The sequence below is a fragment of the Thermobia domestica genome, chromosome 8, assembly GCF_964235325.1.
Source record: "Thermobia domestica chromosome 8, izTheDome1.hap1.1, whole genome shotgun sequence".
Taxonomy (NCBI): Eukaryota; Metazoa; Arthropoda; class Insecta; order Zygentoma; family Lepismatidae; genus Thermobia; species Thermobia domestica.
In genome coordinates, this window is record NC_137461.1 from 90,327,151 (window position 1) to 90,615,508 (window position 288,358).

At 36.1% G+C, this 288,358-nt stretch overlaps 3 protein-coding genes and 1 non-coding gene across 9 annotated transcripts; 2 read left to right on the forward strand and 2 right to left on the reverse strand.

Moving 5' to 3' along the window:
- Nucleotides 1-5,668: 5,668 nt before the first annotated feature.
- Nucleotides 5,669-87,213, reverse strand: LOC145693069 (spliceosome associated factor 3, U4/U6 recycling protein-like). The gene is made up of 16 exons (XM_081768741.1): nucleotides 87,046-87,213; nucleotides 69,040-69,166; nucleotides 63,928-64,032; nucleotides 56,819-57,003; nucleotides 52,539-52,772; nucleotides 50,349-50,643; nucleotides 41,340-41,513; nucleotides 40,893-41,061; nucleotides 36,276-36,434; nucleotides 33,701-33,839; nucleotides 32,652-32,787; nucleotides 20,212-20,426; nucleotides 17,883-18,030; nucleotides 14,763-14,896; nucleotides 12,198-12,367; nucleotides 5,669-5,893 (listed from the first exon to the last, which is right to left on the reverse strand). The coding sequence occupies exons 1-16, from the start codon at nucleotides 87,199-87,201 to the stop codon at nucleotides 5,728-5,730; spliced, it is 2,712 nt and encodes a 903-aa protein (XP_081624867.1). The 5' UTR covers nucleotides 87,202-87,213; the 3' UTR covers nucleotides 5,669-5,727.
- Nucleotides 87,214-87,366: 153 nt separating this feature from the next.
- Nucleotides 87,367-149,095, forward strand: LOC145693070 (trichoplein keratin filament-binding protein-like). 5 transcript variants are annotated; one of them, XM_081768743.1, is made up of 11 exons: nucleotides 87,545-87,582; nucleotides 94,448-94,702; nucleotides 106,319-106,607; nucleotides 114,942-115,168; nucleotides 116,437-116,565; nucleotides 118,241-118,480; nucleotides 123,837-123,942; nucleotides 131,877-132,038; nucleotides 137,351-137,491; nucleotides 139,785-139,858; nucleotides 148,959-149,095. In XM_081768743.1, the coding sequence occupies exons 1-10, from the start codon at nucleotides 87,560-87,562 to the stop codon at nucleotides 139,812-139,814; spliced, it is 1,602 nt and encodes a 533-aa protein (XP_081624869.1). In that variant the 5' UTR covers nucleotides 87,545-87,559; the 3' UTR covers nucleotides 139,815-139,858; nucleotides 148,959-149,095. The 5 variants fall into 5 exon arrangements, with proteins under 5 accessions (XP_081624870.1, XP_081624871.1, XP_081624869.1 ...); XM_081768744.1 differs by lacking the exons at nucleotides 87,545-87,582; nucleotides 148,959-149,095 and adding an exon at nucleotides 87,367-87,510 and having other exon boundaries at nucleotides 139,785-141,066; XM_081768745.1 differs by lacking the exon at nucleotides 148,959-149,095 and having other exon boundaries at nucleotides 87,527-87,644; nucleotides 139,785-141,066.
- LOC145693071 (uncharacterized) lies at nucleotides 144,345-199,721 on the reverse strand. Of its 2 annotated transcripts, none has more exons than XM_081768748.1 (10): nucleotides 199,337-199,721; nucleotides 183,509-183,697; nucleotides 179,587-179,677; nucleotides 177,447-177,611; nucleotides 170,959-171,038; nucleotides 163,405-163,462; nucleotides 160,087-160,181; nucleotides 153,208-153,297; nucleotides 150,795-150,960; nucleotides 144,345-144,559 (listed from the first exon to the last, which is right to left on the reverse strand). In XM_081768748.1, exons 2-9 carry the CDS (start codon nucleotides 183,685-183,687, stop codon nucleotides 150,798-150,800), a joined length of 921 nt encoding a protein of 306 aa, XP_081624874.1. In that variant the 5' UTR covers nucleotides 183,688-183,697; nucleotides 199,337-199,721; the 3' UTR covers nucleotides 144,345-144,559; nucleotides 150,795-150,797. The 2 variants fall into 2 exon arrangements, with proteins under 2 accessions (XP_081624874.1, XP_081624875.1); XM_081768749.1 differs by lacking the exon at nucleotides 199,337-199,721 and adding an exon at nucleotides 198,627-199,269.
- Nucleotides 199,722-227,246: 27,525 nt separating this feature from the next.
- On the forward strand, nucleotides 227,247-227,367 carry LOC145693756 (U5 spliceosomal RNA). Its single transcript, XR_014132833.1, has one exon. It is a non-coding gene; the product is annotated as a U5 spliceosomal RNA (small nuclear RNA).
- Nucleotides 227,368-288,358: the final 60,991 nt, after the last annotated feature.

Consider the following 288,358-nt stretch of genomic DNA (forward strand, 5'->3'; position numbering starts at 1 on the left):
CCTCGAGTACAAAGAATTTTATCTCGACCCAAGTCAGTCCTAACTTCGTAAAGAATCACAGATTACCTGTGATCAGAAAAAAGTGTCCCACTGGTTCCAGTCTTTATAGCTCCTTTTTTTTAGTTTGTCATTCCAACAAGAGCGTATGTTAATTTTGATACAGAGAAGTCTCAGATATTCTGCAACAGATATCTAGAACGATTGGGTAGCGCAGTGGTTCAAAATTGCGACATTTGGAAAACCAATCTGGGTCATTATATAAGTTTATTCAGCCTTTATTTTTAATTAAGAGTTCGTATACCGAGTTTCATACATTCTGATTAAATTAAGGAAAATTTGCGATATGACAGAAATTGCCTTCCTTTCCCCTTTATTAGCGGAATTTTTGAAAACACTGGAACACATATTTCCTTGTTTCTAATTAAGTCTGCACACCGAATTTCAGACCTTCGACTTAACCACCTAACTGTTACGAGATTTCGATAATTGTATATCGTAAATTCTGATATATTTATTTTTTGAAATTTAACTGCAATTTTTAATATTTATATTATTATTTTATATATATATGCACTTCTCCAAAATATAGGTTCGCGCCTGAATTTTTCTGAGTCCCTTAAAATTGTAAGTTTGAAGAATTGTATTGACGAGGTGTACCAGGGATTTCCCCCGATAGAAATGTATGCCCCCGTGAAAAAGATGGCACTGATAACTTCGACCGTCATCTAGATTTCTTTTTCTTATCTTTATGAGGATAGAAACAGGGAACAACTTTTATTTTGTAGACGAAAGTACTACAATTAGGAACAGATCTTGGTTTACCAAAGTTGTGATATATTTACCCTGTCCGTCCGTCCACAAAACGGAAACATTTCAAGGATTACTTGATGGATCACCACCAATTTTGTTCAGTATGTAGAGAGTCAAAAATTAGGAATTGAGTTCGATTACGGAGGCAATATTCAAACCGGCAGTAACAGAAATAAACAATTTCCTGTTTTTACGTTGATCAAAACAAGAGCAAAATCGATTAAGCACTCGAAGACAAAATTTCATCTATACTCTGTACTCAACTAAAACCGAAAGTCCACTACAACATTCGGTTTCAGTATTGATCTACACAGACCAAAAATGATGAGAGATTAAAGCGAGAAGCACTTTAAAAAAATGATTTAGCGTTCTAAGAATAGGAAATATCTTCTCTCTTAACCCCCTTTTCGAATCGGGAAGTTTGAGTTATAAATCACTTTCAGGTTTAACTTTATCACTGTAGAATAAAAGCCGTAATAGATATCGAAAAGCAGTTTCCTGTGGCAGATAATCAACCACTTTAGGTTTTAACTATGATCGCTATAGAATAAAAATGGTCATAAAAAGCGAAGAATTATTTCCTGCAATCAATTAAGCGTCTTCACTTACCGTATATTCATTCGAGCACAAGCTAGACAAAGACCTCTCCAACATTTGGTTAAGATACACGATCACTGCTCTCAGCCTCTTTTCTGCATCGGCTGTTGTTTGTTTGTGCGGAATATACAGGAAGAAGTACGTATTCAACGATAAACTGAATCAGTGAGACTTTCAAAAAGACACACACACACACACATTGTTCCTATTGCGGTGGTAGTATTCGGCGAAAAGTAGTTTTTGTTTCAGACTCAATGACAGCCATGTGCGTGTCTGCAGATGAGCAGGAAATTCCAACACGTTAGTGCGCGCCATATAGGACAATATTTTTTGAATTCTGGTATAGAAGGCAATAAGCTTCACTGCCGTTTGCTTCTGATCTTCATTCAGGGAAGCATGATTAGCGCGTCGTACGTTTCTGAAGTTAATCCGGTCTTCCGACCCTATCAGCACAGTTCGTGGGACTCCATCTTCCAACACGATACTGCGCCCACCCATACAGCAAGAGCAATCCAGTGTGTTATATTCAGCATATCCTTTCCATTTTGGTCTGCTCGGTTTCAAGACTTCAAGTTTTATCGAGCACGCGTGAATGGTAAGTTGGGTCCTATCACCAGGCCAAATTCAGCAATGTCCATTGTCCAATATGCCCAGATTTACAGGATTGTGGAATACCATGCTCCACACATACACTCATAATCTATATGAACGGCAACCTATTCGAATGATGTTTTTAAACACCCTGAATGTCATTTTGGGGATATTTCACGGATGCCATCGTGGGATCACTACCATCACCTTGTGTACGAACTTCGGGCTACATCCGCAAATTTCTATTGGGTTTACTTAAACTGTTTTTCCACCACTAGCACTCAAGGGCCTGCTAGGTTTCCGACTTAAGCTTTTTTGTTCTTTCTCTTTTTTTTTCTGGTTAATAAATTATAAGTTTCATAATTTAGTTTCGGTGATATTGTTTAAGTATATGTGCTTAGTAGAATCGATTTGTTGGCTAAAATGTTGTGTGTTTTATTTAATGTTCGTTATGAACTATTAATAAATATACGAATTCAGCGTAATTATTTATTTTCGTACCTAGAACAACCGAAAGCAAAAGCAGGATCGGCTCGAAATAATATCTCTAGGATAAAGACATTGGCCACTGTAAGGTTAGTCATGTCATTTAAAATATATTCAAGATCCGTAAATCAGACCGCATGTTAGGCAATATGCCTCTTCCTTAATGTTAGAGATATAATAAAAAGAACGTTCTAAAGTTCAGACGATGATGATAAACGAAATAGTGCGAGAATATTGGATTTGGCACAAGTTGGGATCGAACTACGGACTATCATCCCTCTGCCAGTCTACCACTGAGCCACCGCGGTAGCTCCTACATATATTGTTTCAATTTATTCAAAAGTGAAAAAGTACCGAAAAATCTGATTCACACATTCTTGCATGCTTTACGCCCCAATTACCTTCGTGGAAGTCAATACATCGTTTTTGGTTTGAAAAAACGTGTTGCATGATCGAAAATACGATATATCAATCGTGTTATCGTGCACAATCTCCAATTCCTTTTAACATACTCCGAAAATGCTTTTATAATTAAAGCATTATTGATAGTTTATCTACTTATTTGAAAGTAAACAATATTTTTGGATCAAAAGATCCAATATATTCCATGCAAAAATTTTCTTGTAGGTCTTATATCTCGAGAATTACATATAGTGTAGCCAAACCAAAACTAACAGTTTATTCAGTACGATGTACTTATTCCGTAAAAAAATACGAAAACTTGAGTTAGGGGCAATTCGACAATTTTGTGGCCTCTGATCCAAAAAATCCAATATATTTCATTCAATGAAACATTTTCTTGTACGCCTTATATCTGGATAACTACATATAGTGTAGCCAAACCCAAACTATCACTTAACTCAGTATGTGCTTATTGCGGAAGAAATACAAATACGAAAATTCGATTTAGGGTCCGTTCCAAACTTGTGGCCCCTGATCCAAAGCTAATTATTGATAAAGATCGCAATCTTTTGATGCATTTTTCGATCATTCCTAAAATTCTTGACCAAGATCGCAATCTTTTGATCCATTTTTGGATCATTTCTAAAATTATTGTTTCTCTAGACTGCTGTGTGTAAAGTGTTGAAGACTTTTGCACTGTTGTGAAAACGTACTGTAAAGTAATTCATTTATTAAATATAGAGTACATAGAAAAAAAAGCTTCTTTCTTCAAAATAATCTAAGCTCTCTGCTAACAAATATTAGGTACGTTTCTAAATAATCTGAATACTATTTATGACTTAATGTCAGTGTTTGTGTCATTGAATTTATCTTCGTTATTTCGACTTTAATGACTGTTTTACTGCTTTTGTTTTCTATTTTCTACGATTTCACTGACTAAACATCCGGTGACTGTTAAGATTTTAATGACTGTTTTACTGCTTTTGTTTTCTATTTTCTACGATTTCACTGACTAAACATCCGGTGTCAATTAATGATTATTGACAGCTACAGAAGGTTGTTCAAGATAAAGTGAAGTGATATTAAAGTACACACTTGGCTACCAGAATACCTTTCATCCACCACCGAATGTGTCCACAGGCTTGGATGGTAGCTCTGCACCGGAGTTTCCATTGAAGGAGACTTTGTCGGAGGACATGGGGAGGAACAGCCTGCCAAGTCGCGTTAGAGATTTCGTATGTGGACGGTGCTGAGCGAGGCCTTATTTCAAGAGCCCAAAGCCACAGAAATGAATGGATGATGTGCCCAAGGGATTGACAGGATCACATGAGAATGGCACCACCTTGAACCCTACTCCACCTCTTTCTAAGTATAGTAGGTTAAGAACGAGCAGTGTTACTGGACGCCTTATGTATATAGATTGAGACGTTTCTGCCCTCTTGGCCGTATAGTCGAACGAAGTGGGTCGCATAGAGGGGTCCGTAACATACTCCCTGAAGTAGGCGGCACTGACCACATTTGATAGCACCTGCACAAAAGTAAGTGCATCCCGACTGGAGTACCCGGCCACCACTATGAAACCACGTGGAAAGTTCTCCTTGCATTGGCGGACCCACTGCCCTTGGCTCGGTAGAAAATCCCTCGTTTCTTATTGGTGTCCAGGTACAGCCACCATCCATCCAGCATACTCGTCACCTGCGCGGTACCCTCATATAGTTTAGTGACGTTGGTGAAACTTTCCTGAATGTGTCAATCTGTCAGAGCATGTCCGCGTGGTTTATGTAGTACCTCCAGTCCCAGATTACGGTAAATTTTGAGGGACAGTGCCAATGGAAATGCCATGTTGCCTGGTCAGATTCCGTTGGGTTGGGGGGTTCTTCATCCCCTCACAGCGAACGGTAAGAATTGTGCCAGTAGAGCGCCTTCGTTCTTGTGGCGGTAGTGTGATATCAGTTAAACACATCACACGGTGACTTTCCTGATATCCAAACCAAGCTCCTTGCAATTGTTAACTATCGCTGGCAGACTCCAGTGCGCTTTGGAAATGCCGCAGATGTAGACCTCCCAGTAATTTGTGATATGCACAGTCATACCACCACTGATCGCACTCTCCTACTTACTGATCACCTTGCTTCACACACATACAGAGTGGCTCAGCCCTGTATGCATTTTACTCATCATTACGCCATGACAAACTTGTTTCATCGTATCTTGAACAGCCTTTTGTACAACTACGTAAAACGACACTCCGTCGAGGGGTCTCCTAGATCTATTTTCCGAATTCTCTGCAGAAGTTTCGTTTGCCAACCAAAACTTCTTTATATACAATATTTCCCCTTTCTATCCGGTGTCCGTCCGTCAGAAAAACGAAAAAAATCTTAAGACCTACTTGATGGATCAAAATCCACTTTGAATCAGAACGTAGAGCGTGAAAGTTAGAAATCTAGTTCGTTGACGGAGTGATATTCAAACCAAAAGTGGCAGAAATCAATCATTTCTGGTTTTAACGTTGATCACTATAGAGCAAAAACGGTAACAGATACCGACAAGTGGACTCCTGCAATCGATTAAGTATCCCAAGAATACATTTCATCACTAACTGTATAAAACCCGGAAGTGATAGAAATCTACTACCACTTCCGGCTTCATTATTAAGAAAATATCATGCCATACAAACCAAACTTTCACGTGATGCACACGTGAAACTCTCCTAGTTTTATAGTTGGACGTATTCCTTGTTTGTAGGGATGCTTTTGATTTTCAAATGAATAAAATATCAAACTCAATGATATACAATATTATTTTGATTTTAATACAAATACAAAATACACTTTGTGGCATTTACTTCTTTCCTCCAAGAAGCATTTGCCTGAAATCTGCATTGCTCATGGGTTTGCTGGTTTCTCCATTGTGTTTCTCCCCATTCGCATCAGGAGCAGAATCAGTCGTCTGCTTCAGTTGAACCGTTCGTGGGATTAGCGACAGCTGAGTTCTGCCTCGTCCACGGCTAGAAAAAACAAAAGTAATTAGTTTAATAAAGAGATAATCTACTTTTGGAAATCTCTATATTAACCATAGGTTAACTATAATTGTCTATACTAACTATAACTTGTTCTACAAATTAGATTTATTACCTCAAGTATTTTATTTCCATAAAAAATGAAGAGAACTTGATTGATAAATACTGAAACATAAACTTATAACAATGGAACAATTACCTCGTTATTTCAACAGCTGACAAGTACGTATGATAAGCATATTCCATTAAAAAGGTGTACTGAATAATGAAACGAGTGTACTACCGATTTGATTTTACATACGGGTTGTTTGCCAGAGCTTTCTTATGGTTAACATGTGCGCCTTTGGCACAAAAGTCTCGAGTTCGATTCCCGATAGCTCACTGGACTCGGATTTGATGTTAAGATATAGGTTTATTTTTCATATAGTCTTGATGCTGAAAAACTAAATTAACTAACGACGACCTCTTTGTCATGCTGTAATATTAATAAATGGCTTCTTTGCGAGAATAGTTAAATGAAACGAGATTTCCTGGCTTTAGAGCTGTATGTGAAATTCGAAGCACATTGTTGGGACATTGGCTGATAAAGAAATGTATCATGAGAGACATTCTAGAGGACATGGTGGCAGGAAAGACAGGGAGGAACGAAGGAAGCTACAGCTGATGGGCGGTATCAGAACAGAAAAATTGTATATAAAGACGAAGAGGTTAACTGAAGACTGTGGAGCATGGTAACTTCTCAGTTGCGGAAAATGACCTGCCAACAATGACAGAATACCTATGATGATGAATTCACATCGGGAATCGAACTCGGGTTTTCTAGACAGAAAACGTCAATCGTTTAGTTATGAAGGGGTTCTGCAAATACGAAACTGAAATTTACAATATACCGGCACATAAAGACGTATTTGTATTATGGAAATCAACATTATTGTTGACATTCGCAAATGGAATGTGACAAGCGACTTCCAGTTTGATGATCTGCCAACACTGAATTAACCTGAGTTCTCTGCTGCGGTAACTTTGAAGACCACACTGTTACTCTATACTCAGTTTAGACAACAGTATACAAACTTCATACTATCATACGTAACCACATACAGTCACGAAAGAAAGTATTCTTCAATTGACTAAATTTCTTTTCTAATAACTCAACAATAAATTAACCTATTAAAGTACAGATTTTGGCAAGTTATCAAATTATAAGTATTCTAAAGATAACAACAGAAAGATCATAATTAATTCAATTGTTTCCGAGTTATTGCAAAAGAAAACTTGTCAACTGCCAAATACTTTCTTTTTTGTGTGTACAAGCTGATAAACGCAGCAAATTAGGTAGATATAGTTTAAAGTATGATGGTTTGAGACCACAATGTTCTAACCTCGCCTGTTTGTTTCAGATGGAGTAGGTACAAGCGAAAATAAGATAAACGTTGTGGGTCTGCATACGGCAAGCAAAACCATAAGTGAAATATGGGAAGTAAAGTGTCAGGGCGAAAGAAATCAGACTGTAACCAGGGAACATGGTCCAGATACTGCGTGAGGATGCAGTTTCTAGCCTACAAGCGCTACAAAATACATTTTCCAACTCCGTAGATACGGCGGAACAGAACCATAGGAGCAAACCAGTTTCTTCAGCGGTTCACAAGTGATATGAACTGTAGTTAAAATACCAATATATATCACTTAATTATTAAACATTGAACGTAAGGCCTTGGACAGTTATTTATTTGGACGTACTATTTATTTAGACATTTATTTAGAGAAAAAAACACACTCGTTATCGTGCGCAAGCACTGAGCTATACTATGGAAGACGCAATATGTCAATCACGGCCAGGTGAATATGATTCTACCATCCTGTGGTGTAATCACATTGCGTTCCACTGCCCAATCGGCGCTGTGTACGATTCTCTTTTGATCATGGCTTGCACACAGCCATCCCTGTCGTGAGGTATGCCTTGTACGCAAATCAATTTCACGAAAAAAACGCTTTCCTGTAAATTGATTATTAGGCCCCGTTCGAATGAGCTGGGGAGCTCTTTGACGTCGACGAAGCTTAATGACTTCCCACACATTTGCTGTTTGAATATCCACTCTTCGATACCTACCTTCCTCTGTGGTGTAACACAAGGCACGGTCTCAAAAGTCATGACCGCATACACATTGTACGGTAAAACAGGATCGAAAACAGGCTGCAGGATAGGGATCAACAGGCATTGAAGCGTATTATCACGAGGTAGAAGAAAACAACGTCCACGAAAGTCACTACGGAACTTAATCAGCACCTAAACACACCAGTGACATCCAAACCAGTGAAGCGGAAACTGAATAAAATAAGTATCCATGGGTATGTTGCTAATGCCAACAAAAATTGGACGCTGGAAGACTGGCATAGTGTCGTTTCTTGAACAAGTCACCCATTACCGTTTTGTACGCCATTGTCGAACACACTCTGAAGCATACAAATTGGACTGGCTTCATCCGACTGTCAAACATGGTGGCAGCTCTATTATGATCCGTGGCACTATATCATGGTATTCGGTAGCTCCCTTGTCACACTGTGCGGTCGGGTCACAGAAGCCGTGTATAGAGAACTCTTAGCTAATCAGGTCCCAGTAGTACAAACTTTATTTCCAGACGGGAATGTTAAATTCCAGGATGATAATGCCCCCATAAATACCGTTGGCACTGTTCAACGGTTTCAAGAGCATGCTGATAAGGCTCAACATCTCTCTTGGCCCACTTATTTCCCCAAACCGGAGTATCAACAAGCCCTGTGAGATGTTTTGAAACACAGGGTTCAGATTTCCATCTTCTCCGTCTCTACCTGAACCGGTGGCTGTGCTGTAATGGTTTCGTATCGGTCTACTCCACCCAGAATTCAAGTTCTATTGCGTGCTAAAGGTGGACCAATACAGTATTAATACAAGGTGTTCCAATTTCTACGCGTGTTTCCACTATTTTGTCCAGTATCTATACATATACAGTATATTGCCTTGTTCTGATGCTTACTAAAGTTAACAGCTTGTACATCAACCTGGTTTAAAACAAATAATCTATATATTTCGTTAAGATGTTGGAAGACTTTTCCAACCAAAATTATTTTCATCGTCAGTCGTACTAAATGAATATCGAACCATATCCATGAAACTGATGTGTGGTTTCTTGTAGTAAGTCTACGTGAAAATTCCCGCTAATAGCAACATATGTAAGAACACTATAGGTAACGTGAAATAAGGAAAGAGAATTAGCATTCTGTTCGACACTTCAACAGTATTTACTACATTTGGCAGTAGACTTCTTGATCTAATTTGTCAATTTTATAACGAGATTAACCGAATGAATGTGTGATCGATTAATATGTAATGTCTTAAAATTAGAAATATACTGTTTATCTCACTCTATTCTTCCTGTTTTTCATCTTATCTACGCAGAAACTTTCCTTTATTTTAAGCAGAAGATATTATTCTCAACTTCCTTAAACAAGCTTACACAACATGCATGGTTATCTTTGCGCTACAGTATCACTCTACAATAACAAAAATGTAATCGAATCTTCATTTCTCTCCCACCTCTCTTATAGCTTCTATAGACGGAAAAGCTCTCTCTATATTTCGAAGACTTGTTGACTTGTTTTCTTTGACTAGAAACTATTATGAAAGTGATATTGCGAGATGATAGGGTGTTGCAATCTTTCTTGCTCACCATCAGCGTGATTAGTTTCTAATACTTCTTTTTTTCCTTTTCCCCTCTTATACAACTATTGTAACCTCACTAAAGTAATGAGAAAAACATTGAAAAGATGTAAAACACACATACATAGATTTAGAATCGTTCTTTATTGAAAATGGGAACCCGGAGTTACATCACGAATACAATCATTTGAATTAGAGAGAGAGAAAAAAAAAGGGACAACCTGTTGGACTAGTTCACTGATTTTGCTAATAGTTGTACAAAGATAAAAATGTTAAAAAAAAAAAAAAAAAAAATCGTTGGTGGTTGGATTGTATAGAGTGTCCCACTCGTAAGAGACCCCGGTAAAAATTTATAAATATTTTAATAGAAGAGGATATGAAAGCAAATATGTACATGACATACCTTTATGTTTGAGAAATGAAGGTACATTACAAGAGGTGCTGGAAGTGACCTCTCTCATTTATATTCACAGTTCAACACAGCGCTGCATGTTCGCGAACGTTGCTACCAGAATATTGGGCCGGACTGTCTGGGTTTCACGGCGGATATTCTCACGTAACTCGTCTACGTGGCATCATTGTAAATCTGTAAAATGTGGCAACTATGAGATTCCGCTCGCTATGTATCGGTCTCGTGTTTCAGTGTAGCCTGGCTTACTGTTCGTAGTGTTTCGTGCGACTTGCTTCTTCCGGAGCTATTTGATTCTGACGAGGTATTGATATTCTGTGGAAGAACACGTGTTTCTTGTGAAACAGTATTGGATAAGTGGTTCCTTTAAGATATGTCAGAATAAGTAAATTCACAAAACATACGTTTATGGAGTAGTGACAACCAGCATGCAGTCGTTGAAGAATCCCTTCATTTACAGACCAGCAAGATGGGGCAACACGCCACACATTTAAGACGAGTACGGCTGCAGTGGAATCATTTTCCCCCAAGAGTGATTTTCAAAGGATTACGGCCCCCAGGTCACCTGACTTAACCCCTGACCTTTTTCTGTGGGGTCACCTTAAAGGTAATGTGTACAAGAACAAACCACACACCATCCACGAGTTATGAGAGAACATCCACATGAAATCCAGGCAATCGCGCCTACTGCTTTGGCAGCAACATTCACTAACATGCAGCGCCTCTTCAACTGTGTATATAAGTGAGGGAGATCACTTCCAGGGCCTCTTGTAATGTACCTTCATTTCTCAATGATAAAGGTATGTCATCTACAAATTTGGTTTCATATCCTCTTTTATTAAAATTTTTATATACTTTTCCTGGGGCCTCTTACGAGTGGGATACCCTGTAGTTTAGGATGCTTACGCTTATATAAGACATGGACCTCCCAAACTTAATGAGGGAGCTGAACCACATGAGCTCCTGCTGGAAATTGAACCTGGGTTTCCAGCGTCGAAGACATGTACGCTAAGCGTATAGTTACGAGGACGCTTTAAAAGAAAGAAAGAAAGAAAAAAAAAAAAAAAGAGAAACAGAACATCTTTTGGAGCTGGGTAGACTACTGCTTTAGAAATTGATCTTAAACACAAACGATTATAACACACTGACCATCTCGTTTCAAGCCTGACAACGTCTAAGGAAAAGAGATTTTAAATATTATGAAATTAAAGTCGAAAATTAATAAAATGATCTTGAAATATAAGAAGAGAATTTTTCTGTTTAATTTGGTATCTGTTATGCAGAGAGGCTGAAATGTAACTTCCTATTTTAAAGTACTTATAATTTATTTATATATTGTAATATTTTTCTCAATTTTTTCGTGTATGCTTCCGCTTCAGACAGAGAGATACAGAGAAGCCCAAGAACCATGGCTGGATGCTTTACTCTGTAGAAGCATACCCAGCTAGCGGCATATTACGAAATTTGGACATTACTCAAGTGCAATGATGGTAAGAACTACTTAAAGAAGACATTCTCAAGTTGACGCAAAGATGTTGGTGAATGGCTGAATGCTATTGTTGTTCGTGAATAGCTGATTGCCCACTTCCCTAGGAAATGGATGAATCATCGTGGTCAGCCGGAAGCCCTGACGTACCACCCTGCGACTTTCGGATTGGATATGAATTTAGTATCCCTTTCAGCGGCGGGGATACGTAAGAAGTGGGCCTGTAATTTAACGTAGGATTCGAACCACATGAGCTCCCGTCGGGAATCAAATCTGTGACTTTTTGCTTTGGGGTAGGTTAGAAGCAAGTCTGCTCTACCAAACCAACGATTTTGGAAGAACTTGAAAGGCGAATTAAGAAATATTATGTCTTCCATCTCACAAGCTAGATTTCCCGGTGACATCAGTAGATGCAGCTTTAGCAGTTGGTGACAAACGCTGATCCCTATATCGAAGTTTAAATAAACTCCATGCTATACGCTCTCTTCGCATACTCATTTCTTGTAATAATTATAGTTAAAAAATAAATCGTAAGAAGATTAAAATAGGAAGATACTTTTCAATCAGCCAGTAGGCATGAAACTCAGGACCTTTTTTCTTCATTGTACATCTAAGATGATACAGTAGAGCATGGTTTCAAATAAAATAATAAAAAAGATTATTCTATTATTCTACAGATAAAAAATAATTTGTCTCTTACGGTCCAGTTTCCTTTGGTCCTCCTCCAAGAGAATTAACTGGCGTTGATTGGCTGCTTCTTTGTGACAGAGGTACTGTTTTCCTATCTGGAGGCTTACTTATGGCTACAGATATAATTTTATCCTTTAGTTGTAAACCATCAGTCTTTATTAGGGCATGAGCAGCGTTGGCCTAAAAATAGAAGAAACTGGTTATTTCACTCGGGAAAAAATAAATATAATTAAATATTGTGGCCAATGCACTTCTTTTACCCTACTTTTAAAAGTATGAATATTGTGACCCAAACAAAATTATAGATATTCTGAAATGACGTCAAAGACAAAGAGATTATACAAGAAGATGGTTGGAATCAACTGACTTCCTTTACACTTTATAATGAAACTTCACAAAGTGAAAAAGTGCTTAACTGAATCGGAAGTCGAATCCAGGTCTCCAGCTTACGGTTCACTAACCCAGTAGTTCTCAACCGTTGTTTCGCGACACACTGGTGTCACGCAGTCCCCTAAGGTGTATCGCGAAATTTCAGAATTTAAAAAATCATGGAAAATTTAATAATAATTAGTAAAAATCGAGAAAAACTGTAACAATCAATACCTCCTGCTGTAGCAACAATGCTCAGTGTTATATGGATTCGTCATAAAAACTAATTGGTTTCAGTATTATAACATATATTATTATTATTATTATTATTTATAATAAAAATATCAAGCAAGTGTGTCGCGATGTATTGACGTTCAGTAAAGTGTGTCATCAGTCAAAAAAGTTTGAGAACCACTGCACTAACCGATGCGCTACGAATTTAATGAGAGTTGCTGTACTTTCCACGTAGGCAGAAAAGTATGAGCACAAACCTCAAGAGTAATGGGTGTATAGTTGTTCTGAGGGCCGACTGGGTAACGTACTGGTTAGCATAACGAACGGTAGACCGTAGACCCAGGTTCGACTGACGCCTGTCAAGGTTCCTTTCACTGCTTGATTTATTTTTGTTTGCTAAAGTATAGCGTCCCTTTTCAGTAGCGTAGTTATATGAGACGAGAATCTACAGTTTCATAACCGAGCCACTGTAATGTTTGGATTTTATAATGTTTTCCCACAGGAAATAGAACTGGGGTCCACGTACACTAAAGGCCATGCGCTAGCCACTAAGATCTAAAACTTGGAATTTTCGTCGAAAGATCTGTTTTAGACATGTTTAGAAAGCAGCTAAACATGCAACATGAAAACCGAAAGTTTTTTTAATTGGTGGTGTGAAGGAAACAAAAATAAAATAAATATGCAAATAAATGAATAATGATGTCGATCTGTCGTACTCATTACAGATGGGGATAATTAGCAAAGTAGTGACCATACAAAATGTTGAATATAAAAAAAATCTCTTGTCTAATTACTACAGCTTAAAATTTTGTATGAGAAATGCTGCTTCATAAGTTATTACGATTAATACAGGGTGTCCGAGAAGTCCTTCCCTGATTACAGAAATTGATAACTCAGGCTAGAAATAAGATAGAAATATGAAACTGGTGTTGAATTGTTTACAAACTATAAAAGTTTTTGTCTGTGTTAGGTTTGTTCTGTTTTACCAAGTCTCAATTTTTTTTGTTTTAGGTTTGTAGTACGTAAGTAAGAAGCCCAAGAAGCCATGCCAACCAACCAGGAGAAGGCACAGTGTGTCCTGTGGTACCATGAGACACGATCACCAACCACGGTGCAGAGACAGTTCCAGACAACATTTGGGAGGACTCCACCTGATGTCAAGAGCATTAAAGCCTGGTATGAGAAGTTCAAGAACACAGGGTCGGTTGCTGACCTTCCGAGGTCTGGTCGACCAAGAACCTCAGCAGACACGGTGGAGGCTGTGCGGCAGTCTTTTCTGAGAAGTCCTAAGAAATCGGTGCGCAGGGCCTCACGTGAATTACAGATGCCAAAAAGCTCTATCCATGACATTTTACACAAACGTTTATTGTTTCGTGCTTACAAAGTGCAACTCGTTCAGGCCTTGTTGCCCGACGACGGTACACGTCGATATGACTTTGCGGTCGAAATGCTATCACGTATTGAGGACGATAATGGTTATCTCAGACGAATTGCCTTTTCCGACGAAGCGACATTCTTTGTCAGTGGAGTAGTGAATCGCCATAATGTACGCATTTGGGGTTCAGAACCCCCCAGGGAGGTCAGGGAGTTCACCAGAGGCAGTCCAAAGGTGAATGTTTGGTGCGCGTTATTGCACGATCGAATTATCGGGCCATTCTTCTTCGCTGAGGATACTCATGTGGAAGTGTACTGATGTGACCAAAACTTTTATAGTTTGTAAACAATTCAACACCAGTTTCATATTTCTATCTTATTTCTAGCCTGAGTTATCAATTTCTGTAATCAGGGAAGGACTTCTCGGACACCCTGTAAGTTATGTTGAAATAATTAATAAAAATTATACTGCTACCTCAATATGAACCGTTAAATTGAAAATAATACTTATTTGCTTCATTTGCTGTAGATCTATGAAGTCAGGAGTGATTACCTTAATCAGGTTTCCTACTATTACTATAATGAAATAATTGATTACCTCATCCTCGAAGTCCACATACGCTAAGCCTTTGGAATGTCCATTTCTATATGTCACAAGACGGACATCTTTTAGGGTACCATATTGCTTGAAAAGCTCTATGAGATCATCTTTCGTTGTAGAAAGCGGAAGGCCTAATAAAAAAGGAAGAAAACAATAGTAATAACATTAGATTCCCTTAAAAACTTTGTTAATATTCAGCTACCAGATTGACTGCATTTTAACAATAGTATTCACTGAAAAGCCATTGGTCGTGCCTCCTGAGACAAAATAAAATTATTAAGATTTCAACCTCACAAAAGAATAACAGTTAAGAAATTCACTATTTAATGAAAAATATGGAATTCCCCTCCTACCGGGGAAAAAATCGGACATATTATTTCTAACGGATAAAAGAAAAGAAAAAAGACTGTACCCACCAAAAAACACGAGTCTCATGGCGTACATCCAATATGAATTATTTCCGACTTTCACGACCAAACAAATGAGCATATAAAAGTAAATTTATCCATTTTACAAGAAGTGCTGGAGTACTTGATTTTTATTTCCCGTAGTCGGAAATATATATTCACAGCAGCAATTACAGGAATATTTACGTAATGAAGAGCAAAAGCGAAATTACAAACAAACCGTAACCGTATCACTCGTCAGACTGGTACGTATTTATATATCTAATTGGTATTTGTTTCTATTTAGAAAATGGTACACTTAACTTGTTTGTCTCTTCAAATTTCTATTACTGATTTTTATACCAGGGTTCGAATTCTTTAATACTCATATAAACTGCCAAACGAATAAGAATCTTACATGGCGATTTGTACTTAATTTTATGTCTATAAATAGAACAAGATTATAAACCTGACGGAGAGACTGGATGGTGGTGAAATAGTTGAAGGAATGAAATAGGAAAAAATGGAAATATTCGAAGGAAACTCCAAAGAACTAATATATGCAACAAACAATCGACCCCTGAAAACTCAAACATTTGATATCATAAGAGGTTTGTAAATTATTTAATTAAATAAAATTAGATTGTTCTATAAAAACATTGATCACAAATAGTAAAATATATACAAACGATAAAATGACACATTTTAAAATGTATAACGAGATGAGCAATTTTCTTCACTAAGTCTACACATTATATAACATCACATGCTTTTAAATAATAGATAATGCAAATTCGAAGACAAATAAAATTACACTGCTTTCGATACTATTGGTATTATTACAATTATCACCACAAATCCTCTATTACTAACGCCTATTTGCATCTCTCTACTTCATGTCTTTCTATAAACTACTGATGCTGTCCAGTATACAGTCACGAACATAAATAAGAGAGGTCTTTATTTCTTATGGCTCCAACCTCTACTTATTTATGTTTGAGGTTGTACAAGTGACCGAAAATGAGCTTTTTTTCTAAAGTATGTTTTATGTTTTAAACTAAATCAAGAGGGGCACAACAGCTTATCCCTGCTATGAACCGGATATATGGAAATCTTACTTATAATTACCACCTAGCATTTGTGCGAGTTTTTCACACGAATATATATATATATAATAAAACGACATATTTATAGCTACAAGGGTTGTGCCCTCTTATTCTGCACCAAGAATACACTATCACTTTTAAAACATTTTTGAAGGTACTAAGACTCAGTTATGTGTAAATATATATATATATATATATATATATATATATATAAGTTCTAGTGTGGCCCCTCTATTGTAATTTTGTACCATAAGTATTGCTTTTTCTTTTGAGCACCTAGCACAGGTTGGCATGACTTTTTCGCCACGAATAATTTTTTACTCAGCTTTATTTCTCTTACTTTCGCGTAAAATGGTGTATTTGTAGCGATAACGGTTATGTCCTCCTAAGGTTAACCTGCACCGAAGAATCACCTATAGAATACGATGTTTGAAGGTACTAAGATCAAAATAGGCTGAATGTATATATAATAGATTTCTGGTGTGACCGTTATTGTAAATCTGAAGCACATCCACGTCTGACAAGAATAAATATTCGACCACGGCGAACTAATTAATATTCGAGCACGCCACTAGTAAGACCACAAGTAATTAACGTAATACTTGATTATCTTAATTATATAGGTAACGATCAACTGCGATATAATCTATGCAGTATTATTTGCTTTACTGGAAACCTTCATAAATAAACTGAGAGAATCAGTTATTGACAGATCAACCGTAACATCCTCAATATCTCAACATTTTACGGTACAAACCTTTGCCAAGCTATCAATCTAACAGCATGCATATATACGTGCAAACTTGCAACATGGGGAGATTTTGTCTCCTTGTTCTTGATTCCAACTCCAAACAGTATGATTATTTCTGTAAATGGAAAGAAGGCACATACTGAATTTAACTAAATTCGAATAAGATTTATGTTATCGCGGAACAGATAGACGGACAGATTGACAGGCACACAAACGCCAATCGAGTCGAATGACAGCTTTGCTAACGCTTGCTTCAACTATGATTTTTTTTATTTTATTTAACTGTGCTAATTAATAGAAAAAAAGAGCATATATAACTAACTCCTTGCATAAACCCAAAGGAAACAAAACTGAACTTTGATTTGGATACTCTGGACAGAAGGTAAAATAATAGTATCATCGACACTCGCACGCGTAGAATATTTGTATTGTGCAAGTTATTAAGCACAAGAAGATAACCGCGAACAATAGCGTATACTGCGAGACGTATTGCTTATAATAATATATTTTACTTTATTTTATCTTATCCCCATACACTCTCCATGCTTTTATTTCGTTTTCGTAATGCTAAGATTGGAATTAGCGAAAATTCGATGTAGCTAGTTAAATCAATCAACTTGTTGCATAAAAGAATTTTTCGTTTTACTTACTAATTACACGCAAATTTATTTTGCATTACGATGGGAAAAGTCATGTCTTTTATGTGGAAATAATATCTCTTAGTGAGCAATATTCTAGGCATCAACACATCATTTTGTCCTCAACATCTTCTTCCTCTTCATAATAATAACAATAATCGTTGATTAATATCACAGTAACTATTACCATAATAACGCTTCACATGTATCATTAAGATAATTATTTATAATAATACCTTTCACAAAAAGTTTGTTTTTCTCCAAATCCGTACTGTACTTGAAACCAGGTTGCCTCGTCTTCCTATCTGGATCGCACCTGGAAACGAACATAGGTCTGCCACCTAGGATTTCCCGGTCCTTCTTCAATGCTTCCTCCACTTCTAACTGTCAACATATATGATAGGTACATTTACTGCAGACACTGAGCAAAAATGTTACAAAATTATTCAATACATTAACTGTTCAAAACAGCTTCGAAAATCTACAGCATTATTCGTGAAATTAATGTGTGTGTGCCAATATCCTCTCATTAATATACTTCAATTGCGGATTCACAATTGGACACCAAAGAAAGAAAGAAAAAAAAACTCATCGCATAGTAAACACTTTATCTGAAATTCAAGAGGTTTTCCCAATTCACCCCAAAATCATTTACTCAAGCCCTTCCCTCTTTTCCCTTCATAAAATCATTATAATTGGCTCTTTGAAACACTCGCCAAAGGATTGTCAGATGTCCAGATGAAAAATTCGTCCTATATTCACTACAAAATTAAATTCAGATTAAGAAAAATTTAGATAAAAAAAAAAATCATTTTTGAATGACTGCAATATACATAATAAAAATAAGCACAACTGTTGGAAACACCGAGTCTCTAACAGCCGATTTCTTAAATTAATACTTATCTAGACCACATCTACTACCTTTCAAAACTATCTCATCTATCTTTATGATTACGATTAATGATTTTCTGCTGATATATTGAGGGAATTACATTTTGAATAAATACATATGAATATATACAGAAGATAACACTGTTTTAAATATTACTTCGTTTTTATTTAGTTTTATACTCTACTATTATGACCTTCAGTATAATAGGCATCGGGATCCACATCAATGTATACCAAAAACTAGCAGTTAACCGCTCCCTGAGAGAGAAACTTTACTTCAGGAGAAACTATGTTAACATGAACTACAGAGTCGAGAAAAATGTATTTGAAATGAACTGTTTATCACCTACGAAACTATGAAATTATTACAAGCTGTATCATAACATTAACAACTACAACGAACCCATAACATAACGTATCGTTTACATCAATTAGCTACTGATAATTTACTTAATTGAGAACTGAATAACTATTAGTGCTAAGCGACTTACGGTCCAAGTTGTAGTTAATGTTTACATAGTTTCTTCTAAAGTTATCTTTACTACCGTATTTTTACGTTATCTTCACCATAAGAAATATATATTCTTACCGGGAAAGATTTCCTGCAAGTCTTTACTTGATGACTTTGGTGTTACTTAATTAGAAGAGAAACAGCACAATTTGCATTTCTCTATAAAACTGTTAAAGGCATTTTACACAATTCTGACTTTCTGGGTTCACTTTGTTTTAGTGTTAGGAAAGACTCTTTGCGCGTTAGGTTATCCTTTTATTATGGTAAATCGCGCAATAATTTGCATAAAAACTCGTCTCTTATAGGACTTAGCAAAAAGCATAACGAAATGATACTATGCAATACGGATATAGATTTCTCCATGCAGTTTAAAATATATTTATCTAGTGTTAAAGGAATTTTAATCTAAACTAATACTTGATGATACTATAAATTTCATACCCCATTTGATATATTTATTGCGTAAATAGAGCTTTATGTATCCATAAATGTACTGTGTATTATATATGTAAATATGTTTAATAGCTGATATGGAACGTGACGAGAGTTGCTATTACGTTTTACTTTTTATATCTACAGAAATATGTTGAAATAAATGTCGAAGTTTATATGTTTATACATGTATTTTCTAACAATTGTAAATAATATTGATATGAGCACTCATAAAGTTGAAAAAAAATGAAATCTTTGAGTTTTACGTCCCACGGTTATGCCGGTTAGGCTAAAGGAGACGGTGATGATGAGTGATGAATGAAATGGTGGAATGAAGAAAGTGGGAGGAAACGGGAGAACCCCGAGAAAACCCACGCACACGGTGTTTGTCCACCACAGAGTTCACTTGGTGGGGGCTGGGATCGAACCCGGGACCCCAAGCACCAGAGGTGAACGCTCTACCACTGAGCCACCGCGGCCCCCCACTCATAAAATTGTCAACTTTCTTCTTCTTCTCTCTTAACTGGAACTTGTATTGTATAAATGACGTCACGTATGCCTATTCTAATTGGAGAAACCCTGTTATAGGTAATATATGAATAATAATAAAAAAATATAATAATAAAGTAGTAACTTTTGTCTCTCTGGGTGTCTCAATAAGTTGAATATATTCATTGAATATATATTATTTATTGTTTTTAAAAGGAAGTTAATATTTCGTAATTTCTTACCTCTGATTCCAGTTCCACGTAACAGTATCCTTTAAATCTCCCTTTAAAATCCCTAACCATTCTCAGATCAGTTATCGTCCCAACTTTTGAAAATATTTCTCGAATTGCTTGCTCTTCGACACTATAATCGAGATTACTAACAAACACTGTGCGATTGTCCTTAGAAGAATCATGTTCTATAGTAACGCCATGAGCTGAATTACTGGTATCGACCACTGAAAAGACAATTCGACATACGAAATTAATACTTTTTTATATTACATGTATCAACCAAAAACTAGTAAAAATATTTCAAGTAATTTGCTTTTCATGCCCAATTCGATTTCCCTTTACTTCAGCCCTCTCTCTCTCCATAATAATATTTGGTCTAGGAATTAATTCGTGCGGTTTTTAATAAAATTGAAGCTTTATTTCAAAAACAAAGTAAATGAATACGTTAACAAAAATACTGTCCATCGCTAGTCACTACTTTCTCCCATCTTTCAGGCAATTTACGGATTCCGTGTCGAAAGAATTCCTCATCTTTTGACGCAATCTAATCAAAGATCCATTTTTCGATATTTTCTGAAGAAGTGAACCGCTGTCCAATCAAATCGTTATTCATGCAATCGATCAAGTAGTAGTTAGACGGAGCAGTGTCTGGTGAATATCGCGGGTGGAGTAACACTTTCCATCCGACATTTTCCAAATAGGTTTTGACCGGTTTTGCGACATGTGGTCGAGCGTTATCATCTTGATAAATAAGTTTATTATGCCTGTTATTCCATTCTGGTCGTTTTCAGGCCAGAGCTTGCTTCAAATGCATTAATTGTTGTCGATAGCGGTGTCCATTAATAGTTTCACCAAGTTTCAGAAGTTCATAGTACACCACACGTTTCAAATCCCACCATATATACAGCATAACCTTTGCACAATGAATATCTCGTTTCGGTTGTGAAGGACCTGGTTCACCTTGCTTCACCCAGGCCTTTTTTCGTTTAGGATTCTCGTAATGAATCCACTTCTCATCACCAGTTACAATTCGATGCAAAAATCCCTTCCTTTTCTGTCTTTGAAGCAGCAATTCGCAAACGGTTTTTCTTCTTTCAACGTCTTTCTTTTCAATTCATGTGAAACCCAATAAGACATCTTTTGAATCATTCCTATGGCTTTGAGACGTTTGGAAACTGTTGTTTTCTCAACTCCAAATGCTTCTGCAAGTTCGTCCTGCGTTTGACACGAATCCTGATCAAGCAATGCTCTCAATTCTTCATCTTCAAATTCTTTTGGCTGTCCAAATTGCTTTTGGTCTTCCAAGCTGAAATCACCACCTTTAAACCGTGCAAACCACTTCTGACACGTTCGCTCAGCTAGAGCATGGTCACCAAACACTTCCACTAAAATATGATGACTTGCGGTAGCACTTTTCTTCATGTTAAAGCAATGAAGAATAACTCCCCGCAAAAACACTTTATCAGGCACAAAATGCGCCATTTTCAGTTGAAGAAAAAATGTTGTTGTTTCCGCTTCAAGCAACTGACATATACTAAACAAGATGCTCAATGACAGTAGTTTTCAACGCATGTTTGGATCAACGAAACTATGGGACAATAAGCTAGTTACGCCATCTTTTGTAAAACCGCACGAATTAATTCCTAGACCAAATATATATATATATATATATATAATTTTCATATATACACGTTGAATATGTTCTATACAGGGTTTCCACAAAAAAAGTGAAGATCGATTTCCCTGATATAAATTCTTGAATATAAATGAGAAGATATGGGGTAAGTTCTATCATACACTTTTTTAACAGACTCCTTCATTCCCATACCCGTCCAACATACACCTTTAATTACCATTTACATATTAGTTATGTTCAATATGAGTAATTATTATTTATACAAAATTTAACATGTAAGTATATAATAATACATGTATGATACAGTAACACATACTTTGACATTGCAAATTAGACATTTCTTTTGCTTGAAGAAACAATAAAAAGCAGTCAAAAATATACTGTCAACTCTATCTAAGCCTAATACTATCAGTCCTAATATCACCAAATTTGAGACATTTACATTTTTAAATATAATTTTGTTTTGCTTTCAGTTCTTGAATTTGTTCTACGAGAGCGTCTTGTTCTTGTTTGTAACATAATTCCATTTGTTTCTTCCTTCTTCCAATTTCTTAACTTCAGCACTTAGTTTTCTTCTTTTCCCTTTTATTTTACTTTCCTCTGCACTTTGGATTAGTTTCTGTTTAAGGTATTCATCATAGCGTCTCCGAGCTTAACAAACTGAGAGAAGCATTTCCCAAGCCAAGAAAACTACTGCTTTCTCGGAAGCTACGTTAATTATCGTCAGCATGAAAAGGTCTTACGCAGTCCACAGGTTTTGGCACCTCTTCATGTGCTTGCATGTCCTGTCCTCGCATATATATATATATATATATATATATATATATATATATATATATATATATATATATATATATATATATTATCACGCGCTACCCTAGCCAACTGTTTTTAAGTTGGTCACAAGGAAGTGCCTGAGGTTCGATTCATATCAAAGTTGAACCACACGAGTGTGACGTAATGTCACGTGGTATTATCATGGGGGCAAATGGGGAATAAAACGAGCCCTGTGGGGCTTCTAACCCTCTTCGCTCGCTCAGCTATGTTTCGTAATGTAAGTAAATCACTTCAAGGAAGCGAATGCTTACCTTTCCCTTACTCCTGGTGCCTCCGGCACGTACAAGGGTAAATGAGTATTATTTTTACCTTATTTTAATGATAGAAGTGTTATAAAAATTAAATAAATAAAAATTTTCCTTGAGCCGGGTTTGGACCCACGCCAAAGGAGATCTTCATTACTACCCCGCTTGCTAGCATGCTCGGCTACGAGGACCGACAGCACCTGTCATTTGATTTGTGATATATGTATGCTACGTGGCGAGAAACGGATAACTCCAATAAGTCAGAATTGTGTATGGCTAGAGTCGAGCGTGATTAAAATATATGCCCTGGAACGCCTTATCTCGAGGTTCGGTGATACCATTGGCCACCCAGGTTCTCTTATCCAACTCCATTGGACTATTTTCTATGGGATTGTCTAAAGGAGAAGGAGTACGCCACAAAGCCCACTACCATCAATGAACTGGACAGCATCCGAAGGGAGATAGCAGCCATTCCTGCCGAAACCCTGTGTCAAGCTATACTGAATATGATTGTTCTGGCCGAAGAATGTTTTCGTCAAGACGCAATTTTCAAACTCTGTGCACAGTGCGAAACTCCGTCTTTTGGCAATGAGATCCACATAGTTGGTAATAAATGTCGTGTTCAACATGCTTCACAAATGCAATTTAAATGTATCACATCAATATGGCCCATCCAGTATAGTATTATTTTTTTTACCACGTTTGTTCTTAGCGGAATCACAATACTTACTCAATAATTATTTTGTATTTGTACAGTACTTAATTTAACGCTTCTTTGTTGTAATATCTGTAACTAGCTCAAATGTTCATTCTTCACACAGGGAAAATACGTTTATGGAAAATATTTGAACTCCTTTCCCCTTTGGATATGAATATCAATGAAAGTTTAATGATGAAAATTTATAAAACACTATATGTTATGGATAAATTTTGAACCCTTTTATTCCCTTAGGATGCGCGCTTTAATCAAAGTGACATGACAGAAACCCAGCTTGAGGCAGGTGCTAACTATGCTCCAAAATTAGTTTCAAACGACTGAGCTATTTTCCTATAATGCGATCACAACGTCCATTTCAATGTCGCAAAAAAATATACGTACCTCCTCCTCCTTTCTTAAAACGGAAATTTTCAATAACTCTGAGACAGGTATCCCTTATTTTTATTGAAGAATTTGTATACTGAATTTGACGTCCACAACTTGATGTTCTCGTGAGATACTGTAATTTTGGCATTAATTTGTAACCTCTTCTACCACCCTTATGACACGTCATTTAATCAAAGTAAAAAGACGAAAACATAGCACGAAGTAGGTACTATATTCCAAAATTTACTACAATTGTTCAACTATTTCCCACTCCCTAAAATGGAAAATTTCAAAAACCGGAGGCACGTTTCCCCTTATTTTTAATGAAGAATTTATATGCGAGTTTAATTTTCCTAACTTGAGAGCTTTTGAGATACTGTACTTTTGGCATATGAGCCCCCGCTAACCCTTTTAGGTTACACTCTTCAAAGTAACATGATAAAAATTTAGATACAGGTAGGTATTAATTATGTTCCAAATTTCATTTTAAACTATTCAACCGTTTTCCCGGGATGCAATCATAAACAAAAAAAAAAACATCGATTTTATTATAAAGAAAGTATTTATAAAAAATGACCCCCTAGACTACCTTAAAACGACAATTTTCAAAAACCCTAGGATATGGTCCGTTTATTTTCAATGAAGAGTTTACGTACCAAGTTTCACCTTCCTAACTTGACAAGCTCGTGGGATGCTCAATTTCTCGCATAAATTAGACCCCTCCACATCTCTCCTCAGAACATGCATTTTAATCCACGTAACATAATAAAATCCAGTTCGAGGTGGTTCATAACTATATCCAAAAATCAGGGTTGGCTGGTTTAAACCAAAAAGCGAAAAATGTTCGTAAAAGTGTGTGTTCGTAAAATCTTGATGGACGCACATTTGTGGGTTATCACGTTTCACTCCCATATATTATTCGTATTATATTCAGATCTAAATTCCCCATTCATTACTCAAAGGGATTATACCACAAAAGCAACTTTTGTTTTTTGTACAAGTTTATGAATGTTTCTTATGTGATTTTTTTATAGTTTATTATTATATACTACAAAAGCAACTTTTGTGTTTTGTATAAGTTTACGAATGTTTCTTATGTGATTTTTTTATAGTTTATTATTATTATTATTATTATACACTTGCAATCAAAGAAAAAAATCTAAATATTGTTTCGTTCTAATAATGTTCACTATTGATAAAATACATCGAAATGCCGTACTTTTTTTGGGAGGGGGGGGGGGATGTCATACAAACCGCACGAGAGACATTTATTGAAATAAGAAGTATCTTTAATATCTATTTATGTATAAATGGGTCAAAGTGGACTCAAATAATTCGCATCTTTATTCACTTTTCGTACTGATACGCCAATTAAGTCGCTGTATTTCTTTAACTTGGACTAATAAAAGTCGTAGCGAACTAACTTGGACTAAATTAGTTCTTCTGTACTCTGCAGTATTTTGAAATTGTCCATGTGTAAATCTGTATAATGGTTTCACTTGTTCAACTATTTATCTTTTCGTCCTTCTGAAATGACTCTTGACAATTATATTAACAAGTATATAAAGATCAGTACAACGTATTATTATCAGGAGTCCTTCGTGAGTGAGTCGGCAGACGTATCGCAGTTGTGGTCAATTAGTCCCGGTTTCGAGTCCAAATGATGGACAATTTCCCTCGGATGTAAGGCGAGAAGCGGTTGGATTCTGCTTTAAGCGTTATGTAACCCCTTCCAACATAACCCGGTTGTTGCATAGTAACATCAAGGCGAAACAAACTTATTTCTGTCCATATGTGATATAAATACATAGAGCAAATTATTTAAACCAAAAAAAAAACTGGTTTAAACAAACAAACAAACAAAAACGGGTTTAAACAAAAAAAACATGTTTTTTTGGTTTTTTCAATAAAAACCATGGTTTTTGCCAACCCTGCCAAAAATTAATTTCAAACGTTTCAGTCGTCTTCCCGTGACTGGATCACCTACAAAATCACTTTCAGTTTTATTTATATAGATTACTAATGTAGTTTATTTGTCAGTAGCTTGCCTCCTCCTCCCCCAAAGCCAGCGCTCCCAAAATGGGAACCACTGTTTTAGACAATGCTCTATGCCTGTAAATATTCTGTAGGAAGCCATGGATTTCCATGGCAGATTTTCTCAAATTAACACAAAACTTGATTGCAACTCTCTGTTCTACACTGAAAAGACGACCAAGTTACTGCTCCGCGTGTAGCACAGTTAAACTCCACTGCTCGAATGTTGGTCGCAGCATATCACTTGATATACATATACGATCGCCATACTGGAGACGTTCCTATGATGGGGCGCTTCTTCTGGTTGCAAAAAATGCAATTCGGGAACTAGTATTGCTGCACTGTGGTTTATATAGAAACCAGAAGTGCGCATTAACATACGGATGACATTCCGACGCACTATTTCGTGTGTCTAATCAATGAAAGAATTATTTCCAAAACTACAAATGGTATAGACTATTATTAAAATTATGTTTGTACATGACAAAATTATTCTCAACAGACATTTTTTTAAACATGTTAATAGTAAATCGAAACCGCTAGTGAAATATATATATATATATATATATATATATATATATATATATATATATATATATATATATATATATATATATAGACCCAATATTCTAATGACTAATGTTCTTGCCCCTTGCAGGGTTTGATTCCTGGTGCGAATACTTTCGGTTTGGATTTTACATTAAATTATATATCCACATATCATATATGTAGTCTTACTACTGAGAACAAGGCATATTAAACACTGAACCAACCAACCCATACTACGATTCACGAATTGCTCACAGAATTATTAAAATCTTACGACCTCTACATCTTATCTTAACAGTCATAAGAATGTCTTCGAGTACTTTCTTTCTAACAGTGACAGGACATACTATTGTGCGTACAAAATTGTTGGGGATGCTCCACGAACGCCATATTAGAATGAGTAGCGAGGAACGGACATCGTCGTTCTATTAGGACTTTCTAAACTCATGCATACCAATATAGGAAGCGACGTGAGAGTAGTGAGGTAGGGTACTATAGACAGTTAAAATCAAAGAGGTGGTTTGCGGATGTCTTCCCACTCCTTTCTGAGAGACATGGAAGAATCTAGAGGTAACTTACAAGGAAGATGTGGTCAAAGGATGAGTTCTATATTTTGAGATACGTAGATGGGGAATTACAGCGTTCCAGGGGTACCTTTGAATGCTGACGCGAATTTAAAGAGAATTTAATGTTTTGTTAATATTGAAAGTTGGTGGAAAGTGTGTCTTATTCTCATGACGGGGCGTGTTAGAAGCTTAAATTGGTATGCATGAGAATAGAATAGAACGAGTTATGCAACTGGATTTTTTTTTTTTTTTTTTTTTTTTTTTGGTGTGGTGGTGATGGTGGTGGTGGTGGTGGTGTAGTGCGGGATCTTTCTACAGACTTGTTCTCGTAACAAGAGTATGGAGGCTGGGAGATTTTGGGGTGGAAGGTGGTGAGTACGACATAAGCAAAATTCTTTAGTTTCTGCTACGAATATGGAGACTGGGAATTGGGTTATATATTCGGAGATACTTTTTTCTTGGTGGGGCTCTATAAATACAACTGAATAATCTGCTAAGGTTGGAGATTGCTGACAAAATATTTTGAAGTAGTTGCTGAGGGACGATGTCGTCGAACAAAAAAAGATTTTCCGAATAGTCAAGACACAGAGTAAAGAACGTTTGATGTAGGGGAAGGTGGGAGTTAACCACTTTAGCTGCTACTAAGTTATATTAGTAACCCACTTAGAAAAATTAAACTTTGAAATACTAAACGAAATCTCATCATACACTAGATATCGTCAAGATTCCATAAAAATCATCAATATTTTATTCCAGAGCAGCAAAATTATCTTCTTCTCAGTCAAGATACTTGTGTTGTTCAAAATCGAATCGAGTGGCTATTAAAATAACTAATGACGAAATAATCACTTTTATTTTGCTCCAACTTTTTCTAGAACTTAATATTTATTAAAGCCATGAAGGGCTATGTTGGGACATACAGCTTTTAGTTCCGTAATGGGTAGTCAGGGCATTAACTCCCGTAGCCATTATTCTTACCTTTCTAGGATCACAGTTCTTTACTTCTTAATTCATGTAGCCCTTCAAGTTTTATGAATACTGGGTCAACATTATGCCGTTAAGAGGATTCGAAACCGAGACTATATGAGGAGCGCTTTTTCAAAACTCGATAGAGCACAAAACATCATTTTTACAGGAATTGCATTTTTGTTATTATTACACATATCCTTTCATTACAGAAACGTAATTGTAGGTAATACTAGTTATTATCCTCGGACAAGTTCAGACAGTTAATCTCCTAGAGAATACAAATATTTGTCATAAAATTGGCCACTTAAAAAAATGCAGATTTTTTTTCAATACTCGACGGAAAACAAAGGAATGTGAATGACCCATAATTTGCTGCTATTATTATTGTTTTTATTACTATTGCGATTTTATGTTTATTTCGTCATGATGTATTCTTTATTAAGTTTTCATTAGTATTTTATTTTATCGAGTTAGTTTTTGTATAGTGTAATGGGTTACATCTACATCGTTACATGATTGAGAAAATACTAGACATTATGAAAAATTTAAAAGGTAACACCAAAATGTAAGAATACAAAGTGAGTACAGTAATACGTAATGAAGCATACATTTAAGTTGTAGTTAGGAGTCTTTGAGAACATCTTAATAAAATCCTTTTGTTTCTTCTGGCATTTCAAAAAAGTACATGAGTTTCTTTATGTCCTTCTTCTCACTGGACACCATGCTCATCTTTTGTACGCATGGGGACCTCGACATTTCTTTGTGGCATGCTTTAATTCAAGATTTGAAAACAGAAACCTCCACAGGTATATCCTGACCAGCGAACGAGTGCGGGCGGCCGGTTTTGGAACTAAGATACAAACAACAGTGTTTCTAACCGGATTACTTGTAATTAATCTATCACAGTTGTTTTTGCCCTGTTCATAATAAACCACTTCGCGCATATGTTCAAGTTAAGATAAACACAATTTCAAAAGTTATGTAAGTTATTTTCAGAACATTTTAAGGGACTGCAAAAAAAAAGTACATACACCCTCCATATTAATTTGGCAATAACTTGCAAATAAACTAACCTCAGTGTTGTACAAAGGAACACTGAGAACTTCGTAGAATTAGAGTGTAAGGAATTCCTACTTCATCTGTTAACAAAACCTCGAAGTTCATCTTTGTGAATCAAAGTTATCTTTGGCAACTGCGTTTTCATTGTTTAAAGCAAGTTTTATTGTGTATTTTTGAGATAAGGCGTTTTCGAAATTGCTACCAATTTGGACCATGTGATCGACTGACAGACAGTACCTTCAGTAAGAAATTTACATTGAGATCATTTTCGGATGTGCTGCAAAAGACTGGTGACAGAGAAACTGATAATTAACCGCCTCCGAAGGAGATTTGGATCCGCCCCTAATTAAGATGGTAGATAAAGATAACTTTCTCTGATATCTAACCTGTCATTATTTAGCATGGTTTGGTAATTTAAACATCCAGTATTTCTACCATATTTTGAAAAAATTATTTAAAAGAAATAAACCCAATGTTACATTGGGGGCGGTAGGTGAGCGATTAAAATTTAAAGCGGGGAGCCTGACAATTGATTTCTTATAGCTCCAGTGAAATTCAGAAAAAAACGAATTTCATATTAAAAAAGAAAAAAATGAAATGAAATCTTTCAGTTTTACGTCCCACGGTTATGCCGGTTAGGCTAAAGGAGACGGTGATGATGAGTAATGAATGAAATGGTGGAATGAAGAAAGTGGGAGAAAACGGGAGAACCCCGAGTTCACTTGGCGGGGGCTGGGATCGAACCCGGGACCCCAAGCACCAGAGGTGCATATTAAAAAAGAAATACAAAATACATTTTCGTGGTAACTCTTACATTCATTATGTTATTATAAAGTTAATGGTACTTTTGAAATTGATTAGAGTGAATAGATATGTATTTAAGTAACAAAACCACTTGCGTAAGCTTTTCAAAATATCAAGTTAGAAGAACGAAGTTTGTCTTCCATTGCCATCTCATTGCTCAAAGACACTGGCGATGAAACAATTGGCCGGAAATCATGCGGCCGCTTCTTACATCAAGTCGTGAAGAAGAAGATGAGTGCCAATGTTAAGTACGTAAGTTTTTTTTTTTTTTTTTTTTTTTTTAATCCTCTTTTGGAATTATACGTAGCACATTCTAGTACTTACACTTGAAATAAAAATACAGCTGTTTAAAGACGATTGATTGCCTTTGTCTTTGAATTTCATATGTGCACACAGGATTTGTTAAACAAGACCGTACATCTGATATGTTTGAACTATATGCAACTTATGCTCACGGGCTAAACTCAGTCTTCTGAAGTCAATCGACAAATGATTATGTATTACGGACACAAAGACAACACTAGGCTCCCAAGTTTCAAAATTATATTGTGTATGAAAACAGATAGTAGAATTAATTCTTTGTCACAAGAGACCCAGGGTCTGAAAGAAATTCAGAGGAAGTTCAAAGGGAATTTCTATACTCATAAATAAAAGTTGTGAATTTATTGTGTTTTGAACCAATGATATTTATGCTTACATTACCCATGTTTTATCGATACTTTTATTTCACATTTACCAAAAGGCTGGATTACGATAATAATCCTAAAAGAAAGATGCATTGTAATCAGGTTTTACAAGGCAATCCCGAAAGACAAGCTATCCAATCCCGTAGCCCTTTAAAAAATTAAGGAAAATTTCTTCTTCACTTCCTTTTCTCCCAAAGGGTTCACATTCATCGAAAAAATGAAATGAAATTTCTTTAGTTTAACGTCCCATGATTATGCTCTTTATGCTAGAGGAGACAGATGATTAATGAAAGTTAAATATTGTAAAATTAATTGTTGGGCTCTCACAGAACCACGTACAACAAAGACACATGCGCTAGCCAATAGACCAACGAAGAGAACTTCACAGTTCTCGAGTGGAAACGTATCGGAATTCTTTCTTGGCTACAACTTAAGAAAATAATTTAGTTGTCAATCGATAAACATACATTAAAACAAATACAAGCATCGCGAGCCTTAACTTGATTTAAACTTACAGTTACAAGATATTGCGCAAGTATCTAAGCTACCAACCCATAATTAATCTTTTAGTCATTAACATCTTATTACTGAGTTTTACAGGTTTCTACTGTTTTATAATGAAATCAAATAAAACGTAATCATTTTTTATATATATAATCTGCTTAATACACGGTAGAAATTCACTTGTGTGCTATCTTGTTCTTAAATTGTTAATTTCCATGCATATGCCATTATCCACAATACATCTGCATTACTGCAGGAATAACAATTACTGCATTCAATAACAACTATACAATTTATGGAGTTCTTTATTAAGCGAAACAGATTGGGCTACTTATAACATGTAAACTGCAACTTTTGAAAATCGTTGGATACACTGCAGAGTGACGCTCTCCGTTCCCCTGTCCCACCGCGCTTACCAAGAAACTGATGTAAACACAACACTAGCGCCCTCCACGAAAAACCGCACTAATATCCTGGTCAGGTAATAATTCAGTGTAAGTGTTCGGTACACTTACAGAAACAGCACATACTTCTGTAGAAGACTTTTATGTACGATATGACACGTTGTATCCCTATGATAAATGGGAACTCTGCTTTCAAGATCTTGTGAGAAGTCTCCTTCAGTGTTTTGATTTGCTAGTCCTTGTTGAGAAGTTTGACAACTTCATGGGGTTGCAGAATTTGGTAGTATTCATTGGGTGACAAAATAACTTCCTTTCTCCTGTACTCCTCATCCCTACCAAACACATGATCGGGACCCGGGAAAGAAATGACGTATAGACGTAAATTTTGTACTTTCCAAGAAGGCAATGAGCATGGTCACTACTACGCTGTTCTTATTTTGACCTGAACATGAATCTAAGAAATGATGAACAGTGGATGGACACGTTCCCATTTTTCTTTCAAGCTCTAGCAGAAAATACAGCAAAGCAGATTCAACCGTATACGTTCATCCATGACTTTGGTTGTGCTTGCGAGAGACTCATTTATTCTATATAACACTAGTGACATAGACGTAGACGTGAAGCGAGACCTTGTCGGATCGGTGTTTCGGCTATGTGCTGTATCGAGTTTTGAGAAATCGCTGTACATTCGCTTTATCGAGTTCTGACAAAACGCTCACTACGCTATACACACAGCACATATTGAGATTTGCCAACTCTGATTTCACAATTCGATTGCTAGCATAAAAAGCATACCTATCCCACATATACCTCCGTTTCTCAAACTTTGTGCTCTATCGAGTTTTGAAAAAACGCTTCTCATATGTACCAAAAGTTCGCCATACCCAATCGACACACTGGGGCATACAGTAATAGGCGTATCTTACCTATCAACGATATTACATGAGTAAAATATGCATGTTGAAATTGAAGGACGGTTAATAAGTGATGTGAAGTGGCTTTGAAAAGGAGATGATATGGGTTTTAGAAAAGTTCCGAAATAAATACTAAATGAATAATAAGAAATAGTTACCTTTAGGTTTTTTGGGCAAAGGTTCGTCTTCTGTTTCAGGTTTGTATCCAGGAGGTGGTGGCACCTTAAAGCCTTCATTATCAACGGAAGATGGCACAGCTATGTCCACTTCTTCTTTCAAATCATTTTCAACTTGCTATTGAAAAAAGAAAGAAAAAAGTTTTGTAGCACTGAATTCTCTTTACAGCAAAGTAAGCTTTACTGATTAGATCTGATTTCATTGACATTCAATAAAAGAATGGAATTAGACTTTTATGACACATTTGGTACCTTGACTTTGCTTAAATTTATCACACTCACCTCCATGTTTCCTGCTGCTATATTTCGGTAACAAGTCGGTTTCTTCTTCTCCCGACAATAAAAATTAATACTTCTTCCACATGATCGTATTTATTACATATTTTATTTCTGAGATATCTTAGCGAGAAATTTGATGTAGCTAAAACTATAAAATTAACTTTCAAGGTTTGTATTGGTATTAACTTAATAGTATTTAAACCTCAACTTTTTTTTTTTTTTTTTTTTTTTTGCCTTTTAGGTTCATTTTCTTTGTTTATTAGTTAGCGCAAGAAAAAAATAACGACTGTGTGTGTCGAATTAAACTAACTTTATTGTTTGCCATTCGCTTATTACATACAAAAGTATAATTTGTTCATGTGATCACTATTAGTTTTGTTTGTCAATGCTCACCAAATAAGTAAAGGAATCTATTCCTTACATCTCTGCTGCAAAATAAAACTCCAGCCTTATTTTTACTTTTTCAAATTTCCACACAACCACCATATAGTATTGTTAATCTTGTCAACAGTTAGCTGAATGAAAGATTATCTTAATTCTGACAAGGTGTTTTGAACGATAAATGTGATATATGAAAGAGAGACCACATTACACGATAGCTTTGCGCAAATTTGAAAAGGTAAGAAAAAGTTTATATATAGGGTGTTTTAACTGTCATGATCATCCTACGCAGACGAGGAAACTATTGCATACAATTGCAAGCAAGAAGATGCTAGTTAAAAGGCTCTTTTACCTAAAGGAATTCAGCTTACCTTTCTTTTTTTGGCAGCAGTCTCTTTTTTCTTTTGAAGTTTCTTCTGCTTCATATCCTCTCTGCGTTTATCTTCCTTCTCTTTCTCAGCCGCTTCTTTCGCTGCCACCTTTTCTCTTGCTTCTTGTACTTTCTTCAACCTATACATGGAAATATTCATTAATTGAGTTTGCAAATGCTATACAAGTTCGACGGAGTTACAAACAAAACTACGTCCACCTGATTTGTTGCAACAGAACCTTGTTCTTCCGCTTCTCGGGAGGTTGCTTTGCCAATGCTCACCGTTATTGGGTTACTTCTAAATTGTCAGAATAGAATTGGTCAGAGAAATGGCCAAATTACAGTAAAGTGTTTCTATTTTATTTCCTAATTAAGAATTTCAGCAAGTGCCCTCAAGAATCTATTCAGCACCCATGCTATTTAGCATATTTGTTGATAATATGCTCTACTTTGAACCAAATACAAAATATGCGAAATATAACGAATCTAAAATTAAGCAGTATTTAATTTTCAATAAATTAAAGATGAAATATAATCCAATCACTAAATATCTTTTTCATTCACTAAATTCCAGTACTTTCAAGGACCTTTTCTAGGATTTTTTTTCAAGAACTAGTTCGCGAACGAATACTGAATGAGCACAACAGATACAGAAGTGTACACATCATACGTATCAAAATAATCATAGCTATCAACAACGTATTACTTCGGAAACAAATATAGATACAGATGTGTGAAAACAATATTAAAGACAAAGGTTTCGAGGGCTCTCACTGTCACATATGTTCCTATCTATTTTCATACGATATTATTTTACTTTGTTGGATTTCGATTTGCGTACATAGTACTTTTTACGGTAGTTTCTCCCATCAAATTTTGGTTCTCTTACAACAATTAACACAGAAAGTTGATCAATTTACATTTGACTGGTTTGACACTACTGCTGTTATCTATGTTGTTACGCCAGAACCATGAAACTATCGCTATCAGTAGGCGGCGGGAGAATCATGTTGGTGCTAGTGAAATATCGCCGAGTTAACCGTTATTGGGAAGGATATATTATACCTCTTTTCCACGTATATTTTACATACAACTGAAGGATGAAGCAACTGTCAGAAAATTGGTTTAACCATTGGAGTAATATCCTGACCAGGCAAATACAAGTGAGGGCCATGTAGAAACATTCAACAACAAAAGGGGCCTGTCTGAAGCTACCAGCGAAAATGTCGTCTTAATTGCTTCATTACAATCGACGATGGCAGGCCAAAAGAATACACTATCTCAACGTGCCATGAGAAAAAGGTTAAATCTGACACAGTTCATTATTAGCTGTACACTATTCGTACAGCGGACAAACAACCACACAAACATATATTCAGCTTTATATATAATAAGATTATTTGAACTGTTGGCGATTCATGAACTAGGACATTCCTACTTAAGATATTCTTGCAACTTTTATGGCTCCAAATAAAGAGCCTACTATGACAACACCATGAATCACTTGTATTATTATTATTACCATTATTACTGCACTGATGACGTACTCGCTAAGGTATCCAAATACGAAGAGTCTACCTTCGACCCCCAAATACAAGCAGGGCGGGATTTATTTCCTCTTTTATCCTCCTTCCAAGCATCTCAGATATTAACCCAACCTCTGTAAAATAGGTACCTGGAGAAACCAGGGCTGAGGGCGGACGAGGTGTTGTTCTGACTGGATTATCTCCTGTACGTGCAGAATGCCAAAGAAGTGTGGAACCTTATCTCCACATATCACTAGGGATCATCTCGGACTATCACTAATGAGGCAGACACTTTGTCCTCACCTCCACCTTATGTTTTATTATTGTTAGCAGCAGCAGGAGGATCAGCAATTATACAATATAGAGAGAATATTTTCTTCATTGTATCCTACTTAAAACTTGACCCAAAGCCGTCCAATATATGATAAAAACATTCAGACCTAATAATGGGACTTTAACGAAGTACCTGAAAAGTACTTGAACAACTTTCTATGAATCTATTTCTAGATACAAACTCGTTCAGAAAGGTTTGGTTGCCTCTCTTTCCTTAAACACCTTATACCTGTAACAGTGGTCAAAATATTTTATTAATGAGGCTTGTAACAAAGGCCTAAAAGAGCAAAAAAGCCCTCGTTTGGTATATGAACAAGAGTAGAGCTCGATAAAAGTGAAGCAGATACCAAAGTTTCTTCTTACTTTTTTCTTTTTCTTTAATAATAAGATTTTACATTTCAAGTGATGTATCTCAATACCTACAACTAAGTAAGCTTTGAACAGTACCCATATCTCTACTTAGGTACAAAAATGAACTGTGGTGATCACGTTAACGAGAATTCTATTGAAAATTAAATGCGTTTCTATACAACACTATGCCTTATCTTTATTGTTTTGTCAGGTTAAGTATCTGCTCCGTCAAATAACTCTTAAGTTAATTTGAAAATATTGTACATGATGCATCAACTGTTCTCTTAATAAATAACATCATTAAGAATATTATGGTTGCCAACGTGTATTAAATTATTATTATTATTATTATTTACTTTTACATACTTTGCTTTATATTTCTCCAAACAAATCTCCAAAGTTTCAAGAGTTCCTTCATCTCTTTCATAGTTTATCCAAGCATTTCCAATGCTCTCTGGCCAATCCTGCACTGCATTCAAAGCTCGTGGGAAAAGTTTTCTTACATGCTTTGAATCACCAAATGCCCTAAGAAATAAACAAAACTTATATTAATATTCATCGAAAATTAATGAAATATATTATGTAAGTACACGTATTATGAATTAAATCACTTTTCTTCATATTTATTAGCGATCTGCTCAATCTCAACCACCTTTCATAATTTAGAAGGAAGTTAATTTATGTTCTATAGGCTTTCAAATTCGATTCAAAGTAAACTGCAATAGGTAGATTGTGACGCACGTCCGGTCGCCGTCCATTTTTCTATTATTTATGTGTTCCAGTAAGCTGCTAAAGTATGACATGTTAGATGGTTTGAAATCCCAATGTTTCAAACGTCCCTGTTTATTTAAGATGAAGTTGGGTTCAAACGAGAATAAAATGACCGTTGTGTATATGCATAATGTAGATAAGACTGCAAGTGAGATATCCGACCTGTTGCAGCCTTTCGGAATTACTTACGTATTTACCTACTTACAATTCTAATTGTATAAGATACATGTAGTATAGGTGAACTGGCAGTGCCGAAACGCCGAAAACTGTAAGGAGGTCGAAATTACGGTCTGAGCGAAGCCCCAAAAAAGCATTTCAACGTGCAATTGACGAAAATTTCGAGTATTGTTACGTATGTATAGTAAGACCAGGCAACAATTTCAAAAAGAACTAAACTAAGAAAAAAATCACAAGCTTAAGCCAAAAAATATAAGGAAACTCGTATAATATTAATATAAAATATAAAGAGGAGGTGTAATTACTATTATTTCTTGACTCCATAAGGTACAGATGTTGGAATACCACTTCTCAAATCCAAGTTTTTTATTCCAGTATAATATGCAGAGATTCAATAATATGTAAGGAAAGTACCTAATGATTCTCATGAAATTAAATGAAATCTTTCAGTTTAGCGTCTCATGATTATATCCCTTAGGCTAAGGGAGACGTATGATTAAGAGAAGTGAATGGTGATGGAAGAATTGGTGGAATGAAATGATTCTCACGATCCCCAATAACGAAACAGTTTATTAACACACACTTTCATAATCCTTTCTCGTCTGTCACATTACAGATATCGTTAGTGGCATGTTGTTCAAAAAGATCCACTCGAGAAAGTAGTTTAAGAAAAATAAGTAATTGAAGAAAAACAGCGAAGCTATTTACAGGCAACTTAACGTTTAATTGACGGGCAACGCATAACATATGACACTGGATACAAATTATTGATAATACTAAAAAAATTTGACTGCAACAAATGAAAAGAAACTTCTCTGAACACCAAAGGTAAAAAGTACTTGTAAAGAAAAAAAATGAAATAAGATTACAAAAATGAAAAAGCAGGCAATATACATTTTAAGTAGTTTTAACAGTTATTCACTCTCATAAGTCTTCTTAAATAATATCTCATTCATATCCGTAAAATAACTAACTAAAATTTTTGGTCATTCGTGAAAATACACCGTAATCTGTATGATCTGAGCTTAAAGTTCCTTTTCCAGCACCGACACTATTCGTTATTGAGAATCATTGAGGATTCTTATACTATACTGAAGTTATTTGTATGTTCAGAAGAAAGACATTTAATAGTATAGGCAGATAATTTCTCGATTTTTTTAACCAGTAAAAAAGTGAAATACTGAGGCTTAAGGAAAGAATAACGTATACTTTTGAAGTGAAAAGTTGAATCATAACAACAAAAAAAAAAAAAAAAAAAAAAAAAAAAAAGATGGTTCAATTTAAAAATCATTATTGACTACTACGTGTAATATTATGACTAGAATTGTAGTAATTAACATTACCAAACGTGCGTGTGCATTAGCTCATCTGAATGACAAGTACTACTTTCTCAGAACAATTATCATTTACTACCGGTATTTACCATATATATTCCCATAATGGAACAAAGCCTTTGGTAACATATGTACAAAGATAATCTCGACGTTCCACGGTTATGCCGGCTAGGCCGAAGGAGATGGTGATAATGAGCAATGAAGGAAATGGTGAATAAAGACAGTGGGAGGAAAGGGGAGAACCCCGAGAAAATCAACGCACATGGTGTTTGTTCACCACAAAGTTCACTTGGTGCGAGCTGGGATCGAACCAAGGACCCCATGCATCAGAGGTGAACGCTCTACCACTGAACCACCGCGGCCCTAAAGATCATCTCGAAATCAAATCAGGGTTCCTACTGATCTGGAGAAATCTATTTCCTTGACTTCCCTGACCTTCGGCAGGAAACTTCCTAATTTTCATAACAGGTGTTGGATGACGTTGACATATAAATAAGGAATAAATAACGGTCAATATTTATATATGAGAACATTTATTCTATAGAGACAAATAGTAATCAATTGCTAATACGTACATTCCATTTACCTTCCATAGAAATCTGAACAACGTCCATTATAATGCTTGGCTAAGCTGAAATTGGTATACAATTAATGTTAGAAAACATATATTTTATAAAATTTCCTTGATTTCCAGTCTTTTCCCTGAACTTTCCTGACCTGCACCATTTTCCCTGACCAGTAGGAACCCTATAATTCCTTCACCGTAATGACTCTCCATATTTTTATTGCGCTGTAATAACATTACATACACATATAATATACTTTAATAATGCGCACATTCTTCTCATTTGCACATAAATAAATAAATAAATAAACATGAACAGCAAAGGACAGCCAAGAGCTGTGATCGAATTCTTGCAAACAAAGGTTGCCAAGCACCGGAGATTCATAGGAGACTGGAAGAGGCATAAACAGAGTGCAATTCATATTAGTAACGTTAGAAGATGGATCAAAAAGCTCCAGGAGAAAATCTCTATGCCAGATAAACATGAAAGTAGCAGGCCTGTAACCACAGTGACTAATGAAAACCATAAAGAGCGCGAGCGCTTATTACAGAGAGAACCAAGGATGTTATAAAATAGAGGATCTGCCCTTACTACAAAATCTTGAAGCCATACGTCACAGTTTCGCCGCCCCTACTCTGTCCACACCGCCCAATAGGATCGCAATGTTTTGAGCCAACAAGCATGGCGGAAACGAAAGTAGCCAATTAGACGATGGCAGAAACGAGACTAGCCAAAAAGATGTGCCGATGCTCGGTTGCTTGTTGGCTTCACCGATTTAATAGGATGAAGATACATATGGGCAGATCCTGTATTTACAACATCCTTGGAGAGAACCGTTGTGTGATTCTACGTGAGTTAAGATATAGAAAAGCAAATGCGAAATTGATTCTGAGACACAACTCAAACGTGGATGTATACACAAATCTATTGAAGTGTTTCAAGGAAGGAAGACGCGTTTTTTAGGATTGTAGTTATAGAGGATGAAACATGGATTTTCTTCCTATGATATGCATCAAAGAAAATCATACCATCAGCACGAAAGGTAAGGATATTTTGGGACAGAGATGGTATATATATCATATGCCAATGTCAAAATGGGCTACTCAGTAATGTCCCAACCCCTCTTAAGTCCTGACTTTTTCCACATCTGACTTCTATTTATTTAACCCTTTCAAAACTGTTTGTAGACAGCATTTCAAGGGCGTAGAAGACATTACAATCGCTGTGAATGTATGGGCTCTAAAAAAAAACTCTCCAGAAAAAGATTTCAGCATTAGACTGAATGGTGGCAGAAACAATAATTTAAATAGACTTAATACGTACCCAACATATCTCTCTATTTACATAAACTCTCCAATACCAAAGGAGTTATTGCTTTTGGGATGATCTCTAATCAAAATATACGAAGCACAAATGGATCAGATGATCTAGTACACAACGAATTAATTTGCAAAATTATGTGCCCTTAACAACAAAAGCATAAAAAAAGAAAGAAGTACGTAGTTACAATAAAAGGAAACACTTATATTCGGAATGAATAATAGGGGTTAGGAGCCAAAATATGATCCGGTATAGCAACTGATTTACCACGCGTGGTCTCAGATTTGATTTCCAGTGGGGCACAAAATTTTCGGTGTTGTCCTGGTGTCGTGAGTTAATTGAGGAAGATACTGAACAAAGAAGTAGCGAACACTAGAAAGAGAAAAACACGGCGATGGGAATCAATAGGCGAAGCACAGATTCGCTATTACAAGTTTTCTTGCCAGTCATTGCCCTTCGCAAGTTGTAACGCCAGGGGATTTTTTTTTTTTTTTTTTAATAGCCCAAAATTAACCACTTTTATAAAAACGAAGAAATCCACAACACTGTTTCCCTCTACACACACAGCAAATACATATTGTTTGAAAATGTTCATATCTTAGTATATACGCATGAATTGCTACTCTATATGATATTTTTATAAGTGATAGGCTATGAACAATGTATCGTTTGCAGGTGGAGGTGGCACGCTTTAGTTTTCAATCTTTCATTTTGTGGAAAAGAAAAAATTCAAAAATAAATACTAAGACAAATATATACTTTTCAAGTCCCTAATGCGTGGAAATTACGTGAGAAAATCGTCTGACTCTACTGACCTCTCAAGTTGTATATATTCCAGCCACATATGTGCACTTTTCTCATGTCCTTGGCTAAGAATGTCATTCCAAAGAAGTCGGAATTTCTCCATGTTTTTACAATGAATTGCTTCAATTCTTGCCCAAAACTGAAGAAGTTCACACTGAACATCTCCTTCCAGGCCAAAATCTGAGAAGGAAACGAGTGTAGTGTTATCCCATGCTATTAAAACACAACTTAAATAAAGCAATGCAAGACGTCAAAACGTAATTTATTAAATACTTAAATAAAAGAGATGAAGAAAGGTTATATTCATTATAATGTAAGCCGCTGAAGAGCAGTTTTGATGGTTACACAAACTTCAAAGGATATCGTTTGTTAAATTTTAAGTGCTCACTGAACAAACAAAATAATATCAAACAAATAGCATCAACCAAATTATTTTTAGGGATGATCTTAATACTTACATTGAGCAAGATGTTCACATGCTTTATTAAAAGTGTTCCTCAATTCTTCCACTTCTGTTTCATGATTTCCGCTCCAGTCTATTCTTCTTTTAAGGTACTCCAAATAGCACATCCAAATACTGCGAAAATCGTCAGCTGAACTAACACAAGAGCCAAGTGCTTGTTCTACAAGTTCTGTAAGGGAAAAATACACTTTTATATTAATATACACAAAAAAACGTAGACCAGCACAACAGGAGGTTGATCAGGATATATGCGAACAATTTCGGAAGGGTATTTACTGTAAAAACAGCCATTATGTCACCAACGATTGTTAGATTACGTTACCAGCATTGCTGACAAGTACTTTACTGCGTAATTTCATTATCGCAGAAGAGCATACTAAAAGATGGAGTACAGGCATTTCCTTCAATAAGCTTTCGTATAAGATGATGTCTCAGGAGTCGTTTGGGGAGTCCAAAACAAAAACTGGATCGGATTGGAATCAGATCTCTTTACAAGTATGGTTCCAAATGATACAAGATTGCTGTTTTCTGTTCTCTTTTGTAATGTAAACTGAGGTATGACTTTGTGCGTGGCTGAATGCCTTATCTACGTTAATGTGAACCAATGAGATGTTATGTCCATAGAAATGTAGCATAACTTCTTGAAAAACGGGGTTTATAATGTTCATAAGGAAGTATGCGGCATCCACCTTTATATTTTAGAAAAAAACATTAATCACGAACTTCCAGCATAACCAAATTCTTAAAAACACAACATTTGAAGTAAGATTTGAAGCTTTCCTGGCGGCGTATATTATAAAGTTCTTCTCGGGCAATCAGCCAGGTGAAAACTGGTGGATAAGCCAACGTTTCGAGAGCTGTCATCGTTCTCGTCATCAGGGCAATTATGTAGAGATCAGCGGATATAAGTAATATATACTCTGGGCTGGAGAAAATGCTGGTTCCTGATTGGCTGAAAATGCTGGTTCCTGATTGGCTGGTTCAATCTGAAAAACTGGAGCTGTGATTGGCTGGCTAAGTTCCGTAGTCCGTGCTATTGATTGGCTGAGGGTTATCTGAATGTTTGTGTGTCGTTTTCTTTGCTGTGGTACTGATGACCGGGTTCCACAGGGGGCTGAGTTGAAATCCAGTGTCTCTATTAACGTTGTCCGGTTCATGAACTATGGCGAGAGATTCGGCTACTATCCTGGTCCAGTAACTGGTGCTCTTGGTAATGATGGATGTGTCCTTAAATAAAACTTTATGGCCTTCTGATAAACTGTGTTCAGCTAAACCTGATTTTTCTGGATGGAATAATCTAATGTAATTTTCATGTTCTCTGCAACGTTGTTCAATGGTGCGTCCTGTTTGTCCTATATAAGCCTTTCCGCATTCACAGGGTATACGATACACGCCTGGTGTCTTTAAGCCCAAGTCATCTTTGATCGGGCGAAGTAAGTTCCTGATTTTTGGTGGCGGCTTGTGTATGGTCTTAATGTTGTGTTTTTTCAGAATCCGGGAGATCTTTCCAGAAAGTTGTCCAGTGTATGGTAAAACTGCTATACTCAATGGTTCTTCAGTTTCTTCTTTGGATTTCCTCTGTTCAGAAAAGGTCCTTTTCAGGGCCAAACTGATATCATGCTTCTTGTAATTATTCTGGAGTAGCGTCTTCTTGAGATGATCCAGTTCCCGAGGGAGGGATTCTTCGTCTGAGATGTCTTTCGCTCTATGTGCTAGTGTGCTGATGACGGTGTTTCGCTGTGACTTATGATGAAAACTGTTGCCATTGAGATAGAGGTCAGTGTGAGTAGGTTTCCTGTAGACGCTATGGCCGAGACTACCATCGGGCTTCCGGCGGATGAGAATGTCCAGGAATGGCAAGCATCCGTCCTTTTCAATCTCCATTGTGAACTTGATATTACTATGTTGTTTATTAAGAAATTCGAGGAACAAATGCAGTGTCTTCTCCCCGTGAGGCCAGATGACAAACGTATCATCTACGAATCTATAAAAACATGACGGCTTGAAAGGTGTCAGTTCTAATGCTTTTTGCTCAAAATCTTCCATAAAGAAATTCGCAACTGCTGGTGAAAGTGGTGATCCCATGGCGACTCCATCCGTTTGTTCATAGTACTGTCCATCATATAGAAAGTATGTTGAAGTTAAGGTGATTCTGAATAATTCCACAATTTCCGGTGTGAAGTGTTCACTAAGTAGGAGTAACGTATCTTGAACTGGAACCTTGGTGAACAATGAAACCACATCGAAGCTGACTAGAAGGTCTCCTGGAGCTGTGCGTATTGTTTTTAGTGTATTCACGAAGTCGGATGAATTTTTCACATGATGCTCACACTGTCCTACTAATGGCTGAAGCAGAGAGGTGAGATACCTGGCTAGGCGGTAAGTTGGACCCCCAATGGCACTGACGATGGGTCTCATCGGGATGTCAGGCTTATGTATTTTTGGCAGGCCATAAAGTCGGGGTGGCTGACTACCGTGTGGCTTGATTTCCTTGCGGGTTTCATCTGGTAAACTGGCTTTTCTCAAAAGAGCTGCTACTTTCCGTTCGACTGCAGGTGTAGGGTCCCTCTTAAGGCGTCTGTAGGCCGTGTCATTGAGTAGCTCCAACATCTTGTTCTTGTAGACTTCTGTAGGCATAAGTACAGTTGCATTGCCTTTGTCTGCTGGTAATATGGTGGTGTTGGTGTCTTGGCGAAGATTTTTGAGAGCTGTTCTTTCTTCTTTGGAAATATTAGGTTTTGGTATTCTGGCCCTTTTCAGGGCCAAACTTACTTCATGGCGAATTTCATCTGCTTCTGCTGTTGGAAGAGAGTGTATAGCTTGTTCAATGCTGGAAATTATTTCTGTAGACGGAATGAACTTAGGCGCTGGAGCGAAGTTCAGACCTTTTTGTAGCAGTGAAGAAGTGGCTTCATCTAGTTGATTGTCTGTAAGATTGATGATGACTCTGTCTGGATTTCGCTCTGATGTATCCTGTATCGGTCTCTGTAGTCGTGAAAATTTCTTACTTTGTTTCCTTGTAGTTATGAGGAGAAGTGATTCTGCCTGTGCCGTGGAACTGGTGTCAACCCAATCCCAGTCTGCCGTAGTCAAGTGTCCAGTGAGGAAGAGCTGAGTTGATAGAAGTTTGCGATCTAATCTGTCGAGTTTCCAGCGGGTGAAACTAATGCGTTCCTTCACAAGAGCTAAACTGGTACGATGTATAATCTTGCTAATTCGAAGCGAGTGAAGCGGGTAACGTATTTGTGCGAAGACAGGAATGACGTGCTGATCTCTGCATCTCAAAAGGAAGGCAAGATTACAAAGCGTTCGAGCCTTCTTCTTACGCAGGTCTTGAAGTTGTAATATGCTGCGTAGGATTTCCTCCCCGTAGAGGTGTTTGAAGTAAGATTTGAAGCTTTCCTGGCGGCGTATATTATAAAAGCCAGTTTACCAGATGAAACCCGCAAGGAAATCAAGCCACACGGTAGTCAGCCACCCCGACTTTATGGCCTGCCAAAAATACATAAGCCTGACATCCCGATGAGACCCATCGTCAGTGCCATTGGGGGTCCAACTTACCGCCTAGCCAGGTATCTCACCTCTCTGCTTCAGCCATTAGTAGGACAGTGTGAGCATCACGTGAAAAATTCATCCGACTTCGTGAATACACTAAAAACAATACGCACAGCTCCAGGAGACCTTCTAGTCAGCTTCGATGTGGTTTCATTGTTCACCAAGGTTCCAGTTCAAGATACGTTACTCCTACTTAGTGAACACTTCACACCGGAAATTGTGGAATTATTCAGAATCACCTTAACTTCAACATACTTTCTATATGATGGACAGTACTATGAACAAACGGATGGAGTCGCCATGGGATCACCACTTTCACCAGCAGTTGCGAATTTCTTTATGGAAGATTTTGAGCAAAAAGCATTAGAACTGACACCTTTCAAGCCGTCATGTTTTTATAGATTCGTAGATGATACGTTTGTCATCTGGCCTCACGGGGAGAAGACACTGCATTTGTTCCTCGAATTTCTTAATAAACAACATAGTAATATCAAGTTCACAATGGAGATTGAAAAGGACGGATGCTTGCCATTCCTGGACATTCTCATCCGCCGGAAGCCCGATGGTAGTCTCGGCCATAGCGTCTACAGGAAACCTACTCACACTGACCTCTATCTCAATGGCAACAGTTTTCATCATAAGTCACAGCGAAACACCGTCATCAGCACACTAGCACATAGAGCGAAAGACATCTCAGACGAAGAATCCCTCCCTCGGGAACTGGATCATCTCAAGAAGACGCTACTCCAGAATAATTACAAGAAGCATGATATCAGTTTGGCCCTGAAAAGGACCTTTTCTGAACAGAGGAAATCCAAAGAAGAAACTGAAGAACCATTGAGTATAGCAGTTTTACCATACACTGGACAACTTTCTGGAAAGATCTCCCGGATTCTGAAAAAACACAACATTAAGACCATACACAAGCCGCCACCAAAAATCAGGAACTTACTTCGCCCGATCAAAGATGACTTGGGCTTAAAGACACCAGGCGTGTATCGTATACCCTGTGAATGCGGAAAGGCTTATATAGGACAAACAGGACGCACCATTGAACAACGTTGCAGAGAACATGAAAATTACATTAGATTATTCCATCCAGAAAAATCAGGTTTAGCTGAACACAGTTTATCAGAAGGCCATAAAGTTTTATTTAAGGACACATCCATCATTACCAAGAGCACCAGTTACTGGACCAGGATAGTAGCCGAATCTCTCGCCATAGTTCATGAACCGGACAACGTTAATAGAGACACTGGATTTCAACTCAGCCCCCTGTGGAACCCGGTCATCAGTACCACAGCAAAGAAAACGACACACAAACATTCAGATAACCCTCAGCCAATCAATAGCACGGACTACGGAACTTAGCCAGCCAATCACAGCTCCAGTTTTTCAGATTGAACCAGCCAATCAGGAACCAGCATTTTCAGCCAATCAGGAACCAGCATTTTCTCCAGCCCAGAGTATATATTACTTATATCCGCTGATCTCTACATAATTGCCCTGATGACGAGAACGATGACAGCTCTCGAAACGTTGGCTTATCCACCAGTTTTCACCTGGCTGATTGCCCGAGAAGAACTTTATAACACAACATTTGTCAAGAAACTTTCCTATAGTGGTGAAAGAAGGCGCCACATCCCCTTACATTGATATTGTGGTACGCAGTGGAAGGAGATCGTTATCAATCTACAATATAATTTTATACTTCATTCAATGCCATTACAGATCTCACCTTTCATTCGCTAGTTGGCGCTCGTACAGTATTAATATTCCACGGATGGTCATGTACACAGGCTTTATCACTGCATTTTATCCGCAAATGCTGACGGTGTTGACAATCGATTAAGCCATATATTCTGCTCGCCATCTTCAATTGTATTAATGAGTTTTCTTGTCAGTCGGCAGACGCATTTCGAGCGGCACAGAATTTGCCCCTTTGATCTGGATCTTATTCCGGCTACATATTACGGCCGACTATTTAGCCATTGGCTTTTGTAGTGTTGTAACACTTGAGGATGGATGTATACATGTCTTTCCGATAGTGCATTTATTATTCTGGCACTGTTCTAGAATTCTTGTAGAACTTGCACACAAGTCTTTATACGTCGGCAAAGATTTGGCGTCATTTCACTGCTTCATGAATTCACTCTGGCGTTTGCTGGGCTTCAGATAAGCTAACATGCCAGATGTGGAATTTTGATACAGCTCGCGCGCATATATTCTGATCAATTTTTTGTATCATAACTTAAAATGCCTCATGTATTACTTATCTACTAAGAAAAATTGGTAATTTAAAATTTGCTAACTTCTAATACTTCTGAACTGTATGACAAGCAGTCACAATACAACATAGACAATCAATCTAATGATCCTTAATGAAAATTATTCCGTTATTTCCGTATATTATGCTTATTAATTGCATTTAGATGTTATGTGTATGCATACCTGTCAGTATGTGTAGTATATTATCAAGACAACTACGAGTCACCTACTAGATTCTCGCGTCGTATGAATGAGAAGCGGTTCATAGTCTTTATACCTATTCAGTGCGTTTCAGTATTCTTCAGGAAAGATTCAGCATACTTTTTTGCGTACTCAAGTGGCCCGAGTGTTCAGACACATCAATATGATACTCACACAGAAATACTAAATATGCACGATTTGGTTTGAGAAATTTCAATGTTATGCCAAAATGCTAGCTGTCAAGCAGGTCTTATAAAGCTGTCAAGCCAAATGAAGAAAAAATTAACATTAGTATGTTCCACGAGGCCCAGGTTTTATTCGTGGTGGGAATTCATGTGGTTTGGATTTCATGTTAAGCTATAGATCCACGTTTCATATACCTTGATGTTAACTAAATTCCAATTCAACCAACAAATTATGCTTCACAGTACCTCACTAACCGATTTAAAGAGTTAATCTCTTGGCCACTAAACTTAACTCATTTTCCAGAGAAAGTATATTTCCTTATTTATAAGAAAGTAGTTTATTTGTTTTATTTTCGAAGAACAAAAATAGGATTTCCAGCCGCTACAACGTAGATGGGTTATAGTCGATCAGATGGTTTATTTTTAGTTAGGGTGGTATGTATGGTCATAACGTTAGGCTCATTGCATTATTTCTGGCGTTTTATACCGAAGCTGGCTACCTCTTAACTAAATTCCCGACTACTTTACGATGCTGAGTCTAAGAATTAACAATTTTCGACCTCACAATAAAATAATAATAATAATAATAATAATAATAATAATAATAATAATAATAATAATAATAATAAATAAATAAATAAATAAATAAATAAAATAGCGAGATTCATCGTGGCAATGAGCATTCTGTATGTGTCTTTGACGGGAAGACCCACGTTTGATTCTCGGCGGATGCCCATGTGGTTCCGATCCCACATTAACCTATAGGTTCACATCTCATAAAGCCTCGATGCTGAAAGGGATCTAATCTTAAATCAAACAAATAATAATGATATATTTACATTTAATCTTCTGCTGTGACGTGCTGCCCTGTAAGATACATTAAACAAAGAGCGCTAAATGATGATAATAGAGTTGATGGAATGAAAAGAGTGGAAAGAAATAAGAAACCAGTAAGTTTTCCTATCATGTAAAACAATTCGTCCTTCACTGACTTTTAGCAAATTTTATTACAGACCCACACTACATACACTTACTTAACATTAAACCGGTTGTTAAATCCAAATTCGAACTTTGACTATAATTCGAGAGCCAAAGCCCTTTACTTGAAAATTGGAATGATAGTAGACCGTAATGAGTTCAGTAAGTATGAAAAATATTGTTCGCAGTTTTGATTCCCGCGTTACTGTGCATCAAATTAGGGATTTGGGGTTAGTGAAAAAAAAAAAAAAAAAATCCCACTTTGATGGCCCATAACTTGAGAACTAAAGACCTACACACTATAATGCTTCAAATGTATACTGAGTCCTCAACATTACCACGATGACCAATTTGGTTAATATTGGATGAGTTCCATTTTTCGTATCTAAATAACAATTAGTGATTATAAAAAGGATAAATATTGTTACCTTTGATTCCACTTATTCATCAGAAAATAAATCCACATATTTAAATTGATGTCCAATAGTTAGGAACCAAAGGTTTGCAACTATAATATTTCATGTGCTTACTAAACTTGGATGGTCTAACACCATTTCAAATTTGATCAAAGTTGGGTAAGTTTCAGAAATCGTATACAATATACAACACTATCCTTGTGACTAATAAAGTCATTTACTTATTTATTTAAGTGTAATGAAGAAAATTAATGGAAATTAATGCACATGATGATGGTATCAATCACAGGTCACATAGCTTAGGATGACGAACCCTTTTCACCAAAAATGAAGGATCAACCAACAATCCATCACCGTGATCCTCTGGATATATGAGTAATTATCAGGATTAATGAAGTACAGTATGCGGCAAAAGATACAGTACTGAAATTTGAGTACGGATGGCGAGCACGTGCAAGTGGTATGAGCTGTGAGTGCCACGTGTGTGCTCAGTTGTGTGTCGACTAGCGCAGTGTGCAGTTGGCGCAAAGATAGTATTACTTACAACAGAGGAGAAGGGATTTATTGTCGAGTGTTTTATCCGCTCATAAGGTGTACGGCAGCGTCTCACTGCAGAAGATGAGCAAGCATGTCTACTGTATTCCTCTAGAGTGTAATTATGGTATATGAAGATGAAGATTTCATAAGCAACATACGGTTCAGTGATGAAAGCCGTGTATTTTGATCGCTACATCAACCGACAATTGATTATTGACCCATTGCTGCATGATTTGCGTTGTTTTTACCACACTAAAAAAATGTCGTAGTAACATCAATGGATGAAACAAGACGGGGCTACTGCCTACACTGCAAGTGAGTCACTTGTCCTTCTGCCCACAAAGGTTTGAACATCGCTTGATCAAGTGGAACGATTTTCCATATCCTTCTCTCTACCCTAATCTCACGGCTCTAGATGCCTACATATGGGGTATGCTAAAAGGAGCAATTTTCCGAACAGAAACCCCCTACCATTATACGGGAGTTAAGTTAGAAGAATCGGTCATTTGTTTTGTTGTTCCAGTAATTCGTGTTCACTAACATGTTCATCGATCTACAGGACAGCTATGAAGAATGTGTGCGATGTAATGGTCAATATTTTGAACACTTGATGTACAGGCGCGAGTCCTCTTAAATTTACAATATATGCTGAGTAACACTTAGTTCATCCATTTGACATTTCTTATGTTTCATTGGATTGTACAATAAATAAATAAATGACAATAATGTTATTTCAGTACTGTTTGTTTTGCCGCATTCTGACTGCTGTAAATGTGACTAACTCATGAGCGCTATAGCATAAAGAAGTGAGGATTATTATAAAAATAATAAAAAAAGAAGTACACGAAAGAAAATATCAGTTACCTTTAATTTTTTCGTGTGGCTTCTCATATCTCTCTAAAGCTCTTAAGTAATGTTGCCATAAAGATGAATTCCATGGACAATTTCTTACAGCTCGTTCAAACACAGGCAAAACAACGACGTCTATCTTCAGCTGAGAATCTACAAATTCTATATAATCCTGCCACAAAGTTGCTTCCAAACAATGATCAGCAACCGCACGCTCATATAGAATTTGAACGCGAGCTGGATCACCTTCTTTCTTTTCATACGCTATGTAGTCAAGGTAAGTTTTCAACTTATTCTCCTCATCGCTGAGCTGTAAGTGTAAAGTAAGATAAACTTCGTAAATAATTACTTCATTTCACTGATTTTACGTATATGGTGCTCGAAAAGATTTGCATAATGGGCTATAATATTTTATGATTAGCACTAGGACCTTTTTTTTTTTTTTTTTTTTATGTACTTGTGGCCTTCACGCTTAAGTTGTATAATAATTTTTTCCCTCTATTTACAGTTAGACTCACAATAGAGAAAGAAATAGATAGCCACACTTGGCAACGGTCGATCATTGAATTCCTGGACAAGATTAGCGATCACTCAGCCACATTCTTTTGACGCAACTTGCTTCCTGTGTATGGACATTGGACCGCAACAATGTCCAGCCAATGGATACAACGGTTCCATAGTGGTGATTTCAGCTTGCTGGACCAACCACGATCCAGGACATCATCAAATGCAGTGAAGACGTTAACCAAGACGGCATTGATCAGGAATGATACAGAGTAAACACATGACAGCTTGTTAAAACGAATGGGTTATCTGTGCGTTATATTGTTTGTCACTGGCACAGCTATGACGTGCTTTAAAGACAAAGACACCGGAACTCTAACATAATCATCAAAATGTACCACGAAAATGCGAGTCCCTACTCTGCCAACCACACACAGCAGCAAATCAGAAGTATGGAAATGACAAGTGGTCCTCAACTTCCCTATAATCCGGACTGGCCCTGTCCGATTTCTTTCTGTTTGATTGCCTGAAGAGTCACCTTCGTGGTAGACAATTTGCTAGTGACCACAAACTCCTTGTATGTGTGAAACAGTAGAGAAATAGTCAGCGTCCGGGGTTTTACCAAAGTGCATTTACGGCATGGAGAAAAGAATGATGGGCTAAATGCATCACAGCGATGGAGGATACATTGAGTTACATGCGTACGTACATCATGCGTAAGGGCACAATTACATATACATAAAATTTCATGACCTTAGTGCTACCATTAAAAAATTATGAGCCATTGGCCATATATATTTGACCCTTGGTAAACTTACATAGGAACACTCTAATTTTTCGTATTTATTTTTCTCTTTGCAACACAAATAAATATTTGTTAAAAAAAAAAAAAAAACTTTATTTCCTACGTGAGTTCTTAAAAAGAACAATACGCAGAGGAGAAACTACCTGAGCATCTACACAGTGGAAGTATTAAAAAACATTCACCCATTGACAACTATATGTTTTGTATTGTTGTTTCTACCTTTCTTTTTAATATACATATGCAAGATCTAAATGGAATAAGCATTGGAGCAGTTAAAATCTGAATGAGGAATTCTTACGGATATATTTAATTATGGGAAAAAATGAATTATGGATTTGAAACAAGCTTACAAAGTTAGAACGTTTTTTAATACCATCAAGGGAAAAATGATTTAGCACCAAACCTAACCTTCTGAACGTTAGATATATAAATATATTAAAAAAGTCAACAAAATTGACACAAGAAAAGAAAAAAACATTTTATATATATGCTGAATTAATGAATATGGATGAATACCAATTACAAAATAAGTTAAAAATAACACTATATGGTTTTAAAACTGATAATTAATCACTACTTATTTATTTAGCAGTAACCACCAAGTCAATATCATTTAATATAATTTCTATTATAAATACAACTTGGAAGCAGATAAATGTTCTAAGTATATATTTCTATACAGATAATAAACAGAAACAAAATTGACACCTGATTTTTCTTTAGATCACATTAAACTACATTTTAATCGAAATATTCATCTTTGTGGGGAAAAGTGAAGCTATTGATATTTGTAGTATATGTATAAAACTAGAAATACGATCATCTTGTGCGAAATCAATGGTATGTTATAAAAATCAGCTATCTATGATCCCTGACCACAACCTATATATGCTTACCAATAATTCCTCAAACGGTGCTATTTTTTCTAGTTTTGAAAGAGCCCTATTGTAACCAGCCACAATATTGTTATCTATTTCCTCATTGTTCATCCAATCTTGGAATTCTTCAAATGTTTTTTCCATATCCAACAGGGGGCAACTCAGTTGACGTCGAAATAGATTTAGTATACGCTTTCTCTGTTTACAGTAGTCTTCATTCTCTTCTTTCGTCGTCACAGCCCCCAATTTTGGCTGAAAAGATTGGAACAAACTAACCACTATTTTCTATAATATACACACAATAAAATACAGAAATTCCAGCATGGGCATACGAAAATAAAAATAAAAAAGTACCTGCATGATAGTTATAAACAAAGCATGGGACACAATGAAGGCACAAAATACAAATATCCAGCTCTCGAAACTGGAAAAGTTTGTACATGGAATGTAAAGATAAATGATCTAAACAAGAAAAGAAACAGAAATGAAAGAAGTTTTGTATGTGTGTCGTTCTCAGTCATATTAAATGTTATCATTTGGAAACATTTCAACCACACTGAACCAGACAGAACTTTTAAATTGGCTGGCAGCGACACACATGTCCCTGAAAAAACTCTCCTATTTTCGCTAATGATACATCCAAGGCTTTAAGCCTAAGTGTCTGTAAGGTAAGGTAAAGATCTAGTTACATCCTTCTTATATTTTAAAAATGGCTTGAAGGAATGGAACCGTGCCTTAAGTAGGGACAATAGAAATAGGGCGGTACCTGACAGGTGTAAAACAACCATGGTGGCCGAAACGATATTTCACACGACCCTCTCTTATTTAAAGTTTTGACCTGAGTACAAGATAGCCAGCCGAATTTAATATAGCCGTTATGATGGTATTATTCTAAAAGTTATCCTATCTCCGTTACCCCTACTCAAAATATGGTCGCTTTAAACAGGGGTGTGTCCAGATTCTTGTTTCCCCTTGTACATTTAGTACCTTATATTGTTATTGTTCAAAAATATCATGTAAGCACTTTTTACTTTGTGTTTTCCACACTCGTGCATATGAATATATATAAATCACAAAGGTGTGAACATTAAGTACAAAATTCCAGTGACGAAATTACATGTAGACACTTAACTGTCCAGTCCCGAACCATTTGCGAAAGGAGTACAAGAAAAGAAAGGAATACTAGAGATAAAATGTCACTATCGGCTACAATCAGTGTTGTGCCTGAACGTTATGACGAAGAAGCGTGTGGGCAGTTCAAAATTGCAGTAGATTATCAAAACAGAGAGAGAATGTAAAGTATTAGGAAAAAAAGACCATGTTCCGAAGAAATCACTTAGGGAAACTTCTGGATATAGAAACTGTAACGTAAAATGGTAGAGAACACGGAAATAGAAGATCAAAAAACGTTAAGATGTGAAAATCGTAAAGCAAAAAAGTGAGGTGAGAAAATTAATCTTGATTTTAACGTCCCATATTTATAAAAAGACAAATGATTATGAAATAGTTGGTGAAATCATGATGTAAGAGTAATCAAAATTTACGAATTTTGAGGATATTTATTTTATTTTATGCACTGGACTTAAAGAAATGCATTTTGTTTCATTTTACGTTACAATGCACTCTTTGTTCACCTTTGAACCTCATGCGTGGAACTATTGTGATAACGTACTCTCACATACATTTCTTGTTCCAGCCAATGAGAGTACAAGCAAAGACGAAATGAATAAAAGTTCGTATGATATGAGGGTTCCGAGATTTCATTTTACGCCTGGGTTTTAGACCCATGAATGAGGCTTCGTCTGAGAAATGAGAAGGATGACGTAGCAGTGTTCAAGATGGACACTACCCAGTGAAACCTGCGTTACTTCTGTGCTTAAATATTTACGAACATTTTTTTTTTCATATTTTTCTTTTTTTAACCATTGTGTAAGTATGTAGAATCTTACATATAAAAGTATACAGGGTGACTATTAAAATTCCAAAATGAAATTTCGTGACTTTTTCGTGACCTTTTCTTTACCATACCACGAAATTTTATAACTTTCTCACGAGCGAATTTGGGTGCGAATTAGGCCGGATTTTCATGCATACGATAGAAGTGTGTTGCGATTTGGTAGCGTCTAAAGCTGATCATAGACATTTTTGGTGGTGAATTTTGACGTTTTATAGAACAAAATTTTCCATTGTAATGAATGAAAAAAAAAAAAAAAAAAAAATCGTGACCCAAAAAATAAATTTCGTGACTTTTTCATGACTTTCGTGACCGATAGACACCTTGGTATACAATACACTGAACTGAATCATATACGTAATTTCTTTTCAATATTTTCCTCGGGATTGTAATGTGCATGGTTCACCTATATTAGATTTTATACTATGTTCTCTATAGTACAATCGAACTGCTGAAGTATATTGCCTTGAATATAACTCCTATATTGTGGTCTGTTGCAGTTGTTCGTGCTGAGGTTGGAACAAAACTTCGTTTTGTTTGAATCAATCACAATTTGCATTTGTAACATCGTTTGTGTGCAGATAGCTTTGTATGCATTCGGGTTGTTATTGGCGAAACTGTCAATGCACGACCGCTGAACGGATTCCAAGTTCTATTCCCGACCTTGGTTATTACGTTGGTATCCTTTGCTCTCTGCAGTAATCATAGGAGAACTTGAGAAAACCTGTGAACATGATGAAGTCCACTACAAACTCACGTACACAGAGTCGAACCAAAGAACCTTCGCAGCAGAGGTGACAGGCTTGACCACTGAGCCATCATGTCTTTCCACAGAAACTGTAATGTACAATAATGGAGAGTAAGGATATCGCAAGATCAAAATAAAAGCTAGGATAGCAGAATGGAAAAGCGAGTAGAAACAGAGTGAATAAAGGTAAACTATAATAATGAAAAAAGTTACTTTTATTTTGCCTAAAATGCTTATCTCGACGTTTTCCCCTACTACGTACTTCACTCAAAAGAAGTTGTATTAGATTTTGATCCTACACAAAGAAAAATAACATGAACTAATAAGTATCCCAAATCAAACATTGTTTCCATCAGTGGCAATAACCTGTATTCAACGATCAGGAACACTATGATAAAACTCAGTGGAAAGTTGAATCAAACAAATCTCCCCCGGTACGTGGGTTACCTCTTTGAAGGTTTGGAACTGTCGTCCCTATTACTTGCTGTTGGAGGAGTAATGGTTTTGGTTGTTTGAAAGTGGATTCACGTGAAGACAAAGAACGATGGCGGCGCGTATTGCTAAGAACCCACTTCTCATCTCATGTCAGCACTCTTTTCAGAAACAGAATTTTCCTTTCACGAAACAACGAAGTAACAGGCATTTGCTAATTTACCTTTCTAAGCCGAAGTAACAGACATTTTTTAATGTAGCTTTCTAAGCTGAAGACACAGGCATTTGCTTAAGTAGCTTTCTAAACCAATGTCAATAATGTGAGACTCATCATCCCTCCCAAAATCTTACATCTTCTGCAATTATCGGTCTCAATAGCTATCTTGTGTGATTAACTTCTTATAAATGTCTTATGCCTGGTGCATCTTAGCTATTTTTCGTTGTTGATATTTATCGTCGCTCATTTACCATGCCCCTACAAAGTGCCTGGAATAATTTTCTTCCTATTTCACTGACGTTTGTTTCCAGTTTACACTCGTACATCATAAAGGCCTCGCAGCACGTATCCTTTATGTAGGGAGCAATAATATTAACAGTAACTGAATCAACTTCAAAAGATGAGTATTCAAACTTTGTCCAAAGAGAAATTGAACCAATAATTATATAACAATCTGTGCACCTTTCGAATATTTTGTTTTATTCATTGTTCAGAGTACTTAATCCCTCTCTTTAGAAGCGCACTTCCAACAATAAAAGTACGTGAACAATGCATGAAAGAAAATATCAAAAATGCACGGATTATTTTCTAAATATTGACTCAACCTGTCTGTAGACAAAGTTTGAATACATATTTCATGAAGTTAATTCAATTATTGTGAATGATAGCACTTTGTTTCCTACAAAATTCCTTTTTCGCGATCAGAAATACGTGCTGCCATCTGTTAGTAACTAGCGCTCATTTAAACACACCTTAAATACAGCTTCTTAATAACTTTAGCACGGTATTGGATTCTTTTTTTCATTCATCCTTTGAACAGCAGAAGACTTTGCCCATTTAAAAATAATATTTCTTACTTTCAGGTTTCGCCTTCAACTGAACTTAACACTCCTTCACTTAACGTTTATTTCTACTTTCTTATTTTTGCTTTACTGTGTAATACATACCTCTAATAAACTGAGCATAGCATTCTCAAACTCTCTGTAGCCTTCCCACAGAAGAGCTCCCCTTGGAACATGTAATCCAGCAGCTGTAATTGCCCTTTCAAAAATATTTCGAACTTTATCTACACCATCTTGTAAATTCATATTTCCTATACTAAACTGAGCATACTCTAACCATACGTCCACCGCTGGAAAACGAATAAGGAATAAATATTAACTACAGTTTTTACAGCAATATATAACAGTAATAATACAGTTCACTTATAATGGCTTCACTCACATAATACATTAATGTAATTCCTCACCGGTCACTGGGTAGTAATACTTTATTTAAACCTATGTGGGGTGTTCATTAAACATTACCCCTGACCAACTTACCACTTAAATAGTGACTGGTTGACTGAGATACACGAAATTTGGTACAAGCATTAGTCCTTCTCTATAATAGAAACCTCCAATGGCCACCCACACATTTTTCTTGTCTCTTTATGCACTTGCAGAGACTATTTGCTGAAGTCCGCAGAATGTTCCAGATGCCATGATTCGACCCCAGAAATCGGCATTTCAAGGCCTAGGAAATGCTTTCCCTTCAAAAATAGGTGAAATTAGATGGTAGAAATGTCACGAGAGTATGGGGATAGAAAAGAATTTCATACCCGCAGGATCGTGCTTCTGTCTGGTCAACAAGCAAATTGCGATCTGGAGTGTTGTCTTGAAGGATATGAACATCTTTGATCAGTATTTCATGCCTCTTGGTTCTGAAGGAATCCCGTAATTTCTGCAGCAGTGAAGTATAGTATTGGTAAATATGACCATGGCATGACGAATTTTTAATAAATAGAAACGAAGTTACAAGAAGTTAAAAGATGCCTTCCATTTCAACTCAGGCAAAAAAATATAAAATTGTACCATCACCATCTCAGATATTGTTGAAACTTTTTTTTATAGACATGTTTTTAAGAGACCCATATTTTTTCGTTTTGTCGAAAAAAATTTTCCCGCCAAGTAATGGGCCATCAAAGACGGGGAGTACAATTTATGAATTGTAGAAGACATGGAAAATGGTCAACTTCGGAGCCTCACCATTCGGCTATGGAGACAGGTAGAGTTATAATTCTTGTTGTGGTATGTACATAGGGATATAAATAAACTATATTTTATTATAGTTTGGTTTGCGCATGCGTATCTTTTTGTACATAAATTAACAAATGAACGTCAATTTATCTGAAAAGTCGAAGTTTGCGAATTTTTTTCGAGCACTTCCGGTTCGAATTTTAAAATTCTGTTTTCACGGTTGGTAAGACCTGGTTACCCGCTTTCCGAAAAAAAAAAATTGTATCGCTTCTGTGTGCAACCGTTTTGTCGCAAAAAATTGGAGAAATTGTAAAATTTTCAAAAATCGCCATTTTTGGGCGCCATTTTCTCGAAAACACCATCTTTTAAAATTCTGAAATTTTGTCAGATGGTTCAACTTTACATGAATAATAAACACACCAAATACCATTCTCGACCAATGCTTCATGAATTAACTGCAGCCTTTTAAAGTTAACGAAGTTTCGTTAACTTTGATGTCACAGTTAGCAACACTGGGAACAATAAAAGTGCAATGATTTGATGATGTTTGTGGTTCACATTCATTAAATGAAAAATAAAAGGTTTTCTTGACTGTTTTTTTCATTATTTTGATCAAGAAGGCTCTCTGAAATAGTAAAATGAGCCTCTCCCCCTACTCTTCCGTTTTCTTAAACCGTAATAATCTGAGGTGGAAATTACGATTACGAAACACACACATTTCAAGTTCACTTACTTAAGATGGTCTTCGGAAACAAATTTCACTGATTTTTTTTTTTATTTTTTACATGGACCAATCATTTGCTTGATTGGTGTCTAATAGCATGTAACCATGCAGGTGCTCCAATAGGTGTTGGCTCACTCACAACTTGTCCAGGAGTGGATCTAGGGGGAAGAAACTTTTTTATTTTATATATAAATAAAACCGATCTCAGAGTTTAGAGCTCGTAGCTCTAAGTAGCAGTATACCCCCCCCCCCCTTCCAGAAGTCCGTCCTGGATCCGCCCCTGCGTAGCACATTGTCTATAGTCACAAATGCTGAACGTCCATGTGGAACCATAAACAGCACTTCAACTTCACGTAATTCATGATTTATTCATAATATTTCTGCTACGCACCACTGGTTATCATACATATATGTATGTAACAAAAGTTCCTTTTTGCAGATTTCTTAAATCTACACTTTGAATTGCAGAAGTTCGATGTTGGGGGAAGCATGAAGTTAGTTCATGGTGACCCGTTACTGCAATAAAAACTTTGCCATTTTCCGAAAGCCAAAGATGACTTCGTTGAATACCAGTTACCGGTCGCATACTTTACCTTTTTTTCTTCCGGAAGTCGTCGAATTCAGTTCCAGGCAACAAAACGAGAGTAATACCCGGAGTTTGTACTTGCACTATACTCACGAATTCTTCTGCGGTTTTAGTGGGGGCGCGGTGGCTCAGTGGTAGAGCGTTCACCTCCGGTGCTTGGGATCCCTGGTTCGATCCCATATCGCGCCGTGTGGGCTTTGTGGTGGACAAACACCGTGCTCGTGGGTTTTCTCGAGGTTATCCCGTTTCCTCCCACTTTCTGCATTTCATTCATTTCTCATAATCACAGTCTCCTTCAGCCTAACCGGCATAATCGTGGGACGTAAAACTTAAAGATTTCATTTCATTTTTTTCTTCTGCGGTTTTAATACTGTGTATCTGTATTTGCCTAAGGTTATGCCGCGTTGCCACATTCTTTACACCTCCCTCCCCCTCAATACCGTAGCAGAGACCATGCATGGTCGGTTTCACTGCAAAACCACTGCTTTATTGGACCTGTCTGCATCTCGAACATCTTATATCGATTTTTAAAGTGGGATGCAGCGCCATCAGAAATCACTGACACGGTTTGGGAAACTGTAGACACTTATTTTCTCGTATTCAAACCTTTTTCTATAAAGTATATTTTCGCTTTTCTTCGAGTATTTTTAGAATCTTGTCTATGGCTATGAGTACATGAGCCGAATCGTGTGTTTTATCGTCCTTTATTACAACAAAACTGTCAGTTGTTTTATATTCCGGTGATAACTCTGAATTTCACTTTGCAGAATAACAGTCCAGTTTTCAGCGAAGTCCACATGAAGTAAAATAGAATTTGTATCTTGAAATTTTATACGGTGTTTTTCGGTAGCAATTAATTCTTGATGTAGTCATGAATTACAATTCTTACAGTTAAACAAGCAATGTACGATACGAAAACAGAAAGGGTCAGTTTTTTTAACGAGATTATTGTTTTCCCATATGGCATACGTAACACTTTCATTTTCATCAGGATCAATAATTAAAAACTCCACACTTATTCCTTCCACTCCAGGACATTCACCACATTCTTAAAGAAGACAGTTGTCATTTTCTACGGATCATACTACTAAAGGAAATAGGTCACTCATGACAGCTTCAATACAGGCTGCACCTTTGATTTGTAGCAACGCAGTAGCAGCTAACTTAAAATTTGCACAATACACACACACACACACATACACACTTCCCTCGCAGGTTGCGGACTGACCCACTTTAGTCGAATACTGTAAAATTACGAGTGACCCATTCTTATGTTGGGATTGTTCTGTTTAAAAAGTCAGTAAATTTCTTTGGAACGCGTAAGAAAACATTTCGATTTTTTTAACTTTTTGTCCTTTTTCGATCACTGTAATGACATCGCACTTAATTGAGACTTTATTTGGAGCATTCCAAATTATCATTGAGGTAATAGTTCAGGCTTTTTGTAGATTATCAGAATTTATTAGATGAGCATTTCAAGTAAACTTAAAATTTGTGTGTATCGTAATCATAATTTCCACCTCAGATTATTTCGGTTTAAGAAAACGTAGGAGTAGGGGGAGGCCCATTTTACTATTTCAGAGAGTCTTCTTGATCAAAATAATGAAAAAAACAGTCAAGAAAACCTTTTATTTTTCATTTAATGAATGTGAACCACAAACATCATCAAATCATTGCACTTTTATTGTTCCCAGTGTTGCTAACTGTGACATCAAAGTTAACGAAACTTCGCTAACTTTAAAAGGCTGCAGTTAATTCATGAAGCATTGGTCGAGAATGGTATTTGGTGTGTTTGTTACTCATGTAAAGTTGAACCATCTGACAAAATTTCAGAATTTTAAAAGATGGTTTTCGAGAAAATGGCGCCCAAAAATGGCGATTTTTGAAAATTTTACAATTTCTCGAATTTTTTGCGACAAAACGGTTGCACACAGAAGCGATACAATTTTTTTTTTTCGGAAAGCGGGTAACCAGGTCTTACCAACCGTGAAAACAGAATTTTAAAATTCGAACCGGAAGTGCTCGAAAAAAATTCGCAAACTTCGACTTTTCAGATAAATTGACGTTCATTTGTTAATTTATGTACAAAAAGATACGCATGCGCAAACCAAACTATAATAAAATATAGTTTATTTATATCCCTATGTACATACCACAACAAGAATTATAACTCTACCTGTCTCCATAGCCGAATGGTGAGGCTCCGAAGTTGACCATTTTCCATGTCTTCTACAATTCATAAATTGTACTCCCCGTCTTTGATGGCCCATTACTTGGCGGGAAAATTTTTTTCGACAAAACGAAAAAATATGGGTCTCTTAAAAACATGTCTATAAAAAAAAGTTTCAACAATATCTGAGATGGTGATGGTACATGCTCTGCTTGAATTGAAATGGAAGGCACCAAAAAACTGTGTTTCAAAGACTTTTTAGTTCGAAAAAGTGCTAAATTTAAATAGGACATTCAATCTCATAGATGGTTTTCAAGAAAAATAAAGATCATATTGCCGTTTACAGCAATTTGATATCTCAAACCATTTCGGAGGTAGGACGAACATTTTAAAAGCTGCAACAGTGCTCAAAATTATGTAATCTCAGAAAATGTTGTACCGAAAACTATTGCTGCGATGTTTCAGAACAAAAAAATGTTTTAAACAATTTTCACAAATACGCCATTTTATGTAGCATAGAGATCTCTACTATTGCAGTAAACGGTTTTCTTTATCTTTATATAAACCACTACTGATAACCTAACCACTTGTGTGATTTGATTGATATTTATGTAGGCACTTTTTCGAAATAAAATCCTTTGAAAAAGAAAAATCAAATTCTCGATTCTCCCTAACTCCCTTCCTACTTATTGGAAACACATCATTACATGACCATACTATTCGACATATTACTTCGACCGCGAATTACACCGCACATCTCACTTGCGTTATTACTGTTCCAAAAGTTTCTGAAATTTGATTTAGGATTTAGGATTTAGATTTCTGGGCTTTCGGCATCTGAGGCCATTTAGCCCGTCACGTTTTGAGGGATGACGTCCCTCGGCGAGCACACAATCCGGAGAAAGAGAAGGAAGAAAGGAGTGGAGAAGGAAGGAAGCGGCCTGGGACCTATAAGTTAGGTACCACCCCGGCATTTGCCTGGTGTGAATGAGGAAAACACAGAAAAACCTAATTCAGGGTGGCTGGCCTGAAAAAGCGTGTTACACTTTTTCGACAGAGTGACTCCACCGCGAACTGAACCCGAGACCGCTCGCACCGAAGGCGAGAGCGTTAGCGAGTCTCTGAAATTTGAATATTTATGATACTGTAGCGCTCTTACTCTGTAGCACTGAATAATTAATGTGGCATGAGTATTATAAGTCTTCGCTTAGCATGTTGATTTCGAATATGTAATAATCTGACGTAGTAATATTTGAAAAAAATACAACTTTATGTTGGGTTGGAAACATAATCTAATGGTATTAAAGAGTATGTCAAACAATGTCCCGTTGTCAATATTTGCATCCTGGAAAGCGTTTTCTGTCTATTAGTTAACAAAGTACCGTACAAAGGCGTTTAAGGCAAGATAAACGGTCCACTCTCTATATGTATAGTTTTTGACATATATAAGCAATGAATAAATATAATTTTCACTTTGATGGAACAGCAAAGTACGTACAATGTAATTTTTATAATGTATTTCGTACGTTTTATCTCTAATTAAATAAAGGGGACCGCGGTGGCTGTGCGTAGAGCGTTCACCTCTGATACATGGGGTCTTAGTACGATCCCAGCTCGCGCCAATGGACTTTGTGGTGGACAAACACTGTGTACGTGGGTTTTACTCGGGTTCTCCCATTTCCTCCTACTTGATTCATTCCACCATTGCATTCGTTTCTCATCATCACCGTCTTCTTTAGCCTAGCATGCATAACTATGGGAAGTAAAACTTAAAAGCTTCATTTCATTTAATTTTTAATTCTAAATAAATACAATTGAAGACCTCGGTGCAAAAAGGGGACTGCTCCAAATGTATATTTGGTCCAAGATTGAAAAAAAAAAAAAAAAAAAAACCCTCAATTTATTTCATTTTAGCCTCCAAAGGTTTTGCAAAGAAAAGTGCTATTATAGGGGTAAAACCTTTTTTTTTTTTTTTTTTCAAAAAGTTTCGAAGCTAAAGTACAAGTATTGATTTTTAACATTCTTTTTTCAATCCTGGACCAAATATACAACTGAAGCTGTCCCATTCTTCCACCGATGTCTTTAATTATACGATTTTATCCATGACCTATGAGAACACACACACACACGTAATTAAAAAAAAGAAGAAAAAAAGAAAAAAAAACACTGTGAGTTACTTAAGTGGTATCATTCAACAAGCAGTCTTCGATTCAAAATTCTCTTGAGTAAAGATATACCATTTGCAAAATTTAATGTTTAACAATGATTTTTTACTTTTCAACCCTGTGAACTGAAATAGTTATCTACGTCATTTATCGCTATTTGCGAAGCAAAATTACGCAGATCTATTACACTTGCTTGGTCCATTATTAAGAGCTCAAAGTAAACAAAATAAAAAGGAAAACTAGGAAACTAGAAACTGTAATGAGTTTCTCTGTTTACAAAATGAAAAATTTGAAATTTTCCAAGCCTTTTATTCAATATGCCATCTGTAAAATTCTTCCTAGAAAAATAAAAGAAACTAGCAACTAATAATATTAATTATTAAAAATACTTACACAAATAATCTTTAACTGCCCTCTCAAACAACTGAATTACTTTATCTCGCTCCTGGGAGGACGCTGCCAGTTTTACTTCATCTTGCAACCATGCCATCCATAACTCTGTAAAATATTTATAAAATATTAGGTAACAACTATTATGTACACTATTAAAACCATTTTTTTTTTAATGTAAGTGATTATCTCTGACTTTATTGCAAACATTATATTATTTTAATTTAGAAGGTGTTAGCATGCATTCTTCCAACATTTTATGAAATAACTTCGTATCTTCCGTAGGAGCAAAATAATGCGAAGTAGAGACAATACAATACCAAAAACACTCGTAATATATACATTTATGATAATTTTTTGGTGTTGTTAAAATTTAGGGCTTGAAATGAAAACATGAGGTCCCATTTAAAATATAATTTATTATGCTGAATTGCAAAAAAATGAGAATAAAATTTATAAAAATTGACTTGTGCAGTGGGTTGCGTGTCACCAGGAGACTTGTACCCACAATGATAAATGACTTTTTTACTTATACATGCCAGAGTTTTCCCAAAAGTGGAGAAGGGATATTATAGGAAAAAAAAGGTACTTACAAAGCAAGCGTCCCAAACTCCATGGCGATTATTAAAAATTTAATTTAGTATGTATAATATTACGGAGAGGTTAATTGTGATGCTTCATGCGTTTTGCCCGTGCTTTTTATACTATTTAACCTTTTGATGTAACATGCAGAAAAAAATCCAAAAATTTGTTTTGCTTTTTTTTGGAGGGGGGGGGGAGTTTATGCATTTGTTTTCTATATCACGTCACTAGATCTGTTTATATTTTGTAAAAGCAACGGGCCGAGAGGTTAATTGGCTGTTGTTGGTTTTGATGGGAAAGTTTGTTTTTTTTATTTACACAACTAACCTTAACCAAAATTATTGCTTTCTATTAACTATTTTTTTACTTCCGTGTACGAAAATGTACACTAAAAATATGATTTTAATTTTAAGTTTAAAAAAAAAAATTATGTATTATCATGTGCCAATTTATTATATAACACTATACACAAAAAACGAAAGGAAAGAAACGAATCGTTTATATTATGAAAATTCTAGAAACTTGTACAGATCAACATCTCACTCTCTTTAAATTCGGTTTCCTAAACATTTCTTATATTTGCAAACTTTGGGTTCCCCACTGTGCGCTGTTCATGGAGAAGGGAAAGAAGAATAAAAGAAACAAACATATCAAGGAAATACAAAGGAATTGACTCACCGAGGAAGAGAGTGAAGACACGGCTTGTCAACAGCTATTTATTACACGCCAAGTGGCAGTGCGGCACGTTGTGGCGTAAAATGTATTGAAAAGTTTTTGACTTTCTATTGTAGGTACACTGAATGCTTCAAATTAATACTAGAAAACCTGTCATTAATAACAGGCCATTGTCGTAACTCAACCCTTTCCTACAGAGTCAAATTTAATCAACACACTCGCAAAATAGGTGATTTTTTTCCTTCTAAATAAAGAGTTAATAATGTCCCTTTCCAGCGCTGAAACTATATCAAACATAACCTACAGTTTACTCTTAATTCCGAACCACAAGTTCCTATCGGAAATTGAAGCCGTGCTTCCTGTACTAAAAGTGAAAATGATAACCTTTTAACCACGCTGAAGTATAACAAATTAGTTAAAAATACATAATTTAATCTCATTTTTCCTATATTCAAATGCAATGTAATTTATTTTTATTGTTAACTCTTTAAAAAAATCTTCATTGTTAAGATAATCCATGGATAAATGTTTGCTTGAAACCATCTGCCATTTATACAGTTGCAACGAAAATAATTCATCAGTGTATGCATTGACGAACGTAAGTACAAGTATATACAGTATAGTTGCTGTTTAAGTGTTACACCCTTTTGAATTTAATAATAATAATAAAAAGCAACTTATTAGGCTGCGAAAGGTTGGTTTCAAATCTTCATAACAGCAAATTTTGGTAGCATGCATACAGACTTAGCAGACATCTTACAACTTAGATATGGTGCATTATCGGCTGAATTTCTCGAACTGGAACCTTCCACCAATAGGACAATGAGTGTCAAATCACCAAATTGCGAGAGAAATTGCATGCTGACCGACAATGATCGGAACTATGTCTGTTGTATTTGTTTATTAAAGTTTAGTGACACTTTTCAGTACCGAGGCAATGTAAGACGTGGATCCAACGTTAAAGGTCGAATCCGAATAAACGTAATGCGTTCTATTCTCTCACACTCCGGTCTATTGTTGAAAATTAGCTGAAAGAGAACTCTTCAGACCATACAGTTTCCATTTATCGTCGATCTACTTTTCATGTTCTTGCACTGTTGACGGTGACGAGAGGTTTGGAAAATGAAACATGACCGTGGATGTACAAGTAATGCAACTCATGTCGGACTGCTATTTTCGTAATAGGCTGTTTCGGGTATTTCTTTTTCCTCGTAAGAATGGGTTGCTCCTTGATGGTTGATTTCATGGTCAAAGGTTTTCGTACCTTAGTAAATCTTTGCTATCGATGCATTACTCTTCCTCGTAGAGTAATGAGGCACAGTGACGGATATCCTACCGGGAGAGAAAAGATTCATCTGACTCTCTTACGGTGAACGGTGAGTGGCCTACGCAAGTCACTGGGTCCAGTACTGCATGTGATACCTCAACCGTCATTTGAGAGGGCAGGGCTGGTATTGTAGTCTCTTGGCTTCCAGAGGCTCCTAGAAATGGGTTGGATTCTACCGGGTTGTGTCATACTGTGGGATTCGGTACCTTGCAGCAGTGTGCGAATTGAATATTTTTCCCAGAGTGGAATGAGTTTCACCTAATATTGCCAATCATATATATATATATATATATACAGCCCAAAAGTAGGTATACACCCTTGCATTCCTTGCATTGATCTGTATAACATTCTAGTTTATGGGTTTATTTGATTCGGCTGTTCCGAGCTTAAGGTATAAGTAAAAGGGCTTTAAGAACAAATAATAAAGAGACTGATGGATAACAATAAGAAATGATATGAAATACAGTGAGCTGATTATATATATATATATATATATATATATATATATATATATATATATATATATATATACTCTCTCGCCAGCGGAGGATACACTTTTGTCAAACGTCGTTTGTACACTGCCTTGCACTGTCTAGATACCAAAAAAGGATGAGTTGAGTTGATTTTGAGTTTAACGTCTTTTTCAGCAGCGAGATTATATGAGACGGAACCTACTAGTTAACGTGGAATCCGAACCACATGAGCTCTCGCCGGGAATCAAACCCGGGTCTCCCACGCCAAAGGCATGTACGCTAACCGCTTAGCCACGAAGAAGCTCTTCAAAACAAGATGTGGTGAGCTTACCTTACCACACCGGCGCTGATATTAGAAGGGCCGCGGTCCATCGCATTAATAGCCGTACCCCATTCCTCTTCTTCGGATGAGATCCTTATGTTTTGCGTGCACTTTAGAACAAGCACTCACTGCATGTCGTGTAAACATCGGTCAGTTTTAAGTGTCTAGAATCAGCCTTGAAGGAGGGCACCTGCCCATCCATTCCGGAAAAAATGAAATACAGTAAACACTTCCTCATACATATTCTAGGTGCTAACTGAGTTTTAGTCATTTATGTCGAATTCGCTCTAGTTGTTGATGATGATTCTCTTCAATATTCGGCGGTCCCAGTCATTGAGGTTTCTCTTCCGTCCACTATAACTCTTCCCCTATGTTGATTTGTTATGAGCTCCGTAGGCCGCCGCCATCCTGGACATTATTTCTCGCAATACAAGTAACACACTGCCTACCTTAGATACAATCACTCCAATCAACCGCTTACTCACAATTTGGTCTCTCTGAAACTCAGAAAAATCTCCAATTTCCATTACTATCGTGTGGTCGCTTCAACACATGCCTAAGTTCTATCCTGCCTCACATACTACAGATGATCACCTAACACATCAGGTGTATGTGGTCCTGTTTTCGATTTTCGGTGGCAGAGTCTAACACATTATCGGGTTCGGATTCCGCCTTAGGCGCTGCACATACATCTCATTATTATTATCTCACATACTGTAAATTAGGTGTTTTCATTATTTTGATGACCCTCTGAATGTCACAAAGCAAATGGACAATTTGCTGTTTTTTTCCAATAATGTTCAACAACTTATAGTGTTAATCAATATTGTGAAATAGTAAACGAAAGTATAACGCTAACTTTGAACTCCACTTAAGCAAATGTATTTTTAACACATTGAAGTTCCCATATTGTTTACGCAAATTATATATAAGACAAAAATTTCATGTACGTTGTGCAAATGTTTTGATTTTATTTTTCTTCTTTCCTAGATTTCACTTGCTCCAGGTTTTGCATGTTTTATCGGGTATCTCACTTTAAGAACATTGAAAAATGCCTACTTTTCTTATTCACCAATCGGAGCAAATGAGATATAGCAAAGGGCAAACATCAAACAATATTTGCACAATGTACGTGAAATTTTTATTTTTGTCATTATATACGCATTATCAATTTATCCATATACGTTTCAATGACTGCTTGTCGCCTAATATATGAAACAGACAAGGCATAACTTCTGTAGCCCTTTCCATTTGTCTACTGGTTAACCCAAGCTCCCTCGTGGCTAAGCGGTTAGCGTACGCGCCTTTGGAGTGGGAGACCCGGGTTCAATTTCCGGCGAGAGCTCATGTGGTTCGGATTCCATGTTAATCAGTAGGGGGTCCACGTCTCATATAGCATCGCCGCTGAAAGGGACGCTAAACTAAAATCACCTCTACTGGCTAACCCATGTCTATGGTCTCCGTGGTCCCTGGTTCGATTCCCGATGGGAAATACGAAAAGATTTAATTTTACAATCAATCACTTTCATTAGTCAACCGCCTCCTTCAGCCATAACCGTGTAACCGTAAACAAAATAAAATAATAATAAAAACTTCAGTACTTACTGCAAGTTCCTTGTGTGACTTTCAAATTTTTATAGTAAGTTCATAATAAAATAATAATAATATTATTGTAATTATTTGTCACTACTATTAAAGTAGGATAAAACTTTCATAAAATTTCTACAATGGATTACCTGGTGTTAGAGGAAAGGTTTGACTCATCCTTTCTCTCGCACGGCGAAGTCTGTCCAATTCTCCCATACTTCGCAACAGGTTAATAAGTTCAACATGTGGGTCATAATTGTATACATTTTCCAATATCTGCAAATAAATACATAAATACCCTAATCATTATTACTATTACTGAGAGAAATTAAAAATCTATAGCTCTTTGTACATTTACTGAGAAATAGTAACTGCCAACACTGCATTTTCCATACTCTCCTTCTGTTCTAGTGCTCTGCCTTTCCTATCCCTTATTTTGAACATATAAGACACACACACACGTCAATAGCTACAGAGAACGAGAAGGTCGCACAATGTTACAAATAGATAAATCAGCATGATGAACAGGGTCATTGAACTAGCAAAGATTTTCATCGTTAAATTAGCAGATATCACAACCTGTATCTTGATATATAGTTAAACACATAGTTTTAAGTATAGAAATAATGCTTTTCTAAAGTTAAGAGTATCTACAAACCGGAACAGTGTAAAACGGGTACTCATCTAGGAGGCCCAGGTGGGCAGGTCATGTAGCCAGAATGGAAGAAAGTAGGAACACTTTCAGTTTTAACTGGAAATCCAATCGGAAAACGACCATTAGAAAGACCCAGGCGCAGATGGGAGAACAATATCAAGATGGATCTTGCAGAAACAGGAATCCAAAGTAGAAATCGGATCCAGTTGGCTAAGGATAGAAGTCAATGGAGAGCTTTTGTGAACGCGGCATTGAAACTCCGGGTTATATAGGGCTCATTCTACGTCAAATCACCCAGGCCATGTCACCCACCAATTCGGATTTTAATGAAACTTCGTGTATTTGTTAACACTACTAATATATGACGACCTGTAAAATTTTTATTCCGAAATTCTAATAGTTTGTGAGAAATACGAAACCAAAGTTTCAGAGTTTCAGACATCCCGGTCGTTCTCGAAGCCATCTAATCAGGGTTTGCCCACCTGGGTCCACTTGAAAACCCACCTGGGTTTTTGACCTTTCTGTTACTATATTATTGGTACAACTAAGGTGATTACATTTAAAGTGATTTTTATCAGATCTTGGACTTTCCTTGGGTGAATTAGATGCTTTCATGTTAAAGTACCGGTATACAACAACATTCAACGTTAGACCTATATAAAGTTTTGAATGCACTGAACGGATAAAAAGCTTACTTTAGCTTGAGATAATTATAGAACAAATTAATGTATGGATTGTGTTTATAGCCTAATTGAAGTAAAATATGCAATTTTATATTTTATAAAATACTTTCCGTGAATAGTGTGTTCGCCGACTCGGTGACGTCGGGGGACTTATCCCCCATACATTTGACGAGCTTAAGGCCATAGGTGCATGTACCAGCAGTATATATGTAAATACATTTGTATTATTTCATACATTTGATGGTAACACAAGTATTCTTACGTAAAACTTCGTTTTCCAACAACAGTAGTGTAGTTTCGTCATTAGTTGCTACTCTTCAAATAAGCATCCCATAGAATCAACACCAGCAATAGCGTAAAAATTCTTGTCAGATTTAAGAAGCTTAATGCTCGAAGACTACAGGGTCGTATCCAGAAGTAGTAGGACTGATTAAATATATATTGAACATTTTGGTACATCGACTTAATACTCTTCAAAATAGGCCCCTTGGGCATTCACATACTTCTGATAGCGAGCCTTCCAGGTCGCGAAGGCCTTTTGGAAGTCGTCAACCGGGATGCCGTACAGCGCCCTCGTCGTCGCTGCTTGGACCGCTTCTACCGAGTCGAAACGATGCCCCTTGAGCTGCCCCTTGATACGGGGTGCCACATCAGGGCTTTAGGGGGGTGAGACAACGTGGAAACGCCGAATTTGGTCAGGAGATCCCTCACAATCCATGAGCCGTGGCACGGCGCGTTGTCATAGTGGAGCTTCCATTTCCCCACCAGGTCTGGTCGCACGCATGAGATCCGATTTCGCAGCCGTGTGAGCACTTCCACGTAAAATCTTGCATTTACACCCTGTCCAGGAGGTACAAACTCCTTACCTCCAATGCCACGATGCCACGACGGTCAAAAGATGCAATCAACATCAATTTCACTTTCGATTTCAACATTCTGGCTTTCTTTTTACGGGGTGATTGTGCGGCTCATGATATCCTCCTTGTAGGCCTGCGTAAGCATGTCCTTGGTTTCGGTCGCTGATTTTCCCAGTTTGACGCAAAACTTGATGGCGAACCGCTGCTCCAAATTTCGCTCCATCGCAACTGACGACGAGGCGTCACAACAGGAGGTCACTAACACAGTGGGCCACACTCAACTAACGCACGCAGGCGACTACCGCCGGTCGACACCTGTTTCCAAGGACGCAGGAAAAAAAATCAGTCCTACTACTTCTGGATACGACCCTGTATGTAACTACTATTTCGAGTGCTGAATTCAAGTGTCGATGTACAGTAAAGAAAGCTACATTTTCGGGGAAAACACGTCGTGAAAGAAGTACTCGGAAAATTTCCGCAATTGAATGCAGAAAGCATCGGAACTGAATATTTCAACAAAAACTATTTATTTTAAGCTGAAAGATATTTAATTTCATTTAAGGCAGTTTGAAACCCTTTTATAAAATGGGAATGACACTAGGGATGCGCACGAGACGAGTCGAGACGGAATTTTCCTGACAAAATTCGAGTCGAGACATCACTTTTACAGCACATTTTCGAGAGGAGACAGTCTCAAATCTTGTCTCGTGCGCATCCCTAGTGAATTATCTCTTTGTTAATAATTTTAAATACGTTTTCAGGAAAAAACCGCTTGCTAGTGCTAGAAAAATTCCCGTAATTGAACGCGCAAAGTATCGGAAGTGAACTTCAAAAACAAAATGATTTATTTTACGCTGTAAAGTATGTGCCATGAATATTTTTGTTTTAAATTAATGTATTTGGTATTCATATTTGGCGAACGTTACTAAGGCTCCTGGGATGACTTAATCTATACTTGTTCGTTTGTCTGCCTGTACTACCATGAGCAAAATAAATGACGCGTCTCTTTATTTTGAAGTTTTTTGAAAATATCTCCGTTTTCTTTATATGTTCGAAATCTCGGAAGGTTTCCCCAGCAGGACAGGTTAATAACAAACCCGTTTTTAATATTTGTGTTAGATATTAGCTTAAAATAAAGAAATTAGAAGCAAAAAACATTAAATCGACAGAAATCTCGAGAATTACCAACTCTGCTAAAGTGGGAAATTTTCAAGAACGCGAGGGAATTCTGCAGTTCAACACGAAGCAGCGACATCTATGTCAGTGAGAGAAGCGTGGATTAGATCTACAAACGAAAATTTTAACGAAATATTTCTAGTATGTCTTATTATATGCATTATCAGCGAACTCCAAATATATGAATCTATGCTAAGTATGAACGTATAGATAGTGCAAATAGTGGAAATTACCTATGGAAAAAGACGAATTGTTAGCCCAATCGTAATGAAAAATCGTCTTTACTGTAGAACAGATTCAGCTTACGTAAGAAAGCAAATAGCTCAGTTAGATAAAGCAACGAGTTTGTATACCGAAGGTAGACGGTTCGAATCCCGTGAAGGACTGTTGTCATTTTTATCACTAAGGTTATTTTATTTATTTTTTATTTGGGAAAGAATCAAATTGTAACATATGTGTAAAACTCATGACGATACCAATAAAAAAAAAAAAAAAAAAAAAAAAAGAGAAAAAATCGTCGCATTTGCATTAGTGTCTCTAATTTTTGTTTGCAAACAGATTCGTAATTATTTCCCCTGTGCTCACTGATGCATAACGAATGTTTTCCAGTAAATGTTAATTCTAATTTGGAGAATTTTATAGTTTCACAATTCCTCACTACATAGTCTTCTATCTACGTGTTTGGATATTTTGATAACAGATTTCCCTATTAAATGTTTAATTTTCTCTATAAATATTTGTCTTAAATTGAAATTGTTTTGAATTTACTACATAAGCAAAGTTGCCCGAAGGAGGAGAGCTCAAGTAACAGATATTCTACGTAAAAGCAACCTATTGTAGAATGATGATGCTTCTTACCTTCAGCACATAATCTTAACGTTAGAGAGTCAGAGAGAGAAAAATCCTGTTTTTCCTCCCCTATGACCACTCATCTTAAAGCTCTACCTATAATGATTCGTGTCACATACTTTCGGCTCTCCAAAGACATTCATATTTATTATTATTATTATTATTATTATTATTATTATTATTATTATTATTATTATTATTCCTGTGACTTTTTGGCGCCCTTCCCCTAGTAGTAGCCTATATTTTACATTTTATCATAGTGTTTTTAATAGTTTAAACCAGGAGCGTCATTTCAGATTTTGCTTTGGGGGGGGCAAGACCTCTTGATATAAGTAAAATTTCGCGTTTTTCACTGATTTACTACTATTCTAATGATAAACTCTATATACATCTCAAACTCAGGGGGGGGGGCAAATGCCCCTCCCTGCCCTCCCTAAATGACGCCCCTGTTTTAAACCCATTTTCAAAAAGAAATCCTTACCTAGGAAAACTTCACAAAGAATATGGCCCGCTATAAACAATACCAACTCCACCCCCCCTTGTCTAGTGGCTAGCACGCCTGCCTTCTGTGGTACCGGGTCCAATTCCCGGTGGATTACTGTTGAACGATAAAAGTGGTTCGGATTCCACTATAATTAGTATCCACATCTCCCTTGCCCATTAAGGCATAACCGTGGAACGCTAAACTCAAGCAAACAAACAAACAATACTTAATTCCCGGCACTCTTTATTCTACATGCCATCTCTCAATTTTTCGATACAGCCCCCTTAGTACTATGAAACTCTCTTCTTCCATAGTGAAATGGAAAAAGATCATATAATTGCCACTACTTTACAAGAATATAAACCAAAAACGTCAGTAGAAAGCACATTATAAAATTTACTTTTTGAGGCTCGTTTTGGTGCCCCTCTTTCTCTGGCGCCCTGGGCAGTCGCCCGGCCCTTAGTCCGCCCTTGAAAGTACGGACGCATAACTAAGGACTGCGGAGGAGAGATTAACCTTCATGTTATGCCACTGGTTTGACGTGTTTGAAATGTTCAGTAAGTGATCGGTTAGTGAAATAATTTCGACAGTTACTGATGTTTAAAGTTTAGCTAAGACAAAGCTACCTAATCAAATACATTTGATATCGGGATGTCACAATTTGATTTTTCCTCACATAAAAAAGATAAAAACAATAGTAATAAAAACCCTTACTCGTACTGGGCTCCTAACTAACTAACAACCTAATTCTTACAGACTAGTTGCTCTGACCAACTGAGTTTCGATTTCTTACGCGAAAGAAGTCTGTTATATTAAGAGGCATGCTTTTCATTATCAAAACTGTTCGAAGTAATACGAACATGGCTTAAGAACAGAGACGGAACTGAATTACCACTCGATTGACCTTGAGGGCAAATCACCAAAGCGTAAAGACGTAAGTTCAGCATGCATTTCTCTGGAGTTGTGTTCAGTATTCCTATCTGCCAGTCATGCTTGTTCGTAGGAGTAATATGTTACAAACCTGACCTTTCGATACAGCACAATAGCAAAAGAATAAAAGGGAAGGAATTCTTGCCCTTGTGAACGTTGGATACCACCATGTGCAATAAAACTGTCGCGTCTCCTTGAAGTGATATTTTATCGAAAATAACTCGTTTTCCTTTATATAGTCTATCCGAAGTTTTTGAGGGTTTCAAAATGAGGAAATGTTACTGACAAACAAGGACGCATTCAGGGGTGGGTCCAGGGGGTCCGGACCCCCTCTGAAACCCCAACTTTTCTGTAAATTTAGCCTAATTTTGGGGATTATCTTTTAAAATTTTATTATAATTTATCCTAATATTGAAGTCGGACCCCTCCCGAAATAAATTACTGCATACGTGTCTCTGACAATTTTCAATATATTCGTTAAATAATAAAGTAAAATAACTAAATTAGGAGCAAAAAGCTTTAATAATAATAATAATAATAATAATAATAATAATAATAATAATAATAATAATAATAATAATAATAATTGAAGCGAGCTTAACGAGTTTCAACCGTACGACTCAACCAACGTTTGGGTGCCTGTTCGTTCGTCTGCTCCTCTCATAAAAGACATTTCATTTTAATGAAACTAGTAAGTGCCTTCTTTTAGCTCTGCGGAGTAACTATTGCTTGGAATATGAATCTGCAAAACATAAGAGGTAAAATTAACCAAATGGTGCAAGTTTCCACTTATATATATAAAACAATTTTGCAATATCAACTACGTGAATCTTGTCCCATAAAGAAGCCGAAACCCCTACACCGAAGAGCCCTCCGAGATTTGATCATTGTCCACACGGACTGAAATTGTCATTTGAAGCCAAGACTTTAATATGAAGCCAATAATTTCTTTAAAATAGACGGAAAATTCGGAAGTTATAAGCATTTTCATATTTTTGCCTTTTCCCATAAGGGAGCCGTAGCCCCCTATACTGAAGAGCCCCCCCGGAGATTTGATCATTGTCCACTCGGACTGAATTTGTCATTTGGAACCAACACTTTAATACGAAGCAAAATATTTCTTTAAAATGGACGAAAAATTCGAAAGTTATAAACATGTTAACAATTTTGCCTTTTCTCATAAGGGGGCCGTATTAGCCTACACTGAAGAGCCCCACGAGATTTGATCATTGACCACTTGGACTGAAACTCTCATTTGAAACCAAAACTTTAATATGAAGCCAAAAATTAAACTTTTACATCAATTTAAACTGACTGGGTTCCGGTTCCCCCCACTATTGTTTAGTTTAGTTAAGTGGTAATTTGTGACAGCTTCACATCATCAAAAGAATGTTTCACTTCCCCTCCCCTCCCCCAGGAGTTCGTGCTGGATCCACCACTGGAATCAATAGACACTCTTCCTATTCTTTTTGTCACCCTTGATTGTGTAGGGGCTCCTTCGTACAAATAAAGAAGCGGCAATATTACAATCAAGGGGCGCTATATATTAGGTATTCTTTTAGTTACCTACCCCTAACCGCACAGGGCCATCTTTCGTAGAATAAAAAATATTACGTGATATTCCAATCATGAAAGGGGAGAGGATGCTGTAAATATATTTCTTATTCATTTTGTCTGTCCTGCTTATCAAAAATTACTTTCTGTTGGAAGGCTACTGAAATGAGAGGGGCAAAATAAAAAGTCGTACCCCCTCCTACATGGTTGCTCAAATAAGTACTAAAGAAAGCATTTTAAACTAAGATATTTAAGATTTAAACTAGGAAACTAAGATATCCTTACATTATGTAAGGATGGCATATTCAGGATTATTATTATTATTATTATTATTATTATTATTATTATTATTTGAATGTTTTTGGAGCACCGAAATTTTGTGAGACGAACAACGATATGTAGAGGTTTAAGATGGGTGGTCATAGAGGAGGAAAAACAGGATTTTTCTCTGTCTGACTCTCTAACGTAAAGATTATGTGCTGAAGGTAAGAAGCATCATCATTCTACAATAGGTTGCTTTTACGTAGAATATCAATTACTTGAGTTCTCCTCCTTGGGTCTACTTACCTTATGTAGTAAATTCAAAACAATTTCAATTCAATACAAATACATTGTAAAACTTTTCCGTAATTAAACATCTAGGGAAAATAAAACATTTAATAGGGACATATGTTATCAAAATATCCAAACACGTAGATAGAAGACTATCTAGTGAGAAATATTGTGAAACTTTATAAAATTCTCCAAATTAGAATTAACATTTACTGGGAAACATTCGTTATGCGCCAGCGAGCATATGGTGAGCAGTGAGCACAGGGGAAATAATTACGAAACTGTTTGCAAACAAAATTAGGGACGCTAGTGAAAGTGCGACAACAGCATTTTTTCTTTTTTTGGTATCGTCATGAGTTTTACACATACGTTACAATTTGATTCTTTCCCACATAAAAAAATAAATAAAATAACCGTAGTGTAGTGATAAAAATGACAACGGCATTTCCAGGGGATCGAACCCGCTACCTTCAGCATACAGACTCGTTGCTTTAACTAACTGAGCTATTTGCTTTTTACGTGAATTGAGTCTGTTCCGGTAAAGACGATATTTCATTACGATTGTCCTACCAATTCGTCCTTTTCCATAGATAATTTCCACTATTTGCTCTATCTTTATGTTAATACTTAGCATATATTCATATATTTGGAGTTTGCAGATAATGCATATAATAAGACATACTAGAAATATTCGTTAAAAGTTTAGTTTGTAGATTTAATCCACATTTCTCTCAATGACATAGATGTCGCTGCTTCGTGTTGAAATGCAGAATTCCCTCGTGTTCTTGAAAATTTCCCACTTTAGCAGAGTTGGTAATTCTCGAGATTTCTGTCGATTTAATGTTTTTTGCTTCTAATTTCTTTATTTTAAGCTAATATCTAACACAAATATTAAAAACGGGTTTGTTATTAACCTGTCCTGCTGGGGAAACCTTCCGAAATTTCGAACATATAAAGAAAACGGAGATATTTTCAAAAAACTTCAAAATAAAGAGACGCGTCATTTATTTTGCTCATGGTAGTACCACACACACATTACCGGGTACAACTTTCGGTCTTAAATTTTCAGGGTACTAGCACGAGACACACTTAATTTCCTGTATAGATTTTGGCGGCATACCAACGTAAAATTTCAAAATGGCGGCATTTTTTTTTTTCAAAATAGCGGGTATCCACACAAGGCGCAATTTTGGGTCTTTTGAATAGAAATTTTCAGAGTAGAAGCACGAGACACACTAAATTAGCTATATATATATATATTTTGGCGGCCATCCAACGTAAAATTTCAAAATGGCGGCCATTTTTCAACTAGAGGGTATCCACGCTACAGGGTGCAATTTTCGGACTTTTAAGTTTAAATTTTGAGGATAGAAGCAAGACGTTCTAAATTTGCCATGTAGGTTTTCTCGGCGATTCAGTGTAAAATTTCAAAATGGCGGTCATTTTTTTTCAAAACAGTAGTGAACAGAATATTGTTGCAAGTTGCGACAATGACAATCTTGAAATATAAATCAAATTTGAACACTTTTACCCCAAAGACATTGAAATATTTCGAAAAAAACCCAATTAAACCCGAAAATACCCGAAAAACCCATATGGGCCCAGGTGGGTTGGGCTTTTTCAAAAATACCCGGTTTTTTTCAAACCCTGCATCTAATATTTGCCATCTGTAGAGCTTAATACAAAAATTCATTTCTCAGTATCTACACCATGTATCACTTGGAAATTTCTACCCGAAGTTTATTAAGCCTGTAGAGCTAATGAATGAAAAAAAAAAAAAATCAAGATTGTTGTACATTAAGGGAGAAAAATGGATCCTTGCACTTCAAAATAGTTATTCCTTTGTGTAAATTTCTAATTTTACGTCATGCGCATCATCGCTGTGAGGCGCACCAAGTACCTTGCTGCTCTTTTTTTAAATTGAACCTTAAGGTACCGGTATGTTCTGTAAAATAAAATACATGTTTTTTCTGAATGCTTCGCTTAGTAAGTCTCGTTTAACCTTTTAAGGACAACGCGCCAGCTTCTCGTGTTATCTCTAAAGTGTTACTGTCATTGATGCGAGCAAGGTATTAGCACATTATTACTCTCGAGCATTCAAAATTATCATTGAATCGAGTTGCCATTAATCGAGATTTAGTCATATAGGTCTCACGTAATCACTAAGTATACGTGTTGTGTGTGTTGAAGTGTGTGTGGGGTGGGGTGGGGTGGGGGGTTCAGAGAAGCAGAATAACCAGGCTAGAAACATTCATTTTCGAAATTTTATAATATTGTTTCTTCTGCTTGCCGAACTATTATATAATCAAAGTGAATTTAATGTTAAAATTGAATTAATTTTCCAAATCTACAGTCCATTATCTTATAAATAACGTAGAAATAAAGGTTATATAACAGTCAAGGGGAAGCCAGTGCCAGATATAAGTTCTGCCAACCAAACTTAACCTAACAGCACAAACTAAAGTGTCATAATGCAAAGTTTTGTGTGACTTGAAGAGTATACACTTATTTAATATATTTGTTGATGTATGTATCTATAGTGTCAAAATGTCATTCCTTCATCTCAGAACTTTTATCTGTGAATGTACACGATGCACCATAAACTATCAAATCTAATGCAGGACTAGTTACGAATTGAAAATCGTTTAATTAACGCGAATATGCAAGTTGCGTCTTGAACTACCAAGCTGACGTGAAAAATCTTGTCTGATCAATCCGAGTAGGAACATGTCTAATCTTGCCTGATCCTACACTGTGGCCATATAGTAATATTTATTTCGGTTTCAGCTGTGTTTCTGTGTAGATGTTTATATCGTACTGAGTGCTTATGACTGAATACTTATTGGGGTGGCTGCAAGATAGTGTTGTTCGTGCTGTCAAGTGATAATTTAGCCGACAACGAAGTCGCGAAGTGAAGTACAACAGTGCAATGTAGGAAAGGAAACTTAAAGTAAATGCGGGGCCGCGGTGGCTCAGTGGTAGAGCGTTCACCTCTGGTGCTTGGGGTCCCGGGTTCGATCCCAGGCCTCGCCAAGTGAACTTTGTGGTGGACAAACACCGTGTGTGTGGGTTTTCTCGGGGTTCTCCCGTTTCCTCCCACTTTCTTCATTCCACCATTTCATTCATTCCTCATCATCACCGTCTCCTTTAGCCTAACCGGCATAACCGCGGGACGTAAAACTTAAAGATTTCATTCTTTTAAAAGTGAATGCCACAAAAACAGCTAAACACGGGTGGTCAAATTACATTGTATTACCACTATCAGTGCATCAGAGTAAGAATTGTTATCCCAAAGGAGTGGAATCAGTTGTGGATTTGTTAACTAGTGTTTATGAACAAAACATTTACTTGAAAAAGTATGAACATTATCAGACAAGTTGTTTTGACACATTTAATTGCCACAAAAGAACAATCACTAAAGCTTTTTGAAAAGTAAGTGTTGACTTTGCTACTGAAATTAATAAAAACATTGACTTTGTAGAGGATATTACTGGACAAAAGATATGCGGTAATTGCAGAAACAAACTTGGGATTTTCTTTGAATGCAAAGACTTAGCTGGATGTAGTAAACACGATGTATCAGTATTAGAAGAATCTGTAGCGAAAAACGAAACTGTAGAGTATCTTAATGTTTCAATTACAGCATTAGGAGAGTCACCTCTAAAATTCTATGTCATTCCGTCACACAGCAAGCCTGCATATGTTAAAAGAAAGATTGACTCAGCAAGTTCTGCTCTGAAAAGTAAAATAAGCAAAGTGGAAGGTGGATTAGATACGAAAGGGAAACTCGTCCTTGTGTGTAGTAGTTGCAATATGGCAGCTTGAAGCGGAAAGGTGTGGCAGATGTGCTCTGCATGCCAATTACGGTTTACGGCAGGGTTGGACCCACCTGGGCTTTTGAGATTTTTGTTAGTATATTATTGTTACCACTAATGTGATCACATAGAAAGTGATTTTTATTAGATTTTGGACTTTCCTTGGGTGAATTAGATGCTTTCAAGTTAAGGTATACAACAAGATTCAACGTAAGTTCTTTTCAAAGTTCTGAATGTACTGAATGAACAAAAAAAAAAAAAAAAAAAAAAAAAAAAAAAAAAAACCTTAGTTTGAGATAATTATAGAACAAATTAACGCCGTGTCTAACGTTTTGAGCCCAGATCATCAGTCCCTATATAATAACATGGTGAACTTCTTTCCAAAATATTATGAAAACTATTTGTCTTATGCAGTTTACACTTTCCCCAGATGTTAACCTACCCCAATACTACATGTTCACTTTTTTTTATTTTTAAACTAGCTCTTATAATTCATTAATATTACTTTTTACAAGGAAATGTGACAACGCTGGAAACAACATTTAGGTATTGCACAATCAGCAGGGTTTGATTTCCTACTCGTGGAGGAGAAGAAATAAACACGCTCTCCTGATCCATTCACACCATTGTTCCCCACTGATCTTCAGAAGGTTGGTAGGGGAGGGAAACAAGTTACGAAATGAGAAAAGATCGTTCATCTAATAATGTGGAGAATGGATATCTTAAAAGTTATGTTAGTCGAAAATCTGATTATATGATTCGGAAAAAGAAAACGTTGCGGGAGGCAAGACTGGTCGCTGTCACAAATGAGAGAACGTTATCTGCCTACACACCTTTTTACTTTATTTTATAACAAGACTTGTCAAACAGGGTGAACTTTCCCTATTTTCATTTTTCAACCATTTCTGATCCTAAATCTAGATTTTTGCGAGGTGAAAAAAGGAAACACGACAGAAGGAATACAAAATTCTTGTAAAACCATTATCATCAATATTTTGCATTCCAAAATAAATGTTACTTTAAAAAATAAAAAAAAACTTTAAAAGAAATATCTGGGAAGATGAAAGAACAAATCATGGCATTTCAGGCGTGTGCGTAACAGTAATATACAAAATAAATAAATATTACAATACTTTTGAGGATCTAGATCATTTGGACCAGATATCGGTATTCCAAAGGTAAACAAATGAAATATTTTTTACTTGATTTTTGACTGGAAACGTGATTTACAGAATTATATATATACAGGGTGAGTCAAAAGTCATTGGACACCTGCATAAGTTCCAAAATCGACGGGAAAAGTAAAAAGTGATGATGGGAACAGAGGTTTGATGAGGGGCCGCAACTTTTGTGAGTGTATGTCATTCATGGCCGCAATCTTGAAATCTGCCATTTTGGATTCGTCACTTTTTTTTTAAATGGGAAGGGAGGTGTATGACACACCAAACAGCACTAGCTTGAGCTCAGGAATTTAGTGGTGTAATTTTTTTTTTCTATCTTGTACAGTTTAGAAGTTATTAATGTTCAAAGGTGGGAAATTAAATTGATACTGAATGTCACATGTTCTACGTGTTGTCCATCCCGTGCAATGCACAACTGTAGTCGCCGAAACCACTCTGACTGCACACGGACGAAAATGTCTCCAGAAATTTGGTCACAAGCTTGTTGGATGCGTTCCTCCAGGTGTCCCAAATCATGGATTGTCTCAGTATACACTATCTGCTAAGATATCCCCATAGATAAAAATCAAGGGGCGTTAAGTCAGGGGATCTGAGCGGCCACTCCAAGTGACCACGGCGACCAATCCACTTCCCTGGCAGTTGTTCATCCAACCATTCACGGACACCAAGTCCATAGTGTGGAGGGGCTCCATCGTGCTGAAAATAAGATGGGAAAATACCGTCAGCGTTCAGTGTGGCAGGAAACACAAGGTCCTGCAGCAGCATCAGATACTGTGGTGCAGTTAAGGTGTTGTAAATGGAAAATGGTCCAATGATGCGGGTGTCCCATATGCCACACCACACCATCACCTTCGCTGGACTCGGGTCAACCCAGTTCGGATTTGCGTCACACCAGTATCGACAATTATGTCGATTAACCTCCCCGTTCAAAGTGAAATACGCCTCGTCGCTGAACAGTAAGCCCTTGGCAAACGCAGGATCCAATTCGTGTTGTTCAGTAGCCCACATGCAGAACTCCAACCAGCGATCAGGGTTATCCTCGTTCAGTTTATGTTGCATGTACAGCTTCTAAGAATGCCACTGATTGGCGTGCAATATCCGGACAACGGAGGATTGGCTTATTGCACATGCTAGGGACACAAGACGGGTACTTCGTTTAGGACTTTTTACAAACGTCGCAACCGCCGTTGCAGTTTCCTCATTGGTGGCAGTCTTTGGTCACCCACTACGTGCCCTATCTTGAACAGAGCCCGTCTCCCGGAATTTGGTGATCACGTGAGCCACCGTGCTGTGCGATACCGGTTCTCTGTCTGGGTGCCGTCTGTTGTAGTCAGCTGCTATTGTTCGGTAGATGCGTTCCCCTGATATAAGGATGATTTCGATCTTCTGTTCACGTGTCAGACCCATTTTAGATCACCTTGAACAAAGAGAGAACTGGGTCTGTATCAAGGTACTTTCCCACCTTTGAACATTAATAACTTCTAAACTGTATAAGATAGAAAAAAACAAATTACACCACTAAATTCCTGAACTCAAGCTAGTGTTTTTTGATGTCATACACACCCCTTCCCATTTAAAAAAAAAATGAACTTGAATCCAAAATAGCGGATTTCAAGATGGCGGCCATGAATGACATACACTCCAAAGTTTGCGGCCCCTCATCAAACCTCTGTTCCCATCATCACTTTTTACTTTTCCCGTCGATTTTCAAACTTATGCAGGTGTCCAAGGACTTTTGACTCACCCTATATATATACATATATATATATATAATGTATGTGTGTGTGTCATATAGTATTTTGGCTCAGTTTCCTTACCAACGTTACGGTTACTTCTTAGGAATCTACAATTGCGTCACTTTTGAACAAAGAGACGTTTATTCTTGTTTTCCCTAAGTAGTTCATAACACATCATAATTTTAGAGAAAAGTACCTGGTAATGTGTATCACTTCTGCTCTCCTGATGTATATAAAGAACCAATTACAGGTTGGTCGCAAACTGGAATTATTATTTTCCGCTGAGGAATCTTATCAAACTCTCAATCAAATTTGGGACACATGAAAAGTAATGGCCTTGTCGCAAAGTGGAATGATCACAAATTGCATGGAATCAATAAAAATATATCCACAGTAAGGTATATTGGTCCATATATCCACATTCGTGCATACTTCTATTTTGTAGCTGACCATCCAATACAACAGATTTGTTGATGATTTGCGGATGAAACATCGCAACCAAAATCTCACGGCCCACAATCTCGCCTGGCAAAAATCTCACATAAAAAAAATCTTGTCGGGTGAAATCTAGCCTGGCCAGATCCTCGTGGGATAAAACTTAGCTATCCAAAATCTCGCGGGGACCAAACCTTGCAGTAGCGATTTCTTCTATAGAATGTTTAAAATATTCACTGTAAACTTGGAAAATAATAATAATTATTATAAATAAATTACAAGACAGAAAAGTGATTTCATCAATTTTTCAAAGAGGAAAAGAAAGATAGATAAGTAGTTAGTTCCCGGCTTATTAACACTTGTGTCGAAAATAGATCTTCACATTTCACGCTCACTATATATTAAAGTAAATAGAGACAGAACAAGAATGAGGTGGCCACTTTTTGGAAAATTTACGGATAAAACCTGTTAACTGAGAAACGAAGAACTTATTTATGTAGGGGGATAACTTGTAACTCATGTAACTGAGATACAGCACTAAAAAGTTTGTTCCATCACCATGATATTGTTCTATATGAACAATCAATGAACATACGTATTTAGTAAAATTATGAAGGGTAACTTGCATTTATGGACTAAAAATTATGAAAAATATGTTTTGATCAGTGGCGTATTTAGGAGCTATCCGGCTAATACCCCCAGAAATAAATTCATTATTACGTTTTCGCATCATACGTACAACACAAATGATTGTACGAAAGCAATGAAGAGCATATATCTACGTTTAAAATATCCAAGTCATCATACAATTTACTCCAATAATAAATGTGGATTAAATGTTCTTATATCACACTATTCGTGGAACAATCGTGACGCGGAACGGTTGTGAAAACTTCTAGCTGAAATTAAGAAAAATAAGACATTTTTTAAACATAAATTAACAAAACGGAGCAATAAAATTTCGAGAGAAGAGCGAAAAAAGCCTTCATGGGTCGAGACGAGACGAGACCTATTAAACTTAGGAGACGAGACGAAAAAACTTTACTTCTCGTCTCGTCTCATATCATGAGGAACATTATCTGAACGAAGCAGATATCATTCTTGCTTGTAGTGACTAGCTGGCAGATGTTGGTACATTTTTTTTTCATGAATAATCTATTTTATGGCATATCAATCTCCAAGCATATAATCAATCTGTACACTATTATTGGGTATTAGCCAAGAATAGAACGCTGTAGAATGCATTAGGTTATTATTTAGAAATGAAATGAAATCTTCCAATTTTACGTCCCCAGGTATACCGGATACGAAATGCTGTAATGAAGAAAGTGGGAGAAACGTGAGAACTCCAAGAAAACCCATGCACATGGCGTTTGTTCATCATAAAGCTCACTTTATGCGAGCTGAAATCAAACGGGACCCGATACACCAGCACTCTGCCACTGAACCACCGTGGTCCCAGTTATTCTTCAGGGCATAATAACTGATGTAAAACAATTCTTGAAATTCCCATACTCTTAATCTGCACGAAAATAGTTTTGATGAAGAATATTCCTTATATCTAGGTTTACTATACTTCCAAACTATGTTATGCATACGTATCGGAAGTCTAACAGAACCAGGATTGTTTGATTTAAATCACATGATTTGAAAAAAAAAATCAATGATTTAAATCAAATTTATTTTTCCTTGAACTGAAACAAAATGCAGTACTTTTGAGCATTCTGAAACTCTAATCCAATTTAAATAAATAAATAAAAAAAAAAAAAAACTTAATTCGTACTCTGTAGCGGCAGTGATGCCAGCTAATAGGATAATTAGAAAGAATGTTTTTCATGGATCACTTGGTTTATGTGTAGTGATGAAAGTTAGTTTATGATTCAAGTAAGATACATACTGAACTATTAAGATCAGATTTCCGTACTTCTTGGAATGGGATATTATTGATCATTAAATAATGTGACGAATTATAATCACTAATCGTGTTTGTTTCCTTATTAGTAGATAGCTCTTAGACGATACCATATAAGGAATCTAAAATTAACATTTAGCCAACCTCGTCACTGTTGTTCCGTTTATTAGTTCGTAGCTCATATATTTTAAGATCAGGTAGGATGCAAGTTTAAACCGGATACTTTTTTTAAGATTAAAATTACTGGGTCAAGATTTTTGACAATGTAGAATTCATTGTCAATGACAATCGATAATTTAGAATTTAATATTCACAATTTTCAGTTCAGATATGTATAATTTTTTTCTACCGTAACTGCAAAATTATTACCCGAAAAATGTAAATATTGAAAGAAATGTAGGACACGTGGTCCAAACTCTCAAGCCGATCTCTGTTGCATTGGACAGAATTCAAAGAAATGAAACAATAATATCGGACGCTGTAGGAATATGGAAGTGTCTAAATGTGTTACGAAAGCAACTAACTGAAGGCAACCTATACTTTTAGCGACATCCTCGCTTACGCACACGAGCAGTTTTATTATACGGATCCATAGTATAAGTAGCAGTAGTAGTAGGAACGGGTTAGAAGCACCGCAGAGGTTGGTTGAGTTCTGTTCTCTAATATGAAATGGGCAAATTAAAGATTTGCCCAAATTTTTCTGTGCATTTTACAATCTATGCATCCATATAGTAAAACTGCACCTACGCACATATCCATCATCGCTGGCGCACCTGCTCCCTACGGACGCACCCCCTCGCTTCCGCTCGGACCTCCCTACTGCGCTACTGCTTTCACTCTATTACATAGCATGTTGATTTGTTTTTCACACTATCGTTTTTGTGGCATGGTCCCTGACGCATTATTTACACGCAAAACGATGTATTCGTAGGAATCCTAAAATAAATACTTTCTAAAGTAATGACGATGAATTTCCTGATAAATCGCAAAATCTTCGTTTTGAAGCCTGAAAATACTGGACCTATTCTGGGATACAAAGGCCCTATGTTATATTGTAATTGGAAAGATAGAACTTGCCTAGTGCTTTTGTTGATATACTCCTCATTTCGCTTCAAGGCGAGTGTTTTTTCTTACCCTCATTTTGAAGTATGGTCTATTACACCTCAATGTTGGGCATCTCTAAATTAATACGCTTTTGCTTTCTAACTAAAACATAAAAACTCAATCATGAACATAAAGAATTCTATCACAGTTGTTAAAATAACATTAGAATTTGGTACGTACATCTACTACCGCAGTGCAAATTAACATTGAATTAACGTATTAGGATTATTACCTTTGCTTCCAATTCTTCTGCTTGTTTCTCCTTTATTTCTTCATTGCCTGAGTCTTCCTCTGATGACGAACTACTACTCTCTTCTTCCTCATTACCTTCTGCGGAATCAGCTTCCATCGGCTCGCTATCCTTATCGGACGCCATGTTTGTATTCATTTTGCTCGTACTTGTTTATGTTCGAATTGAACTTCATGTTCATTTAAGATTCTTCTTCTCAGAGATCTTTTGTTATCATTAAAATAATTGTGATTTTAGAGCAATTCATTCAAATGAAATGAGATTTTTTTATTCTTGTTCTTAATTCTGTTGTTATAAATTTTATACCTTAATTTACTTCACTTTCCATAGAAGCTTAGTGTATTGTTTTCATTAGGCACTTAGTGAATTTCCTTTATGTCGATATGTAAAAGTTTTCAACGTGATCTGACAACCTTGAAACGAGCAAAGTGGCTGATTTGACAAGTGGTAAAGTTTTTGTAAATTATATATTTTATTTTCGTTTATAAGGAAAGTAATGATCTTCATGAAACGTTATTAGTAAGAAAGACATATTGAAGTTAAACATATGTGACAAATTCAAATTGCGAGTAATCATAAGTGTAGGTTAAATTTAAAGGCACCAGATAAAACAGTGTTCTGCAGCAAAAGGCATATTTATTTATTAAGAAATGTCTGCAGACGATATCAATGAATATTAACTAATAAGGAGAGGGTTCTAGAATGCTGATCCACACATATAGATAAGATAGGTTCCTCAGATTTGTACCTTTGTTTATAAATTCTAAATGCACATAGTAATGCCAAGCGAGCAATAGCGAGTGTAGGCGGGTTACTAACCAAGGTGATACTTATTAGAATTGGAATGCAGACCAGGATTCTGGAACCAGTGCTAGTGTAGTTTCGGCGAACCACATTTTGGAAGATATACAGGTGTAATTAAATACTTTGTATGATAAGTTATATTCATAAGAAACATATTTCTGCAGGCGACACAATTTTATACAAAGTAATTCAGGTTTACAAGTGTAGAGTTACTAGTGTAAAATCATTACTGGTACAAGTGCTTTACGGTGTATAAAATAAGTGAGGGCAAATTTTTACTTTGACTCCAACTGTGACTTCAACCGATTCATGTGATCCGGTTCCCGGAGCAGTTTAGGAATCATTCCTAAACTGCTCCCGGAACCGGATCACATGAATCGATTACAATTACTAACACAGTGAAAGTAATGTACGATGTTAAGAATTATACTATAAGTACAAGGGCCACAATGTTACTATACGATGTTAAGAATTATACTATAAGTACAAGGGCCACAATGTTACTATACGAAGTTAAGAATTATACTATAAGTACAAGGGCCACAATGTTACTAAACATCAATTCAGGTGAAGCGGTGACTATGAATTTTGAGATCTAAATGGGGGGCTACCGCCCCCCAACCCTCCCGCTCAAGTACCATAAAAACATCCAAAATAATAATAAATAATCACACCACTACTATAAAGCTAAGATAAGAAGGGAAAAATTAAAAAAAAACACTCGTCTCTAATCATAAATCAGTGCATGACAAAGAAAAAAAAATACATCTCAACAAGACAATAGGACAAGCAGTAGCAAACCAAATACTTTGCCTAATACTCAAATGCAAAACAAATCAAGAATAAAAATAATATGAATTAAAAAAAGAAAACACTCACCATTTCGCCATAGGAGAAATCTCATGAATAATGAACTCATAACTGCTGATTCCACACACGAAAAAATAAGATACCAAGAACACATGCACAATACTCAACATTACTGAAAAATGTTCCTTTCCGCACACACGTCGTTTTATTAAACCGAGCACACTTGCTATTATTACAAACAAGAAACCAATAAACGCCCACTTTTAGAATACGTCGAAAATATCTTCAGTTTAAACCACAACTATGATAGGTTTTCTCTAACTCAATTCAACCAATTCAATTACGCGCTCCCGCATGCCACAAACAGCAGCACACACATACATGCACACAGAACATGTGACTACTAACCAACTACCATATGACTACACAGACACCTAGTGGGAAAAATATGAACTAAGCCGTCACACCAAAGGCACGAACAGTTCTAACAAGTGACTCACGCACAAACAGTTCCAGGAAGTAACTGAACCTATAAGAACCGATTAAAGTCACAGTTGGAGTCAAAGTAAAGACTTACCTAAGTGAGTGCATATGAAAGATGACTATATTAAATGTTATTTTCCGCCGGCTGTGTATTTCTGCGCTTTGTACAGAAGCTCTTTTTTTATGTTTACAAGTGGAACGTTACTGGTGTAAAGCCATAAGAAGTGCCATTGAAACTCGCATACTAGCCAAAATCCACTTCTTTTTTACTGTCCTCACTTACGCGTATACCCAGCATCGCTGAAGCGCCTGCTCCCTTCGGACGCACCAGGATCGCCCTACCCTACCTCTGTTAGATAACATTTGTGCTTTTAGTGGCCACCTATCACAGATTGCTTTGCGGTCACTTTAGTTCTTATGCCGTACATCCGGATACCGTATTTATACGCAAATCGAAAAACAAGTGTTATTTTTCAACAATAATCTATGTTGGCCCCATTGAATTTTATCTATGCTAAGTGAGATGTTTTCATGTCGCACAGCGCAAATAGACAATAAGAAGTAAAGGCTAGAGTGCAGTTTATGCCGAACAAGTGATTTTGTCACTGAAAGTGGCATTGGAGGAACAGAACCTGTCAGCGGAACAGGTACGGAATCGGTGATTTGTTTCTTCTGTTGAGAATGTTGTTTTGGTGTTTTAGCGGTTGATGGCACTGATGTCTGCTGTGCTGTGGTTGGCTGGTTGTGTTGAAGTCGCTAATTGGTTATTATGTATTTCTGACTGATTTCTATGCTCTATTTTCGCTGTTCTGATGTGAAGTGAGTTTCAGTGTTCGGATATTAATTATTATTACTTTTTTTTTCTAATAGGTTTGTGATACTGAAGTGAATTCCTATCGTTTCGCGATATTGTGTCGACTGATTAATATTGAGAATCGTAGTAAGAGTTTAGGTGGACGAGAGTTTGTTCTATATAATAAAAACAGAAATTTCTTATGTCAACAATTAGTAAAACATATGAAAATTTTGCCAGTCAACATTAACATGATATATTAACATGATTAACACTTAAAAGGACATGATATATTAAGTAATCTTATTCAGTTCATGATTCAGAGCAATCTAAATTTATATATATATATAAAGGAGGATAAAGCATCAAATAGATTCTTCAACTATATGTTATACAATTGTGAATACTGGATAATGAACAAAGGTATAAATGGAAACACTTGAATAATCATAAATAAATAAATAAAAACAAAAAATAAATAAAACTGACACATCCAGTATTCAACTTTAACAGAAAAAAATTTAAAAAACCTATTTAATACTAAACATTATAATTCAATTTCATGATATAGGCAGTCAAGGATTACATACAAATGCGGACATTACTTATTACGCACATAAAAGCAGCAGCTCAAGGTCTCATATTATGTGCCATTGGGAAAATCCTGTTATTACTTTAAATGTATTTGTATGTAAAATTTTAAGGTCAATGTATCATAATCACTACGCTAAAACTGAGGTATTAAATTGCACATTTGGTATGTAGATATCATTCAATAAAATTAAAACCAAGTCAAATCCAAGCTGATGTTGGAAGCTACGTAGGCAGTTGATAAATTTGGCAATTTCTATCAATATATTTAAGCAACCTTGGCTCTTTATAAAACAACAGGCATTTACTCAAGTATAAATATATAATTTGATTTTATTTCGTATGTTTAGGCTTAACATCCTTATGAAATACCAAGGTTATCACGGAGAAGACTTTCGCTTAGAGAGACACCTCGAATCGGTACTTGGTTTACACTTGAAAGATGGGTTGTGGTTCGACCGATAATTAAACACGAGACCCCTTGATTAAAAGGTGAAAAGTAGATAAATGTAATGCGGATGGTTTGATACGTGGAAACGTCACCATAAAGTTCACACGATTTAAAGCTTTTGAAAAACGAGCTGGTTTAAACCAGCCAACTCTGTGGGTACAAATTGACTGTAGGAGATCTGAGTACTAAAAAGTGAGCTAGGTGAGCACTAAAAAGTACTAATGCTTTCTTATCGAGTCACGGCAAGTTCCATAGAGCATAAAAACATGTCTTGTGTTAATCATTGTGTATATTGCGTTCACAAAGCAATTCACTTCATTTGTCCGAGTATGAAATACTACGTGCGAAAGAGCACATTTCGTATTTCATACTTCTACTTTATTATACATAAGGTAGAAGTTAAGATCCTGATATATTTTGATTATTTATTACAGCCCTATAATTGTGAAATCAAATAACATATTTCTTCCGTAGATTTACAAATTTATGTCCCCCTAAAATAGGATCCCGCCGCAATATCAGTTAGTGTTGAAGATATTAAACTTCTCTCACTACTTACCTCTGGACTCTTTTGGTAAAGCTTTTTAAGTGTCCTTAGTGTGATGAAGTTCCGTGACCACAAAAAACAAGTCCGTTTTTTTTTTTTCCTCAAAAGAAAACACCGTCCCGTTATACTTTCAAATTCATGTTCTGTTAGCATTTTATTGTTAAATGGTTACGTAAATGGTCAATGGTTGGTCACGGAATTAAACACTGACTCAATATGAAAGTTTTATTGAAGTGTGTAAATTTAAAAATTTGCAGCTTTACTTCAGCTATAGTGAGCAGTAACCAACAAGAATTGTAAATTGAGAATAGCCCTGCACAAATTCAGTGTTTCCAGTGAAAAGGAAAATTCAGTGCTAAATTATTATTTTACTAAAAGAATCTTGAGCACCAAATTGATACAAATTTCTAACTATATTATAGTAGCAATAATGTGAGCTTGATTATCATATATACCTCCATATGAATATATATATATATATATATATATATATATATATATATATATATATATATATATATATATATATATATATATATATATATATATATATACTTGCTGAAGTATTATGTAACATTTTAAAAAATGCAAAAGAAATCCATTTAAAACAAATAGATTTGATAGTTAAACCGAGTTTTTTGAAAGTTAGGCTATGCTGTATACCTTAAACCTTTTTAAATTTTGAGTATGGTTAGTATTAGTGCCTTCAAATGAGAACTAGAGATTTTCTCAAAACATATAATTTAACCCTCGAGAACTCGCAGCGCGGTCTTTTCGACCGCACCTATAAATATTCTTTGATTTTGTTTAGTGACTTTGAGCAAACTTCCCCTCACCCCCCTCTAATCCTTCCCCAGACTGTATTGTTGCAACACACCACCGCTTTTGGCAAATATACAATTCATTTAAAATTATGTAATTCATTCCTTAACGTCAAATTTTACAGCGTGGTCGTTTCGACCGCGTGCGAGTTCTCGCGTGACGGCCTGTGCGCGAGTGCTGAAGGGTTAATGGAGAAGCAAATAGTAAATTGTAATAATTTATGTTTTTTTTTTTTTCCTTTTTATATAATTTAATCTCTTAACGTATTACGCAAAAGAATCCTAAAAATTATTTTTTGATAAGTATTTCTCTTGCTGCTATTTTACTTTTTATTTTTTTGAAAAGTTGTGCGTTTGTTTTTTATATTACGTTGCCAAATGTGTTTATGTTTGGTAAAAGCAACAGGCTAAAAAGTGTACGTAAAGGTTAATTAGCTGTTATGTTGTTGCTTTTAATGGGAAAGTTTGTTTTCCCATTCACACAACTAACCTTAACCATATGTTGTTGTTGCATTTTATTTACTATTTCTCACCTTCCATGTAGGAAAATGCATACACTAAAAATATAATTTTAACTAACCATTTATTGCAGTTTTATATATATATATATATATATATATATATATAAAACACTTATGCATTATTATGTGCCAATTTAATATATAACATATGAGGTTCGCCAACTTTAGATAGCTACCACATTGCTACTTTAGCGCTCTAATCGTGTGTGCTACTCGCCTGCTATAGCATTGTCAGTTCTCAGTAAATTTGAAACAAATACTTATGCTCAAACATAATTAGAAAAAATGGAAATTTGTTACTAGAATACGAGTTTTTCAGACGTTAAAACGATTTATGTTAAGAAACAGTTTGTTTTTTTAATTATTATACGGATTTTGGCACCTGCAGTTTTTAACTTTGCATTCGTTGATAGCATAAAAATTTTAAAGTATTACCTGTCAGTCTTGTCCAAGAAAAGTATATTTGTATATTAGCAGCACTGTTTTTAATTTGAAAGATATGCTAAATCATAATATTTTAGTAGGCAAATAAGCTATGCCCATCGTACTCAAAGCATTCAATTTGGCGTTACAGCGTAATTTGTTTTACGATTAACTAATCTTATTTCGAAACGGCTGCATTTTATAACTACGGTTCAATATTGTGTTTTGGTGGTCCAATTCATGTGATCAGAATACGTAAATTATTTTGTAAACGATCAGACAATGGAATGGATATTGAATTATTCCTATCAGCAGTATTCAAGGTTGTTACAAATGATTGACCCGATTTCATACAGTCACTGTAGCTGTATTATTGAACATGTCACAAAACTTTGCAGACGTATTGAGAAACTCAAAAAGTTTTTTTATAATTACACTCGCAAAAAATGTTACTTTACCACCGAAGATGAGTTTCTCACAAAGCCTATATTCTTCCATAAGCAGTTGCAATTGTGCCGAAAATTCAAAGAGTCTAACTTTGTCGTCTGGCATCAGGACTTATAGCGAGTACAAACGCTAAGGCTTCTGCTTCAGTCGTTTCAGCTCTCTATTTGTTCTATTAGTCGACTTGTGTGTGCTTCGTGCTCGCACGCACTCAACCGTTTGTAACTAAAGGCCGACTACTTGATTTCCACTTGGGGAAGCATCGTGAAGCTGTAAACTGTGCATACCGTCGTCGAATTGACTTGACGGTTGGTGGATCTTTCTTGAATAAATGCTTACTGCACTCTCGTGGCAGAAGTCAGAAGCGAACTCTTGTATCAACCTTTAAACATTGAGAAATCAACAATGGTGATAATAGAGATACTTTTGTATTCAAAAAATTACAGTGTACAGCATTAGGAATTCAAAAACTTGTTAGTACAGAGTTTCAAGAGTGCTATTGTACACACAAGTTCAGAGTGCTAATTTTTCAGCTTTTTTGAGATCGCCTAAATCCGGAAGTTAAACACAGTAAATGGATATATGTATATGTTTTCAGCAGAATAGAGGAAAATAGTCAGGTATATGTAATAGTTAAAGAGTCTATAAGGAAGAAGGTATTCTTTGAAATTTATTTCTGTCCGTTTTGTTTTGCAGTTCAAAATCTATTTCTGGTATTATGCCGCCACCCCATCCACCGTCGTTAGTCATGCCTGATAATGGTCTTGTCACAAGACCACGTTCTTCTGTTGCTTCGAAACGTGCAAGACCAGAAGAGGTTTTAGCTAGACGACGTAATGCCGAATTTCGACAGAGAGAAATGTGGAAAAACACGACAGATTATTATCACATTTGGGATGTGCAGGCGAATAAGTACAATGCTTGGTGTTCACCTGAAAGCTACAACGAGAGGTATGTATAAATTTAAGAAAATATCTAAAGTTCCGACAGGTGCAACTTATATCTGACCGATGAAAAGTCGTAGCTTGTAACACAAATTTTTGTAATTCAATCAGACAATTTCAATATTCCCTAACATTTTTATCGATTACATGTAAAAGCTACTAATCTGAACACATGTGTTAAAATAGAAACTTCTGAAAGAAAAATAGATATCATCATGTCTCAAAGCTACTACAAAATTTACTTGTCCGAAAACGTGTTGTACAGTTTATAGGATTATTACTATCCTTTCCGTGAGTGCTAGTCAACTGATAATCACTTTCCATAATAGAAAGTTTGATTTCAATTTTTAAAATTTAACGTCCCTTTCAGCAACAGACGTGGACCTACAGTTTTGACATGGAATCCGAATCTCATGAGCTTCCGTCGGGAAATTAAATCAGCTTCTTGGAATAAGTATGATGCAAAGTTAAATTTAAATATTTGTTCTTCCAGTGCGTGGAAATTGGAATGAGAAATCCTATAAACTGTGTAACATAACATTTTTCGGAAAGCTAATTTTGTTATAAAAATAAAATGAAATTTAGTTCTACGTCTCATAGCCATCTCCTTTGTGTTAAAGGAGGCGGATAATTAATGAAAGTAAATGATAACGAAATAATTAGTGGAATGATAGTGTGGAAGGAAACGGGAAAATCCCTAAAAACTCACAAATATGATGTTGCGCACCCCAAACTCACTTGGTCTGAGATTAAACCAGGGATTCCTCATACAAAATGTGAGCGCTTTTACCACTGAACTACCGTGCTCCCAAATTTTGTTATAGTTTTGAGAAGAATGGAACAACTGAAATATATGCTTCCAATGTAGCAACTTCTAGATGTATGTAATCGGTGAAAGTGTCATGGTACACAAAAAACTGATTCGAGTATAAAATTCGTGGTACATACTAAGACTGTTCATAGTAGAAGAAATTAAATAACATGCTTGCGTATTTTCTGTATTTAATAGAACTATGGCTCTGTTTACAAACAACCAAATGCGCTTATACTTACACATGCGTTCCTACTACGAGCTACTACAGTGGCAAACGACAAGAACACCAGCGACGCCAGTAGTTGCGTGACGAAGAATGACTACCACCGCCATCGTCACACTGGAACAGTTATGAAATCAGGAGGACTTCCATATCTGACAATAGTCTCTGGCTGATCATCTCCACAGTCTGTGCTTGCCTAGAACTTTGAGAGGAAGCTAGCCTAAAGCCTTTAGTTTGCTCGGAATTCCGTGGGATTCCTTAACCTCAGTCTCCAGCTTCTATGGAGCTTTGTGGCTTTGTATATGAATGCGTATTATGCAAAAATGGAGACATTAACATTTGGGACTCTTCATGTTTGAGTTACAAGTCCAGTGGGTTCAGCAATTATATCTGGTCTAATTGTTAAGGAGATTTGGGTCTGTAAGAGATTTCCTGAACGGTTTCCCAAAAAAAATTTCAAACAAAATTTTGAAACGAAAAAATTTAACAAAAAAATTTCAAACAAAAATTTTGAAACGAAAAAAATTTCAAACAAATAATTTTACGTTTCACGGTTAACCGTCAAACTTTATCCGGTTTTTAACTATTCGATTAACAAATGAACGGTTTTGATCATATTTATCAGTGAGTGCAAAATGTTGAACGTGAATGTTCAAATCAAGATTTTTAAACAGTAATCGATAAATGTTAAACAAAACTTAAAACTGAATGCAGCATAGATTTGAAAATCATCAACCAATCAGATTGCGTTAAAGATAGTGATCAACCAATCAGATTTCACGAAAGATAGTGATCATCCAATCAGATTGCATCAACAATAACTTTGCCAGTGTCAGATTACATCACCTTGTGACTAAATTTCAGTGTTGTAGCATGTATTTGCCTTTAGACTATGAGTCATAAGATTCAATAAGGTTAGCTATCAGATTTCTGAAGCTTAAGAACAAATCAACCACCACCAATGATCTTAGACTATGAGCTGTGACTAAAGTTCAAAGTATTGTTTCAAATTTCGCGCCTTATGTTAAAGTTTTGTTTATCACAATTCCCAAATTTAAAGAATACTTCTTTTGATATACCTAAGTCTTAGAATTAATCATATCATTATATGTTCAATAAGGTCAATAATATCCGTCAATTGTTTACCTGAGTAGAACCAACTGTTTTCTACAAGTGTGTACTCAAACTTAAGAAGTACCACAACAAAGGAAATGAATCCCTGTACACTACCTCATCAAGGTCAATCACGTGGTACATCGTATTGCTTACGTTTATATTTGGTCCATAGGCGGGAAAAATCAAAACTAATGACGTAATTTCATTTTGACAATTCTCAAATTATCCTACAAAGTTTCAATGTACCAATGTCCTGGAATCCTAATCCCATCATAGGTCAGTAACTGACCACGTGATCATACTAATATTTGACAATGATTTACCCAAAGAATGAGATACCACCCAATTCTAAGAACAACTACCAATTATTGATTTAACAATAAGAAATGTACCCCTCCCAAAATTTAAGATTGGTACACAAATACACCTGTGTCTTATGATAAAGGTAATAAATCCTGTACTCATTCAATGATAAAGCCGTATCAAAGAAGATAAAATAGGTCAATTACCTTCGAAATTTGAATATTTGGCCATAAGAGAGACACCAACATTTTTTCAAAGGGTCCTAGAAAACGTTTACCGAATTTTGTTATTTGATAATTCCCAAATTTAAGGAATGGTTCTATGTACCCCAACAAAATTTAAAAGGGAACATAAAGATATAAAGGAAATGACTCCTGTACACATCCATCCTTATCAAAGGGTTCATTTACATTTTTGACAATATTTTACCCATGAAAGGGAACGAGATTTATAATGGTATTTATTAAGGCCAAATTAATCAATTTCCAAATTTTAAGGGGTGAGTCAATGTACCCCTCCTAAATTTTCAATGTACCTATATCTTAAGAAAGAAAATAGACCTCTGTACACGTCCATATAATCATATAAGGTAATAAGACTATCAAATGGGGTCAATAACCGAACACATGGTCGTACTAATTTTTATCAATTTTTTAACCGTAAAAGGAGACAAGATGGATCACCGAAGTTTATAAGTAGCAATACATATTAAAGTCCTATATCAAAGTTTAAATTGGACAATTTCCAAAATTTAAGGGTGGGCCAATGTACCTCTACCAAACTTTTAAGATGGAACCATCGATGTACCTATCCTATATCTTAAGAAATATAATAAACCCCTGTACATGCCCACATAATCACATAAGGTAATAAACGTCATCAAAGGGGTCAGTAATTAACCTCAGAAATTTGATTTTTGGTAGTTCTTTACTCATGAAAGGGAACAAGGTAAACCGTCCAAATTTATAGTGGTACATATTGAGGTCCTGTACTATGATACCAAATGCTTATATTGAACAATTTCTAAAATTGATGGGGTAAGCCAAGATACACCTTCCAAATTTTTAAAGGGGTGCATCAATATACCTTTATTCGTAACGTATATAACGTAATAGAATCTCATCAAAGGGGATAAAATGGGCCTAAAACCAAACACGTGGTTGTACTAAAATTTGGCAATTTTTTACCCCTAAAAGGGAACGAGGTGGACCACCCAAATTTATGGTGATCTATATTAGGGTCCTATACTATTATACCAAATGTTTAAATTGGGCAATTTCCGAACTTGAAGGGGTGGGCCAAGGTACCCCTCCCAAAAATGTAAAGGTGTGCATCAATATACCTTTATCTTATGAAAGGGAATGGGCCCCTGTATACGTCCATATAACTATATAAGGTAATTAAACCTCATCAAAGGGGTTAAATTAGGTCAAAAACCAAACACGTGGTACAACGTATTGCTTACGTTTATAATTTGGCAATTTTGTACCCCTAAAAGGGAACAAGGTGGACCACCGAAATTTATAGTGATCTATATTAGGGTCCTATACTATTATACCAAATGTTTAAATTGGGCAATTTCCGAACTTGAAGGGGTGGGCCAAGGTACCCCTCCCAAAAGTTTAAAGTTGTGCATCAATATACCCATATCTTATGAAAGGGAATGGACCCCTGTATACGCCCATATAACTATATAAGGTAATTAAACCTCATCAAAGGGGTTAAATTAGGTCAAAAAAAAAACAAACGAAATTTAACATTTTGGCAATTTTTTACCCATGAAAAGGAACGGGATGGACCCCCAATACTAATAGAGGTACATACCCTGGTCCTAGGCTACCAAATTTTTAGATTTGGCAATTTCCAAAATTTAAGGGGGGTCCCATGTACCCCTACCAAATTTTAGGGGGTGGGCCAAGGTACCCCAGCCAAAATCTAGAGGGGGTGGTCCTAAGTACCCCTAGGTCATTGACCCCGGTTTTACAAAAAAAAGTCATAAAATTAAAATATAAAATAAAATGAAAAAATAAATAAATACATTAAAATGATGATGATGCTATTGTGTTTTGTATGATGTTCACTTTCCTTAAGACTATGGCTGCGTGAATGTGTCACTGATTGCTGAACGCGAACCCACCGGGCCCAGACGGGTAAGCTGTCGACACTCACTGACCCATCCACTACACCAATCATCTCCGGAAAATAGAACTCAAATTGACCCAAAATGTGAAGATTTCTAAGCCTCTCATTCTCACTCGCAGTCCAGTATCCCGATCCGCAGGTCGTAGCCTGCATCCCATCACGAAATAGGTTGCAAACCACAATCCGACAAAACAAAACACTGACCCAAGAGTGAAACTGACGGTGAGTGCTTCGAAAATCTGAATGTTTGTATTTACTAACCCAGATTAAAAAAAAAAAAAAAAAAATCTCAAATCGAATCTAAAACGTGCAACGGGATGGAATTTCGAAAAGAAAACTGAATGCCAAAATGGATTTTGTTGATCTTATTAACGAAGTGAAATTTCCTGGCAGGTCTGTGATTCCAACCCCGGTCGCACTAAGTGAAATCGATTCTGTACGTTTTCAAGATGCTATAATTTACTTTCGTTACACTATTCACGTACTGCTTTTCAAAACTCTACATTCTAAGTACTAACAATACTACTGAAGTTAATTTACTACATAGTTTTAAGTAATTAGCTCTGCACTGGATAATAAAAGATTTTGTTTCGACTCGCATACTTTATTTACACTAACTTCCTGTAAGATATGAAACAAGCCAAACGAATCAGAAAAAAAAGTCGCAATGGTTATTCAATACGAATTGAATACTTTACATAGCTGAATGGGTAAGTCTATCATTGAATTACATATTCTCTTCACATCTCATGAACAATTTCTACATGCGTTTAGTTTAGTCGCTTAAAAAAAAACAATTTGAGTATAAGGATATTTACTACAATAATCACATAAGCCTTGTACTACACATATACTACTTATTAGGGCTGTGTGCTATATACTTTATTTTCTTTCCTTCGTATTTTCTCTCTTTAGTTACCGTTGTGCAAGTGGGACCAGTGCGGAGGATTTATACCAATAGGGTGACCTCCCTTGTATGAGCTCAGACCTATCCACTTTGATTTTCACAACAAAACATTTCTATTGAGACAATACATACGCTTAATAAATCCACATGGAAAGAAAAGTATACTTAACCTAAGTTCCTAACCTAACTATCTAAACTAGCTTAACCTAAGACATATAGAAATCACTTTTATCCAACAGATTCGTAATATAGCACACACACTGCCTATTACCGAGGACGTATTGGACGCCTACCATTCAGCTTTAATTTTCTATAATGTTAAAATAAAAAATAAAAAAAAAATCCTAAAATATGTTCTTAAATTTTTTAGCTTCTGTTCTCTGGTGAAAGGAATTCAAAATACAGAGCGAACATGTCACTGCTGATGAGCATCTCCCATTATCAATAGTTGTACTAGCACCTTTGTTATTGATGTGAGCCGAAACTTTGTAAACATTCGTCTCATCGTATTCAACCTAAAGTGAAGGTGAGCACAAAACCAGAGAATGGATTTAATTCTGTGATATAGCAGTACGGAAAAATAATAAATAAAAAAAAAAAGAATATACGAAATTACATATTCAAAATATAATTTTGGGGTGAAATGTATGTACTCGAAAGTACACACATTTCATGGACTGTTGGTAACAAACGTCCACACTGAAACTCCAAAAGAACAATTCCCCCCATTGAACGAGTGATTTATGTCACATTTCAAAGTTTATATATTGTATAACTTAGGGAAAACTATGCAGCGTTTAGCACATTATAAGGCATCGCAACACCAAAAGAATAAGCCATAACGAAATCCAATGACATAAGAATTTAGCAGGTTAGTTCGGCCGAAAACAACAACTTGGATTTTACTTCTTACACACTTATTTGTCGATATCCTCCATGGAAAATAGAATAATGGTTACTCTCCTACCTTGTCAGTCCTGATTGGGTTTTCTCAAAGAAGTATTCTGCACCACTACTCTGGCTGAGTAGTTTTACGGTGCGTTCAAAAAAATTGGCATTCTGCTTCAACTCCGGACGGCTAAGCTTCACCAACACAATGGCTTACGTCAACCACTCACGCCCTGACGTATGATTTTGCTCTCACAATCGTAACTTCATCGTCCATTGAGCACAGCAAACACACCCTGCATACATAGACTGTCCAAAGACATGAAAGGTATCAATTATTTCGTGTTGTTACTTTTAAATACTTCTATTTTTCCACGTTTTTTTATCGACGGAGATAATTGTACGTCCATCACTTAACACCGCTTCTGGTAAAAGACAAAGACAATGGGAAGAAGATCCCTAATTGGAGGTTCATTGTGACGTAACTATACGATGATAGGTGTATCTCTCAAGATCAAAGAAGCCGAAAAATCTCAACCACACCTGTGATTGCGGAAGATCCAATCACAGATAATTTAGATTAAACAAAGAGATGCTTCAAGAAGCTACTATGGCTAACTTTACAAATGTAAAATTTTAAAGAAGATTTTTGAGATAAAAATTTTGAATTCTTTTGAAGATCCTCTAAGCCAAAATATGAATGAAAATTGACTGGAAAGGGTTAAAAACGACCAGATACAACCTTATTTCCTAAAATTACATTATATTTTAGCTAAATATACGAATATTGTTCAATGTAAATATATTATCATATATTTCCCTCTAAATATACTAAAATCATTAGTTCAAGGAACTTAACGCAAATTTTGCGATCTACTTAAAATCGAGTCATCGATTAATTATATATTAAAAATAAAATTTTAATAAATATTAAATTCATATATATACTGGTTGCCCAAAACTTCGGGGCCATGTTACATTATACGATGTATAAGGTAACACCGGGTCAGGGACCATGGGTCCTGAGGCAGGGACCCAGGGACCGAAAGTGTCCTCAGGTGGGGCCATTACTACTCAGGCAACAAAGCCAAGGAAGCTGTTTTTTCTTTTCTTTTTTTCTTTCGGGTCATTGCATCTCTATTTTTACACCTAAAAACTCCTGTGTTCCTTTTCGGGACGGGAAAATTTTTAACATCTTTATAAATTCCCACCAAACTTCAACCGCAATCAAAAGAAATACGCACGCTCGTATGGGATTAACGCACCTGTACAACTCATGTAACCCGCAAAATTGTAGCAAGCCGTCCCCGGGCCGATGAAATAAAATGCAACCCAAAATATTTAATTATTAGTGATTGTAGTTGGTACCCACGCAATCGTGAGGGTACGTCCTGAAAGGGTTATACGAGAATCACGCCACCTATTAAGGTGAAACTGATACTGAACTATACCCTCGTGTTCTTCATAATAACACTAGCAAGATACAAGTATGTAGTATCGTTAATAGAATAATCCCTAAAATTGATACATGTGATTTTGAGTTTAGTATCCCTTTCAGCAACGAGGTTATATAAGACATGGAGGTGCAGAATATTGTGGGATCCGAGCCACATGAGCTCTTCGCCAGAAATCGAATCTGGGTCTCTTACACCGAAGGTCGTACGCTAACCGTTTAGCCATGAGGAAGCTCTAAAATTGATACATAAATCTGTCGATAAATGTCATTTGGCTGAACAAAATGATATGCTTGAGGGTAAATTCTTATCTATAGTTTTCGAGAAATTCGAAAAAAAAAACTAATTTTTATGGCTCTATAAGATATGGCGTTCGTTGTCAATAATAATCGACAGTTTTTTTAAATTTTTATTCTACTGGGAAAGATTGTTGTTTATGTGTTGTATATGTAAAAATATATGCTGTTAACTAGCAGAGTGTATGTATTGTTTGTGCTCTCCTAACTGTAATACATATATTCCTAACAGTTGCGCCGTTTCATTTTAGTTTCCAAGAAGAAGGAAAACTGAAACTAACCTGTGTCTATTTCTCAACAAACTCTCCCTCTTTATTGATTCACAGTTGTCATCGCTCTGTCCGTTTTATGTAACATATGGCTGCCATCCGTGGGGGTATGTGTTAGATATCGGAAAATAATGTTTTGCAGGAATGATCTACTGACGAAAAACGTCTACAAAGAAAATCCGTAAGGTTTGGGAAGAACCAGAAGCCACTCGGGATTAAGACTAGTGAGTAAGGTGGGTGTGGCAGAAGTTCAATACTGTGGTCAGCCAAGAACTAGGTCACAACATCAGCACGCTAGAGCGATGCATTGTTCATGTGGAGGATGGAAATGAATTTGCCATTTGTAGTCATTTCTCAATTAATTTTGGCAAACATGTATTCAAAAGTGTACGAAAATATTCGCTCATAATTGTATGACCGTTCGGAACAGGGTAAGACAATATCACTCCCTGGCAATTCCAGAAGATAGTGTATAGCACCTTCTCACTGAATGCTACTTGACGAAATTTTGAAGGGCATAGTGACGCTGTTTGTTTCCGCTGCATCGACTGCCTTTTTGGTTCTCGGTTGAATAATGAAATCTGTGATTCATCCATTGTCACAACACTTTCCAAGAAATTGCGTCCCTTTCTTCTGAAGCGTGGCAAATATGCAACACTTGATCGAATTCTTGCCTTCTTTTGATTGTCATTAAGCATTCATGGAACCCAGCGAGAAGTAACTTTCCTTAGGCCCAGTTCGTTTGTAATTCGTTCTACTCTTTCCATTGTTAGTTCTAATGTATCACAAATCTCCTGCATGATGATACGCCTATCTTCTATCAACACGGGCAATGTTAGCGTCAAATGTGCTTTTGAACATCCAGACCCTCTGCTCATTTTTCACACTCATTCGCCCTGCTTTGAACTTACGCACCCACCTCTTAACAGTGTTTTCTGCAAGAGCACTACCACTACAGACACCCTCGAATTGTGTTGAGTTGAGTTTGAGTTTAACGTCCCTTTCAGCAGTGAGGCTATATGAAACAGGACCTACTGATCAATGTGGAATCCGAAGCACATCAGCTCCCGCCAGGAATCGAACCCGACCTTCCAATTGGGGATGAATATCGGGTGCACAACGTTCAGCTGCGGTGAGGAATTTCACCATTACCCATTGCTCTTCAACCGAAAATTCCATGTCCCAGGGCAGTATCAGAAACACGTCTTACTCATTCAGTCAATGTGACAATTGCTGCCACCTAGCAAACAAAACCTACACGGCTTATAGAAGGATGGAAGTCTCCGACGTCACAGTTCCTTCTTGAAATGACAAAAAATGTAAACTTAGAACAAAACGGCAAGTACTTTTGGTGTGCTCCTCGTAAATAGCTAGTCTATCATCGTAATATTGTTATGGAATAAGACATTGATTTTAGGAAACTTATCTGCAGAAAGTCTTTCATCTCATGGGGAATTTTCACCTGGCTTGTATAACAATCGCTAGTCATTACACACGTTGATTGCACTTAGTAAACAGAAATTATTGAAAGGAAAACAAACGTCCACTGCTACTGACATAACTAAGCTGATCTATGTCTGCACTTATTCATTGCATAAAGAACTAGTGCCTAAAGAAGTTTACTGATTTGTCTAATTAATATATTCTTAAACTACTATTATTATGTATAATAATCCAAGTTCTGTTTCAGTAAGACTCCGACTGTGTTTGTTATAATCCATATTATATTATTATCCAACTTTATTACATTGTGTTTGAAGTGAATATTGCATAATAACTCTCAATTTTTTATTACCGTATTGTATATTGTGATAAATGTTTTCTGTTTTCTGGAATTTTGTTAATGAGAGATAATTTTAACTAATGAACTGTGTTGTAGTGCATGATATCCAATACTTTTATTTCATTTGTTAAATATGATGATAATACTCTATTGTATGTTATTGTTTAAGTATTGTCCCTACGTCGCACTCCTGGAGTATGGCTTTCGCTCTTAGAACCAGAAAAGTTTATTTTGTCTGGCGAACCTAAGGCCTACAGATGAATACCATCTTAAGTTTCATCGGTGGAAGTCTATAACATTTCGCTTGTCTGTTTTCACCAAACAACAATTCTAGAAGAGATGTCGCCGAAGAAGGCATGTGTTCAGTACATGTGTACATGTGTTTAGTGTCATACACAGTACACAGCCGAAAGGTTTCAGGTTCAATTCTGATGGATTTTCAGCATCATGAAACAATTTTGGAGCTATTTGAATAAAGTGGTATTGCACTGTGATCTAGAAAGTTAAAAATAGCAGTAACGAAATCCAATGTGCAAAGAGCACATTATTCAAATTAAATCCGTTTTGCAGATTTTCGTGAGCTGGGATTTTAATTTATGTGCCATATCGCTTGGGATTTATGTACCGTATTTACTCAGATGTAAGACATCGACCTTAATTTTTCACACCCTAGGAAAAAACATACAGTATTTTGGCAAATCAGAGATGGATACATTTGTTTTCTTCTTAGTCAGAGGACTCAGTTGATATCACGTCCGCAACCTTGTCCGGGTCATCACCTTCCGTCCAAGTTTCTCTTCCATCTTCTAAGATAATATCATCCTTGCTTCCATTTAATGCTTTAAAAATACAGTATGTCTTAAACGATCTTATCATTAGCGAGGCGGGAATATTTTTTTCTTACGGCAGAAAGCTAGTGTTCTGCTGCGTGGAATCCCACGTGTGTCTTTTCTGTGGCGGTTAACTCGTAGTTTGGATCGCTAATTTACTAGCTATACTTCTCTTATACCTTGGCTTTGAACGGCTTGTGCTTGCGTCCAGCGATTGTAGGGCTGACGTCATGCCAATGGAAGTCACAAGCTCAGTCTTCATTCGTCGTATTTTGTTCTTAACGTAGTCGGACAGATGTAACTGTCTGCGAAAGGAGTCCATACAGACCATCAATTTCGGATTTTATTTTCTTTTTTAAAAAAAAGAAAGTCGGCACCCCAACATATATTTTGGCCAGCCAATCATCAGTTCCTAAGTTCTGGGGTTGGCACCAGTTGCGATAGAAAATTATGGGGAAAAAAATTATACTGTTATTTGGTTCCTCTCTCTATTTTATATAAAAATGTCAAAATTGAATGTGGTGTTTCTTAATGTTTTTTTTTTTTTTTAATAAATAGAAACAAGTTTGGAGTAGTAATAGTGTTACTTCAATTTCAGTATGGCAGCCTACAAGAAGTCTGTGGAAAAAATGGAAAAACAGAAACAACTTGAAATTAGACAAGAAAAACTGCGAGATTTGCTATTGGATGATCTGAAGCAATATGAGAAAGAATTGAAATCATTATCCAGGAAACGAGTAGAACATAGAGGTTTGGGTTCGTATCCCACCGAACTTCTGGACGTTGCTCACCAAGAGATCAAGAGAAAAGAAGAGGAAGCAAGAAAGAGAGAGGCAGAGTTAAAGCAATATCAACAGTGGAGAATCAATAATCCAAGACTACGAGAAGTAAGTTTCATTTAGATCATAGTGAAATGCTTTTTTAATCTTTCTTATAAGGATTGTGCAGTAAAGTATATAAGCTGCTTAACGTTATTTTTTGTTCACATAACACAATGTTTTCTATTGTGCAATAGAAATGTATTTTAAAATCTTCTCGGTATTTATCTTCTACCTGTTTTGTTTACTGTTATTGATCTTCACGATATTTTCCATGTTAGATTTGCTTCTAAATTGGTTTACATATTAATCTGCTTTGATAATTGTAGCGAACATTAATAATCAGCGTTGGCAAAAACCACCGTTTTTATTGAAAAAAAAAAACAAAGAACCCGGTTTTATTTTTGTTTAAATCAGGTTTTTTGGTTTAAATAATTTCCTCTCTATATTTATATCACATGTGGACAGAAATAAGTTTGTTTCGCCTTGGTATTATTATGCAACAACCGGGGTGTGCTGGAAGGGGTCACATAAGCTTAAAGCGGAATCCAAACCGTTTCTGGGGTTACATCCGAGATAAATTATCCTCCATTTGATCTCGAAACCGGGACTAATTGGCCACAAATGGGATACGTCTGCCCACTCACTCACGAAGGATTCCTGATAACAATACGTTGTACTGATCTTTACATGCTTCTTAATATAATTGTCAACAGTCATTTCAGAAGGATAAAAAGATAAACAGTTGCACAAATGAAACTATTATACAGAATTACATATGGACAATTTCAAAATACTGCAGAGTACAGAAGAACTAATTTAGTCCAAATTAGTTCACTAAGACTTTTATTAGTCCAAGTTAAAGAAATAAAACGACTTAATTTGCATATCAACAAGAAAAATGAATAGAGATAAGAATTATTTGAGTCTACTTTGGCTCTGACCTATTTATACATAAATAGATACAAAAGATATTTCTGATTTCAATAAATGCCTCTCGTGGGGTTTGCACGGCCCCCTCCCAAAGAAAAGTACTGCATTTCGATGTATTTTATCAATAGTCAACATTATTAAAACGAAACAATATTTAGATTTTTTTTATTTATTTTTTTATATTTTTGTTTTGCAATTGCAAAACAATAATAACAAAATTTTAAAAAATCACAAAAGTTGCTTTTATAGTATAATCTCTTTGAGTAATGAATGGGGAATATAGTAATGATATGATAAGAATAATATACGGGAATGAAACGTGATAACCCACAAATGTGTGTTCATCAAGATTTTACGTACACTTACACTTTTACGAACATTTTTCGGTTTCTGGTTTAAACCAGTTTTTTTGAAAAAAATCAGTTGGTGTAAACCAAGATTTAAACCTTGGTTTTAAACCAGCCAATCCTGTTAATAATAGAAAGCAAGCAAGCAAGCTAAAAGATAAATATCTAGACGTTTTTAAAGTTCACCTTCTTTGAGTATTTTTGAAATTGAGTTTCAATCCAGAAGGTTCTTGCTCTCACCATAATAGAGATGAGCTGTGGATCTGTAATTTGGTCCACGGATGCGTCCTTCCCTACATATTCACCTCGTATTGCCCTACTTTACTCAAATTTATGGATCAGTCCATCAGTACCATCTGTATAAAAATTTACAGAGTAGGAGCCAAGCAAGGTTTCCACCGCGTTAATGATCTCAACATCCGTAAATATTGAGGTTCTTATCCGTATTAGCGCACAAAAGTAAGTGTTCCTACTGTTCCAGGCGTAAAATGCCTCCGCGGTACTTCTTGGTGCAGTTGAACGACAAGAGGTAGACAGGGTCGGGATCCAAGCTCCTCGTTCCCACACATACATACACGCATCCCGTGTAAGGGTTGGCTCTGTTTGGTGATGGTCATATCGTGGGATCAGTAACTTGGGAATTTGTTTCAAGGGGGAGATGAACATGCCTTATAACTAGGGTTTGGAAATTGATGAAATGTTATTTTCTTAAAGTTTTTTTCTTTTTCTTTTTCTTTCTTTCTTTTTTTTTTTTTTTTTGCGTATATCGTCAGTTTTCTGCTTTTAGGTAATTTTTTTGTCAATTTTCCTAAATTTCGGTGATTTTTTCGCAATTTTTCGTAAGCTTCAATAATTGTTGATTACTTTTAATTATTATTATTATTATTATTATTATTATTATTATTATTATTATTATTATTATTATTATTATTATTATTTCATTCCTTCAATTTTGGTAATGTGCTCGAGATTTTGCACCGAGATAAACACATTTTCTCATAAGATGACAATTTACAAACAAAAGTAGGAGGATCTGAACTACAGATAATAGTCTTTGTTCTACGTTGTCAAGCGGAAGGTACCAGGCGTCTTTGGCTGAAACTCAAATGTAAGACTAGAGGAAATATTGGAGCCAAAGTGGTCGCAGGGTGCCATGAAGCTTGACAGATCTACCTGTTTCACCAATAGAACGCAAGGGTATATTCCGATCGTCAACCCCTATCTATGAAATTTCTCATGTCGTCTCTCAAGCTGTACAGAGAATATCTCCAGAGGACAGTTTTGTCGAATTTCCGCTAAGTATCATTTTGTTAGTTGCTTTTTGTTGTTATATATTTTCCTTGTTATTATTATTACTTGTGCAGTGGCATCCAATACATGGAAACGCATCATAATACATAGTAGGCCAGGATACTTGAAATGAGTGCATTTTATGCTGAATAATTTACTGTAATTGTCTTATTCATTAAATTATTTAAGTTTTTATTTTATTAGGTTATTTTCATTTAAAATCAGACTTACATATTTCAGTTGAACAAGCTACGTCACTCATTTCAATTGAAGAAGTTAAGTAATTTTTTGTAGTATTCTTTTTAAAGTAACAGTTACTGATTTAATCGTGACTTTTCACAATTTTTAGGTTCATATTTTTCATTTTCCGTGTTTTTTTTGGATCATTTTATAAGTTATATCTAAATTTTTTAGGTCATGAACTTCCGTCCCCTACATACAACACTCGGGCCCATCACTGCAAATGATGATAGGCTCCTACTCGCTAGAGGAGCTGCAACAGCTCAAGAGCATACCACAGAGTAGCCTCCGCTCTGTGTAGAAATTTCAGTGCTTATTAGTGATTGACCGTAATGCTAAAAACAGTCAAAAAGAAGGTCACCCTATGGTGATGGTCGATTGTGAATAGACACTCAAACTATGTATTCATATTGGCACACAAAAGTGAGTGTTCCTACTGTTCGATGTGCTGGTGCATTGTGGCAGCAGTGACATACATATCTTTTGAGAGAGAACCTATCGTCTGCTTTGATAGCATCCCGTAACTTTTGCTGCAGCTTCATGTAACATGTTCCTGTGGTTGGTGATTGTAGTCCCTTGTTGTACGTAATCAGTCAAGATCAGACCTTCATGGTGCCAAGATATGGACATCATGACCTTGCAGGATAAATACTTGATGTACCCATGATTTGCTCATTTCTTTGGTTTCAGAACCAAATAGCATTCATCTATACTCTCTTATCCGTTTTTTAAAAGAACCGTTTTCTTTGTGGTATAAATCGAAGTGTTAACATTGCACACGTTGCTGTTTTTGAAAAGGTCTCATTCGAGGAACCATGCTACTACATTGCTCGTATGCCGAATGTCATGTAATATGAAGTGAACGGACCCCAAACTAATGTCATCTTCCCTGCTACACAATTAATAGTCACACTTCTATCATCAGGTACCTAGCCTTTGCCACCCACCACACTTAGGTCTATACCCTTTGAAGGATGATCTTCTCTTGGGTTATCCTCTAGACTTAAACGACCAATTTGAATTCTCTCTTCCAGCGTTTCACTGTTTCATATGATGGGCGTTCCTTACCATACACATCTGCCATCTCTTTATGTATCGTGTCTGCCGAATTATCATGAAGATGGAGGAACGTAATCACAGCCCCTTATTCAATTTTGTCCAACGTGCTGGCTCTACCTAGTTTTCTGGCTGTAATGTCAATTCCACAAGTCTTGTAAAGACAAATTAGCACACATATTAGTGAGATGCCAATCTGCCATTGTGCAGAATTTCAAATTACTAGCACATATCTGTCGTGGTGACGATAAGAACTTTCTGGCCTTCCCTCGTAATAATAATAAAGTAACTTCAGAAACATTAAACTAAACAATTCATACAATACGTTATTATTTGAACAACTTTGTTACCTGTAGTAACTGATTTTTTGCATATTTTCATTGTTAAATTTGAATAAATAACAGAAGTGATTCACTTTTCAATAAAACACATTTTGGTATTGGGGAGATGCAAGAATTTTGTGTATATAGCAACTCTAACGCTTTAGAACCACAATGAAATCCTTGCTATATAGGCTTAGTTATGTAACAAACTTATAAATATTTTATTTTTCTTTGTTGTCATATTCGCGTAAGATCTCACGTAAAATAGTGTGTAACTTGGTCGCTAACGCTCTTGCTTTTGGTGCGAGCGGTTCCGGGTTTGATTCTTGGTGGGAACACTCGGTCGAAAATGTGTAAAACCTTTCCAGGCCAGAGATCGTGAGTGAAGTTTTTCCTGGCAAAATTACACCACGCAAATGCGGGATAGTGCCTAACATGAAGGTCCAGTCCACTTCCTTTCTTACCCTTTCCTTTCTTCGTTTTCCAGTTTCCCTTATAGTGTGATCTCCGAGGGATGTTATCCATATAAACAGGTAATGGGATAAAATGGCCATAGATGCCGAAATCCCAGAAATATAAATACAATTCGTGTAAAATACAGAAAACTTCAAATCCTTTTTTGGGGCATTGTAGGATTCACTGTGAATATTATTTTTATCGATTGCACTCTGAACGAAGGGGTGATAGAAGGGCTATGATTTTTAAACATATTTTCGTCATTTTAAGAAACTAGAATGGCTTCTGTAGAAATACATACAAGGATATACGTATACAGATACATTAGATATTTTCCCCAAACGTATACGTGGGTATTCCCAGTAGAATGATATATAGATAGCGGTTCTTGTTCAAAAAACATCACTATAGTAGAAAGTACCAATTTTAGAAAGCTTAAGTTTGAAGCGCTACGTTGTTTAGTATTTGTTTGGCAGCCATTAACAGTGAATGCTCTCTATGAATGTATAACCAAAAAAAAAAAAGTTATCGTTATGTGATACAATACTTTCATTTGAAAAGTCTCAGTTCAGCTGCAAAGCCGAGCTAGATTCTATTCTGGGGGAGTCTGTTCCTTCATTTACAACAGTAAAATATTGGGTGACAGTGTTTAAATGAGGTCATATTCGAGCTCCAAGGACAAAATCGCAGTGGTCGACGAAATGAGGTGACCACGCCAAATATGGTGAGGAAAATCCACAAAATGGTATTGGATGACAATCAACTGAAAGTGCGCGAGCTAGCAGACATGTTAGGCACTTTAAAAAGTGCTGTACATCGCATGTTGACTGAAAATGAACATGAGAAATATGTGAGTGAGATGGGTGCCGCGTTTTCTCAGAATGGAACAAAAACAGCGTTGAGAGGGTGTTTTACAGCAATAAAACCAAGTTTTTGTGCAGATTCATAACCATGGATGAAACATGGGTCATCACCTGACACCTGAGACGAAGGAACAGTCAAAACAAAGGACTGAAAGGGGAGAATCGGCTCCAAAAAAAGGCAAAGAGAGTTCCATCTGTTGGCAAGCTCATAGCGTCAGTTGTCAGTTTTGGGATGCTCCTGAGATAATTTTCATTGATTATCTTCAAAATGGAAAACAATCAACGGCGCGTATTATGCAAACTTATTGCAGCATTTGAGTGATTAAAATCTAGAAAAAACGGCTGTAGTTGGCAAAAAAAAAAAAAAGCATTGTTTCATGAAGACAGTGCACTAGTTCACACATTGGTTATTGCGGTGACCAAAATCAATGAGTTAAAGTTTGAATTACTTCCTCACGCACCCTATTCGCCAGATTTAGGCCCCCGGGTTGTTTTATGTTTCCAAACTTGAAAAAAATGGCTAGGTGGTAAAAGATTTGCCAACAGTGAAGAGGCAGAGTCTGCGGTTAATGGCTATTTTGAGAATCTCGATGGTTTACACAATAAACAAAGTATGGAAGCTATTGAACATCGCTGGGAAAAGTGTATCGAGTTACGAGGAGACTATGCTCAGAAATAAAGGTAGTTTTTCCCAATGTTTTGTTTTTCTTTTATTTGTTAGGTTAGATACTTTTGGGACTACCCTCGGATATACAGTATATTTCATTAGATTTCACTTTCGTATATACATATACTTCATTTGATGATATTAATGTAATACATATCTAGTCTTGTATAGTTTGTGTGATTATGTTTGTATGAAATTAGTCAATATACGCGCGCACAAGAGTCAGTCACACAAATACACGACTCCTTTTGTCTAGCGACTAGCGTGCGCGCCTGTAGTGCACATGTTCTCGATTGGAGAACATTGAACGTATTACAGTGGCCCCACCTTAAACTGTAAGTCTGTCTCTCATATAACCTCGGTGCTGAAAAGGGATGTTAAAGTTCAACAAGAAAGAAAATAATAATAATAATAATAAAATCTTATTTTAAAATGCATGCACAAGATTGAAGCTTGCTCTCTAGTCTTATAAAAACACATGTACTGAGTTACATTTTGGGTGTTTAACATATGAAAGACTATGTGTATGTCGGCCTGCACTTTCACATGGCACTCCGGTGGCTCTTCTTCCTCCATGATAAACACGAACTGCTGGTAATTGGATGGCATCTATGAATTGCACATAAACCCATATTCCTAATCCTATAAAAGTTAAGGACTCGAAGGAGGAAGTAGTATAGAGTCTGTGTCAACGGAGTCCGTAATTTAATCTATAATCTCCACTTCACACGTAGGATATATGTCCTTGGTAGTGGGCTGCGAAGTCCATTTCCTTTTCTGTTTCATGGCCTGGTTGTGAACTTGAGAGTTAGACTCGGCTGTCCGATGTAACCCAGGTCTGCTATAACAATAAATATCAACCAGTTCTAAAGAGGGCTTGGCACATACCTCTTCTAGTATCGATCTAACAATTGAAGTAACGAGACAAGTTCAGCCACGTGGTTTGTTATACTCAGAGTTATCATAACAGAGCCGATTGACGAGTTAGAAAGAACCTGTGATATTTATATCCTGCAGTATCGACTGTTCTTAAAGTAATAGATAAAACTTAAGCTCCTTAGCACGGAGCGTCAAAGGGCTTAAGCCGACCAGTCGGCGATTTTATGGTGAAGGTTCTTTGGTTAACATAAAGCTAGTCCCGCTGCTGTTGTTGATAGTTTTCTTGACCGGAGTTCGTTACCTCTTTCAGGTAGTTTCCCAAGTATTCATGACGCTGCGTAAACCAACAGAATCTAGTTTTTCTCAATAGTCACATTCACTGCTTGACTTCAATGTTCTCACGGTAACTGTAAACTAGCGCCGCTAAGGCTTTGGCATAAGGTAATGGACTACAAATCATGTTCCCTCTAACGAAAGAATAATTCTCTTACTTTATTTCTATAAGACGAAATTCCAATATTGCCTTTGGAAACATTTAACACAATCGTCAACACTCAGTACAAGTTAAGCTGACTCACTTTTCGATACACTTACTAAAAAATAAACTCAGCAAACCTTCTGAGTAGTCATTTTACATTTCGTTATCTGTCAGGAGCTCGTTACGAGATCTCCAGAACCTCTGGAGCACGAATCAAACCGCACCATAGTATCACTATATAGACGCCAAGCTTACGACGATCTTTCAGATCCAATTTAAGCGTAGTTCCTTCGTAAGGCTGTGTGATCTTGCCGCTCCGGCTTCAGTTCTTTTATCCGGTATGATGCTTTTTTTTTTTTTTTTTTTTTTCAAATCAGTTACTGTCAACTAAATGATTTTCACAATGAGTCAATCCTGAGCTTCTCGCAGCTATATGGTTAGTGTACACGTCTGCTGCGGGAGACCCGGGTTCGATTCCGGGCGGGACCATATGTTCGGATTCTTCGTTGAACTGTAGATCCACATTTCATATAACCTTGCTGCTGAAAGTGGCGCTAAACTCTAATTCAACCAACCAGCGAGTTAGTTCTATAGAGCATGAAGAACTTAATAACCCCAACGGGCAACCCTGTTATCGGCATCCAAGCCGTTATAGTGGCCTCGTAACTGTTCTCGCTAGATAGACTATAAACTGTCTTCAGTCAGAACGCTCAAATAAAGTGGTACTGACAGTAGTGTCAAAAAGCTAGATTCTGAACAGAAGTCTCTTTTCTCATATAATAAATACACTTTTTAAAGAAAAGCTTGTATTAAAAGTGGCCTGTTTGCTTGCTTGTGATTATCTCTAGTAGCTGCTTGTAAACTTTTGTAGATCGAATCCCTGCAGAGGAATATGTTTGTGAAGAAGGCGTGGGTTGATCAGGTGTTGGAGAAGAAGAAAGAGAGAGAGCGAGAGGAGAAAGAGAGGGAAGAGTATGAGAAACAAATGGAGTTGGCCAGGAGAGAGGATGAACAGAGAGAGAAAGAAGAATTAGAAAAGAGGAGAGCACGAAATCTCCAGCTGAAACAACAGTTGGAGGAGCAAGTTAAAGAATTGAGGTGAGTTTGTGAAGAATGTCATGTTCTGTAAAATCTAAATGAATATTTGGGATAATTGACGATAGTCGCAGTTTTGGTAGCTATACAATTGCTAGCTAAAAAGACGACTCTCCTTCATCTTCATACATGTTCTTCTGTCATTAATTTTAGAATAAGCGGGCAAATATGGCACGGAGGCTAAGTGGTAGAGTGTTTATCTCTGGTCCGAGAGGTCTCTGTTTCGATCCCAGGCTATGTGAGTTTGTGGCAGTCGTGTCCGTTAATTTTCTCTGGGTTCTCCCGTTTCTTACCACATTCTCTCATTATACTAATTCTTTCATAATCATTCATTTCCTTTAATAGTCCATCTCTTTAGTGTAAAGGGCATAACTAGGAATTTGAGTTAAAATAATAATAATAATAATAATAATAATAATAATAATAATAATAATAATAATAATAATAATAATAATAATAATAATAATAATAATAATTTCCTAACCCTAGAGGGTGTTAGTAGCTGCAGCGATTAAGTGCCGATGGTAGATGATGGATTTTCAATTTGACGTCCTACATTTATGCTTTTTATTCTAAAAGAGACTGATAATTAATGAAAATGAATGCTTATGGCAGAGGTGGACTGGAATAAGAATATAACACCTGATGTTGTTCACTACATTTTACCCGGAAGTTTTCTTGGGGTTCTTCCGTTTCCTCCAACATTCTTTGATTCATCAATTTCTTTCATAATAATTCACTTTAATTAAACATCTGTCTTCTTAAGCCTGCAAAGCATACGTAAAACTGGAAGAGTTTATTTTTTTATTTTGTTTTCTTTTTTTATTACTATTTATTAATATGACTGCGGGTTTTGGTGCTTTAGAGAAAATGTTCTTCCATCTGTGTTAAGGATGAGAGTTTAATGAAGAAAAATATTTTGAAAGTAATATTCGGTGCAAAAATAGATTTTACAGACGAGTTAATGGAAAATTACACAATACTAACACACTCACTCTATGACGTATGAAACTCGAAGATTCAATGCTACATTCACAAAAGCTCTTCATTGACTTCAGTCTCTAGTGGTATAAAGTAAGGCAGCGACTGAGTTCTTATCTTTTATCTTCACAGTGTTAACAATGAAGTTAGCAAAAATTTTAACGTTTTTTTATAAAATCAGCTATCTCAATAGACAGAACGGAAGAATGGGTATGTTGTGTCTTTATTGAAATGTATCAGATTTCTTTTCATAAGTCTTAGAAATTGAATTTACTTTTTTCTTTATTTAGAGAGAAGGAGCTGAATGCGGAGGAATTAAAACGAGAAGAATCTCTATTTTTGGCGCAGCAAACAGAATTAGAAAAAATAGTAGAGCAACGACGACTGGCTGAAGAGAGGCGGAAAAATAATGAATTACGGTAAATCGTGAATTTATTATAGATATAGCATTTAGTAGATCGTCGTGAAGATCAGTGTGTTGTTTTGTATAAACTGTCAGGTATGGGTAGGCCCGTGGATATGAATAATCAGAGGATAAAGCAAATTTCTAGTGTTGAAATGTTTCTAATTAGAGTTTTCTTTCGTGTTGTTTTGACATGAAACAAAAAGTTTTAAACTAAACGTGGATCTTAACAAAGTTAGAAGATAGCTTGCTTCTTTATATATATATATATATATATATATATATATATATATATATATATATATATAATGTAAAGAGAGTTAACCAAGTGTATCAGGAATTATAATTGTTTTCAGTATTTTAACTAGGTTATATCCAACCAAGTATCTTGTTAGTAAAACAGTTGAATGCGTGAACTGTTGACAAGTATCTCGTAACCCGTTGAGTCAGTGTAAGTATTAGGTGTTGCAGTTTCTGTTTCGTGGAATATACTTTTATTGTACAACATTAAAGTATTTCATTGATATTTTGACTATATTAATTCAAAAATTTTAATGCAGATGTAATAAATACTGTGTACATGCTTTCCTCAAGTAACAGAGTTAAAGGAAGTAAAAACGCCAGAAATAAACACATTTCGAAAACTTGGCTTATATCAGAATTGTCTTCCGCATTTCATGTTGCATATAAGAGCAGATAGATATGCTATTAAGTAACGATTCTACCAACGCTTCTTACTGAACCGTTTCGGTTTAATCGTAGTCACAGCTAATGCATTGTCTCTTCAGCCCTTCATAAATATTTTTCGTCGACCTTGCGTTCACAGGTATATAGACTATACAGTCTAAATAGCTTTGAGAAAGGCACAGTATTAATAAATTGACCCCTGCAGCCTTGAACGTTTGACCTTGATATTTGAAATTAATTTGAGGAAAGAGTTACCGATAATTAAAAATAAAGAAAAGATATAAACATACACATCAAAAAGTTAAAAATACACTGGATGAAAAATAAAGTATGCCAAGAATAATGTAAGAATTAAAAATAAACTAACAACATGTAAAATATAAACAAAACAAAACCACGAAAATAACAATGATGAGATTGACTTGATATATAGGTATTGCATTCCTACGCAATGAACACTGGTAATCAATTATCTGAGATCATGATAATGGTTTCATCAAAGTCAAAAATACAAACCTTCCCCGGACTGATCTCTCTCTCTGCGTACAATTTCATAAAACCAGTTCAGTCATTTTAGTGTGATTAACAGAAAGTTAAACTTGTTTTTTATTTATATGAATATGTTGAGAGACAAGAAGGCAAGAAAAATCTCTTTAGTAAATGTGAATGCATAACTGTATTAAGAATACATGTCATGTTAAGTTATATTCAAATATTGAAAATGGCTTACTGTTTGATCGGAATAATTCCCGTTTTGTTGCAATGTTAGTTCGATTACTGCTTTTTAAACACTTTCAGCTTTTTCAGTGATCCTTATGATGTGTTGGTCAATAAATTATTGTGATATCTTGAAATTTTAGTTCGAAAGTAAGACCACGACATTTTGAAGTGCTTATTGGCTTGGTAGTCGTATATTTTAGGGGACAAGGTCAGTTTACTTCAAATAAATAAATAAATTTAGACTAGTATTTTTAGAAGCTAATACATTTTGTATTCTTTATTAGGCTGTTTTTGACTCGACAATACAATATAAAATTACGACAGAAGTTAGAAGAAGTAAAGAAGGAGTTGAAAGAAGATCAAGAGATGATTGAGCGGTTATTGAAACAGGAAGAGGAGAGTCAGCGGCAAATGAAAGTAAAGAAAGAGGAAACAAAGAGGGAGATGTTACAAATGAGGTCATTTCTTCAGAAGCAACTGGAGCAGGAGAGAGAAAGAGAAAAGGAAATGGAATTTCTCTTCCAGTAAGTAATTTCAACAGTGTTATTTCTTCTTTCTCAAATGTGACGTTTAGCTCATTTGAATGTTTTGACAAAGTCTTTTATACCAGTAAACCGTTCCCCAATTTGTTATGTCTTTGGTAATGCAATTAATGCTGCAACTAGGAATATGCAAAATTTTGGTAGCCAAACCTGTCAGTTTCCTAGTTTAAGAGATAAAAACATCATCTTGGACACAAAAAGGACACACAAAATTATTAATAATATTTTTATATTAGTAAGAGACAACTCAAAAAGTCTTGCTATATTAACTTGGGAGTAAAATATGCACATTGCTACTTAACATTTCAATAATCTCTTTAAGTCATTACCCACATTGCTGCTAAATGTTGCTTACAATATCACACAAATGTATTTTACGATTCTGATGCTTTTTTGTAATTCAGATGTAAGACTATTGGTTTCTTGGGCGTAGAAGAGGCTTCACGAAAGGGAATACTACTTGGGGTTAGATTATACGCTAATTCTAATCTTGGAGCTAATTCTAATCGCTCGAAATTTCTAATGGGATCTTGAGAACTTCTCCCACATTTATGTTTTTTTTTTTCCACAATAATAATGCGTTGTTCGTCCTTGTGGTGATCCACAACTACTAACCGCTGTGTATGTACATGGTAGCTGAAAGGGGATCGCGGTGGCTCAGTGGTAGAGCGTTCGCCCCTGGTGCATGGGATCTCTGGTTTGATCCCAGCTCGCTCCAGCTGAACTTTGTGGTGGACAAGCATTGAGTGCGTGGGTTTTCTCGCGGTTCTCTTGTTTCCTCCCACTTTCTTCATTCTACCATTTCATTCATTCCTCATCATCAGCGTCTTTAGCCTAGCTGGCATAAACGTGAGACGTAAAACTGAAAAATTTCATTGCATTTCGATTCATGATAGCTAAAGTTTACAGCACCGCCTTAAAAAAAAATCTTACGCTCACATTAAGTATGAGAAAATTAGGATAGATCTGTCCATTACTATGTTAGCCCAGTACTTTTCACTGATGCTATACATGAAAATTTATAAATAAAATATTAATTAGTGTAGAAATTCAGAATTTCTAGGTTCGTTCTACAGTTTCGAAAGTCTTAGTTGCATCTTTTGTGTTATACAAATTATAGCCAATAATTCTGATACAAAAGTTTATTGATAAGTTCTGATACTTAAATGAAATCTTTTGAGTTTTACGTCCCACGATTATGCCAGGTTGGCTAAAGAAGACGGTGATGATGGGAAATGAATGAAATGGTGGAATGAAGAAAGTGGGAGGAAACGGAAAAACTCCAGGAAACCGACACACACGGTGTTTGTCCACCGAAAGTTGGCTTGGCGCGAGCTGAGATCGAGCCAAAGACCACTTGCAGCAGAGGTAAACACTACCACTGAGCCACTGCGGCCCCTAAGAAAATGTTATGTGCATGTACTAATTGTGCTCAATATACCACACACAAAGCAAATACTTCTTATTAATAATATCCACCTTGTGCGCTACATAGGAATGCAAATATGTCTAATTATCAGTGGAAACATACAATATTGCAGAGATGTTCACCCTCGCGAGGGTGGCCCTCTCGAGGGCATCCTCACCCTCAAGTTCCCTCGCCCACAGTGACGCGACGGCGAGGACAAGTTTTGGCCGCGAGGGCGAGGGTGCGCGAGGGCGAGTACAAGCTTCGATGGCGAGGGTGAGGGTGCGCGAGGGCGAGGACAAGTTTCGGCAGCAAGGGTGAGGGTGCGCGAGGGCGAGGACAAGTTTCGGCAGCGAGGGTAAGGATGTGCGAGGGCGAGGACAAGCTTCGACGAAGAGGGCGAGGGTGAACGAGGGTGAGGGCCAAGTGTTACTGCGGGAGCGAGGGTGCACGATGACTAGAGACAACTTCCTTCAGGAGAACGAGGGCACGCGAGGGAGGAGGACAAGCTTCCTTAAAAGCAACTGTTTTGGAGTTTGCTGTTTGACCTCTTTTGGAGAGAGGCAAAATTTAAAATATCTGCCATGTCCCCTAGATGAAAAGTTAGTGTCATAGCAAGGTTATACATTAATCGTATTTTTCCTTTCAATTAATTGCAGTAGACAATTTCTCGTGTGTACGTACATAATTATTAAAAATAATAATGCAAATAAGAATAATATTTGATTTTTCCCATGAAAGTTTCCGGGTAGAAATAGCGCTACATTAAGAAGTAAGTGTGCCTCATTGTTGCCCTCCCTGTGTTGGAGACGTTTTAGATAAGAAGTGTCTACTACACTGTCATGTTTAAGGAGTGTTGGTAGACAGACAGACAGTCACTCACGTCATTCAGCAGTAAATGACAAGAGCGCTGATATCTGAACAAACACAATCAATGAGAGAACCATCAGAATGCAGTAGATCAGATGGAGAAAGACTTGATGGAATGGCTTTGGTTCATAGATGGCCATTTTGCTCTGGACTCTCTCGGACTCGGGCTCATTTTTTTCAACTGGGCTCTCGCTCATTTATTCCTTTGGGAATCGTGCTCGGGCTCACTTCCCTCAGTTGGACTCGCGCTGAATTATTTCATTGGCGCTCGGGGTAGCGCTTAATTATTGAACCCGAGAACAGTTGAGCGCGAATGCCGAGCTAGCGAGCGTTGGGCTCGTGAGTTTGGATGCCCATGAAATGGGCTGATTAATAGCATACATCCTCCTCCAATGTCCACAACTGATGAAGTTGTTACAATTAATCGGAATTTTTAACTTTTCATAGTTTTGTGACAGCCCAAACTATTATCTGAATCGATATTTGTTAAAATAATGTCAGTCGCTATTGTATCAATTTTCATTGTTTCCGCTTTTATAATCTACGTGGGTAGAGCTATCATTTAGTTACAAAATAAATAATATGTTTTTTCTTGTCCTTAAATAGAAATATCTGACACGTTAATACTGAAATTTTGTTAAAAGAGCTGCTTTAACAAAATAAATTTAATAAGTTCCACAAGACATAAGTTGTTTATGCAGCCGAAATTTGCAACTGTTGACTGATTGCCGTTTAGCGTTCTCTTTCGTCGGCGAGGCTATATGAGAAGTGGACCTTAGGTTTAACGCGGAATTCGATTCACGTCGTTCAATGTTCTCCCGGAATTGTCCCAGGACCCCATGCACCAAAGGTTCGCGTGCAAGCCAGTGAGATAGGGTTTGTATGTTGTGTTGTTCAATGATTTATATTAGGAATAAAATACGTTACAGGATGATATACTGATTATAAATATTATAGTGCAAGTATTGAACGATTGTGTGGTAAAAGGAGAAATATAAATTTGGACAAATTAAAAAAAAAAGCCTGAAAAAAACTGTAGGATATATGAAACATATAAAACTTAGGGAAAAGCCACTTCAGCAAAACGAGCAGGATTTTGTTGGGGGTAAACAGTTTAATCATATTATTATTAATTTCGCACAAATGTGCCACACATCATAGCATGGGCGGCGATTAGGGGAACAAAGGGGGATAGTTACCCCCCACTCTTTTGAAATGACCCATTAATGTCGCTATATAGTTTCATTTGGAAATATAAAGTTTTTGTATGTATTAAGGTTCATAGAATGAAAATGAGTGTTCTGAAGTATTTTATTTGTTTGCTGACGGAGTTTCAAAATTAAGCTCTTTAGATCTTTCCCTTTGAATTTGTTCAAATTCCTCAGTTACGCTACATACATCAGGGATGGCCAACGTGTTGACTGTCAAATTCTGACAGATAGTCCGCGGCAATCACTCTACCGCCACTCATCAAATCTTGATTTCACCCTCACACTCATGAGAGCCGCCCTTGTGTGGCTGAATACTTATGCTTGCATCGTAGTTCAAGGAACATTTTGAAGTAAAGGCATTGGTTACTGTTGATAAATGATGTAAACGTCACTATCGACCGAGATCTCCATTGTAACAGTTGTTCCATTTTAGGTGTTCCACAGTAAGGTATACGATGATATGTTTAGTTTCCTTTCTTTAGGACGTATGTTAAGAAAGGGCGGATCCAGGACGGACTTCTGGTGGGGGTGTTGGGTTGTAATACTGCTACTTAGAGCTACTTTTAAGAGCTCCAAACTCTGGGATGCGTTTTATTTGTATATATAAAATAAAGAAGTTTCCTCTTCTGGGGGGGAGCGTCGCCCCCCTGGATCCGCCACTGACGATAAGGAAATAATTCAACAAATAGGTTGAATAATTGATGCTCTGATCCTCACGAAGGAGACCCTCTCGAGGCCTCCTCACCCTCAATTACCCTCGCCCTCAATGATATGAGGGCGAGGGTGCGCGAGGGCGAGGAAAAGTTTTGAGCACGAAGGCGAGGGCAAGCGAGGATAATGGACAACTCCTATGGCGAGGGCGAGGGTGCGCGAGGGCGAGGACAAGCTTCGATGGCGAGGATGAGGGTGCGCGAGGGCGAGGACAAGCTTCGATGGCGAGGATGAGGTGCGCGAGGGCAAAGAAAAGCTTCGACGAAAAGGGTGAGGGTGTGCGAGGGCGAGGAGAAGCTTCGACAGCGAGGGTGAGGGTGCGCAAGGGCGAGGACAAGCTTCGATGGCGAGGGTGAGGGTGTGCGAGGGCGAGGACAAGCTTCGATGGCGAGGGTGAGGGTGCGCGAGGGCGAGGACAAGTTTTGGCCGCGAGGGCGAGGGTGCGCGAGGGCGAGGACAAGCTTCGACGGCGAGGGCGAGGACAAGTTTCGACAGCGAGGGTGAGGGCGCGCGAGGGCGATGGACAATTCCATTCGCGAGGGCGAGGGTGAACGAGGGCGAGGGCCAACTGCTACTGCGAGGGGGAGGGGGAGTGAGGTCAAAGTAAAATGAACATCTATGCAATATTGTATAAAAAGTTCTTCGGTGCTCGCTCAAGAAATATAAAAGCAATCTTAAGAGATCTCTTAATCAATCAGACTTGGTTTCCAATTTGGACACATAGGGTTAAGTTATGGCCTATTAACTGACCATTCGTCCTATGGAGTGAACTTGAACATGTTTCCGAATCCACATCTGAGTTTGCTTATACACAAACAACATCCTGTTGACATGCGATATTAACACTTAATTATTTATGAAAGTTAGTGTCAAAAATAATATTGTCAGATTTTTTTTTCAAGTTCATATTTTATTAACTACGTATATTTTTCGTGTGAGTTATACAAAAATATGTAATACCAAATTGCATTAGAAATAATAGTCACCATTTAGATCCAGTATTAGTACTAGTATATAATGAATTAGTTTCTGAAAATATTTTGTCAGCTGAATGTTTGTTTCTTAATTCTAAAGTGTGATAACTGTTAATAGAAAAATATGCAGTTGTTCTGTATAGAACTTTTTATTTTCCTCTCAGGGAAGAGGCTGAGCGTGTATGGAAACAGCAGGAAGAGAAACGGAAAAAGGAACGTGAAATGAGGGAGAAACTAATGCAAGAAGTGTTAGTCACAGTACAACAGCAGGTTAGTATCATTATTATTTTATTTTGATAATACATACTTGCATCAAAAAATGAAAATATTCTTCCGACTGTATTTTTTCAAATAGGAAAGCAAAGTTTCATTAAAGAAAAGAAGCAGTGTTGATTTATGTAATAACCGTGTTTTCTAAATATTTAAATAAAAGCTGTCGTTCTTATGAATATTTAATGTGGGTCGCTAATGGCGCAGTGGCAAAGGGCTCACCATTGTTGTTACTTTGAGTTTGTGGGTAGAGTTCTACCGTTTCCTTTCACTTTCTCATTTCTACATTTTTTCATTCTCAGTTACGTATAGTTATCATCTGTTACCTCTACCCTAACCATGAAACTAATTTCGTATAATTACATGAATTTTTAACTTCTATTGCAGTGATTCTAACGTAAGTGTTTGTCTGGAGTGGTGGTAAAAGACTAGCAAAGATGAGGAAGGCTTACTAAAAGATTGTGTCAAATAGGTTAAAAGAAAATAATACGAATTTTCTAATGACGCAGGCGAATTTGCTTCAGTTATTTTATATTTAGAAAATTGCTCATATACGTGAAAATTATTAAAAAAAAAAAAAAAAAAAAAAAAAAAAAAAAAAAAAAAAAAAAAAAAAAAAAGTGAGATTAGGCCTGCAAACAACAAAAGTAGCTACTTAAATTTGGTCATAACTTCGCTCCATATAATTCCCTTATGCAGTGCTATACGGCTTTCAGCGCTTTTACGAAAAATCCTTACGTTCTTTAAACAACTCTCCTTCAGCTTAAGTTTCATCTTCGAGAAGAGGAAGAAGTGTCCAAGGTTGCTATTTTTGGTGAGTGAAGAAATGTGATCATAATATTGCGGTCGAACACGCTGTTAGTGAATGCACTGTTACGATAGAGTGTGACATTGTCCTCACACGACAATTCAAGGCTTCACGAAAATGGTCTCCGGGTCATAACCGTAGACCGAATTTTTGCCCACAAAGTGAACATTCCAAGAGTTGCTGATGAAGATGCAGGCAAAGTTCGATACGGTGCGTCTTCTGTTCGGAGGTCAGAATTCTGGGTACAAACTTCGCAACAAAGCGCCGCATATTCATGCTAATACGGCAACTGGTAAAATCTGGCGTATGATTCGAAAAGCGAATTTGATACTGTTTGTTTATATTATTTTAAAATGGAATTTTAAATTGGAAATATTCCGTACATATTGTTAAAAAAAGCTAGTGTAGCATAACTTAGAATGCTAATAAAATGACGTCACTCGGCTTACTAATTCAGAAAGATAACACTGGCTTACAGTGGTTTTGGTGCCGGGTGTTTCTTAGCTGATTTGAAGTAGAATTGGGACGCTGAATCCAAATATGGCGTTAGTTTTCCCCTAACAGCTTTAGTTTTTGAGATATAGGAATTGCAAGACTGACCTGCTACAACGTTGAAAATTGCATAGGTGCTGTTTTACTGTAAGTGAAAAGAAAACTATGACATTTAAATCTGTTATTTGGAACACTTTGAAAATAATGAAAACCATATAAACACAAACATCAAGTACATAATAACTCTGTAACTACATTTTATAATAGTTTTTATGAATAAAAAATCAAATAATTTGTTCAAAACGATCTATTCAACACTTCGGAAGCTTCGTTTTCGTGACATCCTTGAATGTTTCTTTGCACAGTCTCTTTTTAGGTTCCAGCAGTAATCTGCCATCATATGGGCATCCCATCTTCCTTGGTAGCGGTCCTCCATTGTTTTAATACCTTGGTGAAATCTTTCACCTTGTTCTTCACTCAGACTGCCTACGTTGTCTGGGAAACGGTCCAAATGGCTGTGCAGGTAATGAATTTTGATACTCATATTACATCCAAGTTTTTGGAATGCATTAAGCATCTGGTTCACTAGCTCAACATAGTTATCAGCTTTATTATTGCCAAGGAAATTCTTGATAACTTCTACAAATGAGGTCCAAGCTTTACGTTCAGTCTCATTCATGGACTCCACGAAAGCCGGATCTTTCATGAGTTGTCTTATTTGGGGACCATCAAATATTCCAGCTTTTAATTTTTCTGTGCTGATCTGAGGTAGCTTGTTTCCCATGTAAGCAAAGCACGGCCCGTCCTTATTTAGCGCCTTTACAAACTGCTTCATCAAACCGAGCTTGAGATGTAGAGGTGGCAAAATGATTTTGTCACACTCAACAATAGGCATGTTAATAATATTTTTCTTACCAACAACCATGTCGTCTCTCTGCGGCCACTCTTTTTTTGACCAATGGTTTGCTTTGTCTCTGCTATCCCACAGACATAGAAAACAAGGATATTTTGTGTAGCCACTTTGCTGTCCAAGAAGAAAGTTCACCATCTTTAAATCCACACAAATCACCCACTGATGGTCCTGATATTTAATTTTTTCCATAACCAAAGCAATTGCTTCATATTCTTCTTTCAGTCGTGTTGAATGAGCGATTGGAATTGAGCCATATTTATTGCCATTGTGTAGAAGGACGCATTTTAAACTTCGCTTGGAGCTATCAATAAACAGGCGCCAATCATCTGGATTGTATTCTGGAAGACCCATGTGTTCTAGGAGACCTCTAACATCGTGACAGAATACGAGATTTGTGTCTTCAGTGAAAAATGGTAAAAACTCCTTTTCCCTTGTTCGGTAGAATGTGATTTTAGTTCCTTGTTCTAGTACGTTTTTCTCCTTCAATCTGGAAGCAAGTAATTCAGACGATTCTTTTGAAAGATTAAGGTCCCTAACTAGATCATTTAGCTCATCTTGATTAAACTGTTGAGGAATTGTTGACATTCCCTCATAATCACTGTCACTTCCATCATCCATGTCACAAGAATGTTCACTACGTTCGTTTTCAGTCTCACAAAGCTCTGGCAAGTGGTGAAACGTTGGGATTGGTATTTCATCGGAATGAACAACTGGACGTCTTGCTGAAGGCAGATCAGGATATGTCCACTTGTTCCGGTTATTTCTATTCATACCCGTAACATTTACCAGGCAGAAATAACAGTCATCAACATGGTTTGTGGGTTCCCTCCAAACCATTGGAACACCAAACTTAAGACTTTTTCTTTTTCCAGTTGTCCACTGTCGCAAGTGTTCAGTACACATTTTACACACAATATGTGGAGCCCACGTTTTATCTTGGTCCCCTAGGCGTACACCAAAATATGCATGATATGCTTTTTTTTACAAAGTCACTGATATGTTTTCTATTGTCTTTAAATGTGTACTCACCACATATGTAGCAAAACACATCAGGATGGTTAACACAACTTCTTCGACTTGAACTCATTTTATGTTCAGGCCACTAACACGGATATTAAATATAAAGCCTTAGTATACGCGATACAAGTTATGATTTCAGAACAAAACTCACATGTTCCAACATGTCACTCCACCTGCAAGACAACAACTACGATCCACTAGCCAAGTAGAATACCAATGCAATCTAGTGGACGTTCCTGGAACTACTATATGACTAGTTTCCGTTTAGTACCGACAGATAGCAGCACTAATGAGAAAAGAGCGCCGTTCTTCCAAATAGAAATCTCTATAGAGCACAGTAGGATTTATTTGAGTTGCAGAGTTTATAAGATCATATTCAAACTTGTTATTACGAGAATATTTGTATTTCTTTTGCTTATTTTGTATACTATTGCAAGAAGCATGCAGAAATAGTGGTTACATCATTTATAATTTACATAGGGGAGAGTCGGGTAATATCGTCATAGATAGCTTTGTTACAATTATTTGGTAAGTGTTTGGCGGAATATAAATTGGTAATACATTTCTGAAATCTTTATTCCTTGCTGAACAATTACATTATTCCACGAACTTACAATATAGAATAATTGAGTAATAATGTACATTTTTCTGAAACATTAAATTTGCACTACATGAAACATTGGAGGCCTATATCGGACACCATGACACACTCACATTTTCATGAGAACTTCACCTTACTTACATGTTTTACCTTACTTACACACATCACACTTGTAAAATAAAGATTCTCCTCCAAGATCGGCAACAATTTTCGTGGGCTCATCGATAGCAAAAGTTGCACTGAATCCAGTCTTCCTGGAAATTTTCTCCACAGACCAAACATACAGTATTTTCTTCATTTTTAGGATTTAAAAACAATGATTTATTTGCCGATGAAAAAGATTCACCATTTTCCATATCTGGTTTTCGTTTTAAGTCTGCTTTTCTCGCCAAGGTTATACCACTTTTAGCTGTTGTAGCCATGCGTCTCCTTCTTTCTTATAGTGTGTTTTTATAAGGACTTGAAGTGAGATGTTTTCCACGTCGTTTCCTCACGTTCAATATTTCTTTTTTGTCACCTGGAAGTGGAGATATTTCTTCCAGACAAGATCTAGAGATTTGACGAGATGTACTAGGCCCTGAGACATCTACATCGGCCTGTGTTGCTTCAGTATGATGATGTCTTGGCGGTGTGCTGGCGGATTGGAATTGGCGTAGATGATCATTTTCTGCTTCTGTCATATCACGATCAAAATCTAAGTCCACTTTTGACGACATCTGTGACTAACTTCATATTCTATTTCGTCCATTTTCCTCTTGGTTTCTCCATGTTTAGTTGAAAAATAAAAAAAATACCATAAGCATTGGCGCCCAAATTCTCTCATCGGTGTGTCCGGTACTGGACGCCAATGCCTTGTCCGATACTACCCGACTGACATAGGCCAAGAAAATATCTTGCCAAGTCAAATGAAGTAAAATTACACGAACATTACTTCATGTACATATTCGCAAGATGACATCACCTTGTTAAAATATGTCTATGCGATTATCTACTTACCCAGCTGTACGCTACAGTTTCACAAATTTAATTTCGGCACCGGGAAATCACAACGAAAACACATACGATGTTGCTGCTTCCAAACAACGCACTCAACTTATCCACAATGGCGTCAAATACTTTGTCTCGTTTGAGGCTACGAACACGCCATAGTCACTGTTGACAATTATAGCCCAATTATCAGAAACGAATATCGTCCGATACTAGCCGACGTCCGATACTATACGACTCTCCCCTATTTATTTTGGATTGTAATATTTCTTCCACATACATTGTAACGTAAATAACACTACTGGTATAGTAGCCTGTATCTACCAAAGTAGAGCTGATAGAAAAAAACTGCTTACATTATTGTATTCAGCGCCCCACACATAGTTAAAATCAGCTCTAAAATTTTAGGCACCAAGAAAAAATTTTTTTTCTGTAGGCCTGTGTAATGTGTCTGCAGTTGCAAGTGCATTCTCGTGCTATTCTCTCTTTGTTATGTTCGTAAACTGTTCTTGTAACTTATTGTCACTACTTGCTACTGCTAAGCGAAACTTGTCAAGTAGTAAAACGATACTTTTTGACCTAACTTTCTCTTTTTCTTTCTTGTTGATTCTTTGTTAGGAGGATGAGTAGAAATGAAAGATACCACAATTCATGCAATGAAATTTCTAGTTTTACATCCCGCCATTATGCCCTTTAGGCAAAAGGGAAACCAATGATTATTGTAAGTAAATGAATATGGAATAGTACAATTAGAATGTAGGAGGAAACGAGAGTGGCTCGAGAAAACCCATGGACACAATGTTGTCAACTACAAACTCACATGCCCAAGAATAAACCACAGTTTAAAAAGGTTTTCAGAGCACAGTCAAGATTGCAATAAATATTACACATAGGGTACTGTAAGTTCGCCACCCAACACTAGACCAATGATGAGGCATTATTTACAAAAGAGTGCGGCAGGCTGGAAACCTACATTGCAATTAAAATATTTTGTAGTTGTTTGCTGAAAGTTGAACATCCCTTCTCAACACAGAATCTATTTATGAGATGTGAGATATAAACATACACCCCCAATAGTATTAAACCTGGAACTATAGGCGCAAAAAGCATTCAACGTTAATCACAGCTAGTGGAGAATCCTAACTATACAAATAAAGCAAAACCGATTAAGTAATTGTAATATTTCAAGTGTGCAAATATTCGTTTAGATCATTCTACAAATAGGACTGTAGAGAAAGCATTAAATTAACTGTGAAGTATTGGCTGTATTATCATGTACTAAACTAGATATTATATAAGTTAGTGTAGTATTCGCTTTCGCTTGAACTCTGAGCGTAGACGGACCCAAACCTCTGGATTAAGAGGAACGAAACCTCTATAGATAAGCCATTCCAGGAAATAAATACATCTGTCTCAAATTGCAGGGCTCAGAGTGAGTCACTTTTTTTTTTAACTAAAAGTTACTTTTTGGGGAGGTAAAGTGACTTTTTCATGTGATTTATGTTTTCCATTGGCAGTTTTCTAAGAAAAATATTATAAAAATAAATGGAAAAAGGCAGAAACTTGTTACTCATTACTCTTCTGAAAACTTCAGTACTTGCTGCCACATGTGAAACAGTCAGCTTTATTCTCACTTCAGCTTTTATTCTTTCTGAAGCACAGTAGATGATTGGTGGATGCTTAAGCTCTCAAGGTGAGATTGAGAACCCTTCTGTGTCTATTCTTTCTTCTATCATAATGGTCTTTTAGTTTTCTCTCGTAATAGTTAACGCTCCGCTCAACGTTGTGTGTGTGTGTTTCATCATGTTCGTCTTGTGTTATGCTTCTTGTATGTTCTTCTTAAGAGCAGGTGACAAATTTGAATATTTCATGGCTTTGAGAATTCTCAATGCTAAGTTAAATATAATGTCTGGGATGAAGAAATTCGAAAATAGGCCAGAACTGGTTCTACTTGCTCAGAAGCTTCTTACATCTGCTAAGTCTGGTTACCGTAACTACAAAGCATACTTAGAAAACCTAAGAAAGAAGGAAGCTCAAAAAGAAGAAAAGATGAAACAAAATAACAAACAAAGAGAGAGGTGATGGAAAAATTCACAAAGGGAAAAAGGGGTATGATGAGATTTTGGTCACTTTTTCGTGTGCTTTTGGTGACTTTTCAACTATTTACAAGAGACCAGATCACTATGAGCCCTGAAATTGATAATATCCTATAGAGGGGCCATTGGCCAGTCCGTGTGGTTCGGATCCTACGTCAAGCTATAGATTAGGGTGACCGGATGCCCCTTTTTTCTGAAAGTCATACGGCATCCCGAGAAAAACGCAAACAGGATGCAAAATGTCCCGTTTTTGACTCGTAATTACATAGTATACGTACTAGTCATTTCTTGTATGAATTTCAACAGTATTTTCAAGAAAATACCAATTCTTCTAAAAGAAATCCAGTGTTCAAAAAGTATGAATTAATAAAAACAATAAATTCTGGTTCCTGTTAAATATTATAGATAATATGGAAATTAAAATATGAGTAAGTTTTAAATAAAAACTGGTTATTTCTAAAAGCTAGAGACTGCCCACATTGACTTACTTAGGTGGACTTCCAAATTATGTAAGTTTCCCGAATAAACGTTTTTATTTATGCATTTATTTATTTTCTAAATCTGGTCAACCTACTGTAGATCCTTATCTCATATAACCTCGGTGCTGATAAGGACGCTAAACTTTAATTCAATCAGCCAATTTTCTTTTAACAAAAAATATTAATCTTCAACTCTACTTAAGCCCCATATTAATTTATTCGTAGACTTCCCGATAACTGCTTGCTTTTATCGTTATACGAGATAATTTAGGAATATTTACTCGTACATTAATTCGTGGACTCACATAATGGTAAATTGTTAGTCCTTAATATGCATCCTATCAGTTCATTTTCTAATATATTTTCTTCGTATTTCTTCATTTCCCTTCTGGTGAGGCATCTGCGAAAGGGCTTACCACATAGTTTTTCTTTGTGTTTTGGATACGTTATTTGTTTTCCGTGCCCGTTTCAGATAAGTAATATATATATATATATATATATATATATATATATATATATATATATCGTTTATTTACAGCTGCAAGAGAAGCTGTTGAGGAACCATATAGAACAGGAGGAACTCCTAAATACTCGAGAAGCTTTGCTGAACAGGCTAGAAGAAGCAAATCAAGAATTGAAGGAAGAGAAAATTGCTGAGGAAAGGAGTAATCAAGACTGGAAAGTTGAAATTGATAAGCAGGTAAGTGAATATATTGGAGTTACACAAGTAAATTATGTAACCTTTACCCAATAAAATATTCAGAATTTGTTAGAAATATTATATAAGGTCTTCATTTCGTATTTTCATTTAAACTGGGACTTAGTGGAAATTTTGACTAAAAATATAGAGGAAAGGGGGGCAAAGTGGATATATGAGGCAAAGCGAATAACTCAATTTACAGTCAACTGAAAACAGAGGGCAGGAAATGTTTGCCCCAGTTTATTACGTCACTAGTGAAATAAGAGAAGGACATTACTGTTTTGTGTGTACGTGTTGTTGTTTAGATGAGAGAGGAGAAAAAAAGAAAATACACATTTTGCTAAAAAATTCAAGAAGTAAGGATTTTGAAATATTTTCTTACTATTCCGTCGAATGTTTGCGAACACACTATGCATGGACAGGGTGGGATCTTACCTTTGTTATTATGTTTGAGAATTATCGTAAATACGTCGTCCATATGCTGTAGACAGTCTTTTGTCTCATGTGGTAGTGTGGGGCAAAGAGAATAATTTTAGAAGGGGCAAAGCGAATAGCGATTCACTTTGTCCCAAGCATAATGCAGTACTGTTTTAGAACATCTGTTTGGCACTAAATGTGGTAATGACGGTACGTATACGTTGCAACACAGTTAATTTGAATATTGAAATTCATATTGAATTTGTTCCGTTAACACTCGCCGAACAAAAACATAGCAGTAGTAATAGTAATAATGGTGGTAGTTTTAGTAGAGTAACATCAGTAGTTGTTGTAGTAATAAGTTGGCTTAGGATAGGAGTTCAGTTAAATAATCGCAGCGGCTATTAACGCAACTTATCCTATATTAAACTATGTAATTCTATACCACTGTTAAGAAACTATTAGTTTGATTTTACATCTTTTAAAATGATTTTAATTAACTTCAGTTCTTTGTTTGTTTCTTCGTTTCTCTACTTTTTGCCTCGAATCAATTTACGTAAAATGTTCCATACATGTTCAGTACTAATGACTACAGTGGCGTACGGTGAAATTTTGTTCGGGGATGGGGAAGCTTGAGGTTTCTACGTGCAGAGGAACTAACGAGTACCCCTATCAAGGAATGTTTAAAACAGAAGAGTGCGAAGAAGTATAGCAAGTCTACTATGTCTACCGAACCAAGTACTAGTGCAACTTCTGTAAAGGAAGTACCAGAGAAAAGAAGGAAATCTACCATTCAAGGTTCTCCTGCAAGAAGAAATGTTTTGCTGCGGCTATAGCTCTCCCAATTACATCTGAAATTACAAAGAAAAAACATTCAAAATCACCAGAAGAAGACGGTAGTTACCAATGCAAGTTTTGTCATGAATATTATTCAGATCTACTTAATGAAGACTGGATTCAGTGTTCTATTTGTCTGTCATGGTTTCACGAAAACTATACCGATTATTATAAGGGACAAGACATTTACATATGTGATCTGTGTAAACCAAGCGTGTGATGTGATATTATTTTCAGCCTTATTATTGTTTTTTTTTTTTTTTTTTTTTTTTCCAATCTGTTTGCTACTACGTAGATTGTACTCATTAGGGTTACTATAGATTGAAAGAAACTAGATACTAGATGCCTACTTGATAAGAAAAAAAAAAAAAAACTTCTGTGGACTTGAGCTTTTTAAACATATTTAGGGATCATGTGTATGCAAGCTTTGTCTAGACTTAATTCTATATTTAAATGTGTTAGGCTAATACTCACAAAATATTAAACATTTTGATCTTCTGGTAGGTAAAGCAGTTCATTTAGGTGTCATTCTTTTATTATCTTAGACTGTGTACACATATATTGTTCTTCTATACAATTTCTATTTTGCATATCTGTATTAAACTCTGACTTTTAATGTATGAGTTTTTGCTTATTCACTTTGCCCCACTATCATGATCCGCTTTGCCTTACCGGTGGGGCAAAGTGAATAAATTGCAGTAGTTCAGTAATTAAGCAATATCATTTATGTATATGCAATCCTTGTTACTATTGTATTGTTATTTGAAAGTTTAATAATCATAAAATATTTCCTCAAAACTTTAGTTTCCTAGTCTTAATTTTAGTTGCCATTTGAGGCCCTTGAAGTTAAGTGATCCGCTTTGCCCTCCTTTCCTATATTAAAAAGAATCCTTATTCAGGGTGGTTTTTAATATATATTATAATGTGTTTAAAGTAAGCAAGCACAAAACAAAATAGTATGATTCAGTCAAGACCCTGAAAACCTGAGATATTTCTAAGGCCATTGTGGCATTCCATGTAAAATTATCACATATTAAATATCGACTGTTGCTCGACTGTCAGGAATATTTTTGATATTTTCACCCAAAGCTATCTTACTAATGATGTGCTGACAAAGATTATCAGAGTTTCTCATCTGCCGCCAATCTTGAATTCAGACTCATTTTTGTTCACTGCCATCCTGAAAATAAGGGTGTGCAGTGGTGTAGAAAACAGGCTGTTGCACGGTCACTACGAAAGATAAATAGTTGCGGTTTCTACTGCATTAAAACAGAGATATTGGTCTTTCGTAGGACATATATAAAAGAAGGGTAATGTTTTGATGAAAGGGATTTTCAAGGTTTCAGATGTAGCCATCAAGAGTACAAAATTTGCCAATTTCAAAAACATGTAAAGTCAAAAGTGCTTTGAACCACAGAATGGCGTTTCTGCTCAAGAACTATGGCTAGAAGGTTTTTTTCAGAAATGGTGAAATATAGCTGGGGTTGAAAGTCCTTCATGCAAATTTTTGGCTCCGAAAATCAAAAATTTCTTAAAATTTTAACTTCAAGATAACATTTCTGAAAAGGGAGAGCAAGAAGAAATTTGAAATTTTGGTCCTAGATACTCCTACTAGTTCTGAACAGAAACTATAGATTTCATTTTGTGATTTGGATTGATGCTCGATTTACAGGCTTTCAAAATCCTTATATACAGGGTGAGATTTTTTGTATAGGGCGACTAAAATATCTGAAGAAATAAGCATCGGACGAAAAAAAAAGTACAAAATAAAAAGTTAATATTTTGGAGGAGGAAATTCACCAGTGATAAAATTAGTTCTTCTGACTCCTCTCGGGGTGGTGGGCAACTTTGACTTTTTTTTTTTTTTTTTCAGATTCGGATTCTATGATGAAAAATAAGAAAATTTAATTCGATTTTTTTTTCCGTGATAAATGGCGCTGTAGTGAGAGGAAGCTAATTTCAGTCAAGTTTCTGCAATTGGGAGCCACCACGTTTCGTTTCAGAATAAATCTGTGATAAACTATACTAATATTTTGATTAGATTTTTATACTAATACTAATACTTAAAGATTTTCTCAACTCACGATAGATGTTGCTGCTTTGAAGACTGCTTTGAATTTGGCGTAAACTCAAATAATTCAAATGTGACAGTCCAATTAGGTGCAGGATGCAGTGGAAATCGTAGTTAGCTACCGAGCATTGTATTTGATGCATCTTTTCGTAGTCCACGTCTTCGGTATCGTAGAGGCTATCCCATATATATTTTTATTTATATTTGACACTCTCTTCTTGAATTTATGAATATATTAATCTAATTGTTAATCAAGAAGTATTTTGGGTACTGTTGATACCACATTCAACTGGATATTTTTTACTATTCGTTGAATTGCTTTATTTATTTGGAACTGCGTTCATTTGTATTTTTGAAGTAGTTTTGCCTCTTTTCATGACTAGGGAGGTATGCAGCTGATAAAATACTTGATAAGTCAACTAAGATTATCACCGCAAACTGCACGTAATTGCACTGCCACATTTGAATTCGTGCCGAATGAAGAGCCATTTTTCAGCGACCGTCCAAGAATCGAGAAGTTGTTTAAGACAAAACATTGACACTGTTTATCGCAGATTTATTCTGGAATGAAAGTGGGAGCTCCTAATTGAAGAAACCCAACTGAAATTTGTTTTCACTGATTACAGCTCCATATAGTATGAATCGAAAAAAAAAAAAAAAAAAAGTCACGAATAATATTTGCTTATTTTTTCCGTAGAATACAGATAGCTAGTGTCTTGTCAATTTGAGACGAAATTTGATGCACAAACGTTGCTCTTCCAAAATCTTAATTTTCGTGGTACACGAAATCACCACAAGTATGAAACAACTTCATTCCAATACTTGCAGTGGTAAAAAATAAGATGATCCAATTACCATTAAAAGGCTTGGGAATCCACTACTGGGCCCTGAGAAGCAGATGGTTAAAGATAGTTTCGTTGATCGTATTTTTTGGGAGTTCGGTTTCTTTCTGGACAGACCTCGTCTATATAATAATTTAAATAATCAGAGTGGTTCACAAGACTCTTTATGTTTGGTTCTCCCATTGCTATTTATACAGTTTCTCTTCTTTTCACTTTGATTGGGGTCTTTTGAAACATAGTAACCTACTTGTTTTTCATTCTGTGAAATTTTCTGAAAGATTTCTCGCTTTCTGAATAAGGCCCGAGATAATCATCCACTTACATAAAGTACATATATTGAATAATTTATAAATATTTCCTGAACAAATATGAGTTAATTATACATTTACATACCTTACGTAACACAAGTTTTCAAATTTTTTTCAGATAAGCATTTTTAGAAGAAAGAGGCAGGTTAATAATGGAAACAGAAAATATATATATAAAAGACAGACGCTACTCATGCAGAGCATGAATCTTATCCGTAAATCTTCGTTGTATCTTAAACCAGTTCAGGGCTCCCTCGTGGGTATATGTTAGCGTATGCAGCTTCACTACGGGAGACCCGGGTTCGATTCTCGGTGGGATCTTATGTGGTTCGGGTTCCATGTAAACCTATAGATCCACTTTTCATATAGCTTAGAAGTTAAAACAAACGGTAAATTCCAAACCAATTTAAACAGGTTAGCCTGTCTTCTTTATACGTTTTCGGATACAAATTCATAACCGTAATACATGCATTAATTCATTCTTAAATAAAAGTTAACTGTTCATTTTTCTGATTTCGGTATTTCTCAGTCAACACTGAATGGTTTTCAACTCTGATATGCCAAAATTTACTTTTGTTTTCTTCGTTTTTTTTTTTTTTTTTTTTTTTTTTTTTTTTTTTTTTTTTTTAAATTCCGTTTTCTTCTGCTTTTAATATCTACTGCACATTTCTGGCATCTTTCAAATAAGTGTATACTTTTCTCTTTCAATTTAAATCATGTTCATGTATTTCGTAGAATTACTTTCTAGAATAAATTTAGAAGCGTTTAGAATTCCTTTCCGTTTTTACAAGCTGTTCTCTTTAGCAAATCAACTTTTGTTTGCATATTTTTTTTCAGATCGAAGAAAAGAAGAGAAAGCAAGAGGAGGAGCTGAGATTAGAGGAAGCACGATTAGAAGAAGAGGAAGAGGCTCAGAGGAAGGAAGAACAAAGGTTACAGGAAGAACTAGCTAAAATGAATTTTCATTATTCTCCTAGGGTAAGTCACTATTATGCTGATTCGTATATTGAATATAAGGAATGTTTTCTGAAGAGTGTACTATTATTTAGATATGTTAATTATATTAAACAATAAAATCGGTGGAGTTTTATGTCCTTTATGATCTAGGTTCAATTTTACATTCTGATCTATGTTGATTTTATGCTTGTATTAATGCTATTAGTATTATTTTTCAGTTAGGTTATTTTTTGTTACTACTGGTTTTGTCCAATGTTGCATTTAAATGTTTATTTTCGAGTTACTGTTCAAACATTGTAATACTTGCCTACTTTGTATACTCTCCAACCTTCAATAGGATACAGTGCTGAGCGCTTCCACCGATAATCTGAAACATATTCATTTGTACATCCTATTAAAAATTAGAAAGTGTATATAGGTATGTATGGTTGGTAAATCAGTTACCAAGGATTTTGTTTTCATTTTCTCTGATTTTTCTAGGTCTGTAGAGCACATTTTCCAGATTGAATTTCTTGAGTTTCTAGTGTATAATTTTGTTTCTAAGATTAGATCTTTGTTAGCTAAAAGTTGTATATAAAAATTTAAATTAAAACATACACAGAAGGCCCACCACAATATTCACTTTCTGCCTTTCTACGTATAAAATACAACGCGTTTTATATGGATTATTAGGGATTTCCTTCAACCACTTATTCCATTCAGGATACAGTATGGAATCCACCGCTCAATATTGAAAACAGTTTTCTACAACATTTTCAAAGTCTAATCTGAAAATACAATTAGATAATATCAAAAGTCAAATTAAATATTAATACAGTCAATCAAATAAATATAAATCTGATAAAAAGAGAAAGAAAATTAATAAAATAGCTTATAATAACGTTTGCAGCTCAACTTACATATGAAGAGTCCGTTTGCAATACGAGCTCAATGCATTACGGGACATTTTCGCATGCGTTAAAACGAACACGTATTTTGAGAGAGAAATGTACAAATCATACTGACAGCTGTCATATGAACAATTCTTAAGACTAGTTATTCCAGTTCCCATGTGAAAATGACCCTTAATATACCATACTGATCATATGCCAACCTTAAGTATCGTATACACATTTCTCTCCCAAAAGCAGTTTCGTTTAAACGCATGTGAAAATGACTCGTAATAGAAAATGCAATGAGCTGGTTTTACAAACGGACTGCTCATATCAAAACGTATATATTCATGAATTGAATACTCTTCAATAACTTGCTAAAAACCTAATTTCATGCTCCTCTTAATTGATTCTAAAATGTGATTTTTTTCTTTCCTTCTTTCTAACATAAAGTTTTAAAATTTAAGCCGGTAAACATCAAGCAAACAAGAAATCTGAGAGAGAAAAGGTTTTTTAAACTTCTTTTATATAAGCTGTCCCTATATTACCTACCCAGTCTTTCTTCTCCTTTACTCATGCAATCAACTAAAGATTGAGGATACTCACAGGACAGTGGGTTAGCATTTATATTGTCATTAAGTTCATAAAAAGTAAGACTGGTAAAACCAAGTTCAGTTGGTCAAATAGAGTTCTTCAAGTCCTTCGTGCTAGGGAGATCAGTCGTAAAAGAAAAGTATACTCACAATGCTTTGCATAGTCAAAAGCAAAGTATTAAAAATATTAACGTTATTGATTTTTTGTACTATTAACAGCTAAATTCCCTGACTTTTCCACGTACCTGGTAACCCTGGATAATTTGATCACCATTCTTTGCGATCTTAACATAGTATTTAAATCTTCCTATTTATAACTCGCATCCTTACGCTTTTAACCTTGGTGAAGATTGTAGGTTGGTTAGATTCTTGAACTAATTGAGATTATCATCGTATAATGAAAGTTCTCTTTACTGCTTGCTTTGTCATGAAGAGGCACATGAATTTGTCTGATTGTTGTGTTGAATACTACAACTTGAAAACTTATGATTTGGGATAGAGAGTTAGATTTAAAATTAGTATTAGGGATACTATGTGTACAAGAACTAAGTAATTATAATTTTGTTACAAATAGATACTTGTACATGTCAATATTTCTCCAACAGATAATCAGCTTACTTGTTAGTTAATTTCCAATTACCTGATAGTCAGTTATTGCTACTTCAGTGTTCTCATCCAATACCTTTATCTAAAAGTACTACTGTGCAAGAGAAATGTGATCATAGATGCATGTGTGTGTGCTGCTATATTTATCTGTTAAGCGTTGCTTTTTGCATTTGATATTTACATGATGTGTACTGAGGTGAAACATTTATTTATTTAGCCTTTTTTTTTTTTTTTTTTTTTCAGGTACATGGAAGACGACGTATTGTATGGTGATGTGTAATAGTAGTAGTAATTAAGGAGCTGCTTAAATGACCGTGGTATGATTTCCAAAACACACAAAATAATAATAATAATGGGAATCTAAAATAATTATAGTTTGAAGTTTATGTAGGCATAAAGCTTTGCTTTTTGCTTGTTCACTGATGAATGCGTTATTCCCAAGGAATAGAATAGAATATATACAATTACAACATTCTGTGATATCAAAAGTGACAATGCCAAAGGCGTAGTAATGCAGTGATATGAATCCAGCTTATTTACTAGTCAGTAATTATTTATATTTTAGAATGCCTAATTACTTATACAGTTTATTAAAAGAGAAAGAAAGAAAAAAGTGGTAGTGTTAGAAGTGCCTAATTACTTATATAGTTTATTAAAAGAAAAAGAGAGAAAAAAAGTTATAGTGTTAGAATGAAGAGACTTGACGAAGATTGACATAATTGGCAATATTGTATAGTTAATTACTGCGTAGTTGCGATACATCTGTAGTGTTTATCTTCAGTAAAAAAAATATCATTATTACGTTGGTGGAAACTGCTCGCTTAGTCACGTTATGTTATATGTAAACTAGTATTACTTTGTAGGACAATTAACGTATCACTCAACTAATTTATTTTGTAAACTAGCGATACTTCTTTCTTTGTGTATGTGCTTTGTTAACATAGTGTAAGGTTTTTTGTTCTGAAATCTAACTACTTTAACTGACTAAACTTCTTTAAAAATTAAGTACTTTCACCCGTAGTTTAGAATTGTATTATTTACTGTAAAATATAAATATTTATAAGATACATATAAATTACCAATCCGTGCAATGAGAATATAGAACTGTTAACAATTGCATAATCTTTTAACAAGATTGTGGATATCTAGTTTACGCAAAGTGAAGTGAAAGCTGTTATTTTTAATGCTCAGAAATTTTTATCTTGAAAACAACATTCAGCACAGCGTATGTATGATTTTTTTTAAGCACAAAAAAAGGACCGGGATAGCGTTAGAGTTTCTTCCTTTTTAAAACTTTTGTAACTCCAAAAACATTATTTCACTTCGTAATGGTTGTTCTTAGAAGTTTGAGCATTTCCATTAATAAGTGGTTAATTTTGTTTGTCTTTGTGTAATATTCAGATTTTTCAACGTGTGTTCACTTTTATTGTTATTCAAATAGGTTTAGTTAATTTATTGCTTCTGTTTGTGTTATATTCTATTTCCTAAAAGAAAATAATGACTACGAAATAAAAATAGAGTTTTAATTATTTTTAATAAATATTTCCAACTCAACCATCACATTCAGCACCTTGTAAATAAATGAAGGGAATTTCCGTATGATCGAACTTGCCACACTTTCCCCTTAGAAGCGGAATTTTCAGAAATGCTGGAATACATGTTTCATTATTTTAAATTAAAAGTCTACATCGTGAATCTCAGATCCTTACATTCGGCACTTTCTGATTAAACAAAGGGAAATTAGAGTATTTTATAAATGTTCCCCTTTGGAGGAATTTTTAAAAACGCTGAAACACGTGTTCCCTTATTTTTAATGAAGATCATACGTTCAGTTCAATCTCTCTAACGCCAGTGATTCGTGATACACTATTCTTCAGGAAAATTTTGAACCCTTCTTAATCTCTTGGATTAGATATTTCCAAAAATCCTTCCTTATCTCATATTTTCGTATGTCAAAAGGACTATTCTCTCCAAAATTCACATTAATATCTATAATAGTGTGACTTGGCGATAACGGGGCATCCACTTCTACTCTTTTATACAGGTTGGCCCAGAAAGTACGTATACAGTCCCGTACTGATCGGTCATGACATTTTATATCATTTACTTATCATTATTATCCATACAAAGTATTGATTTAGTTTCTTTCGTTTTTGTTCTTAATTTATTTTCACTTATATCTTAAGCTCGGAACAAACCAAAGCAAATAAATTCGTTATATTAATAAATTAAAATGTCATACTTGATCGATGCTGGCCTGTATACCTATTTTGGGCCACCCTGTATAATAATATAGATAAAAAAGAATATTACGCAGTTCTGAGTACTATTAATATTTTGTGATGGACAAACCCATGTGCGTGGGTTTTCTCGTTTTCTCGCAGTTCCTTCTTTCCACCATTTTGTTCATTTTTATTATCACCGTCTCCCTTAGCCTTGGAACATGATGATGAGATGCTAAAATAATAATAACAATAAGCTTAGTCAAGCTGTACTCAGTAGTGTAAAGGCTTGAGCGCGCGTCTTTGGTGCACAGGGTTCTGAGTTCAATTCCCGATAGGACAGCTTTGAAATTGTAACACATTATAGTGGTTTGGGTTCCACCAACTGTAGGACTATATTCGTGTAACCTCGGCGCTGAAAAGGTACTCTGAACTTGAATTAATCAACCAATATAAGCGAAGTCAAAAACACATCGGGTCACAACAGTAGGTAGGTTATTATTTTAAACCACACTTTGGAAAAATTATTTAAGAACAGTTAAACCTCGCCTCATTACCGAGAGGTATCATATTATTTTGCTTACATTTCGTTGCTAGGCATTCTGATTACTATTTTTCCACCTTTTGTCTCAGTTTCACAAGTAATGTGATGCATGTAATATCTATACCTTGACCCGACTTCTCATCAAAATATGAATTTCAAGTTCTTAAAGATTCTGAATGTTTATACTTTAAAAAATCATCCCGGAAACTGCAGCAAATGGGAACCTATTGATTGCTCGGGTTAGCGTTTAACTGTTCCTTTGTTCGCCGAGGCTGTATGAAATGGAAAGAGGGACCTACTGAGCAAATACTAATCAATTAATTGTAATGAAGCTAATAAAGTATAAAATAATAAATATATTGCTGCTTAACGTGAAACCCAATTTAGTACTCTAGTTTGTATCCGCGACAAATATACCTACCAGGAATCAAACGTAGGTCTACACGTGCAGAAAGTTAGCGCGTTAGCCACTGACCAGTTGTGTTCACATGGACCTAATGTTTGATGTAGAACCTAAACAACACGTATTCTCACAGAGAAACAAATCCATGATTTCCATGCCATAGGTGATGACACTTACGGTTAAACTAATTAACCTTTGAAGTTTCTTTCCAAGATATTACGTCCCATTAAATAGCTCTTTCAGTTCTATCTGGAATTTTATTAGTAAGTACATAATAATAAAAGTGACAAATCACAGGTAGTCTATATCAGAGTTCTTGAATCTTAGTTCGCACTCAAGCTCTGAAGCCCATAACTCATTTCGTTTAATACCAAGTTTTTGATTAAGCGATGACAATGGTTAATTTGTTGATGAGAATTTAGCGTCCCTTGCAGCAGAGAGGCTAGGTGAAATTTCGTCCTACAGGATAACGTAGGATCCGAACCACGTGTTCTCCTACTAGGACTCAAACTCTAACCCAAGCCAAAGACGCGTACGCTATTTTTCCACCAGGGAGCTCACTTAGAAGTATATAACGAGAGTGGACATTTTTCGTCCTTATTCTTCCTTCAAACTTGTTGATTGATTGATTGATTGGTTGGTTGGTTGGTTTGTATATAACTAGCAGTGAAAAGAAATGCTATATAGAATGAGACCTACAATTTAAAGAGTAATCTAAAGCAGTGTAGTGCGTTTGACGCTCTCCTGCTGCGAACTGAGCATTTTCGTGGTTATATGATTATCGTACGCGCCTTTGATGCTGGAGACTCGGCTTCGATTCCCGGCGAAAATTCATGTGGTGCGAATGACACCGTGAGTTGTAGATCCACGTCTCCTTACTCTTGATTCTGAAAGGGATGCTAAAACTCCAATCTGACCACCGGGAATTGAACTCAGAATCTAGTTCACTGAGGATATGCGCTTTAGTCACTTATTTTTTTCATATTTAAGCCTCGTACACCTTTTCAAGATTAAGCAGTTGGCGCAAAGTGTGATTGACAGCTCCTAAAGACACATTTAGACGATTTACCATCTGTCTTTGGTTCGGGGGATTCTCTTATGCCTGCATGCTGGGTCACTTAAGTGCATGGCTGTGTTTTCGTCCTCTTTATTGAAGAATCGAACGCTGGAGACGCAGAATGTATATAACTTGTCGATCAAATTCTTGATGAAGTCAAGCTAATGTCACAACTCTTGCTGTTACACTGCTTTCTGACCATTGAAATACTAAACTTTGCGTCGTAAAATGCTAGAATGTGACCCTTCCAAAAGCGATTCAGTTTCTGTGGCATTCTAGTCTAGCGCGAAAATCACAAACATGGAAACATTAGACAATGCACTCCTCCCAAAAGCGATTCAGTTTGAATGGGATTTAAGGCCCAGGAGAAAACAAACACTCACAGCTCATACACTACACTAACAGAGGCACCTGAGTTCAATTTGCGCATGGAGGGAAGGAACCGCGTTTGGTCAAACATACGGAGAAAGTCGTTTGTATTATTACTCGCTATGAGATTCTCCTGAAAGAAGCTGTATAGAACACCTTTACACCTATGCTAACTCCAAAAGGGAGTTGCAAATGAAAGTGAAAATAATTATAATAAACATAATACTTTTATTCCAATTATATATTAACAATTTAAGTGAAGTATTTCACTTTATTTTTACTAAGAGTCTCTTGAACATATTACACAGTAAAATTACATAAAATAGCGACTATGCCATATTACAGCAAGCGTTACAAAAAAATCTCACAATATACATACAACATATGTACATATTGGATTCTCCTCAAAGTAAGCTTCTTATCCTGCAACGAGAAAACGTGATTATAAGTAGTAAATTCTTTTCTCCATTTAAGGTTAACAATTAAATGTTACTTTTATGAAAAAATGCTGTTATATATATACAATGTAAGTAAAGCCAAGTTGTGTGATTTTATTATAAGCGTATTCGAATCATTAAGACATCATAAAAGGAATATGACGGAAAATATAGTGGATATTTTGTGCTTAACATACAAGACAGACATAAGAACAACGAGACTTTGAAAATGGTCAAGCAAAATTTTATTAAAAATAATAATATTGCATTCTAAAATATAAAAAGTATAAGTTATTTAGATACGCCTAAAAAATGTTAGTATTTAAAATTGCTAGTAAGTTAATAACAAACAAACACTATAAGTAGACTTAATCACTCTACTTACAGGTTTATGAAATTCCTGAATACAATTTGCACTTCCGAGCTTTCGACTTTGTTTTGCATTCTTGGTCACGGAGAATAAAAACAAGAAAGATAAAAATATCAGGAAGGTAAAAGAAATTAGCTTGCCAGAATAATGCAGTGTTGGGGGACACTTTGCTAAAACCAAAGTTCCAGGTCAAATAACGGAAACGCGGGTTGTAATATGCGAAGTTAATTTATCCGTTCTTTTGTTCATTGGCGGAAGGTTGCCAACTCATACTTTTATTGTTATGCCAATGCTGTACGTATTTTGAAATTAATGCTTCCCATTTATCACTTAACTATCCCCTGTCTAATAATTTATCTCTTTTTAATGAATAAACAAACTTTCAAAAACAAGTGTTTCTATAAAGGTAACCAAGAAAGTTCTGTCGCTTTTTCACCCACCACCTTCGAACATCGATATTATCACCTAAGACGTACCTGGAAGATCAAAAATAGTCCCCATCAGCATCGACGACCTTCTGCCAACGTTCTGGAAAGCCATGGATACCATCGAAGTAGAACTTGGAGAGTCGTTAAGCGAAGAAGGCATCAAGTGCATTTTGCACCTCTACTAGGGATTTGAACTGGCGTCCTCTACGGTGATTGTCCAAGGAATGGAACAGGTAATAATCGGACGGTGCAATGTTCGGGGAGTATGGCGGATGCAATAGTGTTTCCCATCCAAGGCGTAGAATGGTGTCCCGTGTCACTCTAGCCACGTGGGGCTTAGGGTTGTCCTGTAACAGGAGGACCCCTTTGCGATTCAGAAGTGCTGGCTCCAGAGTTTTGAGTTTTTCTTGAACATGACTCAACTGCTGACATTACACAGTTGCATTGATGCTCTGACCAACTGGTAGCAGTTCCCGATCACGATGCCGCGAGCAGTCCACCAAATACACAGGAGGACTTTCTTCTGGTGCAGTGCTGGTTTCGGCTGTTTTGGAACCGGTTTATGGGATGCGAAGCCGTGGAGCTTCGTACAGGACCCACTTGTCATCACCCTGTCCAGAAATGGCTCCTTCCTCAGACGAGACAGCAAAGAAACACAAGTGTCTGCTCGCGTTGCCTTCTGGCCCGGAGTCAAATCATGTGGGACTCATCCAGGGCTGAATCCAGGATTGTCTGAGGGGAGGGGGTGCACCAATAATTACCAAAATAACCACTCATACTGAAACTCTTCGAAGTGACATGTGACAGTATGCTTTACCCCTGACAACACTGATGCATAGAACGGAAGAAAGTGTTTTAAAGAGGGTCGCAAGTGGAATTCAGGACAAAAAATGTCCTTCTCTCCTCCTGCCTTCTGTTTCCTTCCCTACTTGTCAAATGTTATATTACTTTGCTTGGTGAACTTATTGCTTCAACCTTCAGAAAATCAACTTAAATTATTGCTTTTGCAAAGCTCTGCCTTCTTTTAAGCTCCAAACGGAAAATGATGGCAGAAAGTTTCGGAATGTGTTGTTTCACTGCTAGCTTCTCATTTTAGATAGTGTATATTTACAATGAAAGGGGGAGTGCACGTGCACCTTTGCACACCCTCCCCCCCCCAAATTCCGCCCCTGGACCCATCGACCCAATTTGTAGTGCTTCCCAAGTTGATGGAGGTACTGCCGAATAGTTTCTCCACTCACACTGAATTGTAGTCCCAGTTCCTCACATATCTAGCCACTGTTCGCCTCAACTGCTGCCTGAAGATCTTTTTGTACATGTGTTGGTGTTCCGGCACGTGGTGCGTCTTCGAGTGTTTCGTCACCGTCCTTAAACTTGTTAAATCAGCACTGCACTGACCGCGTAGTCACGGCACTGTCACCAAAGGCCTCTCATATCATCTGCCCCGCTGCAGCGGCGTTTGGTTCCAATTTGAACTCGTACAGCATACACGTCCTTACGACGGTCTGAGGAGATCCCATGTTCACTCGGTCCTTACGCAAGTTCACAGTGTAATTAAATTGCCACAACCGGGTAGTATGTGAGATATACCCATACCGACAATTGACCTTCGCCTTATCTTCATTCGCATTCAACTCAAGGTGTGAGGGCCAATTGAACACAGACCTCCACAAAAAAGCGACAGAACTTTCTTGGTTACCTTTATACTTACTTTTTAGCTCCCTCTCCTTTTTAATCTTCTATCTCGTATTGAATTTCTTTAAAATGTTTCGACAACCCTGCATTTCTAACGTCTTTCTTTATACGGACCTTGAGGTTTCTTCTAGTCTTGCGTACGTAACTTTCACGGCAACTGCATTTTTTTTATTTCATAGACGCCTGATTTATCATTGGGATCTGTGTAACAACTCTTAAATTGGGTGATGTTCTTCTCTAAGGTTTCGAGGGGCCTCAAAGCTGTACGGAAACCGTGGTGCGTAAAAAAATATGTTTAAGGCTGTTGTTAATCTGGGAAAAATTTGTAGTTTCACCAGATTGACAATACCATTAAAGATTTTTGCACAGTATGGTTTCCGTACAGCTTTGAATACCCCCCCCCCCCCAAAAAAAATATATCACCCGATTTAAGTTATTACATAGGTCTCAATGATAAATTAGGTATCTATCCATGAAAGTTACATAGACAAGACTAAACGAAACCTCAAAAGTCCGCGTGAAGAACACGTTAGGGATGTAAAATATGAAAGCCTGGTGTCAAGTCTGTCAAAATATTTAAAAGAAATTCGATATAGGATAGAACATTCAAAAATTTATTGAGCAGTCAAAATGAAGTAGAAGGACTCGTTTTTTGAAAAAAAAAAATCTTTATTCGTTTAATAATAATAATTAATATAAATAAAATAAAGAGTCTGTTTGTGTGTTTGTCTGTTGTTTGTCTGTGCGCGGCCTGGAGACCAGACGAGTGGACCGAGAGTTACCAAATTTTGTTCAGGGGTACCTTGGCCCAAGCCCCAGATCAAGTCGAAGCCCTTTTTTCAAATTTCGAAACAGGGGGGTCTCAGGGGAGGGCGTTTACCGGAACGGGCTTGGGAACCAGACAAATTGACCGAGAGTTACCACATTTTAGTCACAAATACCTTCGTCCAGGCCCCAGACCAGAGTTAAACGTTTTTGTCAAAATTCGAACCAGGGGGGCGTTTACCGGAACATGTAAAAGTAGTAGAAAATGACCGATATTAGTGTCGAATTCATAGTTTTTGCGGTCGCTGAAATCAATGGTGAAACTCCGATCGCATTAACTTCCAAATTCACGCTATTCGGCTCCGGGCCGGGGTCACCGGGGGTTGGAGTGAAATACCGAGACATATAAAAGTAATCCAAAATGACCGATATTAGTGTCAAATCCATCGTTTTCGCGGTCGCTGAAATCAATGGTGACATTTCCATTAGCGATGACTTGCAAATTTAGTTACAATTGCATGTGGGCCAGAGTCAGGGGGGGAGGGTATCGGTGACGTAAAAAATAGCCCAAAATGACCGATATTAGTATCAAATCCAGTTTTCGCGGTCGCTGAGATCAATGGTGATACTCCAACAGGCATTGACTTCCAAATACAGCCCCCTGCGAAGCATGGGTATATTCAACTAATAATAATAATAATAATAATAATAATAATATAGACAGGGGATGGTTAAGTAATGAAGTAGTAACTTCAAAATTTGTACAGCACTGGCATAACAATAAAAATACCAACATCAATTGGCAACCTTTCACTAATGAGCAAAAGAATGCACAAATTAACTTCGCCATATTGCAACCCGCGCTTCCATCATTTGACGTGTGATCTTTGGTTTTAGTAAAGCACTGCTCTACCTGGGAAATCCATTCCTTTTATTTTTATTTTTCCTGTTTTTATCTTCCGTGCCAACACTAGAATACACAAGTGGTATTCAGTAATTGCATAAACCTGTAAGTAGAATTATAATTAGAATTCCTGAGTTGTCATTAGAATGTCTGAAGTTAATAGACTTAGTTATATCAAATTATCTTCTAAAGTGTAATACTACTTTTGAATACGTTTTCATAGTGTGTACATACTTCGAAGAATGCTCCAAGATAAAATATAATAAATACAAACATGTGAGAAAAGTAGAGCCTTCAGTGTCAAAGAAGAAAAACCGAGTTCTTGTTCGAAATATCAAGACGTTTATACACCGACTCTAACTTCAAAGAATCATAGAGGTGAGTGTGAGAAACTTAAGTAAGTGTTCCTTACATTTTTGTCCTCAATGTAGACGGACACGACTGTACTGTTGATGTATAGGTCTATACATAAGTGAATACGAACAAATAGGGGAGCGCAAAATTCTCTTCGGCCCAGAACATAAAATATTTAAATACGTATATGTATATTTATGTCTGTACGTATATTTAACCTACTAAGTACAACTAAGCCAGCAACCATACTTCGATCTCCAGTTTTTCGTGCAGGTGTGCTAGCTACTGTGTTATCATCTGTCCCAGATTAGCCCCCTCTAGAGGAATTAGTGTAATGAGGGGATGGTTGCTCTATTTCTCAATATATTGACTGTTTGGAATTAACTCCTTTCCAGTACTGGGGTCATAAAAGAAAACCACACGTACTCTCCCACAGATCAAACTCAGGTCTTCCGCACTCTAGGTAAGGATTCTACCAATTTAGCGACGAGGAAGTATTGGAGTATAGAAGGGGTATGTTCCAACAGGAAAATTTCATACTATGAAGCGCATAAACTATTCGCAATCAGATGAATCAAAGGGAACAAGAAGACTGTAGGCACGCAATCACAACTGAATGAACAATCACTAAATGAAAACTCATCTTCATAATAAAAATAAAAACTTATCTCCATAGCAATATTCTTTCCCTCTCCCAATGAGGAAGGAACCATATAGCCAGCATGTGATTTGCTTGCCGATTTCATACCTCATAACGTAAGATTTCCGAAGAAGCTTGTAATAACTAAAGCATGTGAAATATTGGAAGAGAGAAAGAATAAAATACATTTTAGCGCAAAGTATGGAAAACTTTTCATTTTTATTGTTTTACGTAACTTGCATGAACAATGTGAAAATGTAACGTACCATCTCCATTCAATGTTGATGGAATGTTCCAGGAAAAATCGCGCTTATCAGTTGTTAAGCAATGGTAGATATCGAATCAGTGCTAAGTAATTCAGTGGAAAATTATAAACTACACTAAAGTACGACTAGAGATGAGGTGAAGGTTAGATGTAGAACAACAATTTTAGGAACAATCACCAAATACAAGAACAATGTTGTCAAGCAATGATTATCTAATATCCAAACAACCTGTAAAAATTTAAGTCATTTTTCCTAACAGAAAGGGAGTCAGTTTTCAATATTTTACTGATTCCGTGGAAAAGATCCAAAAGATGTTTCAGTAAGCCTGAAATTTTTATTAATTGAGGAGCTTGATGCAATAAGGGCGTAAGTCTGAAACATGCATTTGGAGGAAAACAATGTTGAAAATTTAAGTAATGTTTTTTTTTCTTACATAAAACAATGTAATGTGCAACATTTTATTCCGATATTGAATTGAAATGTTGGCAGGACGCTAAACAAGCATGGCAAAAGCCACAAATACATTTGATGCAAAAAGGGCGTAAACTCGCTTACGCCCTTATTACATCAAACTCCTCAATTTTTCCACGCTACTTCCTACTATATTTTATTACTTATACTCAACTGTCCTGAAACATGATTCACGCTACGAACTAAAACCTATTGCTACCTATTGGGTATCTATGCAAGTTTTTGTTTATTTACTCTTTTCCCTTCCTGGCACTTTACTACTAGTGTAAAACTCACTCTTATTTCAAGAAATAACCAAACTTTTCATTTAACGTATTCTTATTCATACCTTTTATTCATCAGTGATTCGATGATATCGAAGCTTCAACTTTTTCCCTGAGAGTCGATGTCCTTGCAGCCACCTCATCGCCAGAGCTGCAGATGGGTATTCTTTATAAAACACAAATGCAGATCCTAGAGCACTATACACTGCAACATTTTTAATTGTTCCGTACCTAAGAAACAAAATACATTATTATTTCTTTCAATTGTTTGTAGTTTTGATATATTTTTAGTTTATGATATTGTTAACATTCCAGTCAACAATATAAATTGATAGTTAAATGGTTAGTATGCTCGCCTTTAATACATGTAGCTACGCGTTCAATTTCCAGTGAAAACTACATTGTAGCACATTTTCTTTCTAAGAAATGTATGAATATTTTTTCGTTTGCTATTTCGTGAACTCCGATAATATTCTCGTATATTCCTAAACAAGATGTAATTAACTTAATTGTCTTACGCAATTCTTATGCTCTATTCGCACAAGCATATATTTATTTGATCCCAAAACTGTATGTAACTCAAGTATTATCTGAAATAGATGACAAGTTATTACATATTTAACTGCTTTCCTCTCTACGGAATTCTTATTTTTTCTTTGTGTCTGAAAAAGTGAGATTTTGAGATACGACCCTTCGTCAATTCGTTGATAAAAAGTTCTGAAGCTCCAAAGTTAGGGGTAAAATCTTGATCTACTTATAATACAGTTGCGTAAAGTATGAAATTCGTAGCATAACATATTATACAATTATAAATCGAATTACTTTTATTTACTCTATTCACGAGATACAGATTTTTTTTTTTTTTCAATTTTGTTTTCAAACTATAGTGAACTTTTTCATTTACAAATTGTTATTTTATTTTAAATAAGTAAAGAAAAATGCTATTTATTTACAGTAATAGATAATTATTACTTTTGTTATCTTGGATGACCATTACAATTGTTATAATGTCCACTAAGTTAATTTAGATGCTTGTATTTGCCTAAATTATACATTATATAATAAGATGTAATTACATTATGCATCCAAGATATGTGTTAGTAAATGTTAACTAATTATCATTTGTGGAAATCTAAAAGTAAACCATGTCGTGGTTATAAAAATAAAATTAACTACTATTTGTAAATAAAAGTTCATTACAGTACGAAAATATTATTTAAAAATTCCAAATCTACGCTACATTTGCATTTAAATCGAAATACCTTAATACAAGATTGTCAAGGTAGTTCATTATAGTGGAATCCGAACTCTTCTTTTTCATTCAATGGACTCGCACCGTAACTAAATCCGGAACATGGAGAACTAAAGTTAATGTGTTAATCGAAAGACTAATAATGAGAAATCACACTAATCACCGTACCAAACTTTTTCGCTCCCATTTAAAATAATAATAATAATAATAATAATAATAATGAATATTACTGAAATACGTACTTACGAATTATGAACAAAAGCTTTATTCATATTTTCAAAAAAGTAGTATTCCCATAGTAAATTTCGTTTTCTAGGTCTTCCTTAACAAATAGATTATGTTATACCGTTAGTACGAAGGTGATTCAGAAAGTGATGCCTCCAAGGTGATACCTTATCTGTATTTGACAGATAGCATCGATACAGCTATGAGTGGAAAGCTTGCAATGTCAGCTACAAATGGTGGCGTCAGTCCCCATTACGTGAAACACACTTGCGCCAACGCGAAATAATGCTTCTCATGCTGTCGGCGAAGAATTGTAGTGGCTGCTGGTGACACAATTGCCGAACTGCTGCTTCAACCTTCGCGTCACAGCTGTAGCGTTGAACCTGAAGGTGATTCTTAAGTTTAAGGAAGAGCCAAAAGCCGCAGGGCGCAAGATCCGGATTATAGGCAGAATGAGAGAATGTCAACAACACTTTGCCAGCAGATGGGACAACTTTGAATTTTTTGGCGGAGAGGACGTGTGGCGTACTCCATCGACTGACGCTTCGTTTTCGGGTCGTAATGGTGTATCCACAACTCATCGCCGCGATGAATGTTCCTAGGCGCACAACCTTCCGCAGCTAGAAATACAATGAGAGCCCACTGTTTCAACCGGACGTCACCAATGGATGCCATGGACTGCTCCATTACTCTCGAACGAGAAGAAATAGGAAGGTGAAAGAAGTGACGTTCTATAGCTTAAACATCAATGCATTAATGATAAACAGTCCAGAATGTTGGCAGTGCTATTGGCCAAATAGTGAGCTTGGAGGCATTACTTTCTGAATCACCCTCGTAAATGGTTAGTACAGACATGTTTATCTGTGAAATAAGAAGAAAATGATTGGAGCCTCTTTAAAAATATATTCGGAAAGAAACAACCGTTACAACTAAATTATTCTTTGAGTTTTTTAAATATACTTATATGAAATATTAATAAAAAATAAATAGAAAATTCTTACACTTTAAACAAATCTTCTAGTTCTGATTCAATTACAGATGGTCCAACTTCGCTCACCCAAATAGTCGTAAAGCGACCTGGATTTGCAGGGCTGTAATAGAAACACACTAAAAACTTAGTTTGTCAAATTATTATTAGGACAATAAGTTAATGTATATATTTTATGCATAATTCAATAATAATAATTTAAAAAAATATAACTTCTTACCTTATGCATAGTATTAATTACTCTAGCGATATAAGTAATAGTTCTGATTGTTAATATTGAAAGATCGTGAGATGACAGACATTATCTAATATAAAAAAAAAAAAAAAAATACATATCAATTTAATCCTCAACCAGCTTTTAATACGTGGTATGTCTTACGTATGGATGACTCTAATCCACTTTCTTAGTGATTATTATTTAGAAATTTTGTTGATGTATAATCTTTAACTACGTTCGAAATGTAGTGAATGGTTTAAGTGACAAATTTAGGCTTGCTTTTATATTTATCGGACTTCTGAGATCATATTTGTGGCGTGTTCTACTTGTCACATTATGAAGCTTTAATTTACTTCCACTACTGTTTCTTATTTTTCTTTCCATGTTGTTTTCTAGGGACTGAGAAAGGTGGTGGTGTCCCAAGTTCTTCCATCTCGCAGTGAAACAGCCATAGAGGACATTCTGTCCATGATGCCTGCTTTTGTCCACATTTGAGCCTTGCTGATGTCAATCATCTTCAGCCTCAGTGTGGTAATGGTAGAGCTGCTGCCCACTACCATAATATCTCTCTTCGTCTGGCTTCTACCCCTCAAGACCTGTCCGGCACGGGAAGCCCTCTGATAGCGACGCTATCTCCGGCATAGCTCTTAGCTCTCGGGATCACTAGAGCACCCCCATCACCACGGCAAGATGGAGATATTCGCAGACTAAACAAGCATTCAATAGGAAATGAGGACTACTAACGTCAAGAAATGTGTCTTGGACGTTCAAAAACGATTTATTAAGACACTGGTATGGGGCATGGCGCTTTACGGATCAGAGACGTGGACACTGAGAAAAGCTGAAATATCCAAGCTGGAAGCATTTGAAATGTGGTGTTGGCGAAGAATGTTGCGCATATCATGGACCGAAAGGAAAAGGAATGAAGACGTATTAAAGAAAGGTAATGAAGCACGACAGATCATGAAGATAATTGACAAAAGAAGAAACAGCATGCTTGGCCATCTTATTCGACACTCCGATTGGATCACCATGTTGATAGAGGGAAAGGCAGAAGGAAAACTAGGAAGAGGAAGACCAAGGATAGAATATCTAGATGCAGTTACGAAGAAGAGACCTTATCAGAGTATAAAACAGCTCTCCCAAGGGAGAGAAAAAAAAAATAAAATTTCCATGTTGCCCACCAACTCATGGATGACGTGAACAAGAAGAATAATTTACTTCCGTCGCATGAATCATTCCTTACCGTTCTTATTGCCATCAAGAACTTTATTACATCTGAAAGTAGTTTTTATGGTTTTAAAATGTTATGGAATATATTATGCAGCAGTTCCTTTAATAATCAAGATTAAATGTTAATGTTATTTATACAGTACAAGCTGGTAATTACTTGTAAGTTAAAAGTTAGTTAGACAAGACAGTTAAGGGTCAATTCATTTGAAATCAACCACTGAGGATGTTACATTATACATTAGTATAATATATCATGGTCCATGACTTTTTGGACAACATATATATAGGGTGTTCACTTATTATGTAACCAAAATCCACTGGTGAAATCCTCACGCCTAAACAAACGAAAAAAAAAAAAAAAAGTCCATATGAACATAGGGCGAAAAATGCGTTGTTTCAAAGTTATGAGATGCGGAAATCGAGAAAATTGTAACTTTGAGGCTGCCTAGCTCGAAAACTATGATCATAAGCCTGTGAGTATGGGGAGATGATGCTTGCTTGGTATACGTGAAACGTCAATTTGCACCTAGTTTCACTAAGTAGAAGGAGGGGATTTTGTGAATTCTCATGTATTTCAGATAAATGCAAAGAACGTCACGTACAATCTTCTTCAAATAAAAACTATTTTACACTCTATATGATGAATATTTTGTAGTTTAGATCCTGGCTTGTGAAATACTTTCCTGTGCAAACCTTTGGTTCCCAGCTAAACTGGCTACACACTTCTCTTCTGTATATTCAGAGCTATGTATAATATATCTTTGTTAACCTGGAATAGACATTTCATTGAGACGAGCTCAAATTACTCTTCATTCCTTTTCGCTCCCTTCAATATTCTTTTTCTTTTTTAATTTTCTATTTTGGTATTATAGTATAACCCGTGTAGATCTTATCTTCTTATATTGCTCTGTCTGTTTTATATTGTCGTATATATATATGAGTATTGTAATGTTTCTTCTTAATTTTTGTAGTTTGCTAGTCATACAAATGGTGGATAGCGGGTGAGCTTCTTGTAGCGAAGCCCAAGCTATCTTAGTACTCTTGTAAAGTTTTTGCAGAAGCTCCTAAACATAAGTTATTTTCTTTCCAAATTAATAGGCATTTCTTTTATTGTTGATATTCTTTCGTAAGACTGATACCATATATTCATAAATAATATGCTTTGACTTTCTATTATACTTTGAATTCTCTTTTATGTTTCTGTCTCTTAATGTCTCTGGAAGACGAGTTCATTAATTCTGGAAGAAGAAAATGAATCGGGCGCGAATCTTATCCAACAGTAACTAATTTTAGTTCCGTTGTTGTAACATGTGTACAGTGTTTACCGGTACACGAGATTTTGTATGAATTCGTGACAGTCAGAAGGTTCACTTGTCTACCCTAGTAATTTACGGGTAATTTCATTGAAATCATTGTCTTTCCTTTATTTTATAAATGTTTAGCCTGAACTTATCATTCCAGTTAAATATACCGTTCAATTAAGCTAGCTCAATTACAATATTAGTATGGTCACTTACACTCATTCTAACTCGTTGACGTGCTTCCTCCAGAACCCTGTAATGTCGGTGTTAGTAGTCTTATTTTGGTTATATTGGCTTTTACTACATGTCGCTTTGAACTGTTATTGTCGTGGCATAAGGATAATGCGTCCGAGAGGAAATATGCTACCGATGTGGAGAAGTTAGTGGAACAACAATTTAGCATATGTCGGTCCAGATTTACTGGTCCAGTCTGCAATCTTTGCGCTACAATGATAGAGTTGTTAAGCCTGTTTCTTCGTCGTGTTATAAAATGTCTGTTGATGGTGTAATATAAAAGAGGATTTTTGTTTTCGTAGTTATGTACAATAATAATAATAATAATAATAATAATATTATTATTATTATTATTATTATTAATAATAATAATAATAATAATAATAATTCCCTTTATAAATCGTCCATGGCTATGAGTATGTTCTTCCTTTCATGTAAGCTGCTTCCTCATTCTCAATGTATGCCACCAGTATGTCTTCCGACGTGTATTTAATAACGCTTACGCTATAATTCTCAGTGGTTGTAACTCGTCGATACTAAGGCCTAAAGACAAGCATCACTGTGTGATAGTGCTTCGATGAAAGTGGAGGAAAGTATAGTATCCAAAAATATATTGGTCTTTAAATGAAAGTCGTATTCAGGATTCATTATGAAAGTAATGAGCATGATGCTACCCTGACTCAACAATCCACCGCAACACGCGCTGCCGGCGCGGAAAAAGTAGTGGGTGGCTCTGTCCTTCCAAACGCGCCTGGAGTCAGTCTGGTGCGAGCAGTGACAGCGTGTGGATGTCGATCCGCGTGAAGCACGTTTTTACAAGTTGTAACACGGCGCGATGGAGGGTTCGCTCGAACAACGCTACGTCATAAAATTTTGCGTCAAGTTGGGTAAGAATGCTACGGAAACTTACCAGATGCTGAAAGAGGCTACAAGCAGGAGTGTTTGTCAAGATCCCAGGTCGGAAAATGGCACAAGTCGTTCAAGGAGGGTCGGGAGGAGGTCACCGACGAGCCCCGTTCTGGACGCCCAACAACGGACAGGACTGACGACAACGTTAACCGTGTGCGTGAAGTGTTGCACTCAGACCGGCATGTGAGCATTCAACAAATCGCGGACCCTAAACATGTCAACATTTGCGGTACATGGGATAGTGACCGAGGACCTGCAAATGCGAAAGGTCTTTGCGAAGCTTGTGCCGAAGGTGTTGACGAACGAACAAAAAGAACTTCAAGTTTTGCGCTGCAAGGAGTTGTTGGCATTGTGTGAAAGTAATCCGGATTTTTTAGACTCGGTCGTAACTGGAGACGAATCCTGGATGTTCGAATACGATCCAGAATCCAAAAGGCAGAGTGGCACACCTCATCCTCCCCCCGCCCCAAAAAGAGGTACATGAGCAAATCCCGAATCAAAACCATGCTCATTGTCTTCTTCGTCGTTAGAGGAATCATCCATTTGGAGTTTGTGCCACCAGGACAACCTGTCAACGCAGGATTTTATCTAGAAGTGCTCAAGAAACTGAAACGCATGGTCGCCCGCTTTCGAAGTGACATCAAAGACTCAATGAAACTCCACCACGACAATGCATCAAGTCACACCGCCTTCACCGTCGTCGACTTCCTGGCCCGGAGCTGAACCCCAGTGTTCCCCCCCCCCCTATAGTCCTGACCTGGTTCCTAGTGACTTTTTTTTTTTTGTTCCTCGTTTGAAGAGACACCTCAAAGGAAAACATTGGGACTCCATGCAGAACATTCAAGCCCATGTTACAAGGCTTTTAAAAGCCATTCCAGCCGAGGACTTTAAAGATGCTTTTCAGGCGTGGAAAACACGTCTCCAGAAGTGTATCGATGCAGAAGGAGCGTATTTTGAGGAATTTTAAAGATTTGTAACAATCGAAACAATAAAACAGTTTTTCTAAAGCAATGCTCATTACTTTCATAATGAACCCTGTTGTTTCTCATATGAAAGTGAATTATAAAGGAAAAGAAAGCAGTTGTTCTTTACTTATGGCTATGTAGAGCGATATTTTAGTGGTTTATAAGAACTTCAAATAAAATAGTAACACCCAGAGTTTGATATCAGCTAGAATAATCTTAATCCCAAACTGGTTTAATACGTTCTTTATGAAGCATCGATAGTAAGTATTCAGTTTCTTTTCTTTGGCACGCTGTCAGTTGGAATCTGGATTTCTTCTTATTATTATTTAAAAAAAAAAAAAAAAAAGAAAGAAAGAAAGAAAGAAGAAGGTCCGTTGCGCAAAACTTTTCCTTCTTAGAGAGAGTGACTAAGTCATGGGTACATCGTAAATTAGCGGAAACGATTCAGTTTTGATATTATTTTCCATAAAGTTTAAAGTTCGTTTAGGACATAGTTTCTGGTGACTCAAGTCGATGTGTTCCTTACCGTTTGACTACTTCAGCCAGGAGCACACTGCAGTTTTTGGCTGAGCTAGTCAAGCTGTTACATCATTCGCACCAACCGAATAAACAAAAAAAAAAAAAAAAAAAATGGCACATTCCTATATAATCAAATCAAATGTTTGGATACTTTTTTTCCTTAAGGATATATAACGATATCTCACAAAATGAGAATGAAGAACAATTAGAGCGCATATATGAACAACACGGCCATAATAAGACTAAGTTAGATGAACAAAAACAAAAAAAGGCTTTATATATAATAAAGATCTCAATAAGTACTTAACTACCAAAATGAAGATAAGGTTAAGAAAATGAATTTCGTTTCCATTATGGCCTACTTTATCCTTTAGATTCAAAGAAATTGCATTTAAATATGGATTGAAAGTCGTATTAAATTTCTTAAAAACCTAGGGAAACAGGTCATAAAAATGACTATGTACTTAAAAAGTGCCATTTCAATTTTTTTTTTCTAAATGTTTAGCTTTTGAAATGAAATGAAATGAAATCTTTTGAGTTTTACGTCCCAATGTTTTGTCGGCTAGACTAAAGGAGACGGTGATGATGAGAAATGAATGAAATGGTGGAATGAAGAAAGTGGGAGAAAACGGGAGAACCCCGAGGAAACCCACGCATACGGTGTTTGTCCACCACAAAGTTCACTTGACAAGCTGGGATCGAACCAGGGACCCCATGCACTAGAGGTGAATCCTCTACCACCGAGCCACCACGGCCCCACGTATTGCTTTTGTACAAGCTAATTCATTGAATATTTTGAAATTAAGCAATTTCACAGAGTATTATGAAAAAATAAATATTTTTGCTTATCTAATATCTTATTTTGCACCTGAATCTGAATACTAACAATTATAGTTTTCAGGGCAGCTTACCTACATATAATCGTATCTTTAGATATCAATAAAAATAGTACGGTAACTGCGACCTTTATTTCAGTATCAATAGTCTAAATGTACATTATTAAGAAAAGGAAATTGAAGAAATATTGGAAGTAAGACAACGTAACATACGAAGGACATCAAAACTTCTCCTTATTACTCAGACATCATCGGTACAGTAGTAGTGCTCCCACATTCACAATTGTGAAAAGTAAATTCTTGGTGTTATTTAAAACAAATATCAAGAAAAAAAAAAAAAACATTTTCTTACGATGTTCTGTTCCGAAGTTAGTGGGGTATAATGGCTTAATGCTAAAACGATGAAAATCACAGGTGAAGTAAGCTTATGGATGAAATATTGTGTTGATAGGTTTCCTTATGGAGACACCGTTTCCTCTTATTTCCATTATTTCACCAAGTCTATTATCGTCACTCACTTTCACTTTATCATCTATTTGTTTAAACTTACACGGCACGCCCCTGAGAAGTTAAATTAATTCATTCATTCATTTAATTTCTATTGAATATGAGACATTCTACGCTAAAGTCACTACGGATGTTTTACTAAGAATTAAATAATGTTAGAGATACACTTACTCTGTAAATATGTTTTCTCCTAAAGCAGAAATACTTTCTTTATCTACTATATTTTTGTATGCTGTTTCAGCTTCTTCTGATTTGTTTGGTTTTTCCTACATATATAGGAAGAAATAAAAAGAATAATCAATTATGCACAAACTACAATGGTAGTAGAATGTAAAATGCTTTTGGGCAGAATTGTAAATTATAGCAATGATACTCACCTTGTTCCTTTTTTTCCCCGTAAGATTTAAACTGTTCATTGATTGTTGAATTTCTTTTCCATATTTAAAATATTTTCAAAAGTAAAAGTTACGAAGAAGTTTAGTGGGTATAAGAAAATGAAAAGTACTAGACAGTTCATTCAATATAAACATCAATGCATTGTAGCTGACGATCCTACTGACTTCATTTAGTCACATAGACTCAAATTATATATATATATATATATATATATATATATATATATATATATATATATATATAATTTCAACACTTCTAGTGTGTCCCTAAAAATGTAATAAAAAATAACGGTCATGTTTTTAAATATTCAATTAGAACAGAACAATCTACCCGAGAGCTCACTCTTGAAAGGTTTGGCCACAAACATATAAACTTTTCTTGACCACAAACATATAAACCTAGCATTTTAATCTTCTATCTATTAAAATGCTACAACAGCAACTAAAAGCGCCTGAGCTCCAACCTATAACTTTAGCTTTCAAATCTTTCATTTACGGTTATTTGTGATTTCACGTTTAACAGAGACAAACATAAGATTTTGAGAATGTGTACTTTAAATAAATTAATTAAATACATCATTTTAATAAAGTCTATGTTTTAAAATGATTGTTCAAAGCCTTTGTATTTTAATAAGCCTTCTCTAAAATCAATGCACGTGAATCTTGCTGCCATCTTCCGAGTTCTTTTATACTACGTTTATATGTTTGTGGTCAATCCTTTCGACAATGAGATCTCGGAAACTACAGGCTCTAAAAAGATGACGTTTTCACTGATCGATTGCAAATTTCATGTAGATTGCCCAGTTCTAATTGAATATTAAAAAAAACATGGCCACTATTTCTTTATTACATTTTTACGGGTACATTGGAAGTGTTGAAATTTAAAAAAAAAACAAAAGCAACACATCCTACGCATTATACATTCCATCACCACATTGTTGTATATGTCTCAAGCGTTTGTTTCATAGCCAAATAATAATGGAAAACGAAGGATAACCATTTCTCCAGTCTAAGATGAACCTTTGTTTTTGGAGTGTTTTGCTCAATGAACACCATATATAACTGACATTATAATTAATTGTGTATGTAATGTATTTGCTTATTACATACTGCATGCAAGAAGAAAGAAAACACTGGTCATACACGAATTAGAAACTCCAACCGGAAGTAGGCTCAAATCTTGCAAACGGTGCGAGATATTGAGAAAAAATAATCGAAAAAAGTATCCTCTTTATGATACCCCTTGCCTTTTTTTAATCAATACGTCTTTCACTTGTGTCTGTAAAGGGAAATATGTATATTACTTTATAGCGATCTAATATTTACATACTAATTTGAAATAAAGAGATGAATGGTTTTTCTATGTCTATGACGTTATAAGTAACACTAAATGTTTTAAATTGCTTGTTTTATCATTACTTTAAGAATCAACTACATCCAGTAACCAATTGATTATTTTCTGTTCTTACATTCTTTCGAAGTTCATATAGTACATCGAGATGTTTATATATATAAATATATACAGGATGCACCATTTACAATGTCCAACCGTGATAAGGAGAAATCAAAAGAGAGAGAGAAGCGAAATTCTGCATGAAGCAACTATAATAAAGGGGACACCTACCTATGTATTGGCTAACATCACCGGATGAACAGTATTGTCAACCCAATATAAAGTTACTTTTTTAATGCAATGAACTAAATTTGATTTAGTAATTGGAATCAGCAACGAAAATAAAGAGAAAATGAGATGGCACTCGTAGATCAGCGTTGCAAACTTTACGAGAAATGACGTTAAACATGTGTCAAATTGAAACGTGTTTTGCGAACGCAGGGAGCAAGGTACTAACTATTTGTGCATGTTAAATTAAATACTGGCAAGAACTGTTTAAGTTGATTCCAAGTTTAGAAGGGCCAGTTGAACAATGTTGCCACAACAGAAGGAAAAAAAAAAGTTGAAATTGGAAATGATGCCTTAACTCGGAAAAGGTCACTAGTACATTACGGTTTAAAATTTATAGAGCAAGTCGGTATGTCACAAGAAGCATTATTATTACGTTTATGTGATATCGATAAGTCAAGTACTTACCGAGATAGTCAGTATCTTGTAAAAGCTGAGAATTGTGAGCTGTAAAAGATGACAACGCTGTCTCAAAATTCCCCGTTTCCCCTCAGCGTTTGAGAAATCATGAAGAAATGGTTGAAACGAAACACAAAAACAATAAAATGAAACCATTCCTGAGTTTTTGCAACGACTAATTAAGCGTTATTTTGTGGATATGAGTGGATCTTGAGCAAGTAATAGGAACTCACATTACAACAAGATGATACAAAGACATGTAAGACAATTATCTAATAGCTACTTTTGTGCGGTGAAGATATTTATGCTCTTGCAACTTTGAGAGAGAAATATAGAAACAATCTAATATTATCTGTAAACATTAACAACTTGTTACCAATTCCTGTTATAAACACAAATGAGTGAAGTAAGTAATAGTTTGGAGTATTGTAATATTTTTTTTTTAATTTTTATTTTTTAATTTAATATGTTTTCGTTCTAAGGAAAGACTGCCCTTGGCGTGCATAGGGTTCATTGGAAAGGATAGGAAAGACAATAACTAGGGCCTGTGAGCAACTGCTTTGGAACAATGTACCGTATTGAATAAATGGAGTTTTATGGTAATGGGCAGCTTTTCTCGCATTTCTCTATATTACAAGCGTCTGGAGGTGACAGAGAGATCAAAAGAACTAAATAAGTGAAGTGAAACTTGTGGCCAAAAGCAAATAACAAGAAGACAAATATTACATGTCTAATGTATTTGTGACAGACAAGATTGGAAAGTTTCCTTCTCTTGGTAGAAAAACACTTCGAAACACGTAAAAAGCGTCACATTCTGTAAGCCTCTCACTCGGAGCGATCCTGTCATTCCGTTACACATTCCCATACTTTTAAAACATCCAGGCTGCTTTGAGTAATAGGGATGTTTCCAAGTACAGATTTCATTTGCAAAATTGTATCTTTTGACTCCTTGTATCATATCCAATTTTCTCATGTATATAAAAATATGTTACAAACTTCTGCTCTTTTATATACCTTTTTCTCAGCTTTTTTTATATTTGCGTTCACCAATTTCACAGCAGCTTCCAAGTACCTGCAATAGTAAAAGAATTTAAATATTGACTATTTATGCATTATTTTATAAATACAAAACCAAAGGCCTAATTTTCAGGACTTGCATATAGTCCCGGCAGATTGTCAGGTACCATTAGTCTATTAGACATATTAGCGAAATGTAAATTTGAACAATTCGAAAAATAAGCAATTTAAATTTTTAAACTCAAAAATGCATGTATTTACCATCTGGTTTATTTTTCCAAATATTTACTTTATATTTCGCGCCACCTTCCGTTTCTTTTTTCTGAAGGATACAAGTGACATACTGCAAGGAAGTAAAATAGTCACTACGATAAAAACAAGAAAGAAAAAACATCTTATAACACATATTGTATTTGTTCAAAAATGAGATTACAAAATCTCCTGAGTGAGATAAATCTTCTAAGTCTCCAAATTATTTATTGTATTAAATAAAATTATGACTTTTAAAATGTCATTATTTTTAAAGTGTTCAAAAAGTCTAGAAACAGGTTTATTACCTTTTCTGTTCTGATACGTTCTTTCGCCCTGATATTAATGTTTCTTTTTGTATTGTCAATGTACAATTTTACACCCATATATATAATTTCAAAGATCCCACTATTTTGCATAACTTCAATAAAAAAAAAAAAAAACTTTCGTACGTTGTTAAATTTTCTCCGATATTCCTTTCCGGTTTGTAACTGCGTTTAACTACACAATACATATTAAAAATAAGCACTTTGTCCAATGGTTCCGAATTTCTATTTTCTTCTTCTTCATATTTATCATCATTACCATTACCACCACCATCATCATCATATTATTATGGAGGATGCTCATCACTCGTCACCAGACATAATGAAACAAGAAATGTATCAGAAAGTTTTACAGAAAGCCTCAGGCAGATATCCAATATTTCCATTCATTACACTGGCTTACAGTGGTTTTGGTGCCAGGTGTTTCTTAGCTGATTTGAAGTAGAATTGGGACGCTGAATCCAAATATGGCGTTAGTTTTCCCCTAACAGATTTAGTTTTTGAGATATAGGAATTGCAAGACTGACCTGCTACAACGTTGAAAATTGCATAGGTGCTGTTTTACTGTAAGTGAAAAGAAAACTATGACATTTAAATCTGTTATTTGGAACACTTTGAAAATAATGAAAACCATATAAACACAAACATCAAGTACATAATAACTCTGTAACTACATTTTATAATAGTTTTTATGAATAAAAAATCAAATAATTTGTTCAAAACGATCTATTCAACACTTCGGAAGCTTCGTTTTCGTGACATCCTTGAATGTTTCTTTGCACAGTCTCTTTTTAGGTTCCAGCAGTAATCTGCCATCATATAGGCATCCCATCTTCCTTGGTAGCGGTCCTCCATTGTTTTAATATCTTGGTGAAATCTTTCACCTTGTTCTTCACTCAGACTGCCTACGTTGTCTGGGAAACGGTCCAAATGGCTGTGCAGGTAATGAATTTTGATACTCATATTACATCCAAGTTTTTGGAATGCATTAAGCATCTGGTTCACTAGCTCAACATAGTTATCAGCTTTATTATTGCCAAGGAAATTCTTGATAACTTCTACAAATGAGGTCCAAGCTCTACGTTCAGTCTCATTCATGGACTCCACGAAAGCCGGATCTTTCATGAGTTGTCTTATTTGGGGACCATCAAATATTCCAGCTTTTAATTTTTCTGTGCTGATCTGAGGTAGCTTGTTTCCCATGTAAGCAAAGCACGGCCCGTCCTTATTTAGCGCCTTTACAAACTGCTTCATCAAACCGAGCTTGAGATGTAGAGGTGGCAAAATGATTTTGTCACACTCAACAATAGGCATGTTAATAATATTTTTCTTACCAACAACCATGTCGTCTCTCTGCGGCCACTCTTTTTTTGACCAATGGTTTGCTTTGTCTCTGCTATCCCACAGACATAGAAAACAAGGATATTTTGTGTAGCCACTTTGCTGTCCAAGAAGAAAGTTCACCATCTTTAAATCCACACAAATCACCCACTGATGGTCCTGATATTTAATTTTTTCCATAACCAAAGCAATTGCTTCATATTCTTCTTTCAGTCGTGTTGAATGAGCGATTGGAATTGAGCCATATTTATTGCCATTGTGTAGAAGGACGCATTTTAAACTTCGCTTGGAGCTATCAATAAACAGGCGCCAATCATCTGGATTGTATTCTGGAAGACCCATGTGTTCTAGGAGACCTCTAACATCGTGACAGAATACGAGATTTGTGTCTTCAGTGAAAAATGGTAAAAACTCCTTTTCCCTTGTTCGGTAGAATGTGATTTTAGTTCCTTGTTCTAGTACGTTTTTCTCCTTCAATCTGGAAGCAAGTAATTCAGACGATTCTTTTGAAAGATTAAGGTCCCTAACTAGATCATTTAGCTCATCTTGATTAAACTGTTGAGGAATTGTTGACATTCCCTCATAATCACTGTCACTTCCATCATCCATGTCACAAGAATGTTCACTACGTTCGTTTTCAGTCTCACAAAGCTCTGGCAAGTGGTGAAACGTTGGGATTGGTATTTCATCGGAATGAACAACTGGACGTCTTGCTGAAGGCAGATCAGGATATGTCCACTTGTTCCGGTTATTTCTATTCATACCCGTAACATTTACCAGGCAGAAATAACAGTCATCAACATGGTTTGTGGGTTCCCTCCAAACCATTGGAACACCAAACTTAAGACTTTTTCTTTTTCCAGTTGTCCACTGTCGCAAGTGTTCAGTACACATTTTACACACAATATGTGGAGCCCACGTTTTATCTTGGTCCCCTAGGCGTACACCAAAATATGCATGATATGCTTTTTTTACAAAGTCACTGATATGTTTTCTATTGTCTTTAAATGTGTACTCACCACATATGTAGCAAAACACATCAGGATGGTTAACACAACTTCTTCGACTTGAACTCATTTTATGTTCAGGCCACTAACACGGATGTTAAATATAAAGCCTTAGTATACGCGATACAAGTTATGATTTCAGAACAAAACTCACATGTTCCAACATGTCACTCCACCTGCAAGACAACAACTACGATCCACTAGCCAAGTAGAATACCAATGCAATCTAGTGGACGTTCCTGGAACTACTATATGACTAGTTTCCGTTTAGTACCGACAGATAGCAGCACTAATGAGAAAAGAGCGCCGTTCTTCCAAATAGAAATCTCTATAGAGCACAGTAGGATTTATTTGAGTTGCAGAGTTTATAAGATCATATTCAAACTTGTTATTACGAGAATATTTGTATTTCTTTTGCTTATTTTGTATACTATTGCAAGAAGCATGCAGAAATAGTGGTTACATCATTTATAATTTACATATTTATTTTGGATTGTAATATTTCTTCCACATACATTGTAACGTAAATAACACTACTGGTACAGTAGCCTGTATCTACCAAAGTAGAGCTGATAGAAAAAAACTGCTTACATTATTGGATTCAGCGCCCCACACATAGTTAAAATCAGCTCTAAAATTTTAGGCACCAAGAAAAAAATTTTTTTCTGTAGGCCTGTGTTATCTGTTCACTTCTTTTGGATGGAAGGTAATGTATGGAAAACTTAGAGAACATTCACTTTATGCTCGATAGACAAGCAAAAAGAACGAGTATAAGGAAGAAACTCTTTATAGCAAGGTAAATAATATTGAATCATTTAACTTCAAAATAGATTTAAAAAGATGAACTTAATGAAAAAAAAATCATTAATTATAATAAAACACGACCAAATTACTGAAATATTACAATCAATTGGAACAGGAAAATAACCGTGAAGTAAACAATAACATTAGCGTAGAATCTAAACTAGGAAGAAACATTAAAAATATTTTACAGCTTACAAAAATTATTTTACTACTGTTGTAATTCGTACATTTTCCTCATGGCCACTTGTTGTCCAGTGCCGCTTCATCATAGGGGGTCCGAATGTCACTAAACCCAGTGCTGGGCTTATTTATGATAGGTGCCAGGGCAGTCGATCAAACTGACAGTTTTCAGCGTTGCCATGTTTCGGGGGCATTTTCACCGCTTCATGCGTGTGACATAGACAGAAAAAGATGCGCGTAGTCTTGGACTTTAAGTCAGTTTTTTTTTTTTTTTTTTTTTTTTTTTTTTTAAGTTTGTGAAAATTAAACAATAGATTCCATAGATTCCAACACTAAGCGTGCTGTACAAGATAAAAGAGAACCATATTAACATTCGTGTTTGACAAAACATAAAATGAGCTTTGAAAATTCTGTGACTTTGTTTACTCGTGTTTATTTATTTTTTTAAAAAGTTTCAGTTACTTCGGGAAGTTTCGAATATAAGGCAACGTCGAAGAATACTTTGACAGATACGTTATATGACGGAAGGATTTGTTATTTGCATCACTTGCATGATGTTTTGTAGGTACGAGGAAAAGGGAACAACGTCTTTGAGTTTCTGAAACTCTACGTAAGGAAAAACGATTTTACTATGCACAAAATAGCGGGTCTACGAAATTATATGCACGTGGGAGAAGTCATACACAACATTAAATGGAACACCATTGTAAAATTAAAAGAACACATTAGAGACGTGTGTGTGTGTGTGTAAAAAAAAAAAAAAATACGAATTAATAATTCATAGATATGTCATTAAAGAAATTAAAATTTCGTGTTAGGCGGAAAATAATTTGAAAATACAGATCAATGAAGCAAGGTGAATAAGATAAGAGAAAAACAATAAATTGTTATGCAAGTCAGTTGAATAAACAATAGGAAAAATTAGGAGAATTTTTGTGCAAATAGTAGCACAAGGAGTAAAACACGTACCATCACATGGCGAAAGGAACTGAAAAAAGCATATGGCAAAAGCATAGAAAAGTTATCTCACCCAACAAAAGGCTGTTGAAAATATATTTTTGGATAAATTTAATACGCGTTGTAAGTCGGTTCTTTCTTTTTTATTATTTTTTACTTTACTTACTTATTTGACTTTATTTATTTTAAATCTTTATCTTAGTAACCTCTTATTTCTCACTTTTATCCTTCAGAAAAGGACCACATTATAGATCGAAGTATTAAGTGGAGCTTTAGAAAAGCATACGGAACTGTGAGCACATGCAACACACACTAGTGTATAATCCACAATATGGGTTTTTAAAATTTGTATAAGGATTTTCTAAAGGAACACTTCTTACCACCAGAAAGAAGGAAAAAGAACACCTATTTATATGAAATTAAAAAATATAACATTGTGCAAAGGATATTCTTAAAAAATTTAGTATTTATCTTCTCCAGTGTTCTATATTTCATATGTTAAAGCTGAATTTTCGGTGGCCACGTCCGTCAACTTGTTCCAAACTTTTAGCTAAGTGGATTAATAAAATATATTTTTACAAAACAAAAGAGATTTACGAACTACATAGAAGGAACAAGAACACAATACGGAAAAGGTTCGGTAAGATTTAGAAAGGTAATGACAAAGATAAGCTCTACACTCCTCAATAAATACTATAATCAAAATGTTAATTTATAATTAATAATCGTATTGACATTTCTGCCATTAAAGGAAGTTTTATTTTAGAGTTTTAGAGCTTGCCTTTCTCACTACTTTCTTAAAACTTAGCAAACCCTTAATCCCCTTCTAGATAAAAGGTTTGAAAGAAAGTGAAAGCCCGACCACTGAAAATTGGAGAATTTCATACAAAATAATACACACCAATGCAATTATTAATTTAAGTAAATCAAGAGTTTTCTTCTTCAACTTATTTTTAGTATTCTTCAGAAAAAAAAAAAAAAGTCGAGACTGGCTCTTTTGGAATACAAAGCCACATGTATGAATTCTGATTCTCTTAATTCTTCTATTGCCCTCCCTGTTGGTTTAGTGGTTACCACATATGCTTTTGATGTACGAAATCCCAGGTTCGGTTCCCAATGGAAGAGTTCGGAAATTTGAACGCATTACTTCTTCCGGAATTATCTTTTTCTTTCAACTGTACGTCCATGTCTCACATAACATCAGTACTGCAAGGGACGCTAAACTCTAATCCAACCAACCGCAGTTAATCCTCTTTATTCTATAATGCTGTTCTGTGTACTTAGGCTGTGAAGCGTTATTTCTTTTCTTTTCTTTAATTTTGTAGTTATTTCTACACCTACTTTTCTCAAGTACAGGGTCCGGCAAAAAAATCTCCCATAGAGAATCATGTCGGCCAAATCCGAACCGAATTCGAAATGCCCGTTGAGTAGTAATCACAGAATCACCATTACGAATATACTCTTCTACAGCAAACGCACGATGCTTACCGAGCCACGCCATTGCAACTACTGGAAATGGCATGTATACCCCTATCGATCGATACCCTTTCCGCAGCCGTATCCCCACCACAACTCACACTACCCTCTCCAAATATGGGAGGTCTTTCTGCCGGACGCTAAATAAATTACACAGTTAAGGTTATGGAACATCGACTCATTTTTTATCATCTATCTGATTTACACTGAAAAGTATTTTACTTGTTTCATTGACATTAATAAAGGTAATTATGTTCTGATTTCCACATAACTGCGTATTTTGTAAAAGTGACATGAGTTTGTACATAAATTTAATTCAATTTATATACAAACCCTCATAAACAAAGAATGTTCAAATAAAGTGCACATGAAATCGGAACTTTAACATCCTTATTAACTCAAGAAAAAAAGGAAAATATTTCTGCCCTCTCCGTTGGTCTAGTAGCTAGCACGTATGCGCGTATGCCTTTGAAGCATGTGGATCCGGGTACAATTCCCCGTGGGAGAGTATTTAATTTTCTTACCACATTGCGGTGAATGGGATTCTACCCTAAACTGTACGCCCACCTTTAATATAGCCTCGGAGCTTAAAAGGGGTGCTATGCTTAAACAAATAATAAAGGTAAAATATTTTCGCTTATAAATTACCGAATGAAAGGTAACGTCGGTATTTAACAATCATAAATAACACGGTTGCTTTCTAGTTTCTTATATAATTATCACGTGGGTATGTTGTATAAGGATGTGGATGTGTGTTCTGCCAAAACCTCACCACAGCAATTGTAATTATAACACATTGTGGCAATATCTAAGTTTATTTCTCATTAATTCAGATAATAGTTGTATGTATATATGTAGTGTTATAGTAATCAGTGTAACAGTCCGGTGAACTGTATATACTTACAATCATTTATTTAACGTATGGAATATATTATAGCATAATAAAAGAATTTTACCTACCTTTATAAAATAGTATTCCTTATTTAGACCCGTATTGATACTCTATATAATTTCATTATTTTCATTAGTGTTGCTATTACAAAGCATGATCGATGAACTTGTTGCAAAGTATAATTTAAGCTTGTTCTTGCTCCTCAAGGATGGATGCTCAATGAACGCATCTGAATATCGATCTTTCAAACAATATTGGTTTACATAAAAATATTAAGAACAGTTAAAAAAAAAAAAAAAAAAGTTAACTATACACTTACTTTATCGTATCTTCATTTTTCTTCATATCGGCTTCTGTAACGGTATTAATACCTCCTTTGTCTATAAGTTTAGCAGCTGCCTGCAGAAATAAATAAATAAATAATAATAATAATACCTTGTTGTTGATGATGAAGATAGGCACCTTTTACCGTAGATTTAAAAATAAAACAATTATTTTCCACAAAATTAGACAGTGGAGGGTCTGATCAGTATTATTTGTCCTCATATTAACACATGTACAGGGTTTCACAAAAAGATCGGGACGGTGGAATATCTCGAGAAATACACGTCGTATCATGAAATACAAATACATGTGGCAAATATATTTTTAAATATTTCAGCGTGGAACAATGAATTCACCCGGGTGCCCCCTAAGGGGGGCAACTTGAAAAATTTAAATGGGACCCCTCAGTTTTTAGTGCAGATTCAAATGCAACACACAAAAATACGTAACTTTTATCTGTAACATATTTGTTTGTTTGCTCGATAGATGGCCCTGTAATCACAAAATCTGTTTTATCGAGCAACACAACTGAAACGTCGGGACGGTGGAATATCTCGGGAAATACGCATCTGGGCATGAAACTAAACAAAAATATATGGGTCTAATATGTTTGCCCCCTAAAGTGTGTGTGCAAATGAACGAACTTGGTCAACCCCTAGAGGGGGTGGGTAGAGGGGACATTTGGAAATGTGACATGGGAACCTCCAATTGTTACTGTAGGTTCAGATGCTGCACACAAAATCGACGTAACTTTTATCGGAAAAGTTGTTTTGCGTTCTTGACAGATGACAATGTAATATCAAAAAGCTGTTTTATCAAGTGACGCATGAAATGTACTTTCGAGCAAGAGATACAAATACTGTATACCTGCTGAACGTTTATTTGAATTGTTTTATTGCAGTTATCGTTACTGCAAGCTGTAATCATGAGCGCTGACAGATAGGGAATTATGGGGCATTTGCTCCCTCTGGAATTTAAACTGCCCCTAATTTTGTTAAATTATCTCTACATGTGAGAACTCATTGTGCACAATTACCTTTTTAATGGTAGTTTCTCCCCCCCCCCCCTCCTTGCTCCCATTTTCTGAAACATCGTGCTTCCCTCTCCTCGGAAAAAGCCTGCGAGCGCCCATAACTGTAATCGCAACAACTAAATATTTCTTTCAAAGTGCACAGAAATGTTGGAGTTTAGAACGCACGCAATATTGCAAATTGAACGTTGTGCTCCCAAGAATGAGGACAACATTAGGCTAAAATAGTTCTCCGCGAAACGGAGGCATTAAAATCAAATCAAACAAGCATAAAACTACCCTAATTGTCAAAAGAGTTGTTTTTATATCGACGCAACGTTTGTCATCGACGTATATGTCAAATAAGTCAGCGAAATAGAGCTGGTAATTGTGTTTGTAGTTGCTCTTTAGTTCCTTGCGGAGTAGCCTCGACATGTCTGCTTCGAGTTAGTTTTGCATGGAAGACACTGCACAACAGTTTTTATCAGTGCAAAATTAGTTATTTACTCCAGAGTGGCCTGTTACGGCTGAGAGATAGTAGCGAGTAGTGTGGAATGAGTGAGAATCGAAATCCTGCCAGAGACTTCCTTATTACGAAGTCTTATTGTGAAACCAATTCGAGGTGTTCATTGTGAGTGAATGTCTTGTAAATTAAGTGCACTTTAGTGGCGAAGGTAATGTCAAATTGTGGTGATCTCGAAGTGCTGGACAGATATTAACTACTTGACGACATGGCCACTCTTTCTGAGCACGACAGAATAATTATTTTCATGATGAGCGGATGGGATGATCGCCAAAGATCGTATGCTGATGTTAGGGCGCTATTTAACCAAACATTTCGCGGTCCAAACGATCTCATTTCAAAGTCGACTGTCGAGCGCACCGTGCGGCGCTTCAAGGAAACGGGAAGTGTAAAGAATCGTCGAATTCCTGAGTGACCAAAGTCATCGACTACGGCCGAAAAACAGCTTGACGTTGCATTATCCTTCGTTGAAAATCTGTAAAGGTGCTCAACAACATGATATCAGTCGCATGACTGTCCACAGAACTTTGAAGGCAATCAAGTTTCACCCGTACAAAATTCATCTGATACATGAGTTAAATGAAGATGACTTCGACCGTCGTATGGAATTTTGTGAACATATGATGAGGCGCATTGATGACGATCCTAACTTTCTCACTAGATTTTTTTTTTTTTTTTTTCAGACGAAGCCACTTTCGAATTAACCGGTCACGTTAACAGACATAACTGTGGATTTTGGGCTGACAGCGATCCTCATTGGTCGGTTGAAGCACATACCCAATACCCTCAAAAATTGAACGTCTGGGCGGAAGTGATGAACACCTCCATAGTTGGACCATTTTTCATTGACGGGAATTTGAATGCTGGGAAGTATGAAGATATGCTGCGGAACGACGTACTTCCAGCAGTTAGAGACATTGTAGCGGATAACAGCCGAAACGTGGTTCCAGCAAGATGGTGCGGGCCCGCACTATGGTGTAAATGTGAGGCAATTTCTGAATGAGAATTTCTCCAAAGGTGGATTGGCAGAAGAGGTGAAATTGAGTGGGCAGCTCGTTCTCCTGACTTGTCGCCACTGGACTATTTTCTCTGGGGACATTTGAAGATTCGTGTGTACGAAAGGAAGCCTACCAACTTAGATGAGCTTCGGCAAAGCATTATTGACGAAACTGCCCTCATTGAACCCAATGTCATTAGGGCTGCTGTAGATGCATTCTATCATGGAATAGGGACTTGTCAAATCGAACAAGGTACGCAATTTGAGCACTTACTATAACACACTGGTTACTGGCAAATATCGTAGGCACCAACAAGCACCCCGACGGTAAGAGGCGAGGTGATGCACCGACAGAATAGACCCTGGAGGGAATATACAGCTACTCAGGTACGTTCACGTAGCTGTTCCTATGTAGCACTACAAATAGTTAATTTATCGCCTGTTGCTATATCTGATGTACACATTAGGCCTTTCCACTTCAATATGAATGTTTAATTTTAGACTTCAGTTGTTTCTCTGATTATTTCCTGCTAAGGTGACTAGAATAAAATATTTTCGATAACAATTCGGCATGCCTTTTTATATCTTTTGATCGGAAGCGCATTTCGTGCATTACAGGGATAAAACAGTTCTGCCACTACAGTGTCATCTCTCAAGAACACAAAACAACTTTTCAGATAAAAGTTGTATATTGGTGTGCTTTCCATCTGAACCTGCAATCACAACTGCGGGGTCCCATTTCAAATCCCCCCCCCCCTGTCTCACTAAGGTGTATCCATGTGTTTTCATTTGCACACACATACTTTACGGATCAAACATATTAGACCCATATATTTTTGTTTAATTTCATGCCCAGATACGTATTTCTCGAGATATTCCACTGTCCCGACATTTCAGTTGCGTTGCTCGATAAAACAGAGATTTTGTGATTACAGTGAAATCTATCGAGCAAACAAACAAATATGTTGCACATAAAAGTTACGTATTTTTGTATGTAGCATCTGAATCTGCACTAAAACCTGGGGGGATCCCATTTTAACTTTTCAAGTTGCCTCCCTCTGCTCCCCTTACAGGGCGCCAAGGAGCATTGATTTGCACCAGTTAAATGGAAATCAAACACATATTTGACACGTACTTTGTTTTTTCATGCTCGGACGTGTATTTCTCGAGATATTTTCCTGTCCCGATCTTTCTGGTGCGTTACTCAATAAAACAGATTTTTCGCGATTACAGTGCCATCTGTCAAGAATACACAAACATGTTTGCAGTAAAAGTTACGTATTTTTGTATCTAGCATTTGAATCTGCACTAAAAACTGGAGGCTCCCATTTAAACTTTTCAAGTTTCCCCCCTCTGCGCCCCTTACGGGGCATCCGGGTGCATTCATTGTTCCATTCTGAAATATAATTTAAAAATATATTTGCCACGTGTTTTTGTATTTCATGATACGATGTGTATTTCTCGAGATATTCCACCATCCCGATCTTTTTGTGACACCCTGTATAATTAGCTTAAAAGTACAGATGGTTATCAAAATAATAAAATCACCTGAAAAAAGTGCAACTTATCACATTAATCTGGTGTTGGACCACTTTCCGCCCTTAGTACAGCTCTGATGCGATCTGGAATTGAATCACAGAGGACGTGAATGGTAGTAAGTGAAATATTACGCCATCCCGCATGCAGTACATCATTCAGTTTCGTGAGACAAGGTGGAGCCGAAAATCTGTGCCGGATAAGTGTATCCAAAACGAACCACAAATGTTCAATTATGTTCAGGTTCGGAGATTGAGTGGACCAGAGGTATTCAACTTCATCCCAATGTTCCTCAAATAGAGTACAATAGCTCCAGTGATAGCGCATAATCATCCTGGGATATGGTGTTACTGTCTCGAAACAACATATAAACTATAGGATATACATGGTCCTCTAAAATGGTAACACTATCACAGACAATGACACGACCAGTAAGCGTCAGCACATGACTCACTGAAGACGAAGATATTGCACCCCACAACATCACAGAGCTACCATGTTTTACAGTTGGGCGAAGATACTGTGGATCAACCTTCTGTGAGCATTCGCCACACATAAACACGGTTCTTGGTTTGAAATACGATAAAAGATGGCTCATCTGACCATATCACACGCTTTCAATCATCAGTAGTCCATAGTGCACATTCGTGCCACCAATGGGGTCGTGCCAAAGGGTTATGATCCGTTATCAGTGGTTACGCCCGTGCAACCTGACCCTGTATGCCCATGTCATACAACTTACAACGGACTGTGATTGTTGACACAGGTTGTAGGAAGTACTACTTAAGTTCCTCCCTCTCTTACACCGCAGTCGCACGACGGTTCTGAGCAACAATCCGTTTTAATGCTTGGCGAGATCTATCACTGAAGACTTTCTTCCAACCACTGTCCAATGTGACACACCTAACACACTTGCCAATTTCATCATGCTTGCACCTCATAACCGAGCACCAACAATTTACCCTCTTTAGAAATAAGAGAGGTCGGTCGTTTTACACTGTCACAATCTGCTCAGTTCACTGCATACTGTCGTTCTACTGTTCCTCACGTAGGAGTAGTGTAACTTGCTCTAACAACACTGCCAACACTCTTAACACCCACGCTGCTATCGCCGCCTGACAGTTGCCAATCTAGTTTCCCCACTTCATATGTTTCCATTATTCTGATATAAAGTTTTAGTATCAATTACTTAGTCTGTCCAAATATATACCGGATGATTCACGAGGAAGTGGAAATTCTATGGGCGCTGATAATGTGGGTGATTCTAAGCAAAAAACTGCCCATGAACATAGATCTTATTCACAATGGTTTGTGAGCCAAAGGTCAAGCTAACGACTTGCAACTTTTCATCATTGTTTGGCAAACAACGAGTCACGCTGTGCTATTCTTTGTTTGCCTCGGCGACAGTGTTGCCATCATATCCCCACAAATTATTCGAAAAAAAAGGAAATATTTTCGAGAAATTTTGGAAATTTTCCTTTAAAATTTCCATATCATGCGCGTCAGAGTACCATACTATACACCATTCGAAAGGTCACTTCTGCATCTTTCCAACGCGCTATAGCACTTCCCAGAACAGCGATTACATGCCAAGTAAAAAAATACTTTTCTGTAGGGAGGTGTCAAAATGGTTAACATGTGGCTTGCAAACCGTTGAGAATTGGGCCTATGTTCATGGGAACTTTTTGTTGTTTACAATCACCCATACTATCAGCATCCAAAGTATTTCCACTTCCTCGTGAATTATCCTTTATAGTTATATATTTTAATACTTTCGCAATTTATAGTCCTTTTTCCCGTTAAAATAGATAATACTTTCATTGAATATTAACAATATAGAGAGAGTACGCATCTTCTAGAGGGCGTGTATTTTTAAATAATAGTGACTTATTTCCTCTTGAAAGCACTGTACTTGCATGTCGTAAATAGGATGTTTTGATAAGCTGATTTAAAAGAAAGGACGTAAAGAAACAAAAACTATATGTCTACATTTACTGTAATCCAATTTCTGAGTATTAATATAGTATTCCTTAAAGAAAAGAGCATAAGTTAAAAAAAAAAAAAAAAAAAAAAGATTTAACATAGAACTGAAATTTTTATTGTTCTAGTAGACAATAGTAAGCTGATATTAATGAATGAACTGATAGTATTCCGCACTTTTAATATCGTAGCCAGTCATCCTGAAGAGATTTTCTCAGATCATCAGGCAAATGCTACGGTGATATCTTAGCTATGCCCTAGCTAACATCTTTCCCAAGTTTTCCACCTATACGTTATTGTTAATTGTTGCTAGCGTAAAATGGTTTTATAATTGTATTTAAAACTATTTTAATAAACAAATAAATATTACATTATTATATTGCAATTAAACATTTACAAGATATAGGGGTAAAAAGAAGAGCGAATTTAAGAACTAACCTCTATTGAGTTATGGACCTTTAAACCTTTAACTATATTGTCCATTCTATATCCTCTGGCCAGAAGATTATGGATTTTGACTTCAAAGAGTCGTACATGCGCTTCTGCGCACGATTTTTTTAGTGATAACACATATTCATATGCTCTGGCAGCTTCATCATAACGCTGTAATGAAAGAAATGAGTTTTCTTTTATATAATTTTTATCGTAAACGAAGGAGTAAATACAACTGCTGTACCACTTATATTTATTTTTGCAAGTATTTTATTAACTTAAAAAATATTCCAGTTTCGTAATATGAATTCTGTCGTTCGACATCTTGTTCACAAAGTATATGAAACATTACAAATTATTATATTTTCATCCGGTTGCAGACTTCGACCTACACCCGATTCTGCTGATCAGGGGTGATTGCGACACACACATGCTGGTCACCAATACTATGAGACTTGGCTACGTGTCGCTTCCAGCGCAGTTACGTGACTGAAGTAGAAAGTTTAAGTACCGCTCTTACCACAGGATCTCCAGGATCTGCGATATCGCATTGTCCCTGCCATTGTCACATTCACCCCTGAACTGGAGAATCGGGAATTGGCTGAAGTGTACCAATAGATGTCTATAGCGTGACTAAAGGTGTACACGCTGGACATTTGTAAGGTGTGAAAATGTAATTTAATTGTTACTGCAGGTTTCGTTTTATAATACAAGCGCACGTCTATACTTCTGTTCGAAAACATCGCTATTTGTAATGTTTTATAGACTGATTGAATACAGTGTATTTGAGTATATTGGCCCTTGGCATTTCATTTATAACTGGCGTGAGCTGAACTATTTGTGAACCATGACTGACCTTCCATTCCACCCAATGAGTTATAACAGTCTACGGAAGGCTGCTCTTTTCCTTAAATATACCTTGGACACAAGGAGACAACGTTGTCTGATAACTACGTGAATTTCTGTTCAAGCATTGAGAAAATAGTAATGGTTATTGGAATTATCAGCTATACTATAATGTCAATCCAATAAATGATTACCTTACCCGTTAATTTATCAACAGAAACGAGAAATAAGAAGTAATTCAAATATAGGTCCCTTGAGACAAAAATCTTTCTTATGAATACGAATTAGAAAGGAGTAAATTTAATCGCATTTGTGTAGTTCATTTAAATATGTTCTCATAACTAAACCCCTATATATGGTGAAGAGAGGAGGAGGAGGTTAGATGGCTGAAAATTTAGAAGCTCTCATTTCACCAATAGTCCTTATAATTATTGATCCAATTCATCCTTCAGTTTACGAATTTTGGAAGAACTTACAAAATTCAGAGCAGCTGATTCAGTCTGGAAGTCTTGATTTTAAACTAAAGATGTTGAATTTATTGTATTATAATGGATATTTACTGTGCAGCAGGTATTTTACACTGTCAGATTGGATAATTTACTCGATTGCAGTACTGTACTTTTCCTCTTTCTTTCGTACTGTAATTATGAATATTAGACACTGCAGACTTAGTGTCAGAAATTACAGGCAACATCAGACCGTTATTGAGCCATTTTAGTCCGTTGAAACGAGGGATAAGTGTTCTGTTATTGAATTTTATTTGTTTCATTATACACTGTGTACTTCTAAACCTCTATTAAGCGCCACCAATGTCTCTTCTTTCAACTCGTCAATTTTGGTTTCTTATGTTCCCTGATACTGAATATTTTTCATTTGCATTCATCCCATAACACTGCAAGCTACCATTAAAATAGCATGATGTACGTTTTTGCGTAATTTTTGTCCATCGCCAAAACAAAAACTGTTCTCTCCCGTTACATATTCTGTTTAGAATAATCATAAGACTGTTGAAAGCAATGAAGTACTATAATTGTGTACCCAAGAAAGAAAGAAAAAAAATACAATAGATACAATTTGGAATAAATATATGACTCTTCACTCTAGAAGTGCGTCTACTACTAAGCCAGATATGGAATCGTGAATACACCTACCAAAGCAGCATGATCCGGATTCCGTTTTCTTGATAGCTGTTTTAAGATCAATCTACACATAAACCGAAAAATGATACACATATTTTAATATATTTGCTTTGATTAGTTTCTTATCTTTATTGTTATCTGTATTAATATAAAGTACTTACTTTGAGGCCTCGAAGTGCTTCACCCTTCCTGTAATAGCCCTTTGGATATTCTGGAAAAAATTCAATTGCTTTCTCTGCATCTTCAAGTGCTCTGAAAAATAAAGAAAAAAATCAGAAATAAAGGCGACTTTCATTCATATTAATGATTCTCTATTGATCCTGATGACATTACTAGCTCCTGATTTCCAAAAATTATACATACATACATATAAGTGCAGAATTGTGAATGAATGCCTCATTTGAACTATTGTGCTGCCAAAATGTCTTGAGCCGTGGCAAAAATGCGAACTAAAGCTCACACCCTCACACGCCCACGCGTTGAGCCAATAAGGGTTCAGCTGTTGCTAAGCGAGAGAAAGTGAGTGGAATTCCGTCAGCCGATAGCGAAAAACTCCCATTCACAGTGAATTTTCCCTTCGGACTTTCTTATTATATTAACCTTAGATGAACATAGTTTGGAATAATAATGTGGACGAAAGGCCGTATGCTGCTTCGTTATTGTACTCATCATTTAAATTAAAGTGAATTCTAGTTCCAGGAAAAAACTACGAAAAAGTAAATAGTCTTTTTTAAGAGGTCAGAGATGTAAGAAAATTTCAAGAATGGTGTGCCCAAGACTACTATAAATGTGATTTAGCTTACTCAATATTTAAACTTCAAAATTCAAACTGCTGTACTTACAACACAGACGATTTATTGATGATACAATCTTATATACAAAATACATTAAATGGTAAACGATATATGATAAATGATACGATTAAATCTTATATATAAAAGAGAACGCACAAATCCTTTGTTCCCTCATCACGCTAATACGGCTGAACCAATTTCTTTCATTTTTGGGGGGTTATTAGGATTTGGACCCTAGATGGTTTTTATCATATCACTTTAATTTTTAATTACCAGTGTCTTGAGATAATTGACCATTCAAGTGTCCATAACGTACAAATCCTTTGTTAGTTCATCATAGGTAAAAATAAACGTATTTATATGCAACCCGCATGACCGTGTCACTCGGCGGGTTAACATAAATGACAGGCGATATAATGTTAACATTTACTGCAATCTTCTATGGTTTTTATCATATCACTTGAAAGCGAAAAAGTAAAAATTATCTAAGTAACAAAGTTTATTGCGTTCCGGGGTGACCGCAGCGAAGCGGGGTGAACGCTGCTAGTGATACATATATGAGAAACATAAGAAACTACTAATCTATACTATAAAATTGAAAGTGACTATGTTTGTAACTCTTAATCTCTTGAACCGCCCGACCGATCTCGATCAAATTTTCAACGTAGATCCGGTTCTGGCCTGGGAGTATTTTTAGCTATTTACTTTGACGGTACAACTTAGGGGAGGAGAGGAGGGAGACAGAGAATACATAAATAAAACTTAATACCTCGTGAACCACCCGACCGATCTTGATCAAATGTTCAATGTGGATGATTTTTGGGACTGGGATGATTTTTATCATTTCATTTTGACGGAGCAACCTAGGGGAGGGGGTGATATACAAAAATCAATAAATATAAAAATAAAAGCGACTATGTTCGTGAATTAATTACTTTTGAACCACCCAATCCATCTCAATCAAATTTTCAATATACTGTATGTGAAGTTCAAACCTAGGAAGTTTTTTTATCATTTCATTTTGATAGTAGTTCTTAGGGGAGGGGAAGGGGGAGGGGAAATATATGAAAATGAATAAAACTTAATAACTTGAACCACCCGACCGATCTCGATCAAACTTTCAACATAGATGATAAGGTTCGGGGCTGGGATGTTTTTGTTTTTTCACTTTTACGGTGCAACCTAGGGGAGGGGGAGTTAAGAGATATATATGTAAAAAGAATAAAAATAAAAGTGACCGCCTTTGTGACTTCATCACGCTTTAACTACAGAACCGATCTTAATCAAATTTTCATTATGAATGAAGTTCAGACCTGGGGTGGTTTTTATCATATCACTTTGACGGTAGACCTTAGGGGACGGGGAGGGGAGGGGACAGATATGTAAAAATAATTAAAACTTAATAACTCTTGAACCACCCAACCGATCTCGATCAAATTTTCAATATGGATGAGTTTCGGGACTGGGATGATTTTTATCATTTCATTTTGACGGAGCAACCTAGGGGAGGGGGTGATATACAAAAATCAATAAATATAAAAATAAAAGTGACTATGTTCGTGAATTAATTACTTTTGAACTACCCAATCCATCTCAATCAAATTTTCAACATATGAAGTTCAAACCTAGGAAGTTTTTTATCATTTCATTTTGATAGTAGTTCTTAGGGGAAGGGAAATATATGAAAATGAATAAAACGTAATAACTCTTGAACCACCAGACCGATCTCGATCAAACTTTCAACATAGATGATGTTCGGGCTTGGGATCACTTTTATCATTTAACTTTGACGGTGCAACGTAGGGGAGGGGGAGTGGGATATATATATATGTAAAGAAATAAAAATGAAAGTGAATGTCTATGTGACTTTACTCTTGAACCACCTGACCGATCTGGATCAAATTTTCAACATAGATGAGGTTCGGGCCTGGGATAATGTTTATCTATTCACTTTGACGATACAACGTAGGGAAGGAGGTAGGAGGGGGAGATACATAAAATAAATAAAACTTAATAACTCTTGAATCACCGGCCCGATCTCGATCAAATTTTCAACCTAGATGAAGTTCGAACATGAGATGATTTTTGTCATATTACTTTGACGATGTTAAAGGAGGGGGAAAACATTTACAAATGATCAAAAATGACCGACATTAGTGTCGAATCTATAATTTTTGAGGTCGCTGAGATGAACAGTGACACTTCTGAAGCCATTTAAATCCGAATTCAGCCCCGCAAAAATTGTGGGAGGGGAGGGTATATATATATATATATATATATATATATATATATATATAAAATCAATATGACCAATATCAGTGTCGAATTTATACTTTTCGGGGTCGCTGAGATGGACAATGACATTTCCGATGCTGTGGCCCGCAACATGGGGAAGAGAGGGAATATATAAAAATCATCGAAAATGACCAATATCAAGGAGCGCTTTAGTAATAGTAAAAAGTGTCTGACTAACGAAACATATTACTATTTTTTCTTAATTTAACCCAGCGAAGCGAGTAATTGATGCTAGTACCTTTATAACACTAAGTCCTCGGTGAGTATAGTTTCAATGAAGTCCATAGAGCAAAAGAGTGTGCCTGGACTATGGACCGAGCACATATCTCAAGCTAACTTGCCGCAAGGTAACCATATCTATACCACTTCTCTTCAGACCACTCACACATTCTTCATTCTTCGGATTGATATTTAAACCGCATGTGCTGTACAACGATCTACACTGTATTGTGACTGGACAACCTACTATTTATATATTTCAATGAATATTTATGAAGGCTGCATTAGATAGATACATATAAGAAATAAAGGAAGCAAGTCTATAAAGACTAGTCACAATACAGGATTATAAAACAAGGATTATAAAGACTAGTCTTCCTCAACACTTTTATACTGTATTGCTTACTAGCCAATCAACAATAATATTTCATATGATAATCATTAAGGAATACAGTAATTCACTAGGACAAAAACTGAGAAATCTTAGCAACTAATTTACACTGCTTTTCGAAGCAGAACTAAAGAAAATATAAGATAATGATGTAAAAGATAATGATGTAATGCGATGAACAGGTTTCCACCTAATTATACTAACCACACAGATGACAGGAATTCAACAAAACTGAAGACCATACTGTTTACTCCAAAACACTATCTTCCTCAATCTTTTAGCTGATTCAGCTCATATTAGCGCAAAAAATTGCGCTAAAAACCTAAACTTCAATATAGAAAAATAGCTGAGTTCATTGAGTTATAAAAACCACATCCTACCCACCTGTCATAGTTTTTCAGTTTGTAATAAGCAAAACTTCTGTTGTTCCAGAATCGTCGTTCACTCGGGAACTTGTTCACAGCCGTTGTTAATATATTAACAGCTTCAATATAGTCATTTTGCTTGACCTTCTTGTAAGCTTTTTTCCCTAGTTTTACTTCTTCAAGGCGGTCATCTGACATAATAATCAACCTACAACAAAGAAAACATAATAAACTCAAACCAAAAGGGTAATAATAAGCATACAGTCACCGCTACATGTTTTCTTGTTCATTACTTCGGAAGAAGTAAACCAATGTACTTCACCGGGAAAAAAGTACGGAATCCCACTAATATACAAATAAAGGTGAATTTGATAGTATTTTTTAAAAATGTTTATTTATATTTGATTGTTTTACTTTTTATTTATTTAATTTATTAATGTATTTCTTTATATTGTTAAATTATGTACGGCTTATGTTTATTCGATTTCTAAAAATGTTCACGACTAAGAAAGATCTCATTGAACTCAGTCCTCTATGAGAAAAGTTACCGCACGCCACTGCCCTGTACTATAGTATATGTATTATAAAGAAAAATACAGTAACAAAATGCAAATTTAACAATTACAATTAACTCAAAAAATTCAAGAAAATAAATACGGTAAAACTAAACTAAATATGTACGGAATTTAATGGAAATTCCAAGAAGTGTCGTAAGTTTCCTTCAAAAGAATTCCAACTTTTTAATCATTTTATATATATATATATATATATATATATATATATATATATATATATATATATATACATATCATAGGCGAAACTAGAGGGGGCCAGGACGAAAATAATGTTATTAATTTACCTCAATTTACGCATAATAATTTTAATAATGTTTCGCCATTCGACATGCTTAATAGTGTCTATATTCGTTCGCCCATCAACTTTTTTTTTTTTTTTTTTTTTTTTTTACATGGTCTGGTGCCTGGATGTAATAAAATCCCAGGACCAGTGTGGTAATGGCACTATAACCATCTCTCAATTTGCACTATATGCGTTTTTTTTTAATTTGATAGCTTTATTATGTAAATTATTTTTGTATTCACGTAGTAAGTTTTTCTTGTTTACATATGTATGAAACACCAGTCTGCAGTCTTATTGCTATTATTTTATTTATAGCATAGTAATGTTTGAATAGTTAAGATTCTTCTTTTGAGGGGGAACTCATGCTCCCTCCCCTTTCATGTTCCAGGGATTCCCTTGAACAAACCATTGGTAGTACACATGCTTGCTAGAACAAAGTTAGATTAGGGCCATGTCGTAGATGTATTTTACTGGGACCACAGGATACAAGTTAGAGGTCAAGATGGTTGAGGATGAAGAGCTGTAGGAGATGATAGATGACTGTGGTGTTTTTCAGTGCAAGTATGGTGCTGATAGGTAAAGGACCATAACCAAACAGAGCGTGCAAGGAGCTAAGAAACACAGGACGATAACGTGTCGTAAAAGGACAAGAATAAGTAAGATGTTCTAGGGTGCCAAGGTCCTGTAGGCAATAGCAGTTGGGAGTGTCCCGAAGGGGCGTTTGGGGGGTATGCAGTCGGAGGTGACTATATAAAATATAAGTGCATGTGTCCAGGAGGAGTAATGAGGCAATTTACGGGTAGTGGGAGATGGTTCAATCTGCCAGTAATATTTACCTGGTCCTCCTCTTGTCTGCCGTTGGAAATTATACCAGTCTCGGTGTCGTTGCTCGTCTAGTTGTGGTAGGAAGGTACTGGCCGATAGTTTAAGTTTCGGAGGCTGTAGAAAAGCTCCCCGTTTACTTGTTCATCAGCAGTTTCATTGCCAGGTATGCTACAGTGCGAATAATTTTACAAAAAGGTTACATGATATCCCCGTTCTTGTAGTTGATGTACCTGTTGAAAGATGTTGTGGAATATCCAGTTGTTCTGCATCTGGCAAGCGCTGAGTTGGAGGCATCGAAGAACACTCTGACTATCGCTACATATGCAGGTGTTAATTAAGCGTAGACGGAGGCATGCAGAAGTGCAGTTCGAACCGCCATTGTTTCTCCAAGGAAGATGGACGTGTAATCAGGTAATGCTTGAGTTATGCGCAGATTAATGTGAGGAATGTAGACTCCAATACCTACATATGTTCGTCCTGCTCGGCACTGCTTAGAGGCGTCCGTGTATATGAGAACAGCGTCTGGGTGGTGCTGAGTAACGTAGTCCTCCCATAAATGCGCTATCATGGATGTAGGAACGGTGCGTTGTCCATGAGGCGTACAGAACGGAAATTCCACCTGGCAGGTAGTTAAAGATGTCTGGTAAGGAGATTGATAATAAGGAAGTTTAGGTCCTCGATGAATATAGTTGCACCATTGTTGGAGTTTGACGTAGGCAAAGTAGGTCCAAGGAAGTTGGTGGCGATAAGGTAAGCGTTTCCGGCGATTACTGGAGTATAATAACTGCGTTTTGGGAATGACCGGCGAGGTTGTCATAGCCATACGCTTTAAGAGGAATGCCTTAGCTACGTGGAAGGCATTAATTTGATATGGAACTATACCTGCTTCTTCTAGAAGGGCCATGCTCGGTGCGTTCCGAGGTTGTCCTAATAAAATACGTAGTCCACTGGCTTGCAGCTTGATGCATGTAACGCTAAGTCTACGGGATAAAGGCGATAGAGCTGGACTACCGTAAAGAATTTTTGCCTCCAGGCATTGACGATAGATGCACAGTTGTGCCCTTATATCCATGCCCCACTGTTTGGTGCTCAGTCCTGTGAGTAAATTGAGTACAGGTTGCACATTGGTAACAAGCGAAGCAAAGTGTATTTTCCAGTAAAGCCGACGATCCAGTGTCATTCCAAGGTACATGATGTGAGTCTCCGGAGAAAGCGTTACATGTGGAAGAAGAAAAGTTTCGTGTACGTTTCGGCGTTTGCGAGAGAACACAATATACTTGCTTTTCTTCCAGTTAACTGTAAGTCTATGTTCTCGACACCAGGTATAGAGGATGATGAGAGCGTGACGAAGGGCACGGATTCCATTTGTCACTGTCGGCGAACGAACGTACGGTAAAAAATTATCAGAATACTGGTTAATTCGTAGTTGCGCTCTTAGCTCTCGATGCAAGGTGACTGTGAAGAGGTTGAATAATAAGAGACCAAGGGGCGAGCCTTGTGGAAGTCCTTGGGATACTGTCCGAGGTTGAGTATAACGGTGCCCAATCTTCACCGACACCTGTCGTTGAATAAGCTAGTTGTGAATAAAACGAAGATACCCTGCTGGAACGTGGAGATCAGAGAGTTCTTGAATAAGGACGTCCAACGGGACGCTATCGTACGCACGCGCTAGATCAATTTGAACTGCCAGGAGATATTCTCGTCGTTGAAAAGTAGACCAAATGTCCGTGACGAGGCTAGTGAGGGCGTCGTGTGTACTACGTGCTTGACGAAAGCAATCGAGGGTCGGAGAAAAAATGTAATATTCAGCCCACCACAGTAAGCGCTGGAGTAGGGTTTTCTCGAATAATTTAGAAATACAAGGAAGTAAAGTGATGGGTCTATAACTGACTGGGTCCCCAGAGGGCACATTAGGCTTCGGAACGGGTACGACCAGGTGTTGTTTCCAAGCGACCGGAACCTGGGAAGTGCGAAGAACGTTGTTATATAATTGTCGGTCCAAACCTGTATTGGGAAGAGCTTGAAGATGTTGGTAGGTTATGTTATCGTATCCAGGAGCGGTAGAGGGCGCAGCAGAGAGAAGACGCTGTAGTTCTGTAGATGTGATGGGACGCAAGGCTGAATGTTCCTCAATAGGTGGAAATAGGCGTAGCTGGTGGATGGCACGATCTGGTAGGGGGGTAACCGGCGTAACCATCGCATGCAAGGCGTCCAGCCATTCCGCCGTGAGAGTCGAAAGGAAGAAGTGTTTCGAGTTTCCATGCATGTTAGTCCTGATATAGTGCCATAACTGACGAGGAGTAGTAGATAACGTGAGGCGTTGACAAAACTGCAGCCAATGGTCCATTTTCTTGGTCTGTTGAAGGCGACGAAATTGGGCATGCGCTTCCTTGTATGGATGTAGGAGTCTCTGGTTCGAAGACGGAGGTACTCATGTTGGCAACGTCGTCGATAATTGCATCGGCGTTGACATTCGGTATCCCACCAGGGTGGATCACGATGAGGGGTACGGCGAAGACGTCGAGGTCGTAGACGCAGCACGCGCGGCGGAGGTAATAGCAACCTGCAAAGACTAGCGGCATGTGGAAAAGGAGCTGGATCCTCATCCTGTATGAGCTCTTGGAACTTTTGAGCGTATGTACTTGTCCGAAATTGACGAGGTACATGAGGCATGGCATTCGGTAGCAAGTGGTCTGAATTGAGCGGTTTGTAAAGATCCTGTGCCAAGTGAAAAGACAAGAGGATGGGGAAGAGATCACTGCCGTATGTATATCCATGGACATGCCATGTATGAGCTATATACAGCTCCGGGCTGAGTAGTCTGATACCAGGAGCGATAGGCCGTTCACGTGGTGAGGGGAAACGGGTATAGGTACCATCATTTGATATTAAGTACGAATTAAGGTTTAAGGCAGTAACCAGCTCCGTACCCGCTTCGTTAGTGATCTCATCCCACAGAATGCTTCTGGTATTGGGATCGCCACCGATGATAGTGTTGCTTGGGAATTGCTCGAACAGTTGGATCCAGTATGTCGCTGGAAGGGGATGGTCTGGTAGTGTGTAGATATTCAGGAAAGTGGTCGCACCAATACGAACTCCTGGATTTGGTTAGACAAAGAAGGAGAACTCTTACTAAGATAGTTAAGATTCTCAGAGCAAATTATTAAAGTACACTTTTGTGTAAAAATAATAATAATAATAATAATAATAATAATAATAAAATAAAATAATAAAAATAAAAAAAATTTAAAAAATTAAAAAAAAAGCGAACTCTTGAACTGCTAAACTCAAGCAATTATTTTCTACATACAAGCATATAATACCCATTCAAAAGTCAGTATTCAATATCGTTTGTTGCTTTTTATTCTTCTTCTTCTTCTGCTGCTCCTCCTCCTCCTCCTCCACATTATTATTATTATTATTATTATTATTATTATTATTATTATTATTATTATTATTATTATTATTATTATTATTATTATTATTATTATTTATAAGCTGAAGTTTTGTAGTTACATTCTTAAGGTATAAACTGCAATTAGGCGCGGACACAGAATTTTTGTGCTGGATGTCGAAAGTTGGGAGAGGTACAATATTGCAAGACACAGACACGACGTTATTCTGCATCCGATCCGAGTAAACGATAAATAATTTCCAAGTAGCGGAAGTTGTGCACCTCTGGAACACTTTTTATATTTTGCTTTTGAAAAGGGAGTACATATGTGCTATGCCAAAGAAAAAAATATGTTCCTGATAACCTATATTTTAGTTTCATGCTGTAAAAGTTACATGGGTATCGCAGCAATAACAAGTAGTGTACGTACTTTGAGGGAAATGTCCCTAATCTAGAGAAATTTCGTTGGTAAATTTAGTTAAAAGGGAAGGACATTTTTCGATATAACGTGAAAATCCAGGGAAATTCTCGCGCTTATTGATTGGACAATATAAATACTTAAATTTCTCTTTGTTCAGAAGTAAACCAATAATAATTTCACTGTTAAATCAAGTATAGTTTTATTAAAGAAGTGCACATGTCTATCAAGTTACTAAAATTACATGTGGTCCAAATCGGATAGACTTCCCATGAGTGCTCCCTGGTACAGACAAAACACAATCATTTTTTTAAAAATAAGATTTTTTGAGGGTCCGGGTCCGGTGGATCCCTTCTTGGGTATTCCCTGGCTATAATCATATTTCCTGATGGTTGACGCTAACGATGTAACTACAACGATACACTAAGAAAGCTCATATGTAATTTAGGAATATTACAAGAGTTAATATAAATTCTATCTCTCTTCTTTCTCTCTCTGTTAAGATATTGGGATCAACATTATTATCAATCAATTCTGCTGGTTGAATCTTTGTTTCATTAAATGTTTGTTGTTTTAAATTTTACAATCACTTCTGCTTGTCTATCAGGGCCACTTACCATACGTCCTCCCGAAAATTTTAAATTGTAAGTTTTGTAATTTAATATTTCATTGAAAAGATAATGGGAGTCCCTCAAGTCTGTCTACAAGTCTTCTTCTCCCATATTGTTGACCTGCTTCTCTCTATTTTTTTTTCTTCAAAGATTTACGGGAAGTTAGCCAACTATATTTCTCCGATCCGCTAGTTTTATATACTTTTTTTTAAGTTAAAAATGTTTTGTGAATAAAAATTGATTGTATTTCTTTGTTCGCAAAGATTTGTGTAATTAAGCTGCAACACTAGTAAACGACAATGATTTATTGTAAAACTTAAAATGAAAAGATTTTACACTTTACTTTAAATAGTGTATTTATATATATATATATATATATATATATATATATATATATATATATATATATATAAACATTAGCCCATGACTGATTTTTAAAAAGATATAATTTTAAATTATGTCATTGCTTGTATAATTCTTTGTGTTTCTAATGTATGTAAGAGCAGGGGTAAAAGTAAAGGGGAACGCGGAAGGACACAGTTCTGCCACTTCCAAAACTATCTACAGCGTCCCTTCACGTTCCAAAATAAAAAAATAATAAAAAAAAAAATACAATGGGCAAAGATAGGCACCGGGAGACGACGTGACGTCATCCGTCCCCCTACCCTTTCAGATCCACTTTTACCCCCGTGTAAAAGTAAACTGAGAGCATGACGGTTAACGTTTACGAATAACGTATTTTCGCTCAGAATTGCACGAGTAAAACAGTAATAGAAAATTATGAGTTTGCATAACTAGAATAGATTTTAGGTAGTTATTTAGCAGCAACAGAATATAGGAAATATACAATTTTAAGCAAATTTCTGATATAATAGATTTTCACTGTGCTGCTACATGACAGTGTTGTGTTAGGAGAACTAAATAACTTAAAGAGTTGATAATGAGTGCAGGGAAAGGGGGACTCAGAAGGAAATATATATATATAACATCATAAAAAGGTCTTCTAAAAAAGATTTTTACAATTTTCAGAACTAAGGGACCATGAGCCCCCCTAGGAAATTATCCTAGTTACGCTAATGATATATATGCTGAAAAAAAAAAGTTTTTGCAATGATATTTCTTATAGCTTTTAGTCGTTTATTGTAAGTTATAATGCTAGAATAAACAAGGGTTAAGGTCTAAGTTATTTTTATGAGAAAGTTATTGTTATTTCTGATGCTACCGAGATGTTGTTTACTATCGCTGTTTAATTTTCGGTAATGGACTGTCACTGTCTTTCAAGCTACTATCTAGGGTATTGGGTAAGGTTCTTTTGGACAAATTCCGGATAAAAATCTACTAGAAATTCTTAGTTTAATCTAGGTATTTATGGATTTTAAGAGCTAGTCCTTTATATTCTTGGCGTAAACTTATCCAAAAGAATCGTCCATACTCCTGGTTAATAACTCGCAAGAATATAGCAGTTCCCACCACCTAAAATTAAGCAGCAACTTGGAACCAATTTGGTTGAAATAAGTTAATTTGTATAAAAACACAGTTATTCATTTTCTTGCACACAGCAGAATACTAATAAAACATCTACCTTAACTGCGTAGTAATTTTCCTTCTCTAATATTTCGATGCCTCCTTAGGGTGATACCATTGTCAAGGAAGTGTGAATGCAAAGAAACCTGTGGGTTGCTATTACATACCTAATATGTTCCCAAATTTGTGTGTCCAAAATCCTATATTTCCTTTTTCTTATATATCCTAACGTATCTCTATCTTATAATATGTGTCCACAAAACGTAGCACAGATAATGATGAAACGACAATAATAATTAAAATTGAGGAACATCAATTATTTACAATTTCTATAGTTGCTTTCATAAAGATATAACGATTACTACACATTTAAGATAAATATTTTCTTTTACTTTGTTATTCAAGGTAGTTTACAGTTTAATAAGGTAGTTTCGAATGTGCGTTATTACAAACATCATAACATTAAATAATAAATTTAAAAAAGAAAGAAGAAAAAAAGCTCGGAGTAAAACAAAATGAAATAGAATCTTACCTTCACTGCTTTCAAAGGAGAAGTAAGTTTACAAGTCAATTCATATAGAACGTTACTCTGTCGCCATCATAAGAACAAATATCGAACAGTTACATAGTGATAAAAATTACAGCACGGTGCATTAAACACCTACACAAAAGAATAGTAGCAGTAATGCACTTTAAATCTTTAAATAACTGTAAATTATTTCTTTTCACTATCCTATTGACTTAAATGCATTACTGAGAACTATTCTTTTGTGATCAACTCTGATACACTGTTAAGATGATTAACTTAACAAATAATAAAAATATATATACAGTTGTCAAGTTACTATTTCCAACTATAATTAACAATGGATTTCACCAAATAAGTATCACTATTGTTATTATTATCTCTTTCTTATCGATTTCTTCTCATCAAACTTCCGTATTATCTACAGATTATTTATAAACAATATTTTCACTCGGATTTTCGTAGTCCTTTCCCTTTCATATTGAATATCTTCCATTTCATGTCTCCTCATTACGGATAAATTTAAGTTGGCTAGAGTTTCTGATGCTCAATGTAACGCATCAAAGTAACGTTTTTATTTATTTCTTCTCATTAAAAATAAAAATAAAAAAACTTATTTTAAAGTTGTCAGTTATGAGTATTACTACTTTTTCTTTCTTTTTTCCTTTTTCTTATTTTTAACCCTATTTTGTTTTAAAATTGTACTTATAGTTGCACATTCATATATACCTTTATGAAAATATATGCTTAAAAAGATATTGTTTCCATTTCTTCTTTCTTTTTTTAAAAATTAGTTTTCGTTTAACGTCCTTTTTTAGGATTGAGGACATAAGATATCTGTTCTGTACGTAATAGGACGAAAGTAACCTCGCATACAACCGAAAAACTACTGAAGGAACTAAACTGACGCTTTCAGGTGGTATAATTATACTAGTAAGCAGTGGCGTATTTAGGATTTTGTTTCGGGGGTACTACGGATAACACGTGAATAAGCACTTATATTTTTTCCTTTTGGGTGCCGACAAATTTTAAGTTCATTTTCCTTCCTTTAATATTTGTATAATGACACTTCCAGGTATGTGGAATAAAAACATTAAGTGAGAGTGAGGAGGGGGCAGAAATAACTGAAAGGTGAGATAATACCTAAATTATCAAGTAAATGCGCAGACGGGAGGTATGAACTTCGGTGAAGGCATATTTTTAAAAAATAAGTAACGTATCGTTTAAAATTAAATGCAGATACCGCAATAAGGAAAAGATGTGTAAGTCATTTAAAGGCAAATGCGAAATTTGAATGAAATAAAGAATAAAACAGTTATGAACAATCGAAGGATATTAATATTATTACACTATATTTTATTAAGCAAAATACAACATTTTGTTCTTACATAATTTTTCACAACTAATTTAATAACTTTACATTTTTTATAACAGTTCTTTGTTAACAGTATGGTGATTAGGGCCTATATTAAGATACATACTTCCTTAGTTTTGGTGTTACTGACGACGATCGACTTAAATAATAACGGTTGAAAGTATGATAGGAGAAACGATAAAAGGTAACAACTAAGAAAAAGAAACAAGAGTAGAATGGACGAAGACGAGAGAAAGAAAAAAAGAACAGTTCTTACATGGAATGATATTTGACGAATACAGTATCATTTCTGAACAAAGAGCATAAGAAAATGGAAAGTCAATGAAATTCTTAGAAATCGCAAGAAGGCTTATTGTTGTACATGGAATGTGTACAACTAACAAATTTATTTCGGGAGGGGGCTTGAGCCCGATAACCCTTCCTCCCAATACGCCACTGCTGGTAAGAGCAAATTTTTCACAACTCAATTGAATCATCAATAACTGACCGGAACAGAAACATCACAATATTTGAAGCTATTACATTTGCTACAAACCATCCATTATGGTATGGTTTATGTATTTTGTTTTCAGAATGTTAGAAGCAAGCTTAAATATACCTGAAATGGACTTTTCATTATATAATGGAACCCATGAGATGTGATTAAATTAGCAGTCCGTGTTTATGTAAATAAGTCGCTGACGAAGATAAGGGGTTTCCACTGAGCATTTCGGCATTAATAAATATTTAGACGCATTCCTCAGTTTAATTTAATACTTGTATACCTGAAGTTATTATTTGCTAAAATTGTGTCAATGTCTTCATTGAAGTATAAATACTGAATCTAAGAAAAGAAACACAGACGACTGGGAAATGGTGACAAATAAAATTCGATGGAATGCGAATGAAACACATTTTATAAATGAGTGTTGATAAAAATAAATAACACTGCTTGTTATGCTCCAAACTGTAACCAAAATGTCAATGTTTCGGAATCTACTTAGAATTTCTTCATCGGGACATCAAAGTAAATGAGCGCTCGCTAACTTGCTAACGGTCACTAATTAATTGTAAGTAGAGTACGCATATCGTTAACACATTCTGTAGCTATAAAGAGGGTTAAAGAGGCTTTCCTTCTTAACTATTATCTTCACTTCATTTGTACTTCTTTCTTAACCCTTTAATTGGCAAGCATTGATAGCGTTACCATTAAAATATTTAGTTTGTTTTTATGGTTGAACCATGTCTTCCTGATTACAATTCCGTAATTGTTAAAGTATTTTTGTACTTTGGTTACAAAATACAGGATGTTTATTTCAAAGCAACATTGCCATAAAATAGCTTATATGTGTTGCGGCAATGTGAGCAGCATTCCCTATTATGGTCAAATATCATAAGAATATTTTCAGTTATTAGCAGCAGTTTCGTTGAAATATCTTCCTACAGAGCAGGAAACCACAAATAAAAAACATAAAAATACTTTCGCGAAACGTAGGAGATAAAGTTTTTACAACACTAAATTTGGCTGTTCCCTGTTGAGGAAGATTAGAAATATCTAAACAAGCGACCCGCAAATCATGTATATGAATATTGTAGGAAAGCAATAATGCCAATTAAATGATCACTGAAGTTATAATTCGTGCGTATGACGCAACAGAATGCGATGTTGCGTGAGAGCAACAGTGCCAAATAAAGGGTTAAACTAAGAATCTAAGAATATTCTTGCCTAGCATTAGTCCTATTTTGGTTCTTCTACTAAATACCACGATACAGTTACTAAAGTCATGACTTTTAATGTATACCTTCGAAAAATGTTCCTTTTACTATTGAAAATACTTAATTGCATTTTCTTCCTTTTCGGTTATATATATCTATAGCACAAAGTGTAAGTTTCGCCTTATTTTTGGGTCAATGAGGGTAATTATGAGATAAATTTCACAACTTTTCCACGTTACTCAGCTCACATTAGTTTTGAAAACAGTTAACCTAGGCAGCAGTTTATGATGCCAATAGAATAACAATTTGCTGCCAAGAAATTTCCTTCATTTCATAAGTTTATGAGTAAATGTCAAATTTGTACTGTCTCATAATTTCCCTTCAAAGAGGTAATTATGAGACACCTGTTGTGCCCAGCTTTCTGTATGTGATATTGAGATATGAAGGAGTCCAATTGTGAGGCAAAGAAGTCATCGTTATTACATAAAGATAAACAAATATTTCGCTGAGTTATAAGAAAATAACTAAGAAAGAAAATGGAAATAGCTACTGATGTTATTTTAACATTTTTGTGAGTTAACTATAATAGGCCTATAGGCTAATAGGCTATATTAGATAGTTTCAGGTTACAAAACAAGCTTACGAAACAAATTTAGACCAAATTCCACGCTGTTCACTAAAGAACAACTTAGGACACTTCTATTTCTTTATGTTTTAATATGTTGTTATGCAGCTTAGGCTATTTTCAACAAAACAATGTAGGCCTACAATTTTGAAAGTTATTAAGCAACAAGATTATAAGATAAACTACAGAATACAGCTTTCTTGAAACTTAACATACTAGGATACAGAGATAGATACCAGTTATTTTTCAACTTTATTAATCTATCATGCGTCTCATAATTACCCTCTTTATACAGCAAAATGAAATACAACAACAAAATTTGTAACTCTGAAACAGAAGCCCAAGAGACAAATTCAACTTAACCTATAACTGCTGACCTACCAGGCTTTCACCAACATTCATTGGTTTTACAACAGTGATATTACTGCACGAGTAGATATAAAAGTTAATGATAGGATTTCAAATTTTAAAACAATTATTTTGAATAAGTTTGTTAAAAAAACTTGGTACATCTAAACTTTTGTAAACTGAAACTTAAAAATGTAGATAGAGCATTATGAAGGATGTTACTAAATGTCTGTGATCTTAATTTGTATATACCTACAGTGGTTGAAGATCAGAGAGAAATGTCTCAGGCAGTGTCTCATAATTACCCTTAGTGACGGGCCATTCCATCGGCACGGGCAGGACATTTACACTACATTTTTGATTATTTAAATTTGTATAATTCTAAAAGTACTAGATAAATTCTGCTAATGTACAACATATGAGCAGTACAGACTTAGGAGTATATGTAGCTGATGTTTTCAGTACTTTTTTGTGTTTAGAGTAGAAAATATTAAATCCTAAACGTCTGTCACGGGCGGGGACAAGAAAGAAAAGTGACTTTCGACCCATCAGGTGAATCTTACAAAACTCTGTGAATTCTTAACTTAAAACGTTTTTATTTAAACGGAAATGTGTAAATGGTGTAATTTTTCAACGAATTTCACATAAGAGAAATTTGCCAAATATTTGTATTAATAAAATAACTAAACTTTACTATGTCACGGGCAGGACACCGTGTGAATCAACATACAAAATCTCAGTAAGAATGATTTTAAAAATAAAATAAAATCAAAAAGTCAAGTTCTGCTGTTCTGTTGTAGCATTGTACACAAATAATTCTATTTACTTTACTTGAGGCTCGCATTTATCACGCAAAAATAATAATATGTAGTACACTTATTTCTCACCACCTTCTCTTTAGAAAAAGTTTTTGTTTGCCCATTCACACCTATCTTGTAGGGAAATTAGTACAAAACACTGTGTCTAACAGTATATAACATAGGTGCTGGTATCCAGTGCCGTGCCGTGGAAACTTAGTGCCCGGGGCGAGAGTATACGACGGCGCCCCGTAAATATAAGTGAACTCGACAGACCAGTCGCAAAGCACCATCATGGTTGGCGCGAAGCGTGAGAAATTTTTCCAAAATAAACCCTGTTTTTCTTGATGTTGAGCACTTTTTAATATTTTTTCCTTCCATTTTATAAATATCTTTTCTTTTTTCCTCCCGAATTTTGAGCTCTCCTTACTTTGACGCTCGGGACCGTCGCCCCGCTCGCCCTCTCTCCCTCCCCCTAAACACACACACACACACGGCACGGCACTGCTGGTATCACAGAGACTATTTGATCGAGATGCACGGAAGACACGTCTTCTTCAACAGTTCTGAAAATTATACCGCAATCGCTGACAGTCTTTATACAGAAAAATTCCACCAACAAAAATATTTCTTGTGTTATATCTTCAACAGCTGGCCTCACACAAGCCTTTTTACCATCCAAACCTAAATCGTCGCTCAGAATAGCTTTATAGATTTCGGAATCATCATTTTCAGAATCTAAATAAACGCCTGTTAGGAATTTAAAGATTTCACACGGATGAAGCTGTGATTTAAAAGTTCAACGAAGGACCAAATTTTCGCTGTCAAGTCGCACAAAAGGAAGTGTTTTGATTGGAGACATTCAATTGACATAACATTTTCCCGTGTTTTATTCAAAACGTCTTTGTTTTCTTCAGTTTCTGCTTATGATAGTAGTAAAACAGACATATTTTGAAACGAAGAGCTAAAAGCTGCTACGAAATCAGCAGCACATTCTACAATTACTTTCTTTTGTTTCATAAAGTTCCATACTGGCCTTTTTGTACGTATTCCAATCCCATTCATTGCTCTCTTGAAACCAACAAAAAGGTGACGCTAATGATAATATTTATATGACACTTGTTTTAAGTTAAAACATCATACTGACAGTAATAGATAATCCTCTATTTAAGTAAATAATGTTCATGCTTAGAAAACGTTATTTTGGTACACATGGAATCATTTTCTATCATGAATAACCAATGTACACACACAATCCCACCAGTGGCATGCCTACTGTCGCGGGCAGGACAAGTTTTCAAATTGAAATAAATCGAAATATATTATTAGCATTAGTCCAAAATTTTGTGAATGTGAAATGCGCGTGCAAATTGATACTTCTACTACGTATGAACTACATTCTCAAATTTAGTAATTCAGTACAGTAACTTTTGGTAGTTATCTGTCACGGACAGGACATTCAAGTTGACGTTTACATCTTTAATGATATTATAAACAATTTTTATCCTGTAAACACTTTCACTATCACTCAAAGTTCATTACAATATGTTGTGCACTGACAGTAATTGCGGGTAAACTTTACAAGACACGCTCCAGGTGCGCATCGATAAGTAGGGCCCTTTTAAAAAGTATAGCAGAGTAGAGTAAAATATAAATAAGTAGGGTAGGGGTTAGGAACGGGTTATCTTAAAGTTAAATAAGTTTTGATCCATTTTCATAAAATTATTAGGGCATAGTGCGGTATCGCCGGACCACTTTGAAAACTGAATAAAACCACAAAAAAATGCACTGCATTCGGTTGTACTACATTAAGTTACGTTAGATGACGTTACTTTACGTTAGGGGCATACAAACTAGTCCAAAAACAAACAAACCTGTGCTAGGTGGCCACTAAAAGCGCGAAAACACGAAGCAGGGGTTCCCGAACGGAACGAGGGGGTGTGTCCGAAGGAAGCAGGCGTGTCAACGACGGTGGGTATACGCGTAAGCGAGGGTAGTGACAATATGTGGGTTTTGGCGGTGAGAAGAATTTCAATAGCACTTGTCATGTTTTCATACTTGCAACGCTTCACTGTTAACATACAATACAGCTTCTGTACACTGTGCAGAAATGCATTCCCGTTCAGTTAGAAGTCACTTACCTTCAAAACTGAGGCTTGTAAACTTTTCCAATTTCAGGAAGAAAATGGTATACAACAATTTCCTCGGGTTTCTTTTCCTTAAATAAATACTACGCTAAATAGCCCTCGAAATGCTCTTCCTTCTTCCCCAACGCCATGCCTTTCGTATACTATATCATAAGGAATGTACCTCTCTGCGAAATAGTCCTTCCGCCTCCACATACTGTGCCGCTTACAACATCAACCAACCAACAAAAACAACAACTTTCTTCACTTTTACTATTTCACTTATCTCACATTCACTCATTCCTCCTCACAAACTTACATAAATTCTCCAATTGAGCCGGTAAATTTCCTAAAATTGGTCCGGCGATACGGCACTTAACCCAATTAAATTTCCTAAAATTGGTCCGGCAATACGGCACTTAACCCAATTATTAGTGTGTAATTTCTCGTTTTTGAGTGAGTATACCTGCTGCAGCGGGCGTTGTAAAGTTAACCCGTAATTACTTATATTCACACTCCATTCCTTCATGAAAAATGTTCCACATCGTATTTTACCAATAAAGTTTCTATTTAGTAGAACAGTCTGCTGGAGTGAAGCTACTGATCCTAATTTTCGATGTGCAAGAAGACGAACTGGAGTGTGTCACCTAAAGTAAATCATTAAATCCTTACCAGTAAGGGTACAACTTATTCTAAGTAACATAAATCTTCAACGTAACAAGTACCTTATTTTTAACAGAACCTATGGATGAGATGTAATCTTCCGCGAGGTGGATAATCGTCTTCGGAAGACATAAATATATCAAATATTCGTCTTTATATAAGTCTCTATCACTGTTGTTTTAGAAATGATGTTATATAAAAATATGTAGAAATCACAAACACAGTGGTTTCCAAGGTAACCAGATTTCACGTGTTTCTAAGGTAATCAGATATAATTTTACAAAGTATTTTATTCCTTGTAGTTCGATTGTTTTGCTAACTTAATTATTTATTACACAGGAAGTAACATAAATATATTGTAACACAGTACTGCACTAACACAATCGTATTACTTTCTGTTTGTAAACATTGATTTCGCTATCATGACTTCAACTTTCTATTCTTAGTACGCTTTCCATATTCATTTGTTTCATTGCAGTGTTTCATAGGTTGAAAATTTTTAATCGTCAAGACGGCAATTACATTGCAAAGTTTGCATCGTTTGTAAGCCTGTGAAATTGACGTTTTTGAAAATACAAGAAAAGTTTTCGCTGAGTTGTATGTGATTTGGTGTTCTGATTTCGAAAATGACCTCTATTTTTGTCCATCACGTAAAATATTCTGTAAAATCGATATCGATGTATTTGCTAAAATCCTATTTGAAATGGAATTCTCTCGAAAAATGGTGGATGTACTATCTGGCAACAGTGGTTTTTTGAAATCTATGTAAAATAATCGATTTTTGGGAGGCGAATTGATTTGTCAGCAATCGATTTATTATGTTAGTGTTAAATGGATGATAACCCCTGTTGCCAGATCGCATCAGCCGACTCTAGTTGAGAGAAAAATAGAAAGTTCCCTTGAGTTTAAACTTTTAACCAAATTATGGTGCAATTCTTATAGCCCAGTCAATGAAGGTAAAAATAAGCTAGATGTCGGAAGTAATTCCCGGAGAGCTGAATTTTTTCCTGTTGATAGACTATGATGAGATATGTAATTTCCCAAAAGTCTCCGGGTCTTCCCCTTGTGCTTCCCCCCCCAGCCCCCCTTAAAGGTGAATTTGCCGTCTCTCAGAAAATTAGCCATAACTCCGAAACCAGTGGAGTAGAGATGCAAAAAAGCCGGCTTTTTTGAATCGATGGTTTTTTTCACATAAAAAGCAGGCTTTTTTGGGAAAAAACGAGAATTTTGGAAATTTTGGCTTTTTTCATTTTCATGATTTTTCTATCCAAATAGCTTTCTTATAGTATATTCTATAGTTAGATAAGAATTCCATGACCTAAATGCGATATTTCGCTCTGAAATTCACCATCAAGATGGATGGAGCACATGTTTTACGAATTAAAGCTAACATGAAGAATGTAGTATTTGAGGGCAATCTTAGAGGCTATTTAACTTTATTTTAACTTTTGAGTTATCGACATCTTTTTTTCTTCTCTAGATCATTTTAGGTTGTCATCCGTGTTTCATTTCTAAGAGCTTTTAGTATCTAGCTTCTAGCGCAAAAGTTAAACTTCCGTCTAAGCGTACGTTTTTCAATATATCAGTCAAATCGTACTTCCACATAGAGATGCAAAAAAGCCGGCTTTTTTGAATCGATGGTTTTTTGCACATAAAAAACCGGCTTTTTTGGAAAAAAAAACGAGAATTTTGGAAATTTTGGCTTTTTTCATTTTCATGATTTTTCTGTTTAAATAGCTTTCTTATAGTATACTCTAAAGTTAAATAAGATTCCATGACCTAAATGCCATATTTCTCTCTGGAATTCACCATCATGATGGATGGAGCACATGGTTTATGAATTAAAGTAAACAAAGTACTTAGTATTTCAGGGCAATTTTAGAAGCTATTTAAGTTTATTTTAACTTCTGAATTATCGACATTTTTTTCTAATCTAGATAATTTCTTTTTAGTCATCCGTGTTTCACTTCTTAGAGCTTAGTACTCTAGCTTCTAGCACATAAACTTACGTTTTTCAATATATCCATAAGAGCGTACGTTTTTCAATATATATGTCAGAGTGTATTTCCACATTTCCGTTATACCATAGCTGTGCAATGATTTAACAATAATCTTCCGGACACAACCTTGAATACCATTTAATAGAAATAATCAGTATCGGATTTAGAAAAATATTTGGGAGGGGTTTTTCTGAATAATGTTTGTTTTTTCTAAAAATTCCTAACTTTTATTTAAGAGGAGCTTAAGTTTATGAGTACAGGCATAACAAATATTTCGTTTCGTTTGTATATTCAGCTATAATCTTCCAGATACAACGTTGAAGACCATTTTATACTGATAATCAGTGGCGGATTTAGAAAAGTATTTTGGGAGGGGCTTTCCTTATTAATGCGTAGTTTTTCTAAAAATTCCTAATTTTTTTATTTGAGGACAGCTTGAAGTTTATGAGTAAAGGCAAAATTAATATTTAGTTTGTTTTAGAAATTTCGTAATTTCGGGGTAGAGGCTTCAATCCGAAAGACATCCCCACCCTAACCTTCTTTGCAAATCCGTCACTGCTGGTAATTAGAAATAACAAAGATTTAAAAACGCTTAGAAAGGAAGTCGGCCAGGACACACAGTACACGCACTATCTCTACATTCACAGATGGGATTAAGAAAACTTATTGCAAAATGGTCGAATGCGGGGTTGAATCCCGGACTTCACGATAGAAGAGCGAAAGCTAACCACTCACTCATGTTTGTTGTGCTTAACTTAAATGTATTCTCTCTCTCTCTCTCTCTTTCTCATAGCCTCAAAAGCTCTCCATTGACTTCTGTCCTTATCCAATTCAATCCAGTTTCTACTCTGCATTCCTATTTCTGCTAGATCCATCTTAATATTGTCCTTCCATCGGCGCCTAAATTTTCCTAATGGACGTTTCTCGATTGGATTTCTAGTTAAAACTTTGAAAGCGTTCCCACTTTCTTCCATTCTGGCTACATGACGTGCCCACCTTACCCTCCTAGACTTGATGACTCTAACGATGTTTGGTAAACCGTATAAATTACGTAGTTCCTCCTTATGAAGTTTCCGACATTCCCCATTCCCGTTCCTCTTGGGTCCAAATGTTCGTCTTAGAATTTTATTCTCAAATAATTTCAGTCTGCGTTCTTCCATCAGCCTAAACGACCATGTTTCACAACCATAAGCATAACAGGCATGATTATCGTTTTATATAGTTTAAGTTTTAAATTCCTTGACAGAATTCGCGACGACAAAATATTTTGAACTGAATAATAATAATAATGTCCTGATTTCAGTCGACATTTAATTTCTTTGTAGGTATGATTTCGGTCTGGTAATACTGATCCAAGATATTTGAAAGTATCCACTGTGTCGAAACTATTAATTGATATTTTAACGCATTCACAATTTGTCGTATTACGATCCTTGTGAACTTCCTTGTATTTAGGTTTCTCTGCATTTACTCATGTCCCTGCAAGCGTTTAATAAGGCCTCTGCATTTCTTTCGATTGTTCTTCTATCAGATTTACATCATCAGCATACACCAAAACCTGGTGAATACCATTCAACTCTAGGCCCCGGTTCCTATCTTTGATTTTTCTTATAGCGTACTCCGGAACAAAGCTGAATAATAAAGGCGATAACGCATATCCTTGTTTCAGGCTAATCTCGACGTGGAAGCTCGCATTTTTCTACTCCGACTTTACTCTGGGATTCATTTAAACACTTAATAAATCTAGCTTTTTCGCTATTCCAAATTCTGTAAGAATATTATACAATGTTTCCCTCCTAACCGAGTTGTAAACCTTTTTAAAATCAATAAACAGTTGATGTACTGGGTAATATAATCCCATTTCTTTTCAAGTATTTGTCGGATGGTAAATGTCTGGTCCATTTCGACTAAATCCATACTGATAATCTCCAATAATTTCATCTGTGTATGGGGTCAATCTTATTAATAGAATGTTGGGAGAGATGCCTCGATAATTATTACAATCAATTTTGTTGTCTTTCTTGTGAATTGGAATAGTGATTGATTCTTCCACTCTTTTTAAATGTATTCCATAGTTTTTCTTTTTTGTAAAAAAAAAAAAAAAAAAGTCGTAACGATATGTTGAATTTTCTTGTTAAAAATTCAGAAACCTTCAGGACTGGGTAAACCGTGATGGTGGTTACATTGTACAGCCTAGGAAATCATACACTCAGATGAACCGTCTATTGCGTATATGATCCATGAACAGAAAATTGAATACTTTCCCGATTCTGAACAAGCTTAAGGAACAGTCAGTGCATTACAGAATTTGGAGCTTTACCGATTTTGCAGATCCGAAGCACATTATAGGTGATAACAGATTATTACGTATGTGATCAGTGAAAAATTTGCTCGAAATATTCATACAATGTATATGAAAGTTAAAACTTAATGAAAAATTTCAAGAATTTACAGAACTACCCGAAACGAAGCTCTTGATGCGCAGATTTCTCTCATGTTTTTCTCTATTTTGCTTCAAAAGAGGGTGTGTGATATTTTGAAGTAAAAATACTACATACAATTTTGCTAGTTATTTGTGAATCATTTTTTAAAGTACTTATTGTATATAAGAGATTAATATATTATTACATACATTGGTTAATCACTTGGAATTCATCACTTGAAAATGTTAAGAATTTTTAAAAATCTTTTTGAAATTTATGGTTTATTTTCGAGGTTTCATATTATTATCTGCATCAGTCACTAATTAAATGAGTTCGTTTGTTGTAGAGAAGCGAAACAAAGTCTGCATTATCAGTTTAAAGCAAAATTTTCAAAAAAAGCCCAAAATTTCCCAAGCAAAAAAGCGAAGCAGAAAAAACCGAGTTTTTTTCAAAAAAGCCGGGTTTTTTCCGAGCCCTTGCATCTCTACTTCCACATTTCTGTTATACTGTAGCTGTGAAGTGATTTAGCAATAATTTTCCGGATAAAACCTTGAATACCAATTTATACAAATAATCAGTAGCGGATTTAGAAAAGTACTTTAGGAGGGGTTTTTCTGATTGTTTCGTTTCCTAAAAAGTCCTAATTTTATTTGGGAGGTGCTTGAAGTTTATGAGTACAGGCATAACTAATATTTCGTTTCGTTTATATGTTTAGCAATAATCTTCCGGATACAACCTTAAAAATCATTTTATACTGAGAATCAGTGGCGGATTTAGAAAAGTATTTTGGGAAGGGTTTTTCTCACTAATGTTTAGTTTTTCTAAACATTCGTAATTTTTATTTGACAGGAGCTTAAAGTTTATGAGTAAAGGCATAACTAATAGATATTTCGTTTGTTGCAGACATTCCGTAACTTTGGGGAACGGGCTTCAGTCCAAAAGACCGCCCCCCTAACCTTCGCAAAACCGTCACTGCTGGTAATGAGTAATAATAACGATTTAAAAACAATAAGAAAGGAAGTCGGCCAACTCACAGTACACGCACTATTTCTACATTCACAGATGGAATGAAGAAAAACTTTGTCAGAATGGTCTAATGCTGGTTGAATTCCGGACTTCCCGATAGAAGCGCAAAAGCTAATCACTCAGTCATGTTTGTAGTGCAGTTGTATTTAGCTTAACTTAAATATATTCCGTTGTCTTTTTTTTTTTTTTTTTTTTTTTTTTTTTTTTTTTTGAAGAGGGAAGCGGGGGAGTTCCGTAATGATATGTTGAATCCCTCTTGTTAAAAATTCAGAAAACTTGAGGATTGGGTAAACCGTGATGGTGGTTATACAAAACTTAACTGTAGAATTTCAAGAATATACAGAACCAAAAGCTTTAGATGTACAGTCTTTAAGTGTATCATATAAATCTAAGTATTTCTCTTATGTTTTATTTTAATTTTATTTTGTTTCAAAAAGAGGGTATGGAATATTTTGAAGTAAAAATACTACATACTATTTTGCTAGTTATTTGTGTATTTTTTTAAAAGAAGTGTTTATTTTTAGGGTTGACTGGTTTACACCAACTTTTTTTTTTAATAACTGGTTTAAACCACAAAAATAAAAAGAATGAAAAATGCGAATCGTGTGAACTTCATGGTGACGTTTCCAGATATCAAACCACCTGCAATAGTTTTATTTCCCTTTCACCTTTTAATCAAGGTGTCCCATGTTCAATTCTCGGTCGAACCACAACCCTTCTTTCATGCGTAAACCAAGTAGCGGTTCGGATGTCAGTTTAAGCGAAAGTCTTCTCCTTGATAACCTCGGTATTTCGTAAGGAATGTTAAGCCTAAACATACGAAACGAAACCAAATTGTATATTTCTGCATGCCTAAATGTCTGTTGTTTTATAAAGAAGCCAAGATTGCTTAAATATGTTGATAGAAATTGGCAAAATTTATCGATTGCCTAAGTAGCTTCCAACATTAGCTTGGATTGGACTTTCAATGATATCTACATACTAAATTTGTAATTTAATACCTCAGTTTTAGCGTACTGAGTATGATACGTTGGCATTTTGGGCTATTTTTTAGACTTTCAGTCAAGCAGCTACTGCATCGTCACTATTTATCCTAGGATCATGGTTCATACCTCATTCTCTTCAGAATAGAGCTGGCTTTCAAATGGTACTACTTGCATACCCATACCATATACCAGGAGAGAGAAAATTGATGTCGAAGGGAAAATTTTGAGGGGAAATTTTTTTGTCCAACTTTAGGCCCCCCTGCCCCCTTCCTGTATGAACGTAGAGACCTCCAAAAAGTCTGATAAATAGTACTTAGTAAACTAAATGTGTGTACCAAATTTCAAGTTTCTATCTTGAATAGTAAGGGCGGGAGAAATTTTATCAAAAATTCCCACAATGCCCCAAATTACCACAAAACACTATGATCTCAGGGAAAAAAATTCCTGAGACATCCGTAATTACCCTAGGGTCATGTTTCGCCCATCATTATCTTCAGAACAGAACTGCCTTTCAGACGGTATGACTCACGTGTCTCTATCATGTATGTAAAGGGGGAAAATCCCGAAGAAAGGGATTTTTGGGTCTAAAAATCCCTTTTTTCAACTTTTGCCCCTCTGGACCCCCCTGTTTTTACGCAGAAATCGGAAAAAACTTCTGGTAAATACTACTCGGTGGACTGAATGTTTGTGCAAAATTTCAATCTTCTACGTGAAAAAATAGGCCCGTCAGAAAAAAATTCCCTACCATGCCCCACTTTTACCCTATAAAGAAGTATATTTGGATAAAAATTCACTGAGACGGCCCTAATTACCCTAGAATAACAATTCGACCGTCGTTTTCTTCAGAATGGAACTGCCTTTCAGACGGTATGACTCACGTGGTCCTATCATGTATGTGAGACGGGAAAATGACGAAAAACGGGATTTTTGGGGTAAAAATATCCCTTTTCTAACCCTTTGCTCCTCTAGTTCCCCCCCTGTTTTAACACTGACATCGGAACAAAAAATCTGGTAAATACTACTTGGTGGACTGAATGTTTGTGCAAAATTTCAATCTTCTACGTGAAAAAAGAAGCCCGCCAAAAAAATAATGAACATAGGGTTCATAAGGGAAAATTTCTATTTCAAAATTATGACGTCATCACCTCCTATGTCTGGACGCAGGACGGTCTGAAACCATACGTAATGTCTTCTACAATGTATCTGGACTTGAAAAACAAAAAAAAAATCCGGACGAAAAAGCTCAAATAGAAGAGAAATAACGCAATGTACGATGAAAAATGCGTATCGTACAAAATGTACGATAAGATCCCCAAAGGGTTAAGCTTATGGGAGTTCTTCCGGCATAATCCCGCTGTAGCATAATAACACCAAGGCGAAACAAACTTATTTCTGTGAATATGTAATATAAATACATAAAGCAAAAAATCTAAATCAAAAAAGCCTAGTTTAAACCAAAAAAGCCTGGTTTAAACATCCCCTAAAAAACGGGTTTTTGGCATTTTCAAAAACAACCATGGTTCTTGCCAACTCTGCTTACTTTTGTATATAGGAGGTTAAAAAATTCTAATTATATACATTGGTTAATCCTGTGGAATTCATAATATAAATATGTTGAAGAAAAATTGTTTGAAATATCTTTTCGAAATTCATAGTTTATTTTCGAGGTTTTATATTATTATCAGCATCAACCACTAATTAAATGACTTTTTGTGTTATAGAGAAGCGAAACAAAGTCTGCTTTATCAACATAAAGCAGAATTTTGAAAAAAGCCCAAAATTTCCCAAGCAAAAAAGCGAAGCAGAAAAAACCGAGTTTTTTTTTCGAGCCTTTGCATCTCTACAGTGGAGCAAATGCTTCGCTTTTTTTTTTTTTTTTTTTTTTTTTGTCTAATGTTAAGCTACAAAAAAGGTGTCTTTCATTTTTCTCGAGAAATGTATAGTTTCGTGGCAATTGTGTCTTAAAGAGAAAACAACAGTTTTTTGGCGGGAAAAATTCCCTTTAATTTTTTCTACGAGGTAAAGTAAAAAAATGTTTCAAATGAAAGTTTTAGATCGAAGTCTAAGCTTTAAAACGAGGTATATTATGATAGTACTTATTTGATACATAACGAAAAAGATAACAAAAATATGCTCCACCGGGTCAGCGAGCCTCAGTGCTGGTGTAATCCGACGAAATAGTACAGTGAGCTCAGAAATCTTAGTAAGAGCACAGAAGAGTTATGTAAAATTTTTTACCCAATAAACTTAATTTGGATGGGAGGTATAAAGAAGCAACCCGGCTGGAATGGGCTTATGAACATTATTTGCAGCATCAAGCATTCTTCTGAATCTACATGTGTTATGGCAGTACCATCTATAAACCAAATAATATGTATACCATCTATTCTGCTTTATCTTTTGCTGCAGATCAATGTAGAAAAAGAAATCAATCTTGCATTGCTACTTTTGACCAACCATTGTATCTGAAAGCAACAGAAATCGTAGAAAGGTCAGATCCTAATAGTGACTTATCAAAGGTTATTCTTAGGTTAGGTGGATTTCACCTTTTAATGTCTTATATGGGATCAGTGGGCCACGTAATGGAAGGAAGTGGCTTACAAAATCTATGGGAAACTGTTTATGGTTCGGCAACTGTTAATCACATGTTAAGTGGGCATGCATGTGGAATAGAGGACATGCATTCTAGAGGAATAAGAGCTTATTCTTTAACTGCAGCGTCTCTCATTACGGTAATGAGAGAAGAATATCCAAAGATTGAAGAGGACTGCAAGAAATTAGAAGACATATATCAGCAGCTTATTGACAAAGAACTGGATTTCGAGGATTTCGATGAAGTTACAGAAACTGTTTTAAACATTGAAACAAATTTTGAAGAGATAAAAAAATCTAGCAGGACAGCAAAGCTTTGGCTAAATCTAATTAAGTGCATAGATCTTATGTTGAAATTTATATTTGCAGAAAGAACTGGCAATTGGAACATGCACTTGAGTACAGTAGTAGACATGCTTCCATACTTCCATGCTGCAGGCCACTTGCTCTATGCTAAATCCGTGCATTTATATGCTCAGCATATGTTGAAACTCGAATCTAAACTATCAAAAGAAGAATACGAATTATTTACTAAACAATTTTATTTTACCGTTCGCAGGAATGGGAAATATTGGTCAGGAACTTGGACAGACATGATAATAGAACAATGCCTAATGCGTCCAATGAAAGCGGTGGGAGGTCTGACGCATGGAAGAGGAATAACAGATAGTACTTTGTCAAAATGGATTCATGGAACACCCTACTGTTTAAAGATACAAGAAGCCTTAGATAAATTTGCAGGAACAGCCTTAAATTTTACTAAACAGCGTGTTGAACTGCGGGAATCAAGGAAAGAAAGAGATAACAAGGATATTGAGAAATTTACATTTTGGCTGAGACAGCACAGCTCTTTTACCAAGCTTTCAGGGGATCTCGTGTCTCTACATTCCGACTTTGTGTCAAATGATAGTGTTAACAGTGATAAAGCTTATGAAGTGGGTTTGGCAGCTATGGAAAAAATGGAAGGTAAGAGTTTTGGAGAGCTAAAATTGAAAAGAAAAGACATGGTAATTACTCAAGCCAGTCATAAGTCTGTATCGGTTCGATCATTAAAAGTGAGCATAAACCCACAACAGCTTTTTAATAGAATTTTATGTGTATGTGACAGCCCCAATAAACTGAAAACTTATTTGGAATATGATTTGTCTTCTGTACCTCCATCGGTTTTTGATGATACTTATCTTCGGAAAGGAACTAAATCGTCTATAGTTAAAGCATTTTCAGAAGGAATCGTTGAGCAACCATGCTTAGAAGATGCTGGGATAGTTATCGATGGAGGTTTCCTTCTTCATTATGTTTCATGGCCTAAGGATGCTACATATGGAGATACTGTTAGGAACTATTGCTCATTTGTACTGTCCAAGTATGGAAATAATTGTACGGTGGTGTTCGATGGTTATCCAGAAGAGGCGACTACGAAAGATGAAGAACACCAAAGGAGGACACTGAAATATTCCTCACGCGAAATACAGTTCGACGAAAATACTAAATGTGTCGTATAAAAAGAACCTTTTCTTTCTAACAGAAAGAACAAAAAGAAATTGATTGAATGCACATGTAAAGAGTTGGAAAAGGTTGGATTAGCAGCAGTTATAGCTGAAGAAGATGCTGATACTGAAATTGTAAGGACTGGAATTGACAAACTTGATACCTTTTCCAGAGTGATTGTTGTTGGAAATGACACGGACATTTTAATATTGCTAGTTGCATTAACGCCAGAGAAGAGACCCATTTTCTTTCGAAAAGATGTTGGAGGAAAGAACCCGTCAAGCACTTGTTTTGATATCGATAAATTGTAAAGATCCAACAAAAATATAGACAAACTTCTCTCTAAAAAAAAAAGAAAAAAAAGAAAAAAAGAAAAAGAAAAAGAAAAAAGAATAAAAACAGGCAAAATGTGAGGCAGAATGTTTCCTGCAACAAGATGCATCAAAAGATACTCTTGTCGAGAATGGAGAAAAGTTTGTTCTTTCAATGTACGGGCTAAGTAAATATTCAACTTTAAACGAAGCTCGTTATTTCAGATTTACAAGACTAACTGCAAAGACTTCTTTGAAGTCAAACTTTCATTTAGCTAAATTACCACCGACCTCAGAAGCGTGTCGTCAGCACCTCTTCAGAGTGTACTTACAGGTGCAATTGTGGTTAGGGAACAAACTTAATCCTACTGATTGGAGTTGGAAACATGAATATATCAAAGAAAGTGATGGAAAAAGAAGAGTCATAAGACCGATACTAAGTATGAAACCTTTTGATCCTGATGACCTCCTAGCAATAATTTCATGCTCTTGCAAGGCAGAGTGTGGAGATTATTGTCACTGCAGAATATCTGACTTTACCTGTTCAGCTATGTGTAAGCACTGTAATGAGTTATCATGCAACAATGTACCTCAATACAATGAAGATTTTGAAGATCAATTTGGATAAGCTTGCATATGTGCATTATTTTTATTCATATTAGTTTCATTTTTTGTATATAGTTTAGTGGTTTTAGTGAATTCTTTGTGATTCTTTTAGTGATTTTTCTGGTGAGTTTTAGTGAGTTGTGTTTGCATTGGCTGGCAACAGTGCCTTCAGTGTGCTATTCAAGTTGTGTCTGTGCATTCGACAATGTGTTGTGAAGTGCAACTAGGCAAACATATTCATTCATAGTTTTAGAAAAACATATTTATTCATAATCTTTAGAGTAACACATGTTCATTCATAGACAAGATTTACATGTTCTTAACAGTGTTTTAGAGTGCTACTCAGTTTATGTGTGATCGAAGACAAAGTATGATGGTGTAACAAGCAACCATGTGGTTTAGCAGCAAGCAAGCAACAATTAGTGCTGAAAGAAGTTAAGATAAGTAATTCATTGTACTAATATTTAAGTATTATATCATTATATTAACATATGAACAAAGCATGTCATATTTATCATATTAACGCATGTACTTTTGAATAAGAATTGAAGCAAGTAACAGCTAAATTATTCGTTAAGTCTTATTTCTCGTTCCTCCTGATATCTGGGTGAATCAGTAAAATGGGTTTAATCATACAGTTCATTAGCTTTGGATGTGATATGTGTGATTTGTAAATAAAGTACATAAACATATCACCCCTTTATACATCATCATTTTTTTTGGTCCTCCGTCCACCGGATATCAGAACGAAAAACGTGACTTTGAATTGTTTGTTCTCGTGTGTGTGTTTGTGTGGGTGCTGCTGTCATAAGCAGGACAGAGCTGTTCATATCAGTATAGTGGTGTGTGTGCATTCAACCCAGCTGAATTCAAGGTTACACGTTTGTAGGTCACTCAGAAGTAAAAAAAAGAAAAAGAAAAAAAGAAAGACTGAAACAATGGCAGAAGTGCAGTTGGGTCAATTAATTAAGAAACGTGCTTCGGTCAAAGGTCAGGCAACAAGAATACAGACATTTCTTCAAAAACTACAGAATGAAAATAAACCTAGCATACAAGAAGCAAGAACAAGGCTAGTTGCACTTGAAGGGGTTTTTATTAAGTTTGATGAGATACAGTCAGAAATAGAGCTCTTGGATGAGACGGGTGAACAAGAAACGCACAGAATTACATTCGAGGAACTGTATTATGATTCAAAGGTTAAGTTACAAGAATTTATTGATAGTTTTGAACAAAAAACGGATTCAGGGACAGCAAATAACAAAGCTGGAAATTCTAGTAGTAGTTCAGTACGATTGCCTAAAATTTCCTTGCCCACATTTTGCGGTAAATACGAGGAGTGGTCGCCCTTTAAGGACATTTTCATTTCCCTTATTCACAATAACGAATCATTAAGTACAGTTTGTAAGTTTCAATATTTGCGCACATCACTCAAGGGAGAAGCGTTTACATTAATAGCAAATCTGCCAACGGTAGAAGTAAATTACGAAATTGCATGGAAGCTTCTTGTTGAACGCTACGAAAACAAACGGTTGAGAGCTTCGACATATGTACGAGGGTTGCTCAATATCAAGCCAGTAATGAAAGAAAACGCTAAAGACATTAGACAATTTGTAAATACTGCACGTAGTAATTTTCAAGCCCTTGAAGCATTGAATTTGGACAAACCTTTGCATGACGTACTCCTAACACAACATTTAGTAGAAAAACTTGATTCGACAAGCAAAAGGGAATGGGAAGCTGAGCAAAGTAGTGACTCCTTTCCATCGTTATCGGAATTATTTTCATTTTTAGAAGGTCGTTGTCAAATGTTAGAAAACATTCGTCCTACTCAATCTGAAAGTACTTATGACAACAAAAGTGTAGATTCCAAAGCAAAAAGAAAGAATAACAGTCAAATGAATTCGTTTGTTACTGTGCTTCCAAATGCATGTAATATTTGCCGTAGCAAAGAAACGCATGCTGTTTTTCGCTGCCCAGAATTTCTGAGTGCTAACATTAATCAAAGAAAGGAGCTCGTGAAGCAAAATAAATTATGTTTTAATTGCTTAGGTAATAAACATCAAGTAAAGGCATGCAAATCAAGTACTTGTAAGAAATGTAATTTTAAGCATAATACACTGTTGCATGAAGATACTGCTCAGGAGGCTACTAACAAAGACAGTTCAAGCAAAACAAATAACAATAATACTAATGTACCTAAAGTTAAGGAACAGAACCAGGTTAAAGTTCAACCACAGGACTCTTATTGCTCATTTAAGATTAATTATGGTCAGCAAGTCTTATTAGCAACAGCGTTAGTTAACGTAACAGACACTAAAAGTCGTTTTCAACAATGCAGAGTGTTATTAGATGCAGCGTCTCAATCGAATTTTGTAAGCGAAGCTTTAGTTCATAGATTAGGCCTCAAGAAAACGAAAAATCGTGTTCCCATTAGAGGTATCAATTCTGTAACCTCCGAAGCTCAGCACAGTGTTGAAGTTCATATTTATTCAAGAACATGTGATTTTAATGCCGTGGTCAATTGTTTAGTATTGCCAAACATTACAGGTTGCATACCTTCTAAGGATATTGATTACAGTAATTGGAACTTGCCAAAGGATATTTGCTTAGCCGATCCAAATTTTCATCGCTCGTCGTCAGTAGACATGCTTATAGGTGCGGGGTTATTCTACAGTCTCCTTGAGCCAGGCCAGAAGACTAGAAAAGGAAATTATCCAGTTTTACAGGAAACGAAGCTAGGATACGTTGTCGTCGGAAATATGCCTTCAATACCCGAAGAAGCCAACCAGTCGGTAATTTCATGTTTTGCTCAGATGGAGACAGACTTGGATACACAATTGAGAAAATTCTGGGAACTCGAAGATCTTCAGACTAAGATTTACACGCCGGAAGAAGAAAATTGTGAGAAGCATTTTTTACAAAATACAACCAGAAATGGAGACGGAAGATTTATTGTCAAATTACCAAAGAAGGAAGAGAATGCAGCTTTAGGAGAGTCTTACAACATGGCACTACAAAGATTTAAGCAGCTTGAAAGAAGATTGCTACAAAATCCTGAGTTTCATAAACAATATGCCGCCTTTATGGATGAGTATTTAAGTTTGGGTCACATGCGAAAAGTTACAGAAGAAGACGTAAACAGCAGCAGCAGTTGTTATCTTCCACATCATCCTGTATTCAAGATGGACAGTACAACAACTAAATTAAGAGTGGTTTTTGATGCAAGTGCAAAAACGTCTAATGGCAAATCATTGAATGACATTCTTCAAGTTGGGCTAATTATTCAAGATGACCTGTACTCCATTATTTTAAGGTTTCGGTTGTATCCAGTTGCATTTACAGCAGACTTAGAGAAAATGTACCGCCAAATATTAATTCATGATGAGGACAAGTGTTTACAACGCATCCTTTGGAGAAACTCAGTAGAAGAACCGATCCAGACGTACGAACTACAAACAGTGACGTACGGGACTTCGTCAGCATCCTTCTTGGCAACAAAATGTCTGAAACAAATAGCGGAGGAAAATTCCAAGGAATTTCCAGAAGCAGCAGAGGTAATAAGACACAATTTCTACATTGATGATGTGTTAAATTCAGTACCAAACGTGTCAAAGGCCTTAGAACTACAGAAGGATCTTATTAATATTTTAAGCAGAGCAGGTTTCAAGCTTTGTAAATGGAGTTCTAACAAAGAAGAAGTACTTCAAGGAGTTCCTGAAGACTTCAGGGAAAAACAACAGCCAATCATACTTGGTCAGCAAGACGGTGTTAAGACTTTAGGAATAGCATGGATTCCATTAACAGACAAACTTATAATTTCGAACAAAATTTGTAAACACGGAACTGCAGTAGAAAGTAATGTTGCAATGACAAAAAGACAAGTCGTCAGCATAGTGTCATCTATCTTCGATCCATTAGGTCTAATCGCTCCAATTGTCATCAAATACAAGAATTTCTTACAGAAGTTGTGGAAGACAGGAATGGATTGGAATGACCCATTAGACACAGTCCTACAAGTTGAGTGGAATCAATTAATGTCTTGGTTACCTGCGATGGCGAAGATACAAATTACAAGAAACGTAATGTCTTCGGAGAACGTTAAGGAAATTCAATTACATGGTTTTTGCGATGCAAGTGAAGAAAATTTTGGAGCAGTAGTGTACATCAGGGCTACAGACGAACAAGGAAACATTGAAGTCAATTTACTTTGTTCAAAGTCGAAGGTTGCACCACTGAAGAAGCAAACTTTGCCTAGATTGGAATTATGTGGAGCACTGTTACTTTCGAAGCTAATAGACAAAACGCTATCCATATTGAGTATAAAGGTCAGTGGTATACACCTGTGGACAGACTCGACGATAGTTTTGTCATGGATCAAATCACCTCCCAATCGTTGGAAGACATTTGTATCCAACAGGGTGGCTCAAATTCAGAGAATCACATCAATCAATCAATGGCACCACGTGCCTAGTAAAGAAAATGCGGCAGATATAGTTAGTCGAGGAGCGGATCCCAATACTCTTATTCAGTCTCGAGAATGGTGGCATGGTCCAGAGTTTCTTCACACAGCAGAATGGCCATGTCAAGAACAAAATGAGCCAGCTAATATTCCAGAAGAGAAGAAAGTCATGATAAGTTTGGTGGCAGTTCATGAAACAAGCTTTATGAAAAGGTATTCATCGTTAAACAAAATGTTGAGAGTAGTAGCATATTGTTTGCGATTCAAACATAATTGTCTTTCCAAGAAATTAGAAAGAAAAACCGATAGTCTTGACGCTTCGGAACTTCGTTTAGCGTTACACAGATGTATCAAGATGGTACAACATACTACCTATCATCAAGAAATATTGAACTTGCAGCAACAAATGGAAGTTTCAACAAAGAGCCCAATCAAGGATCTTTTTCCATTTCTGGACACGGAAGGAATGCTAAGAGTAGGAGGAAGATTGGAACATTCAAACTTGGAGTACGACAACAAGCACCAATTCATCCTACCTGCAGGTCATCATTTCACCCATCTGATAGTCAAAGAAGAACATAAAAGGTTGCTTCATGCAGGACCACAGCTTCTTATTGCATCTTTGCGTACCAGATATTGGATTCCAAGAGCTAAGAAGATGGTCAAGGCAATAGTACACAATTGTTTGGTTTGTTTCAAGTGGAGATCAACAAGTTCATCACAGTTAATGGGACACTTACCCAAGGAAAGAGTAAATGAAGCAAGACCATTTGTACACGTGGGAGTGGACTACGCAGGATTCTTTTATATCAAGCCCACAATTCGCAGCAAAATTCAAATGAAGGTATATGCAGCGTTGTTCATCTGTTTAGCCACTAGAGCAGTTCACATAGAAATAGTTTCAGACTTAACTTCTCAAGCTTTCATCGCAGCATTGAAGAGATTTGTTGCTAGGCGAGGTAAATGCTTATCTATCTGTAGCGACAATGGTTCAAACTTTGTTGGCGCCAATCGAGAATTGCAACAATTTTTTTAATCTAAGACTAACCGAAAGGACATCCTGGAATACTCAGCTCAAGAAGGTTTAGAATGGAAATTCATTCCTGCCAGATCTCCTCACATGGGGTCATGGGAAAGTTCAATAAAATCCATGAAGTACCACCTACGGCGTGTAGCAGGAACTGCAAGTCTGACATACGAAGAGTTGAACACGTTACTTATTCAAATTGAAGCCATTCTAAATTCAAGACCATTGACAGCCATTTCCAACGATCCTACAGATCCAATGTATCTCAGTCCAGGACATTTTTTAATGGGAGCTACACTTCTCAGCCTTCCGGAACCAGATCTACTAGACGTGCCTATCAACAGACTAGGAAGATGGCAACGGATTCAACAAATGAAGCAAATATTTGGAAACGTTGGTCAAGAGATTACCTCAACCAGTTACAACAAAGAAGAAAATGGAAGTCAGCTCAACCTAATTTACAACCGGGCATGGTCGTATTGTTAAAAGAAGACAATGTTCCTCCTCAAGTGTGGAAGTTAGATGTGATTGAAGAAGTTCATCCGGGCAGTGATAATTTAGTGCGAGTGGCAACTGTGAAGTGTAAAAGTGGCATTTTTCGGCGCAGTGTTGCTAAATTAATTCCTTTGCCCCTAGAGCATTAATTGATTGTGTCCAATCAAGGAGGGGGAGGATGGATAAGCTTGCATATGTGCATTATTTTTATTCATATTAGTTTCATTTTTTGTATATAGTTTAGTGGTTTTAGTGAATTCTTTGTGATTCTTTTAGTGATTTTTCTGGTGAGTTTTAGTGAGTTGTGTTTGCATTGGCTGGCAACAGTGCCTTCAGTGTGCTATTCAAGTTGTGTCTGTGCATTCGACAATGTGTTGTGAAGTGCAACTAGGCAAACATATTCATTCATAGTTTTAGAAAAACATATTTATTCATAATCTTTAGAGTAACACATGTTCATTCATAGACAAGATTTACATGTTCTTAACAGTGTTTTAGAGTGCTACTCAGTTTATGTGTGATCGAAGACAAAGTATGATGGTGTAACAAGCAACCATGTGGTTTAGCAGCAAGCAAGCAACAATTAGTGCTGAAAGAAGTTAAGATAAGTAATTCATTGTACTAATATTTAAGTATTATATCATTATATTAACATATGAACAAAGCATGTCATATTTATCATATTAACGCATGTACTTTTGAATAAGAATTGAAGCAAGTAACAGCTAAATTATTCGTTAAGTCTTATTTCTCGTTCCTCCTGATATCTGGGTGAATCAGTAAAATGGGTTTAATCATACAGTTCATTAGCTTTGGATGTGATATGTGTGATTTGTAAATAAAGTACATAAACATATCACCCCTTTATACATCATCACAATTACACGAATAATCTGGCTTCATTTTAAAATGAATATTAGAAAACATTGTACACAGTATTCTTAGGTTATAGTGGTGGGTGGGTGGTCCGTGATGCTGTTCTTGTTATTTAAAAGTATAGAAATTAAAATAAACTCATAATATAAGAAAGCTGCCGGTTGTTGCCAGTCCGGGACACGGCGGGTCCATAGGTGGTGGATAATGGTAAGCTCAATATGAGGGTAGGGAATAGTCCCCCCGAACCAGAACTGGCATTTTCTGATCTTATTCCTACGAGGCTTGAAGCATATTCTTATGACGTTCAAAGCTACATTACTCAGCTCTGGCTTTACGTACCGTGACAATTTATACCTCGTTTTAAAGCTTAGACTTCGATCTAAAACTTTCATTTGAAACTTTTTTTCTACCTTACCTCGTAGAAAAAATTAAAGGGAATATTTCCCGCCAAAAAACTGTTGTTTTCTCTTTAAGACACAATTGCCAGGAAACTATACACTTCTCGAGAAAAATGGAAGACATTTTTTGTAGCTTAACATTAGACAAAGAAAATAAAAAATTGCGAAGCATTTGCTCCACTGGTTTCGGAGTTATGGCTAATTTTCTGAGAGACGGCAAATTTACCTTTAAGGGGGGCTGGGGGGAAAGCACAAGGGGGAGAACCGGGGACTTTTGGGAAATTACATGTCTCATCATAGTCTATCAACAGGAAAAAATTCAGCTCTCCGGGAATTTGTTCCGACACAAAACCTATTTTGACTGGGCTATTAAAAGAAAATCACCAACCTCCTAATTTTGTTATATTAAGGTCACTTGAATAAAATAGACGATTGACCAAGAGGAGCAAATGTGTACATGAAAGTTCGGAAAAAATTTTACACTGAGCAAAAAACAAAATAAAACAACCAAAAGTGGCTTTAAGTACCATACTATTTTTTTTCCTTTGAAACTTCTGTTCGACGTGTAACTTCTGTGGAGCCGTCCACATATTACGTAACGCTATTTTTGACCAATTTTTACTCCCTCCCTCCCCCTTGTCACAGTTCAAAACGCAAGGCTGAACCTCTACTTCCTTTGTTACGTAATACTTTTTAATTTTTTCACGAATTTGGCTTATTTTTGTGGTTATTAGAATAAAAACTATTTTAATGGTAGAGCTTTTCATTACAAATTCTTGTATTCTGAATATATTTTTAGTTTTTTTCGCCAACAAATCAAAGTATTAGAAAATGATAGAACTGTAATAATGTTCTAACCCCATAAGGTTGTTTAGTTAACCAGTCCTAATTCTTCAAAACTGTATACTGTCGTTTTCCCAAGGAGATCGCACCCATCCTTTTAGGTCACCGATGATGGCAAGGAAGAAACACATCCAGAAAATGCAGATAAAACAGGATCTAAAGAACTGACAACGACCTCCATTCAGGAATCCAGAACAGAGATAAATTCAACGGGTAGCCCGGATTCCCCCGAAGAAAATTCATTCCTTCATGGATAAACTCCCAAAATTTCAATCACAAAATGTAGAAATTACTTCACCCAAGTATTTGCTTTTCTTTTCGTGCACGTGCAGACAAAATCCGATCTCTAAATATACATATAAATGACGCAGACCTATTCTATATAAATATTAAACATGTAACATCTAAGATTTAAAAAAATAGTTAATAGAACCTGTGTTGCTTAACGCTATGAGTGAGTTTGGCAGAACATGAAATTGTCAACTGTTAATGAAAAGATTTGTATTTTAGCAGGCACTATACTCTCGCCCTATACTATATATCATACTAGCTGAATATGCTCATTGTTCACCATGGGTCTGTATTTGGAAGTTAACGTCTAAGGTAGTATCACTATTCATTTCAGCGACCGCGAAATCTATGGATCTGACACTAATATCGGTCATTTTGGGGTATTTTTACATGTCTCGGTTTGTGAACCAGTCATGAACTGGTTTGACGGGCTTAATGAATAGAAAGACCTTGGAGACTTTCCAATCAGGTGGGTAGAAGCCTGTGCGTAATATGAAGATGTAGATAGATGCTAGGATCGGTATACGTACTAAGGGAGCCGCCTTGATGAGCTTATACGTGATAGAATCAAAGCCCGGAGCTGTTGAACGCTTTCGATGGATGATCGCTTGAATATCTGCCCGAAGAATTCAGAAGTAAGGTCATTGTCAGGTTCCAAAATGTGTGTACAGTCGGGTTTTAGAAATCGGTTATGTGAGTCACAAAATCGTGCGATGCGACGATAGATTGGTCTATTGACCAGTTGAGGGGGGAGTGAAGACTTGCTGGAAATAAGTTGCGAAAGCATTAAATTTCTCGAGATCGGTGTGAAGAGGGTGGTTATTGAGCATGATAGAGTAAGGAAGAACAGGATCGCCTCCATTGTCGGCGCTTATAGGCAGAGAGATAATTAGAGACCATTCTGTTCTATTGGCGATGGAGGCGAAGTGCGTCAGGATTTCGAGTTCGTGATGCGGTGATGATTTGGCGATAATGAGGTGGGACAGGTGGTTTATGGGGGAAACGCGTCTTAACAGGTATGTGATCTTGAACTGCTTTTAAGTTTGTCTCCTGAATTTTGTCGGTAAGATGGTAAAGTTTTTGTTCAGAAGTAGGAGCAGGTATGGAATTCAGTACTCTTGTAATACCTGATTGATAAGCGTTCCAGTCAGCATGCTGATAGTCATAGTATTTGATAAGCTCAGGCTGTCGTGTGGGTTGTATAAGTGAGGTTATATCGATCAAAATTGGAGCGTGATCACTACCGAGAGGCGGGAGAATACGAATGTTTGCGATATTGAGCATAGTAAAGGTTATGATGTCATCAGGGGTTGTGTTCCTGATTGGTCTCGAGGCAGAAGGAAGATCTTTAATTTCAGCGGTCATGTGATTTTGGACATAAGTTATGAAGTGGTACGTTCTCAATTTGACCGGCTATGGAAGTTAATATCGGACATGATAATTGCGAAAGTGAATGTTGATGTAATGAAAGAAGTCGTAGGGGATTGGATGTCCTGGATGAACATATATACTAGCTATTATTATGGCTAGGGATTTAAATTAGATTTATTAAGATTATGTTCTGGTAGAGGCCGGAGGAGATTATGGGGTAAAGTATGAGTGTGGACAGGAAGATGTCTGTAGCAACCTATTGCTGTTCCGCCTTGCGCTCGGAAGACATTTCTGGGAGAGTCAGAACGATATAATTGATACCTAGGAATTTTGAATGGTGAAGTGGGGGTAAGAACTGTTTCATTGAGTGCAAAGGTATATACTTGTTCTTCACGTAAGAGTTGTTCAAAAACGAGTTTGTGTTTTGAAATGGATCAAATATTTAAGAACAAGAAGGTGAAAACCATAAATCTAAGAGTCTAAGTCATGTTGAGGTTCAATAGGGTGGAATGTGAAGTGAACGTGAGGTCCTGAGTAGGTGGCTTGAAGCTGGACTTTAAAGAGAGACTTGGCAGTGGTTGTGATTTGGAGTAGGATATGTCTCTAAGAAATGGATGAACATTTTGAAGAACTATGGTAGTAAATCGTAACATGTCTTCTATGGTGATTGGGTCTCTGATGGAGTTATTGGTAGGGGTGGATTCATCGTTTGTACGAACAGATATAGTTAGATTTGGTTTATCTGGCAGAGGTTGAGGTTTAGCCTGACATTTGTAGGAATAGGTAGCATGAGTTTCGGAGCAGGTGTTGCATTTGGGAGCGGCTTGTAGATTGGGGCAGGATTTGGTATTGTAATTGCCAGTGCAGTATCCACAGATAGAGTCTTGGTGTATTGAGCAGTGGTATGTTGATTGTATTCTTGGCAATGTGCACAGCGTACTGATAAAGGAGCTGGAGTTTTAGAAGATTCTACTCGATGTCTTTTACGATAGAAGGAAGCACCAGAAAGGAGTTCATCGATGGTATCCTTAGAGTTGGTGAGCACTCGTATCATATAGGTAGGTCCATTTTGTCCGATGATTCGTATACATTTTGTGATTTCATGTCCAGCATAGCGTAGTTCGTCTTCGATTTCTACATCAGTGTAGTCGGGAGGCACACCTCGAATGACGACTGATAGTTGTGGAGGTCGCCGAGGAACAGGTGGTTGTTTTTTAAGGAAGCGGAGAGGCGTTGAAAAGTAGCCTGTGGACCAAAGATTTCAAAAGAGGCCTTATTTCGAAGTTTTGTAGCAAAATTGACGTCCGGAGATTTGAGAATAATCCCATTTCGTGTGAATATTATGTCGGCCATATCTGCTCTCGGCATATATATTTGGAGATAGACAAGTTTGGGTTTTCTAAATTTAGTATCGTATTTCGTGAGCAGGAAATTTGATGGTTGGTTTGTGAGAAGCAGATACTGATGGTTCATTAGGAACATGTTCCAAGTCCATATCTGTTAGTTGGTCTGCAGTAGAAGATTGGTTTGGCACCTGATAAGAGTAAACTGGAGATCTTGAGCGTGCTCGTTTTTCGGAACTTGTTGATTTTTCGGAAGATCCTGATAAGGTTAGTATTTTGCGTGAGAGGTCGGTGGAATGAGGTTTTTCTTTGGGTTCAGGTTTTGTTGAAGAAGGTGGTCGACACACTCTTGGTATTTGGATGGTTGCATGGTTGAAGCAAGAGAAGGAAGTTTCAATAGCAAAAACGGGGCACTCAAAGAGTGTTGCCCGTGCAATAGGTTGAGGAAACGGAGATTTTCGAGGCAATCGTATGATATACTGCTGAGATTAAGTCCACTATGGCTTTCACTTGAGGCAGCAATGCGTCCTCGCGGAGTTGTCGATCAGTGCACTGGCCCTCCACAAAAAACAGAGACGACTATGTGATAATGGCCACGAGCTCCCACTTGAGTGAGCAATACGGACAGCAAGGGGATGTCGAATGTATACAAATAGAACAATCTTCCCTAAATTAACAAAAAATACTGGTAATAGATGCTCGCAGGGCGTTAGCAATCGTTCCCAGATTTGTGAATCGATTATCGATCCTGATCCAATGACAAAAGTGCTTTTTTAAGGTAAGGGATTAGGTTTAGGAAATTTCTTTAATCATCTATTTTTGTTTATTTAATCATACCTGGCTTCAAATCAAACAAACCCCAGCCATTAGAGAGTTAGGCCCTCTCTTTGGCATAGGTTTCAATACGTATTGGTGTTGCTAATACAGGTACAATAGATGGTTTAAGTGAATGCAAAAAAGAAGAAATTGAGAAAAGAAGAAAACCTACGTAAAATTAGTGTTGAAAAACAAAACATATAAAGTAGTGCAAGATATCATACTAAAGGTGCAAATATACAAACATAATATAAATAAAGGATAAATGTAACAAGGTATATAATACATATATAAGCAGATATGATAATGATATGAAGTGCATTGACGTCACAAACACGTTGGGAACATAGTTGAGACACATGATGGTTATATCTTCTGTCTCGGGGCGACTCGAGACTGATGTAAGATGCAATGATAGCCCAATGTTAGTGATGAGTGAAGAACGTGTGCTAAAATGGAAAAAATATGAGGTATATGATCTCTGACGACGTCAATGTCAAATATTGCTCTCTCTGCGGCGTTCAAGTTTGTTGTCTTAAAATAGAGTGTGGTGAGTATATTGAGGAGTGAGTGCTGGTATCGAGATGGAGCATCTGTAAGGGTATCAAGTCTTAAAGTGTCCAGATAGAGTGGATGAGCATTTGTAATGCCTGATTGAATGTATCTTGTCCGAAGTGTAGCAAGTTGATCGAAACTGACGGGAAAGTCTATGTGTTCGTAGGTCATGTAATTTGGATATGGTAAGCGAATCCGATATGCCAGGCGAATAACAATGCGTTCCATAACTGCTAACTTCTGGTAGAGTTTAGGTGAAGCGTGGCACTAGGCAATGTTACCAAAGGTGAGAAGAGGTCGGAGGAGAACTTTGTATGTCTTTAGTAAGACATCCGCACTTAGCCCCCAAGTTGTGCCCGTAAGGCGGCGTAGAAGATTTAATCTAGTGGATGCTTTTGCGCCAGTTTTTGAAAGTGAGGCTTCCAGTGGAGCTTGGTATCGAATACCTCACCAAGATACGTAGCGGAGACGCTTGGTCGAAGAAAATGCCCGTCAACTGATAGAGAAAGATTAGCGGAATTTCGGCGTACTTTAGTTCTACGTTTAGGTGGAAGGAAAACAGGGCTTGTGTTTTCTCTGAATTGACAGTTAATTTCCACTTCCTGCACTAGATAAGAAAGTTGTCGAGTGTCAGTTGTAGGTTTCTGCTGATCTGAAGCATAGTTTTCCCGAGCGATAAAAATGCTGTGTCGTCAGCATATTGGAAAATATAGACATTTGGCGGTGGTCGAGGCATATCTGAGGCATATAAGATATATAATAATGGATTAACTGCAGATCCCTGAGGTATGTCTTGTGCGGAAAAATAGGTCTAGATAGGACATTTCCTATTGAAACATACGTTATTCGATCACTTAAAAAAGAGTAAATGAGACGAATGTAGCAAGTGGGTAATCGGAGTGACTGTAGTTTGAGCAGCAAGCCATAGTGCCATAACTTATCAAAAGCTTTTTCTAAGTCCATAAGGACTAGACATGATCGAAGAGCTTTATTATATTGCTTGGTGATAACCGTGGTTAGGCGTAGCAGTTGGTCGCTAATAGAAAAGTTTGGCCTGAAACCTGCTTGATGTGTTGGTAACAGATCGTGCTCTTTAAGATGAATATGTAGTCTGTTGACGAAAATCTTTTCAAATAGCTTGCTGAAGACAGAAGTTAACTGAATGGGCCTGTAAGAACTAACATCATGAATGGGCTTGTTTGGTTTATGAAACATGCACACCTTTGAGACTTTCCAATGTAACGGATAATATCCAGTGCTGAGAATGAAATTATAAATATATATTAATAAAGAAATAAAGAGAGGCGGGGATTCTTTCAGCATCCTATAAGAGATGCTATCTCTTCCTGGAGCTGTGTTGCGTTTTCGTCAGAGAGCGGAATGTAATTCTGGAGCAGTAATTGATCTGGTAAGAGGATGATTTAAGTCGATTTGGTGTGTTACAGAGGGTTGTAGAGAAGGTACACTGAAAATATCAACACTTTCGCTCTGGCATAGAGACTCGGATGGAGTGAATACTTCTTGTAGTTGATCAGCAAAAGTATTTGCTTTATCTGTGTCTGAGAGTAGTGGAACACAATTGAGATGGAGAGGATATGTTGTAACAGTATTCTTTCCCGTTAATTGATGAAATTTCTTCTAGTAGCGGGTAGGATGTGCTTAGTATCGCAACTTATTGCAAGCACTAATCCAGAGCCTCCGTTTATATGAAATAAGATAGTTTTGTACTGCCCGTTGCCATTGTCTATAGCGATGAAGATGTGCTTCGTTTCCAGTACGATGGCATTCTCGAATGTGCTGCTGTGGACGTTTTACAATAGCCAGATATTAAGGCGGTAACTTTGGTCTGTCCATAGGAATAGATGCTTCAACATTAAAGGTTAAGGTATCTGTAGTATTATACAATTCAGATTCAGTAGTTGGTGCTGTAAGATCAGTAATATCTTTTTCAATGGTTGTCCTATGCGTATTCCAATCAGCTTTATCGTAACGTTTTACGGTACGGAACAACGAAGTAGTGTTGCAGTAACGGCCCTTATTGAGCGTTAGTTTTACTGGGCAATGATCGCTGCCTATTGTGTCAAGTATCTGTATATTGCAATCGCCGACCAGATTAAGTGACGTAATTATAACATCTGGTGTTGTTTGACTACTTGGTCTGGTATGACTAGGTAAGGCATGAATATGTAGATGTAGCTGTTGAGTTACGTAGTTGATAAGTTGTTGTTTTTCTCGGTCGCTGCGACTGTGAATATTGATATCAGCCATAATGATAATACAGTAGAGCGTCGATTATCCGAACGTCGGTCAACCGAACGACCGCTTAACCGTACTCGCTCGCATCTGTTACTCTCCCACCCTACCGTCCATCATCCCCCTCACTCCCAAACCAAGTTTCCCACAGTAGTCGCCGCACTGAGCCACCGCTGGCGGAACATTGCTTTTAATGGGGCCTTCATAAGGCGCTGCTGACCGGCCAAGCCGCCAGTCGCTGTGTTTCAACAATCAGCACACTTCTGTCGGTTTGGCACTGGCTGTAGAAGTACAGTACAGTACAGTGCAGTACAGTACAGTACAGTACAGTTCGATTATCCGAACAAACCAGTTTTCCGAACACCCATGTCCCCCAATTACTTCGGATAATCGACGCTCTACTGTATTTCGAAAATTATGGGCAATGCAATTGCAAAAATCAAATGGAATTGGGTGTCTCGGCCGGATATAGATTGTAGCAACGTTGAGAACAATGGAGGGATAATAAATGGACAACAGAACATGTTCTGGATGATTGTCAAAAGCCTGTAGATGATATTGTTGGAATGGTAATTTAGGTGAGAAACCTACTGCAACTCCGCCATGAGCTCTGGCGGCAGGTCCTATATAGTCATGTCGGTGAAGAAGATAACCCTTGATTCGAGCTGTGACATTAGGTTTGAGTGCAGTTTCATTGATAGCAAAAATATCAATTTGTTCTTCCAGTAAGAGATGTTCTAATAGTAGTTTGTGTTGCTGGAAAGATCGAATATTAATAAATAATAAATTCATAACTAGAATCAGAAAGGACATGGCTTTAAACTACGGTTTCAAGAGGCATGATTTGAAAGTGAGCATACTGTCTTGAATATGTACCATGCAAATTGATGTTAAAGAAAGAATTTGTGGTGGCAGTTATGGTACGAAGTATATGATCGCGTTGAAATGGCAGCACGTTCTGGAGCACTATAGTGAAGTAACGAAGAAAATCTTCGATACTGAGTGGATGCAGAATAGATTGAGCTGGAGGTGTAGTTTTATCAGAACTTCGAATGGGTGCAGTAAGCTCCGGGCTAGTAGGTTCTGCCGGGGGCTTTGCCTTGCAGCGGTAGCTGTATGTGGGGTGCATCTCTCCACATGTGGAACATTTTGGAGGTTGTTGTTGATTTGGGCACAACCTAATTTCATGTTGGTTGCCACAATATCCGCATCGCGGTTGATTTGGACAACTATTTGTGAAATGAGCGTTGTAGGTCTGACATCTCTCGCGCCGAAGAGGCACTGGCCCAGGAGTTTTAGAAGGCTCTACCCTATAAATTTTCTTATAAATAGGTGCACCGTGTGCCAGAAGATGATCAATAGCTTGCTGGTTTTGGGACAAAACACGTATCATATATGTTGGCCCATTTTTGTTTTTAATGCGTATGCATTTGTCAATGTTAATGCCCTCTTGAATAAGATCTTCGCGCACTTTGTCGTCCGTAAACTCTGGAAGAACACCACGAATAACAACAGATAACCTTATCTCTCTTCGCCTTATCTCTATTCGCATTCAACTCACGGTGTGAGGTCTAATTGAACACAGACCTCCACAAAAAGCGACAGAACTTTCTTGATTACCTTTTTATGTGAAAATAAAGATAAAATAATTGAATAATTAAAATCAGGTCACCACCATGTATATTTTCCCTCTCTATATAAGATTTTCCTTTCTCCCTCATCCCTCAATATATGTCGTGACCCATTGGGTGGGTACTACTCGTGTGGATAGTTTAAAAAAGAAAAAGAAAAGAAAAGAAAAGAGAAAGTGATATAATTCTGGTTTCCTTTCAAGTCGCATAAATTTTTCGCTTTTTACTAAAGATTTGTCTGGAGGGAAACAAAAGATCAGTGTATAACTAATATTGTTTGTTGACTTAGTTCTTGATAGGCCTAACCATTGCAATTAAACAAAAGATGTAAATGCTGTATAGTTACTATAACTGTATTAGTTTTAATAGCAGCAGTTAATTTTACCTAACAGGCCCTAGTTTTGTTATGTTTGAGCTTCCACAAGTAATTTTTCCGGAATCATTTGACTGGGCGATTTTCGTAGATTCTAAAATTTAGTACCATTAAGATTTGACACTTAACTGATTTTTGGAACTTCTGTATTGTGGAACTTTTCAAGTATAAACCACCACGTATTTGTAGTAAACCTTTTATAAGTATTATTTCAAAGCAGCCTAAAAAAATAATTATCATTCAATAATTATTATGTTATACATTTTGAATGGTATCATCTACAGAATAAAAAAAATAAATAAAATAAAAATAGAAGGTACGGTCCACCGCACTAAACTCTCTCGATCCAATTTATTTAACTAAATCACGTCATTCTGCAGTTATTACAGAAACATTTATTTGTGAAATACGAACACATTTATGAAGTGTTTTTCAGAAACTTCATCTGGACAAAGCTCAATTCTCCCTCCAAAAATACCTTTTATGAATATTTACATAAGAAGCAGTTTATGCAATATTATAGGTTATTAGTGATATACTTATTTATAAAAGATGAAGAAGTCTCTTTTTTATTTTTTAAAAAAGAAAATCCTCTGAAAAGTAATCCCACTCCTAGATGAAACTACCCTTTGTAGATTTTTCGGAATAAACAAGTTATGCGATATTAGCCGGTTAGTAATGAAATAAAACCAAATTGCTTGAGTCAATTTCGAGAAAATCGCCCGGAAAAGAACATTCTCAAGAGTAAACTACCTCTTGTGGTATCTTTCAGGAGAAATGAGTTATGCCATGTTATCAACTTATTAATAAAATATGTACTGAAATAAGAATCAAATTCCCTCTGTCGTTCTTGGGAAAATCATTCGAGGAAACTCATTCCCAAGAATAAACTATCCCTTGTATATTTTTTCAGAACAAATAAGTTCTGTCATATTGTCATGTTGTTAATAAAATATTCGTTTATGAATATGAACAAAATCGCTTTAATCGTTTTTGTGGAAATCATCTGAGAAAAACTCACCCCGAAGAAAAATTCCTTTTTTGGATTTTTTCAAGGAAATTAACTATACCACACTATAGAATATCTAAAGAAATATTGATGTATCAAATATAAACAAAATTGTTAGAGCCGTTTTAAAAAAATGCGTTTTTTAAATTTTCACCCTTGAGAAAACTACCCTTAATTTTGAAGACAGGAGAAAATTTGAAATACTTCCTAGGAAATCTTATGAAAGTCTTAAATTTAAGTTTTGGAGCGAACACATTGAACAGTATGGCTTCTAGGCAAGTGAAGACATTTCCATCGGGACAAAAGAACAGACGGACGAACAGACGAACATCCAAAAATCACTTTCTTGGCTTGTAGAGGTCATGATAGGTGTAAATAGAAGAGATGACCAATTCCGGAATTTTTACCTTCCGGAATCCGGGAAGTAAAATCGGAAAATTCCGTAATTAGGAAAATTCCGGAATTAGAAAAAAATCCGGAATTCAGGAAAATCCAAATTTCGTAAAAATCTTTTAGTTTTTCAATTCCGGATTTTTTTAATTCTGGAATTTTCTAAATTCCATAACTTTCCGATTTACGAAATTTCCTAAATTCCGGAATTTTTCCGAAATCCGGAAAGTGAAATTGCGAGCGCATTTCGGAAAGTGAAATTGTGAATTGGAAGTTGATTCCGGAAAATTTTGGCCATCCCTAGAAATACGTTCGTTGATATCTCGAATTTGATTTTTCCCTTATCACCATGCTTTCTTCTCTCCTATTGTTGCTCAAAAGTAAAAAAGTATACAATATATCTGGATGTTAAATATCCTTGTATATCCCAAAGTCAGGTTTAAAATATGAAAATGGCCTACATAGTAATAGTTAAAAACATACAATAGAATAATTCGGGGGGGGAGGGAGTGACCATATGAACGAAGTGAATAGAGTTAAGGTTAATAATATGTGGCAAGAAAGGGGTATTTTTTCCTTGCAAAGCCCCTGTATGTGCAGTATTAAGTCTAGGATTGACGAAGAAGGAAGTATGAAACTATCGCGGACAGTAGAGAAGGTGAGTAAATCTGTAGCCCTTTTGTTGCTATTGTAATATGGAACAATAAGAAACTATGGCAATTCTTTCCTGAAGTAATCGTGTTGTACCCAATATTTCCACAGTAGCATGAGGCGATTATTAAATACGCATTTATACAGATATACCTCAATATATCTCGAACATAAAGACACAAAACATGTTTCGAAAATAGACGATTAAGTGGGGTGAAGTGACTAACATTTTGGGGTGATGTGAATAATCTGTTAATCATTCCATGTATCATCAATCGTTAATTATTCCATGTATACAATATGGACCAGGAACATATTTATATCTAACTTTTTTTGTCTCTCCTCCAAATCACAGTCTCGTATAGGAGAAACCTGGGTTCAAGACCTATTGGGAACTCAAATATTGTGCTCTTTCTTGTAAGGTCAAACAACTCAATGTTCCCGAGACGGTACTTTGGACACGATCTCGGGTTGGTATGTCTATTTGCTTCTTAAGCGTTTTCTATAACAATAGCTTATTCACCTTTTCATCATGTAGGTGTTCTTCGTTAGCTGTATACTCATTATTTAGCAGTTTATATCTTGTTATTTACATTATGTCAAGGATACTTCTTCTCATCACTTCACCTCCACGTGTGGGGTGAAGTGAATAATTTACCTTGTATGATTCATTTGTTTCTGTACACGTTACTTCAGACACGATATGAACCATACTTGTATTTTCAGAATGCAGAAGGTCTGTCCTATTCATATGTAATTGTCAATCAGCCATACTACCATTTCTGTGTAACATTTTTTCACTTTCATGCTTACTATGTTCACTTCCCCTCGAATTACTATATATAAATGAAAATGAAATGTTTGAGTTTTACGTCCCACGGTTATACCAGTTAGGCTAAAGGAGACGGTGATGATGAGTAATGAATGAAATGGTGGAATGAAGAAAGTGGGAGCAAACGGGAGAACCCCGAGGAAACCCACGCACACGGTGTGAATTACTATATATAACGGACTTCAAACGATTAAGTGAAATATTGTTAATATTAATACACACACATACAATCGCAACATGTGAAAGATGTGACGAAAATCATTTTCAGAACAGCCACAAATCAGTGCTCCTAAATGCAAAACTTAATACAGTTAATCCATTTCTAGTAAAAATAAATAAATAAATGCAACCTTAGTTTATAGTGAAACCAAACAAATATTTGAACGTAATTTATCCCTCACATCTTCTTTGATGGGACTCTTTAAAAAAATGGGAATTTATGAAGCTCATTTTAGTGAAACTCACTATACAACATCGCCTTTATCACTCTTACACCTTTCCCAAAAAAAAAAAAAAAAAAAAAAATCAATGTTCCGAAACTCATACATGTTGACTTAACTGTATTTAAAGCTGATCTATGAAAAATATCGCCGAGTACCTGTACAGTCACTGATAGGGAAAATAGGGTAAATCTGTATTTTATTTATAAAATATACCTTTAATATTGTTGATGATCTTATAATTTATATAGGAAAAGATAGGATACGATAAATAGGTAATATAAAGATAGCAGAGCACATGCAATACACTAAAATTATAGTTTTCCAGTTCTTAAATTTTAGTCAGGGTCCGTTATGTATAATTCCTACTACACATTATTGACCACGTTCCAGATAGTCGCGTTTTAAACAAGATAAACTTACACTATGTCCTACTAAACTGTTTAAAGAAATCAGTGATCAGTATGTTTATAAGGGACACACACACAAAAAAAGAGTGATCATGTTCCAAAATGAAATACTATAGATTCTATTGAACTGCATTCATTGGTTCAAATAATATTCCTAGTAGATGGAAAAATAAAACACTATCCATTGAAAACATATCAAGGAATTGTCACTTATATTGTAGTCTACTAGTTGTTCCACCCAAGCCTTTGCCCGCTTTACTCTATAGGTTAAAATTGTTTTTAATTAAAAGACATAATTATCTACATTTAACATTGTTTTTAGTATTACCCAGCAACCACCTCAAACTCCGTACCAAATTCATGCAAAGAACTTTGTTATTCAGACATAGAATAGCATCAGCATGGTGCACAGGCTGACATTTCTCTTCTATAATTATGATATTATGACTCAATATGGCTTAACTTTAGAGGTGTTCTCCAGTTTCAAAAATACAAAAGCACTTAAAATATTTTTTTTTTAAATGTTAGATTCGGCAAGCACGTAGCCAAGGGGGTTCCGGGAGGTCCGGACCCCCTTCAAAATCAGAAATGAAAAAATAAGGAAAGATGAAACAAAAAGAAACGAGAAAAAGAACTATTATCTGTCCACAGTGCTTTTCTGTAATAGTGTGTATATTTTTTTATCATAATTTTTCGTCATCGCTTCTCTGCAGTATTAAATCTGTTATTTCAACAGCCTTCTACTGCTTCTTTAACTTGTCATTTGAAACAGACAGTAGTTGACGGAATAATAAAAACAAAAGGTTATGTGGGGAGAAAGCTGTGTTAACATTTGATTCAACAGAGAAAGGAACGCAGATATTGTAAAATATTTTACAAGACACTAGCTGAACCTACGCTCTTACTCAGCGCATCATTCATATATGGGAATGAATCCTATATTATTTCTTACAACTTTTGTATATACATATCCCTTTACAGACATAAGCGAAAAACGTCTTGATAAAAATCGGTAAGGGGTACCATAAAGGGGAGATTTTTTTCAATTATTTTTTTTCAATATCTCGCATCGTTTGCAAAATTGAGCCTCCTTCCGATTGGAGTTTCTAGTTCATGTATGTTCAGTGTTTTCTCTGTTCTTACATGTAATATGTAATAAGCAACTGCATTACATATACAATTAATTATAATTTCTATGATATATGGCGTTCATTGGGCAAAATACTTTAAACAATAAAAATTCATCTTAGCCTTTAGAAATGGTTATTCTTCGTTTTTCATTATCATTTGGCCATGAAACAAATGCCTGAGAGATATACAGTCCCTGTATACAACTATGTTGTGTTGGAATGTATAACTCACTGGATATGATGTTTTTTTAATTTCCACAATTTCATTGTACCCCTAAAAATGTAATAAAGAAATAAGAGCCATGTTTTTTTTTTTTTTTTTAATATTCAATTAGAACTGGACAATCTACACAAAATTTGTAATCGACCAGTGAAAACGGCACGTTTCTTGCACTTGTGGTTTTCGAGATCATGAGAAGGAAGGATTGGAGACAAACATATAAACCTAGCATTTGAATATATAGATTATTGGATAGGTACTTTATATAATAGTGGATATGATTTATAATAGTTGAGGTCATAATGAAAGGAAAATTGTTTTATTTCAATGAACAGAGGAAAGAATATAGATATTGTAAAACATTTTTCAATACATTTTTTATATTCTTTTACTCGATATTTCTTCATAGTTTGTTATTAAAATACTTAATAACATATCCTCATTTTATTGTCCTAACAAATGAATATATGTTGCCAGTAAAATAGTTTAGATTGATCGAGCCCGTGATATGATAACCACAGTATTTCATGTCACTCTCCCCCCTCTTCCCACTACGAAATCCTGACAAAGTGCCTGGGTTAGGTTACGTTACGTTACCTGTTAAAAAACAACTACCATGCTCCTGAAACATTGAAACCTTCCACGACAGCTTTCGCGTCTTGCAAATAGTACAAAGTTCTACATATGGTCTCTTCTATTAAACAAAACTTTACTCGCAAGCTTACATACCTAAGAATAACATAAGAACTCAAATTCTTATCTTACCTCCGTTCTCCTGTAAATTTTCCAAATTTTTGGTAAAAACAGAGAGACATCACTAAAGTAAACCTCTGAATTTTTGTTCCTCAGTCAGTATGTCACGCAACGGAAGTAATTCATCTGTGCAATCTATCATCCATTGTCAGAGTTTGTTCATACACAGTTTTATTATCAGAGTGGGGTATGATCACAAACACTGATGAGTAAAACTCAATTACTTTACCTTTTCTATTGAAAAATTGGCATGTAACTCTTATTCGTATAGTAATAATAATAATACGTACTAACGTACTTCATGCCTTATAACGGTTATCCCAAATCACAAACGTTGTAGAGACATTTAAAAAGACCAATATATGAGGAAGGAGACGAAGCTCTGATAGACTTTTCGAGTTGCAAGTGCTATAAAATGAGTATCGAAGATCTATTTATTGAGAAGTTTAATAACTATTCCAAATGCAAATACTATGCGAAAATAAGTGGGTATCCCCTGAGGTTTGGGGACATTATGGGGTACCGGTACCTAAATTTTGCATTTTGAAATAACTTTGAAACAATATGTCTTCAGATAATTCTGGAGAATGTACGTTACAAATACGAGTTTATCGAAAACTCGAAGTCATATTCTTAATGGTTTTACTGAAATAACAGATTATTGCAATTACTTCTGATAGTGAACGTAAGTGGGTCTACTAACCAAGAAAACGTAGGTATCGAATAACTTGAGAATACTATGCTCTCACCGAGTTAATTGTTCTCGAATCAGAACAAATATACACGTCGTTTGCGTAACTTTGAGGGAACATTTGATTCTAAGTCCAAATGTGCTTTTTCTAATGTGGCCTATTAAAGACATCAAATTGATTGATGAATATGAAATATGCTGTTTACGAATTGCGTCAAAGATATACGCGTATATAGCTAGTCATATATACACATACCATACATTCATACATAGGATATAATGTACGAATGTGGAAATCGGAACTAATCAAAGATCTTGGAACGCCGTAATTGTATTAAGTTTGTATTGTTATCCCATTCGGGTCCCCCCATAAACTGACGACCGAAAAATCTCAGCTTATCTAAGATAATGCACACAGTGGAGGTAGCTTTCGGTTCCATTGACGCAAACAAAACTTTCAGTGATTTAGTTATGAAATGATGCAGACGAAGGGTAGAAGGTGTTTTGTAGGGAAGGGGGAAATAAAACGATGACGTCATGATTCAGCCTCGAGAGTGGTCCTGAGCTGAATGTCTTCTGGTCCAAAGGACATGGGTGATCCAAACATCAATTCCCCGGGCAAGTAATTATGGTTCGCTCGGGGCTTCCCCCAGACAAGCAACTGCAAAACAATGTTTGCACTTCATTAAACGACAAAATGACAACGGTTCTGGCGCGGAAGAGTAAGTAGGGGAGGTGAGACTGTAAAGGGAGGAGTAGGGGGAGAGAGGAAGAAGATAGGAAACTATATTCGGTCGAAAGAGTGCAAGGTATGTTGAGAGGAACAAGTTTTGATTCTCGCCCTATCATCGCATAAACTCATTGCTCCAGAAGGACCTCAGGCTTCTCTTATGACGAAGTGTTTCCAACTTAAAGGTTTAGAGGCTAGACATTGTAACTCTACAGTGTTCTGCCATCAAAGGTGTTTGGAAATGTCAATTGTTCCGTTTTGTAAACGATCTGCCACTAACAAGTACATCTATGATATCCTTATATACATTTCAGAATGTGCTTTTAGTCTTTATGCAATACGAAGGTCATGGAAGATGGGACCTACTGTTGGCGTGGGCTTTGAACCACAACCAAACCTTGAAGCCAGTGAAGTTAGCCATTTCCCACCATACCCTTTTGCCTTCAAGAGAGTGGAATTATAGGACCACATTAATGGCTCGGCTATATTGCTAATTAAATTTGTTCCTGTTATTAGAATATTCGTTTTCAATACTCGAACGATTATTTATTATTGAATCCGAATAATTATTCGAAATGAAATCTCTAAATTTTACGCCCCATGGTTATGCCGGCTAGGCTAAAGGAGACGGTGATGATGAGAAATGAATGAAAAGGTGGAATGGAGAAAGTGGGAGGAAACGGAAGAACCTCGAGACAACCCACGCACATGGTGTTTGTCCACCACAAAGACCACTTGTCGCGAGCTGGGATCCAACCGAGGATCCTATGAACTAGAGGTGAACGTTCTACCACTGAGCCGCTGCTGCTTCCAGAAAAATTATTCAATTAGTTTTATGATTAGAAATTAGATTTCTGGGCATTCTTCACCTATGACCATGTTAGCCCGTCACGTATGAGGGATGACATCCCTGTTGATCACATTATCCGAGGAAAGGAAAGGAAGAAGCAGCCTGGAATCTGTATATTAGGCACCATCCCGCCATTTATCTGCTGTGAATGAGGAAAACCCTCACTTAGGATGGCTAGCCTGAAAAAGCTTATACACTTTTTCGACTGACTGTCCCTACTGAGAATCGAACCCGAGATCTCTCGCACCAAAAACGAGAGCGTTAGCGACTATACCGTGAGAGTCCACGAACAATTATTCAAATAATAAATTTTATTCGAATTAAGAAATAACAAATATTGCGAAAAGCAAATTATTCTAATTTAAAGAGCACTATATCAGAGCAAATATAGTAAAGACATAGCGAGAAACGGATTCAATGTCCCAAGGATAGATTTTATCTCTGCCCCTAGCTTTGTATTGAAACCGGAAGTGGTAAATGAGTAAATCGTGCTTTTTCGGTTTCAATACAGCACAAAAGAACATCACTTCAACAAGTAAAAAAATGGGCACATAACGTTATTATTGTTTATTCAATTCTATGTGAAGGAATATAATATAAAATGAAATGAAATATTTTAAGTTTTACGTCACACCATTACGCCGGCTAGGCTAAAGGAGACAGTGATGATGAGAAATGAAATCAATGGTGGAATGAACAAGTGGGAGGAAACTGGAGAACCTCGAGAAAACTCACGCCCACAGTGTTAGTTCACCACAAGCCAAGGGATAGAGTTAAAGAAAAGTGAAATAGACACAAGTTGCTACGGGACGAGGAATGTGTCTGAGCAAATAAACAAATACGACAAAAGGTCCCCGAAATACTGTACGTATAAAATATTCTATTTTCGTTGCCAATATTGTGAAGTAACGTTTCTGGTGCGAAGACGTGGCACACAGGACTTAAAAAAAACGAACTGCAAGTAAATGTGGGTTTATATTGGAATTGGCTAGATTCATAACATTATTGCCAATTAGTTACTGTATCGCTGCAGTTTCTTGGGCTGGTGGCGCATTTCAGAACTAAGGCAAATGCAATGAAAAATGCACAAGGCCTAAACGGTATAAGACCTAAACAGCACAAGACTTAAAAGTCATTTGACGGCAGAAGACCTAAAATTTAGGTCTATATTTTTTAAGTCTTATGCCGTTTAGGTGTTACGAATGTTACCTTTGTATAATACACAAAAGACTTGGGATACTCCACATAAAATGAAATCAAGAAATGCATCTCATCTATATGTTATTGTATTCTTTCGATTCTCCTGTTGAAACCAAACTCTGAAGTACTTCGTACTGTATATCTAAAATTGGACTCCTTAGCACACAGTTTGCGAACGACTAAGGGTGGCCAGGAGTCTTTTAGTTATAATAATGTGTGGTCATTATGTCGGTTTCTATCAACCTTATTTATGACTTCTTAGACTACACTTCGTTGTTTCTTAGTTAGCTACTCATTTCGAAATCCAGAATCAGAGAAACAAAGAAAAAAATGTAGTACGTTAATATGCAATTATATACGTTATGTGTTTTATATAAATAATTGCTATGTCCAGAAAAACGAAGTTACTCTTCGCAACGATTATATATATATATATATATATATATATATATATATATATATATATATATATATATATCGCATACTTTAGTAATAGCAATAGCAATAGCAATATGCTTTAGTAATAAGTATGTACACTCATGTCCAAAATTATTGTCGCATGTTTATAAATATGTTGTTGTAGGAATATAATTTGATAACGAATTCGCTTGGTATATCTTAATGTTAGTATGTGTATAATCGGCAATGTATGTGGCAAATTTAATGTCAAAAGAACAGTAAATAAGAACAATAAAACGAAAATTAAACTTTCCTGTTCATTTAGCAACATTTTTTTTACTCACTCTAATTTTCTTACTTATAATTGTTTTCCTATGAAATTTACCACAAATATACATTTTCCGATTGTACACATATAGTATCAGTATTAAAAGTACCCTGCAAAATCATCAAATATATTCGTTCAGGATGACAGTTATAGATATGCGACAATCATTTTGGACATGTAGTATACATATGTAATCATTTTAATTTCACTGAACTTTAATAAATATGGATAGGAATAATAAGATATTGGCCCTCTCAGCTGGTCTAATGACTAATACACGCGCCATTGGTGCAGGCGGTCCCGGATTCGATTCCGGCGACCAGTGATGACATGGATCACAACTTTCGTCCGAGTCATGAACGGTGAACCGTACTGACCTAACGACCCGAAACCAACTGAAATATCACCTCTACAGCATTACTTCAGAATTTTGTAGTGGATTGATAATGTCTGCTACTCGAGCTAGAATACTAACGTGTTTGATTCCTGGTGTTTCTTCCCATGTGTTTATACGCTCATAATTCTTGCAGTTATCTTTCAGTGCAATGTCCTTACACACACACACACACACACATACATACATACATACATATATATATATATATATATATATATATATATATATATATATATATATATATATATATATATATATATATATATATAAAGAAAGAAAGAAAGAAAGAAAAAAGAGATGCATACATGATAAAAATAAATTGTAACTTTAGTGAAGAGAGAAGGTAAAAGAAGAGAATTGTGTTTGTTGGAATTACATTATTAACCTCATACAATCTGTCAATATATATGGGGATGTTTTGTCATCTCCGGAGCTCTCTGGGTCACAGATCCGTCCAGCTAATCGGATCTGATAAGTCATAGCTTTCACAGGTCACGGGTCACGAACTTCGAGACCTGTTCCATCACTACCGGTGAGAGAGCATTGAAATTTGAACGCGTTACAGTAGTTCGATTTTCACCTGAAACTACAAATAGCGCTGGTGCTCAAGAGGAACGCAAAACTACAAGAAACAATTGAAGCGCTTGGAGGATAAAGGTGTTATGTAACAAATTGAATATGACGGGAAAGTTGACTTTCACAACTTTGTCCCTTAACATAGCGCCTTCATCCTTCCTACGAGGACTCACTAAATAAGGTGTTACATGGCATGATTAACATATAACATGTGCATGAACCGCCAGAATGCAACATTTCAAAAAATGTAACATAACACCTTTATCCTCCAAGCGCTTCAATTATTGTTTCATAATTCTCGATTGTACCGGAAATTGCGGTCCCAGTATCGAAATTGCTGTACCCGGGACCACAAGTACCAAATACATTTTCATTTACCTTTCGAAAATATAGTATGCCATCACCAATTGAATGAAATAATAATACATATTGAAGAAATAGAAAATCGCCTAAAGTAACAGTAAGAGTAATGTGAATAACGTACTAGCAGGATACAGCTTTGCTTCCGTAGAAATTTAGAAACTCGGAAGGAGGGGAAAAAAATCTTTCCTTTCCTTATTTATATTAATTTCTTTTTATCTTTGTAGCGAGGACTCCTTCGTTCTCAAGCCCACTACGGAGTAATTTCTCTAATGAAATGCAAACAAAAGAGACCTCTAAGCTATTCAGCACTACTAGCGGCATCCCTCGTCGGAAAAAGAAGACGCGCACGTATTCACGTACTGTACGTACATTAAAAACAATCTGAGGGGCTTTCTTAATAAAAATATTATTATATTCAACAGATGAAGGGGAACATTTCTTCTCATTTCAGAAAGCATGTAGTATTCAGGAGCATAAAAGTATCGCTTGGGCTAAAAATTATGAAAATTTGTACGTAAGTTTTGATAATAAATCTTGCAGCGAAACCAAGCTAAATTTCAATATAAAATTCAAGTTATTTCCTGGAAAAAAAATACTACATATGAAGTTTATGTATCTTCGATAAACGGCTATGTTCGTCCGTCTATTGAGAAATATCCCAGCAAAAAGGAAAGAGCAGTGATGCCAACCTGTAACCTTATAAAATCCTATCTTGAAAATCAGAAATTCCCATTTTGCTCTTAAATTTCTTATGCGCTATATTAATTATGTCATTTTCAAAATTTATAAAATATGAACATTGAAACTTACATATATCATTTACTTTCTTCAATATTTGAGTAAATTATTCGTAAATTCGATCTTCTAAATTCATTTTAAGTACTTTCTTAAATTAAAAGCAATCATTATTGAAATTGTTGATGAAATCAAGCACATTTTGTTGTCAGAATTTAGTATTTCTATCACGCTTTTGTGCCATAATGGTCTATTGGACGTAAGGAAACTAGACAAACTTCAGTCTCCACTTACTTTATGTGGAACGTTTTAGAAATATTTTGTGTTACTCGTTTGGTAATTTACCTTCTTCCGTTCATGATTTTTTTTTCTAAAACTCCAGATTACAATTTTTTATCCCTTGTTCCCATTATTTTTTAGATGCACAATTTTCTGAATAAATCAGTTTCACACTAACATACACTTTCCAATAACAAAATGTCACAATTACCACTGATTTCATGTTTATTGTAGCGTCATTAGCCTACTTTCCGCCCATGCAGAAATTCGTTGGCGTCAATGAAATAAATACATTGTATATGAAAAATCTCACATATGTTGCCAATTTTCATGTAAATTCCCTTTATCCCTACCCGGAAAATAAATGTCAAAAAATACCAGAACATGGAATTTTTCCTGATATGTTGGCATCACTGGATAAGAGATAACTAGAAACAGGTTTGAGATATACAGTGCCCGCTGGTCTAGTGGCTAGTGTGGGCCGCCTTTGAGCCATAGGATCTTGGGTTCAATTCTTTTTGGGCCCCAATCTTGAAACTTTTGAATGTATTACGCTTGGTTCGTATTCCACTTTAAACTGTAGGTCTACATTTTATATAGCTTCGGTGCTGAAAAAAAATACTGAGCTCCAATCTAACCAACCAAGTTTTCTGACGTGAATTAAGTGTCCCAATAATAGGTTTCATTCCTCTTTATCCCCCATAGAGCAGGAAAACTAAAAAATATAAAGTTTTTTTTTCTAATGTGGATTCAGCATCTCATAAATAGGTTTCATCTTCATTCACATAGACCAAAAACATAAAGGATAGAGAGTAAGATTTTTTTTAAATATGGTTTCAGCGTCTCAAGAATTGACTCTTTATCACTCCACTGAAATAAGAGATGACTGAAAACTACCCATCGGTTTCATTATTGACCCACATAGAGTTAAAACAGTAATTGCTAAGGAGAAATGGTGTTTTGATATGAATTTAACATGAAAAAAAAGTTCAACCTGTGTTCTATTCCATCTATTCTAATCGGAAGTAGCAGAAATATATTATTTCTGGTTTCAATATCGACCACCATAAAGAAAGAACAGTAAGAGATAACGAGCATCTTTTGTATAGGTTAAGCCATCGCCGGCTACGATCCCTTAGCGCCTTACCATTTTCCTCTCGTAACATGAGATTTAGCGTACACGGGGTAGTTGACCTTTTGGCCGTTGTGGCGCTACTGACGTGCACCAAACAGAAGGACAGGTTGTCTATTGTCACATAAGTCTGAGTGAATTTTGACAAGTGTAGTGTGGTGTTTTACGTGATTTTTTTTTCTTTTTGCTAAAAAAAAAAAAAAAAAAAAAAAAAAGTCGCGTGGTGTTTGTAGTCACTATAGTTTAATAATAGGTATTTGCAGTATCTTTATGTGCTGAAATTAACAGCACAGAAAGTGTTCTTTTATTGTTTTAAATATGGTATATTGTTGTGTACCATTTTGTAAAAGTAAAAGCGGGAAAGGGAACTCTGTATCTTTCCATGAATTTCCCTTGGATTCTCAACAATCCGATGCGTGGTTGAAGGCTATATCTAGGGAAAATTTCACCCCAAATTGTAAATCTAGGTCATCCGTAGTGTGTAGTTTACATTTTAGTGAAAATGATTACCGCTCAGACACGAAAAAAAGAATTCTGAAGAGAGGAAGTGTTCCAAGTGTGTTTAGTGACTACCCCTCCCACAAAATTCCGAAACTTGTTCAACCCCGTAGAACAATTCTCAGAAAGAACATCGACATAAAGAAAAGAGAAATAAAATCATATGTGAGTCCGCAGTTCAGTAGTGAACACAACGAAGCTGCTGTTGTTAATTGCAACGATTTACCTAATGAAAACAAATCGGTGTGTTCTATTGGGCTACAAACAGATAATCAAACACCTGACAGTAAGTTGAAAACAACTTGGATAGAAAAAAACAAATTACGGATTAAGTTGTGGCGAGCACAAAAGAAAATACGCAACCAAGAGCAACAAATAAACACTTTGAAAGATAACTTAAATTCTTTCGAAAATAAATATAATTCCTCATTAAATGATATACTTGCTGCATATAAATGCGATCCAAATAATCAAAAAGCTGGGTTTCTCTTGGAGCAAGTGCTTTATTTCAATAAATCACGTCCTCGGTGGTCTGCTGACGTAATAAAGAATTGCATTGTTTGGCAACATGTTTCTCCAAAAGGCTACAAATATGCACAAAATGTTCTTCAACTACCTAGCCGATCAACCTTGTCACGCTATGTTGGAGATATATCATGTGATGCGGGGGTCACACCTCTAATCGAGCAGCGTTTATTATTAGAGTGCAATGAAATGAAAGAAGCGGAAAGACTGTGCTCCCTAATGATAGACGAAATGTCAATAAAACAACGTTTAACTTACGACAAGAAACTCGATGTGTTCTTCGGCGAGAAAAATACTTCTTACGTAGCTGAGAATGACAATCAATCTGTCAATGAATTTGATTCAAGTTCTGAACCACCAAAAGTTTTAGAAAAAAAGACTGTACTTGCCAATAATTTACTTTGCTTTCTTTTGTGTGGTATCTCTACGAAGTACAAGCTACCAGCGGCGTACTTTTTCTCTAAAAAGTTGTCAGGTGCAGAATTGCATAGACTGACATTAATTGTTATTAATAAAGTTGAGGCATGCGGGTTTCGAGTGTTAAGGCTTGTCACCGACAACCATAAAACTAATGTAAATATGATGAAAAGACTCAGTCAAGCAAAAAATCTTAAACCATTCGTTGACCATCCCGAAGATTCAAGCAGACCACTATACATAGCTTTCGATCAATGCCACATACTTAAAAATGTTCGAACAATGTTTTTAGAGAGAACAATGTATGATGGAGAGGAACAAATTAGTGGCACTCACGTGAAAAATTTGTACGAGTTGCAGTCCAAAGATAATGTGAAACTTGTCCGATTTCTGTCTCGAAAACATGTTTCACCAACAAATTTAGAGAAAATGAATGTTAAAAGGGCTAAGCAAATATTTTCAAACGAAGTAATTGCCGCAGTGGAATTCCTCAAAGATAACTCCGTTCATTCTAAGGCGCACACTTTCTCAAGTGCTGGTGCAACTTTAAAATTCATGAGAAACATAAAAAAGTGGTTTGATATTCATGATGTGTGCAGTCCAAAATACAACCAAGGAAATCCAGATAGGACGCATTTCTTTAGTATCGATGATGAGAGGTTGAAGTGGTTGGAAAATGATTTCCCCAAATACTTGCGTGAGGTAAAAGATTCAAGTGAGGAACATGGATGCACATTCCTCAGTAAGGAGACGTATGAGGCAATTTTACTTACGTCAGAGTCTACAGCTCAATGCGTTCGGTACCTTCTTCAATCAGGCTACCACTTTGTGCTCACTCGATCCTTTAATAGTGACCCCATCGAATTATTCTTCAGCAGTTTAAGACAAATGTCTGGGAGCAATGATATGTTGGATAGCAGGTCCATTGTATGTACAATGAATCGAATTCTGAAGACTGGATTACTATCGCTGTCTTCCATCGCAAATCCTACCACTATTTCACAGGAAAATATTCCCAATCACTTTCCTGGTTCTGAAGCATATATCCCCATACCAGATACAGTTACAGAATTATTGACTGGTCTTCATGCCGATCCTAGTAAGTGTTGTTTTTGCTTGTGTAATTAATTTTATTTATGTTTCTGAGTAGTAATGAGATATATGCGTAGGTTGGTTCTTTTCTAAAGAAAAAAATAGACCTAAAACCTTTAGCTTATGGGGAAGGGCGGCGATTTCTGTGTAGCTTTGGGGGAGCCCCATAGCAGATACGCATTGGTAGAACAGAAAAACGAATTGGCATGTATTGTAGAAATTGGAGAACCCATTAGGAGAGCCCATTTCAACTTTAGGGCCCGGGCCCTCAAAGCTCCCCGGGATCGGTGCCCTTGCTAATGGGATAGAAGAAAGCAGAGCCCTTATTTCAGGTACTATCCCAATATCACTTAATGTGCCAGTGGTAACCCCAAATTTCCCTAATTATCTAGATAAAACAATTTTATTTACTTTTGTGAAATGCAATATTGTAGTAATATACTAGTAGACTCCTATTTACATCTTATTAGGACACATAATAATGATTTACAAAAATTCCATGTTTTAGAAAGATATTTATGTAGTTCTGACAATCTAATATTTGAAACCTACTAATACGATAATGCCAGGAAAAAAATAACCATTTTGCACTAATATGGTAGAAAACTAGACACATTCATTAAAGTGTAAACTAAAAGTGAAATTCAGCTATTAAATTATAACGCAAACGAAATACAATTCTGACTTTACGCAATATTTAAGCACAAAGAAATTAATCACTTCATAACATTTTAAAGAAAGTAGTCACTTCATAACATTTTAGCCTATTGTTCACTACTATTGTCACAATTTGTATAATATTTCAATAGTTCCATTTATGGTTTTCTTTTCAGACATTGAATCAGGTACAGTGAAATTAGCGTCTACTGCTTTCTTAGGAGGTTTTGTAGTTCGGAAAATTACTCAAAGTATAGAGTGTGCCTCATGCCACAAACTTATCAGTCAGGACAAGTGTAATTCTACGCTTATGAGCTTGATATATAAACAAGACAGTAGAAGCATAATGTGCTACCCCACAAAAGAACTAGTATGGGTGATTCACATTGTTGAAAAGTTTGTTGATAGGGCCCATCGGTTTGTGAAAACCCGAATTTCGGAAACTCTTTCCGCTTACATTGTTTCTTTTCTGCAACACACTTCGTATTTACAGTGCCCCATTTCGGACAATCATTCATTCAGATTAAGTGTCAAAATTTGTGATATAATAGTTCCAGTGTTGCTGAAGAACATTGCAGATGCTGAAACGGAACGTTTTGAACATGTCAAATTTTTAAATACCAAACCATTATCTCGGAAAGTGCTGCGTTTGTAATTTGTCAAGGATTATTTTCCTGGTAAGTGTGCTTGTTTTTTTTTTATTATTATTTTTAATTAACCGATAATAATTGTATTCAATTTTAAAAACAGTTTAGTTTTTGTGATACTATAGATATGTTTACCTAGAAATAAGGGGAAGGGGACTTCAGAATTCTTTTCCTATTATAGTTATTTCATTTGCCTGCTACACAGCGACAGAAAAAATTGGTGCACGTAACTAGCGCCACAGCGGCTCCTAAAGGAACTAGGCCCCGTTCGCTTGTCTACGCTATTTGGGAAGGCGCTAAGAGATCGTAGCCGGCGATGGTTAAGCGTTTCAATAACATGTTCTCTTCCTCCCTCTCTCTCTCTCTCTGCTCCTACTGAAACCGGAAGTGGTAGAAATTTGCTACAACTTCCTTTCCATACTGATCTCTAAAGTACTAAAACGGTAACTGATAGCTAGAAACTGTTTTCTGTGATAGATTTAGTGATTTAAGAAAAAAGTGTTCCATCTCAGCTCTATTCTTTCTGTAGAAACCGTAACTGACACGTCTGTTACTTCTGAGCAGGACAAAAGAATCTCTAAAATCTGTAAATCTACCGTAGCTTTCAATGTAAAAAAAAACTCATTTCTTATGACTTAAGTATTTAGGTTTGATTAGACATGAACTTGATATAGAATTCACCTCAACAAATACCATATAGGCACTTTTGAGTACAAAATGTTACAGTTGGAGCTTTTATTCAGAGATAAAGTTCTTAAAAACTAATTATCTTAATGCTTGGCCAAATTTTGTTTTGTAGTTTAAAATAAACAAAAGTATTTATATAGCAGGTTTGTTTGCAAATGTCTTTCAGTTTAACGTCCCACGATTATGCCCATTAGGCTAAAGGAAACATATGATTAAGGGAAGTGAATGAAGATAGAAAAATCGATGGAATAAAAGTGTGGGAGGAAACGAGAGTACCACGAGAAAATCTACAGACATGATGTTGTCTACCACAAACTTACTTGGATGAGGATCAAACCTGGGATTTCGCGCACCAGAGGTGAGCGCTCTACCACTGAGCCACTATGCCCGCAGGCTTGTATTAAGTTAAGAACTCATGGTTTGCTGTATTGAATAAAACATTTAGCAGGTTTAGGGTTAAATATTTTTGTTTTAATAGCCACCAATGGTTATGTCCAATCCAGACAGCATTGTGATACTCAACCACGTAATTCCCACACTGCGCCGGAGACTGAGTCAGGGGCTTCACTCGTGGTTCCAGGGGATAATTCTCCACCGAATTTTAGGTTTATTTATACTTTATTCAACAGCATAGTAAAATACCAATGAAAAACATGAAAATCTACTTCATCGGAGGGGCCTTGACCTCCACCTAAAAGCAAAATCTAAAACGACGCTGCTGGAATGAGCATTGACGTTCTCTTCCACTCATCTCTGCAATCTAGGCAAAGACACCAATGTTTGAGAAGTCCAAAATCACACACAAAAAGAACATCCCACAGGCATCAAAAATCCTCATTGGAATGTTAGCAAAAGTAATAACAACGTAGAGGGTATATCTTGGAAGCGCCCTCAATGCTCTGTTTCGTTTGGTTTTACTGACATTGGCATTTGGGTCAATTGAGGCAATGAAGTTATACTATCGGACAAGATCAACAGTCTAAAGTATCAAAAATCTGGACCACTAGAATGCGTTCAAAGCCTTTCCATCAGAAATCCAACTCGTGACCTCGTGCACCAAAATATGTACGAGCTACTGACCAGACCAGCAAGGAGTGCTCATTTGGTTTTAAAGCAATGACTAATTAGGAAGGTGTAAAGATTTTTGGAATCTTCAGTATAACTGGGTTGAGTTGAGTTTGAGTTTAACGTCTCTTTCAGCAGCGAGGCTATATGAGATGGGACCTACTGATTAACGTGGAATCCGAACCACATGAGCTCCTGCCGGGAATCGTACCAGGGTCTCCAAGGCAAAGGCGCGTACGCTAACCGCTTAGCCCCGAAGGAGCTCTCCAGTATAACTGGAAGCGATTTATTAGATGCTGAATAATCATGTACTTATGATACACTGGTAAAGTATTAGCATTCCACTAGGAGTTACTTAACTTGCCCTTAAGTTAGTTCAAAAAGCAAAATTACTTCAACAGTTAATGACAATAGTTGACAAACTGCAAGAGTAAGACTTTGTGCACCATTTCCCCCCCCCCCCCTCATTCTTTCATTTCGGGAATATTTTTGTGCCATTTCAAACAAGCGAAATAATAATAGTAGTAGTAGAAACAGGAGATAAAAAAGTTTATTTGCAAACGTCACACATGTGTCAAGGGGTGTTTCTAAGCAATTTAAAGTTTTATTATTACTCAAATCGAGAGCTCCCGGAAAAGAGAAAGAGAAAGCGAAAGGGAGGGAGAGAGAAAGAGAGAGATAAAAAAGGAGAAATGAAAGAGGAAGGGTGAAAGGGAAAAGAGATGGAGTTGTTGACGAGTTTTTGAAAACTCACGCTATGTGGCACTGTCGGTGTCTGACATGTTATGTTAACAACTTTGACATGTCATTACGAAGTCACGAACTAAGTCCTTAAGTTACTTCGTTCGTTCGCTTCGTCGGTAAAGTAACATTGGGAGGGGAGGATGAAAACACTCCTTTTTCCTCAGATTTTTTATTTTTTTAAAAGAAATATATAGAATAAGAATGTTCTTCATAAATAGATTGAAGAACATTGTAAACAACAGCAATACTTACCATCTTAATTCGGAGTAAAGCTATTGGTTAATTCTACGATATTGTAGGCCTACATGTACAGTGCCGTGCCGTGGGAGTGCGAGGGGCGATGGTCTCGGGCTCTGAAGTAAGGAGGGCGCTAAATTTGGGAGAAGTATATATTAACAGACGAAAATCATATACCAGAAGAAATTAAATGTCGACTAAAAGCAGGGAATTCGTGTTACTATTCGGTTCAAAGTCTCTTGTCGTCGCGAATTCTGTCGAGAAACTTGAAGCTTAAAATATACAAAACGATAATTATGCCTGTTGTTCTGTATGGTTGCGAAACATGGTCGCTTACTCTGAGGGAAGAACATAGACTGAAAGTATTTGAGAACAAGATCCTTAGACGAATATTCGGACCCAAGAGGAACGGGAATGGGGAATGGCGGAAACTTCATAACGAGGAACTACATAATTTATATGGTTTACCCAACATTGTTAGGGTCGTCAAGTCTAGGAGGCTTAGGTGGGCAGGTCATGTAGCTAGAATGGAAGAAAGTAGAAACGCTTTCAAAGTCTTGACTGGAAGACCAATCGGGAAACGACCATTAGGAAGACCTAAGCGCAAATGGGAGGACAATATTAAGATGGATCTCGCAGAGATAGGAATACAAAGTAGAAACTGGATCCAATTGGCTAAGGATAGAAGTCAGTGGAGAGCTTTTGTGAACGCGGCATTGAACCTCCGGGTTCCATAGGCCATAGAGTTAGTTAGTTAGTTATATATAATGGAAGGAAAAAGTAATTAAAAGTACTCAAAATAAATGAAAAGCAGGGTTATTTTTGAAAATTTTCTTAGGCTTCGCACTAACCATGGTGGCGTTTCGCGGTTGGTTTATCGACCTCATTCATATATACGAGGTCGCCGTCTATATTCTCGCCCCGCGCGCTGAATTTCCACGGCACGGCACTGTGCTTGTATAATGCAGGCACGTAGCCAGGATGGGAGGTTCCGGGACAGAAAATACTGTGGTTATCACACCAGGGACTCTATCATTCTAAATGATTTTACTGGCAACATACATTGGCTCGTTTAGCCAGGATTTCATAATGGAGTGTTCGGGGCGTGACATGAAATACTATGGTTATCATACCAGGGGCTCGTTGAATCTAAATTATTTTACTGACAACATGTATTGGTTCGTTAGGACAATAAAATATGTTGGTAAGTATTTTAATAATAAACTATGAAGAAATCTCGAGTAAAAGAAAATATGAAAAAGTATTGAAAAATATTTTACAACAGTGATGGCCAACTTCTTTAAGCTAAGGGCCGCATCATAGAAATTTCTATGTTACAATGACATTTTTTTTACTAATACTGAAGTGACACTGAATCAAAAGACAACTTAAAAAAAAAAAAAATGTAATTCTTGAGGAAATACTTCGCAATTCTGAAGTATGCTGATACACTGCACCAGTCTCCGACACAGAGTGAGTTGCCAGGTTTTCAAGGACAAAATCCCTCCAACGATTCTTAGAAACCCCTTTTGCTCGAAAAATATCCCTATATTCTTAAGCTGGATAAAAAAATATCTTGGATAATTTCTTAAACACCGTAACATATGCAAAAGAAATAAAATAATAATAATAATAATAATAATAATAATAATAATAATAATAATAATAATATTTTAATAATAATAATAATAATAATAATAATAATAATAATAATAATAATAATAATAATAATAATAATAATAATAATAATAATAATAATAATAATAATAAAGATTTTAAATCGCAAGTAAAAATATACCTGCCCTCAATGATACTGACGTTTAAAAAAAATATTCACAATCACTCATTTTTCACACTGCAGCGTGGACAGAAATGATATGCTTAAACTTTAGGTGCCTAACATAAACAAATAAATGAAATAAAATACTAACCTCACTAATCACCCTTAAATTTATTTTTGGTTTCCGCGCCTAAAGCATACATCCATGTTATGTATTAGTCTAAGTGAGTACATTTTAACTATTTTAAAAAAAAATTATGTACCAATAAAATATATAAAAATGCTAACACTTAGCTTCTCGAGGGCATGCGGCCCGCAGGCCCGTAGTTGGCCATCCCTATCTACGTTCCTTCCTCTGCTCAATTAAATATAACAACGAGATCTCTTTCGGCAGGAAAGACGTTATAAAAAAATGAATTAATCTTACCGCATTAGTGACTGAAAATTTCTTTAACAAATGTAACTGGAGACTATGTTGCCAGGTTCATATTATTGATGATTGTGGACATTTCATAAGTTCTACCTAAGAGTCTATCTGATAGAACCGGTTCATCGATCGTCATTTGTAGTCCATATGATTAGTATGGAGCTAGATGGAATTCCTAATGCTCGGTTGCAATAATATCCATTTTTAACTCGGACCCCCCCCCCCATTCTGTTTCCTTCACACAAATCTTATAGGAAAGAGTAACCAAACGCTTGCTGTAGCTTTACAGTATATATTTTAACACTGATTCTTCTTTTTCTAGTTTTTTGTAAAGAGATGTAAAGAAATGTCCAAAGATAAGACACAAATTAGTTAAGATTAAGAATATGCAGGGAAAAATCCAATACGTTTTCCTAGGGGGGTATGATTTTTTCAGGGGGGAGGCGGACATTTTTACATCTTGAAAGCAAACCAAAAGTATCCTTTCAGAGTACGAAAGCATTAATAACTCATTATACATATTACACACATATGTTATTATTGTTATTATTATTATTAGTTGATTGGACTCAAGAGTCTTGAAGTCTTCAGCACCAAGATTATATTGCACGTGGACCTATAGCTTTATGTGCAATCCGAATCACAGACTTCCCATCGAGAATCTCCTGTACCAAAAGCACATACATTATTATTATTATTATTATTATTATTATTATTTATTATTATTATTATTATTATTATTATTATTATTATTATTATTATTATTATTATTATTATTATTATTATTATTATTATTATTATTATTATTATTATATTTCCAATATGTTACCTTCTCGAAACAGATTCTTGTTAGTGCATGAAGTTATAATTTCAAGTTGTACGTAGATAATGTATGAATAAACAGATCATAAGAAAAGGAATATTCTTTATAGAACTCAATTTATTTGACTGCATTTATATAGATACGTATATTTTTTAAAATAAAACTCGTAAAAATAAGATCAAACTTATTACAATACAGTAATGTAGTAATAAAATCGCAATTTCACTACAGTCCCGTTTAACCGAATAACGATTAACCGAATTTTCGGGTTAACCGAACCCTGAAAATATCCTATTCAAAAACTCTGAATAATGAGTACGGTATTTGTTATGGTCTAACAGTTATTTATCAAAGAGTAAGTTCATTGTTAAGACGCTTTGGTTGTATTTAGACTCACCCACTCTCTCATCCAGGGGTAAAAGTGAGGGGGAAGGGGACGCCGTCCCCCACTTCCAGAATATATCTCTGGCGTCCCCCACTTTCTAAAAAATATAATAGTCAAAGATAAGCAAGGGGACGGCGTGACGTCATACGTTTCCCTACCTTTTCAGATCCACTTTCACTCCTGCTCTCATTCCCATCTATTTTTACCGAACACACTGCACTGCACTGCAAAGGTCAAGAGATAACTGCAAGTTTTATTTATTTATTTATTTATTTATTTAACAATCACCAGATACAGCTCAGAAGCCATTTTACACTGGATATCCAACAACAACAATAACAATGGAAAGGATTTGGGAAGGTATCGGCCAGGGCCTGTTTAGTAGGTACCATCCCGGCATTTGCCTGGTGGGACTGAGGGAAACCCTGGAAAACCTCAGTCAGGGTGGTCGGTAGCGGGATTCGAACCCACGACCTCCCGAATGCGAAGCCAACGCTCTACCACTTGAGCTACTTCGCTCGGTTTAGATTTGTATACAAATATGTAGTATATTCCGTTAAAACTTATTCCGTTGTATTTTAAACAAAACTGTTATTACGAATTTTCGTTCAACCGAAGCACTCAGTCCCATCAAATTCTGTTAAACATGACTCTAGTGTATATGTATCCAGTTAGCCAAATTAGAATACAAAGTAAATGATTAGTTGCAGTTCTTTACTAAAAAAAAAGAAAAAAGAAACTTCTTTCACATACTATGTGTTGTAAACATACTTGATTTGTTGTAAGTATAAAACGTCTTTAATAAACATGCGGTACGAGTATAATAGATGAACCTCATTTGGAACATGAGGTCATTTGAGAACCGGAACTCCATTTTCCTCCCAATCCCCACCCATGGCTACACTACTGAGAAAATGGAACTTCTTTCTTTTTTGGAAAATAATTAAGATCTTATAATTCACAACAGAATAACAATATTTAAGGGACGTATTTATATCGGAAAATAAAATGAAATGAAATATCTAAGTTTTACGTCCCACGATTATGCCGACTAGGCTAAAGGAGACGGTGATGATGAGTAATGAGTGCAATGGTAGAATGAATAAAGTGGAAGGAAACGGGAGAACCCCAAGAAAACCCACGCACACGGTGTTTGTCCACCACAAAGTCCACTTGTCGCGAGCTGGGATCGAACCAGGGACCTCAAGCACCGGAGATGAATGCTCTTCCACTGAGCCACTGCGGCCCCATTATTTATATCGGAGAATAACACGTAATCCATCTGTGAACATAGATGTAGCGTTTAAAAATGTGGTTCAATACTATGTAACGCTAATTTATAGTTACTTGAGGGTATGCCATCTGTTTCCCTTGTAAGTGTAAATGAAAAGTGTTATTTTTTCGGGTTTTAATCGTGGATCCAGTGAATTTCGTTTCACTCGCTCAACTGCTTCTAGGCTAGACCCAACTGCCGACTCATAAGATTTTATACGGTAATATGCCCCCTCTGCTCATACTAAATAGGGATATCGAAACATTTAATAATTATCTTTGTTCTCAGAACGTCAGGGAGATGAAATTTTGCTTGTTTTGTACCATTCGGACAATTTTTGAGGTTTATGAGGCCCCGCCCCCTTTGTATGTGTAAATAGAAAATGTTATTTGGGAAGGGAGTTAAAAGTAGGCCGAAGAACTATGGATCCTCTAAGTTTCTTTTCAATCATCCATCTTCTTCTAGGCTAGACCCAGAGCTTAACCCTAACTGCTTCGTGCTATCCCATTTTATGGGTGCATACTTATATTCATGAAATAACTTCTCTTAACAGGAAATGCAATTTTACTATCTTAGAAAGTGTTTCTTAAGGGAAAAAGTTGCATTTATGAGTGCAGATTGATTTTAGGAAGGCTGTTTATAATAATACAACGTGTATTTCAAATCTACATGTAAAAAGAAAACATATAATACCAAACCTGTTATATGCAGTGCTGCAAACTAAGAGCGCTAAGTATCACAAGCATTCAAATTTTGCTGGCCTCTACAGCAGTAATAACAACATTGAAACACACGGAGCAAGGCAAATCCAAAGTACTTTGGTGTCTAATACTATGATCATGATATAACGAATTTGAAATGAATATGAACAAAGTTATAGGGAGTTTAAAATTTGACTTTTCTCAAAAGCATTTATTTTGAAAATCTACTTAGACAAGTGCCTCGTCCAATTGCATAGATGTTTTTTTATAGTGTCAACCCAGGTATTTTTAAAACTACTTAAGTTGAATACAGTGACGTAACTAGGGGAGCAAACGGGGCATGTGACCCGGGCGAGGGATTGGGAGGGCTCAAAATAAGGCAAATATTTGGGGGAGTGTTTTGGTTTGGTTGGTCAGGGTAACGCTAAGGCGAGTTCTTGCCCGGGCGACAACTAGCGTACTTGCGTCACTGAAAGTGCAAAATTGAAACTGACAAGTAAGTTGTTGTTCTTGATCTAAATGTTTTATAATATATACATATATATACACACACATCTACAAAGCTTTAAGTTATTGGCAAATAACAAACAATTAGATTTACTTACCACTTCAGGCAGACTATTGATTAAAATTAGAAACAATAAAGGACCAAGACTAGAATCTTGAGGAACACCAGATGAACTTACAGATTTAACAAAAACAACATAATTAAATTTTTGAATATTCCAAATTTTATAAGTTCCTTCAGTAATATTACATGATCAATAATATCAAGAGCCTTAGCGAAGTCCAAACATATAAACCCATTTGTTCCTTTCTTTCAAAACAACTATAAACCTTGTGTGTAAATTTTAACAAGGTACCGTAGTTACTGTTGATCTGGTAGGCATAAAACAATGTTGATTCGGTGAAATGCAAATTTTTACAAGATTAAACAACTTGTCATATAATATTTATTCATGTATCTTACACATTGAATTAATGATCGAAATAGACCTATAGACCTATAAATAGAAATAGACCTTCTAACATTTGTATTACCTGATTTCAATATAGGACTATTTTTGTTTCCTCTCATTTCTAGAGAAACTTATTAATTTTCGAGAACAAACTGATAATAAATTAAATTTGTTCACATAAGATCTCTCTGCATACTTTAATAACATAAGAAGGAATTTCATTTAATCCACAAGATTGTTTGGGTATTAGGTGATTAATATACCACTTTTAACCTCTTCCAAAGTAGCATGGTCAAACTATAGAATATTAAGGGTGGCGAGCACCAAACTAGTGTAAATTACTCTTTTAGTAACTCTTACTTCTTTAGTCTGGACTACTTTAGTAAATTACTTCCGTAGTAGTATACTCTTTTAGTAACTGTTGGAGAGCTCAATTTCTATTTACTTCTTTAGTTGTAACTAAAGTAGTAACGCCTTTTTACTAAAGAAGTAAGCCATTTCTGCACTGTTGGCACGTGCATTTCGTTTCCTATTGGGAGTTGAAGCTTATCAGAAGAAGTGCCCATGAAAAAGGCAGAGAACATGCGATTGTAGTGAAGTACAGCAAGTTGTAAAAAGCAGACGAGCTTCATTCGTTAAAAATGCGTTTAATACGAGAGAAATATAATACAAAAATGTTGTTAATTGAAAGACAAAAAGAAATCGCGGAAGACCATAACCTTAAAATGGAAGTTATGAATAAGAACGAATTCAAGAACGAAATGGAACAGACTTCAGGTTCTTCAGGCAATGTGCTCCAGAAATTTATGTTTTTATAAATGAATGTGAATATATTTTATATCTATGAAACCAGTGGCGTATTTAGGGGAGGTCTTCCGGGCTTAAGCCCCCCCGAAATCTTACTTACTATAGTAAAGTATATGAAATATCTTGCAGAATTTTCACATTTTCAGGCAAAGTCCCCCCCGAAAGTTAACAAAGCCCTCCCGGAAACAAAATCGTAAATACGCCACTGTATGAAACATATTCTTTTTGCTTGATATATTTCCCAATGGTTAGTTCTTGTTTTTCACATGACATAATATTTGTGTTTAAGCATCAGTACATTTAATGTTTCTAATTACCACATTCTAATATTTATTTGTATCAGCGAAGTTATAAAAGTAGACATCTTCTTTTTCTTAGAAATAATCAAAACATCCTTATTGTATAACTCTGTGTACTGAAGAAAGAAATAAAATGAAAATCTTAATCCCCTAATTGCAAAATAAAGAAGAAAGAAAAGAAAGAAAAAGAGAGATACATAACTAAAATTATACATAAATAAAATGGGTGACATTTCACTGCAGTAGTGATGATCCAGTGCCTTATTTGTTCATTTAAGAAGGAAAAGTATATATACTAATTTATTATTTTACTAGCAAATTAGGTATATTTTTTCTGACAGCTTGTCCTGCAGCATCTGCTTCTGGCTGAAATGCATATTGGTTCATGCCATTCACATCCACAACACCAGTGTTTCTTCTAGACATGTTTTTTTTTGGGGGGGGGATTGCCCCTCGGAAGCTCTGAGAGTTTTCTCTGGGAGGAGACGAAAATAATACTTCTAAAATATAATAATAAATAGAATAGTACCATGTAAAAATAATATGATCCCCTTCGGATACTAAGTGTTCCCTCCGGGACATTTTTTCTGAAAGAAACACTGCACAGCATCAGGGTGAAACACACCTACTTCTGTTCCAAAGTTGTGCAGAACTGCAGTATCCTCAATAACATTCCCACACATGTTTTGTTTATATCTCATTGTTTTAGTGAGAATTTGGAAACGGTTCTTCTAAACACAGAATGTACGTTCTATTACACATCTTGTAACAACATGGGCTTTATTGTAGTGCCCTACGACTCCTGTCTGAGGTCGAAACATAGGAGTCATAAGATGTTTGGAGAGAGCATATCCACTATCTCCAACAAGCAACCCATTATATTGTTCGTTTTCCAATTCTGGATGAATTCTAGTATTGTCTCAAATGCGTGCATTATGCATGGAACTCAGCCAATGGCTTACCACGTTCAAAATCTTCATATTGGCATCAGAAATGATTTGTGTATTGATAAAAAAGAAATTCTTGCAATTTCTGTATAGTTCTGCTTGTGCTCCAAAAGGACAAAGTATGGGTATAGGTACACATGACCCCTATGACATTCGGGAATCAACCAATTCGATAGAATTCACTTTTTTCCTTTATATATATATATATATATATATATATATATATATATATATATATATATAGTGGCGGATCCAGGATATGATCAAGGGAGGGGCTAAACCATAGTTTGCCGTTTTATCCAGTGTAAAGCAGGATTGAAGCCCATTTTATCCAGTGTAAACCTGAGCGTCCCGCCACTATATATATATATATATATATATATATATATATATATATATATATATATATATATATATATATATTTGTTCTGTGGCGTGGACACACACACTCAGTGGCTTTAAGGCAATTGAACTGTCTATCACACTGTTAAAAGCTCTTCCAGCAGTATTATGATGTATGTTAATGAGATCCCCTGCTAAGATTTGATAAGTACCAGTGCGAAGGATTCGCAATTTACAAAGAAGTTGCAGCCTAGGAGACAAAACACGGTTCCTGTCACAATTATGCTGCAGTAACGGCTCCAACATATCAAGTAGCCGATCAAAAGATTCCTTAAGCAACCCAAAACGCTCTTTGAAATCAATGTCACTATACATTGCAAATAGGTCTCTTCTCTCCACTAAAACTCTCATTCTTGGGATGTCTACTTCTTCCTCCTTCTCCATATATTCTTCGTAGTCCAAGTAATCCATAGAATTCGATATTTAACACGTAGAAACCAAAGAACTCATCTTACTCTCTAACTTTACTCCTACTACTGCTTAGGAGTAAATTTTGGCCTTATTTACTCCTGAAGTTACTAATGTAGTAGCGTACTCTTTGATGGTGCTCTCCACCAGTTTTGGAGTAAATAAATTTACTACAATAGTAAACGAAAAATTTACTCCTGTAGTAATTTACTCCTTTAGTTCAGTACTCTCGACTGGAAGTCGCCGATTTCCTTCTCTCTTAGTAACTTACTACTTTAGTTTCACTTACTCTCGGTTAGTGCCCCGCCCCCTTTGTATGTGTAAATAGAAAATGTTATTTGGGAAGGGAGTTAAAAGTAGGCCGAAGAACTATGGATCCTCTAAGTTTCTTTTCAATCATCCATCTTCTTCTAGGCTAGACCCAGAGCTTAACCCTAACTGCTTCGTGCTATCCCATTTTATGGGTGCATACTTATATTCATGAAATAACTTCTCTTAACAGGAAATGCAATCTTACTATCTTAGAAAGTGTTTCTTAAGGGAAAAAGTTGCATTTATGAGTGCAGATTGATTTTAGGAAGGCTGTTTATAATAATACAGCGTGTATTTCAAATCTACATGTAAAAAGAAAACATATAATACCAAACCTGTTATATGCAGTGCTGCAAACTAAGAGCGCTAAGTATCACAAGCATTCAAATTTTGCTGGCCTCTACAGCAGTAATAACAACAGTGAAACACACGGAGCAAGGCAAATCCAAAATACTTTAGTGTCTAATACTATGATCATGATATAACGAATTTGGAATGGATATGAACAGTTATAGGGAGTTTAAAATTTGACTTTTCTCAAAAGCATTTATTTTGAAAATCTACTTAGATAAGTACCTCGTTTAATTGCATAGATGGTTTTTTATAGTGTCAACCCAGGTATTTTTTAAACTACTTAAGTTGAATACATTGACGTAACTAGGGTATCAAACGGGGCATGTGACCTGGGCGACGGATTGGGAGGGCTCAAAATAAGGCAAATATTTGGGGGAGTGTTTTGGTTTGGTTGGTCAGGGTAGCGCTAAGGCGAATTCTTGCTCGGGCAACAACTAGAGTACTTTCATCACTGATAGTGCAAAATTGAAACTGACAAGTAAGTTATTGTTCTTGACCTAAATGTTTTATAATATATACATATACACACACATCTACAAAGCTTTAAATCATTGGCAAATAACAAACAATTAGATTTACTTACCACTTCAGGTAGACTATTGATTAAAATTAGAAACAATAAAGGACTAAGACTAGAATCTTAAGGAACAGCAGATGAACTTACAGATTTAATAAAAACAACATAATTAAATTTTTGAATAATCCAAATTTTATAAACTTCTTCAGTAATATTACATGATCAATAATATCAAGAGCCTTAGCGAAGTCCAAACATATAAACCCATTTGTTCCTTTCTTTCAAAACAACTATAAATCTTGTGTGTAAATTTTAACAAGGTAGTCACTGTTGATCTGGTAGGCATAAAACAATGTTGATTCGGTGAAATGTAAATTTTTACAAGATTAAACAACTTTTCATATAATATTTATTCATGTATCTTACACATTGAATTAATGATCGAAATAGACCTATAGACCTATAAATAGAAATAGGCCTTCTAACTTTTGTATTACCTGATTTCAATATAGGACTATTTTTCTTTTCTCTCATTTCTAGAGAAACTTATTAATTTTCGAGAACAAACTGATAATAAATTAAATTTGTTCACATAAGATCTCTCTGCATACTTTAATAACATAAGAAGGAATTTCATTTAATCCACAAGATTGTTTGGGTATTAGGTGATTAATATACCACTTTTAACCTCTTCCAAAGTAGCATAGTCAAACTATAGAATATTAAGTTTATGATGTATATTTGGACAGTCGGAAAGAATATAATTGATTTTAATAACTGATACTTGTTTTACAATAAATCGAAGAAAAATTTTTGCAAAACCATTTGAAATATTGCCTTTGGGAGAATTTCATACTGTTCAAACCATACACTTGATTTCTTATTGTGTGTAGTAGTAGTAGCCGTCCGTTATGGCTAGTCGAGTTAGCAAATATATTTGGATGGCCTGGGGTCAATTAATTAGGGGTCTGGCACAGGGTCAAAGACGTAGTTACCTAGGACCCCTCTAAATTTTGCTAGGAGTACCTTGACTAACCTCCTAAATTGAGGAGGGGTACCTAGGACCATCCTTATTAAATTTTTGGAATTGCCAAAACTAAAAGAATAGTATGGTAATACAGCAGGGGAGCATGTAACTCGATACGTTTGAGTGGTCCATTATATTCTCTTTCGTGGGCAAAAAAATTGCCGAAAATGTAAATTTGGATGTTTTGGATCTAACTTTTCGTCCCCTTTGATGAATATTGATGAGGTTATTATTATATGAGTGAGTATAGATGTCCATTCCTTTTCATAATATATGGTTACATTGATGCACCCCTCTTGAATTTGGGAGGGGGTACCTAGGACCGCCTATTAAATTTCGGAGTTGTCCAAAAACAATAATCGGTAAATATTCTCTTGGACACTACTATATGCCACTGTAAGATTTTCCAAGATTTAAGGATGATTTAATCGTACTTCTCCTGATCTCCAGGTACTCATGTCCAATTAAAGACAATAGGACTTTGTATTGATCCGTATGGCTATGTTACACTTTATCTTATTGACCATCAGTTCTGGCAATGCCCCAAATTTAATAGAGGTGGTCCTAGGTATCCCTCCTGAAATTTAGGAAATAAATCAAGGTATCCTACCAAAATTTACAGGGAGTGGCCATAGATACTGCTAGGTCATTGACCCCGAGCCATCCAAAAAAAATTTGCTTACTAGCCATAGCGGGGGACCTACTACTGTTGTTTGCTCCTTACAAATGACCAAAATCATTTATAATATCATTAACACTAGTATGGATTTGTTCTACAAATTATCATAAGCTCTATGTATAAAGGTAATCAAGAAAGTTCGACCGCTTTTTTATCCACTACCTTCGAACATCGATATGACACCTAAGACGTACCTGGAAGATCAAAAATAGTCCCGAGTAGCATCGACGACCTTCTGCCAAGGTCATGGATTTCATCGCGGTAGAACTTGGTGGGCCGTGAAGCGAAGAAGGTATCATGTGCATTTTACACCTCTACTATGGATTTGAACTGGCGTCTTCTAAGGAGATTGCCCAAAGAGTGGAACAGGTGATAATCGGACGGTCCAATGTCCGAGGAGTATGGCAGATGCAATAGTGCTTCCCATCCAAGGCGTAGAATAGTGTCCCGACTCATTTCAAGCACGTGGAGCTTAGTGTTGTCCTGTAACGGGATGACCCCTTTGCGATTCAGAAGTGCTGGCTTCAGAGTTTTGAGTGTTTCTTAAACACCGCTCAACTGCTGACAGCACACAGTTGCATTGATGCTCTGGCCAGCTGGTAGCAGTTCCCGATGCACGATGCCGCGAGCAGTCCACCAAATACACAGAGCACTTTCTTCTGGTGCATGCTGGTTTCGGCTGTTTTGGAACCGATTTATGAGATGCTAACCAATGACGACTGTGCCGTGGAGCTTCGTACAGGACCTACTTGTTATCACATGTCAACACCCTGTCCAGAAATGTCTCTTTCCTCAGACAAGACAACAAAGAAACACAGGTATCTGCTTGCGTTTCCTTCTGGCCTAGAGTCAAATCATGTGGTACCCATCAACCCAACTTGTAGTGCTTCTCAAGTTGATGGAGGAGTTACCGAATGGCTTCTCCAATCACACTGAATTGTAGTCCCAGTTCCCCACATGTTCGGCCATTGTTCATCTCAATTGCTGCCTGAAGATCTTCATTTTGTACAGGTGTTGGTCTTCCAGCACATGGTACGTCTCGTGTGTTTCTTCACTGTCGTTAAACTTGTTAAATCATCGCTGTCCCTGTAGTCACGACACTCTCACCAAAGGCCTGGTATATCTTCTGCCTCGCTGCAGCGGCGTTTGATCCCAGGTTGAACTCGTACAGCTTACATGCCCTTATGACGCTCTGTGGAGGTCCCATGTTCACTCTGTCCTTACGCAAGTTCACGGTGTAACTGAACTACCACAACCAGGTAGTATGTTGGATATACCCACACTAATAACTGATCTTCGCTTTATCTTCATTCACATTCAATTCACGGTGTGAGGGCCAATTGAACACAGAACTTCACAAAAAGCGACAGAACTTTTTTGGTTACTTTTATATAAAGTCTTTAAGTCTGATCTTAATTAAGCTCCTGAATCTTTCGTCGTAATACTTAGAGAGTATATGCTTTTTGAAGATCCGAAGTTACTCTCGTCATTTGTCATTAGATGATTTAATGTTTTAAGCTTAAATTATTTACTCAATATCAATTACTATTATGAGGGAAGCGAATGACAGGGTCTTAGAAATGATGGAAGAGAAAAGAACAATTTTAGACATTATTAAGAAGAGGGAAAGAAACTGGTTGGACATTGGGTAAGAAGGAACTGTATCACGAGGGACATACTAGAGGCTGTGGTAGCAGGAAAGGGAGGGAGAGGGTGAAAGAGAGTGCAAGTAATGGTAATATCAAAACAGAAAAATCGTACTTGAAAACGAAGAGGTTAGCGGAAGACCATAGAGCGTAGAAGCTTCTCTGTTGCGGGAAGTGACCTACTAGTACTGGCAGAATACTTATGATGATGATGATGATGATCGACTATTAAACTGTTTATATGTTGCTCAGTTACTTTATTTGATTATATTCAACTTCATACTACATCAAACTAGAATAAATTTTACAAACCTCAGCATGGAGAAGGTTTCTTTTCGCATTTATATGTAGGAACCTTTATATTAAGGTTGAATTTAAACTATTTTACCCGATTTCAACCCTACGCAACGAAGATGGTTGGAATCTTTTGAAGAAAAATATGTGTTCCATTGAATAACGAACTAATTTTTAAAACAGAAGTTAGCGTGTTAAATTGTTTCATGTGCAAATCATGAATTTTTTAATTTGGAGGTGAGTAGCTGATTTTCACCCTTTCTAGTAGCTGATTTTAGCTCCTAACTCTTTCCTAATTGAAAGGTAATATATTTCTAGTTTAACGTCCAAATATATTACGTTCTTTAGAATAAAAGTGACGGATGATTAATGAAGGTGAATGATTTTGAAAGAATTGGCGGAATGATAATGTGAAAGGAAACGAGAGAACCTTGGGAACTTATACGGACATGATATTAACACCACGACATGATCTTAACTACCACAATCCACATTATCTGAGATCGAAGGATTGGCCCTCACACCAGAGGTGAGCGTTCTTCCACTGAGTCATTTTGTATCCCAAATTCTTTACGAATTTCAACCCAGGAATAGGGTTATTTTATATCCTAGGTATTTTAAAATCCAATTAGTCCAACGAATCTCATCGTGGAATAAACTCAGAAATCCATGTTGAGTCAGCTTGTAGAAGTTCGCTTACACCTTTACATAATTATATTATAAAATTGAAAGTGACTATGTTTGTGACTCTTAATCTGTTGAGCCGCTCGACCGATCTTAATCAAATTTTCAACAGCCATGAGATTCGGACCCGAGACTGTTTCTATCATTTCACTTTGAGGGGAGGGGGAGGAGGAGGAATTATAAAAAAAATAAATAAAACTTAATAACTCTTGAACCAAACGACCAATCTCCATCAAATTTTCAACATAGATTATATTTGTGCCTGGGATAGATTTTGCCATTTCACTTTGATGGAACAACGTAGGGGAGGGGGAGATATACGAAAATCAATATACATACAAATAAAAGTGACTATGTTAATAACTACTGAAGCACCCAACCGATCTCGATCAAACTTCCAACATAGATAAAGTTCGGGCCTGGGATATTTTTGTCGTTTCTCTTTTACAGTGCAACGTAGGGGAGGGGGAGAGATAGGTAAGAAAATAAAAATAACAGTGGCTGTCTTTGTGACTTCATCATGCTTAAATTACCGGACCGATCTTAATCAATCAAATTTTCGACATAGATGAAATCCCCAAGTATATATATAGATATAGATATAGATATAGATATAGATATAGATATAGATATAGATATAGATATAGATATAGATATAGATATAGATATAGATATTCACTTTGACGATAGAGGGAAGGGAGGGGACATTTATATATAAAAATAAATAAAACTTACCTCTTGAGCTACCCGACTGATCTTGATCAAATTTTCAATATAGATGACGTTTGGGCTTGTATTTGTCTATTCACTTTGATAATAGAACTTAGGGGAGGGGGAGGGAGGAGTTAAAAAATAAAAGTTAATAACTCCTGAATCAAACGATCAATCTCGATCAAATTTTTAACATAGATGAGGTTTGCACCTGAGATTTTTTTTTTTATCATTTCACTTTGACGGTTGGACTTAGGGGAGGGGGAGGGGAGAGGGAGATACATAAAAATAAATAAAACAATAACTCTTGAACTATCAGACTGACCTCGATCAAATTTTCAACCTAGATGAAGTTCAAACCTGAGGTGGTTTTCATCATATCACTTGGACGGTATAACTTAAGGGTAGGGGGAGGAGGAGGGATATTTAAGAATGATCGAAAATGACCGATATTAGTGTCGAATCTATAGTTTTTGGGGGTCGCTGAGATGAACAGTGACACTTCTGATGCTGTGTAAATCCAAATTCAGCCCCACAACTTGGGGAAGGGGAGGGCAGATATACAAAAATTATCGAAATGACAAATATCAGACTCGAATTCATAGTTTTTGGGTAACTAAGATGAACAATGACACTTCCGATGCCGTGGCCTGCAACATGGAATGATAGGGGGGGTTATTGAAATCATTGAAAATCGCCGATATGAAAGAGCGCTTTAGCTATAATAAAAATTGACTGATCAACGGGACATATTACAATTTTACTTAATTTAACCGAGCGAAGCGAATAATTGATGCTAGTATATAATAAATTGATCTCTTTCTTTGTTCTTTTTTGTCTTTGGAGTATTCAAAGATGGTTGTCCGATCGACCTCTTCATTGAGGTTGGAATTTTAATCCTGAAGTAAGCAGTTCTTAGTTTGAGGGAATATTCCATAGGTAAATTTAGCCAAAAGGGAAAAAGGGAATTTTTCCATTAAATTTGAAAATTCAGGGAAATTTTCGAGCTGACTGAGTGACCAATATGAATGCATAAATTTTTCTTTGTTCTTCTGAAATAAACCAACACAACAGCAATTGTTTGTGTGTATGTGTGTGTTTAAAGTAGCACAATGTATACTCTTTGTTGTCTGGGTGTATTTGTAATTTTTTTTTTTTTTTTTTTTTTTTGTTTAAAAAAGCGAAGACAAAATGTAAAATGGAACTTCCCTTAATAAAGCTAAATTAATCTTATCACATAACCTCTGTCAAAGGAATTGGACAAAAAAAAAAAAAAAAAAAAAAAAAAAAACTAGGGAAAATTTTATAAAATTTGATTTTCTTAAGGAAATCTACGAACACTGGCTTCGACTTCGAGAAGCATGTACAGTACCAACCGAAACTTATCTTTTCTACGTATTAATCTGTCTAGAATCATCTAGTAACATTACCAAAACCTAAAAGATTTCGGAATCAATAACTCGTTTTCAATCTCGTAACAAGAGTAATACAAATTAGAATTGAATATGTCAATGATGTGATTGTAATACAATTCTTATTCCACTTCAATCCCTTTGAAAATGAAGTTAAGATTTTTTTTTTACTGTTATTTTTATTTTTGCATATGGAGAAAATGTGAACATTTGTTGGATAGTTGTTTTTTTTTTTAAAAAAAAAAATAAATGTACATCTAGTTACGACAGAGGAAGAAGAAAAAAATAACGAGTTCTACAGAATGATTTTATAAATGCAACTCACATGTGTTACTGGATTGTTAACAGCAGAGTGCATTAAGTTGAAAACCACTTTGCCAGAGGGAACCATGAATCACCAACTGCGACATAGGACAACTTCTCTTCTTTTGCCACAGTTTTTTCCCCGGCTTTTCTTTTAATTTCCCCATCCATGTTAAACCTTAAAAAAAGTACGAAACCCTCTACACGTTCCACCCTTTTACATGTTAGCCATCTTCTCCCTCCCCCTCCCCGTCATCAAATTCCTGCTTCTATATATGTCGTCCGTATACTCTATTGGAAGCTGACTTTTGACCACTAACTCAGTTTATTCCACGCGGGAGTGGACTTGTTGAAGGCAGAGCGCTGATTGCATTAGCGGACTAATTTGTAATCAACATGAAAACTGCCGCGTGCGCCATCTCTCGCTCGCTTTGGCCCTCTCTTCCCTCGCTTTTGCCTCTATGCTCTTCCACGTTATGTTTTCGGTGATAACGCGGTTGCGTCCACACTACAGGTCCCTAGAGGCTTCGTACCAGCGACATCATGATCTAACCAGTTTTCTTTTTCGCCCAATGACAGTGTTTTCATTTTATATATATATATATATATATATATATATATATATATATATATATATATATATATATATATATATATATATATATATATATATATATATATATGTGTGTGTGTGTGTGTGTGTGTGTGTCTTAATATGTACGGACGGTACATATTATAAATATATATATGTATCACATGATATATAGTAAAGTTTTTCTAGCCCTCGAAGCACGGAAATTTTGAACCCCCTAGAAGCACAAAGCAGTCAAATTGACTACTTGCCGTTTCTGACTAAAACACAAAGTAATGTTGACACAGGATTACTGTTTTTAGTGACTTTCATATTGAGATACATCTACAATTATGCCTAGAAAGCATATTATTTATTTTATTATTTTTATTTATAAACATTAAGCTCATAAATATGTAATATCAAAATATTTATGAATAAAATAAGTTTAATTTCATAGATTTTAAAATATTGAAAATAACCAAACATTACTGTCAACACTTAGATATTAATTGTTTATTGTAAAATAACATTTTCTATGATATCTTACGAAAATATCTTCTTAGGAGATCCTTACAATGTTACTTACACTTGGAGAAGATAACTCGCTTTCCGATCTGAGCTCCTTCGTGGTTAAGCGGTGTGCGTACGCGCCTTTGTCGTGGGGAAACCCGTGTTCGATTCCCGACGGGAGCTCATGTGGTTCGGATTCCACGCTAATCAGTAGGTCAACGTCTCACATAGCCTCGCTGCTGAAAGGGACGTTAAAATCAAAATCAACTCAACTCAACTCGAATTCCGATCTCTGCAGTACACTATCCACAAACATACTTTCGACATTTGATGCATATGTCAGCTGTTCTGTTGTTTTTACACAATCATACTTGACGTTGTTTTCGCTTGCGTGTGGAAGGAACTTCCTCATCTTCAGATACACTGTCACTGTCAACTCTTCGGCCAAACGTTGGAGATATTGTCGCCTACTGATTTCCTTTCCGGTTAGCTTCTTCGTATATTATACAGAAATTCAAACATGACAAATCAACTACGTTAAAAACCCGTACATTACAAACCGTCTACACGAACATCTCACTGTATATTTCTTCACCATTTGATCCACGTGTCTACACCAAACTTCATCTGGTTGTAATATGTTATAGTTTAGGGTCTTTTCTTTTGTGTCGCGAAAATTGACACTTACCAGTACTTATGCGTGGAACACACAAACACTTTGAATATGCTTACATTTGTAGACAGTTAATGCATTACTACTCTGGTCGTGGTAAACATCATAGCGATGCAGGTCTTTGTCTTTTTGGGATGCAAAACATTTAGGAAGCTCTCTTCTATTTTGCTTTATTGTCCCAGCCGAACTAGTACATTTAACTCTAAGAGATTCAGCTAGTTTCCTCGTTGTGAAGAAGCTATCACATGTCACATTTATCCCTTTGTAGTAAAATGATTTACCAAACTAGACACTACAAATTCGCCTAACTGTGTCTGAGCAGGACGTTCCAAATCCTTCCCGAGATATGGAAAGCCATTGAGGACATACTTTGCACGTCGGCAAGTAACCAGAACTTGATGCCAAATTTATTGGGTTTATTTGCCGTTTACTGTTGAAATAGACATCTGCCTTTCGTAGGATAGAGTTGCTCGTCGACGATCACGTTCTCATGTGGTCTGTAACATTTTATGCAGTGCTCAATAAGCGCATTCCAAAGTTCAGGTGTGAGTGCTAATTTGCCCGTTTGAAATCTTGCAGACTTTGTTGCCCTTTCATCAAATCTCAAATACCGTTTTGTTTCACAGAACCTACCTCTACTCGTTGTTTTCCTATAAATTGGTGGTCCAGTTGTTCTTTTCCATAAAAGCCTAGTAGGTATTGCTGAACACCAGTAACACCTCGGTAAATAACATCCAAATACGATTGCAATTCTGAAAGAGTTGAAGTCCATGTTGTTGACTACAGGTGCCTATATGCTTCAGCAACGGTGAACTTTATGATATGCCTCCTCATTTGTTCATCAAATAGCAAACGAAAAGCACTAATATTCTCCCTCAGACACTCGCCGCTTGGCAAAAATTTTCGTTCCTGAAGCCTCGCGAACAATATTTTGCTTAGATGTACGGACGACGTCATCTTGTGCCAAATCCAATTTTGTCCATTGTCCATATTGTTCCATCCAGAGCAATAAAACCGTCACTACTACTATCGTTGTTTTCTCCATTACTATCTTCCTCTTCTTCATCACTTGAATATAAAATGATCTCTTCAGGTTCAGAAACATTCTAGTTTCCATTCTCTTCACTCGAATAATGCAAATTGTCACTACTTTCTTCAGACTCAATTTGTGAGAGATCATGTAAAATTTAATGTATTACTTGAGGTCTCATCGTAAAATGTCATATGTACATGGTTCATCTCAAACAACTATACGTACATACTAATATGCAAATATTGGCGGCATGTAGGTCTAGCTGAACTAATTTGTTTGTCGATAATAAAACACTGCGTGATGTCTTGTAAGACAATGAAAAAATATTATGAATATGTTCGAAAAAATATATTGTTCGACCTTCGAACAAAATATCACAATGTAGCTAATAAAGCAATAAGTTATTTTAATTTTTTCTGTCTCTAATTACTTTCAATAAAGGTTTCAATTTTTCTTTTGTCTAGAAACAAGAAGTGTGTAACGCTGCCATTTGTAAATCACAAACAGAAAGACTAATTTTCCATACTCTTTAAAAGGCAGTCAAAATGACTGCTTCGTGCTTCTAGGTATAACTGGCACTAGCGCCCCTGTAAAATGGGACATAAACTTATTATTAATAGGGCTACTATCAACAAGTGGGCACAAAAATATAAAAAAGTCAACGAATTTCAGGGCCTTAGTGAAAACATTAAAGAAGTGATATGAAAATATATTTCTTGAAGCAGTCAAAAGGACTGCTTCGTGCTTCTAGTGCTAGAACAGTCGTCAGAAAGAATTACTGTATCCCCAACCCATTCACACTCTTTATATGTATTATATTCATTTCATATTAGTGACTCGCACACACATATATAGAATCAAATTTATAGAGTTCAACACCAAACAGACATGACAGAGAAAAATACGAAGAAATCAGTGTGTCTGTTTTCATAACATATAAATAAATAGTTCCTTATTAGGTTTTTAGGACAATATTATCAGAGTATCAAGGAGAAGAAATATGATATTTTTCTAAATATAGGAACTTTAATTTTCATTGTAGAATTTTAATATAGTTATGTTATTTGGACAAGAAAAAAATACTGGCCTAACAGAGTAATTGTCTACTGTGCGTAGATGTACAGGTTCAACATTTGTTATTCTTCGAGTGAAACGTTTCATATAAATCAGATTAATGCAGCACCGCCATTTCAGGTTTTGCTTGGGAGGGACAATGTTCTCCACCGATAAGAGCATCACATTTTTCATTAGAATATTAATATCTATTGATTAAAATGTATATGGATATCTCAAACTCTGAGGGAGCTATTACTCTCATATCCACCTCAAATGATGAACCTGGAGTATCACCGTAGTGTGTTTCGTTTCTCATTTTAGAACTCTACTTTTCTCAACCTCGCTGGTAGGTAAGGATGTCATAATATATGTAGAAAATATACTGAAAAATTAATAGCAAATCTTAATGTTCTTGACTTAAAGATCAAATTTAATTATGGAAATGTATTTTGTGCTGTAAACTCAAATAGCTATGATTTAATTGTAATTATTTAGATTAACTGTGATGTTAAACTATTTGATAAGAGATATATTTTGTTTATTGAAGTTTAACATACTTTTTCGCTATCGAGGCTATATAAGACATAATCTACGGTTTAAGATCACAATAATGCAACCGTCAAATTTTAGTGCTCTTCCACTGGAAATCGAATTCGGGACCACCTGCACTAAAGACGGACGCGCTAGCCATTAGACCAGTGTGGAGGGCAAGAGATATATTGTTTTAAGTCATGCCCAGGATATTATCAATATTAGCAAATTTAAAGGAGAAGTAGTCTTATCTCAACGTTAGAGAAATATAATCAATGAATTTATTGATTACAGTGATGTTAATTACAACTGCTAGATTTGCAAAAATATTCAAAGAGGTGAAAAATCAATTTGCTATGTATGTATTTATGTTGTGTATCTCCAGCTAGCAGGAAATATTAATTTGTATGATACATTTTTTAAAATAATATTGAAATTAATTAATCCCCAGTATGACCTTGTTTCTCTGTTTGGTGCTTTATTTGCCGTTATAGTCCCTCGTGTATGAGTTCCATTCTTTTATCACTAAGAGTAGGTAAAGCAGAATCTACGGATGCAGTTTCCTTCAGTTTTCTGCATCAGACAGTTATGCCAATTCTTCTTGAGTGGAATTTTCCTAGTGTGGATTTTTACTAAATTGAAAGAGTTCTGAACAGTTTTGTATGTGTTAACTTTGTGCAGGTTTCATAAGGTTATGCTGTTTTCTCAAACTAGCGATGTTTTGGTATTTAGGAGATTTTAGAAAGATCAATACGTGTACTCTCATTTCAAAGAAAAAATAGAAAGATGAAAACGAGTGAGTTTCATATCACAGTGTGGAAGTATGTTAGACTTCCAAACTGCGATTTTTCAACAGAGGGATAGGATCTAATATATAACCTGGTCCTGGACGCTGAATCCATATTAAAAAAAGTCATTACTTGCAAATTACTTATCATTTTTAATGTATAAAAACAAATATTAAAACTGGAAATAGTAGTGAATTTCTAGTAGTTTAGTTAGCAAAGACATGCAGGTGAAGATGGTATCTTCTTTCCAGACTCTGAATGGACAAAAATAAATAAATATATAAAACTCCTTATTGTAATTATTGTAGTATTTATTCTATGGCGAACAACGGTTAACCTGAAAATAGTTAATTTCTACCACTTCTGTTTTGAAAAGAGAGTTAACGGAGGAAATGGGACCTATTCATGGAACGGTAATTAGATTCTAAAAGACCACATCTCTATTTCTCTTATCATTTTTGCTCTATGGAAATCGATATTGAAATCGGAAGTAGTAGTGTGCCGGTGCTGTGCTATCAGTTGTAGCTCAAACTACTTATTAAATCAACGCAACAAAATGGGGATGAAACTGATGCACAACACGGTACTTAACTGTAAAATTGTGATTGAATTTAAATAAAATTCAAATGTTTCTGATTTTGAAAAATGACTAGTTGTGGGAAGTAGGTGAGAGAAAGAAAGGATATAATTAAGAAATAGGAATGAGCACTAGCCTGATAACTCCAACGAGGCTGTCGTCATCCTGGTCAATTGGAACGATGGGGGGTTTGCCCTGGAGGAACCTGGATGTTCTGGTATTGGCCAACAACTGGAACTCAATCCTGTTGGACTGCTAGGAGCGTCGAACTCTCTCTGTGATACGTCTCTGCGATAATATTCTTCTTCACCTTCATTCCACTACTCTGCTGACAAACTCAAAAGTGTCTGCGGCGATGATCCGGCAGAAAGATATTCTTTGGACATGGAGTCGGTCGTCCTCCAATGGTGGGACCTGCTTACCTCCGATGAACCTGCACCTTCCTCAACTTCGTGGCGAATACCCTTTGTTCATGTGTCCTTTGTGGTTTTGTGTGGCTGAAGAATGATGACTTTGGAGTTCAAAGAATCGGGAAGTATCAGGCTATGCTTGAAGGGAGAAAACTAGTCGAGTTTATTAATAAATATGTGTTTACAGAGGCTGTCTGGGAATGTACAGTCTTGATCAAAGTTTTTATTCCTAGGATTTTCAAGAGTTCATGATTCTGTCTTTGATAATGCAATTTAATAAAATAATTGAATTTAGCGAATTAAGTTAAGAGTTTACACAATTATCACATGGTCACTTCACATCTAATACACAGCTACTTCACAGTAGTAACTTTATACTACTTTCGGTTTTAGTATAGAGATGTCAGTGAATATGATATCTTTCCTTCAGACGTGGAGTCAATTCCAGAAAGCAGCAGGGACGGATCCAGGACGGACTTCTGAGGGGCGGTGGATTGTAATACTGCTACTCAGAGCAACTTTTACTAGCTCCAAACTCTGGGATGGGTTTTATTTATATATAAGAAAGTTTCTTTTTTGGGGGGGGGGGACGATCGCCCCCTGGATCCGCCTCTGAAAAGCAACTCCTTGCTTTCCGTTACCAGTTTTGTTCTTTGGCCATAAACGTGGAAACCAGAAATGATTAATTTCTACCACTTCCAGTTTGAATATAGACCTAAGGTTAAAGGATGAGATGGAACCTATTCTTGGAACGCTGGATCGATCTAAACTGAAAAGCAGCTATAATACTGTTTTTACTCTGATACCTGTCGACATACGGACGGACGGTATTCTATAGGACTTCAGATACTTCCGCATGGCATAGTTTGTCTAAAAAACTATGAAATGACCAGTTTTGTGTCCTTTAAACTAAATGAGAAATGATTAATGAACGTGAATGAATATGAAAGAATTAGTGAAGTTATAATGTGAGAGGAAACAGGAGAACCCACGGACACAATTTTGTCCACCAAATCTCACTTGGCCTGGCATCGAATTAAGGACCTTCGTCCCAGAGGTGAGCGCTTTACTACTCAACCATCTTCAAATATATATATATATATATATATATATATATATATATATATATGTATGTATGTATGTATGTATGTGTGTGTGTGTAGTAGTAGTAGTAGTTTATTTCTTAGAAACTATGGCTGGATCTAAACCAAATTTGGAGGTCTGGTAACCCATCATCTAAGGTGTAAAGATCACTATACTTGGTGCCCGAGCTCGGTCAGGGACAGGCTTGTCTCAGCTTGTACGTTGTACTTTATTTTTTTGTAACTACTGGAAGGATCTGAGCCTTACTTTGGTGGGTAAATAGCGCTTCTTATAAGGAATGAAGATGGCTATACTTGGTTTTCGAGATCGATCAGGGCCAAGCTCGGCTCGGCATGTCGTGGTACTTCATTTCTCGGTAATCATTGGCTGGATCTGAACGAAATTGTATGAGAAAATACCAGGTCCTCCAGGTTATAACACCTCCAACTCTTCCTCAGGAATGGCAGCAGATAGACACGTGCTGTTTACGTATTTGAAAATACGCGAGGACTCGCTGTCAATACGTGACAGGGATTGCAACACCGCACGGCACATGGAACTCTAGTGATAGCGGTGAGAAAGCTGACTGTTTTATTTATGATACGCATACAATGACGACGTTTTCATTGCAAAAACAGCTTGTAATTAATCGTTTTCTTCATTTACGTGGCGTGACACATCTTAAAATTCATCACCATTTGAGTGAGACATGTGGCAATGTTGTCATGGATGTGTCTAATGTGCGTTCGTACGTTCGACAGTTTAAAGAAGGCAGAACATCGTGAGACAACAAACTAAGACAACCTCGGCCCCGGTTTGAGGACAGTGTGCACAGATCCCACAGAAATGCCAACTTTGGAGGCGATGTGTTCCACACTGATTCGGCGATCCTCGAAAACAACTTTCTCCGCTTGTCCGATCATGTAGTCAGATCGGTTTGTGCGAGGCCGAGATTGTCTTGGCTTGTTGTAACACGACGTTCTGTCTTCTTTGAACTGTCGAACCCATGAACGCACATTAGACACATCCATGACACCATCTTCACATGTCTCACTTAACTGGTATTGAATTTTAAATAGTGTCACACCACGCAATTGGAGAAAACGACGAGTAGCACACGTATCGAAAACAGCCGTCACTCTCACCACTACCGCTAGAGTTCCGTGTGCCGTACTGTATTGACATCTCTGCCACGCATTGACAACTAGTGCTCGCGTATTTTAAAACAAACAGTACGATTCTATCTGTTACCAGACCAGTTAGAAAAAAATGGAGGTGTTATAACTTGAACACATCTCGTAGCGCATCGTCTAAGAAAGAAAAATCGCTATAGATGTTGGCCGACCTCGACCAGAGACAGGCTTGACTCGACAAGAGAGAGTGTGTTTTACCGATTTACACGTCTGAAGATTCTGAGTTCGGATCGTCCTGACTTCATACATTATCTATTATTTTTCTCTTTTCTATAACTTACAACGGTTCAACCGTCCTTTAATTTTGCAACCTTAATGTAACTCTTTCCCGACATCATACAAAGATGAAACTTTGCACAGCCGTATTAACCGGGTTACAGAACAACATTCTACCCTTACTTTTATATATTATGTATATTTTAAGTTGGATCGCTTGTTTGTTATAAAGGTTGATATCAGCCTTTTCATATCCAACCAGCTTTACTCTTGAGTAAAGTGGAATTATCTAATGCAGGGGGGTTAACATTCACTACTTCGAATAAACGGGTATAGCCGGATCAGAAGGTGAAAAGTGCCTTTACACGGGTTGCTGTGATATTTATACCAGAGATACCTCATATACAAAGATAACTTTGGCCAGAAAATCGACTTCAAATTCCTTCGAATTTAAAAGTTATTGTTGAAAATTCGAAAATCAACAATTGTTCATATCTCAGAACAAGTTGAGTTACGAGAATTAAACAAAATATGAGTATACTTTGTTTGAAGGACCTTACAGAAAACAAAAAGAAAACAAATAAAAAAGTATTTCGACCTTCAAATTTCTAGCGAAAAGCGTGTCGAAAATATTCGAATTTAAATCTTTTTGCTTTATGTTTAAATGAACACTATTTTCCACCATAGAAGCAGCACCAACCCACATGTAATCTATTTTGATCATAGCTTGATACCTTAGGTGCCACTTGGCGTAAAATGGTAAAAACCAATGTGAGAACATTGTGTTTGGGCCTGCAAGATAGGCAACCCATGTTACGCCATACATATTTTGGCCGGCACGAATACTATCAGAAGTAATATTATTGCTAGTTGGAAAGTGAATAGCAAGTTTCGAATATATGTGCATCTATCATGACGTTCTTCGAAAATGACATTTTACCCTGTAAGTTCGAAGTCGCGGTTCATAACAAATGAAACATCCATGATGCCAACGAAACTTCATAATAGTGTTCGCCATTTGGTACTAATCCTTAATGGAACATATATTCGACACGGGAAAAGTTAAATAATGAGTACCAAAAAAAGGTGCCTCTATGTAAGCCATTTACTATTTGTACTACGACTGGTTATACTATAGATATGCTAAGACTATATACTGCAAACAGGATAGTAAGATGTGTTTCAATATCCAAACGGGCTAGGGAGTCTCATGGCACAAGGTCATATTTGTTGTGTTAATTGCGACTTTTGAGATGCAACGGGATTTTTGGAAGAAAGAGGATAACTTATACAGTCTTAATGCCTACACTAACAGGTAAGCACAGGCAATTGACTACGGAATAGGTGAACTATTCCCGTTGATACAAAAATTCACTGGGTTGTTGAGGCTGTTCATGGTGTTGAAATGAAAATGATATGAAATATTTTGAATAACGTTCCACTATTATGCCCTTTATGCTAAGGGAGACGATGATTAAGGCAAATGAATGAGGATGGAAGAACTGGTAGAATGATAAAGTAGAAGGAAACGGGAGTACCCCGAGAAAACCCACGGACAAGATGTTGTCCACCACAAACTTACTTTGCCAGGGATCGAATCAGGGACCCCACGCACCAGAGATAAGCACTCCACTACTGAGAAACCGTGCCTCCCCTCTGTTCATGGTTTTCTTGGACAAAAGTACCATCTTCTACATCACCAATTGGACAACAAGCTACTTCCTCAAGTTGGATTGTTATGCCGAATAGCTTCGTTTTTGCATAGTACTTTTGGTAATCGTCTTAATTCTGACCATGGCCTCGTTGAGGAGGTAGTTCATGAAAGGAACGACAGCACATCGCCGATAATACGTGTGTCGTAATGTGGGTTTTCTATCTTGCAGGCGCAATACAGTGTCCCTACTTTGGTTTTCATTTTACACCAAGTTGCACCGATTCGTATTATAGGTGGGTTGATGCTGCTTCTATGGTAGAAAATAAAAAATGGATCCTCAAACATAAATCAAAGGGATTTGAATTCGAATATTTTTGACGCGCTTTTCGCTAAAAATTTGAAGGGCAAAATGCATTATTTCTTGTTTCTTGTAAGGCCTTTCGAACAAAGTATATTCTTATTTTTGTCTCACCTTCGTGCGTCAAGTAGTTTCCGAGATATGAACATTTTTTTATTTTCGAATTTTCAGTAATAACTTTGAAATTCGAAGGAATTCGAAGTCGATTTTCTGTCCAAAGTTGTCTTTGGATATGAGATACCTTTGTTATAAATATCATAGCAATCTTTGTAAGGGCACTTTTAACCCCCTTAGAAAATACCCGGCTATACCCTTTCACATTTCCACTATTTTTCATGGCACATTTGAAAAATGATTAACTAACACGAGAAGTATTTATGAAATATGCTTTCTTTTTTAAAACAAAAAAATAACAAACAAAATTTAAAAATCGTACTGTAAAATAAGTTTTCAAGAAAATTACTTTTAAAAAATCCATTCGTGCATGAGTCAACAGTATGGGGATCGCTGTCATATACAATTGATTTATATTTGGCATGGGAAACCCGGGTTCGATTCCCGGCGGGAGCTCATGTGGTTCGGATTCCACGTTAATCAGTAGGTCCACGTCCCATATAGCCTCGCTGCTGAAAGGAACGTTAAACTTAAAATCACGTCAAGTCAAGACAATTGATTTCTATGTTGTGTCTATGTGCACTCATAACTTCGACACAAGTTCACCGATTTTGATTATTTTCTTTTCGTTTGAAAGTATATACTTCCCTTTAGATCTCACGCAAACTTCACAAAGATCTAACAATAGTATTTGAACGTAGGCTATGACGTTTCTTATGGCTGACAGTGTTCATACCATAATTGTGTGTATGATCACGCTTAGATTTGTAATGCGCCGCTATTATATAGCTGAGTGACGCATTACCAAACATCCCTGAGGATGTTTTAAAAGGATACCGGTCCGCACCAGAAGATTAAGAAATTGCCAAATCTAAAAAGAAATAATTTTTTTCTAATCGTTTTTGGATAAACAAATTGGTATAATAACTTATGTATGAATGATGAACCATTTCGTGAATTAATTGGTAATATGTATTTTAAAAATATATGTCTATTGTAACATGTGAGCCTCGGATCGAACGTCGAAGCTGAAGCAATTGTAGTTTGTACTTTTATATTTTGTGTAAAGTTAATCTATCAGATAATACAATGCGCAGTCTTTTTGAAACAGAGTGACCGATAGGTCATTGTATGATGCCTATATGTATATGCAAATGCATTGAGGAGATGATTCTAGTTTTTCTTATTAAAACAACTTTCTACGAATTATAATGGTACAAAGATGATTTTTAATAATAATGAAATGTGGAATATGAATATACAGTAGATATAAATAATATAATAATATATGATGAGTATATGCTAGTTGTAATGTGTAAATTGATGAAGAGGCTGTTAAAAGAGTACGGAATTGATCTTCAATTAAACTATTATATAAATATTAATATGTTGTTTATTGAATAATGTATCATCAATTTGACATCCCAAGGAATTGTAGGCTGCCATGTACGTCTAATATAGAGAGAAGAGAGGACAACATTTTTTACTGCCGGAGTTTCTCCATCAACACAACGAACCTAATGTATGAGAAACTATGGAATTGTAACACCTTTCTCAGTGGTGCCCACTCCCCCTCATGTCCATGACGCACCCCCCTCAATTGTCTGTCCGTAGGTGTTCTTCCATGAAAAAAAATTATTTTCGATTAATTTTTACACCTCCTCAAACATATTTATATAGATTTTTACCCCCCCCCAAAAAAAAATATTTCAATGACGCAGTTTGCGTCATAGGCCCCCTTGTGGGCACCCCTGCCTTTCTACAAGTAGTGAAAGTGGAGGTTTTACAGATTCGAGAAAAGTGCACGGATTTTGATGGCTCCTTTTTTCATTTTGTTTGAAAAACTATTCTTTCTTTGCGGTCACATCAATTTCAGAAGATTCAACGGTACTCTTTTGAGTTAGATGATGAAACTCCTCAATTGCTGACAATGTTTATCATTAATTTTGTATATGATTACACATAATATGCACAAAGATAAACGGATTTTGACCATTTTCCTTTTTGTTTATTTGTTTGAAAGAATATTATTCTCTTGTGGTCTTGTGTAGACTTCATAAGGATCTAGCGTTAGTCTTCGGAGCTACAGAGTGTCCATAAAGACAGGCAACTCGAAATTTGAACCATAAGTGGGAATGAAATGAAACTCCCACCAAGGGAAGGCCTATCCTTGTAGATATTTTGAGATATAAGCCGTGGGGTCTGGGTTCAACGTTTGTCCTTACGAATGCCAGAAATACATGGGGATGAACAATTTTTTTTCACGAAACGTGAAAAATCAGGAATTAAATGGAGTTGTGGCTTTTTTAAATGATCCTAATGGTAGGCTGAATAGGAATGTATCGTTCTGAAACAACTATAACACATTGACGCCAAGTATAGGTATTCCACGGTAGTGTTAATGGCATGTGGTAAGAAAAAAAAAACATTTGTTTTCCGGCATTATGGTGTAATATGGTAACACTGACGGTACCAGACGGTGTCAGGCTTCTACAGATAGATTGTAACAAACAAACAAGATAATCACAAATCACTGAGGAAGTGTAAAGTTAGCGATCGACGTTAAAACCGAAAATGATTTATTTCTGCCACTTCTTGTTTGAACAGAGGATTAAGAGAAAAGATCATACCTACTCTTAGAACTCTAAATTGATTCGGAAACACACTCCTCACTATCCCTTATCATTGTTGCAATATGTAGAGCAATACCGAAACCAGAAGTTGTAGTGGACTTCTATAACTCCCAGTTTTAGTAAAGAATTAAGGACAAAAGTGAATTGTATTCTATGGACGCTTAATGGATTGCAGCAAACCGGAAACCGCTTCTCAATATATACATATGTTTACTATTTTTGCTTTATAGTGGTCAACGTTAAAACCGGAAATGGTTAGTTCTACCATTTCCTGTTTGTGAATGACCTCCATCAACGAACTGTTTTCCTAATGCTTTTACATCCTGGCCAAAATTGTTGGTGATCGTTCAAGTACTTCTTGAGATTTTTGTCTCCTCGACGGACCAAAACAAACTTTTGGTCTCGCGGGCACATAGACACATACAGACATATTGACAGACAATGTTAATATATAAAGGAGTTCTGGTAGACCAAACTACATAAAAATCGCGACGCAGTGTGACATCGTTGGTATGTCACTCATGTAAGAAAAGATTAACTTTTTCTAAATTTTATCGCTGGGGGTTTCTTCGGTAGTAAAACATTTAATTTTCCAAATTTCACTCCATTTCGTACGGCCTATTGCATTTTTATGTTATCTTCCTTGGTTTGGTTGTTTCTTTGGTGATGCTTAGCATTTTCAGCACGAGGTTATACATGAGGCATGAACCCACGTACAGTTTAAGGTAGAATCTGAACCGTCATACTGCGTTTAATGCTCTGTTGAGTGTGTATTCTCATATCTCGCAACTGACAACATACATGCAAAATTTGATTACATAAATGTATTCAGGGGAACATTTTAGTGTTATTTGGTATTCGACATGACTTCATTTTGATTTGAAACAATTAATTCGATACAAAATAGGGAATTTCCAGATTTTTGGCCATGAGCATGAAATGCTTTAAAACATGCCCGTACCTCGATGCACCATAATGGCCGACACCTTCTCCGCTTCAGAGAAAGACATCCTGGTTCTTCTATCACTCTTCATTTACTGCATTTTATTTTCCATTACATTAACATTAGAATTGAGTTTGTTGGAGTTTTATGTTTCTTTTCAGTACCGAGACTGTATAAATAATGAACATAAATTTAACAAGAGATGCAAATCATTTACTCCAACCGAAAGTCTCGCGTTGATTTTGAGTTTAACGTCCCGTTCAGTAGCGAGGCTATATGAGACGAGGATCTACTGGTTAACGTGGAAACCGAACAACATGAGTTCCCACCGGGAATCGAACCTGCGTCTCCCATGCCAAAGGCGCGTACACTAACTGCTTAGCCACGGAGGAACTCACCGAGAGTCTTCAATCTGTGTCTCCGCAACAGAGGCGAAAAAGGCCGTCATTATTCCAAGGAGTAAGTATGCGTATGAGTGTTATGCATAAATGTAATTTCTATCTCTTTTTCTTATGTAACACAGCTAGACCAGGCCTGTAAGCTACAAACTAAAGATTCCTTTTTCTATATTTATAAAGATAAAATAGAACACTAGAAATTTTTAAAGTGATGGAATAAGTTGAAAAAACTTCATTTTAACATATTCACTTAGGATGTTAACGTTCCCCCAATTTAAGAAAATCTAACATCTTATAGTAAAAATTTAAAAAAAAAAATCATACCTTTAACAGAACTGTTAGGAGTAGAAATAGTTCTTGATATATAACAGTATTGGATGAAAGCATATAAAAGATAGAGTATAGAGCATACTTTATGACATAATAAAATGAATTTGATTGAAGATGTAATTAAAACATGAGATAAGAAGGTTGAAAATCCGTTCATTTTTAGACAATCGTCTCATGCATTTCTTTTTGTATTAGAAGTGAGGGAAAATTTATCTGTTAAGTCTGTGTTTTCAAGTAAAGTTACGTTACATTCTTAGCTCTTTACATATATACAGTAAAAGAAGGATAATCAAATAATAGCAAGAGATAAATCACTAACGCAAAGTGAAACTTTTGTGGTTGATGCGTCTTTGTTTTTTTTCAATCTACAGAAAATTCTGTAATCATGCACACAGATACATATAAACGTGAAGAAAGAGCCTGATAAAATTCTGAAGGAGAAATATTACACTTTAATGGTGCTTAAAACCGTATTAGGAGATTACGCAGCCCATACATTAGTATTTTTGAAAAGCTTAGCTTGTCCATGATTACAAAAGAATGAGAAATCCCGAAATTCCAGAAGAGTGTGGGAAAAAGAAGAGGAAGATTCGCTGTGCTGTAGCTACAAGATATAGGTATATACGTATATATGTACAGACATGTATGTGTGTGCAGTGTTTTGCCAGAGTCCAGCCACTGTGTTCGTACTCGTTCGTTACGGAGTTATCAAGAGTAATAATTCTTCGTTCCGGGCAAACGCTACTCATTTCCTGTGCACTAATGAGTGGGAACACACACAAGGAGGTTACCCCTTCCCTTCCTCCCCCTTTCACGATGAAAAAAGTAATAAAAAAGGATAGAATCCAGTGAGGAAAGAGGAAGGAGATGAAGATATAAGAGGAGATGAGTTCGGAAGAGAAGCAATACTGGGAAGGAAGGGTTGGGTTGCTGCTCGCAGCTGGAGAAAGTCAAGGGTTGAAGTCAGGTAGAGAGAAGAGGGAAGGTTTCGGATCTTAAAGCATGAATTTATAGAAGAAAAATGTGCATTCTTTTCACAATACAGTACATCGAAGTAATAAAGAATGAATTTTCCTATTTAATTCAGTAGGTGCTTATTTCTATGTTGTAAATTTGTTAATTATCAGGGTTGGGCAACTTAGAGATGTAGAAATTCCTAAGGTCAAACCACAGCCAAAATCCAACGCTGCATGAGCCTCAATGACAATAGTGAACCCAATCAGGTTGCTGAACGTGAAATCGGGAGAACATGAGCCTTATTTAGGACAGAGAGTCCCAAAGTAGAGAAGGTGTGATAGCCTCGGCGTGAGAATCATTTAGATTATTACATACGAGTCAGAGTAAGCCCCTGTTGCAAAATGCTTATCTCTGGATCAGAGTATACTAATCTTTAGTCAATTTAATTCTGAGCTACCTCATTTAAAATAAAAATCTAGTACAAATAAAGTTTTGCTCAAAATAATCGAGGTTTGAGGGTAAAATCGTCTCATTTTAAAACTCACTTTTGAGAATAATTTTACCTTGAAATCTCATCATTTTGAGAATTATCCACCATTTCAACGTCAATTTCGATCGAGTTTGTGTGTTCAGGCCCTATCCAGAGGGTCTAAGGGGACCGCTCGCCTAAATTTTTGCTGACACCCTAAAAGTTTTACGGTAGGCTTGGAAATGAACTATAATTTGGTTGGATCGGGCCCCCCTAACTTCACCTGGCCCCCCTACATTTTTGGGCTGGCTACCGGCCTGTGTGTGTTCCATGTTCCATGTCCTTATGGGATACCGAGGTTATCAAGGACATGAGCTACTATTAACGTAAGTCCCGAACTACGACCAGAGCTGGAATCCGGACCTTTTGGTGGTGTACAGACCACCAGGTAAGATCAACACCCACAGTATAAGCCGTTCCCAACTACAGTATTTTGTTTCCAAGAGAGCTTAATCACAGGACTACACCACTGATTCCGTCTCAGTTTTTGTAGAGTATGACATTGATTTGGAATTATACGTTAATGGAAGCCAACAGACTCAGCCTAACTTGGTGTTCTAACCGATTCATTTAAAAACATAGGCATCTAGATTAACATCTAGGCTGAGTAGGATGGAGGCCATTGCGAACTGAGCCTATTTGGGTGCATGTATGGCCTTCTCTCTTGATATATTACAAAATAAGTTAATTTGTTGTACTATACATTTTTCGTATGGGCGTGTCTGCAATTTTAGTTATAAAATATACTTTTACCTGCTCGAATAATCCTGCCATAAAAACGTGTATTAAACAATGAGACTTTGTGTAGCAGTAACTGAGTGATGGATCTATTATCGCCGGCAATTTGGTCCTTGTACAGTAATTTATAACAAAGTCTAAAAGCTTAATCAAAATGCAATTTAGGTCAAGATTAATCTAGAAGCAACAGTGATAACATATGGGTAAAACTAAATAAATAAAAAGGCCTCATGTCGCAAGTATACATCAAAGCATGAAAGCAGTAAAGAAAGAGTATAGATAAAATTGTCTAGTCGAAGTAATCTATTTCGTGCTCAGAGTATTATTTTTCTTATTGAAACATGTTATAGAGAACATCGAAAAGTAGGAGGTATAGAATCTGAAAATTAATTGTAGGTTTCTCATTTCCAACAAATCACCCCTCGTAAGTATGAGATTTAAGAAAAAATGAACGTGAGCTGAGCTAAAACTCGTTTCAAAAGTGAGTTTATTTAACCCTGCAAATGAGTTTGTTCTACCAACTTATTATTAGAAAGTAGTTACATATCACATCACTCTATTTGCAAATGTCAGATCGTTCAATCCAACTTAAAAAATAAATAAAAAAAAGAAAATTTGCTCACTTTCTTTGGGCACTAGTTAAGGCTACAACGTCTTAACATTTAATTCTGTTTGCAAAAACTTTTCTTTGCGCCTTTTCGGTTTTGAAAGTAACATACAAATTAACTAGATACATTTCAATAATACTATAAAACGGAATAAAAAGTAGAGAAAAGGCAAATATCTTGATCCCTGAGCTGTATTTAAGAGGTGCATCAACACAGAATAATTTATGTTTTTCGCGGTATAGATGGAAGGATTCGAAGCCTCAAAGTAGTGTAACCGTAAAGCCATTATGATTCCGATGGTGTCTGAATGTCTGCGGCCATATTTCTCCGCGAGCTGCCAGAGTTAAAAACGTTTGAGGTAAAAAGGAAGCAGGAGGCGGGAAAACTAGGCGAGGAATGAATTTTAAACTGTTTGGGAAAAGGCTTCTGCGCCCTCCTTCTGCACGTATATACTTCTCCTATTCGTGAATAATTTATCTCCCGGAGCGGAAGATTTAGGCTCCCGGACCCGGAGGAATGCATCAACGTCAAACGAGACCAAGACTCGTGATACAAGTGAAGCAAGCATCTCTGAATACAGAAAGGGAATGATGCCTATGCGGAGCGTGTAATTACTACAAGGCTCCATACAAGCTACACAAGAGGCTTAGACAAACTTAGTTATGTGTTATCGTCTTTTTTCCTCCTTTCGTTCACTATAGAATTTCTTCATCTGTGTTCTCTCTCCAAATTGTATTTTCTAATTCGTATACGTTTGTTTGAATGTCTTTTCCATCAAGAAATGCGTACGTAGTTACTAGTCTAATATAAGCCATATTCTTTACGTTACTCTTCATTGTAATTTAAAACTGATTAGTGTTTATCAGTGGTTCTTTCTTATTTTTTGCTAATTTTATATCGTTAGTATTCTCGCCCTGGAATCGGGAATTTTTTATCTACTCATTCAATTAAGAATTTTTAAACGTATTTTTTTTTTCAATTCCACTAGGCAAATGTGAGGATGATACCTTTAATATATAGACTGTGTTCGATTTCCTTTCATTTTACCCTATTAAGATGAATGTGTATAACAGCCTTTTGATTGCACCTGAACAAGTTCGACAAATATCAAGAGATGGTTTCACTACAGCAGGCGTGTGTGGGCTATTTGTAGCCCGCAAAATTAGTTATATATACTACTAAGACTATGCAAGGAGTCTCTAATATAATATTTGGCACCTAACCAAACCATCAAAGATTCACAATCCATCTAACTTCACTAAAACTACACTTTTTCCAAAATTGTAGCTAAATTGGCTTATAGATAATCAACACCCTTATAATTTTGTTATTCATTGGCAAAATGTCGTCGAAACGTTGTAATTAGTGAACTTTTTCTTTGGGGGGAGGGATGTCATTAAAAGCTGCATGTTATGAAATTTCGGATGAAGTATAAAGTATCGCGTGTCAATCTTCACGATATATTTGGATGAAACAAGATTATGTTCTGGATCCAAGTGAAACCAAAATACAGAAAAAAAGTGTATACATTTTCAAATTTACGAGTTAATCACTACTCTCTATAACCCTGTGAAAACATAAACCGAAATTTTAAAACATTTTTATGTCACTGTTGAAATCGCACTCATTTTAAATCCTATATATATTTGTCAAGTATCATTCTTTTCTAAATGTATTCATCTTTAATTTGATAGTATTAGAACTTGAGGGGTTGGAAGCTTTAGGTGTCAGAGGGCACGGTCCACTATTATACACACATAGAGTCACTGTCCATAAAGATGTTTGATTTTAATTTCATTGTATGATTTATTAAAGGAATCTACTTTCTAAAACAGTGGTTCCCATTCTTATTACCTGGCGCCTCCTTCATAAAACCCTACATATTTCTCATCCCCTTTTCCCCGCTCGTTCGTCATACACGCTTTTTATCTGAAACTCTTTCGCAACTTCAGATGCTATATTGTCCTTACGTGATAAGATTTTCATATTCGTGTTGTTCAGTGAAACAGCAGTTTCTTAATGAAAATTTTGTAAAGAATTTTAATTTGTATAATTATTTACTTTTTAATAGCGTAGAAATTTTGAATACAAATAGAAAAGACAATATATCTGTGCATTTTGCTGAAGATAAATTGTAAATGGTCATTACAAATGGTTCTTTATTGTAATTTCACACAGTTAATATATGACAGTAGCTTGTGTTCCCTTCGTTCGTTCTTCACGTCTCTCCAGGGAGAACATTCCCAGGTTAGGAACCACAGTTCTAAAGTAACAGAGGACTTTTAAAAAAAATTGTCACGTGAAATTTGGTATACCTCGAGGTGCGACCCAAATTTCGAAAGATTGAGAAACACTGCCATATTTTCTCGATCGTGCCAACTTCCTAAAAAGAGATAAAAGTGCAACTACCTATAGATGAGAGAATATATTTTTTCTTTTCTTTCTTTCATTTTTTAAAATAGAAAGCAAGAATATTAACAATAATTTAATCAAATTCAGACGATAGATATTGAATATTCAAGATTTACTGAATGGTAAATTCTAACAGCAACTAAAGGATTATATACATTAAATATATATTTAAAAAAACATTCATTGTTCAGAGAATTTAGTGTAGCATGTTGGAGTGTAAAACTAAATACAAATAAAAATGAAACAGCATAAATAAAAAGCGTACGCTAGAAGTATTCCGAAACCCGGTTAACCGGTTTGAGTTCGGTTTTAGGTTCAAAGCGATTGTGTCGGTTTATTTCAGGAACTGAACCGTAATTTGGTTCAGTTAGGTTTGAAAACAAACAATAGACTGACACTTTTCAGAATATTCTTACATATTTTGGAAAAGTTTCGAAAGATATGTAATGATTTATTTTTAAGTTAACGAATTATGGATCTGCTGTTTCACTTTTGAACGAAACAGTTTCCCATGTTTTTCTCTTAATATTTTTGGGGAGAGCACGTTAATGATTAATAGAAAATAGAACCGTTTTTCAGGTCGGTTATCTGTTTGAACCGACTCATATTACAAACCGAAACAGGTTTACGACTTCTCGAACTGTCCAGCTCTAGCTTACACACTATATATAATCCGATTTAATATGTCTTTGGCTAAAATTTCTAACATCCATCTCCTGAATTTGATAAAATTATTTATAATATAGCAATTAAGAAAGAAATCTGAAGGTGAAAGTTAATAAGTATTACAACAAAAGTGTCTGAAATTGTGCACTAGATTAAAAAAAAGAAAAGAAAGAATATATGTTATGAAAATGATGTGACATGCAATTATTATGGTATATAATGGTATATAGGTAATAAAAATTCTTATGATCAAAATCTCACAAAACAAATAATTTAATCAATTGTGGTTTGTGAAATGAAACAGGAAGCAAATATGACGTTAGTCAGCTAATTAAAATGAAATACAGTAATCGGTTTACTCCTCAGAAAACGATTTGGGGATTAAGTTCTGATGTTATGCAACACACAATTTACTAGTGAATATATGGTTGCCTAAGCTGCAGGGAGTAAAGGGAAACCAGTTCGAGCTAGTCACTTTTTATTTTCTTTTTAGACTGGTTGAAATTAATACTTTAAGCTGTATAGATCTCGCTACATAGCACTTTTTCCCCCTCGTCGTTTTAGTATAATTTTCTACTTTACACTGCTGAATAACACAATACAGAAAAAAAAACAATTTGTTTCAAAACTTTAGTCTCATTATAGGCAGGAATAAATTCAGTTAACGCAGAATTGACCAGATACTAAAAATGATGAAAGGAAAGCATTTGAGTAGAAATTATATTCTGAAAGACTTGATAGAAAGTATGATGGAAGGAAAAAGGGAAAGAGAAAGAAATTGCAATTGATTTAGATTATATTCAAAGTAACAATTTCTTCGCAGGAAGAATGAGGATAATATGAGGCTACAACTCAATGACAATTCAAAAATTTCGACAAATGATCCCTCATTAATGCCAAAATTCTTACCCTGCTTTTGAAATATATTTAATTATATACTATATATAGTTAGACCTGCTTATGTTGAGTACTGCCAATTCAATTTAAAAACTGAACAACAAAGACAGGCAGTCAACTTACAGAAATTCATGAATTTTAAAGACAAAACGATTATAGATTGTAATACATGCAATTCTATACAGACATATATTCAACCAATATACCGTACAAACCTACACTGGGAAAAAGAGTGGCGTACTTAAAAAGGTAGGTTACATGCTTAATTCCTGTAGTTTTTGGACTTAACATACAAAAAAAGTAGATTACATGCTTAATTTCTGTAGTTTTTGGACTTAACGTACAGCAAACGTATAACTGAAAACGGATGTTTAATACTTTCCGTATAAGTGTTTCATCTATACGTACTTTCCGTATGAAATAATATGGGCAGTCAGGATCTCACACTCAAATGGATGTATATAACATATAGCTGACGAAGGTAACAGACATATATGTATGTAATGTAAGGAAGACTGTTAGATATCAGACATCCTGCAACGGCATGATGTAACATCTAAGGGCATTCCGTATATTTGTACAATAACCGCTGTCCGTAGAACGGATTTTTCTCGGTGTATATTTTTTAAACATATATACACAAACAATTCTATGCAATTCTGTACAGACGTTGCTTGTAAAAGTATGTAAATTTGCTATCGGCACACTATAATTTAAAAGTAATTTCAATATGTTAATTACGCTAAAGAAACATTAGTGCACATTCTTTGTTGATAATCGTAGTTTCATTTCTTCCGCTCGTGATGATAAATACAGACAAGATCGTCAGTTTAAGGAATTACTCAGAACATCCATGCAGTTTTACCTCTTTAAGTAGTGAAAAAGCAAAACCAGTCGTTAGTTGTGGATTTACAAACAGTTACAATCACCTTCCTAATAGGCGTTGATCAACAAAGACTTGTGTTGTTATCTTTTTTATTTCCTTCCTTTAACTTTGCAACATGCATCAGTTAGACATTCGTTATAAATTTCCTTCGTTTCCGGAAGATAAAAGTTTCCAACCCGTGACAAAAAACAAAAGCCATTCATCAATTCTTAATAAATCCGTCAATAAATCACGTACACTGTGAAATTTCTGGCAATTTGCGAATAATATGAATCGAAAAATATCTCTTCATATAGCGCCAACAACGTACACCAAATAATTAACAGTATGTAATTTTGGGATGAGCTGCTTTCAAAGGGCAAGTTGTTTCCCTTTTCTTCCTTGGGTTCATTGACTTTCCAAAACTAACTGCAGCAAAAGATGCTGTGTAAGGGTTTCTAAAAAGTGAAGATGATTAGCCATACTGTGATGTTCAGGCGTCCATCATACAGAGGTAGATTAAACATTAACAACATAGGAATAATATTGTTTCAATTTGGCCAAGTTGCAAGATAGACAAGTGATAACTTACGGAAAAATGCAGGTTCTACAAACCTACAAAACGAAGATTAAATTAGAAAAAAGTCAAGTTAGCAGTTAGTGTGTGTGTATGTGTAAATGTTTAACTTTACACGTAATTGCATTTCCATGTAGGAGTTGGACTGGCAAATGTTCAGGTGCCCACACATAACCAGGTACAATTTTTATTTCCTTTTTAATGAATGTCTCGTAACGTTAAAGAGGTTGAACAAATGACATTCATGCCTATAATTAAATCATTGCATACAATTCTTAAATCTAAAATTATTACCGTAACGAACGCTTAAAATGTTCGCAAGAAATTTTAAGTATTTTATTGGCATTTTGTCATTATCTCTTAT

Excerpts from the sequence above, each read along its gene's own strand:
- LOC145693069 (XM_081768741.1), bottom strand. The coding sequence starts at position 87,201 with ATGAATACAAACATGGCGTCCGATAAGGATAGCGAGCCGATGGAAGCT. Across the intron at positions 52,773-56,818 it reads CTATGCTCAGTTTATTAGAG|CCAAAATTGGGGGCTGTGAC; the intron begins GTATGTATTACA and ends CAATCTTTTCAG. Across the intron at positions 14,897-17,882 it reads AAACAAACTTTTTGTGAAAG|GCCTTCCGCTTTCTACAACG; the intron begins GTATTATTATAA and ends CTTTTTTATTAG.
- LOC145693070 (XM_081768743.1), top strand. The coding sequence starts at position 87,560 with ATGATCTTCATGAAACGTTATTA. Across the intron at positions 87,583-94,447 it reads ATCTTCATGAAACGTTATTA|TTCAAAATCTATTTCTGGTA; the intron begins GTAAGAAAGACA and ends TTTGTTTTGCAG. Across the intron at positions 94,703-106,318 it reads CCTGAAAGCTACAACGAGAG|TATGGCAGCCTACAAGAAGT; the intron begins GTATGTATAAAT and ends CTTCAATTTCAG.
- LOC145693071 (XM_081768748.1), bottom strand. The coding sequence starts at position 183,687 with ATGTCAGATGACCGCCTTGAAGAAGTAAAACTAGGGAAAAAAGCTTAC. Across the intron at positions 171,039-177,446 it reads AGGTCCATAACTCAATAGAG|GCAGCTGCTAAACTTATAGA; the intron begins GTTAGTTCTTAA and ends TTATTTCTGCAG. Across the intron at positions 160,182-163,404 it reads TAAAAAAAGCTGAGAAAAAG|GAAAAACCAAACAAATCAGA; the intron begins GTATATAAAAGA and ends CTATATATGTAG.